General features: G+C 39.5%; 23 protein-coding genes, 2 long non-coding RNA genes and 1 other non-coding gene across 65 annotated transcripts; 11 read left to right on the top strand and 15 right to left on the bottom strand.

The window, feature by feature from the left end:
• Positions 1 to 332: 332 nt before the first annotated feature.
• LOC124409681 (RING finger protein 207-like) lies at positions 333 to 5,315 on the bottom strand. The gene is made up of 6 exons (XM_046887455.1): positions 4,810 to 5,315; positions 4,046 to 4,194; positions 3,132 to 3,916; positions 2,728 to 3,072; positions 2,369 to 2,651; positions 333 to 2,296 (listed from the first exon to the last, which is right to left on the bottom strand). The coding sequence occupies exons 1-6, from the start codon at positions 4,980 to 4,982 to the stop codon at positions 1,320 to 1,322; spliced, it is 2,712 nt and encodes a 903-aa protein (XP_046743411.1). The 5' UTR covers positions 4,983 to 5,315; the 3' UTR covers positions 333 to 1,319.
• A 697-nt stretch (positions 5,316 to 6,012) lies between these two features.
• Positions 6,013 to 7,156, top strand: LOC124409697 (retinal rod rhodopsin-sensitive cGMP 3',5'-cyclic phosphodiesterase subunit delta). The gene is made up of 4 exons (XM_046887480.1): positions 6,013 to 6,173; positions 6,384 to 6,446; positions 6,520 to 6,777; positions 6,879 to 7,156. Exons 1-4 carry the CDS (start codon positions 6,133 to 6,135, stop codon positions 6,958 to 6,960), a joined length of 444 nt encoding a protein of 147 aa, XP_046743436.1. The 5' UTR covers positions 6,013 to 6,132; the 3' UTR covers positions 6,961 to 7,156.
• Positions 7,157 to 8,371: 1,215 nt separating this feature from the next.
• On the top strand, positions 8,372 to 10,497 carry LOC124409693 (homeobox protein ARX-like). Its single transcript, XM_046887476.1, has 3 exons — positions 8,372 to 8,579; positions 8,848 to 9,053; positions 9,132 to 10,497. Exons 1-3 carry the CDS (start codon positions 8,372 to 8,374, stop codon positions 9,450 to 9,452), a joined length of 735 nt encoding a protein of 244 aa, XP_046743432.1. The 3' UTR covers positions 9,453 to 10,497.
• On the bottom strand, positions 10,039 to 15,121 carry LOC124409685 (cullin-2). 3 transcript variants are annotated; one of them, XM_046887460.1, is made up of 8 exons: positions 14,991 to 15,121; positions 13,568 to 13,811; positions 12,988 to 13,486; positions 12,488 to 12,667; positions 12,161 to 12,379; positions 11,864 to 12,034; positions 10,838 to 11,779; positions 10,039 to 10,534 (listed from the first exon to the last, which is right to left on the bottom strand). In XM_046887460.1, the coding sequence occupies exons 2-8, from the start codon at positions 13,684 to 13,686 to the stop codon at positions 10,403 to 10,405; spliced, it is 2,262 nt and encodes a 753-aa protein (XP_046743416.1). In that variant the 5' UTR covers positions 13,687 to 13,811; positions 14,991 to 15,121; the 3' UTR covers positions 10,039 to 10,402. The 3 variants fall into 3 exon arrangements, with proteins under 3 accessions (XP_046743416.1, XP_046743417.1, XP_046743415.1); XM_046887461.1 differs by having other exon boundaries at positions 14,899 to 15,034; XM_046887459.1 differs by lacking the exon at positions 14,991 to 15,121 and adding an exon at positions 14,422 to 14,872.
• Positions 15,122 to 15,143: 22 nt separating this feature from the next.
• On the top strand, positions 15,144 to 16,360 carry LOC124409695 (proteasome subunit beta type-3). The gene is made up of 3 exons (XM_046887478.1): positions 15,144 to 15,289; positions 15,568 to 16,133; positions 16,246 to 16,360. The coding sequence occupies exons 1-3, from the start codon at positions 15,287 to 15,289 to the stop codon at positions 16,292 to 16,294; spliced, it is 618 nt and encodes a 205-aa protein (XP_046743434.1). The 5' UTR covers positions 15,144 to 15,286; the 3' UTR covers positions 16,295 to 16,360.
• Positions 16,361 to 16,570: 210 nt separating this feature from the next.
• LOC124409694 lies at positions 16,571 to 17,477 on the bottom strand. Its single transcript, XM_046887477.1, has 2 exons — positions 17,325 to 17,477; positions 16,571 to 17,235 (listed from the first exon to the last, which is right to left on the bottom strand). Exons 1-2 carry the CDS (start codon positions 17,374 to 17,376, stop codon positions 16,610 to 16,612), a joined length of 678 nt encoding a protein of 225 aa, XP_046743433.1. The 5' UTR covers positions 17,377 to 17,477; the 3' UTR covers positions 16,571 to 16,609.
• A 162-nt stretch (positions 17,478 to 17,639) lies between these two features.
• Positions 17,640 to 23,264, top strand: LOC124409686 (band 4.1-like protein 5). 3 transcript variants are annotated; one of them, XM_046887462.1, is made up of 8 exons: positions 17,640 to 17,688; positions 17,771 to 17,986; positions 18,256 to 18,403; positions 18,495 to 18,671; positions 18,753 to 19,481; positions 20,176 to 20,615; positions 20,961 to 21,401; positions 21,622 to 23,264. In XM_046887462.1, the coding sequence occupies exons 2-8, from the start codon at positions 17,834 to 17,836 to the stop codon at positions 21,751 to 21,753; spliced, it is 2,220 nt and encodes a 739-aa protein (XP_046743418.1). In that variant the 5' UTR covers positions 17,640 to 17,688; positions 17,771 to 17,833; the 3' UTR covers positions 21,754 to 23,264. The 3 variants fall into 3 exon arrangements, with proteins under 3 accessions (XP_046743418.1, XP_046743420.1, XP_046743419.1); XM_046887463.1 differs by having other exon boundaries at positions 17,681 to 17,698; XM_046887464.1 differs by lacking the exon at positions 20,961 to 21,401.
• A 2,918-nt stretch (positions 23,265 to 26,182) lies between these two features.
• Positions 26,183 to 30,350, bottom strand: LOC124409689 (facilitated trehalose transporter Tret1-2 homolog). Its single transcript, XM_046887471.1, has 2 exons — positions 30,253 to 30,350; positions 26,183 to 27,863 (listed from the first exon to the last, which is right to left on the bottom strand). Exon 2 carries the CDS (start codon positions 27,833 to 27,835, stop codon positions 26,249 to 26,251), a length of 1,587 nt encoding a protein of 528 aa, XP_046743427.1. The 5' UTR covers positions 27,836 to 27,863; positions 30,253 to 30,350; the 3' UTR covers positions 26,183 to 26,248.
• A 7,427-nt stretch (positions 30,351 to 37,777) lies between these two features.
• Positions 37,778 to 45,756, bottom strand: LOC124408463. Of its 2 annotated transcripts, none has more exons than XM_046885383.1 (4): positions 45,212 to 45,756; positions 42,709 to 42,840; positions 41,445 to 42,091; positions 37,778 to 40,719 (listed from the first exon to the last, which is right to left on the bottom strand). In XM_046885383.1, exons 2-4 carry the CDS (start codon positions 42,827 to 42,829, stop codon positions 38,380 to 38,382), a joined length of 3,108 nt encoding a protein of 1,035 aa, XP_046741339.1. In that variant the 5' UTR covers positions 42,830 to 42,840; positions 45,212 to 45,756; the 3' UTR covers positions 37,778 to 38,379. The 2 variants fall into 2 exon arrangements, with proteins under 2 accessions (XP_046741339.1, XP_046741340.1); XM_046885384.1 differs by lacking the exon at positions 45,212 to 45,756 and adding an exon at positions 43,035 to 43,293.
• Positions 45,757 to 50,482: 4,726 nt separating this feature from the next.
• LOC124408464 (polycomb group protein Psc-like) lies at positions 50,483 to 57,541 on the top strand. Its single transcript, XM_046885386.1, has 6 exons — positions 50,483 to 50,839; positions 52,310 to 52,514; positions 54,076 to 54,166; positions 54,264 to 54,367; positions 54,534 to 54,904; positions 55,119 to 57,541. The coding sequence occupies exons 2-6, from the start codon at positions 52,400 to 52,402 to the stop codon at positions 57,111 to 57,113; spliced, it is 2,676 nt and encodes an 891-aa protein (XP_046741342.1). The 5' UTR covers positions 50,483 to 50,839; positions 52,310 to 52,399; the 3' UTR covers positions 57,114 to 57,541.
• A 3,315-nt stretch (positions 57,542 to 60,856) lies between these two features.
• LOC124408469 (prohibitin-2) lies at positions 60,857 to 63,434 on the top strand. 3 transcript variants are annotated; one of them, XR_006929443.1, is made up of 7 exons: positions 60,857 to 61,206; positions 61,357 to 61,619; positions 61,749 to 62,066; positions 62,219 to 62,296; positions 62,515 to 62,611; positions 62,912 to 63,165; positions 63,297 to 63,434. XR_006929443.1 is itself a non-coding variant. In XM_046885408.1 (7 exons), the coding sequence occupies exons 1-6, from the start codon at positions 61,077 to 61,079 to the stop codon at positions 63,112 to 63,114; spliced, it is 1,089 nt and encodes a 362-aa protein (XP_046741364.1). In that variant the 5' UTR covers positions 60,857 to 61,076; the 3' UTR covers positions 63,115 to 63,154; positions 63,297 to 63,434. The 3 variants fall into 3 exon arrangements, 2 of the variants coding, with proteins under 2 accessions (XP_046741364.1, XP_046741365.1); XM_046885408.1 differs by having other exon boundaries at positions 62,912 to 63,154; XM_046885409.1 differs by lacking the exon at positions 62,912 to 63,165 and having other exon boundaries at positions 60,861 to 61,206.
• Positions 63,435 to 64,704: 1,270 nt separating this feature from the next.
• Positions 64,705 to 68,282, bottom strand: LOC124408468 (solute carrier family 35 member F6). 2 transcript variants are annotated; one of them, XM_046885406.1, is made up of 8 exons: positions 68,137 to 68,282; positions 67,815 to 67,923; positions 67,581 to 67,728; positions 66,887 to 67,237; positions 66,506 to 66,590; positions 65,520 to 65,678; positions 65,247 to 65,401; positions 64,705 to 65,134 (listed from the first exon to the last, which is right to left on the bottom strand). In XM_046885406.1, exons 2-8 carry the CDS (start codon positions 67,889 to 67,891, stop codon positions 64,967 to 64,969), a joined length of 1,143 nt encoding a protein of 380 aa, XP_046741362.1. In that variant the 5' UTR covers positions 67,892 to 67,923; positions 68,137 to 68,282; the 3' UTR covers positions 64,705 to 64,966. The 2 variants fall into 2 exon arrangements, with proteins under 2 accessions (XP_046741362.1, XP_046741363.1); XM_046885407.1 differs by having other exon boundaries at positions 67,815 to 67,928; positions 68,259 to 68,277.
• Positions 68,283 to 68,487: 205 nt separating this feature from the next.
• LOC124408472 lies at positions 68,488 to 72,925 on the top strand. The gene is made up of 3 exons (XM_046885419.1): positions 68,488 to 68,853; positions 70,065 to 70,277; positions 70,374 to 72,925. Exons 1-3 carry the CDS (start codon positions 68,781 to 68,783, stop codon positions 70,547 to 70,549), a joined length of 462 nt encoding a protein of 153 aa, XP_046741375.1. The 5' UTR covers positions 68,488 to 68,780; the 3' UTR covers positions 70,550 to 72,925.
• Positions 72,926 to 77,283: 4,358 nt separating this feature from the next.
• Positions 77,284 to 158,582, bottom strand: LOC124408465 (transcription factor 12). Of its 16 annotated transcripts, XM_046885395.1 has the most exons (18): positions 158,490 to 158,582; positions 146,577 to 146,626; positions 139,038 to 139,272; positions 137,403 to 137,428; positions 136,611 to 136,655; positions 86,626 to 86,710; positions 85,742 to 85,878; positions 84,819 to 85,097; positions 84,465 to 84,629; positions 83,596 to 83,655; positions 82,888 to 83,040; positions 82,687 to 82,804; positions 81,958 to 82,114; positions 81,310 to 81,399; positions 79,556 to 79,645; positions 78,892 to 79,037; positions 78,635 to 78,789; positions 77,284 to 78,541 (listed from the first exon to the last, which is right to left on the bottom strand). In XM_046885395.1, the coding sequence occupies exons 1-18, from the start codon at positions 158,569 to 158,571 to the stop codon at positions 78,497 to 78,499; spliced, it is 2,118 nt and encodes a 705-aa protein (XP_046741351.1). In that variant the 5' UTR covers positions 158,572 to 158,582; the 3' UTR covers positions 77,284 to 78,496. The 16 variants fall into 16 exon arrangements, with proteins under 16 accessions (XP_046741351.1, XP_046741359.1, XP_046741360.1 ...); XM_046885403.1 differs by lacking the exon at positions 136,611 to 136,655; XM_046885404.1 differs by lacking the exons at positions 136,611 to 136,655; positions 137,403 to 137,428; positions 139,038 to 139,272; positions 146,577 to 146,626; positions 158,490 to 158,582 and adding an exon at positions 122,472 to 122,939.
• On the top strand, positions 142,709 to 143,277 carry LOC124408475. The gene is made up of 2 exons (XR_006929444.1): positions 142,709 to 142,780; positions 143,128 to 143,277. It is a non-coding gene; the product is annotated as an uncharacterized LOC124408475 (long non-coding RNA).
• Positions 158,583 to 159,200: 618 nt separating the features above from the next.
• On the bottom strand, positions 159,201 to 164,762 carry LOC124408470 (glucose-6-phosphatase 2). Its single transcript, XM_046885411.1, has 9 exons — positions 164,641 to 164,762; positions 162,455 to 162,557; positions 161,200 to 161,391; positions 160,838 to 160,932; positions 160,676 to 160,757; positions 160,456 to 160,586; positions 160,221 to 160,361; positions 159,990 to 160,137; positions 159,201 to 159,909 (listed from the first exon to the last, which is right to left on the bottom strand). The coding sequence occupies exons 2-9, from the start codon at positions 162,514 to 162,516 to the stop codon at positions 159,687 to 159,689; spliced, it is 1,074 nt and encodes a 357-aa protein (XP_046741367.1). The 5' UTR covers positions 162,517 to 162,557; positions 164,641 to 164,762; the 3' UTR covers positions 159,201 to 159,686.
• Positions 164,763 to 168,064: 3,302 nt separating this feature from the next.
• Positions 168,065 to 168,137, top strand: Trnak-uuu. The gene has a single exon. It is a non-coding gene; the product is annotated as a tRNA-Lys (tRNA).
• Positions 168,138 to 169,353: 1,216 nt separating this feature from the next.
• LOC124408474 (U-scoloptoxin(01)-Er1a-like) lies at positions 169,354 to 172,297 on the bottom strand. The gene is made up of 3 exons (XM_046885420.1): positions 171,933 to 172,297; positions 170,159 to 170,349; positions 169,354 to 169,725 (listed from the first exon to the last, which is right to left on the bottom strand). Exons 1-3 carry the CDS (start codon positions 171,961 to 171,963, stop codon positions 169,591 to 169,593), a joined length of 357 nt encoding a protein of 118 aa, XP_046741376.1. The 5' UTR covers positions 171,964 to 172,297; the 3' UTR covers positions 169,354 to 169,590.
• A 6,661-nt stretch (positions 172,298 to 178,958) lies between these two features.
• Positions 178,959 to 186,789, bottom strand: LOC124408466 (probable chitinase 2). The gene is made up of 9 exons (XM_046885405.1): positions 186,721 to 186,789; positions 186,463 to 186,620; positions 181,266 to 181,469; positions 180,985 to 181,150; positions 180,738 to 180,834; positions 180,442 to 180,651; positions 180,095 to 180,292; positions 179,852 to 179,980; positions 178,959 to 179,365 (listed from the first exon to the last, which is right to left on the bottom strand). The coding sequence occupies exons 2-9, from the start codon at positions 186,551 to 186,553 to the stop codon at positions 179,075 to 179,077; spliced, it is 1,386 nt and encodes a 461-aa protein (XP_046741361.1). The 5' UTR covers positions 186,554 to 186,620; positions 186,721 to 186,789; the 3' UTR covers positions 178,959 to 179,074.
• A 928-nt stretch (positions 186,790 to 187,717) lies between these two features.
• LOC124408471 (protein seele) lies at positions 187,718 to 195,044 on the bottom strand. Of its 7 annotated transcripts, none has more exons than XM_046885414.1 (5): positions 194,916 to 195,044; positions 189,069 to 189,165; positions 188,805 to 188,920; positions 188,328 to 188,534; positions 187,718 to 188,228 (listed from the first exon to the last, which is right to left on the bottom strand). In XM_046885414.1, exons 1-5 carry the CDS (start codon positions 194,952 to 194,954, stop codon positions 188,055 to 188,057), a joined length of 633 nt encoding a protein of 210 aa, XP_046741370.1. In that variant the 5' UTR covers positions 194,955 to 195,044; the 3' UTR covers positions 187,718 to 188,054. The 7 variants fall into 7 exon arrangements, with proteins under 7 accessions (XP_046741370.1, XP_046741374.1, XP_046741368.1 ...); XM_046885418.1 differs by lacking the exon at positions 194,916 to 195,044 and adding an exon at positions 193,731 to 193,752; XM_046885412.1 differs by lacking the exon at positions 194,916 to 195,044 and adding an exon at positions 192,485 to 192,673.
• On the top strand, positions 190,221 to 213,038 carry LOC124408461 (paired amphipathic helix protein Sin3b). 8 transcript variants are annotated; one of them, XM_046885378.1, is made up of 17 exons: positions 190,221 to 191,020; positions 199,060 to 199,373; positions 199,910 to 200,062; positions 200,161 to 200,489; positions 200,582 to 200,822; positions 200,919 to 201,176; positions 201,349 to 201,759; positions 201,874 to 202,322; positions 202,414 to 202,888; positions 202,971 to 203,217; positions 203,312 to 203,677; positions 203,774 to 203,934; positions 204,095 to 204,289; positions 204,676 to 204,972; positions 209,305 to 209,456; positions 209,534 to 209,744; positions 209,830 to 213,038. In XM_046885378.1, the coding sequence occupies exons 2-17, from the start codon at positions 199,080 to 199,082 to the stop codon at positions 210,079 to 210,081; spliced, it is 4,491 nt and encodes a 1,496-aa protein (XP_046741334.1). In that variant the 5' UTR covers positions 190,221 to 191,020; positions 199,060 to 199,079; the 3' UTR covers positions 210,082 to 213,038. The 8 variants fall into 8 exon arrangements, with proteins under 8 accessions (XP_046741334.1, XP_046741338.1, XP_046741337.1 ...); XM_046885379.1 differs by having other exon boundaries at positions 190,223 to 191,020; positions 201,364 to 201,759; positions 203,774 to 203,943; XM_046885380.1 differs by having other exon boundaries at positions 190,223 to 191,020; positions 203,774 to 203,943; positions 204,676 to 204,903.
• LOC124408476 lies at positions 194,385 to 194,909 on the bottom strand. Its single transcript, XR_006929445.1, has 2 exons — positions 194,700 to 194,909; positions 194,385 to 194,512 (listed from the first exon to the last, which is right to left on the bottom strand). It is a non-coding gene; the product is annotated as an uncharacterized LOC124408476 (long non-coding RNA).
• A 3,356-nt stretch (positions 213,039 to 216,394) lies between the features above and the next one.
• LOC124408433 (ATP-citrate synthase) lies at positions 216,395 to 228,583 on the bottom strand. 2 transcript variants are annotated; one of them, XM_046885319.1, is made up of 12 exons: positions 228,320 to 228,583; positions 221,296 to 221,650; positions 220,605 to 220,798; positions 219,996 to 220,306; positions 219,529 to 219,847; positions 219,004 to 219,436; positions 218,595 to 218,920; positions 217,989 to 218,508; positions 217,598 to 217,903; positions 217,060 to 217,477; positions 216,804 to 216,963; positions 216,395 to 216,753 (listed from the first exon to the last, which is right to left on the bottom strand). In XM_046885319.1, exons 2-11 carry the CDS (start codon positions 221,635 to 221,637, stop codon positions 216,872 to 216,874), a joined length of 3,261 nt encoding a protein of 1,086 aa, XP_046741275.1. In that variant the 5' UTR covers positions 221,638 to 221,650; positions 228,320 to 228,583; the 3' UTR covers positions 216,395 to 216,753; positions 216,804 to 216,871. The 2 variants fall into 2 exon arrangements, with proteins under 2 accessions (XP_046741275.1, XP_046741276.1); XM_046885320.1 differs by lacking the exon at positions 228,320 to 228,583 and adding an exon at positions 223,482 to 223,679.
• A 1,007-nt stretch (positions 228,584 to 229,590) lies between these two features.
• On the bottom strand, positions 229,591 to 231,513 carry LOC124409361 (serine/threonine-protein kinase 16). Of its 2 annotated transcripts, XM_046886937.1 has the most exons (6): positions 231,269 to 231,512; positions 230,951 to 231,185; positions 230,675 to 230,879; positions 230,425 to 230,579; positions 230,174 to 230,308; positions 229,592 to 230,078 (listed from the first exon to the last, which is right to left on the bottom strand). In XM_046886937.1, the coding sequence occupies exons 1-6, from the start codon at positions 231,376 to 231,378 to the stop codon at positions 229,962 to 229,964; spliced, it is 957 nt and encodes a 318-aa protein (XP_046742893.1). In that variant the 5' UTR covers positions 231,379 to 231,512; the 3' UTR covers positions 229,592 to 229,961. The 2 variants fall into 2 exon arrangements, with proteins under 2 accessions (XP_046742895.1, XP_046742893.1); XM_046886939.1 differs by lacking the exon at positions 230,174 to 230,308 and having other exon boundaries at positions 229,591 to 230,078; positions 231,269 to 231,513.
• Positions 231,514 to 234,804: 3,291 nt separating this feature from the next.
• On the top strand, positions 234,805 to 242,538 carry LOC124408585 (phosphatidylinositol 5-phosphate 4-kinase type-2 alpha). 2 transcript variants are annotated; one of them, XM_046885614.1, is made up of 9 exons: positions 234,805 to 235,203; positions 236,359 to 236,456; positions 236,854 to 236,964; positions 237,985 to 238,179; positions 240,402 to 240,540; positions 240,617 to 240,916; positions 241,017 to 241,195; positions 241,408 to 241,550; positions 241,750 to 242,538. In XM_046885614.1, exons 1-9 carry the CDS (start codon positions 235,066 to 235,068, stop codon positions 241,935 to 241,937), a joined length of 1,491 nt encoding a protein of 496 aa, XP_046741570.1. In that variant the 5' UTR covers positions 234,805 to 235,065; the 3' UTR covers positions 241,938 to 242,538. The 2 variants fall into 2 exon arrangements, with proteins under 2 accessions (XP_046741570.1, XP_046741571.1); XM_046885615.1 differs by lacking the exon at positions 237,985 to 238,179.
• A 2,291-nt stretch (positions 242,539 to 244,829) lies between these two features.
• On the bottom strand, positions 244,830 to 245,800 carry LOC124408586 (CDGSH iron-sulfur domain-containing protein 3, mitochondrial). Its single transcript, XM_046885616.1, has 2 exons — positions 245,658 to 245,800; positions 244,830 to 245,375 (listed from the first exon to the last, which is right to left on the bottom strand). The coding sequence occupies exons 1-2, from the start codon at positions 245,730 to 245,732 to the stop codon at positions 245,013 to 245,015; spliced, it is 438 nt and encodes a 145-aa protein (XP_046741572.1). The 5' UTR covers positions 245,733 to 245,800; the 3' UTR covers positions 244,830 to 245,012.
• Positions 245,801 to 250,692: the final 4,892 nt, after the last annotated feature.

Raw genomic sequence — 250,692 nt, 5'->3', positions numbered from 1 at the left:
GTAATATTAATATCTTCGATTAAATTCGTAATATACCTCGGCTGGCAGTGTTCTTTATACTAGCTAGATTTATTTTATAATATCAATTACCTGACCATCCTGACTGTGCAATTATTAGCTAACTGGTATTATTGTTGTACATAATAAAACGGTTGACATGCATAATTTTCGTTACATTATATCATAAGAAGTTGATGTTCGAAAACTATTTGTAGAGGAGCGTGTCGCGCAATCACGTCGCTGTACTATACTATCATTAGATTGTTTTTGAATGATCGAAGAAATTTTAAACAATGGGCTTATCATGGGGCGCTGGATTTTTGCAAGCACGAATTTCAATTTAGCTGAAATCTGTTCCAGGATCAACTGTTGACAAGATGAGTGCAATTCGAATAGTATTGATTTCAAATCTGTCAACTATACTGGCAAAAAGCTTAATTTTTAGATTCGTCGAATGTTCCGTAATTCGATTTTAAACAATGTCAATTGAATTACGTTTTACTTTATTTTTAGTTTTCTATTTTTCTCGTATATCTACCATTTCTCATATGGCGATGAGACGTATACTATACGTCGAGGACATACGTATGCCATACGCATACATACAGAGTACACACGTATATGTTCTCCGGGATACAGATCAGAAGTGATATTTGATTATGTAGAGCTAAGTACCTCATTATAATTAGTTAGTTCTAATTGGAATCACTTTGCGCAGGATTTAACTGCTCGTACTTATTTATTATCAATAAAATTCCTAATTATTATTAGTTCGTCCAAGCTGTGTTTCACTTATAAACATCAGTCGTAATAAAGATCAACTATTTCAAATATACCGATTGCCATAACGGTAAAAAAAACTTTTGAATTTTCAACCCATTTACTCTCTAATTACCGCAAAAATTCAACAGTACAAATCTTGCTTCATAACACCTAATGCCTTTCAATTATTGGTGTAACCTTACAGAGATAGTATATTAATTTCCATTTTATAATCTATCATTAAGTCTATCAGAAATGAATCCAATTCTCGAGTTATTCGAACGCCGAGAATTGCGCTTCCAACGCATAATACGATTATAATAGAAAAACTTTGGTATAAGTAATAATCAACGCAGTTTTGGCTGATAAAGTTCGTAAAAAAAATGCCTGACACCAACGGTCGATAGTCAGGTCAAAATTATTAACAATGCGATCATAATGTTTTCTGCGTTTCTATCTCGAAGCCTCTATGCCGCTGTTTATGTTTCTACAGAGGTCAAGATAATGCTAGAACAAATCTTCGATACTTATATACGTGTCCCTTAGAAGAGGTTTCTCTAATTAGTTTTGCTCTTCCGATGATGGCGGTGATGATGATGTTGATGATGCCGCAGCTGTGATCGGGTCTCTTGAACAGCGGCGACTAGCGTGCGGACAGCTTCCTCGTGTCCTTCAAAGCTATCTGCTTTCTTCAGTTGACCAATCTCAGGCTTACTTTCATTTCCTCCCCGCTTGCTCTTGGGTCTCGGAAACGTTTCCCAGGATCGCTGCTTCTGCACCAGGGTTGAAGGAGCGGGCGAAGGACCGATTAATAAAACCAAAGTTTTCCTATCATCCGGCCCGGTTTGACCTGTGGTACCTTCTCCTATGCTAGATCGTCTACTGTTTGCCGATCCGGTTGTGCTTAAACTGTCGCAACTCGCTCTGCGCCGTCTTCTCGCCTCGCTTCCGCTTTTCTCCCCTGTCGCGTAGAAAACGTCTTCGGAGTCGCTAGCTGGGTATATTTTCACACCCTTGTTACGCGGTATTGCGATTTCTTCCGCAGGGACAGCATGGACCTGCGCCTGTACGCGTTTTTTCACCTCTCCGACGGTCGAGGCCTCCGATATTCTTTGATATTCGCTCTCCTCTGCGGCAGCTGTCTGCAACTGTTGTTGCTGTTGGCTCTCCGCAGAGCTGACAACCTGGTCGACCATTTCCGCAGATGAATCTCCGCCTCCGCCTCCTTTCAGGGAACGATATAACGAGCGAACTTTACTTCCTGAGGAATGTCCCGGTGGTGTTTTTGGCTTTGAATTGTCGGGAGATTTTCGAGATCGACGGGTCTGACTTCGATCTCTTCCACCGTCTTCTCGTCCGGGCGACTTTTTCCGATCTTCCTTAGTCCTTGCTTTCTCTATAAGCTGACTCAGTACTCCGCGTTTTGAGTCCGATGATTTTGCATTCCCATAAACCACAATGTTTCCACTTGAATCCAGCACAGCACCAACACCTCCAGATGGAGTACGGCAGCGTGTCGGTATCTCTTTTCCTTCTGTGAAGACATTCGGATTTTCATAAAAAATTCATTCAAAGGAATGAGAAAGTTAACATTCTATGTACTCACCTTTCATGTAGAGTGCATTGTCAGCACTGGTTGAATTGTTTCGCGGATGGCGACAGTCTTTAGTGTGCGTAGCCTGCTGAGACTGAGGTGGCTCTTGTAATTGGAGACGGGCGAGATGATCAAGCAAAACTTGAAGGTGTTGGTGACCAGCTGCTTCGGAGGCAGCGATACTCGCTTCTCCTGCACTCATACCAGCTGAGAATGACTTAACAAAGGGCTCCAGCTGCTGAGCGAGTGTGGAAAGCTGTTTCACCTCACTTTTTAGTGTCAGAATGTCGTTCATCTGAAGAGAAAATAATTTTTTACCATTGTAAATAGATGGTACTTTGCTGTTTCAAATAGGAATTACGAGGCCTTACCTGCGAATGGAAGATCTCTTTTTCTATATGAATTCTGCAAAGCTGCTCTTCCCATAGAGCATCGAAAACATTTCTTAGCCGCTCAAGCTCAAGCTGATGTGATTCCAGCTGCTGTTCCAGTAAGCGACAGTCTCTAGCTACGTGGTCATAGCGTGTACCTAAGGGTGGAGTGTTCGCTCGTCTAAGCAGAGCCACGTCACGATGTAATTCACTCAGACGTTCCTTAACAGCGACTAACTGCTGGCTAAGCTCTTTCAACTGGGAGTCAAAGCTGCGGCAATGATTGGAAAACGGCCCAGTGTCACCGCTTCCTTTCGTTTGAGGCCTTTGCAGACTTTTGTTGCCCTGAAAAAAATCAATATTCGATTGCGGAACTCTCAAAGGGGGGAAGAACCGGCAGTTACCTGCGCATGTTGAGACTCGGCAGGAGTGACGGAATGGGTTTGTTCGTAGACTGAATCCTTGGTATTCGGAACCGAGCCGACATATGGATGAAGAACACGAGCGAACTCTGCACGATAATTTGTCTTCAAATGTCCAGCAAGTAGAGGAGGACGAGTAGGATGGCCGAGCTGAGCGACTCGGCCAAGTCTTTCAAGCATCGAGTGAGCGAGTTCAAGGAATTGATACTTGGTAGCACTGCTGGTGAATGAGGTGCAGAGCATGAGGTGTGTTTGAAGTACAGGAAGAGCACCACCCAAGGAAAGCAGCTGCGCCCTGACGGATCGCTCTTTTGTCTCAAACTGTCTCTGAATCTCGGAGAGAACAGATGAGTGTGTCTTTGCTACCGCCTCTTGCATACCCTGGCAGTAAGAGTTCAAGGATCTTTTTTCTGTCTCCAAGCTGTGTCTTAGCTCGTCCAACTGAGACTTCAGAGCTCTGAGTCCATCGCGTACACCAGCCTGCAATTCACAAATGGAATTTGCTGCACGTTCCATTTTCTTCGAAGCCTGCTGCCATGCTCCATCTATGTCGACGCAGTGGAGCCTTGCATCGGCCGGTGTGTCCCGAAAACATGTCGCGCATAACATGCACTTGGCGCTCTGACTATACATTATGTATTGTTCTCCATGTGTGGCACATTTCCTCTGAGTATCTTTGGCACATTTACTCATATGGACGACATCGTGACTCGAAAACATCTTTGCGCGATGAGTGTGTTCCCTGCAGTGGTTGCACAAGGCCTGACCTATTTGGTGAATTTATTTCATTAAAATATACACTTATCAGAAAGATTACTTTCTACTAATAACGCATCAATTGCCAAAATAGATCAGTAGGTTGAAATTGTTTGTTACGAGAAATTGGTTATACAAACCGCAGGTTGTACAAAAGAACATTGTAGTTTTATCACGCTTATCGCAGTTGGCGCATGGTGGATTTTCTGAATTTGCCAGCTCAACCAGCTGACGCATCAGATGGTCTGGTGGAGGAAACTGTGCCCCTTCGTTCAGCTGGGTTACTTGTCTGTAATAATTATGCAGAAATACGTATCAGACGCTAACAGAACAACAAATGAATCCATGGTTATAGCCCTCGCCATTCAATTACTTACATGCATAATCATATTAAAAATTCATCCCCATAATGTTGAAAAATGAACTAGGATGAATTTTTCTAATTGTACTGTTATATTCTATATGGTAAAATAATGGGTTATTCATAAAACTTTATGTTAAAAAAAAATAATGATAATAGGAATAATAATAATAATAACAAAATTGCCATCGTGTACCAGTTAATTGCTGCAACGTTGGGGTGAGAATATTGACGTTTTGAAAACAATAAAGAAAGGTGAAAGGTCGTCAACCGCAAGGTTGGTCTGTATGGGTAAAGAGAAATGTGAGGTTCCGTTTTCAGGTAGTAGTCACAGGCATCCCATAAATTCGGAATACAATTATTCTTAAAAATCCTCAAAGAGTTTGATGGATGGAAGTTGGGAGTATAAATAATGGTAAGGACGTAACCATATTGACGTATGTAGAACGTGTACGAGTGGGAGCGGTTCTAAATGATGCAATATAAATCAATGCGTATACATATACATAGGTATAATACGTTAGATCAAATGGAAATGTGTACCCGCAAATAGGGCATGAGACTTTGCTGTCGGGATGCGGCCCCCTCAGACATTGGGTGCAGAAGCTGTGAAAGCATGACAGCAGACAGGGCTCGTTGTAATAATTGTGACAGACACCGCAGACCAACGGCCCGTCGGCGTCTCCATCCGCAGCAAGGCTCCCCGTGTTTGCCATCACGTCTCGAATGCCCGTCCTCTCGTTTCCTTCCCCAATTTCTTACTCACTTTAAGCAGAGATTTTTAATCTTAACATTGTATTAAAACGATCCAGGCGCGTGCTCGACGTCAACATCGTAGAATCTGTAGGTCTCTCGGCAATTACGACCCGCGTTTCAAAATTCCGACGAATACGTAATCACTGCGGTATATCTCGACTGACAAGCGCGAAAAATTACGGGCCAATTCATCAGGGTCGACATAGCGGCGGCCGCGGCGGCATCTCTGCAATTCTCAGCCCTGCTTTTTCGCTAAAAGAGCGCGCGCCTCACCCTAGGCAACCCAAATTACATGCGCGCGCGCAACTTGCATACTCATATAGAGATAATTGCATACTACAGATTCGAACGAGGTGAGCATGGGGACTGTACTCTAGGGCGGGTCTAGTTAAGGGTTGCAACGGTTGCAAATGGTCGCGGATTAGCTGAAAGTCGCAGAGAGTCGCGTGCGATGTTGCCGTTTTTGCACGCTTGCCAGTTGGTGTGGAGCAATCTGCCACTAAATTTGAAATGACTTCATTGGAAGCACTTTTTAAACGCTTTTTAGCAAAGGCTGCAGTTGTTGAAGTTGCAATCACCGTCGCCGTTGTGGTAGCGAAGCAAAGACGAAGCTGATCAGTTCGGAAAAATACATCGGATGTGAAGCCAAGCAAATGAAAGTTATTCATTGCCGTTGTATTGAAATTCATACCTCGTAGGCTGTTTCTGATTGTAAGAAAATAAAAAAACCAAGCAAAAATACTACTTACGAACTTGTTCTGGCCCCAGGTAAAAATATCTTCCTCTTTTGTTTGGACCCAAGATCCCGCGCATTGATCTCTAGTCCTGCGCCAATTCTCAATCTTGAAAAATGGCAACATATCACACGACTCTCTGCGGCTTTCAGCTACTCCGCGACCATTTGCAACCATTGCAACCCTTAACTGGACGCGCCCCCATTTCCATCGTGTCCACGAAGGCGAGTTTCCGATTATGGACGATGACTTCCGAGGTTTCACGAGTCCTGCGAGCTATGGACGGTCGATAGTTCTTCATCGAGCTGTCATTATTTTTTTTCCTAGTGAATTGCAGTATAATTCTGTGAAAAGAAGAGCCTGAGAATCTGGAAAAATGCCGTTACGAGCTGAAGAAATTCTCAAGGGGTTTCAAGTGTATCCTTTCAATGTATTTTTACGATCCGTATGGAACAATCGTGCGTAGTTTGAGGTAGGTTATGTTGCCCGTAATTGATTATTTTTGTTTGCTCGTGTCGATCGGTCACAGCAGAAGCCTGAAACCGTACTAAGTATCTTGATGAATATCACGGAAAATCTGGCGTATTTCATTGATTAGTCCTTGACTACTAATTGCTTTCAAACCAGTAATTGGATGAATTTGCGTGACGCTGACAGTGGAAAAATACTTTGGCAAGGGAACGAGGACCTGTAAGTAAAGATTCCACCTGGTTCTCCTAAGAATTAATAACCCATCTTCAAATACCACATTTCTTTATATCAGGTCTGTACCAGAAGTTGAACACGAAGCCCGAGTGCCTAAAAAGATCTTGCGATGCCGGGCAGTTTCGCGTGAGATCAACTTCAGCTCTGCCGAACCAATGGAGCGCTTTAGATTAGAGCAAAAGGTCTTGTTCAAAGGGCGCTGCCTCGAAGAATGGTTCTTTGAATTTGGTTTCGTCATTCCTAGTAGCACAAATACTTGGCAAACTCTGATCGAAGCGGCCCCAGAGAGCCAAATGATGCCAGCTAACATTCTGAAGTATAACTCCTTTCTCTTATTTCCGATCTAATAATTTAATTTAAAAAAAATGATGAGTGAAGTTTTCAACTACTTATTATTGTTACTTTTTGTCATTTTAGTGGAAATTTAGTTATTGAAACAAAGTTCTTCGACGACGATCTCTTGTTGTCTACGAGTCGTGTTCGCCTGTTCTACATCTAGAAAAATGCATTGCAAATGCAAAAAAGCATTTAATTCTACTTTGAAAATTTGAACCACTCTGGGACCAAGGAATACAGAAAGAAGCTCAAAAACAGGGAACGTAGAGCTACTTGTTGAAAAAACCTAGTAGCAGTTAGCATTGAATGTTCATCACGGTAGCTGCAATCCTTGATAAAACAAGAAGAATTGACGTTGATCTCAGGACTTTCTCTAAAAGGAGCTTTTACCCAAACCAAAAATTTTGTTGATACAAGCAACAAAAACAACGATGAAAATAATGGGAAAATAATAACCATGTCATTGACAACATAAGATTTTTTATTCATCTGAACTTCTTTTACAAAAACGCGAATAGAATGAAATTTCAAAATAGTACAAACAATAGAGCATTATTGTCTGTAATAAAATTTGAATATGCTTCTGTATTTATTAATTTACAACTTATAATATTTAATTATTAATTAATTGTATATAAACGTATGTACTTGTAAGCCTTTACTATCAGCAGCACCAGCTATGAGTTATCCAAGCACAAAGCATTTTTAAAAATAACCAAATTACTGGAAACTCTGTTGGCATATTTTTGTAAATACATTGTGATACACTGCACTGAGTAATAAACGGTATTATAACAATAACGTACAATTGCTGTTCTTAAATGTGTTTTTAATAGCTTACTGCAAGGAAACAAAAATTCACCCCGCAATGAAAGAATTTTTCTGTAAGTACAGTAACATTTAGTGAGTGAGTCTTGTATCAAAGCTTCAGACATTTCCTCAAGAGCATTCAATAGCGTCTTTTAGAATATTGCTGGCCTTTTCTTCGATGTAAATATTTAAATATTCAATCAATTGAGAGCTTGTTTCTACCGCAAGGTTCTTTAAAATGGTAATCACTGGTTGGCGAGTGGTGAAATGAACAATTCTTCATCATCGCCCCTTGGCATGCAGGGAAACTGTTTAATCTGTGCGGTAGTATTAATTTATTATCTTGACATGCTTTAAACTGAAGTAAAAGTCAGATATACATTTCGGTCTGTTTGCCTTGTGTATTATTGATTCGTAGAGCTGAAGCAAAGCGATATGCGGGGCACACGTAGGGCTTCGTTACCCCCCTTGGAGTTCCCGTTGAAAATACAATCTCCTGCTCAGTCTACCTTGCACAGGTGTAAGTAAGTAGTGGGAAAAAAATATACATATACACAGAAAATAAAATAAAAGAGAAAACGAAAGGTAGAGCCCCAGAGTTGTTTGAGCGGGGGGTTGAAACGTTGTTCTCAACTCAGGGTGATTCAATTACCGACAGCCTATTCTACTTGGGGCATCGCCTCAGCAAAGTAAAAGTCAGTTGCAAATCAAATTAACTTTAATAAATTCATCGGTATTATACCGTCGAAAAGACTTGGATAAAAATGGATTTGAAGGAAGAAGAATCTGTCGAAGATAACAACAGGCAGTTATTTTTGGTCGGGACTCCTCGAGATCCTCTCGTTTCAGCAGGTTCTATCATCACTGCTGATGGTACAAATGACGATATACATTCTGGTGATCTGCAATCGGCCACTCTAGCTGGACTGATGGGCACTCAATCCTCCTCCGTTTGCTTCCCTGCAAAATTCAGTAAGTGGACACACGTCCCTCTGGGAATGGTAGTTTTATTTAATTAAGTACCACGCTCTTGGGGAAGCGTTCAATTAAATTATTGCTAAGTGCATTAAGCGGCAGGGTACCCTTTTCTTAAATAGAGTTAGCAGTAATCTGTTTAACACTCATAAACAGATTTCCTAATGAAATAAGCATTCCTTATTCACGAAAATGAGTTACGACTTATTACTCGAACATACCCATGTAATCTCACCTTTGAAATCTGTCGATGTTTCCTTTTCAGCATACGACTTTTCCTCGCCAAGTCCCGGAGGCGATGATAGGCCTGTTGCTGGAATGGGAAAGCGAAAACAGCGAAGATATCGCACTACGTTTACTAATTTTCAGTTGGAAGAACTCGAAAGAGCTTTCCAAAAGACTCATTACCCCGACGTGTTCTTCAGAGAGGAGCTCGCTCTTCGAATCCAGCTGACTGAGGCCAGAGTTCAAGTAAGCGTACTTTGTCGAGTTGTGAAATCCTGGAAACTGTAATTGCAGATATAATTGGAGGTCGTTGAATCTTTGCAGGTCTGGTTTCAGAACAGACGAGCCAAGTGGAGGAAGCAGGAGAAGCAGTGTAAGGCTGCTACTCACATGGCCTCCCACATCACGTCTCCGGATTGTCAAGAACATCAGCAACAGCAGCCACAGGATCATCTGCTGTTAGAACCACCGATGGGTAGTCCACCTCCAATTTATCTCGGCATGGAATGGGCTGGATTCTCTCCATATGGAAATGCTGCGACTCCATCTCCGCTCATAGTGAATCACATGAACAAGCCTTTGGAGAACGATGAGAATCCTTTGCTTGACCCTGAGCTGTTACAATTGAAATCACCAAGATCGTAATGATGCGGGTCTAGTACGTTGTACGGTATGTTCAATCCGACAACGAACGCCTTACTGTTGTACAATGGAGAGCAGCTTTTTCGACTCTGATTATAAGAGCGAGATAATAATTGAATTGATCAAAATTTTTCGCTAACCCAAAAGTGTGGAATAATTAGATGATGACTGTAACGGTCACGATGATATTAATCACGATTGGCTGAGATTAAATTAGTAAAATATGTAAAGATTTGAAAAATCTTACATTATTAAATTTGTATACGCGTTAAAATAGCGATTACTAATTTATTTAGTATTATAAGCGTTGTGTGATTTGACTTCTTAAATGTACAGTGAGAAATTTCATTTCGTACGTGCAGCACAAAGTCGCCTTCAATTAATAATTAGAAAACAAATTAAGGAGGTAAAAAACAGATTAACTGATGAATATGAGTATATGAATAGGCGAACGTATGCTCTTCCTCACCGTATATTATTGAATTTTGAAACCAGGCATGGACATTAATATTTTTTCTCTTGGAAAAGCACTTTGCACAGGATCAACAAAAAAAGAATGAATCCAGTACCGAAATTATTAGACCGATGATAAAATAGTAACGGCATCTTTATTGGTTGCATATATATTACATTTTACCTAATCAATTAATTTACTTTTAATCGGTATAAGGAGTAGTTAAGTCTTTTACGTTACTCCCTGGCCCTGTTTCATTGTTACAAATCAGCTGCATTAACAGGGCTGAATTTTATTTTTCTCGGCAGATAACTGACGTGCGATTACTACGCAAGATGATTCTTGTGTAATAGAGAGAGAGAGAAAGAGAGAGAGTGATCGTCGCACAGTTACTTGCTCCTGCTGACAATGAATCGCTTTACGTTGCGCCGCAGTACGCAAGACATACGGGAGGGTCTTATTACTTGAAATAAATTAGCAAAGGTGGACTGGAGCTAGGTTACGCAACGTAAGAATATTCGTCTGAACTGTTCGCTGTACGCTCGATATATTGTTTGTCAATCAGAGCCTCGATGCATTTTTTGATCATTCCAATCGATGGAGCAAAAGTAATTTTAGACTGACCAAGAACCTGTAACAATAAAATATATGTAAATTATTTGCTACTTTGACAAACTTTAATCTTCTGTTCAGTTGTTGGAATGATTTTCCTCGTTACTGATAAGAGTTATTGTCATAGTTGTTGAAAACAAAACATTTCAAGATTGTAACACGTTGTAGCAGCAACGAGTTAGTACAAGTTAGATTTTTCTTTTAATTAGAATACTGTTCTCATAAAAATAATAATTATCAACCAAAGGAAAAAAACGTCAATGATATATTTGTTCTACGAATTATTTTTTAAAGAGACTCTCTTCAATGCGGCAAATCTTACCTCTTGCACAAGTTGATTATGTCGCAGGAGTTTTCGACTTTTCATTATACGGACGATGGCAGCCTGGAGATAAAGCTTACGATCGTGATCGACGCTACGATGGGTGGTTTCTGCATCTTGGGGTCCCTCCCGTTGAAGAGCGGCTGTGACCCGGAACTTCGTCCGTTTGTTCGAGTAATCCAAATTGAGCATGAGTATCGTCTCCTCGCCAAATTCGCCGTCGGGTGATTTTTTCAAAAGTTTACAGTCTACTAAGCTGACTACGTGTTTCTCCAGCTGTTCATGAGAAACGCCAAGGGACATAGCAGCCTCCTTGCAAGGTAACGTGTCACAGTGTTCGAACAGCAGGAGTAACGCCATTTGATAAGTTTGTACAGTAACCAGGTACGGCCGTTTCAAATAATTTAACTTTAGTTCACCCTGACAAAGAGGGTGCAGCCAGGTGAGCTTACGCCCACTGAATTGAGCGTGGTAAAACGTCTCGAAAGCCTGAATGGACTGCTCCAGCTGCTGTGGAACATGAAAAGGACCGGGAGCAGGAGGAAGACCGAGCGGCCAGGCGCCGGCTTGAAGAACATAGACTCCAAATCCGATTCCGAGTTGTTTTTGGCCCTCCTTTTCCCGTTCCCTCAGGCTGGATGAGAACTTGGTATTTAGATCGGCGGAGACGGACATGTCGGTGAACATCCGGTGTAATTTGTTTGTGAATTCATATCCACACGCTTGTTTTAACCGGTCTATCATAGCTTCCTCCGTGTCCATTGACTGCGACTGCTGATGGATTAACCGCTTGGCCAGCATTCGAGCGTAAAACTTCTGAAACACGTCCTTATCATCTACATACTTGAAGACTGTTATCGACCGGGCCAGTTTTTCCTCGACGTCGCCTTCTGTCGTTCCTCGGGATGATTTTTTCAGCAAGGAGTCACAATACTTAGCCAGCTAAAAAAATGACCTATTAGTTTCACATCTAGATAGACAAGACGAGTGTTTGAATCACGTTTCGATGGCGTTAGAAAAATTTACCAGTTCAGCGGCACGCGCTGGCTGACGAGGAGCAGGTTGATGGTTAACGACGGCTGAACAGGCCTTGTCCAAGGCGCTAATGAAAGCTTGATCGCCTTTAAATACAGCCTTGATGAGCTCATAGTACTTGGTGTGGACGTCCAGCATGCTTTCCACGAATTGCATGTGAACCTAAATGATTTAAAATAGAAGGTCTTAGTATCGTAAATTTTGAATAATATTGACTGATGAAAAATTTCACTGTTGATTTTTTATTCGGAATGGATGTCAACCTTTGATCGCTTTGGAAATGCTCACATTGTCACCTTGGAGAGTTCCGATAGCTCGCAGGCCTTGCTGAGTGATGTGCGCTGTAAGTTTTCGAATAAGAGGCGCCAGACCTGATGGCAATGGCCTCAGTAAAGGATAAAGAAAACTGAGATCCCTTGTACGCTCGTTTTCGATCATCACATCGGCTTCGGCGTGTAACCATGACAAGTGCGCGGCAACCATTTTCTCCTGACAGCACTGTCGCACCTTTAGAAATCGTTCCAAATTGAATATTATTTTTTGAAGTAATCTAATGTTATTAAAGTGACGTATTGTGAACATAAATTTTAACTTATTTATCAATAGGTGCTTTACCTTCGGAGCTGAACTACTATGAAGGAATTTTTGGCAGCGTAGTTCTTCCTGACTAAACCTCCAACTCACTTGTTCCATGTAATAAGATACATCGGACTTTTGGAGCAGTTCGGATGCTTCTCTTGCATAAAAATTTCCACTGTTTTCGAGGAAAGGTTCTTCAAAAATTTGCTGATACAACTGCAAGGATACGATACGTAAAAAAAAGAAGAATATTTACTAAATTTATAACTGGTACAAAAAACGGCTAATATTTACTTTGCAAAAATTTGCACCTCATTGAAATATACTTTTGGCGAACTTGTAGAATGAATGAAAATTGCTTTTGCATGAATAATATTGTCGTTAATAATGAGACAGGTAAGAAACATCTTCGACTTTTCGAAGACTAGAACAACACCGGTTATTCTGTATTCTATGCAATAGTACATTATTGCTAGCAGTCGCGAGGGAAAGCTGAAATAAATTTTAATAAGGGAAGAGATGTTCATCGTACGTACATCTAACTGGCCTTTCTTTTTGTATTCTTCCACACGAACAAAACTTTGAATGACCCCGCAGATAACGTCAGTGGTAGCGTGTCGAGCCTTTCCCAATCGATCGCCATGAATTCCTGCTAGTAAGAGTGAAACCAAAGATTCCTTCAAGGGAGTAATCATCTTACGTTTCCAAATATCCAGCCCAAGTTCCCCGATCTCCATTTGCTCTTGGTAATCTGCTGCAGCGGCGCACGATGCCCCGTATATTATTTCTGCCTCTGTTGTCTTTTGCTTTTTAATGTGTTGCTGATTGAGGTAGAGATAGAGTTGGTGAAGGTAATCGATTCCCTGTGAATACATTGTCCACGCACTGTGATATGCTTGCAGAAGACCTGTGTTCCCTTCATTGGAGACCTCTAACAAAAGCTCCGACACATGATCGTCGAGAAAGTGCTTGGTCTCATCATACAGTCGATCGGCAAGTGGTTCAGGGTAAGCGACGCACAGGGAATACACATCGCTGTTGTGGAAAAGATGTGTCAGGCAATATGCGAAACTGAATTGATACTTAGTTCTAAATTTTAGATATAAATGTACATACGTGAATCTGTCATTCCATGTCGATCTGGGGACATCGGCTAACGTGATGACTCCTTTGACAGTTTCTTGGAGAACATTCCAGGTTTGAGAGAAGTCTACCCGTTTTGGTTTCAACGACATTCTTCTTTATTATTTTCGTTTACCCTCTCGTAGGTTGAAAAATATCAGGATGTTCCTCAGGGAAATTCCTTTATGCTAAGTATAGGGATTACAAATGGCAGATGACAGCTTCAGCTGCGAGATATCTAAAAATGAGAATAATTCAGTGTTAGATCAGATAAAACGAGATATTCAAAGGTGAGAATGCAGTTTTACTATTAGCTATTTTGTCAATATTCGGAAAGAAGTATCTAGAATTAAAATATACAACCGGATATGTTTATGAATTCAGACTTCAAGAAAAGCAGAAATACAGAAGATAAAAAAATTGCATAGTATCTTGATGCCGTTCATCTTTAAAAGACCAATGTTTTCATTTCGTGAGCCAAGTTGCGAGGCCGAAACATACTAGCTATAAACTACACGCAAGTGCAGAGTCATCGCTACTTTCCTCCATGTTTCAAACATCAGTGACATATCTCATTTTCTACTTTAAACCATTACAATCGATTACTTTAAATAATCCTGATCTACATCTTTCTTAGCTTGACATTTACGTTAGCTCAACAACAAGTACTGTCATATTAAAACAGATGTATAAATACACAAGCTTTCTATATGTATAAACGATTTTTTATAACTGAAATATTTGAAAAATAGAGCATCTCATTGTGCGACTTATTGTTGTATAAGGATTTTGCAACATTTCTGTTGTGATAAAACTTCCTCTTAGATGAGAGAATAATTTATACTTACAACTGTTATTGAATCAGAATCAATCGAGATGAAAGCAATTCAAGGTTACATACGTCTCAAATAATTTCATGCGTTAGTTTTCCCCATTGTATATAAATGGAAAATTGAAGAAGAAATGAGAATTTTTATCTGTTCTCGTGTGAAAAACAGATTTTCGGAATTTAAAGGTCCTCGGCCGTTGGAAGTTTGCAATATATCCGTATGAGTAATGGATTATCAAGGTAACCAAAAAACATAGTTCTTTGATATAAATAGAAGGGTTTGATCGAAAGGAAAGCTTGAAGCTTCGGGTACGCGAATAGAACAGAATTTCAAGTAACGCGATATAGCAGCGATTATAATTTTGAAAATATCGTGAAATTTCATATGTGTGAACAAGTCATCCCCTTGTTGCAAAATAAATGACATTTGAAACGCGTGATTCTAGATTCTGGGGCGCCAGTTCGTCGAATCTTATAACTTGCGCGTGTTACATACGTATCAATACAGCGTAACGGTGTCGGGTTAATTCCTTAACTTAACGAATCACTCATTCATTTCCAACCAACATATACAGCCAAATAATCTACCTTAAACTTCTCAATAACATTACACGGCCATTTTTTTTTCTTCCCAATTAATCAAGAACTAGGGGTGCGGGGTGTCTAGAAAGTTTTTCCACAAACTACGCGATGCCTGAAATGTAGCGAGGCATTCGTTCTTGAAATCACCACCAGAGTCAAGTACCACAGCTACAAATTACGATCTAAAATGGATCTAACCAGACACGTTAGTTTGAGGTTGAGATTTGGCAAAGCGGCACCGTTGCTCACCAATACAGCGTCCTGATCATTCCCAGCAACCAGGGCAAAGAAATTCCTTAGAAATGGTAAGAATTCAGATAAAACCAATAAGTCATAAATCATTTGAGTCAACAAATAATTTGCACTGCAAGATTGTACGCTATGTGGTGTGTAGTTTTATTTTTAGGTTAGGTTTATGTCAAACCGTGCATCAGATGACACTGCATATTTGTGTGACAGTAGCTATAACCATTCTATAATGAAGTAACGTACCTTACATTCTCATTAATTTCGAGAAACTCCTGTGCTTACAGGATATCTGGCCATCGGTCAAAATTTTCTAACTTCATATCAATTGTTTCAGAGTATCTTGGCATATAACGGAGGCGCTATCATAGCGATGAAAGGCAAAAACTGCGTTGCCATTGCTGCAGATCGTAGATTTGGGGTACAGGCACAGACGATATCATGCGACTTTGATAAGATATTTGAAATGGGTCCACATTTATACTTGGGACTTCCTGGTCTAGCCACAGATACCATTACTGTGATGGAGAGACTGAGATTTAGGTTGAATTTGTACGAGCTCAAGGAGGACAGGAAGATTCACCCCAAAACGTTTAGCTCCATGATCTCTAATTTACTGTATGAAAAGCGATTCGGTCCATACTTTGTTGAGCCGATTGTAGCTGGCCTAGACCCTGTCACCTTTGAGCCATTTGTCTGCAACATGGACTTGATTGGCTGCCCGAATGAGCCGGAGGACTTTGTGGTTGGTGGGACGTGCACAGAGCAGTTGTATGGAATGTGCGAGGTCCTTTACGAGCCTAATTTGGAGCCTGATGATCTTTTTGAAACTGTTAGCCAGGCTTTGGTCAATGCTTGTGATCGTGATGCCATTTCTGGATGGGGTGCAATTGTCCATATTATGTAAGTAATGTATTGCCCAAAATGTTATACAAAAGTGTTGTGAAGTGACGAAAAAAGGCTGGCATTCTAGCAATGCTAAATCTATTTACAAATGGTACATCTTTTTTTTCAGCGAAAAGGACAAGGTTACCACACGACACCTAAAGACACGTATGGACTGAAGCGATTCGGGCAAAATTCGTAAATTAACTTTCTTTATTAAGCTGTACGGTTAAGCAAAATGAAAAGAAAAAACCATAATAAACGAAATGATTTATTACACATTTTGGAAAAACATGAGGTTCATAGTATTCTGTAATCATTTCACCTTGTATGAATCAAATTAATTGCCTAACGTTTCATTATAAGAATTCACTATTTACTGCAAGTTTTTTGTCAGAGCGGCACTAAACATGTTTGGTCAACTTATTTCTTTTGAACCATACGTTTTTATTTTGCCTGTATAATACATTAATAGGATATTCTTGCTGACACTACTATTTTGTGACTGGTCCTAATTGCTCGGTCCTGGGTTGCTCGTGCGGGAATCTGAGCGGAAATACTTTTCTCTGTTTTTGTAAAACTGGTCTATCTTTCGATTTTTCAAGTTTTTCCATCACGTATTTTTCCGCGTCAAATTGCTCGGCTACGGCAATTTGCGCCAGAAGTTCAGCCTGGAAGGCTTTTTCTTTCCGCATTTCTCGCTTTTGTCTCACTTTAGCCCACTCATATTTCATCTTCTTCCGTAGCTTTTTTAACTTGTGTTTCTTCATTTTTTTTCTTCTAACTACTATCATTCTTTCCGCTCGTTTTTCTGCTTCATTTTCCTTCATGGGTGGAAGCTGGACAGATGATGTTGGAAAATCTTCAACATTGTCTACGCTGACACTTTTAGGCGGTTCTATTATTTCCAGGTTTGTGAGTATAGGGCATTTTATTATTTTAGAAATGTTTACTCCGTTATTTGTAATATTGGAATCAAAATCTAGACTACGTGGAGTAAAATTGATGTTAGAGTTCGGGCGCAGGTCTTTGTTGTTGTGTCTGATGCTCAATGGAACGACTAATCTACTAAAAACATCCGGAGGCGGTTTAGCCGTGTAACTTTGCGACGAAATGGTTCCTAGAAATGATAGGGAAGGTTGAGTTAGGTTAGGTAATGTCAACTCAGGCAATTTTCACAAGTTGTGCGCGACCTGACCTATTACTTACTTTTCGTATTTAACTGCAACTGACGCAGAAATCTATGTAGACCAAGGGCCATTTTCCACCTTTCTATGTAACGATATTAACATTAAAATTTAATCAATTCTCACGTTTTGATACCAACATGGCTACACGAATGGTGCGTAACAGTAGCAGACGATAAATAGTATCACTGGTTATATATCGCTAAAGATAGTCGGCACTATGAGCCGTACTGAAACGAGATGATTAGTACCGATACAGAAGATTTCTACCATCACCGCCTGAATTAATTGTTACCAAGCAAGTCTTCCTCCATATCTTTGTTTATAGTCTGTGGAATGTAGCGCTGCATTGTAAATGGCTGCCGTTGTCAACAGAAGGCGAAGGGGTGTGTTTAAGTTTGATATTTTATTCGATAATGTTCTGTTACCGTGTGCTACCAAAGTTTTAATACCATAAAAAATTTTCAGAAAACATCCAGCGATGATAAAAGCATTTCGTAACTAAGACAAGTGCCTCGGAAATCGGAGAAAATGTTGAGATTCTTATCGCGGCGCAGGGGACGCAGCACGACTGCCCAGGGCGGTTCGTCGCACATCAAGAATCAGAGATTATTGGGGAACAAAAATGTTGTACAATGCAGGGTTATCCTGCTGGACGGAACAGATTTGCCTATTGAACTGTCGGTAAGACAACAAACACTCTCTGGATAACCCCGATTCTTCCATCGACATACTGTGGTTTCTGAGTGCTTGTTATGCATATATAATGGTTTTTAAATTTCCGCCGAACCACAAACATATTTGTCGGCTATGCTAACAGCTAGAAATCCTAGGCTAGAATATCTTCCTACTTGCAGGCTTGGGTTGTTGGATAAAATTACATTATGTCTGTTTTGTTGTCTTTTTTTTTATTTATTTATTTATTTATTTATTTTTTTATCAACCATCTATAGAAAAAAGCATTGGCCAGTGATCTATATGAGCAAGTCTTCTACAGTTTGGATTTGATAGAGAAAGATTACTTTGGGCTGCAGTACACTGACAGCAATAATGTTCAGCACTGGCTTGATCCCACCAAACCTATCAAGAAGCAGGTTAAAAGTTAGTAGCTGCAATGCGTATGTGTTGCATTTTAAGTATACACTTTGAAATTTTTGAACACATTGAATTTATTCCCTTTATTCATCCGCAGTCGGACCACCGTACACTTTAAGATTAAAGGTAAAGTTTTATTCGTCGGAGCCTAATACTCTAAGGGAAGAATTGACACGATATCAGTTCTTCCTTCAACTGAAACATGACCTTCTTGATGGGAGACTGCATTGCCCGTATCCAGTCGCCATACAAATGGCAGCTCTCACTCTGCAGTGTAAGTAATGATTATTAATTGCTGTCAATTGCGTTACTTCGATTTAAATCACAGTGCTTCATCTTATTAATCTCTCATCAGCGGAACTGGGCGACTACGATCCGTCCGTGCATACCGCAGCAACGGTATCTGAATTTCGTTTTGTCAATGATCAGACAGAGCAGATGGAGCTTGAAATATTGGAGGAATATAAAAAGTGCTCGGGCCTGAGTCCAGCGCAGGCAGAATCCGCATATCTTGGAAAAGCCAAATGGCTCGATATGTACGGTGTAGATATGCATACCGTACTCGGTAAAGACGCTTGCGAATACTCGCTCGGCTTGACACCAACTGGAATTTTGGTATTCGAAGGTTCACAGAAGATAGGATTATTTTTCTGGCCGAAAATAGGAAGGCTGGATTTCAAAAAAAAGAAGCTGACTCTGGTTGTCGTAGAAGAGGATGACCAGGGCCAGGGTGAGCAGGAGCACACCTTTGTCTTTAGACTTGCCAACGAAAAAGCATGTAAACATCTGTGGAAGTGTGCCGTCGAGCACCATGCATTCTTCCGCTTGCGGGCACCAGTCAAGGGAGCCGGAGCCCGTCAGAACTTCTTCCGAATGGGATCACGATTCCGCTACAGTGGAAAGACAGAGTTTCAAACAACCCAGCTTAATCGAGCAAGACGCACTGTTCAATTCGAACGACGACCAAGCCAGCGATATGCCAGACGTCAGAGCCATGTTCTTCGCGAACGACAGCACCAAGTCGAACCGCCGCAAGATCAGCCGCAGGCCCAACCTCAGCATCCTCAAGTTCAGCCTCCCGCTGGTAAGAATTTAAAAATTATTCTCATTCTGGTTAATTTTGTTCTAACAATGAAACGAAGTGTCTACGATTGTCGTTCATTTTTTTTTATGTATTTATTTTTTAAATTTATTTAATGCAGAACGGGCACTTACGCAATACCAATACATGAAAATCAAAAAAGACTTCTGGCATACCTATCATGTAACAAATTTATAACTTTATTGATTTTTCAATCTTAGTTTTCCTAAGTTTGCTGTTAATCTCTTTACAACCACGTCTTGACTTGAGTGAAATAAATTTATTATGTCGTTGTTTATGTTTACAAATTTCATTGCTCGTTATAGTGAGAATATCTTTATTAGGTTGACGTTGGTATCAAAATAAGGTATTGATAAATGGGCAGTAGCTCCAGACATGTTATGTGTGATATGGAATTTAACATTTCTCAACAGTTAACTGCCGTTCACATTGCCATTTGTGAGATTGAAAATAAAGATGAGATTATTCTTTGCTCTAGCCACTTCCTACATATGAATGCATGTTATTTTCATACTGTTGTCGTAGTCATGATTGTTGTGTGCCATAGGTGCATCTGTATAATATGATACATATGTTAAATAATTGTGCTCAACACTTGCAAGAACATTTTTACTATGTGATGCTGAGCTCTTCTCACGTCCTTTACATTAGTTTACCCTCTGCAACTTTATTCCAGCTGTAGAAACCGACACCATCAGACGCGAGCCCAGCAGATGTAGCTCAAATTCAACCAGTTCAAGCATCCAGGGCGCTTCGTCACCACTAGTAGATTCGTTGCTTAAATCGTTAGCAAAGGATCAACATCCTCTAGAATCAAGAAATCAAACCACAGCTACTGGTACAGACAAGGAAGCTGAGCCGGTTAAGCCATGCTTAACTGCTGAGAATATGAATAGTCAGCAGCCACTGTTGGTACCCAATAACCAAGTCGGTGGTGGCTCCACGCTGCCTCCTCGCACTCCTATACCTCCCGAATCACTAAAATGTAACATACTGAAGGCAAAATCACTGGAACAGGGAAAAAATTCGAATCTTGTATCTGTCAGCACTGCCGAACCGCCTTCACTACCTCCAGACAAGAATCTGCACACCGAGGCTGCAACTATAGTGTCCGTGGTAAGTTGATCCATACATATCATCTTTCGTCGGCAAAGTAATCTTACAAAAGTTTGCCTTGATAAATCAGTGGTATGGATCCTGCCTGGCAGTGTTACTACATTGATACGAGTGCCTTTGATATTAATTAATGAGAAACGTTGCAGCAATGGAAAGATGTTGGTCAAAAATATGTTTGACGAATTTTTTGTCAACCCCCCTCTCACGAAATCCTACTGTCAATTTTGGTCAATTGTGTTGAGTATCTTTGTTGTTGCTCTTGTTTAAGTGGTGTTCTTATTTTTTGTTTGTGGCTAGCTTTCTATTTTTACACATTTTGTTGCTTTTGCTTGGCTAATCGCATAGGGTGGAGACAAATTGACACTCTCTGTGAGCGGAGCAGCTGCAGCTACACTTCCGGCTGATGATACGGTTACCGTGACACACTTCTCGTTGGACAGTTGGGGTCAGATTGAGCAGAAAACTACACCGCTAACCCCCAAGGTTTCTAATCAGTCCCAGAACCCGTTTAATCCTTTCACAAGCAACGAGAACAATGACCTTGCCCAAGTTTCGGAGGAAAAAGAAATGCCAGCAGCTAGGACCATAGGCGAAGAGGAAGAAAATAAAAACACAAATCCCTTTATCGACTGTAATCCATTCTTTGGCTTACTGAATCCATTTAAAGAGGAACAGTCTGTTGCTTTGGAGCGGAAGGATGACGGGGAGAGAGAAGTTGAGCGAGGTGGGGCGAGGATTGTGAAAACTGAGGAAATTCAAACTACGACAACCACTGTTGCTCATAAGGTATGGTTCTTGCTGTGTTGATCATTGCTTGCTGATTTATTGAACAGCAGTGTTTCCCCTGATTCGTTCTCAGTTTTACCCTGTTCCTACGTTGTTTGGTATCTGTGCTGTATACAACTCCGCGTTCCTAGTGACTATACATTGGATTAACAAACTAAGTAGCAAAGGAAACCTCATCTTTTTTGGAATTTGAAAGATCGTTTTTGATTGCTTCTTCCAGGATGATGGGCAGGAAGTTTCTGATATTAGTCCATGGCTCGTGGCTGACCCAACTCAGGAGACTCCATCGGTTCAAAGCCCGCCACGCCATACTGTAATCACTAGAAAGACAGTCATCACTACACAGCTATGAATTCTGCCAGAACTTTGTTCATCAATCTGTTCAGTGTTTTTAAATATTTTAACCACAACAGTATCGTTCCTTCCAGGTTTATAAATATATACAATCCATTTTATTCATATATTATATAGATACATATATATATATATACCATATATATACAAATATATACACACACGTGCCTTTACCAGATAGTGGAAAGAAAATTGAGAAGGAAAATGTGAAATTCGACACGATTGATGACTTGAACGAATGGTGATTCGTTTTCATCAACGATGACATTGTTTATTTTCTGTTCGCCAAGATTTGCCTGCAGTTTTTTTAGTCCATTTTGTTTGTTTTTTTTTTTCGTTATATTCTTTGTTATTTATTTGTAAATAAGATACAAATTTTTATGTTACTAAATTCACACGATTTACATCACGCATGTATTCATCCAACTGAAGACTGGACGGTTTTTTTCTTGTCTTCATATTCGAAGTCTCACGTTAATTGCAAACTATAGTATGATTATAATCCTGCGGATGATCAATCAAGTACGTGTTTCAAATTTTTTGAACGTTTAATTTGATATTGGATTACCTTAATTATACTCGGTTTTCACGGGTGAAGTAAGGCAGCTATAAAGTTTTTACGCTTAATTTATATTGGTGTATCCTGAGTAGAAATATTATGATGATTGATAGGAAGGAGTGGGTTAAAAAGGAATCTCTTAACTGATGAAGTATTCGACGAACGTATTATCGGGACCATAACGTTTGTACTATTTATAACAATTCTCTTAGAATAATATTAGGATATACAATCATAAAAACGTATATATTTAATTTTAAGACCTGGCACGTTATACCTGCCACATTACTAACAAAGTGTGTAATATCTATACGTAGAAATGTATCTTGACCTAGGTATTATATATGTAGCAGAATCTTGAATATGTAGGTCTTCTCAACAAAAACTCAATTCTTTGTGTTTATTAAAAACATGCCTTAGGTAGGACCCACAGTTGGCTCAAAACGTCAACACTAAAAATTGAGTTTTCGTTGAGAAAGATCTACATGTCCAAGATTCCGCTATATCCAATATTTGTACACTTAAATACATGCATCAGTTACCAGAACTGATGGAGAGAGCGTGCACCTAATTCACCTGCCTCCGGACTTTTTACATCATCTTTTCATCACGAAATGATCATTGCATTATTTTTTCTGACTCTAAAGTAAGCTTTTATGGTTCAAATTGAACTCTTGATATTTTTTTAATTCCGCTCGCTCTCCTTTCTACGTTTGCATACGTATAGATACGTACATAAATGTATCGCGTATATTAACGCAACCATACAGATACTTATACAAAATGTATTAGCGTTGTGCATTCCATAAGGTATAAAATAATATTACGTGGCCTTACTTATGTTGTAATACAATTATTGTCAGAAAATTGTGCCTCGTTAGGACATTTATACACATACATATGAAAAGTGTATCTAGGACTCTTTCTACAAATAGAAATTAAATTAATAGCGATATGTGTGTATACATATACATGCATATATATATATATACATATATATATGATACATAAATATTATACATATATGATAATAATTTGAATGTAGATATACAATATTTAGTCACACACATTTAATATGTGTAGAATTTTATAATGTCATGCGTGAATATCCCTGATCTATTCCGTCCCGAAAATAAACCATATATAGAAAGAAAAAAAGTGTATAACGCGAAAATCTATACATTTTGTTTTCCCCCAATAATTCAGGAAATGTGTGTATTCTTATCGAATGCAATATATGTCTCATTCATTCTTATTTATTATTGAAGAAAAAGTTCTCGTAAGGCAAGGATGTATGTAACGATATTCTTAAAGACACGCCGTTCCCGTCGAAAGATTTGGGCGATGTATAAAATCAGGGAAAAAAGAAGACAGTTTGATTCGGATAAAGTGCGATGGATACAGAAGCGTAGCTTTTTTCTTTGTGTGTTTGTGTGTGGTGTATTTGACGGATGACGAAGTGCAGTTACTGCAATTCGTATAAAGTATGGGTGAATACTGTGTACGTGGATGTTTATTTGCATGTATGAATTTTGTTCTCTAGCCCTGGAGGCGGCTCTCTCTCTTTTTTTTTACATAGGTTTGTATATTCTTTACTTTTCAGTTAGTAATTTATAAATGAATTTTAATTACTGTGTTAATTAAAGTGTGCAAGACAAGATTCAAATAGAAAAATGTTTATGCACTCAAACGAAGATGTACGAAATTTTGAAAAATTGGCTTCAGACACCATCACGCTGAGTATAGAAGGCGTGTGATACACCGATGGCGAAAATTTGTAACTCCAGGGGGATATACGAAAATAAATTGCGAAACGTGATTGTGAAAAAGAATTTTATGTGAGGTGATTAAAATTAGTGATACGGTTTCAAATATACTGATTGCCTACGATATTCAGCAACCGTAAAATTGATTAAAATTTAGTTGTGCACTATGCATAAACATTTGGAAAAGAAAAGGAAAACGGTTACGAGATCGGGCGCGATGTCTCCCGGACGTGCATCATTGAATTTAATCCGCCATTATAAAAGTTCTTAAATTACTTCCGGTTAGTCAGCGATGTATGTACGAAGAGCCGTTTTTTAGAGTTTGCAAGTGATGGAAATTTCGGAAATATGTCGACGATTCCATAAAATGATTATTAGTGTTAATAAGATAAGTTAATTGAATTGAAGAAAGTCTCACCGTTCTTTTCTTCCTCAGCGATTTCCGTCAACTGTTTCTTGTTTCTCACCGAGAATTAGTTGTGCGAAATAATTATTCTCATGATTAGTTTCCGTCTTCGCAATTGCCGATCCCGATTCATGCATGATAGATCCCAGTTCCGAGTCAGCTGCAAAGAAACGGATATCGCAGAGCTCGCCATAATATGTCTGCTGTAGGAGAAAACGACCGTCAATCGAGGAAGCGATGGGTTTTCGAGTAAATCTATTCGAATAGCGCACTATTCGTTCGAGCGCTCTGCCTAACGTCAAGTAATATCATTCGTAATCTTCGTGGTCGAGCGAATATCAGTCTGTCGTTTTGTGATTATATTTTTTTTGCTTCCGTTTCTCTAGAAATTTCTATACAATTGAATTAATTATATATAATGCTCTAAAAGATCACTGACTGGGACGATTCAGGAGCAACGTCGCTACTTCTGCCGTCGGCGGCAAAGAGCTTGCACGAAAGGGGGGAAACGCATTTCTTCGTCCTGGGGGGTCAATTTAGGATAATCAATATGGATAGGTATATACTACATATATATATATACACACAATGCTTCTGACGTTGTCGTCGTTATCCCGAATATGTGATGCGCCGTTTACTTTTACGTCAATTTTCTGACACAAAGGTCTGCACTAGGTGATTTCATTGGCCCGATCTAACGGAATAGACCAATGAAATCATTTGGTGTTATGTTGTGTCAGAAAATTGAAGTAAAAGAAAAGCGCCGTGTATATCTTATACATGGGGATCACAGACGGTCGCATTATACCTAATATACCTATATTACTGCAACTTGTAATGATAGGGTAAATGAAGATATTGTCACGTATTTGCTTCTTCATCCTTATTAAATCAGGCGATCGCTAAATAGATAGATTTTTCCTCTGGCATATGTATAATAATAGATTAGATCCTATAATTGATATGTCGGCAAGAACGTGCACTCGCTACAAAACACATCATCTACATATATTGCATATATTACATATATAAGAACGAGAAATAATTGTTCGTTACTTAGTTAATAATCTAGAACCTAGAATAGGTCTAGTGTATAGGCGACTTCCGGTGGTGGGGGAAACCCCGCCGCAGCCGCTACCGTTTTACCCATGTACCACGCCCCTTCGCGTGCATTATACGCAGTGTGCTTGCGTATTATGTACGTATCGTGTGTACCTTATATATCCCTACCCCCCCACCCCCACATCGCAGCAGCATTCGACTTCTAATCACATATTCTTTATGGGGTTTAACGACGTCCGCCTTCTCTTCATTGACGTTGACGATTATCATACATGTACCAGTTAGAGATATAGAGGCCTCTTTCCTAGGCTTTTACATATTTTGAAAAGCTGATTCTACCATGGGCTTGATTTTTCTCTTCCGTGTTAAATTCAGAACGTTATATTCATCGTGCATCCGTTCAGCTTATTCACACGATGTTTACATATGCAGGACCGCAGTATAATAAGTATACGCATGCATAAGTACTTTATCTAATATGTCATGCAGGCGAATGAATCGTTACATATTATTTCACATTTTATATAAAAACGTAGGTGTAATTGACACTGGCGAAAAAAAGCGTTACAACTATAAGAAATTCAGGTCGTCATATTCGCTGAAAGAATGTTTATACTTTCTACTCCCTGCAGGTTATTATCATATACATATAAATATATAATACAATATACATTAATTACACTATATATAAGTTACTTTACTACGGGTCACTTCTCTTCATACTGTCATCATAAACTGTACGAGTCGTATTCGCGGTTGCGACTACGGCGGCGGTGGCAGCGTTTTTTTTCCGCAAGAAGTGATCCTCGATATCTTCGAGAGTTTTGTCCTTGGTCTCAGGTAAGAAGAAGTAGAAGAAAACCGTACCAGCCGCGGTCAGAGATCCGTAAAGTAGAAAAGTTCCCGGATTACCCAGAGTCGCGATCATCTCAGGTCCAGTCTTGACGACGACGAAAAAGCAAACGAATGCGAAGCCCGAACTGAGGCCGGATCCGAGGCCGCGTGCCGCCACGGGGAATATCTCGCCGCATAAAAGCCAGGGCAGTGGCACCAGGCCGATGCTGACTAGGCAGACGAAGACGATGAGCATCGAACCCGGAAGCCACGGCATTCCCAGGCCGAAGAGCAGGCCTCCGCCGAGTACGAAGAGGCTGCACGCCGTTCCGGCGCCGGAAACGAGGGCGAGGACTCGTCGGCCGCATCGGCGGGTCAACCAGCAGGCAAACAGGCTGGCGATGAGGCGAACGACGTCAAGAACCAGGGTCGCGTAATGCGCGTTGCGGTTATCCGCGGGTCCTGAAACGTTGGCGATCAATTGTACGCAGTAAAAGGCGACCGCATTCACGCCCGAAAACTGTTGTACGAAGAAAAATACGTTGAGGATCGCTAGAGGCGCGAGAAACGTCCGGGACTTCCAGACTCCGCCGCGGGTCGAGCTTGCGAGGGATTCCGACGAACGATGCTCCAACGCTCGAAGTTCCGCAACCGCGTTCTTACCACGGAGGTAAAGCCAGGCGTTCGTTGCATCGGAAATGCGCTTCTTCTTTACGAGCCAGGCTGGGCTCTCCGGGGCGAAGAGGCAGGCGAGGAAAGACAAAACAGGGAACCCGGCGCAAAGGTGGGCGGCGACCCGCCACGAGAACCAGGTCCCGAGGACGTGGGAGATCAATATCCCCACGGCAATGGCCAGGCTTATACCGGCCAGCAGGATCCCGCGCATGCGCGGCTCGCTCGTCTCGGCCACGTAAACCGGGCCCAGAGGACCCTGGAGGCCGACGCAGAGGCCCGACAAGAGACGACCGACAATCAGGGCCGTGAAATTCGGCGCAAACCCGATCGTCAGCCAGGCGATCACGTACGCGGGACTCACCAGGATCTGAGTGAGGCGTCTGCCCAGTCGCTCCATCAGGATACCCGACAGCCAGCAACCCGGGCCCATCAGGAGGGCCGCGGAGGCCGCGATCCAAGATTCCTCCTCGAGGCCGCTCGTTGTTATTCGATGATCCCTGTCGTAATCGTTCAGCTCGTTTTCTGGCCAGAAGACGCTGCTCACGTTTGAAGCTGGGCCGAATCGCTCTGCTGTTGCTGCTGAGTCAGGCTTCAGTTGCGGCAGCAGCACCGCGCTGTAACCGAACGTAGCGCCGACCGATATAGTAGACATTATCGGGCCGATCGCCGTCAGTATTTGTCTCAATAGCTGTGACCTTCCCGAGTCTTCCTTTCCCGACGAAGCATCCGGCTGCGTCGTCGCTTCCGTTGTGCGGTTATTTCTGTTCTCATCCTCCATTGCAACGCTTCGGGTTACAGTTAATCACCTGCGTGCGTATTAAACATGTTATATAGGTAGGTATAGGTAGGCGGTTGGATCTATAATAAGACTTTGAGAGGAGTTTCAGGTATAGGATTAATATGCGATGTTGAATATGTGAAGGAAGATATAAAACGTTGGAAAGGAGGTGTGTCAATATAAGGCCATTTTTTGAACCACGTCAGGTTCACTTCAAACTAGGTATATCGGTATTTTATTCTTTTCGATAAGAGTCACAGTTCGCGATGAGATTCGTTTGTTCTCCGAGCAATTATTGTAGATCTGAAGAACATCCTTGGCTCTCAGGATTGTGGGAAATGACGTGCTTATATGGTCTATTCATCCGTCTATTACAATTATCAAAAGATATTGAAACAATATTAATATATTGCTTGCGAGCAATTAGCTGATGAATAAGTGGTTCAAACTTGATTGAAATAAGGAGTTCCAGATCCTTAGGGAACGTGATAAATGTACCTATTAAACACACTTATCTAATCTAGTAGAACTTCGTCACAGCCTGGATCGCGTTAGCGTGAAATATTTTTTTAACTCACCGCGTCTCGGTCTTAGAGAAATACAATAGTTATTGTAATCATCCCGAAAATGCAACTTTTCATTAGCTGTCCACATTTTGAAGTCTTAAAAATCACCTCCAATTGTATTCCGTGTAGATCAGTGTGTGTCTATGAATGTTTGTACGCATGCGGTGATCAAATTTTTTGTCTGACGATATCTCGAGAACGAGTTACCGGATTTTAATGATCTTAGTGCCAATCGACGCGATTTTTCCAAACTTAAAACTGGTTAAATTTTGGCTTCGAACTTTTCAGTACTTTTCGAATTATTTAAATACAAGAATTCTAAAGAATGAAGTCAAAATGATTGAGAATGGACGAACAGATTCGAGTGAAAATTGGTACCATGAGGTTTTTTTGGTCGCTGATGACGTATTTCATATCGCGGTATTCCAAAGTTCGAATAAATAATGACACTAGGGGAGTAGGGTTGTAAGGGGAGTAGGTTTTTACAAAGCTTATTATTTCTAAACTACATGGGAGATGGTACCACGGGTTGGGGGGGGTTAAAATACCTCAGCCCCCCCTCTTAACCCGTGGCATCATCCTCCAGAAATCCCAGAAATAACAAGCTTTGTAACAACCTACCCGTGTCACTTCTAGCCCTAGTCTCCCCAACTGTAATTACCGTCGTTGTTTTTGTTACGTATTGTTATTATTATTATCATCATAATTATTTTACGTCGAAGTTGAAGCCGGAAAGTTTCTAAAGAGGTTAGACAATCATGGTCACCCCGAACCCGCCCGTTTATCTGTAATATTATTAGACAAATCAATTGTGGATTGCGGGAATCGTTAAAATTAATACCGGAAACAGTAAACGCGAGGTGTAATCGTTTTACAAATGACCAGAAAGTAAAAAATCATGTTTCATAAGGTGCTCTCATAAAAACGGAGAAATAACAGTCATCAGAAAATAAGTCATATGCGACATTTTTCATGCTTCGAGTTCTGGACTTAGAGATGTAAACAAATGACTCGATGCATGACGTCAACAAGCTCTCCTTTTGTTCGATATAATCGTTCAGTTAGCAATTGTCTTTTCTGTTTATTTCAACCATCTAGTTCCATGGCAGTTTAGTGTGGTAGGTGATACACAGTAATTAGAGAAAACTGTCGCTTTGGTCTGCTGTATATAATAAGATTTATTGCTAGAGTAAAGATCGCATGTCGTATACCTAAAAGCGGATAAAAGTTTATTGATATATGGTGGGTTGTGACGATCATCGAAACGAGTAAAAACCGAACTTCGAAGCAAATCTAACGTGGTGTAAAGAACGACTTTATTGACACCCCACCTGCGTGTATTGTTAAAAATGATTGTGAATTTACTACACATTTACTGTATAAAAAAGTTGTCGATTTACGAAATTAGGTTGCAAATTTATAAATTCAGTACAGCAATGTAAATTACCAGGTATTCGTCTTAAGTTTACATTGAAAATTGACTTTACTAAAATTTATAAGAAAAACAGAAAAAAGTATAATTTAAATTTATATAACTAAATTGTGTAGTAAATTTATTGTACATCTAAATTGAATAAACAGTAAATGTATGGTGAACTCACTTTTCCGTATTTGAATAAAGCTTCTAATATACAGCGGAGATAGTTCCATATAAAAACTCTTAAGTGTTCTGTACTAAGCGCAGCCTCGATGCCTACAGCGACGAAGTAGATTGATTTTACGGCAACGAATTTTCTTCGGTTCGTGAGAACCTAAAAGTGGGTATATGATGAGTAGTGTAAACGCTTTGCAAACGTTGCGTTCTTACGTCATGTATGTTTACTGTAGGTACAACGGTAAACAGTGACTTACACTTATGCAATGTAGGTATAAACCTCCACACTTGTCAAACACGTCAAAAACTAGAACAGCGCTATTGGAAACGATCACTGACGATATTACGTTTATAGGTATGCAATAGACAGCTTTTATAATTGTCTATAACATCCGACGATAAATGCGTATACCGCCACGCGTTTCCGGAACGAACGACGACTGACGGAAACGATTGATCGTTGCGCGGTTTTCAACTTGGACTAACAGCAGTCATCATTCCAACGTAGCGCGAGATTCGGCGTAGGTATCGTACTGCAGATATACTTTCTCCATTAGCCACTTTCGTGCAGCTTTCACTACGACGTTATACCGTCATCACCGCACACAAAACTGTTTTCGGTGTATTCGTAATACACACAAACACATGTAGATGCCGTATGGCGGCACCGCAGCACGGTAGCTAGTCATCAGCGAGCCCCGTGCTTAAATACACCTATATTTTTACACCGTACGAAAAACTCGTCGTCGTATAATGACTTAAGTATCATTCACAATCGACTTAGTGCAGTGCGGTGCATACGGAAGTTTGGGAATGCGAATACGAAAAGTGGGAGTAGAAACGGTAGGATTAGTGCAGAACCTAGCAATCTCAAAGTTTCTGCACTGCACCACGAATCAAACCATTGCAACGACCAATCAAATAAACGCTTTGAAAATTCGCGCAGAATCTTTGCGTAAAATTAACATGAAATATACCTGATATAGACGAATTATTCACCGAGAAATTACAAAATTATCCGGTAACATGGAACCGGTCCTTAGGAACCTTTCGTGATGCTAAGACAAAAAAAATGCCTAAAAAGAAATATTTTCAGTAATATTACGGCAGTACACGAGACTTTTTTGATGAGAGGTTCACTTTCATCCTTAAAGGTTCTGTCTCAAAACTCAAAATGTTACATCTTTCTCCACTGCAATACCAACGACTTGTGAACGCTAGTGTTCTGGACTACCACTTGCAATGATACCTTACATCTTTACATTAGGTGCCCACAGAGAGGGGGAATTGACTGCGGTACTCTCGTGACCGACGTACATGATGCTCCGAGAGGAAATCTTTTATACAACGCGAGCACGTTTTACGCGTGTTTTCATAAGTATTTTCCGTACACAAAGTACCCGTTTGTATGACGGTCCGGGAGTCTGCGAATGCGCATGCGCAGAGTACTGAAACGACCACTTTTAACTTCTAGGACTTAAAAGTGGTAATTTCTGTACAGCTTTCATGCGCTGTCGCGACAAACACAGTGAACCGATCTAACATTTCGCCATCCTAACCTCAAATTCGTGCTTCGTGAAACAACGCGTAACATGCTCTTGTTATATAAAATATCGTGTGCAACATGGAGGCAACGGTCTTTTCGCCCCGCGTATTTGCAATATCGCTTTCGGTTCGTATGCGTGCTCACTTGCAACTCATAGCAAACTTACGCTCGTCCCGAAAAGATCATGTTTGCCTTATTGTCGTACATACAATATACTGTTATGGAAATATCCTCCGATCCTATCGGGGTTAAGCGATCTTTCCAACATGTTGTCGTCTCACGAGTATTCGTTTCCGATATATACACATATATACTTCCGGTAAACTTTTGTTTTCCATTAATTGCCGCCAATCGTCGTTCCAAATCTATAAAATCCATTCTGTAAGTCGAGAAAACCATGGAACTAGTGAGTGGCGCCGGATATCGTACGGCTAAAGAGGCGTGGCTGCGCTCAGACAGCTCACCAGTAGCAAATGGCGGCAGGCGTGGCTAGTCGCCATTTTGTACCGCCCACTGCGCTGTCATACGCGGGACACGCCCAGTGGTTCGCTATGCTTCTTATTTTCCTTCGTCTTCTTCTTGGGTTTGATCTCGCTCTGACGCATGATCGGCTGCGTAGATGCAGCTCACGTACCGCTTGGAAGGCGCGTTCTCAACCCCCCGGTTAAGGTTCCAAAAAATTTTCCCTTGCGGCGCATGTTCATCGGCCGAACTCGTGATATGCCACGGCCTGCCGACTCGGTCCCTGGAAGCCTGCAATACCATTTCGAACGCTATCGATGCAAATGCTGCTGCTACTGCTGGCGTATGATGATCGAGACAAAGGAATTGCGGTGAACGATGAACTGCGAGCGGCACACATACGCTGTTCACTTGCAGTACTCACGCACGAGGTGAAACAACTATGGTAGGTGTGGAGCACTTGACACCTCATAAATTAGTAGGTGGGGAATTCCAATTTGTTTCAATAACTTGAATATCAAGTGATTTAAAGACAAAGAAAACTTATTGACTAACATGATGAGAATTGAAATTGTAAGTGCTGATGAGCTTTCAATTTATTTATTTTCACGTGTTAATATTCAAAAGTAGGCAGTACTCGCGCCATATGCTCACACGGTAGGCGACGCGCAGCTAACGTATGCTATAACCCATATTCATCAAGATATGTCTGAAGACTTAGATCTCAACCGTGTCATCAACGATTTTATCAATGTTAACAACCGCAAAAGAGTAACTTTCGCTGCGAAAAAATAAAAAACAAAGCTGTATTGTATAAATAAATAAAAAGTTTATCGGTGTTGGTTTATGTTTTAGACCCCCCCCCCCCCCCCCCCCATTCAGCTCTACACATCGGAAATATACGTTTCGCCGCGTCTGCTCACGCAACACACTGTGATACATCCATAAAGCTGACGATTACTGAAATCTACAAATATGCGTGCCGTCAGCACCGCTCCTACTATCTGCTACCGCCCGCGGAATTTTATTTATTATTCACTGCGTTCGGCGGCTTGGTCATTGGGATTGTCACTTTGCAATGCGTCATCTGGTCGAAAAAAATCAAACTAAAGGTGCCTGTCCACATGAGAGTAAAACTCTCGAGAGCGACTCTCAGACCGACTAATTTTATCAATTCTTATAATCGAACTGCGGTCATTCGGATGAAATTTCGAAATTGACACGCGTTCTTTATTTTTAATTCACGCACGAGATTACTAACGACACCAAGTTGCAGTCTCCGTGATATCCACGGTTTAACTCAGTAATTCCTTTAATTTGTGTTTTTAGTTATTTTTCTTGTTTGAATTTCAAACGCAACTATCATGGCTGTTGCGACTCGTTGCAGTTTATGAGAAGCCACCTGGAAAATACTGACGTTGCGTAGCTCGAGAGTTGCAGACGCTCTCTAATGGACATAGTCCAGAGAGTAATTTGTAACAGTAACTCTCAGGCTACTGTGTGAACTACTCGCGAGAGTGAAACTCGCGGAAGAATACTCTCTCGTGGAAACAGTCATGAGAGCAGTACTCTCGAGAGCAACTCTCAGATTTTACTTTCATATGTGGATAGGCACCTTTTAATTAATGTATATGACATGAGTAATTTGAAACCCCAAGAATCCCGATTTGTCCCCATGAAAGTTAAAAACTTAGGTTATGTGGTGATAAGATGGCGCCGACAACCAAGCTCTGACGTCATGAGGACATTTTCCAATAATTTTGTAGCTTTTTGTAACTACCTACTTCGCACCGTTTAACGCGCTTATATTAGGCTAGACCGGCGTTCTTCGACTCTCTTTTGCAAAACGAATTCCCGAAAGTACTTATGCTCGTTCCAATAATTGTACTACGTGTAGGTATGTACTTACCGTAATATTTTTCTGCATACTCCGCTTGTAAGCATCGAGTTTATACTTTTATATGTGTCAATGAACTTCCAATCAATAATGTAGGTATATAATAGCGGCTCGTAATTGCCTCTTGAAAAGGAGGTTTGGAAAACCTGGAACTTCCGACTGCAGCTACAAGAAGGATGACGCGCTATAGTTACAGAGCATTACTAGCAAATATTCTATAGTAGGTATAATCTAGAGCAGCTCGTATGTACAGTGAATCAGTGATTCGCTTTGTTATTATATATGGAGAGATCGTGTCAATTGTTCAGTGTGGTGATGGTCATGATGAGGATTACAGGGTTTATACACTTATACTTTGGTGAATTTGACACGTTATTGATATAGATTACTCATTACTCGCTTACCGTATTATCCACGTACCTATATACTACCTGCGAGCAGCATCATACATTTATCCGTCTTCTTTTATACTTGACGAAGCACGTGTAGTTAGATATAATATCAATGCCTTTACAGTAATAAAAGAGTTATTACGTTTCATTCTTCTTTATTTTCGTCCTATAAGTCAATCTCTTTCTTCTTCTGTAAACCGATAGATACAGTTTGTAATCATAGGAATTAAGAAGGTGGATTATGAGATCGATTTGGGACAGGTAAATGATCTTCGCAAAACTTGTACAATTTTACATGAGACACGTATTAATCATATTTTTATTATGTATATAATGGTTTGTCAAACGAATACATATTACAATTCATATGTATATAAGAAATACTATACAATAATAACTCTAAAATTCTAATGAAGGTACGTGCGTATAATATTAGGTATATTTTTGTTTAACAAAAAACGATTCTGACGATAAATTAACGCATGACGTGCGGAGTTGCGGAGGACGGGGAGGAGGAGGAGGTAAAAGGACGGGGGTAGTGGTGACTATTAAACAAAAGAAGCAACGGATAAATAGTAATAATAATAATAACAAACTATCAACTAGGTATGTGAAGGTACTTAATAAATACTCTTACCGCGTAAATACCCTTATACAATGTAACATAAATAGACAACAATATCAACCTCTCAATATTAATATGTATATTAGGGTGGTCCTAAAAAAGGTCATTTTTTAATTTCGACCGAATCGATTCCAAATAAGTTTTTCAGACTCTTATCTCATGTTTAACCCGTGCCCGTAAGAAGGTGGATTTCCCTATTTAACCCTTTCAGTGGCACCATTGCACAGTAAATCTACCGAACAGATTTCGACAAAAGGCACAGGGGCGTTTCTTGGGTCACTGATTAGGAATCTGAATAAAAAATTTCAAAATTATAAATGGCGAATCAAGTACGGCAACATCAAGTGACTTGAGATTTTGATCCGCCATATTAAGTCCGCCATTTTGAATTTTCAAATTTTGAGTTTAGATTCGTAATCAGCGACCCAAGAAACCTCCCTGACACCAAATTCTATAGATATCCGTTTGGTAGATGTAATGTGCCCCTGAAAGTTAAATTTACTAACAAAAAGTTAAATAGGAAAATCCGCTCTCTTAGGGGCATGCGGGTTACAGTTGAGTTGAGAATCTGAAAAAATGAGGGAATTGTTTTTCAATTATCTGCAGCCGATCACGTGACAAATCAGAGGGGCAGCAACAGGGGAAGCTCGACCCTATTAATGAATAAGTGCACAGTGCACTTGTTTTGTTACAAATTACATCTTATCGGGTGGAAGGGAATTTCTGCTTGATTCCAAAAATCTTGAGCGTTCTCGATCGTGATATTTGCACTCTTTCGAATGGTTGGCTTCAACGAACTATGGATGCAGCAAAAGACATTCAAACTTACCGGTTCTTGTCGGTGCCCCTCTGATTTTTCACGTGTTCATTAGATACAGAATACAAAATTCGCGTGAGCGACCTTTTAAAATTGAGCTACAGGGCTCTCCTTTCGCAGGAATTTGTTTTAGATCACAAACCAACATTTTGAAAATAAAAAAAAAATGTCATCTTCAAACGCGCATCAACATTTCCGTAGAGCATCTCAAATAAAATGTCTCTGCCAAGTATAAGCTCTTAATATTGATATTTATAGACGCTTATTTTATTTTGTCCATTTTCCATTTAAATAAGGCGTAAAAAAATGCAAAATTTTGGAATTTTTTTTCTTTTGTAAAAGACTTGACTTATAAATTATCCAAATACAGATTTTTATAGGAAATTTCACGCTCTATGAAAAAAGTACCGAGCTAGAATTTTCCTAACCCTAATCGATTAAGAGATATTCGCATATGACTCAATGTTTGTAGGCGAATATCTCTTAATCGATTAGGGTTAGGAAAATTCTATATCAGTACTTTTTTACAGAGTGTAAAATTTCCTATAAAAATCTATATTTAGATAATTTATATCGTCAGGCCGTTTACGTGAAACATAAATTAGAAAAATTTCCATTTTTTTGACGTGTTATTTAAATGGAAAATGGACAAAATGAAATGGGCATCTCTAAATATCAATATTAAAAGCTCATATTTGGCTGAGATATTCAATTTCAGATGCTCTACTGAAATTTTGATGTGCGTCTGAAGAATTTTTTTTTTTTTTTTTTTTTTTTTTTTTTTTTTTTTTTTGCACGCCCTAATATACATACACACAATATGTATATATCAATATTTAAAATTACTCAATTAAAACCGTGGAATAAAGAGGGAAGTAAAGAAGAAAACAATGAATAAAAATTAGTACATAAACAAAACAAAGACATTCGGTAATATTTTGAATATTATTGCAGTATAGCCAAGTTTATAACATACCTGTATAATATAATAATGATAATAATAATAACAATTATTGTTATCATTATATATATATATGTATATATATATATACACACACACAATATGTTTTGTAGGTACGGAGAATCGTTACATTATCATTATATATAATACCATTTTCTCGACGGTCTTATATTATTCTATATTCACCTATTCGGGAGGGTATAATAATTTGTCATTACATGTATATGTACACACGTGCGTACGCCTTTCTAAGATTCCCAAATAGATTTTCTTACTAGATAGTAATAAAAATTTTAAAACGAAGATTGGATCGAGGATTATGCAGATATCACGTGTATATCATAGTATAATACGTTCCCGGAAATTGGAACTTGAAATTTACTCTGTAACAAAATATTCTCGCTGCCCTGCACCTTATTATAATATGTTATTATACTGCAACTCTTGTATAGATATAGCGGTATTATTTGAATCATACTTTGCGCTATTATACCGCTGTAACTACTAGACGTGTCGTTATCGGTATATACATGTTTTTTCAGATGTTACGTAAGATTTGTTTTTCTGTTTTTTCATACATATTTCATTTTCCTTAATGTTTCTTTTTATATATTAGTTTTTTCATTCGATGATTATGTATCCAAATATGCGGTGATATTAAAATCCATATTCGTTTCTTATTTACTAATTTTCTTTATATTATTCATATTTATCTCACGCGTTTTGCCATTCGCAAAATAATTCTCCATGTTTCAACTATACCATACACATATGTATAAATAAACGGATGAGGATCAAAGATGCGGTTGAAGTGTATAACGTATAATAAATATTACGAAAACAGGTTTGAAACAGAGCATAAACCAAATCTGCAACATATGTGTTTGAAAAAAAAACACCACTTGCGTATTGATTAAAATTTTCCAGTGTATTCAAGTTATAATTACTCGATACACTCGGTATTACATACCTAGGCGCTTTCGCACATCATTATACCGATGTAGGATTTATAAATAGGAATATATGTTGGTATTCATTTATCATATTACATAATAATAACATGGGATATTAATTTGTTTTTGAAATTTTTGTTTCTGTTTTTTTTTTTTTTTTTTGTTTCTTTTCTTTTTTTCTTTAATTATCATATTGCTAATTATAGTTAGATTGCACTACGACATTGCACACGTTCTCTTGGCATTCTTTGGCATCTCTATTATACATATAGACGAATAGTTATACACATAAACACGTCTCTATTATAATATAGGTTTGGGTATATAGTATAATATGTGTTACAGGTAGGCATATACTATATGTATATGTATGTTTCTTTTCGTTCCATACGAATCATAAGTATTATAGTCTACGTCGCTTTGCTCTATAACACTGCCATGCTTCGATAAAGTGATAAAACTAAATTGCAGATTCAAGTTTATAGACGCATGGTAATTATACGTAAATAATATAAGGATACTCGTAACAAGTGCTGTCATACGTCAGATGTCAGATTTTCTTGTTCAAAGCATAAGGATCATGCAAATATATCAGAAACCAAAGAAATGATAAAAAAAAAAAAAAACGCACGAGGGAAAGTACAGGGGATATGCCGGACTGTGAGTCTATCGTTTGTACGGATGATCACGATACAAGCGAATCGCGTGTAACGAATAAATTTTGAAGATAATTAAGGAGGCTGTTGTTGAGCGGTAAAAAAGCCCGTCGACGTTCTCTGATTCCTGTTATACTGCGAGGCGACAAAGGCTTGAGGATTTGGAATGTGCCTGACGGCTAGGTTCGGTTTGATTTTCATCCCGTTACCAAACCCGGATATTCTCTGATGAGGCTGCGGTATGCGCAGAGCCACCTTGTTGCCGCTACTCTGCACGGTCGTCGAGTTGTTCCCGGTTATTCTCACCTGCGGATCGACGGCTGGATTGCAGGGAGCGCTGGCTCGAGTCGGGCTGGTCCTCAGGAGGGATACCGCGGCGTCCGAAAGCGTCCGCAAATTCAGATCCTGATTCTTCTTGACGTCCCGCTCCGGCGATTTATCCGCGCCAACTCCTCGACCCGTCGTCGTCGGCGTTGCTTTGCTCACCGTCGGCGCAGCGGGTGACGTCGAGTAGGTCGTACTCGTTATGACCGGGTTGCTGCAGCTCGGAGTCGGCGAAAGGTCCAGAGCGTTGTTCGCTCCGCTGCTCAGGTCGAGAGGCTTTTCGTTCTTCGAACCCGCGCCGCGACTCGACGCCGAGGATGAGATCTGCCCGACGTGGTGCGGGTTCGCCTTTGTTTGTACCGGGTGTGCGCTTTTCGGCGGCATCGAGAAGCCTTGCTTCAGGGTCAGCGGCGCCAAGGGTGGCGGCCCCTTCTTCTGCCCGTTGCTCGAGCCCGCCTGCAGGCCCCCCGGCTTCGATTTCGACATTATGCTCTTCAGTGCGTCGCGCATTTGCTTCTCAGCGAGCAGACTTCGCACGCGATTCGCTTTACTCTCGCGTAGCTGACGCTCCAAGGACTCGCGATGGTAGTCTATCCCTCCGCCACCGCCGCCGCCGCCCTGAGAGTTCCGGATCTTGTCCTGGAGCGTCTTGCTCGCTTCGCTTATCGCCACCAGCCCTAGTCTTCGCAGCACTTCTTCATCCTTCGGTTTCTCCGCAGGCTTCTCGCTCGCTTCAACGACGGTCGTTGACTTGACCCCTTCGCGCTGGTCGTGATCCTCGACCTTCGGGATGCTCTTCTTCTTCTTATCAATCTCCTCCACGTCTTTCTTCTTCGGCTTCGACTCCCGCACCTCTTGAACCTCATCCTCGACTGTAATAACCTGAACCACGGAACACTTCTCCTGGTCGCCGATCGACGCTGCGGCAATTGGCTTCACTGCACCGTTGCTCTTATTCATGTTCTGCGCAACCCTGACAACCTCGTCCGGTATCCCGTCTATTATTTCCTCGATCGTTTCCTCCTGCATATGAACTGGAAGGGGATCCCCGCCCGACGCTACAGTCGCGACCGAGTCCTTCGCAATCCTCGGTTGTTCGGCTGCCGTTTCTTCGTTCTTCTTCGTCGTCGGGCCGAGGAGTATCGGCGATCCGTCGATCGACGCCGACGGCGGTGGAGTCAGAGGCAGGCAGGGCGGCGGCGTCTGGGCGCGTTCGGTCCCGGTCTTGATTTTCTCTCTGCGTACGGCTCTCATCTGCAGCAGCTTCTCCTTGGCGCTTCCGGTGCTGGATGTGATCCTGGGCGGGCAGGGGGTCAGTCGGACTTTCAGCTTAAGCAGGTCTTCCCTCGGCGTCGTCGTTATCTCGGCTATCAATCTTTTGTTGCGTCGTTTCCGCCGCTTGTGATGCTCCAGCCTCGGTAATTTCCTTCCGCTTTTGTTGCTCTCCGTTCCCCCAGAATTTACCGGACCCGCGGCGCCGCAGCTTCCCTGGAGTCCCGGAGCTCGCATCACCGGCGTAACTTTGCAACGCGGCTTCTTTATCTTTATACCGTTCGTCTCTCCACTCGCCACCAGAGTTCCGTTCGCGTCTACCGATTGGGCGATCGTTTCCTGCACGCTACAGCTGCTTATCAATTGCTGTTGTTGCTGCGACGACGCGGATAGCTCGACCGAAATCGGATTTAAGGACTTTGCCATGACTTCGGGAGGCGCTTCTTCTGTAGTTTCCACGCGGGCTTCCAACTCCGTTCGTTCTTCGCTGGCTTTTCTCACTATGCCACTAACTGGTTTTAATATTTCAAGACTTTTTATTATCGGCTTGCACTTTGGCTTTGACGTATTCGATAATTGTGCGGATTGTGACTGCAACGCTGTTCTGATTTCTGGATTGGACGATTGCTTTGGACTTGGCGGTGGGGTTGGTGGTCTTTGGACGTTTTCCATCACGTTTGAATTGTTTCCAACTGTACTGTTATTGTTGTTGGCAGTGTTGTTATAGGAACTTAGTGATATCGGTACCCCTGACTGCTGCTGGAGTATCGTTTCTTCTGACCGCTGTACTACCCGGTAGTACAACTTCATTGGGGTTTCCTAAAATGGAGGGGGTTAGTGCAGGGAGACAATTGTACAGCGTCAAGTGTCTCATGAATTTGTATATATGAATTGTAGCGTTGCAGCCGGATTTTTTCCCCAGTGTTCGCGATTTCTTTGTACCTGCAAGGTGGCCATAAAAGCCTACGGCATCGGCATCGTCGGGGAAATTTTTCCAAGAGACAAATGCGCATGAAAATACTGAACTGACGTAACATTTTGTACTGAGAAAAAAGTGTATTTACTGTTAACAAACGCACATTTTGATATGGCCAAATAGATGTTTTGTTATTATTGTCAAATTTTACTCAAGCCAAGTAATGATCGATAGAATTTTTTTATTACCTAGTTAACAATAGTCCTATTTGGCTCAAGTAAAATTTGATAATAATAACTAAACACTTTTTTCGCCATATCCGAGTATACGTTTTTTAACAGTTTAAATAAACGCTTCTCTCAGTGCGGCTGTTGTCATGGCAAAGTTAAAGTCGTCGAAAAAATCTGGACAATTCTCATGGCCACCCCTGTAACTTTATATTTTCCGCTATATAATTCATCTTCAAAGAGTCGATTTTCATAACGATACACCTGTAGTTGTGTTGAACACGAAACGTCAAATCTATTGAAATCGGTGCAAATGTGGAAATATACGTACGCATATTGTAGATAGGTATAGGTATATGCGAATAAGTGTTCGTCTTGATAAAACATTATACATTGCTCACCTTGTCCCACTTGAAGATGCATGCGAGGTCGAGTAGAGTCCAGGAAGGTTCGAGGGGTCGCATATCCGGCTTACCGGTACTCTTGTCAGGAGGCGAGGAGTGGCTTTTAGGATATTCGTACAACATCTCGATCCTCTTGAGCGGTAATTTAGCTTCGGCGTCACCCCACCCACGTTTAAGGGCCAAAAGTCTAACCAAATGTCTGACGGTAACGCCGGCGGGACATTTGAGATACCGGATTTGTCCCCTGCCATTCGAATTCTCGTCCTCGGCGTATTCCTGGACCAGCTCGCTGATGTCGTTGCCATTTTCCGTCGCCGGCCGCGGGCGTCGCTGTCGCCGCCGCGGTTCCTCCGCAGTCGCGACGACGTCGTCCGTGTTCACGATCTCGCATAGGCTCAGACTCACCGCATCGTCGAGGGTCAACGCTAAGCCGCCGAGGGGCGGGGCGGGCGGCGGACACTGGGGATTCACCAAGCGGAAGTGACGTCTTCTGTCCAATTCCGATCGGTAGAGACCCGGAACGGCCAAGTAAACGAGATGCTGCAGGGCCAGGTCCGGCAGCAGAGGCGGAAGCGTCAGTGCGCCGCACACAGGACAGGCTCGAGCACCGCTACCAAGACGGCGCACGATGCAACCCCTGCAAACTGATCAAACGGAGGCAAACCAGCCCTAGCGTCAGCCATTTTTAACTCCCGACACGCGCCCACACCCACCCCACCGCAACCTTACCCAACCCCTCAGCCATCGAAAATGAATTAGCTACACCGCACGTCTCCCGGACGCTCAAAATCCCCCTCGTGCACGGCAAATGCTGTTGCGATATACTATATGCGTATACAATACGTAACGCGGTCTGTACCACATACATATACTAGTATAGTTGTAACTTTTTTTGATATCCAACATCGATTTCGGCTAGCAAAATTGAAATTTCTTTACGTTTTGTTTTCTACTTTTAGTGGTGATTCCCGCTGAGATGGCTACAGGTATAAAAAGATGGCTCGCGGTAGAGTTTTCAACGTACTTTACTGTGTTTGCACTTTACTATACCGTGGACCATCTCTTATCTACGGCCTTCTCACCCGAAATTACCTTACATATCGTGTTAAGGATGCCTATATAATAGTTCCTGCAAGAGGAAAATTTACAATTATGGGGTTACGGGGTCGACTCTTGTACAGCAATCCTTGTCACACGTATTTGCCAAGCTATGCGTCTATACCATATCGTCTACATGGGATTGATTAATTATCATACTAACAGGAATGCAGACATTCGACCAGCGTAGTCGCATCTATCAGGTACCCGCGACACAGTGGACACACGATGTGGTCGTGCAAATCTTTGACCAATGGTTTCCTCCTCCCGTCGGCCACTGCCATCTCGTTTACTCCTGTAATCAGATATGATAAAATATAAATGAAAAAAGTCACATCGCTGAAGGTCGTTGACGAGTGCAATTCCGAACGGTTTTTCACGACATGTGACATGAGTATTTTCAGATTTACCGGTGCTTTACATGTCCCGCATTCATAAGCTGCAACTCTTTCTTGTGCTAGCAATTTTCAATCCCGATGTATAATGTACCCTGTACCAGCGTTAGCAGTTCGTTCGGGAGTCGACGCGTCTTGGCGGCCTACAATTAGCACCTAGGTATAACAAGCTTCGCTGGCAGAGTCTTCGAGTCGCGAGAACGGACACGTGTGCCTAGTAGGTATCTCTCGCATGTAGGTGTGCCTTGCCTACGTAACACAGTACACGACGATGATCTGGATTCGGATCCCCTCCGAATCACCCCGGCGTGATCTGCGCAAGTGCATGATGCTGCTCGCGGCATTTATATACCTTACATATCTATACGTATTATACAAACAGTCGGAAATTCCGTTCACCAATACTTTGACATAGCGTATATACTTATGTAAGTACGTCTGTGCACATGCCGTTGCAGGTTGCAGGGTTGCAGGGGTTGCATGGATTTTGCGAGGGTGGATATAGAGGATTCTGTCCATGACTGGAACGCATGTTTGTTATATATATATATATGTGTGTGTGTGTGCATATTATAGGTACATATACGAGCTGCGCCGCCTCGTGCAGTTAGCAACTACCATGGGGATAACTGATATAAAGGGCTGGCTGACACATCATCCCCACGTTGCCGTTTCACCCTGTAGGACGCATAGGTCTATACTCGGGTATTGCCCCGCAACTACCCACGTACCTACTTCTCTGCACATGCGTGCACTATCGCAATGTCCATGCGGGGAATGTGCGTATACCCTGTTCGAACGCGACGGCATAACTTGCGACTCGAATCGCATCGATTTAGCTACGTGGTTTTCCTGCGTTGGTCGTTATCAATAATTTTCATGATGCCGTTGGTACGGATTGCTGCCTTTTTAACGTTCACATCATTCGAACCTCTGTATCACGTTTACAGAAGCGTGTAACGGGAAAAAAAATTTGCAAACTGCGGACTACCTAAGCGGTAATCAGATATTCCCGCGTCATTTTTCACCACTTCTTCACACCACGTCCTGCACCCTCTCTCCCCACCTCCTCGGCGTGGATACCTTACTGTTACGTACACCGACTGCATGCAGTGACGGAATGTACGTATGTGTACAGTATTGCTGTCTGCATGGTGCTACAGCCCTGGCTGACACGTGGTCAAATGGCACGTGACTATCCGATCCCTGAAACGACTTGCAGCAATCTGTATACCTTTTTGTGCCTCTAGACAATGCAAGGTGTTTGTATCATTTTTATACTCGAACAAGGCGGAATCCATTGCAACGTGCAATTATGCATCGGCTTATGGTAATTGTGAATTATTGTATTGATCTATAGTTTTATGGAAATTGCGCAGATTTTCGTGACTCGATATCTCGAAGGGTGCTCTGCAGCCTGGCTGTTTGCGTCTTTAGGCTCGATCGCGCTTAAAGGGGATGGTTCTTTTTGCGTATTATAAGTTTGATTGCGATAAGAGAGCATGAAAAGTTTGAAGAAAAATAAAAAAATCACTACATTTTTGCAGAAAACTCCCGTTCGTGTAAGTGCAGCGAAACCGCCTAATAAAATTTGCTTATAGAAGTTATGTGAAATTGACATATGAGCACGTGACTTGTAACGAGTAATTGTAACAATACTTGTTGTAACCCACTTACGGAGCAGTCAGCGAAAATTAGCAGCTATTCGCTGAACGGATGAAACGAACAAGTGAACGCCATGCGCGAAAATAAAAACAGAAAACGGAACGTCGAGACGAAAAATGCAAATTGAATACGGGTAAGATGAAAACAACTGATTTCTGAGAGAATACATTAATTATTGAGACCACCTGCAGGTATATTCGATAAAATTGCGAGCCAAGTGGTGTACAAGGATGAAAAAAAAACAAAAGGAAATGATAGAACGATTCAATGATGAGTTTGTACGAACATTTTCGTGTGCATATACAGATTGAATACATTGATAAGTATGCTATAGCATGTACTATCCGCTTCTTCAATAGGATAACAATTTCGTATTACACGTATATGTAGTAAATAACATATTATATCAACCGTCATACCAATAAACGGCATGGGTAAACAAGCAAGACTGACAATGAGAGAATTCGAAGAAGGAAGGTAAGCTAAAAAAAAATTTTTTAAATTTAAAAAAAACTGAAAAGAAGAAAAAGAAGTTGAAAAAAAAACAAAGACAAAAAAAACCAAAAACAAAAACTGATCGTAGGAAGGCTGTTACTACAAGCTTACCAGCGCAGAAAAATCAGTAAGCCCGAGCCGTGAGCTCCTCGGGGTAAATGTGGCAACGACGTAGAGCGTTCGTGTTCGCTTGGAACTCCACTCGTTGGCTCGCTCGCTCACTGGTCTCGGAATACTTGTTATGCTAGGAACGGTAGGTGCGGCAACGCCGCCGACTGCCTCAAGGCCCGATCCAAAGAACCCTCGACGTACCGCCGCACCATCGTGGCTTCTGCAGCACTGGCTCACGTCTCAGCACACGGGATTTAAAGAGCGAAAAAGCGGCAAAACGGACCGACGCCTCTCGAACGGTAGGACGATCGTTCTGTCCTCGAAATAATTCATCGAGCGCGTACCAACCTCGCCGTCGTCACCGGTGGATGATGATGATTTTCATCGCTCGCGTATTAAAACCCGAATATACACACCGCGCTGCCGCTGGGTCTCCACCACTGATATAAACTTTTTGATATAGTTTGATACCCGCACTTACTGTACCAAACCGTATCGTATCGACCCCGCCTAAACCCCGCCTCGCTACCGCGGAAAGGCACGAACCCTGACGAACATCACCGACGGATATATCTGCCCGCGCTCGCTTAACTTACTGCATACCTACCTTGCCTCGCCTCGTCTCGTCTCGCCTTTGCTTGCGATGATGATACGCGTTCACTGCGGGGCCTCCGGTGCACACATGTGTGCCTCAGCTACTTACTCGCTTTTCTTCGTAAGATTCTGCGTTCGACGTGTACCTAGTTGGCTACTCGATGCTATGCGGTACCAACATTTCAACGGAAACTGCGAGACTCGATGAAACTACTGCAGACGTACGTAATGCGGCGTGTCTTGTCGGTAGAGCAGGTCGGACAGGAAGGAAGAAACATTGCAGCCTCGAACAGAGCGCCGGCTGATCCTGCGCGGAGGAGATTTCGCGACATGTAGCGATCCCGCGATTTTAGCCTGGATCGGATCGACTTTCTATCATCGGAAACCATTTTTCAGGAGACCAGATTCGATCGTACAAGTCCGAGTTCGGTTACTCGACCAGCCGATCAATTTACGCCCTACGGAACAGCGGTTTTAATCCATCGCCATTTTATCACGTGTACAAACCGTGTACGCGGTTTCAGCGTTGTACGTATACTGTAACGCGGAAATCGAATGTCGATTCTTTCAAAATGGACTAGGGCAGTTTTATCAAACGATGATAGTTGGCACGAGCCGATATACTTGTATGGAACAGACTGCTAAGCGCAGATTACATATATTTTTACCCGCCAGGCATCGATGCGGATCAGGGGACTATGAAGAGGGAGACTGTCAATGTCACATTCTCGGTGTTCATGTCGCCACCGCGAGTTTTCGGCTCTCGATGCACTCGAATCTCCTCGAAAATCGAGAATGCGATATCCATTCTGGGATTGAAATGCACATACCTGCAACGAAGGATACCACGAATCCTGGAATCTGTGATACGTTTCGACACACATGGTATTTCACACAACTAATCGAAATCCCTCTGAGGTCTTCCTCGTCAATGACGCCTGTTTGTCGCAACTCATATAATTATACAGAGTGTGGATTATAATATCGCCCTGTGATGGGTTATACAGATGGACGCTTCACCTCGTCCAAATGTAGTCAGTCCGGTCCACCGACGTAATGGTCCTGCAAACGATCGGTCGAACAGTTTTTCTCAAAAGCTAATCTACGAGCATTTGAGGAAATGTCTACCGAACACAAGGGTGCAATAATATTTTGGCAAACTATAAAATTGCCCAAACTAGCGGTGTTTTCTGGACGAGGTTTTTCCTTCTGAACTCGCCGGTCGCGCTTTGATTTCCTCCATAAAACTCAATCGTACCTAATAAAATTTGGAGCGCTGATTCTCGGAGTCATTTATTAATTGTGGCTTTCACAACGTAGATAGGAAAACGCTGTTGTCGGAACTTTTATTTGGAATGATACCTCAAACTACGATAAACTGGAATGGAGCGCCGCGCGTAGACTCTACAGCGTGGCATAGAGATCACCTTACTCCGCTCTGCATTGCAATTATACGAAAACGATGCAGTCGGTGTGCCTTAATCATCGCATGGTCTGATTCCCGCGTATATATGGTACAGTTCTACCCACCATACATCATCGTATCACTGAAACTTATTGTATAACCCTGTCGTACTTTATCTCCAGTAAATGTCTAGGTCGTAACCTATATCTATAATGCTCCGCAAAAGGTTTAACACATATATCTATATTGGGTTGGGATATTCTTCCTGCAATGACATGCCTTATGCCGTAGCGTACTGTCATGCGACGATGCCGCGTGATATACCTGCACGTAAACAATTAGTGAAAAACCCACGTCCTGCAATGCGTAAGAACCCAGTTCCATTATTTACGTATCTTGAGACATCCAAATCCCGATGTCGGTATACCTGTACGCCGAACCTGCAGAATGACGATGGGGCGCGCACCCGCTCCTTGTACCTGCACACCCCTAATCGCAGGCTAGGTAAATCCTTTCTCTCTTCCTTCTCCATCCATATCCTTAGGTCGTACACACACGACACGGAATTTTTCGTGCGGTGCATTACACGTAGAAGGTGTGGGAGAAGAAGAAGGGCTTCCCATGTACCGAGGGCGAAGCGATCCTTCTTTGTGATTGGTCGCGGGCTAACCCAACGCGCGGGGAGGGAGGAAAGAAAGGTGAGGGGGAGGGGAGAAGGTCTCGACGAAGGAGGGAAGGAAAGAGAAGCGGTGATGGTGAAGGGGAAAGAGTGCGTGGCGTCGCTTCAGGAGGGGAACGCGGCGAGTTTGTGGGGAGAGGAGAGAAGAGAAGAGGACGTAACGAAACGGATCAGGCGAGGAGGCCGTGAGCGGCGAGGGTCTGAACTGAAACGGGAAGGCAAAGTTACACGATCAGGAGTCGTTCGAAGGGTGACGCGAAGGTTCTAACCCTCCAACCGACGGGCATGGAACTTTTTCCCCAGCTACATCGTGTGGCAATTACTTGGCTGCACTTGGTGATTTTGGCCCGCAGCCCTCCCCACCTTATCTCACTTCATTCTCTCTCCCTCTCTCTCGTTCTCTGCCGATGCTCGTCGTGTCGTTGCGTCGCGGGTACCGTCGCTACGCTTCGGGTGGACTCGCAGCCGTCGCGTGCGGATGTGTGTGTTGGTATATACACAGTATATAATATACCTGTGAACATACCTATATACTATATCCACCTATATACCAACATTTCTCTCTTTCTCACTTCTCTGTGCCTACTCCTGCTCCTGTTCCTGCTCCTGCGGCTGTGCTGCAACCACACACGATACGATCGTTCTCTGCTGTATGTGCGTATGTACGATGAGTATGATGCATCATATGTGTCGGGTGTACGGTATACTTATGATACACCAGATATACTATACTTCATACATATATACACACGTACATAGGCATGTGTGTGTGCATAATATTTTAGGCATAGTTGGCGGGAGGTGGGGGGCGAGAAGGTCCCTTGGCGAACGAACGTGTGGAGCAGGGCGGAGGCTCGGTCCCTTTACCAATATTATTCCCCTCCGCCCTTCCCCGTTTCATATACGAGTGCCTGGTGTGCGTGTACGACCACATCGGCACCCTGGCTTCCCTGCTCCCCTCCCATTTTTCCCCTCTTTGCTGCTCTCCCAACATTTAACATGGTACATAGAGGAAAGAGATGAAGAGAGGGAAAGAGAGATAAGGTGAGAAAAGAGGCATACGTAGGTATGGATGGCAACAGTACGTGAAATGAGATGAGAGTACGTAGCCAGAGGCTTGAATACGCTGCTCTCGCAAAATATGCACGTACAAAGGTATGAGTATGTGTATGGCTATATACGCATGTGTACATATATATGCCTACTGCATATGACTACCGAGTTTTGACGTATCATTGCAAATTAGAGTGATGAGTTTGCATGTGCGTTGAGTATGCATACATACACACGTCTAGATAGGGATACAGATATATGTTCAATTCAAAGTGACGTATGAAAGAGCGCATCGCGTTTCTGTATCGCGGACGTCGCACCGTCGCCTCGAACGTCGAAGCGATAGGTACGTAAGTACGTACAAAGTTACTTCTGGCGTATCGACGGTCACTGCAGTCATATTATAATAACGTATGAGAAATATTTGTAAGTGTAACAGGATTGAAAAATCACTGTTGATGTGCATTGTTGTAGAGAGTGGATTATACGATTTATTTGTATAAATAGTATAATAAAATGCGTACCGGCTACGTACCTATAATGTATGTACAATCAGTGCAATCTGTAATACTCATACGTTTTGGGGGTATAATCTTCGAGCTTTGGTTCTAAATAGAAGATGAGGGAAGGAGCAATGAGTATACTCTCATTCGAACAAAGCATTCACCCGTATCTCTCAATTCTCATCTTCTCTTCCCTCGATCTTTTTACTCCTCTCCTCGGAAGAGAGAATAGTGTAACAATGGGAGAACAGAGGAGAACCGTAAGACACGGGTGACTTCGAACTCTCCGTTTTCTCCGCACGGCAGCGTGGTACAGCGCTTCATGATATACATAGCATACATATACCTAGTATGGTATACATAGAAGAACGAGAGAACGAGCGGAGTCACTGGTAGATATCCCGAGTCCCCCGGATCTCTCTATCCACTCTCTTCGCTAGTCTCTCTCTCTCTCTCTCTCTCTCTCTCTGTCTCTCGCCGTGTTTTTCTTTCTTTTTTCATTCCCCCTCGATCTCTCCCTTCTCTCGCCGCGCCCTTCGTTGCTTCTTTTAATTCCCGGCTCCCTTCATTCGCCGTACCCCCGGGAAGAAGCGCTGCCGATGGGCAGAGGAAGGGAATAAAGGGGGCCGCGCATCCCACGCGTGTGCGTGTCTCTCCCCCGACCTTTACGTCTACTCGACACGCTCGCGAGTCGCGTTAGCTCGAGAGAGCGTGCGAGAGAGTGAGAGAGAGAGAGAGAGAGAGAGTAAGAGAGTAATGGTTGGTCGGAGAGTGAGAGTAGAGTGATCGGAAACGTGAACGGTGCTGCCAAAGCCCGGGAGGTAGGGCAGAGTCCGTCAGGGGAGGTACGGAAAACACTACTGGGGGGTCGTCGAGAGAGCGAGAAGGGCGGTAAATAATAGTCGTAAGGGGAGCGAAGGGCACGGCGCGCGGTGCTGCGCCGAGGCGTCGAGGGGCCGAGGGGAAACCACCACCACCACCACCACCAGGAGAGAGAGAGACTCCCTCGTTTGGTTTAGTTTGGCGCGAGACGTCCTGGTGATCGGTTGTGCGTTAACCTCTCCGCGTCACGCTTACATCGTGAGTCGCCCTCCTCTCCCACCCTCACCCTCCAGCCCTCGCTCGTTCTCTCTCCCCTCCTCCCCCCACCCTCGCCTCATCGACGCTATTCCGACGACTGAAGTTCGGGTTTTTAACGCTTCGTGCAACATGGCGCTGACTGTACCGCTGTTCATGATTCTCCGTGGATCACCGCAACTGCCTATGGATATACGTGGACACAACTACCAGCACTACTATCGCCGTTGCTCCTGCTAGTCAACTGCTCTGTCGCTCAGCGGTGTTTGGATTATTCTCTGTGGATCTTTATATGCGTTGGTTTTTCATTCCGTGTTGTACGTAACCGTGATACCAATTTTCTTTAGTATTCTCAACGATTTCAATGACCTCGTAGTCTCGACTCTTTGTATTGTGCCAATTTAAAAGTTACCATTCGACACATGTTCAACTCTGTGTGATGGCGTTGCTTCTTATGAACCTGCGGCTCTTATGTACATACACATACACTTGGTATACAGAGATATGCCGCATTTAGGTATACACATATTCTCCCTTTATAAATCATTGCTTGCTCTCTTCCCTTTCGAGTTTAGCCAATTTTTATACACTTTTCAAGACTCCTGCGTCTTGTACGAATCTATTTGTTTCGTTGACACTATAGCTACATGTGTGCATGAGGGCATGTGTGCGCGTGCGCGCTCGTGTGTGTGGGGGGAGACACATCCACATCTTTGTAAGTTCAGACCTCCTAGTTGGAGTAAGAGAGTGAGTGTTGAAGAGAGAGACAGAGAGAAAGAGCGAGAGAGAGAGAGTGTAGGCTGCTGCATATCGCGAGTACACAAAGAGAGGAGGGGAACGCAACTCTCCTAATAACGTGGAGAGTTTTTAAACCATTTAACGCACATTCATTTGCCTCTATTGTATGTATGTACATACAGTATGTATAGTTATGTTACGTTGCACCCGGGTTCTACCGATATTTAATCGGCAGAACGCGGAATAGACGTTGAAACGACTATTGATGCTTCTCATTCTAGGTTCTTTCTCTCCTCGACTGATTGCATGAGGGATATGGAAAAATAGATGGTTGTACTGAGAATGATTTCGTTTTTCGGCCGGAAAAGGAGTTCGTTTGTAGATTGTTGTTTGGTTTAAGAACAATTGTGTACACCGACGTACACGGGCATGCAAGCACAGGAAAAACGCTATACTAACGTGCAACGTGAAATTGAAAATCGGAAAACTCGACTATACCTACGTACTCGACGATGGAAGGGAAGGAAGAGAAAGGGAATGGAGGGAAGGACGGGACGGGACGGGACGGCAGTGTAGGACAGGGAGGGGACTTCTCGCTACCTGAGAGTCCTTTATGAAAGTGGGGTAACCTAAACCTAAACCTAAACACATGCTACGTTATGTACCGCCTGAGCTCCGGTGCATAGCAGCAATGCATCGTACATAAATACGATTGGAAAATATCATAAAAAAATATTCCAATTGTCTATACCTATGTATACATATACGCGCGGTTTATGACGAGACTTCGGTCCTTACCGACGGCCGGTGACCGCTAAACTTAATTGACGCATGAAACGAAACTAAGGGAATGAAAACGAAAGTCCCAAATTTCTGACAACCCTTGGTAGGCACATAAGAATCGAGTGTGTGTGTGTGTGTATATACGAACGACATGAGGTATCATTTTCCATTGACTTGCGGTTGTTCGAAACAAAATAATAAAACTCCTATCCCCCGAAGAGGCGAAAACTTTTAAACCATGGAGCGTGTTTCTGTTTATGTTTCAGTAGCCTGGATTTTGTTTGAGCAGTAAAACAAAAGAAAGCAGCAGGGAGAAGGGAGAGACAGAAAAAAAGAAGTAAAACTTAGTAGTAAATATGGCGGGTATGGGAAGGAGAACGTATCTCCGAGATGTGAACCCCTATCTGATATGTCCTCTCTGCAGAGGATACCTCGTAGATGCCACTACCGTCGTCGAATGCCTCCATTCATGTGAGTATACATCCGTAATAAGACTTATTATTCACATTTGTTTAGACACTTTAACGACATAACATGTGCACGACGACACGTGTTGCATTTTCGAATTTAGGTTCTTCTCCCTCTTGTTTTATTGTTGTGTCACGCATTTTATGTCGATAACAGCTTAATCAATAAGCCCGTGTACACGATACATGTAATATACATATATTGCATCAAAGGATGATTGGTAGTGCAAATTATTTTCGAAAGAATCAAGATTTAGGAAGGACAGGATAAAGACCGTTAAAATCGGTGTGGATGATTAACCTTGTTACTTATTACAAAATTGTGTACAGACCTTATCTTCGAAAACTCAAAATCGCACGTCGCCGGTGTTTCGGTTTTTCTTCCTTGGTGAAAACTATTTTTACGATGTTATACGAATTTTTAGAAAAATTGAAACATTTCGTATTATTTCGTACAAAATTGTAAATATACATATCTTTTCATAAGGAATTGTTAATTTTTTTCAAAAATTATTTGGTCTTTTAGATTTCTTGGTGAAAAAGTAGAAACTTTTATGAAAAACTATGCATATTTATAATTATGTGCGAAAACAATTTTTTTGTACGAAATGTATCAAGTCATTTAAAAATTCGTAGAATCCATTTTCACAAGGGTTGTAATTACGGCAGTACAATATTATATACGTATGTATATGTATGTATATATACATTTACATTATACGGTAAGTCGTACACACGACGACACCTTTTCACCGACAGTACATACCTACATACCTAACTGCCGACTACCTCGGAGGTCCTAAACGGCAAAACTAATAAACTATCCTCTCTTGGAAGTCCATTCCCGGAATGCGTTAGTCTCTAAACAAACCTGGTCTGCGGGTGGATCCTGCGGGCGTTTTATTTTTCCTCTCTACATTTTTTGTCTTATCGAATCCCCGATCGACGGTATGTTCCATCGCTCTCTTTTAATTTATCTCTTTTCTCGCATTATTGATAATTCATTTTTATGTTTTATTCAAACAAGTGACGTAAACCCATCGTCGAGGATGATTAGATTTTACATCTGTGAAACCTATATCGCTGCTATGCGATTCGTTAAGGGGGTGCCATGGTCGATTTCCCCGTTGACGTATGTACTTCAAATATCGTAGTCTACGTATTTCAAACACGAAAAAGGTCTCAACAGCCCCATTCTATAAACAATGCTGAACGAAAGGACTTCAATTAATTTTCAATCTGACGCAGAAACGAAGAAACGGCACGGATTCTGCGAAATCGCTGTAATAAATTCGTAGAATTTATACCATTTCTTTTTTTTTTCTACGAGAAATCAAAATGCATTTGAGTGTTTTCCTTCAGAATTGTGTATAGAATGGAGCTGTTCAACCCTTTTTTGCGTTTGAGGTACGTGGACTTTGATATTCGGAAATATATACGACACATCAAAATCGATTAGGGAATCCCCTTAAGAGTGAACAGTGCGCATGTTTGAAAAAAAACCTCACATAAATGTTTTTTTCATATAGTTTCCCAATTTTTTAAATAAAACTTTCGATTTTCAGTCTGTAGAAGCTGCATACTAAAGCATTTGAGCGCAGAAGCTCATTGTCCAACGTGCAATCATGTCCTGAATAATGCCAAACCCGATATCAAGTAAGCATAAAAAAGACTGAAAATTATGTTGATATGAAAAATAAAAAATACTACTCCTTGTAGTGGCCACTACTAAATTGGTATCTTTTATTTACAGGGCTGACAAGGCATTACAGGACATCGTCTATAAATTGGTACCCGGACTTTATCACAAAGAAATGAGGAGAAGACGGGAATTCTATAAGAAACACCCCGAGCACGGTAATCTTTATTATTCTGCAATTATCTTTAGTCAAAGTTGTGATAAATTATTTTTATCGTGTAAAACAATGTTTTTTTTTCTTCTTATTTCCCTTCGTTTTCTCCATTTGGCCGTCTCGATATGTTTTATTAAAGTTTTCTTTATTTTGCCGCGAATTTTGAACAGCCGATTCGGCCACGCCAGAACAAAGAGGCGAGGACGTTAGTGGGAGATTGATTTTTGCCCCCGAAGATGCAGTAAGCTTGAGTCTGGAGTACTTGCCTCCCGGTGCCGACCCCTTGACCTTGGGGCCGACGACCAACGATATGGATTCCATTCACCGCAATATGAACAATAACAACAACAACAACGATAACGCCAATAGAAGATACCTCCAGTGTCCAGCTTTGGTAACAATCGCGCATTTGAAGAAATTCTTGGCTCTCAAGTACAGTGTTGACCTAACTCGATACACCATCGAAATTTGCCATCGAACTGCTCCTCTACCTGAACACTGGACCCTCATGGATGTTGCCTATATGTATGCGTGGAAAAGGGTGAGTCATCCAACGGAAATTACATTTTCAATAATCATTTGGTGTATTCAGTTTATTGCTGAGTTGCATTTTCATCAGTGCAATAAAACTTTGTCATGATTTTGGTATTGGTATTGAATAATCGAATTATAATTTACAGTAAGGCTTACACTAATCAGTATGAAGAATTAATTGAAACTACCATTAATTACATATAACTGAATCTCATTTCCAGAATGCACCGATGAGATTTTTCTATCGTATCGCGCAAGAAGAACCCCGGCTAGAGGCCCCGCCTCATGATCGACCTTCGACTCCAGGCCTTGGCGCAAGCTTACCTCCCAGTGATTCTGCTCTAGATGATACCAATGATATCAAACATGAGAAAGAGTCCGAACAAATAGTTGTCGATACGAAAGAAGCGCCACAGGTAAAAAGCCCCATAAAGATATTGAAAAATTCTGAAGGTCGGTATGAGGTTCTGAAGAGTCCTACAACTCAGAATCCTCTCATGCCCACGAATGGCAATAGTTTGGAACAAAAAAATCTCAGTCCAGAGTTCAGTGTCGTTAGCATCGGGGATGGGCAGAATTCGAATGGAGTTAAAATAACACTCAAGCAGTGCTTGCCGAATACTCTGACCTTGAAGAAACCAAAAGTGATCAGTAACGTTGTGCTGCGTCGCTGTCCAATCAAAAACGATGTTCAAAAACCTTTGAATATCGAGCAGGTCCAGCTGCAGAGGTCGACGAATCAGGCCAAAACGCCAATCACTGGGGATAAAACTGTGATGGGAAAAGAAAAAAAAAGTGTAAAAGATACGGCGATAGAATTGCAACAGGATAAGCAAAAGCGTAAAGTAACTTTTGGTGAAACGCCTGCTGTGTCTGCGTCACCTAAAGTCAAACTGAATGGCGACTGTGCAACTGTAACTAACAAGAAACCAGCGGAGCTCACGGAAAAAAAACAATTCCTTCAAAGCTTTCAACTCACAGCCAGAGATTCTAAGAATGAAGCACCGGTGCCAAAGGATTCGGTAAAAAATGTCGGTCCTAAAGTTGATGTTTATACTTTCCCAAACGAACCTTCTCCACTGCCGGCCGGTGCTGTTAAAAGAAAATGTCCCCCTGGTCTGCCGATATTCGAAGCTAAACGACGAAAACTTCCGTTCCAAAATCAACCGAAAAAACTTACCGTGAAACCGCTGAACAGGCTCAAAACTAGCCAGCAACCGCAAACACCGAATTCTACCAGTTTGGGTGCAAATTGCGGTGGGAATCCTGCGGGGATTACGACACCGGCTACGTCGATAGCCGTGAGTACTGCTTGCGTTAAGTCTACTAGTCCCAATGTTTACAGTAACACTCGAAATTTATTGGATGGATGCGGACTGAATATTCCGGCTAGCCTTAGCATCACTCTGACAGCACCAAAGTCGCCAAGTAGTAGTAACAGCGCAGGGACTGACCCCGGAAACTTGAAGGACAACCAGATGAGCCTGTTGAATAAAGTTAATCCGAGCATTACGTTAAACGATCGATCAGTAGACCCGAGAGTTCTGAAAGCCCTGAAAACGGGCCAGATCCGAATGCCAGCGCCGAGTAAAACGAAGCCGAGAAATCAATCGGATAGGGAAATAAAGATCAGCCCTAAACGAAAGAAGGATCAGGACCAGCTAGGAGAAGATGCCCTGGACCTTAGCGGTGGCAAAAAAATTGACATTCATCCGCTCAGGATTCCCCAGCCAGTTTCGAAACCCAAAGGTAAATCCGCCGCGGCCGCTACCAGGGAGAATAACATCGCTCTAGGACAGGTCGTCACCCTCGTTGGCGGGCAACGGTATTACAGAGCTCCGCCTGGGTCGCTCACTCCGGCCGCGCATCGAGTAACTGATATTCCTTCACCCGCGAGTACCAGAACTCCTGTTTACGCTCCGTCTTGTCTGCCTAGCCCCACCGGTAGCAGCAGATCAAGCCTGTCCTCCGTTTTTCCCAGTCTACAGAGCCTGTTTGCCCTTAGCCAAGCGCAAAATAGACAACAGTTACAAATAGAGGCTAGACTAAGGCTGCCCCAAACAGATGCAAACTCTCCTAACAGTCCAAGCAAAAGCCATCTCGCTGCTCAGTGTGCACCTATAAAACCTGCGAGATCTTCTGTCACGTCATTGGCAGTTCCCATTATTAAACAACCGAACAACGCGACTCTGCCTTGCGAGGGCACGCTACGTTGACGGTGCTTTCGGTTTTTGTTTTTATTTCTCTCAATATCACGAACAATGTTAGCAAAGTGTGAAATTAGTGTAAACTTAATTCTATATGTCTCTCGCGATATATTGGCAACCAAAGACTTGGACATTTTTGTACTGGCTTACTGAACTCCTTTATACCAGACTGAAGTATGCGACAAAGTGAGTGAATATAACGACGCTGATCTTTATTTGATAAAAGTATTTGATCTTACGTTTGTGTTGAAGACATTAAGAAAGAGGTCGAGGATAGGGACGGACTAATACGAATATGCTTAGTAAATATTGTTTGGTTTATTATTAATTTATTGAACTGAAGACGTGAAAAAAGTATTTGTAGGATTATGTGAACAGGCTGTTTCAACGAAAAATATTATTACTGCTGTCTCAATTGTTATCAACGACACTCTTTTCAACTATCAAATTTATATCCCTTTACGAAGTTTTTACGAGGTTAGCTAACTAAACAAATTTCAAACTGACATATACGGATGATCTTTTCTAGGTATGAAAAATATATATCAGTATTGTGTCTTGAATAGAGATAACATAATTTGTGGCTATTGTTGTTAATATTTTAGTTCTCATTCTATTTCGTTGATTGTTTATTGCATTGAATGATAATATTAATAGTAATAATAATTAGGATAATATTGTTATGTCACGTATATTTATGTGTTTGTATTATATTTTATATAATATTACGCTCATGTCTATTAATAATTTTTTTATCAGTTATGTATATATTATACATACTAGACATATTATACATACATACCATGTATCAAAAAGGATCATTAACTGATGCAATTTGCAAATTAGTTTATAAGGCATGACATTATACATACTATTTTAATACAACCATTGATGACTATGAAACAGTTATTCATTGAAATTCAATAGTGTCCATAAAACTGGCACTGCATAATAATGGGATCAATGTTACGTATACTGCTGTGCTCGATATGTGTATGATATATTGTGTACAAGAGCTTGAATATTCGTGCATAGCGTGAAAGTTTACGCAAAATGCACAATCGTCAGATGTTAAATATACTTGAAACTATATCGTACCTTAGCGACAAAGGTGGCATAACCGAAAAAACATTTATTTTCAATACGAGCAAAATAAGAAAAATAAAACTTTCAAAAGTTCGACGGGGCAATCCATAGATCTTTAAAGAAAAATATTATTATCGAAAAGTTTATTCGCACTCAGTAGGATAACACGAATCGAAGTTGGGATTTATTTGGTTGCACCTTTAGCGGCAGAAACTGAGGGTGCTTTGAATTATGTCACTATTGTTAATTTGTAAATTGTGTTTGCTTTATGATTTATGACATTTTGTGTTTGAGTTCTGTCGTTTTTCTTGCCCAGAAAATTCATATCTTTTGAATTTGAGCAATTTTATTTCGTGACGTGTCCCTATAATCTTTGCAATTTCAGTATAAACAATTGGTGTTGAGCCTATTTATTGGCGAATTCTATCATTGTTCTTGAAATTTCTCCAATATTTTGTGCTTTTGACCACGGAATTATAGTAATTCATTTTCGAATTTTTTTTTTTTTTTGTTCACTTACGTTTTCACCTTTTATCTATTGATGTTGGCGTAAGAACAATTGTGTATTGATGAGGAATGAGTTACAGGACATCGGGATAATTATAATAAAATGAAAAATCTTTAATTTTGGTTAAAGTAAAGATGTGCATGAAAATTAAAACCTAGGTTTAGTTGAAAATAAGATTACAAAGAGATTCGTTTCCATCGTGTTGTTGCAGTTGTTTCCAAATTGTTGTACAAGATGAAATCAGTGTAATACATTTCGATAACCTTATAAGGAGCTCCTGTAACTTTAGCTGAACGAGTTATTGTTGTATATTCAGATGGGCATAGTAAATGGGTCCTGATTTCAGAAATCTTTTAATTCCCTATTCTATCATAAAGTTAATTTCAAATGATTTCTTATAAGTTTGCTGAATTCGAATTAATCCACGTACTGTAATTCAATTTCAACTATTCATGTTAATTCCTATTAATTTGAATTAATTTACATCCCATTGACACGCCAATTGGACAAGTTCTGTCCTCCTCGGTCTCAGGTTCATGATGTTAGTAACCAGATTCAAAATGACATCATAATATGTGGTAATTTTGGACGTATTAAAATGAACAGTAATGACTTATCTGCAAATTAAAACGCAGGGAATCTTAATTGCCGAAATTAATGTCGATGAAAGTGGCATAATTACAAAAATGAAGTATTTTCTTCATTATTAATTATTGATTTATATTTCATCAAAACAATAACGACATTTATTGATTTACGGCACAGGCCAAATAAATATTACACTTACTTTATTCGTATGAAGTGTCATAATTTGAGATGTGTAACTATTCAAGTAAAGTTGGCCAAAACAACTCTAAAACCAGGTTGTTCATGACAGATCCGGTTCAAAACCGGCGCGCTACGATGACGATACTTCTGCCCTTTGACGGCGAGTTTCGCAACATCGAAATTGTATAGTATTAACTGAAAAACGCTAATTTTTGAGTTGTGTCACCTTTATCGCCAAGGTGTGATATGTATATTATACATAATACATATACATTAGTCATTGATAAATAAAATTCCATGCTCTGCAACTCCTCAATACAATTAGTCAAATGTCGATTTTACACAAAATCTATGTTTGAAGACTGTAACTTTTCCGTTTCATTTTTTGGTGAAGTATTAATAATTAATGTCGACTGGGCTGAAGCATTGTCGGAAGAATTTGAAAACGCCGTATCAGCATAGACTTAGACGCGGACCGTGCACCGAGCTGAAGCCCTATCAAAAAGAGAAAGCAACAGCAGAAGACGGATCTCTCTGTTGCACGGTCAAAAGAGTAGTGAGAAGCCATCAGTCAAGAAAAGCAATAAAGCAAGCGGGGACGTGTAAAGACCATGTAGCACTCTTACTTTTACTGGCCGAACATACTCACTCTTTTTCTTCCTATATTAAATAAACAAATGAACGGAAAGGGTTTAAATTGCGACGGTCCATCGCGCTTTCATAGCGCAATTCTGGAAAATTATTCGAAATCTGAAAATTGTCTAATAATATGTGGTTTCTGGACACGTGAGACAATTTCTACATTCCTCCATTTCAGGGTCCAAAATGTATGTATGTATCACGGGGTAGTACTCCGTGGTATGTATACATCGTTGAGATACTTTCCGCAATTCCGGAAAGGATGAGAAGTAAAATGAGCCATCGTGGGACTGTTTTCATGCAATATTTAGTTTGCTCGGTCGGTAAGAATAGGAGTGCGACATGTTTGATTACGTCTTGACGTATATATTTTCAAATATCGAAGTCCACGTATCTCAAAGTGTGAACAAAATAGCTGCATTCTATATACAATTGTGAACAAAAACACTCCATACATTTATCTTAGACGCGGAAATAAAGAAGTGGCATAGATTCTACGAAATAGCAATGGTAAATTCGTCTTCTATCGGGTATTAACTAGATTGTCCAGTATACAGCGTATGCTTTTGGATGTATTCCAAAATTAGTGCCCCCCGTGCTATTCACCATCTTTTATCTCTTTTGCACTCAGGAGTTAGTTATTAGCTCTGTCTGTCCTTAGAAAGCTCTGAGCACCGGTCAATGTGTGATTTCGGAACACACTCTTTGTTGCAGCGCGATCAGCGTCTCCACGCCTAACTCGTCATCAACTCGTCCACACAACCGAAGTCGGCAGTCTAGGTTTCATTAAGAGCACGTGGTTAAAACCAAGTAGAGCCAGCGGTAGGTCTCGTTATCGGCCTTTTAACCCTTGCATCAGCTAGTTTGTTCGTTACGTGAAATCATTCCCGAATTTACCGAGCATTTATTTGAGGATCATTATTTTAGTTTAGTTATTGAAACTATTAATTGCCGTGAAATCTATATAGACAATGGCGCAAAGTAAGCTCAACGAACTGGCTGGCAAGTTTGGAAAAGGTCCGAATGGTTTAGCGCCGGGATTGAAATTTCTTGCTGTTGCCGGCGCTGCCATGTATGGAGTCTCACAGTCTATGTATACTGGTAAATCACTCTACCTAATTCATGTTTTAGTTATAAGATCATATTTACAATTGCGTTGGGATGGGGAAAATTTTCTGTTCCAACACTGCTTGTATACACGGTTGTAATCTATAAACTCCTCGTATTAACACCAATTCATTTTACCAATAGTCGAAGGTGGGCATCGGGCGATCATATTTTCACGCCTCGGAGGTATCCAGAAAGACATCATGACTGAGGGACTCCACTTCCGAATGCCGTGGTTCCAGTATCCCATTATATACGACATCAGAAGCAAACCCAGGAAAATTTCTTCGCCGACTGGATCAAAGGATCTTCAAATGGTCAACATTTCCCTTAGAGTCTTATCTCGCCCCGATGCATTTAATTTACCTGTCATGTATAGGCAACTAGGTCTTGACTATGATGAAAAGGTGATTGGGATTATTTCTTGTTTTACTTTTCAGTTAAAAGTAACGACGAGTTGAAACTGAGAACATTTCATGAATTATTTTATTGTAATTAGGACTTGTTTGAAAATGCTTTCGTTTTTTCACTTATAGGTTCTGCCTAGCATTTGTAATGAAGTACTAAAATCCGTGGTGGCCAAATTCAATGCATCTCAGTTGATAACGCAGCGACAACAAGTATCTATGATGATTCGCAGAGAGCTAACTGAGCGTGCAAAAGATTTCAACATTGTTTTGGATGATGTGTCAATAACAGAGTTGAGTTTCGGTAAGGAATATACAGCTGCTGTTGAGGCAAAACAGGTAGCTCAACAGGAAGCACAACGAGCAGCGTTTGTCGTTGAACGAGCCAAACAGGAGAAACAGCAAAAAATTGTCCAAGCGGAGGGAGAAGCAGAAGCTGCAAAAATGATATCCTTTTACTACTTCAATTCTAAAACTTATTTTACATGAAAAAAGAAGAAATTTGCGGCATTTCTTTAACTTTGCTATTAGTCGTATGGGTGTATTAATGATACCTGAATCTTTCGATCTTATTTACATCATCCTTGACTGAAATATACCTTGGTTTAGCTGTTGGGCAGAACCCTGGATACTTGAAGCTGAGAAAAATTCGGGCAGCACAGAGCATATCTCGAACGGTAATTCAATTCAGAGACCTAATAGACATTATGTATTTGCTATTTATAACTTCATTATAAGTTTGAAACCATGAATATTATCATATTGCCATCGACAGGTATCGGACTCATATTATTACCTTTCTTCATTGGCATCAAACCTTTTTTTCTGTACCATTGTCTGAAAGCTCAATTTCATCAAATGTTTTTAAATTAATGATACGATTTTTTTGTTTTAGATGGCAAATTCACAAAATCGTGTGTACTTGAGTGGTCACAGCCTCATGCTCAATATTCAGGATCCAACGTTCGATGATCTGTCTGAGAAATTGAAAAGTAAGCACTAATGACAAATTGGAAGGAACTTCAATCTGCGCTTCTCTATTTTGTCATATGTGCTCCTATCTAATATTTTCCAGCTTTGACTAATTTACAGTGCAAATACAAAGGACACAAAGTTGATTGTTAATCATGTAGCTATGAGATATTATAAAATACGCAAATTTGTAGATACGAGCTATATAGCGCTTTACTTCTTGCCCTGGCCTCCTGCCCATGAATTTGCAGTTTCCCATATTTGCCATTAACCTAAAAGGACCAGGCACGCTCGCAAAATCCGAGATCATCTGATTTCAGGTAATGGTACGTGGCCTGCTAGGTGGGAAAACTGGAATGAATCTACGCAGCATGCGGTCAAATCTTTGAACATGAATTCACCTCAGCCAGCTTTGAAAAATGTCGAAAAGCCATCGATTGCCTCAACTACTCCCTTCGTCGACGATCCTATTTCCCTTATTCTGGAATCTGCAGATGCGGGGGCTAAGCTTATTGTTCCCTAAGCGGCGTTTTAGTTAGAAGAATTTCGGATCTCTGTCTAAAGTTCGTTCAAAGAAATCTCACCAAGCGAGCCTGCCTTGTCATATCTAATTATCCCGAATTCCATTGTGATGCTTCATAACCAGGCACCCATCCTCTACTTCACACCTGCATAATATAAGGTATTAATTAGATTTTATTTCAGGCTAAGGACTACCATCCAATGAACGATACATAGATTCATACCAAAGCTGGCAAAGATTGTCCTGGGTAAAACTTGCGTACATCAATACTGTCACGCCTGTATAATGAAGTAATTGTAATAAATGAACAGTTTTAGTTTAAGAAATAAGATTCGAGTTTTTCAGTAACTAAAATTCTGCATTTGTGGTACTGCGGTTTCTTGGTAACTTTTTTGCATTTAGAACTTTTGTATGCATCAAGCAGGTTGGAATCGTTTGCAATCTCCTTCCTAATATATGTTATGCCGAAATAGGGTTCCAAGATTCACTCATATACTTTCAAAATTAATGACGTGTTTTTTTAACACATTGAGAGGCGTTATCTGTTCTTGATTCTGACTTTTGGAAAGAATTTTTGCAGAGACCACATTTGCCAAAGTTATGCAACAGATGACCGTTTGTCTGAAAATGTTTGTACTCAAAAGTTTTGTCTCAGAATCAACTAGTCCGAGAGTTCTCTGACAAATTGACCTCTTAGGAATATGAAAAAGAAGTAACAGATTCAACAATTGAATAAATACGTAAAATATAAGAAGAAATTTTTGGTTTTTCGAATGTAACTTTTGATCCGGTGTTCACAGCGACTTTAGACTACGTGCAATCGTTTACTCGCCAAATTACGTCAATATAGAGTCTGAATAAATTTATTCCAGCAGTTTTCAAAGTTCACAAGGAATGGACTGAAAAATATAAAGGGATTAACATTTCTTTTTGTCGAGATCTACATTAATCGTAAATATTAATTAATTCCAAAGTTACATCGATACAGTGTCTGATTAAATGGAATTGATGATGATGGTAATGATGAGTAATTAAGTCTATCATTTTTTAAATCTAGGGAACTGATAAAAAAGGGGTTTGCTTTGTTTACGATTTGAGGACTTGAAAATTGATTTGACTTCCAACAGTTTCGTAGAAGCATTACGTCAACGATTGGACCCCCAGAATTTCGAAATAGATGTAGAATATTGGGAGATGGACAGATGTTGAAATCAGAGGTCTTTTCGTTTTCTGGTAGTCATTTGTGAATTTATGACAGTAATGACTTGATACGAGTCGCAGCCAAATAATTACCCTGCAGATTCCGGTTGTAGACCAAATTCTTACACACGCACTCGTTGTAAGAAGTTGAAGTAAGTGAGTCTTTGTATAGCTATGGGTAGTTTGCGCACATGTTTTAATCATTTAACACTATTACACCTTAATTTCTTACAAATATCAAAATAGTCTATGCTGTTAACTTAACGATCTGCCTGTTTCAATATCACTTCTTCAAGCAAGAGATTCATTATCTAACCTTGCAGTCATTGAAAAGGAGTTTGAAGAAGTACCGTTTTCTACTACGTAGCTTTATCCATCTGTAACGTAGCTCACTATTCTCAGTAGGCATCTGTGTATTTACAGCCAGCTTGTGAAACAAATCAACAATGAATGCAACAGTTTACCGATCCAATCGCATATGTAGAGACGATGACAACATTCCATGAGAGTAAAAATTCCCATGATCCGTTATGGTGGTACCAGTGGAATATTTTTCTTCAACTTTTATCTCTTTCAGTAGCAATTGTGCATATTGACATCGACAATTCGATTTCAATACGTAGTATAAGAGTCAATGGTATCAGGAATACATTTATTCATCTCTATTGGTAACGTCGTCGGCTGCCGTATTGATAACGCTTTCTTCATCCTGGGGGGGCTGATGACGTCCCAAGCGGCATCGAATCTTCCGGAACAATTGTGGTACAACAATATTGTTGTAGCAGGACATACCAATTAGTAAAACTGCAAAACCTATGAGCTAAAAGACAGAGAGAAGGACCATATAATTGCGAAATAACTGGATACTGAAATGGTAAAAAATCATTCTGAAATCGAAAGTACGAGTTTACTAATAAGATTTGCATAATTACCTGAAGATAATGAAAAGTCTGCCATTCAAATGCCAAAGAGAATGCCCATATTACCAATGTCCTCACACTGTCTAACACCATTCTTGTAGTGGCGCTTATTTCTTTTGTAACACTTACGCCAGCAAAGTTGAAGAATGCTATGCTCACAGTCATACCTTTCAAGTTTAACAAGCAAGTAGATTAGCAATGGATTAGTATCTTGAATAAATTCGGGAATTCAGCTGGAGTCAAAAAGAAAGATACAAGAATTGCGATCATCCAACATGCACGTACCAATAATTGCCATAAGCAAATGTATGCTGTTGCCAATTTGAACAAGGGCATCTACAGTAGCTTCTAATGTGCCTCGAGAGTTGTCAGCAAAAGGTGGCGACGCATATATGTAATTGAGCGGAATCATAGCAAGGCATATTCCAAGGAATCCAAAAATACCTGTAACCACAGAAACAGAATTTCAAGTTTGTCGATACGAGCCTGATTGTAAAGATGAAATTCCATGATACAGTTGTCAGAATAAATGACATACTGCAGTGTTCCGAATCAAGTTTAAAAAAAAATTACTTTTTTTATGATCACTTATTTTTAAAACGCTTATATCTTTACTTTCACAGCATGAATTGACAAAAACCAGGTGGTGAAATTGTTCGGAAGGAAACCAACTGTTTATATAACATATTTCAGAGGTATGGCTTTGTCTTCACACTTAATTTTCGAATTGAAATAATTTTCTTACAATTTATGAGGCACTGATACATTTTTGCATTGAATTGATTATGCAATGGTTTCAATTTCACTTACACTGTATACAATACTCTGTAAACTGTAAATACTATTTAGGGATCTTTCATACCAAGTAGCTAAACTTTGTTGCGCGTCACTCAGAATTGTATCAAGCTTTTAGGCTGTTATAAGACATTCCACCGAAAGTACGGATAACAATTTTCAGATTTTTGTATGCCACATTTCTATATTTATATGACTGTCGAAAAATCAACAAAATGAGAGAAATCAAAATTTCAACTGAATATGTTTAATCGTTCAAATAAAAATATGAACAATTTTATAAAACCCGGCAAGGATACCAAAAATTCTCGGCACAATCCAAAAGTTCTCTGAGATTCAAGAAGTCCCCATGGTCCAAAAAATTCTACAATAATTCAAGGGATTCAAAGGTTTTCAGATTATTAAACTTCATAAGAATACTCTAGTTAACAGCTTATTGAACATAATCAAATTAGAGAGCCGATTTCCTACTCTACCTTCCCAACCAACTGCCTGGAGCGCAGGTATGTCCAATCCAGAGACGTATTTTTCTTCCACTACCATTTGAACTGCAGTAATCACCTTCAATATTGAAGCAGATAAAATAATTATACTTCCAATAACGATTTCTAAATTTTATGCATATTTTTTTTGAATCTAGTGGAACTTTTGGTATTGAATTTGTTCTGTTGTTCGATGAACACTGAGTTTTACACCTGTATCCAGTGTATTTTACCGGTACAGTTTTAGTATTGTTTCAATCGTCTCTATCTGCTTGAGAGATTATTAATTTAGTTTGCAAAGAGTGAATATGAATAAGTGATAAACTATGAATAAGCATTGTTTATGTGAGCCGATAACAGAAATCACTATTTTACCTGTGCACAAATGATGAGTAAATCGCCAGTGATAATAGAATTTGTACTGACATTGCTGTTATTTTGCATGATAAAATCGCTCAGCCCAACCAAGGACAAGCCGTTTATAATAAGGCAAATTCCAAACCACTCTCTCGATCCCAACTTCCGATCCAAGAATCCTACTGAGAGCATTCCAGTAAAGACTATAACTGCGCCTCGCAGCATTTGAAAGCTACTAGCATACGTCATGTTCAGCCCAACGTACATTAAAGACGTTGCAAACATATCACACATTGCTGGTACGAGTAATACAAGTGGACTAAAATTTCGGGAACCCTTTGTCAAAGAATTGGAGTCGACACTGCCATCCTGTAATAACAAATAAAGTAAGTAATTATTTTGAGTGGTGCGTAAATCAGTTTTTTGTTTCTCCAATTACATGCTAGACTTTCAGAAATGCATAGATAAGGTTCGTATAACAGTTTGTTTTATCTTGTGTCATGATTCACGATGATTCATCCTATGGTAATAAAGTGCAAGTTGGGAGTGAAGTCTGGGTACAGTTGACCTTTGTCACATTATCTACAAAGTATAATAGACACATGCTGACATAGATAAGAACTAATTGTTGTATATCGAATGTTTGCTGATGGAGGCATAGCCAGTAGCTACAATAATTCAAATAGTAGTAAAAATTCTGACTTTTTCATACCATCTGCCGGGTGTAGTAGCAAAAAGCAATTTTAAATAGCAGCATGCAAGACATTTCGCCCAGAAACATAAATGACGATTGCATGAAGGGATGATTGAAATGTCGAGGTTCTTCATCTTGACCTGCCACTATTTGCTGGTCCGCGTATCTGAAAAATAATACAACAACTCGAGCAATGTCCCAAAACAGGATGACGAGTAGGAAATACAAGAGAACTAAAATCTTTCAACTCACTTCACGGATAGCGTGTTGAGGGATCCAGTAATGACCATAAGAATGGCCAGTACTTTTTGATAGTAAGTCCAGGCCATGGCCGTTCGTTGTTTAGAATCTGTTGATTACCTGGAACTAATATATATTTTGCGTACGTTACACTTGATACTTATCGAGCAGCCAGTCTGCAAGTAGCAGGTACGAAGGCGTAAAATAAGTAACAATGGGCGTAAAAATGTACGGCTTTGGATACTGCAAGCGACAAGTATGTGCCACAAAGGATAGGCGAAATATAATCTGTGATTATTGTTATAAAAATGAGTGAGCGAAATGACCAAACGGTATGGATTTTAGCAACCGCAAAGTTTCGTAGGAGGCATTCCTGAAACGCTGAGAATTGAATCGTTGATTGAAACAGATAGAATAATTCGGTTTTGAGCAGAGACGACAAGTATGTATACATACGAAACGAGCGATAGATAGCCTCTTGTCACAAATGACAGTACAGAGAATCCGCGATATTGAACATGTAGAGTTAGGAGTACCAGGAGTACCACAGCGCTACGAGATTGCGATATAAGACATCGGACATCGGACTTACGGTCTGTGGAATGTCGATATTCGAGGCGATGCGAGGAGAGCCTCGAAATTATCAAGGCTCGACCACTCGAACCGCGGTAGAGGTTCGATAATTCGCAGATGGTTGTTCGATGCAGTTCGATGTTCATTTAGTTCGTTACCATTCATCGCTACGACATTAGTATAGAGTCGGAGGTGTTTGTGATACGATGCGCTAAATAAACTGTCAAAAGCTGTGAGATACTGTGGCAATGATTCGTCTGAAAAATCGAGCTTCCAATACGTATTAGGACATTTGAATTGAAGGTGTTGCCGCTGATACAGAGTGGTACATCCGAATCGGAGTAAAATACCCGGAACCATTTATTATTATGTGATCAAATATATCAGATATTGTTATACGCGAAGATGTGGAACTTGAGCTGTGAGGTTTTCGCTTCTCTGTGCATTGTAGCTGTGATCTTGTCGCAGTTTGTTACAGGTAAAAAATTATATTCCAATGTTGTCAACAATCGTATGCAGCAGATACTGTCGCTCTTGCTTGTAGGCATAGAGCTTGACATCGTCGCAACTGTAACGCACAAATTGACATTAACTAAAGATAGCTGCGACTGACCCCACCGACGCGATAATTTACATCCGTTGACGCGATCATATATATCTTTCGTTTGACAAAGCTGACAGTAACGCGTGTAGTAACATCTAACACGATTGAGAAGAGAATCGCGAATTCAAGCTTTTCAAATTCTACTCTGAAAAGTTGAGTTCCTCTTGCAGTAATGTCTTTTCGAACTTCCGACATTACTTGTTATGTCTATAAATATCGAGGCATTTCTTGTGTTTTCTTCATCTCTCCCTAGTTCACTCTCTATACTTTGTACATCAAGAAAGTACGATAGTTAGCGTTAATATAATAATGCACATGAAATTTATCTACAAATCTTCCTCAAAGATTAGATAATTTTCTCTTTTGTTTCTTTTCATTTCTTTCTTGCCAACATCGCAAAAACCGATTGGGAAATAATCAAATACGCTTGGTCACCATTCCATTGCTCATTAGGTCTATCATCGCTTTACCAACAGAAATATAAGCCTGTTGCCCTGCCAACAATATATGCAGTATATGTAGATATACATATATATGTTCAAGTACTATATATTATCTTAAATAAATAATCCAATGACAAGGGTCAGGCCAGGGGCATGAAGTAAGGAAAGCAACAAAAATCAACTACTTGATTCCATTGAATTCATGCCACACTAGTTGCTACTAATTTGAATCACTATTTCATTCCTGGATTATATCCAGACGCATTATCTTGGTCCATTTGGTTGATGAAACTAATTTATCTCAATTAAGTTATTTAGCCAATCAAAAGCCGTGCCGTACGCAAGGATAGGTCACACCGGTGATGTCAATCTATGCACATCAACATCTGGTTGATGTAACTGAACGTAGCACAACGCGTTCCAAGTAACCTCATGAATCTTGACCCCTCGACAAACAGAAAATGAATACTAGTTGCCTACTTTACTTTAAATCTTCTACGCTTTTTGTTGAAGTAGGTTTTTAGTTTCGACAGTTTGAAACACAAAATTGGAACAAAAATGATCGACCGTATGTTTGCGTTCGTTTGAAACACTGTAAAATAAACAAGGAAATATTATTACGTTTGAATCTTGAATTTTCAGAGGCCAAAAAAACGTGTTCAATAATTTCGTTATTGCCAGACGATGGATGCAGCAAAAATGAGACTTGCAAGCAAATGAATAATCAAATGGGCGAATGTATATGTCTCCCAAATTACCAAAGACTAAATGACAAATGTGTCTTAATTCCAACAACAACAGAGTCTGTGATTGACTCTAGTACCATGAAAGAGGAAACTGGAGACAGTTCAGGGGGTGAGTTTTTATTAATTCTCAGGCTCGTTGTGAAGTACAATCGTCAATATAGTTGTTTTGATAGCATTCTCTAATCCGACGTTGTAATATTTTCAGGAGGAGTAACAGCAGGTCTTCTGATACCGCTATTCCTGATCTTGTTAGGAGCACTTGTCTTTTTAAGTGCAAGAAGATACAAATGGGTTCAGCGGTTGAGACAGTACCGGCAAAACCGTTACGGCAATGTTTTAGTTACTAGGGATGAAGATGATGATGATCCTCCCATTGTTTAGAATAATAAATTTTAAGCTCATTAGACTAAAGCGAGAGAATGATTCACTTCAAACTTTACACCACCGAGAAATTTTCACCTTTGCTATACAAACATGAATAATAATAATGATGATGATGACTAAGACGTCAATGATCATGACAATGGTGGTAGTGGTGATAACACTAACGATAATACCAACAACAGAACAGTAACTATCGTATCGTTAATTTAATTTATATATTTCATTTTGGTTAATCTGAGATCTAGATTTTCTTCTAAATCAGATTTTGACATAATATATCATTGCCCAGAATGAAAAAGAGTCAATGGACATATTATGTAAATATTTCACTGTAAATTTCAAAACTGGTAATTTACAAAACATTTCTTCAAACAAGTGATAGAAAAAAATGACGTTAACTTCATTACCAATTACCAACGTAAATTCATTTATTATTATTATTATTATATTTATCTGTTGCTTTGAGTTTCGAGGTATTGCAATACAGATAAGTTGAGATGAGGTGAGGTGAGGTTTCATTCTCCTGGTTTCTTTTTACATTTTATGTCTTTTTTTGCTTTCATTGATATTAGGTAAGTTGGTCAGTAACCATATTACAATATTATAAAGTTATTATAGTAACAACCATACTTTAAAGTGAATCCCAATGAATGGTAAAAATATCCTTGAGTGGCTTCTAAATTTCAAACTAATAGACACTGAATAGTATAGGTAACAGCAACGAAATTGTATATTTTTTATTTCATGTAAGAGTCGACTATTCGTGTCATTTGTACGTCAAAATGATGTACACGCAATATAGCACTATAAACATTCTTTGTTCTTCCATGCAATTTAAGTGATAGCAAAATAGAATCCGACTACAAGCATAATATTGGAAAGAATGATTGGATTGTTGTAAACTTCAAATTAGTTAAGCTTCGAGTAGAATAAAGCAAAGTCAGAGTAACTGAATAATTAGAACTGGGGCCAAAGCCTGTTAAGCGTCTTGTCTGAGATATAAAAGCATAACGTATAATTTCGTAAGAGATCATAACAGATGAAACGTCCTTTGTCCAATTTCATGCTCCTTCAAATTAACTAGTATTCTTGACTTTGTTACAAAGAATTCCAAAATTCCTGGTACACAATCGCGATATATACGTAGGTCAAGTAATCTTGAAAGCAAAACAGCGTGACTAAGATGTTTTTCTCATACTATCTTTTGGACAATCTGTAGACTTATCAATGATCAATGAATTAGTAAGATAAGATTTTTATGAAAAGTTGTAGCAGGATTTTTGGACGATCTCAGAATAATACAAATGAAATAAGTGTAGAAAAGTTTTTTTTTAACATAAAAAGACTTGTATGATAATACCTATAATGAAGAACTGTAAATATTTCTTGCTAATCAAACGCACTCTTGCCAATTAGCTCAAGCATAATATATCGGTAATTACCGACCGATAATAAGCATTTAATATATTCACGGGTTATGGTTTCAAAATATGTAATAAAGTATACAACTTTCACTTGGTCAAAGTCTCAAGGAATCCCCCGGATGTCATAAAAAAAAAGATGGTTCAAGGACTTTGCTATACGATCATAAGACCGATGATGTAATGTTATCGATTTATGTAAGACATATTTAATTTTAGATACCTAATTCTTAATACTTTTGCATGATCATATGCGTATGTAGAAGCGCTTGTTGTGGTCAACTTGATAATTCTGTAAAAGTACGCACAAATTAAGAATTAATTGACACTTGAATACGTATTATTTTTAAACGGGAATTAAATGAGTATTTTCCCCTCTTGTTTATCAATCTTCAATCGACCATACAGTCTGAAATACACCGTTACATGTAAGAGAAACTTTTGCCTTTTACGAAATTACCTTTACTTATTCAAACTGGTTTTAGCGCAAGCCCAGAGCCACCCGAAAGTCGTGGCCATAGTTTCGAAACATCTCCACATAAAGTATTCAAATATAGCGCTGTGTTAAAAGTTTTCATATACAGTAGCTGAATTTATGGTTTGATCAATTGCTTCACTTACATTTAACTGCTCGATTACTTTGGAAGATGAGAGAAAAAGAAGTTAGAATAACAGGAAGTGTAAGCTTTTCAAATCATAAATATTAGAATGTTGATCACGCAAAAATATTGTAAATGCATCAGGATACCTAATTTTTTGAATATAAGGTGTGATTGAGTTGTAAATATTTTGAAAGAAATATATTTTCAAACGAAATAAATAAACGTATGCAAAATATGATGAGGCACAATTATACAACTTCTCTGATTAATTTCACTTAAAATCTTCAGAGACCTGTCTGAAATTCCGGAAAAGGATAAATTAAGTCTTATAAAAGATAAAACCTGTCTTACAAAGGTATTGAAAGCCTGAAGTTAAATCCAGGAATAGCAGAGGGCGACGACGGTAGTATGTATGCGTGTGTGTATGTAAACGGAATGATGGGTATAAAACGTGGTTTTATGGAAAAATGGCACATTTATTATATTATTAGTGATAATAATATTACTAGTAATTAAACATTTTTCTCAAATATTTTTTTTTTATACGCGTAGATCATACAACATTCGCTTCTTCCATGAACAGCATACTTTTGCCTGTTCACGCATACATTTCACTACCTAGAACTATTGACAAAATCTAGCTTAAACTGACTTAAAAACTATTATAGTTATATATTACATGATTTTTTTCTTTGAATATTTCTTTTTTTTTTCAATGTTTTTGTTTTTAAAAAAGTTCTTCACCTGCAGCAGCTCACGCACGCATTTTTTAGCAGCTTAAATTTTATGTCACAATGTACAATTTAACTTATTATATTCAGTAATTGTAGAGCAGAATTCATGCCTTCCCACTCTTTCTCCACAGTTCGAAATTCCTGTCCGTTCAAACAATTGTCATTTTTTTTTTCATTGGAAATTTATTTTAAGAAAATTTCTCCGCGACAATTTGCGAACAGAGAGAAATTTTGCGTGGAGAAAGGAACTTGCATATACCAGCGTGGGATTTGTTATTTCTATTTATTTTTTTTATTTTATTTTTTTAACTTCCTTAATACGATACTGTATAGACATAACGTTATTTTGTAATGATTAAATTCAGATTTCAGTGCGTCGTTTTTTTTTTCCTTTTTTTTCTTTTTAAAACTCACTTTGATAACATAATAATGCAGCTTGAAATATGATCTTTCAAGTACAATAATATATAATAATATTGCAAAAAAAAATATATCATCGACATGAAATAATGAAATAAAGAAAAGACAAAAAAAATATACATACATACTAGGGCTGCGCGGGTATCAGAATTCGTCGGGACGTCGGGTCGGGTTCCCGAGTTTTTCGGGATCTCCGAAAATCATGAGATGCCCGAAAACATCGGGAGTCATGAAAATGTCGGGATACTCGAAAATATCAGTTTTTTCAAAATTTTCGGGATTCACGGATCTCCCAATGAAAGATGATATACTCTTAACTGAAAATATTGACGGCATTTAGATGTACTATTTACTATTATTATTTAGTATTTAGTATTTGTTCAATACTATTAATATTAGGTGAATTGGATTATTACCCACGTTTCTCAAGGATTTCGGGTTTCGCGAAGGTTTCGGGTTTCCCGACTATTCCGGGATCATCGAAAAACCTGTCCCCAACCCGAACTTATTAATCCGAGATTTCGGGAACCCGCACAGCCCTAATACATACCTATATGTGTGTATATATACATACATACATATATGTATATATATTTATGTATCTTACCTATCGGTAATTCGTAGTAAAAGAAGAAACTTAAATAATAACAAACATGGAATATATTTCTAATGCTAAAAATTTGCTATATACGTATAGTATGTGTATGAAATATTGTAATTTATATTATAATACTCAAAAGTGCCAAATGTTTGGGACGTGTGCGTATAATGTTGTTGTAAAGCAAAGTCAACAAATAAAACACTTCTGTCCTATATTTCGTCTCACACAGATAGAATGAACCCATCAGTAAATAAATTAACTCTGGATGGAAAATTAGCAGTTCAATGCAATCATTACGAAAAGTTGTCATTTCTTTTCGAGATTATCAACCGCTTGAAGCATTTATTCACTGGCCTGTTCTCTCTACGAACCGATTGAATAATAATAAAAAAAAGCGTATACATAAACTCCAACCTAGCAAATTTTTTCCTATCTCGTTATAAATTAGCCACGAACGTAGGAAAAAGTACTGCATAAAATTTGAATCCTGTATACACATACTGACGAAGAATAATAATAATAATAATAATAATAATAATAATAATAATAATAATAGTAATAATAATGTTTGAACAATTCTTTCACTGGAACAGAATATACCATATCGTCTGTTTGCTAGCGCGCCGGTGCAAGTTGACAAAGCAAATTTAAGTAGGCGGGCAGAACTCTTTCCTATGTACAAACGCTCCTTAACTAGGAGCAATGAAATATGAGTGTGTACGCAAAGGTATAATATTTATTGTCCTTAATCTTAAGGGAATGCGTTCGCTAGTAAGCACTTAAAGCACATGTTTGGCGTCAGAATTTTTTTGTTTTTTTTTCCATGTAATTTAAAAACTCCTCCTTGTTCATTCCGGTTTTGCAAAAATACCAGAAAATTCGCAGACAAAACAATGATTCCGTTAGAGTTTGATAATTTTAAACATGCTCTACTAATATATGATAAAATTTATCAACGGGCAGTTGTTTTAGTTCTGACTGGTTTTTATCACACTCCTCTTGCTATCTCTCTATAGCTGGGGGCCACATTCTGATCATTGATAAATGTGAAAATAAGATGAAAGTAATGTAAGTGAAATAATTAGGAAACGTCACTGGGATTACTTATTTTTTCAAATAAAAGTTTGTTGCCGTATACATATGCACGTAGTACACGTGCAATAACACGGCGGATAGACAGGTAAAAAAAATTTCATATTGATAAATTAATACCGTTCGTCAATCTTTGAAATCACATCAGGCATTCCGTCTTAAATGCTTAGACGATGAAAGAAATAAAAACACACGAGCAAACGCATTGTCTCTGGTGCGCTTATATTGAAAGAATTTTTTCGACAGAAAATTGTCTTAAAAAGCTTGCTTAGTTGACCTGAACGAAAGTTGATAAAATGAGTCATTGGTCACTCGGTAGTAAAGTATATGAATAAGATTATTGAAGAAACCTTTGTGGAATTGTGCTCTTCACTGCGTGGACAGCTCGACTTCACAAAATAAATGGTAAATTCAAAAATAAAATACAATTTCAATTGACGTGGCGTACTGGAAAGTACGGGCAGAGATAAGTTAATTAGTCAGATATTAAATTCAAGGCAAAGAGAATATCACGCCTAATTTGATGTCGTTCTACATCCCGTGGTATCACAATGACGATGCGCTTGTATCAAGTTTTTCCATCACTATCGTTACATTGTTTTACAGTCGGATGCCTGATGTATCTAGTATGACAGTATTCATGACACTATTCACATGACATTACCTTGCAAGGTAAAGGAAAAGTTTAGTATACAACACAAATGTTCTCAACGTACCGTTGTCTATGTCGATTGTATCAATATAACAACACAATGACTGCATAGTGCGTTGCGAAACATTGAGAAAATGTAACCAATTTATCACGTTTAATCGCCGTTCTATTTATTATCGGAAATTTCAACTAATTCGTCTCTTCACAAAATACTTATGCGTTTTACCTTAAGATCCTATAACGCGTATAGAAATAAAAGTACACGTCAAAAAAATGATTAAAAGAATAAGCATTAAAACCAGTAAATAAGGATAAAAATCCGACAAGATTATTGATATAGTTACTATTTGAATTTTGATTAAACTATTTCAGAGCCGGCGCGACGAAGAGAGGTGAGAAACAGTGAAACATGCTTCAGGTGCGTACTAGGACATGATCCGCTTAAACAGCTCACACACATCAGGTGTGGATATTCTACACACGCTATAGATAAAGTCAGGTTTCCTTCTAAATACCTAATCTTGTGTATAGTCTTTGAGCAACGCATTTTTCATTTCACATACACACACACTTATATACCCGCGAGCCTATTTGTGCTTACACGGGTAGTCACGTCACACGCGTTGCGTCGCTTATGCTCTGCCGATGCAGATCATTATTTATTATATTTTGCATTATTCATAGCAAACAGAAATGAATTTCAGAAATCTGCATATTGCTAAAACATTCTATAATTAAGACGTGATAATTTATTTATTATTATAAATAAAAAACTTTGAAACTTGTCAGTTTTTTTTTTTTTTTTTCTATATAATTTCGAACTTTTTATTTCTCCTTATTCACATACCAAAAGAAAATTGAAAAAAAGGGCACTGGCAATTGATTGTAAATGAAAATAGAAATTATGAATCACAGTCATCTTTTTTGTTTTATATTTCTTTTCTTCATAAAACGCTATCGAAATATCTCTACGAAATGCGTAAGTATATGGAAATGAACGTGTGTATGTGGAGAATTTAAATTAAAAAAAACATACACTACTGCTGTTAATGCTTGCGAACATGACTTTGGTTACTTTGCCCGCTGTACGACGATTAGAAATATGAGAAATAAGTACTACCAAGAAGTGTGCATTGGTTTCGAAATTCGCTACGTAAAGAGCTGAACGATTGGCATATGATCAAAAACAATTTGACGTGCGTCTTATTATGATGCAATTCAATAATCATTTATTCAACGCGACGTTTGTTTAGTGACCGACAATTCCCTTTACGATTCCACGACATATGCATGATATTAATAATTCTTCAAAAAGTTAAATGTGAATAGTAAAAACATGGTTTTCTCTGTCTGTCTTAAAATCTGATAACATACAATAAGGATGGCGTCATTGTAAGTTACCGAAATATCAAATCCGTATTTCGGGCAGTGCATTCAAATTTAAATTCCAATGATTTTTCGTTGTTGTTTTCATGAATAAATATTACTTATTTATATAATAAAAATATAATTTTTTAAAAATATCATCCAAGTCAATATGTCTTGATTTTCTTTCCAAGTCAAAACTTTAATAACGTCATATCGAATAAAAAATCTGTTGTCACTTCTACCGTCAGCTATTATGTATTTAGTATTCAGATTAGAAACTTGCCAACTACTTTTTTGAGAAAATGCAGGACTATTTGGATAGTTACAGATACAAAGAAAGCTTAAACTTATCTATCAAAATATGCCTGGTTAGATGAAAGCAACACAATGATATTCACTCTTTGCTCTACGATACGGCAAGAATAAAAAGGAATAGAAGTATTTGTAATTTGTATTCGTAGGGTTGAACATTCTGGGGTATTGTACAAATTTATACAATCGAATTTCCCTATTATCTAGTTCAAGAATGAAAACTGTAACGAGCAATATTTTATTATGGTACACGACGATTCGTTGCTAGGCGACAAAATTGAAAATAGAAAACTGTCGGATTACTCCCTGTGAGCGAAATTTCAAAGGATGCATCTAAGGGATCTCAATTACTTTTCGGGACACTGTATTTTTCGCAAAGTAAGTGTAATCCCGTACTCCATTGCCGTACATGCGGCTATTTTTTTTTGCTGCCAAAGTAAGTACCTGAAAGCGACGGCACTCGATAAATTACGAGTATGCGTGACAGCCCGGCCATGAATTTTAGTAAATAAAAATGTAAGTTGTGTTCGTGTGATCGTAAATTCGTGTATACCAGTGTGTGTAACTTTTATATACATGTAATTGATCGGTGTACGGGATAGCTGAGAAGTAAAATAATTACGGCTATACGGTAGGATAATTAGAATCCATTCACGAGACTGCAACAAGACGGCCCAGTGATGGAAAAACTTATAGCAAACGCATCGCCTTAACACAGGGCGACGCCATGGTCCAGCCGCTGCTACTGCGGTTGAGACTGGTTGTGTTGAAGGGAAGGTGGTGGCCCCTGGAACATAGACATCGTTTGCCGATTAATATCGATAAAAAGAAAGACAGAGATATTTCAAGTCAAATATTATATGGAACAAAGAAAACTTACAGGCATCGCGGGGAACGGCGGCTGCGAGTGCGAGTGCGGATGGGGATGAGGATGTGCTATGTGGGTAGCTAAATGTCCAGGTAATTTAGAACCGTCTTCAGCTTTTTCTTCTTCTCTTCTTTTCAAACACGCTGCTTTTGGATTTAGATTTCGTTCTGGAAAGAAGAATTGAGCATCATTTTTCAATTACTGCCACAGTCATTTCACATTTTTATCAACCATGCATAACAATAGGTTGACAGACGTAAGATAAATACCTCTGACTTGTTGTTCCAAGGTCATAATAACTTCGACAGCCATATTAAGAATGCCAAGTTTAGTTTGTGGTTTGTCGGTCTTCAGGTGCGTCATACACATTCTGCCGAGCTCCTTCAAAGCTTCATTAATATCCCTAATACGTATCCTGGATAGAAAAAAAAAACAACGAATGTCGCATAGTACAATATGATTGCTTATACCGTTGTTTAAGCGAAGAACAGGGAATATCCATTATTATCCATCCATACCCAGTTGATTACTACACAAGCGTGTAGTTAAATTAAAAATTGAGTACACAATTGAGCATGTCGAAAGCATGAGAGTGATCCGTGTTATTACCAATGACAGAATACATTGTTAAGACTGTATGAACGTGTATCTTGTTCAATGAGTTTGAGCTCCCTTTCACCACTTGCTAAAAGACGCCAGATCCAGTTGAAAACGATTAGTAATTTATACAAAAATAAAAAAGAATCCAAAAAAAACATACTATACAAAGACTACGGGCCAGTTGATTAAAATGTTACGGTTCGTTGCATACATTACATCCATATAGACACAACATGTAACATTGAATTGCATATTTTCGCTTATGTAAAATTTTTAGAAACCATTAGTACGCAGCATCTTGCTTTTTTTTTATTCTTCAACTTAGGGTCTTACCTTTCCCTAGCATTATTGGCCTGCCTCCGCTCCTTTTCCCTCTGAGCCTTCATGTCAGGATCATCATCCTCGTCTTCGGCGCTCGAACAACAGTTGCGCAATAACAATACTCGATTAATCACCAGATTTGACAATCTTAACAATTACAAGTAAAAAGAATTGAGCTGGACTATTGAACGTTAATAAGACGTATTTAGTGAGAGATACGAACACCGTCTAAAAAAAAACTGAATAATTCAAAAATCGGATGAATTTTCAGGTAACCAGTTCTATTTGTACATAAAGATTCTTTCGTAACTGTGAGATGTATTTTTACCGTCGTTCAGTGATGTTGTTCGAGCGATAGAGTCTGTTAGTTTTTTCATTTGATATTTATAAATTAATGATTTGTTGATTCATGACATTTATGTGATTCTTGTTTTCATTGACGAAAAATGTTTCAAAACTTGCATTAATGAACACACGCACTTAGGTCCATATTGGATTTTCTTAGGAGCTGAGGTGATTTCTTTTTATTTCATTTTTATTGAGGTTTTTTTTAAAACTGGCTCAGGGATAGGCCAATCCTAAACGGAAAAACTAATTTTTCTTCAACTTTATCTGAAAGGCCCATACTCTTTGTACGTTTGATGATTTTGTTGTTTCTTTCTCTTCGTCTCTCTCTCTCTCTCTCTCTCTCTCTCTCTCTCTCTCTCTCTCTCTCTTCCTTTTTCTCTCTCATTTTCTCTCCCAACTTTTTCTTTGGTCGTTTGGCAATCAAGACTTTCCGAATAAGTTCGTTTTAAACAAGGGTACGATTGTCTGGTTATATTTCAGAGAAAGATGATTCTTGTCTATCACATAAAATAGACAGGAATAAATAAAAACGTGTATAAAAACCGAGGTAAGAAAACGAGAGACTAATTAGTAAGGATTAAATAGAATACTCGTACGTGGTAAAGAGATGAGTTTACAAATCACATCTTAATCTGAAATAAAACAAGATTTTAGTGTAAAGGGGGAATGAGAAATTTTATCCTAGAATATAATAAATCTGTCGCACTTGAAACAACAAAAGAAAATATGAAAAAAAAACCAATGTGTACAAATATTACAAAAAAAAAAACAGGTTTCTATAACATAACATGCCTGGTAGCTAAATTGCGTAGCGAAACTGATTCCAACCAGCTTATGAGAAATTCTAAAACATGTCTCATTTTTGTTTGCAGCTGGAAACATTTTTATTTCCGTTTACATAAAGACGGGCCTTACAGTAGTGAGAAGGATTGACAGACAGGTAATAGGAATACTATAATATACTTGCTGCCTGAAATTGAGTAGCAGTAGTATAGAATAGTTAATGAATTCTAAAATTTAATATATATTCCAATTACGGTTGCCTTTATTTGGAAAAGGCTAATCAGTGAGAAAATCAGGTAAACTGAGGGTTTATAGATGCTCGATAGGACATGTTCACCTCTAATTGGCCGTAAACTTAAATAAAGGAACTGACTACAAAAACGTACAGATTAGATTTTGCTGAAGTGAAAATACGAGACAAGTAGTACTATATTGAGTCCAATAACATTGTAGTATATATTTGCGATTCGATTACTGTTATCGCATGAAATGTAGAGGTTATCGAAACTGAAGATTGATAAAATCTTGACGTGATCATTGTCATACGACAAAAGGCAGGCAAAAAGATTTTAGAGGAAATGTTACAAGGATTTGGACCAAAATGCTAATAGTGCGTACTGCGTGTGCTCACTAACCTTTCACGAACGTTGTTAGCCTGTCGTCTTTCTTTTTCACGCACCGCTTTAGTGCCCGGGTCGTCGCAGTCTTCCTCAGCGCTCGAACAACGGTTGTTTAAAGACACAGCAAGTTAGTTTATATCGTCACACTTTTTTTTACAATTTTAAGGTCAAACAATGATAAAAATCAATGACAATAGCTTTCTCTCTTCCACATCAAGAGTATACTTGGCATTATTTGTCAATCTATCCGACAATCTATTCGTGAATGTCTAAAACATGCTACCGAATGGTAGTACCTTATATTGATTGATCGAAAATGAGGTATGAATTGGGCTAACATATCATCTTAAACGTGACGGGCAGTGGTAAGTCTTAGTAATCATTGAACGAGGAGTTGATGTATCAGCCGCACCACCTGCTATTAAGCAATCCAAAGTTTCTATCGAATTTCTAACTGTTAAGCATATAATCATTTTCCGACCATTCAAAAACATACCCGTTAAGTTCGACTGAAGGAGCAAATAATTTCGATACATGAAATATAACTAAAAAAAAAAAAAAATAATAAAAATAAAGATAAAACATGATGAGAGACATGAGTCTGGTAGTTTTTGTTCTTTTGCTTTCTCTTTTACTGTTGCGTGTAATTAGGAAAACACTTACTATCTGCGCGATCTCTTGGTGCCTTTCCCTTGTGACGTCGAATTGACGGTAGACGCTCCTATGACTCCAGCTCCAGTGACCAAGTCGCTGCTCGAAGGTTTCGTTTCGCCACCACTACTGTCTGGCGGATCTTTCCTCTTTTCTAAAGATATATATTCTACTAATTATTGATACTGCCTTAAATGAGTGGAGTATAGAGTGTTTCAAGAATATTTCGAGGGAATAAATTAAATGAGATAATATTAAAAGAAGTAAGTAGGAACACACGCGGAAAAATACGTGATAACCACTATTAGTAGAATGCAGTTCGTTTTAATGAACAAGACCGCACTTAGCAATTAAAAGCAGGAAGTGACCGAGTATAATCCTAATTTAGACATTCGCCATATGCGTCACAGGCCTAGAGGCAGATAATGGATGATAGCTCACAGAACGTATACGAGTATCTAGTCATTTGTAATAGTTGTCGTGTATATATCTGATGCAACGCACAATGGTCAGACTCTCTCTAAGGTACCCATATAAGAATCCCGCCGCTATTTACAATAAGGTGATTCAAGTTTAGATATACGGAAAATTCAAACAGACAAGTTGCAAGCCAGTCTGCCTCTCTAACCGCAAGACATGTGTTATTGTTTAAGAAGATTCTTGCTATACCGGACAGGATTTTTGTATCTTTCATCGCAAATAATTGAAAATATTTTCGTGTAATAATGGATATTAACTTACTGGCATTTGAAACAGGTAACCTCTCGATTTTTATAGAACCATCTGTGTCGGGTGTTGGCGTCAGACCAGGATACGAACCCTGGGGTTGTGCCACTGTTACCGCAGGGTGAGGACTCGTCTGCGAAGCGAGATACAGAATTTTCAGAACAAAGTCCTAACTCTATTAATGACAGTCAATACCCGCATCGACGATATACTTACCAAATGGTCCAACTGTGGGGGTGAGGTATGGGAGTATAACGAGGCGTGAGGTCCTACAGGTGCGAGGTGTAAGCCGAGTTGACTTTCTGCGTGATTCCTTAGTACATTGATTGCATCGTCCAGTCTCTCCTCCATCCGTGTCCCCTGTACCAACAGAATACCACAGACCCGACTCGATTACATTTTGGTCGTCCATTAATAAGATGTTTATTATCATTTTATACAGTGCAAACTTAATTGTCTGTCTAAGGTCGATCGTCCATAGTGCGTTTTTTCCTTTCTTTCTTTGTTATGCATTTCATATTCATATTTTTATCATGTAACTGGAATTTTGGTAGAAGTGCGATAGATTTTTAGGCATCTTTAAGACTTTATTATCTATATCGTTTGTTAGTGTTCTACATGCCGCACTACTTTGAAAATAAAGTATAACAACAATCAGCTTAAATCACTCAAATTATCCAAATTAAGAAACTGTTATCGATAAAATCCTGTCTCAATCTATTGAAATGTGTAACAAGAAAGATAAAGGAGAATACGAGTGTGGACAATCCGATAAAAAAGTGTTAGTCAATCAAGACAAACCGAATACCTGATGTGAGAAAATGAGAACCATTTTGCAAAATGAAAAACCAAATGCGTGGTCACGTGATTCTTGTGTTAATTCAATACATAATGGGCAAGTAAATAAAAAACGGTGATCCTCACCTCGGCGTGGTCGCGCAGGAAGCCGATGGCATCATCTAGCCTCTGCTGCTCTGGTGCCGGCTTCACACACAACACCAACGCAACAACAAAACCAAAACAACCAAGTCAACACAACGTTCACAACAAACAAGGGTAAAAAGTTAAAAAGAAAAACAACACAAAAATGAATTAATTATTGGTGCACTCTCTCTTTCTCTTTCTCTTTCTCTTTCTCTTTCTCTTTCTCGTTTTCGTTTTCTTCCTCAACGTGTGTTTCTCATGCTTTGTGCATCCCCAAAGCTATTTCCATTGAAATAATGAAATTAAAACAGTCTTCAGTTTGTTAGAATAACTTCGAGTCTACGTTATATGCGTTTTAATGAAAACAATTAATCTCTCAACAATGTTTAGATCGAAATCCCTCAAGGGAAATCATTTATGAAGTTATGCTTTTAGTATTCAGCAACTATTCCACGGGGTTCTTTGTTTCTTTTCAAATTTGTACATAAACCGCAAATCCTTAGTTCGTCTTTAGTTGCATAAAAATACTGACGTTGCCTATTGGTTTTTATTACACGTATACGTGACGTATTATCAGAAGTTAGTTGCATCTCAGTTTCAATTAACCTAAACAAAAACTGTTTGAGGCTAGTCGTTGGAAAGATTTGAATAGTTGCTGAGGACAAATAATGAATCAAAGCAACTTTTGCTAGGTAAATATGCAGTAAAACAGGCTATTATCCAGTTTATGTTGATGTAAAATACATGATGAGTGAAGGGAGGGGGAAGAGGGATAAAGCAAGAAAAGAAAGGAGAGGTACATCAGAGAAGGACGGGTGGGTAAAAGACAATAGTGTCTTCGGACAGAATCACAAGTAAATAAAACTTACCATGTGAATAGTTCCGCCACGATTTGGGTCTGCCGCAAAATGTGGGGAGACAGGGGCTGCTCCTGAGGCCCAGCCTGGTGCGGAGCCTGTTAACGGTGGGGGTGAACTAACTGGCGTCGAAGGGTTACTGCTATAGCTAGATACCGATTGGTCCGTGGGGTAAATCTGAGGAAATAAAGAGAAGATCAAGAATTCGTGTAAAAGCTAGATCCCCTTTGAGAAATCGATCAATGCGTTTTACACATATGCATAAATTGTTTTGCTTGGGATAAATTTCTGTGGAAGGTCAACCATTTTACTGGGTTTAGTCCATAGCGGTTTTAAGAAGAAATGAGATGCGTGAGGGACACGTACTCTTGCACTCACAACAGAGGCAAGTGCCTTGCCAAGGGTATCTCCTGGCGTTGGCTGGTTGTTGGTTGTCACACTTGGTGCGCTCGGGGCTGGTGGCGGAGCTCCAGGGCTGTGACTGTACTGCAAGGAAGCGGGAGACGGAGCTCCCGTGCCACTTCCAGCTGCTGCAGCCGCGCTACCTCGAAACGTCGACATTGGTGGTAACGACGCAGCACTTGTAACAGCCGAACCAAGTATCGGGGCTGCCGTATCACCGTTTGGCGACATCACAGGATATGCCTTTAATTGAAAATATTTTATTCATCATTACAATGGCCATTTTCATTATTGCAAATCGCCAAGGAGTCGAAAAACAATTCTGAGTTCCTCAATGAGGATTCAAAGTTGTCTTATTAATCGCATAAGCTCTGTATTTCGATTTTTCAAATCATTCTCTGGTATTTTTACTTTGACTGTATAACAGACATCAATAACTTCTGAAGAAGGTTTCTGTGTTGGTATGAGATCTAGTAGGTATAAAAATGAGATAGTAGTAGGACGACAGCAGTGGTGGTACCACTAAGTAGTGTAATTGCGTAAATCAAACAGAGGCTGCTTGCTGCACTTGACTAGAAACATGATGTAGCAGGAGAGCCGATCTATATATAGATGCTCTGACTCATTCGGCTTATACTGCACTGCCACAGTGTCTCTCAGTCTCTCAACCCTACAGAAAGAGGGTTCAATAGAATCAATAATAATTCTTGGAGATTAATTCGCGAGCATTCCCATTCCAGACTTCTATAACGTTGCTCACATTAAATCAGAGCCTAGTATTCTGATCTGTACCTGCACTTTGCCGCAGTTACCCAGCAAACTGCGGTCGCTCATCACCACCAAACTCCTCAGTGTTATTAATTGCAATAAAATTTATCCATTCTCACCATAGGGTCATGGGGTATGTGCATGGGATAAGCTGGCTGTGCCAAATGGGATGGTGCGTAGCCACTGTACGGCGGTTGCACTCCGCCTGTGCTTCCTGTCCACGGATCGCCAGGACCCGCTCCTGCTCCGTTGCCATCTGAACGAGAATAACCATGTATTAATTGAGTTTCGTAACATTTGTGTATAAATTGGATGGATAGAGTAGCAGGTAAGTTTGAAAACTCAGTGTCCGATGGAGTAAAAAAATTGATTGTCGAGTATTCGAACCCAATGATATTTTCCAAACGAATTCGTTTTCTTCACTTGGTAAACCGCATTCAATTCATAATTTTATGGTGATAGAATTAAAAATTTTCTAAATTGGAAAGTTCTCTTTGTTCCTTCAACTGTTATCGAACCACAGAATCACTTCTATAGTATTATCTTTCTGCCTACGCAGCGATACGAAGTAAAAGAAGTTTAATAAAAATTACGAGACACATACAATTCTCTCCAGCAGGTTATTGTACTTCTTTAGAAAGAAAAGTAATATTCCCCGCACGCGGAACATTTAATATATATCGATCTCCGAAGCAGTCTTTGCCGCGAAACGGATAGACGTAAATGGTAGGTAGGTACAGTAAAAGAACAACTTCGGCCGAAGTATCGACTGTTTTTTTATTTCATATCACTTCCTCGTTTATCCTTATCTTCTACTCAGGTTACTTCACAACCAGTTTTACGAATAATTAAAAAAAAGAAAGGAATGAAACAAAGTTGGTTGTAGGATGAGATGCTCAGAACTTGAGACACAAGATTGACTAATTGTATATTATACGAATGAAAAAGGATGAAGCTATAAATAAGATGAAAAAGAATGTAAAGAGAATAATTATACACGTACCAATATAATAGTGGTCGGCGTAGAGTGCCGCAGCTTTTGGGGAGGTGTACCTTGGTGAGTCCTGACCAAATTCGTCGGAGCCATACTGAAAGCAGATGAAAAATATCCAAAATTTTAACAATCATATCGATTGATCTATGGTTACATAAAAATAAATGAATTCCTGTTATGAATTCAACTCAAGGAAGGTTCTGATCGTTGGATTTAATTATACTTCAAGAATCGATCTTCCGAAACTGATCATCAATCCTGATATCTTCGATTACAAAAAGAAAAAATAAAAGGCGCAGATATTGTAATTATGAAAATTATAGCCAAGTCGAGAAAAAATACAAGTCGTTAAGAAGTTAAAAGAGATAAAACTTTCACAATTTCAAACTATATTCGTGATGAGATCTGTGCTATGCATTACATATATTTATCCAAATTTTGGTACCATATTACGGTCTCCATAGTCCATCTGACACAGGAACATTTTTAACCTGCAGTCACATACACAGTGTACCAATCTCGAATGAATCAATTTTTATCCGCAAAACTTAAGATAAGAACGGAACGAAACAACAAAAATATAGATAAATTAACACCGATCAATAACGAACAGTATTTACACTGTAAATCGCGGTGTTAACTTCTGTTCCATGTCCGTAGACGAAGGCGTTAAATTTTCAAATAGTCACAAAGGTGTCGCCCGCATCCGACGAAGGGTAACGCCATACTGTCGCTTTAAGTGTCCGACTCTAGTTCAAGTCGCCTCTCTTAAAACTTCCAGCATTAACATTTCTCTTCCGTTCCGTTCGCAGGGTGGTTGCAGGTTAACGTCCCACGGGTCATCGAGAAGAAGGAGAGGAAGGCGCAGGTATGTTTCAATTAAATTTTTTGTGTCTTTTTCGATTTTGTTTTGAGCCAGAACAAAGTCAGTATAGCTTTCCATTTCATAGCATCACCGTCGTCGACGACTCACTAGTCAACGAATCGATGATCCCGCAATCTCAACACGACACCCAAGAGAAACCTTCATAATTCATATATATTAAGACATCCCGGAAAAAGATATTGTACTTCAACACCTACGTAAGCAAACGGCGATACCTATATTACAATAAGAACGTCCTTTCGAACGGAAATCCTAATATTATGTCGGGGATTCCGTATCCCCTCTTTCCCTCGGGATCAGCAACGTCAGCGATTTCTTTGGCAATATAACTGTCCGGTAGAAGCATTGATTTAGACGTCGGGACATCGGGCAACGTGTCGTCCCTTCTTTCCTATACCTACGTAGGTTGCATAACCCTCGAAGTTGGCCATACGGCCAACGCGACAAAAATCTGACTACAGATTGGCGTGATGTGTGAAGATCAGATCGAGCAAGAGAAACATAATCGCAACTCGCTGCGAATATCCACAAATTGCGGTAATCGCAGTTTATTACATCTGTCAATTTATAAAAAGAGAGACAAATAAAGAAGTGAGTAAATAACGACCGAGTAGTATGATCATCGAAGAGCAATTAAAGAGTATAAATAATAATAAAAAGAGTTGAGTCTAGTGAGAGAAAAAATGTCGGAACGGATCTTGCGCTGATGGCATGTCAATACTATGGCTGTATCTATAGACACATCGCCCGCATGTGAGTTGTTTCACATATCTGTACCTACACATAGGTTAGAATATAGCTGTATAGAGGTGCACCTGCCGCCTCAAGATCCATAGATCATTCTGCGTCTAGCGGTGATAATATTGCAAGTTGTTGTTTTTTTTTCTTTTTTAGTTTTCTCTATCCCTCCTTCCTTCTTATGCGAACCGTAAATAGGTACATAAGGTATAACTATTTATTCGCGAGTATAATGTGGTCATACATACATATGAAAACAGAATGATAGATCTGGCGGTATTGACTGTGTGAATTTGTTCTTCAACACATTTTACATACCTCGCATGCATGAGTGTGTGTGTGTATTGTGTTTAAGATGATCGGACAAGCCGAGCACTTTGCTCGTTAATAAAAACTCTATCTCTGAGCATATGTGTGTGTGTGGAAAAGAGCAAGAGAGATACGGAATGTCAGTCACAATTTATCTCTCTCTCTCTCTCTGTTTCTTTCTTTTTCAATCTTGTCGTACTTGATACACCTTTCAAACTTTATTTAAATTCTGTTACGATTAACGACCCGAACGAACGAACGATCGCTCGTTGACGAGTCGAAAGTTTGTTATTCCCTTTTCCCTGCATCTATTTCTTGTTTTACTTCCTCTTACCCTATTCCCCTTCTTCTTCCTATCTTTCTCCTTCATTTCCTACACATAATACAGACACGTGCACGGAAACAGCTTCTTAATTGTTTGCCGACCTCGTAGAAACAATCTGCCTCTCTTTTCCCCTCCCCCCCCCCTCTCTCTCTCTTTCAGCCAATGAAGATGACCAAATAGTACGAGACAAGTAAATTAACCATCCATTAATTACCCAAGAACCTCGTAGCTCTCTTAGCCGGGTTCCCGCCGAGACCGAATGTACCGACCGGCGCAGGTGTCTTATCGTTAAATTTCATCTTAGCATAGCGGCTTATAACCTATTACCTATACACACACTTGTTTGCCCGTATGTTTTATTATACCTTGGGTATACAGGTATATGTTGTAAGTATCCATATAGTGTCACACCCGGTGAACCGTGGGAACACAGCCAATAACGCGTGAATAACCGTTTTCCCTGTAATACACTTATGCCTTAGACAAATAATGGATCATCTCGTCGCAGGACAAATTCAATATGTCGTTATTGACGTACAGTATAAGGTATAACATTTTCATGATTCACATCTGGCAAGTATGTGTAATTTTTTGCGCTTATATATATTCATATGTAAACGACGATTGTTTATTGGCAAGTATATCCATCGGCGAGGACGAGTCTTAATTCCGTGAAAGTTAGGGTACAATGGACCTGGACCACACTTATCCATCTTTTACATATGTGCATGTACTATACAACCTGATCTAGGTATAGTCGATTGAATTTCTGATCGCGTGGCCTTGAGTGACGCGTGCATGACCGACACCACCACTAATGTTTCTCACTTCTCATTGACACACCTAATACAAGCGTCGATGTTTTCTTTTTCTTTCTATTTTCCTTTTTGCAACATCAGTGACTGCAGAGAGGTTCTTCGACTCTCGAGTAACGCAAACCATATCTATAATAATAATAATGACAATAATGATAATATATATCTACATACACACAAACTGTATACAGCAGCATTATAGGAATCGAATTGCTCCGCGTTGCAGCGGTGCAGCAGTTCATAATATCACCGTAACGCGTTGATTTATAGTGCAAAAACAAAGTGCAATGTATACCTACGATACTTTTCTATACCCGATGTTCGAATTTGTACCTGATATATGCATGGAAGGAAAAAAAAAAATAAAAAGAAAAAAAAAGAAGATATGACACAGAAACAGAGAAAGAGAAAAAAGGCACGGTGAAAAAAAAAAGAACCATTCGAACGAATGCTCGTTAGGCAATTACAAGGTATAGTTATTATACCACTCACGTTTCACTCCGTCCGTCCCTCCCTCTTACAGCGTTTATGCAAATTACCTCTATCTCATTATCCTCCTTATTTTTCCCTTTTTAATTATTCTTCGTCTTCTTCTTACGAGTCTTTCCTTTCGTTCTTTTTCCTCCTTTTGCCCCAACCGGCTCTCATCAGAAGTTACTCACGTTATACGGGCGGGTCGTCGTTGCCTTTTCCCATGCACGGGTGTCCAGCTAAGCAGCCTGCACCGCCAGACATTAGATACACGGAAATGTACGTGGATGGATATTGCGTGTTCCCACTCCCCGATGTATATGCATGTAAGGTACACACGTATATTTCCGGTCAGTGGTGCCTCCGGTGCGTTTGGACGGTCACCCTCGCGCCACCACCTCGAACGTATCCACAATAAACGCGAATGGGTGTATGGGAGTTATGGGTAACGGACAAATTGAGACGTTCTTAACCCCTTTACACCCACCCACTTATGCATACACATTTATATACTTATAGACGTATTACAAACGCGGCGAGGAAGGTAACCTGTTGATTCCGCGTGGGCACGCGAGCTTCCCACGCCGCAAAACATACAACACGAACCCCCTTTACGTTGCAGTAGGTATACTTAGACGTCGTATGCAACACCGATTACTAGAGCCCCCCCCCCTGTCTGCAAAAAATGTCATCCCTTATCGAACGCCAGAAAAAAACCGGACAAGTGCGAATAGGATTCGCGCCCTGAGGGTTCAGTTCACACTTGATTATTTTCTTCATGTGATGTAATCACAAATCATCTATTTTCGGACTTTTTCCTTTACGCGTGTTGCGATACCTTGCTCTCTCCAAATTTCATGATCCTAGGTCAACGGAAGTACCTTATAGGTTTTGATTTGTGTGTTTGCGAGTATCAAAATGTGTCACATAAATCGTTGTATCTTTTGACTGCGTTGGCTTAGAGGCTTGAATTTTTCACACCTCTAAGTGACTGTAGACATCAATATTTGACATTAATATCAACTCGATACCTCTACCCGTTCCTGAGGAAAAGGGTCTTGACAGACGGACAGGGAACTGATCCTATAGATAGAGTATCGTTTCTACAAGTACCGATGCCTACAAGTTCGTTTCTACAATTGGCATTCCTAAAAGTTCGTTTCTTATACATTTAACTGTCAGTTTTGTACACTTTGATTCAATTTAATTTAAATTATTTGACCTTTAGTTGTAGAAACGGTCCTCTCCCAACCTGTCAGAGTTCCGTTTTTACATTTTGTAGTACGAAACCCTGAAAACGTAATAAATAAATAAGATTATCGCCAAGAATTAAAGACTGCTTACAAATTCGATATGCAATTTGCATAATCGCTAATATACGTCCAGAACAAACGATATGATTGTCAATTTCGAAAACATTTGATCATGTTGCATGTGATAAACGGAGATGATATTAACGATAGAAACTAGCTAGGTAATATATATAACCGCGGTACAACATCCGGCTCCAACTGTATCCACGATTATTATGTTGAAGTTAGTAACGTTATAGTAACGATTCATGCCGAGGAAAAACCGTTATTTCGCAATTTTTGAACTTTGAAACAATTTTGAAACCATAATAAAACAGAAAAAAATACTCTTAAATTGAGATCCGAGATCCTTAAAAATCATTGTTAAGATAAGAAAATATCAATTTTTTCTCAACGTTTCGTTACGATAACGTTACTAACTTCAACCTCGTCCATGATTGCCCTTATAGGGTAAACGGTGACTTGTGTTGCAGTGACGCGATAAATTCAGCGCGGGAAAACTGGGAAAGAAGTTATACGATTAGCATCGTCGTTGTCAATTATGGTGTGTCTCTTGCCTGCCGCGACCCTCGACCTTCGCATTCGCGGCCGTAGCAGCGAATCTATATGGCCAGATATGCGGTCGTACAAGCGCAGGTAATCTTTGGAAATGAGACAAGAATAAGATAAGTAACCCTGAATGATCCCTGAAGTAACGCTGATGCCGAGTGCAGCAGGTGCAGCGACTGAGATCGCGCGACGCGTCATTCATATATTATACCTACACATATATTATATGTATATATACGTAATATACATAACTTCGAAGGTATAAAATACAAACGATTCTAATTGTAAGCGTACCGAGTAGTGATTCTGATCATAAGATACCGCAATTACCGATATACGATTGTACGAATATATTTGCAATCGCGATGTTGTAAAAGAAAAGAAAAAAGAATAATAATAATTCAACATCGAGGTTTAGCTACATCGCCTTATTCCCACAAGTATTATTATAGTCGACAAAGTGCAGCAGAGTAACGCGACTATAAGTCCTGACTCTACGTATAGTAAGTCGTTGCACATGCAGGTATATAGCTAAGGGAGAAGAGGGGAGAAGCCAAGGAGGTGAAAATAAGGGGGAAACACGTACGGCCGTATGCGTTGTATGTACAACGGGCGAAGGAGTAAGTAAGTATGTAACTAAGTAAGAATAAAGTACACCTGGCCGAGTCTCACCTTGCTATGCAGTCAGACCACGTATCAACGACTAGCGACTAAATATTGTACGCGTAGCGATTGACAATTTTTTTTTTTACACCGCAAGAATCGCAGAGAAAGAAGATTGATAAAAGGAAAAGAAAATAATGAACAATTATCAGACAACAACGTCGTACAGGAATTAACCAGGCTACAAGGAAAGTTGGACAAAATATTGACCACAAAGTTTTCACCCATTTTATGCATATACATATATACAGACAAACTACACGACAGTTGTACGCGAGCGTTAATTGTAATCAGCGATAATCCATCGGTTTTAGAGATACAACAAGAGAGAGATAAAAGATGAAAAAAAAAATAAATAAAATAAAACTTAGCGAAGCTCGTAATAATCTGTCATCCTACATGCTTCGTTATTTACACCTCTGAAATTCCCTCGCATCTTTACTACCAAAACGCCGTTCGATTCTTAATGTACCAAGCCCACGTGCCACTGCAGTGAACTCCGTGAGTGTGGTTCGGTATAAATCTCTTCACCGAATAATAATATTCCGTATTAGCAGGCGCATCGAGCATCAAGCAATCGTATTAAAAGAGTCGACACGCCCTGGCATACCGAATCCCGACGAGTGCGTGGTTTGCCTACGCCTCACATCAACGTTCCCCAAGGGTTCTAAGAATCGCGTTGGGGGCTTTGGAGGTTGTATATACGTACTACGTAAATTCATGCACCTCTCGGAAGGAGGGTGAACGAGTAGACGTGAAAAATCGTCAAGAGTAAAATACCAAAAGACAACAGGGAAGGTGTATGGCTGAAAGGACACTTGGGCTCTTTGCGCGGCTGTTTTTCAGTGTCTTTGAAACTTCGATATATGAACGCTAAGCGAATGGTTACAATAATTTAGATTTTACCCCACTTTCCTGTCCAGTGCAGCAGTACTGTTTCCAATAATTCGCCGACGAGTTAGTCGATACACTGCAACCTGCACCGCCGTTGATGATTGGCGATACCGAATTGCACAGTTGGGTCATCGGAGACGTGACGACGACACCGTCGTGATTCGTTCGACGTACGAGGGTCGCGTGATCGTTGCAGTTACTGTAAGGGACGTTCGCTGCAGAATTTCGATGATTATGATTCTTGATACTTTGGTAATGTATTTTGTTCTCGCAGCGCGAAGCGGCAGTTCGATCCATGCGGACAGTCGTCGGAACATCGTTATCTCCATTGTTGACATGAAATTGGCAAAAATCACGGGTAAGTTTACCCTCGTCATCTCCAGGGTTATGGAAATCACTGACTGCAAGTTTAAAGTTCCGCTGGTTAATCATTTCGACACTTGGATGTACCCTTGCACCAGTTGCACACCCCTCCTCAAGACCGCGATAGCTGCGATCCATAATTGATTCTCATCTCACCCGACTCTCTGTTCGATCACTTCATATGCATATCGCATACTCGGAACGATTTTTTCGCCAAAACTCATATGTGTGCATGCAACGTTCCTATTCCAACTTGGCAGTGGCAGACACTTGACTCCTCCGAGATGACGGCGTAGGCAGAGCGGGTTATTTTTAATATTATCTTGAACACCTAGTCGTCGACTCGTTACTCGTTACACGCGTGGAAATTTCTCGGGGAAAATGGTATCGCGCACTTTAAAACGGCCAACTGCTGGCACTGCTGAGATTGAGACTGAAACCGCGGAGACCCAACGAATATCGACAACTGAGGTTGATACCCGATAGAAATGTCTACAGGGTGGCGTACCTGCAGCGGAAACGCGGTAAAATAAAACAGTTGGTTAGCCAGCTATCTAGCTTGTGGTGCTAAGCTGACTGGTTGCTTGGTGACTCTGGATCGGAGAGACGGCACGAAGCCGGACCGAAGTCCCCACCAGCCAACTTGCGTCGCGGAAGAGAGAGAGAGAGAGAGAGAGAGAGAGAGAGAGAGAGAGAGAGAGAGAGAAAGAGAGAAAGAGATGTAGAGGGAGACCGAACCCGGGACTCGAGTAGGACGTATGCATCGTGTACGTACCGCATGCCCGCCAAGCAACTCGCGGGAGACGTTCACGTCGTAGGTGTAACTCATCCTGGAGAGTTGTCGTCGACGTTGACGCGAGACGGTAAGCAGCAGTCACCCACCGAGGATGGGAATAAAATGTCCGTCAAAGTAGCAAAGAATCGCCTCCGTCGAGCCACCGTCATTCGACGATAGTCACGTTCCGCCGGAGATTACGTCACTCGTGGCGTTGAATGTCTCCCGAGGAAGCTTCGTCAGCCGGTCACGCGTCGAAGCGAAATCGACGAAAATGGATGTCAGGTAATCAGTGCGAAGGTCCGCAGTCCTCTCACGATAATTAGTAGGTGATCCGAGTATTTCATCGACGCCGTGACGACAAGTTGCAAATATGAGCGATTGTACGAATGAGGATGGCGCATGCTGCCGGCCGATTACGGAATTGTGCCAATTCTGGATCCTCACAGCCGCGACTTCAGGGACAAATCCGCACAGCTGACGGTGTCCCTGAGTTCCTGTGCTCATCGAGCAGCTACTACCTGTTGCTCCTTCCCGCGGGCAGTTTTTCCTCGGATTCGCTGCCGCTGCCGGGCTTCGGAACCCCAGCACAGCCTACCAGCAGTGGCTAAGCGACTACTTATACTTTACTCAGCTACCTATTAATCTACTCAGCTCAGGCTGTTTACCCGGCACGTTAGAGTTGGTCGGTTAGTAACTGCGCCTGCAGTGTTTATATAGAAGTCTGCTTGCACAGGTACGAGTTATTAGTTAAACAACGATTCGACGTCAGCGACTATTAAAGTAGTCTCACGTCTTCCGTCCAGGATATTTACCGTACTGCTCAACAATTTTAATTCTTTATTTGTCTATTTACACGTTTATCTTTTCACTGACATACGATACTTATTTGGCATTGTCCGAAAATGAGCAAACAATTCTGGATAGTTTGAGAACTTTTTAAGAATATTATATCAGATCTACATATATATATATATATATACAATATATATATACAATATATATATATATATATATATTGTAATATTGATTGTAAGAGAAAAAACAAAATACCGAAGATATTCCATATTATCATGTGTGTGTGTGTGTGTGTATATATCAAATATACAGTATCATCGTAATTAATTTATCGAACATCCCGTGCGATTAATCAAAATGACTAGTAAATTTATCGATAAATCGTGTGCAGTAATAACAGCAGCTCAAGTCCGAACCGCAACCTAAGTTCAGAAGACTACCTTGATAATGGGTAAGCAGAACACGTATCGACGTAATGATACATACGGGGACTGCCTGGTTAGCAATCAGTTCTACGCACGTTGAGTATTAAAACGTCATCCTCGTCCAGCGAGCTGATGTGCTCGTTTCTCTGTTAAATCCTTAAGGGATGTTTTTCTTTACTCATAATTCTAGATAACACAGACACCAATTGCATGTGAATTTTCAAGATAAAAAACAAAAAAAACAAAAAAAAACCAACCAACCTTAACAAATTACGGTCTATTCCTTATCTATTTCTAGTTTCTTCTCACTCCAAATTGAACTCGAATGAATTAATGAATGGATGAATGATAAAATGGAAGAGACACGGGATATGCCTAGGGAATAGTCATCATGTACACGATCGTAATCACTGATCTTTCTCAGCTCAATGCACGCACGATAGGCAAAAAGAGATAGAGAAGGAGGGAGGGAGGGTGGAGGGGCACGCGCGAGAGAGAGTGAGAGAGAGAGAGAGAAAGAGAGAGGGACAGAGAGAACTGCAGACTGCATTCGCGAGTCAAGGTAGTATATGCTACGCGGTTTGTCAGGTATCGAGGAGGGAATTGAGAGTGAATGCGCGGTGGTATCTTACTATACCTACCTACACCCAGCTAGACTGCTTGACGCCGAGGGAACAACGACTCCGACGTACCGCGCCGCGTCGAGTAGAGATGAACGTCTTTCAGGAGACACGCCTGCTTGCTTGCTTGCTTGCTTGCCTGCCTGCCTGCCTGCCTGCCTACACGACACCGCGCGTCACAATCTCCGTAGCATAATGCAGTATGTGCACGCACATTTTTATCTCCAAATTCTAAACATACAGAGCTGTTTTACAAGTACGCGTAAGCCATACAATCGTCGAGAATCAAAAATGACTTTACGAGATCCTCTTAAAACGCCGTTGAAAATTTATATTTACATCGTATTGCGGAAATAAGTGTGCTACGCGTGGTTTCGGTAATTAGAAATATATTTCTGGCTTTCGACGTTCAACCTGCGCGATCCGGCGGTTCAACTGTATTACATAGATTCTGAAAAGAAGATTACAAACGAAAAGAAAAAACGTCGGTAGATGTAAATACAGCAAAAAGTTCGACGACCGAATGAAATTTATAAGCAATATCGAAGTACACGCAATGGTATTTAAGGAGATATTTTTATTACGCGACGATTACCGTTGCTGCACATATAACCTACGTATACGATAAGGGGGAAAAAATCAAGAGTATAATCTCATAGTTTATTGTACAAGAATAGATTGTGTTAGGTTAGGTATACGTGCCAATCTATACCAAGGTAAGAGGTATAGGTATTAAGTCTGAGGCTGGTGGTCTGCGGTGGCAGGCCAAGAGTAAAGGATCGACAAGACAGGAGAGAGGAGAGGAAAGGAGAGGAGAGGAGAGAGAAACGGATTTTTCTCACCAGTTTATAAAATGAAAGGGAGTTGACCTCTGTAGCGATTCGCGCTACTCGCTGCTGCAATGGTCGGTTACAATATACGTATACAGTATACACTCTGCATTACACACGTACCCAATACTTACACACGCGTCGTGTTATTATACGTACTTAAATATAGGGAATACACACAATCACGTCCCGCACGCGCGCAGATCTTGCGGCAAGGATATAATAACCGGACGACCGCGCAGCGGTCGACTTATGATACAGATTTTATATAGTACACGTATGTATTATACACACGTAGTACTAGAGACTCTACTATGGTTATCTCTTAAAGCCAACTATATTGCAAAACGGTAGATTAATGGTCTCACCGCGATAAGTTTCGACGCAAATTTTTTATCCTGCATCGTTTGCCAGCAACAGTCTAGATTTGATATTCCATACCATTCTACAGTACGAAATGGTTTGTGATTAAATATAATAAGTCTTAAAAGAAAGACTTGCATATTCGAATGAATTTGTATTCTGGATCAACGCGATAAAAGAGTTGATATGAAAATCCTTCCGTGTTACACGGAAGGTTAAATCAATTAGTACCCTCATCGGGAATGAGAAGAAAAATTGAGGTACGTAGAGCCTACATCCTGAAAGCAAGTTCGGGGTGGGGTAGGGTTGGGTAGACATGGTAGGTAGTTATGTATGATAGGTATAGGTATAGGGTGCCGGGAGGGAGAGAGTTTTGGTATATAAAGAGGAGATTGGGGTTGGAGTCGTTACGCGGGAGTAGGACGAAGGAGGGTTGTAGCCAACTTGGACACATTAAAAATTTAATAACTCGCTTCGCTTGGTCGCTCGGTCGGGTAAAGTAAAGCTAAAGCGCGATAGAGTCGAGTCAAGTATACCTACAAAAGAGAGAGAGAGAGAGAGAGAGAGAGAGAGAGCTGTGAGAGGCTTTCGGTCGAGGGGATGCTGCAGGATCCTCCAAATCTGCGACAGAGATTCTCATTTCAAAATGCCAAACAGAACAAATTACATCGTTTTCAAATATACCTATTATTAGAAAGGAAGAGCAACCTCAGCATCGTACTTTCGTCTATCCAATCGGATTTTTAGAGATAAGACCGTGAGGGTCTAGATCAGTTAAAACGTGAAGCGAAAACTTGGCGTATCTGGCTATACTCGAGAGTTTATCAGCAACGTCGTATCTTTCGTTCCCGCGAATGCCTCGACGTATAAACTGGATTTCGTAGTAGCGAGGATAATAAAAGACGACGGGTCGATGAAGTTGAGATGCCGGATGATTGGACGATATGCACAACCTGCGTTTATACGAATAGGTGAAATTTTATTTACTCGCGGAGAGCCACTGAATCGTGTGTCATTATTCATTAAGTTACGAGGCGGCTATACTCCGCCGCCTTCGCTTCCACCCCCCGCTAAGAAATTATAATTTATAACAGGGGTGGCGAGGGAACAACGAGGGAACAGCGAGGTTATACCGTAAGGTATGATATATATGTAACAAATACACGCGTATAGATTCATAGACAAAGGCAGGGTTTAGAATCAAGACGTCACGTAATATTTATAACATTTTACCCCCCGAAGACCCGAACCACCATCGTCACATGCATATCGCACTGTGTCTAGACACGATACGTACATACATACAATATAATTATAGAAATAAGAAGACCGTCATCTCTGGTTGTTCACACGCGAAGAGTCGAGAGGAGGCGGACAAAATATATTTGTGTATCTGCTTTGTCGATTAACTCCCGTCCCCAACGACACTTTCACGTTCATTATAAGTATTCCATACCTACACACGCAGGGCAGATAAATATACGATTATTTTGACTAAGCACGCAGCTTGCGGGAGGCCGAATGACACACATATCGTATATGTGTATGTACTATACATACAACCCGCGTATCCCGGTTCTTTGTTTGCTTTTATAACCAACTAATCAAGGTTCGTATAATAACAAATTGAGGATGAGGACATTTATCTTTTTAGCGAATAACGCGTATTAATTTTCGATTACTCGTGATGTTGGTCCAGAAGATAAAAAACTAAATAAAAATCGTCGCAAAAAAGCTTTTTCATATTGTCGATTACGAGATATACGTAAAAAATCAGTTTGTAAATTTATATGACACAAAGGCAGAGAAAGAGATGAAGTCAAGCAGTATACAGAAAGGTTCTCTTGAAAGGACCTGCTCACCATCTAGTTTATATATGCGTGGCCAACTTCGTAAAAATGTTACCACGCATGGTAGCCATAGTACTAATAGACCGATGCGTAGTAATAGCCGAAAGGCTATGTCTAACTGTCACTTGTCAACCGGTCGATTCTAGGGAATTTTCTTCTCGTCATCGAAGGTTTGCTTCAGGTTGCAAGAATGGATGTCAGCCAATCAAAATCAAGCAAGTGGATTCGCGCGCGCTACGAGCAAGTCCGTTTAAAGAACTTCTCAGAAGATACACAATATACGATAAGATATTTGACATAACCGATACTTGCAGTAAGTATCGTAACTGACGAATATTATATACTCGCACGATTGTATATTATAATAATACGCGCGTCATTTGATTGTTGTTTTTCCCTTTCATATTTCAGACGAAAGATACGACGGATAGCTAATCGTTACATGCGACCACAGACGATATGGTACATTGTGTTATATTGTATATATATGAACGAACCGTTGATACCGACTTTGTGTAATAATAATAGATGGATTATATGTATAGTATAAGATAAAGATAAGGAAAAAAAAATTCAACAAGGAAATGAGACTTTTAAAAAGATTGTTATCCCTTATTCGTACATGTATATACGATAATCGGTGACAGACAATATCTTCACGATCATTCAGTCGACGCTCTTTAATTGTTACTTTGTTGCTAAAAGCCAGAAACAAATATTATATACATGTACGTCAATATCAATGAATTAATTATCTATTTCGTTTGATCTAGGCAAGACATCTCTCGCGTTGTTATCAGAACCCGAGCTCTACACGTGATCACAGGCATAAAATAAACTCATCAATGTGTGCTACGATACAAGTATTAGGTATAAGCTAATGGTAAGCTAGAGCTGGGTCACGCTTTTTTGTATGTATCTACCTGCATCCGAATAAACTCTACTTTAACATCGCGAAAAAATAAAATGAATTAATTGAAACGGTATCGACTACAGATAAAAAGAAACAAAAAACATACACAAAAGAATTATCGCAGAAATAATTAATAGATTTTATGATTACAAATATATATAAATGGGTCGTTCCGCCAATTATGGGTACAAATTGTACCGGGTGGTCAAAATTTTGAAAAATTGAATTGACCTTTCGAAAGACATTACTAGAAAAAGATATTCGTAATTTTTTTTTTATTTCGACTTTGAGCAATAGCGGCGACAAATTTTCACGTTTTCAAAATATCTATAAGTGTATATTGTACATACAAGTTGTATTTATATACAATATACAGTAACACAAAGCGAGCGTGTTCCGAAAGAATTTCAATTATCTGATCGACGGTGGATAAAATTATTCGCTTATAGGCAGACACTGTATCTATATATATATAGATATATAGATATATAGATACAGTTATATATATATATATATCAAGTATTTGCCGGAAGCAGGATTATAAGATAGAGATCTACCCTCCTCTTCCAACGAGAATTCACACCGCGCAAAGCGTATACCTACGGCCGGCTCCTGAACCACCGACGTGTATACACGTATGTACTTATGTACAATAATTTCACATACAAGACGACATTGCACGTGATGCTTTAAATGTAATATTACAATGTCAATTAGCAGGCGCAGCGAAAACCCCGTCAGTAACAACAATTACGCGAATACACATGAAATTTCAGAGCGACGCGTAAGAAGGTTGGAGTTGAAAGGGTGGAAAAGTGACTTGCACCATTAATTTTCGTATAATTCAGATTATTCGTCTTGATAGTCTTCTTCTTGTTTTACAGAAAATTACATCTCATATGTATCAAGAGTTTTTCATAGAAGGGACCTGCTCGTAGCGCGCGCGATTCAACTTGTTCAATTCTGATTGGCTGACACCCGTGCTCGCAGTCTAAAGCAAATTGCCAACCTTCGCTAACAAGAAAAAATTCCCTAGAATCGGGTGTTCGACGAGTGGCAATCAACCATAACCTCTCGCCTATCAAGAACGGCCGATTCATCACGACACAACAGCGGTCCACAATATTATAACGATCACTCTGCCTATCGTGCTAGTAACAATTTTACGAAGTTGGTTACGTTTACAGACGAGACGAATTGCAGGTCCTCTCAAGAAAAACACTCTATACATAACCTCCAAAAACAACAATGACCGTGCGTACGTGTGTGAAGATATAATTTCGAAGAAAATTATATCAGCTAAGATTTGACGGTTCAAACCCGTGCAGAGCGAGAGAGAATCAGACCAGGAAGAAAGAAGTTTCCCCTGAGGTTGATGCACAGCATCCACGCGCGATAGTAGGAGAGAGGATGAGGGAGGGTCAAGGAGAGTACGTATATCAAGCAGGGTGAGAGTAGGAATAGGGGCGGCAGGGGTAGAGGTTAGGAGTAGCTGGTAACACGTCCGTTGTTCTATGATTTGTAGTCTAGCCTACGGTGTGTTGTACCGCACCCCTTTACACCCCTACAGCAATTCTAGCTTTCCCGCCGCCGTGCCGCTTATCCTGTAAGTAATTTCATATACCTACAACAGCCGCACGCATTTTGGATATAACCCGGACCTAAGCTAGTTGGCTGTTGGTTATATCAGAGCTACCGTATAACGCCGCAACAACGGCAGCCTCTCTGCACGAACTTGGTTTATTAATCATATAATTGTGCGTGTACGTTATACGGCATTCCACGGATACAATTATCAGACTTTTACCACCGTTTACTCTGTAAGCGTATATACGCATGTATACGGGGCATTCCATGACATCTCGATCAGGAATCTAAGTCGATGTCTCATATTGGCTTTATAATGTCTTGTATGAAAGTATGTGACGAAAAAGGCAATCGCAATTTTTTACAGAATTTTTCAGATCCAGCGTACCTAGAGTGCGACTTAGAATCTTGAAAAAAAAAACCATCTTTCTAAAATCTGAAAAAATTCAGAAACATCTTTTTGACACCTATTAGAAGATGGAAACTGAATAACTTCAAAAGATGTGAGAAATATATATATATATATAAAAAGAATTTTTTTTTTTTTTATTCGATAGCATTTTCGTAATAAGATTGAACATAAAAATGTTCATTCTTAATAATAACAATAATAATATTGTGATAACAGTTTTTTTACTTTTATTTTTCACTTTTCTTATATATCTTTTGAAGTTACGAAATCTCCATCTTCTAATAGGTGTCAAAAAACTTTTGCTATATTCTTTCATTTTTCTGAATTTATTCAGATTTTAGAAAGTTGAGTTTTTTTTTCCAAGTTTCTAAATCATACTTCAGATACGCTGGGTCGTAAAATTGTGAAAAAAAATTGCGATTGCGTTTTTCGTCATGTAACTACTTTCATACAAGACATTATAAAGCCAATCTGAGACATCGACTTTTAATCTCGATCAAAATGTCATGGAATGCGCCATTCGTATATTATACTTGCAACGTGTTACATACATCACGTGTAATAAGAAAAGAAATCGATATTAACGATATATATATATGCATACATACACAATGTATAAAATGATAGATATACTTGTAGCTGACATTCGAGTATAGAGACGTGCGTTACGCGCACGTACGTATTGTGTGTATTTAGGAACGCGTAAGAATTCAGTGACGTGAATATATGAGTCACTATAACTATATGTATAACTGCTGGAGATGCGTGTACGAGGAAGATAAATATCTCACACATGGCTACGCCGCCATTTTGGCAACGGTTTGCCCCCTTCCTCTCTCACTCCCTATTCTGCTTACCCCCGTTTCTCTTTCCCCTCCAATCGTTATTCGTCGACGAAGCCTTAATCCGTTTACAGATTTCACGGTATAAGTATATCGTTATACCTTATCTTATTAATGTACCCAGAGGATCTCTCTTGAAAGGACTCGCTCTCGTAGCGCGCGCGCGATTCAACTTGCTTATTTTTGATTGGCTGACATCCATTCTCGCAGTATGAAGCAAATCTTTGCTAGGAAGAATCGATTCCCTAGAATCTACCGGTTGACGAGTAACAGTCAACCATAACCTCTCGCGTATTAAGAACAGCCGGATCAGGGCATCGGTCACTCTGCAAAATATCTAATCATACTAGTAATTGCATTTTTACAAAGTTGGCTACGCACATGAATTAGACGAGTTGCAATTGTCGAGCAGGTCTTTTATTGAAAACCGCTCGGTGTAGTCTCTATGACGATTATTTCTTTTTTTTCGATTACCTATTTTGTTTCAAAATATTTCAATAACAAAATCGGCTTTCCATACCGATAGCGAAATACTGAAACCGTAAGTCTTCATTACCGCGACCGTAATATCGAAATAGAAATTTGGAAAAACCGAATACTTCATGCTTTCATGATACTTCCTCTGCGTTGCCCATTACGAATAATCTTTTTTTATAATCTTTTATTTCATTTTCATGGTAACTGGTATATTTGTCTACAGTTGACCGCGGACGAGTTTGCGTTCTACACATTCATCTACTTGCTGCAATTAGATGCAAGAGTTTCTAAAATCATATGCTCTTCGATTCTCAGTTTTTCGATATTTCATCTTTACTTCAATTATTTATCGGTATTTCGGCATTTTGTCGGAAATCAATTTTCATATTTATCAGCAGAACAATATTTTGGTAATCACCGACATGAGTGGTATTTCATAAACCGAAAATACTGAATAAAAAATCCACACACAAAATCGGTATCAAATTTTTAATGCCGCACAGCCCTAATCACAACGCGGCTCGAGTGTCTTGTTGTCTCAATTGTTCTGCATCGCACGTAATATGAATGGAAAAAAAAAATATGTCAAACGACCGATAATTCATTTCAGTACAAATTACACGAGCTGTACTATTGTTAAATTTCTCTCTAGGCCAAACTGAAGGTGTAACAACAAAATCTTACCGAGTTAGGTGCAGAACGCGAAAAAAGTCCGTTCGAGGGAGAGAAATCGATTTTGCCCGAACTTACCTGTAACATATAAAGGATAGGCGGATCTGTCAATATATAGACTGTACGAGACAAATTGGGATATCTGAATGGATCGATCGATCGATCATCGTTATATATGACAGATTTGTAGTCGAATCAATAAAAATTCAATCGAATTACACGTGATTTAATTTCCGAAAATACGAAGATTACTGTATATACCTAGTCGTATATATAATTCCAATAAATAAATAGACAAAGACAAAAATACCAAAGAAGAATCGAGGGGGGGGGGGGGGGGGGTCCTATGCATTTAGTAGGCATCTCGGCAGACTAAATGTTATATACATCGCATGATATAGTATTAAATAGTAGAAACGAAGAAGAAATTGATCGCCTATGTGACGTTGATATAATAAATTATCGTTTATTACAGGTCGTTTGAAAAGTAACAATATAAGCGAGGGATAAACTGAGAGAATAGGGATTCGGCAAAGAATAAGAGGTAACGAGAAGGACCTGAACTCGTCAATTTTTTCACATAGAAAGTCAGGTATTGTAGGATATATGGATACCTATATATATACCACGCGGCCCAGTTTCAGATACGGCGATCAGCTGTCAGCCCTCTAATTTAAATACCGCCGCCGTTAACCCGCAAGCCCGATTAAGCTAGCTCGTTTCTGTATACGATATTATACTACGGTTGTATCACAGGATACGCGCAGTTCTTCATGTATATGCATGGGGTATACATTAATGCACACATTTAGAGGCAATCGGTTAATAATCTAGCTGGACAGTGGCCGTGCAAGGTAGGTACTATATATTCTTACTTATCTTAACTATATCTTGAATTTTTTTTTCTTTTGTGAAATAATATGTATACGGCTCGAACGATTTATCACCGTATTGTTACGCTATATGTGTATCGCGTATAACTTTGCGTGGTTTATTGGCGTATGTATCTCGTACGATATATGGCTCATTCTGTATAAGACTAGCTTATACACACAATGAAACGCTTCAAAAAACTGAACACTGTGATGCAAGCTAAATAATCGTTTTTATGAAAAAAAAAAGTGAAAAATCGAAACAATCATCACTCAAACTTATATCATCATCTCTATATTGTAGAAAAATATTTGTTGAAACTTAAATATGGTAATTTCAGACTCCTTGCTAAGAAACAGTAACAAACGATCCAAAAAAAAAAATTCACCATTTTTTTTATTGAAAAAAAAACCCGTGTAAAATAAAAAATTAATATTTTCTCACCAGCATGCCAAGCTAGAGATATTCACAATGATTTTTAATTCCAAATTATCTATCAATGTGAGAGTTTTTATAAGATCTCATCTAATATTGAAGCGAATTTTTTTTTCTGACAAATAGGATACTCCTTTCGGTGCTGTTTCAACTTCACTTTCAACAGGCATTGTCTCTGATCTTCGTCATTTGTGAGTATAAAGAGAAGCAGTTCCTCAATTAACGCCACTCTTCTTTCAGTTATATCGCTGACAACTTTCAAATATATGAATATTTCTATGCATTCAATGAAAGGCTCATCTTCTTTCGAAAATTCTGAAACTTAAGTCAAGGAAATTGTATTTTAAATCATATTGTTTGAATAGAAAGAGTGAATTTTTAGTGATAAAATCACTCAAATACTTCTGAAGTAGTGAATCAACGATTAGATGACTTGCAAGTATGAAAAATATTAATTTTTGTTTCAATGCCGGTAAAGAAAAAAGAAAAAAAATGGGAATTTTTCTTTTTTTTTAGGTTAGTTTGTAACTATTTCTTACCAAGAAGTCTGAAATTAACATCTTGTAGCCTCAATAAATATTTTCCTGCAATAAACAGGTGATAATATACGCTTAAGTGATAATTACATCGATTTTTCATTTTCTTTCCATAAAAACGATTTTATTCCCGACTCAACCATAAAGTTGACTTTTTCGACCTGAAAAGTGGGACGAAAGTGGCATATTTTTCCCCGCTAATCTCATTTTTCCCGCATTGAGCGGGAAAAAACTGGATTTTTTTCCCCTCTAAATGCGGGAAAAATGGTAGAAAAATTCTACGATAGAATATGATAACGATGACAACTACGATAATGATAATTATAATGAAAAAAGAATATTCTTTATTGCCCCCCCCCCCCCCCCCCCCCCAACCCCACGGTGAGGACTTCGCCCTTCACCCCCACCAGAGCCTGCGGCCCTGGAACCGCTCCGGGAATAGACTCGAATATTAGTCTTAAAAAAGAACGATGGAGGATGTGGAACGAAATCTGGGAGAAATTCTTGAATACAACCAAGTGAAAAAAAATTTGCAATTCATACATGGGGTCTCTGTGACCCCAAAATTTTTTCATCATCTATATTTTAGTTGCACAAGCATGATTCAAGCTCGCTGACTTCAAGTACGTTAAAGTCGGTATTGGGGTTAACTGGACCCCAATACTAGTTTCATCAAATTGCAGAAATAACCGTGATTTAGGCGCGCCGACTTGAAAATTGTACGCTTCGCTCGGGCAGTAAACTCACCCGCGGGAATAATCTCCGACTTTATTCTCTTGTTAGATAATGTACTATTTGGGACCCCTAAATCTTGCGTCATAGTGGTCAGTTTTTTTTAGGCTTTTGTTTGAAGCAATTCCCAAAATTTCAGCAATGTGCCCTAAGGAAATTCGAAGTTTTTTAATTTGGCTCACCCTAATTATGTGCGTGTATTTATACTCAGTTCTGCATAATCACTGTCGTACAAATTTGTACGCACGTTACATAGTTAGGATGACTAATTGAACTGCTAGACTCGAATCGACGATTATTGATAGAAATAACAAAAATTCCGATCAAGTAACAAAGAAGCAAGGTCCTGGCGTATAACATAGAGAAATAATACCAAAAAATGATATATTCGTTGTATACTGCAGAGTAAGAAGAAGAATTTGGTAATACCTCCATTAGACTGTATCAATAAAATTGACTATTTTTTTTTTAAATATACTGAAAATATTGTTCAGGATAACGAAAAAAGGCGCCTGTTGAAATGGGAGCTCTTAATTTTAATACTAAGAGGTGCCTCATCGCGATTTTCTACTTTCCATAAGAATAACATGGCAAAAATGGTTCTTGCTCCTTGGGATTTTTATAACAAGATAACGACGCGTCGTACAGAAAATTCATAAACATGTTTTTGTAGGAAATTGAACGTTCTACAAAAAAGGTCTCTTTGTCATTTTACGATAAATCTACTCCTTCAAAAGTTATTTAAGGTCCTTTGTTGATGTTTGACCTGAAATAACTTTTGAAAGAATAGACTTATCGTAAAATGACAAGAGGCCTTTTTTGTAGAACGTTCAATTTCCTACAAAAAAATGTTTGTGAATTTTCTGTACGACGCATCGTTATCTACTTATAAAAATCCCAAGGAGCAAGAACCATTTTTGCCATGTTATTCTTATGGAAAGTAGAAAATCGCGATGAGGCACCTCTAAATATCAATATTAAAATCTGAAATTTTTATGGTATTTTTTTTTCGACATCTTGAACAATATTTTCAGTATATTTAAAAAAAAAAAAAAAATATTCAATTTTTTTGATACAGTCTAACCTCCATACAAATCCCGGGAATTGGTATCCGCGTTGGTTAAATATTTAAGTACTTATAAGTATAACAGGGTATTCCACTCTTCAGTTTTCACCCCTCGTGTATTCTCATCCCTCTTTCCCCCTCGTCGGCAATCGCGTATTCGGAGGTTCCTCGATCGCGAGAAACGGCCTTCACTTTATCTCCCCAATGCTTTTACCGCTTCTACGTCTGCCAAATGCAATTTCAGGAGCCCCGTGTTAAGTAAATTTCTCTGTCTCGTCATTGGAAATATTCCTCTTCTCCTGAACGGCCATAAAATGTATATTCAAATTGTTAAAGGAAAGCACCACCAGAGAGGGTCAGGATCTTCGGGCATTGGAAAGAGCGATAGAAAGAGAAAAGTAGAGAAAAGATATATTCACTCAACTCGATACTTCTGATTGCATATTATCCGATCGTATTATGCACCAACGGCCGTAATTTTTCGCCGTCACAATTTATGATACGAATATATCGATTCAATTTACATGTACGTACAACGTGCACGTGTCGTTTCTGGAAAACGTGATACGCTAAATGTATATAATATAATTCTGTCTGCTTTTGACTGCGGCAGTACGTAACTCGGCGCCGCACTACAAACGTAACGTGGCGTCGTCTCGGTTGGAACGAAGATGTATTCGTAAATGAAATACGAGTAAATCGATCATTTTGATTACGTCCAGCGGAGCCGAATTGCAGAGAAAACGAAACTGGTTATAGACGAATGAAAAAGAAAAATCGCGATAGCCTGCACTAATAACTCATTCCCGTTTATACATATATATGTGTATACATACAATGTCAATGGCGAATCGCATGTTTTACGTGTATACCGCCTAGACGTATAATGCAGCAGCATTAAAAATGGAAGGAAAATGAAAGAGGAGGAATCGCATCTCACACACAATATATATACGTACAAGGGTCAAAGATGTAAGATGTGTGTTAAAGAAGCGGTTTTAGACTAGCTTTCAGCCAGCCGTCTAACTTCCCGTTCTCACACTGCAGGTTCCAAGTTGATAGAGAAATGCACCGATCAAAGCCAAAATCTAATCAGTTCCAAGTTTGGAAAGGCTGCGTCGTATGAGACCAAAATCATTGAAATCCTGTCACTCGTTCTCGGGATATCATCGGACAAAAAAATTGATCACATACATACACACACACACGCAGACGTCCATAGAAAAGTGGTCGGAGGTGATTCTCTAGATCTTGAAACGTCGAGATCTAGCGAAGACACAACTTTTCATTTTCGGGGTGATTACAATAACTTCCTTTTTTCTCTGATAACGGAGACGGAATTTGTGTAATTTTGCGTGTTGTATTAGTCCGATTCACGCAATTTTTTCGTTCTTTTGTAAAAAGTTGCTCTGCTGTGTTAGCCAATATTGGATATTTAGTCTATTGTCAGTTGTCAAAAAGGTTACATGTATTTAGTTAGAATCGACGATTTTGAAAATGGACCAGAGAATTAGTATCAAATTTTGCTATAAGAATGCAATAAAGTGCAGCAAAGTTCTTGCCACAAGGTCAAACGATCAATAAGGGTTACTACTGACAATTTCAACGCCGATTGCGTGAAGTAAGCCGAGAAAAACGCCCGGATTAGTGGTGAAACAATTCATGGCTTTCGCACGACGATAATGCACCTGCTCACACTTCATTGCTTGTTCGTGATTTTTTGTCCAAAAACAACACTGTAATGATACCCCAGCGTCCATATTCGCCAGACATGGTTCCGTGTGACTTTTTGCTGTTCCCAAAAATAAGAGAGAGTCTTAAAGAACCGTAGTTTGCAAGCATAGATGAGATTAAAAACGAATCGCTCAAGAAGCTAAATGCTATTCCAAAGAATGAGTTCAGGGATTGAAAAAAGCGCTGGACAAATGTATAATATCTGATGGGGACTATTTTCAAGGGGATGCCATTGTTGTATACCAATGAATGAATGAAATTCTTTACAAAAAACGAAAAATCCCGTTATTTTTTTAACACATCCCGTGTAAAATGTGGAGTTAACAGGATTCCAATGGTATATTTAAAGTAGAATCCAGGACACTTTTCATCCGCAGGAATACACGGTTCTCCGATTAGTAATTGCAACTGTCAATCAGTCGACCAGTCAGTCGTACATACAAGTCGACTCTCGCAATCTTCCCTCAGGGAAAATTTTCGGTGGCGGTATTTCGCTAGCGCGAATACTTGTCTTTTCCATTATGGTCCTGCCACGTAGCGGCGTCGCGAAGATAAAGAAAATCCTCATAGTAAACGTTGACGTTTAAACAACGAACGAACCGCGGTCCTTACATGCGAATGATATATAAACGTACCTCCGCGGCGATTCAACGTTGTCTCGACGTGTAGCAGCTATTTCCGGGATGACCGGATACACGTAGTGCGAAAGAAATTCAGACTAGCCACAAATTTTAAGAAAAAAAATTCTATAAATTTTTCCAATTTTCCAAACCCTAAGACACAGTTTTCCCCGATATTTTCCCGGTTCTAGTAAATTACTAAAATCTAAATTCTTCAGCTTATTAACTCTATATTTGGTTCAATCAGAAATGAGTTGGAAGGTGAGCTGTTTAAAATTAGTGATAACTTAGCGAGTGCACGTGAGGTTGTACAGACCACACCGCTCGAGTTTCTAAAAGGTGTGTCGCCGCGTTGTGGGGGGGCATGCAGCGGGAAGTTAGAGAGATACGTGCTACATGGCACAATATACAACAATAATTGGCAAAGAATTTGTAGCGCGTGGGTGGATACAAAGGAAGCCGCCGCAGTCGCCGCCGACATTTCCCTAAAGAGGAAACAAGACCGTGCGGTGCGCCAAGTATATCTTTGAAAAGGAGAGAAAAAAACAAAAGTATGAAAAACCGGAAACGAAAGGCAAGAGAAAAATAAGAGAGAGTAAGAAAAATAGGAATGCTGCACACTGCAGCAGCATTGTCGTGTCGCTGCCGCTGCATCGAAACAGAAGATAAGTAAGTCCAAGTCCCGGAGGTTTTAACTCTGGTGCAGCGCACGCACCAACGCGTTATATGTATATAGCATAGTAAGACACGTCTGACATTCTGCGTGTATAATTCGCATGCATTATATACCTATGTACGTACATACATACATACATCCATAGATATACACGCAATCCGGGCAGCGCAACTGCGGGAGAATGCAGCCACCTACGTGGACGGGAATGTGCAGTGGATACTTTTATATATTCAGGGGAATGGATGCATGCATGCTGCATGCATGGACGAGCAATGGATTTCCGAGACTCCGCAGCGCCTGCCTTCCCGGATTGCGCAACAACGAGCGGCAATGCGCGGGTGGCTTTTGCTTGTATTATAGGTTATAATGCAGCGCTATCGCTACGCAGGCTGCAGTCTTTTGCTGCAGCCGTGCCTCTTGCGCAGTTTTACCTTTAACGGATACGAACCTGGTTCGTATCCCCCCGCCAAACTACATGTATAATGTATAAGTGATAAACATTTAAATGCAGCCGAAGCTTTCCCTTGTATAATTTTACCGCGCTTATTATTTATGGTCTATACCATACGCGAGACGATTAAGTGAAAACTAAATTTCGTACGATCGACAAGTTATTTTATCTACATTGAATTTTAGTAATTTTCAAAGAGAAAGGAAAAAAAGCGTTCTATATATTATAATTATCTTTCGGTCTGATAATGCAGTGATTAGAAATAAAAATTTTGTGTTCCCATTTTCAGGTCAGTTTTGTTCTTGCAGACGCTGCAGCGGTACGCTGACACTTGTTACACAACGCGAAATATCGACGTGCAGTCTGCATTTTTCCCCGTATATGTACATCTTGACACGTCAAGCGTGTTTACAAAGTGCACGCAGGATACATGTAACTTACATAAACGAAATTTATGTAACAGTGTATCAGCCAGACAGGCGTGTATAGGCGCCGCAGGTTAAGCACCCCTGACGAAGGTATGGGGAGGGGTCGAAGGAGAAGGGAAACAGAGGGGGTGAGAAGATCGTCGATTGGTCGGAGGGCTACGCACCTGGCGGACAGCTGCTCCTGCCGAAACGCATACACGCGTACGAGGCTGCATATATGCATAACTACGTCGAAAATTGAGCGAACGTGTATAGTTACAATGCAGTGTAACCTACACAGACGCACATACGAACCGATCGACGAAAGACCGAACTGTGAGCCCAACGATCACGGGCACGCGAGTAGGAGCAGCGATGCAGCAAAGGCGACGACATAAAAGTCACCCAAGAAAGTATGAGGTATAACGTATGAATATTGACCGAAGTGCAACACGAAAAGATTAGCATGTATATATAGAGTAAATCTGTCTGCATTTATGCAATTCACTCAAGTATGGTATCGTTTAAGAGGTTACTCGAAATAAAGTTCCACAGGAGTTTATATTATAACGAATAATGTTTATTAACGTTATTATCGAGCGTCTGATTAGGAAGAGACGCCGGTTGACACCTCGGCCATAGAAGGTATGTTATCAAGAGAGGACGTCTCGTACACTGGTGTGTCTAACTTGTCCACCAGACCTTATCCTATATCGATTTTGCATTCAGGTTACAATACAAGGTGCATTATTTTGGTAAGCGTGGAATAGCTATTTATGTGGCATGGCCGTAAGCGCCCGTGTTTTTTTGGCAAGGATAAAGATTTCAGGACGCGCTGAAGGCCAGCCGGAAGTGAGTACTGAAATCATCCGAGCCAAAAAACGGTTTACGGGCATGCCACATACAATATTTTTTGTGGTATGGGCATTGAAAAGCAAAACGAAGAGTGAGGTTATGTCGCGATCTATTCGACGAATCTACTTTATTTGGCAGTTTGGGATGCGCACTTCGAACTGCGCATCAAAACTGCGGAATAAAGACTTTATTCCGCAACTTTGTTCGCTGCAGTATGAAGCGTCACTTTACGGAACGAAAACTGCCACAAGAAGTGGACTTTTCAATGGTCATGCCGTAAAAAAACATTTTACCGATCGGGATATGTGTCATGGTGTCTTCGGTGAGAAATCGGTGAATCGTAAATCAAGAGATAAACGTCGATCGGTATAACGTATAAATTTTGCCAAAACAAAACGAAACCTGTTGAAAATCAATTGCATCAATCCGAGCGAATAAACTCGAAACATTTAATGATGCCGTGGACGCGGCGCCGCTCTTCCCATTAGGAAATTTGAAAAAAAAAAAAAACTACGTAGGTATGTGTGGTACGTAAGCACGAAAGCTTAAGGATGATTATCCAGATCGTAGCTACGACCTGCTGCCGTACCGTCGGTGCAGCTGCAGCAGAGAGCGCCACGTTCGTGCAAGATACCTATAACGTAGCTTTCTTTCGGACGAAAGACGAGACCGAAGTTGTTTGTAGACAAAGTCGAGGTGCCGCCTAGCAGAGTGCAGCCGGGTGGTGTGCGCGACTCGAGGGAGTCGGCGATGCAAAGTCTTCTCGACTCTCCGTGCACTCTCCCACATCCATCCCACGGCAAACAAAGGCTTCACCGGGGTAAAGATGTCAGTCAGGCTCCAATCTCAAGGCGCATCAATGCGTTGATTAGGTTCAAGTAAGTATTTACTAACGTACAAACAATCCCAAACAAGCATATATTCTACATACTATATACATGTTGATAAAATGGAACAAAATTTGAATAAAAAAAAAAACTGAAAAGTTGATTACTTTTAGAATCCCACAGCACTGCACTGCAGCGTCGGTCGTCGGCCTGTAACCCGTGTCTTCGAAACCCTGCTGAAGTACACAAAGGGTGCCCGTAGCCCCCCTAAGCCGCAGGTTCGCCACCAGGGGGTCGGGTCAACGAGAAGGATGCGTGATGCAGGGGTAATTGTCGCGGCAACGTACTGCACCAGTCGCAGGTCTGTCTCTCGACTCAGGGCTAATCGGGCTAATCGTTTCTTCGAGGAAACTACCTGCAGCCCCGAGAAAGCAGTACCAGTACTAGTACCACCGTAAAGAAGAAAAATACCCTCCTCCCCTATACATATGTATTTGGCTCTCACCCTAAGGCTGCTCGTCGTCGTCCTCGGGGACCGAATTCATTGTTTCAAAATGTTTCCCTGAGTGCGCTACCTGTCCATGCGACTCTACGTGAAAGCCAAACGTACACACAGCCATTATTTACTTGGTGGTGGTGTTGGTGGTGGTGGTGGTTGTTACCGCAGGTATAATACGTGGTGCATGTGCACGCATATATCGCCTGGTGTACTACGGAAGCCACTGGGAGCCAACCGTTCACTTTTGGAAATCCCAAGTTCGGGGGACCTGTCGACGGGAGCTAGACAACTGGTGCCGATAAGTCTCACCTGCCGCGACTAATTACAGTTATGATATACGTACTCTAAATAAACAACTTGTATATTCCAGGTACGATTCATAAATATACCTGGAGACATCGAGTCATGCCTCGAGACAATCGAAGACCTCTTAACGTCCTTCCGAGCGTATTTAATGGAGAAAGGTTAATAGTATTAGCTACCAGTACTTGGTATCCATGATTTTGAACCCCTTTTTCTGGGGTGCAGGAGGGAAGAAAAATCTACATCGAATCTAGACTACAAGTCATAGAATCAAACAAAATCCCTGAGAAAATTGAGAGGGTCAGGGAGGGATTAAACTGGCTCGATCGTATATATAGTGATAAAAGCTAACGTACAAAAAAGTGCACGTCGCGAGGATATAGAATCACGTGTACAACAAGATCGAACGAACTAACTAACGAACGAACCAACCAGCCAGTTTGCCAGTCTGCCAGTCTGCAAGCCAGACAGCCAGCCAACCAACCTCTGCAGGCGTAAACTTATGTAGGTATCGACCGCCAGGACTATAAATACTCTTATACGTGTCTATTGCACGTTCAGAGTTTATCAGAGAAGGGGATGGTTGTCGGTGGAAGTAGCGGTGGCATAAGCGACAACGTTGCACGCAGATCATTCGTACAAACCACGTATCTAAATTATTTTAATTTCAGTCCACCTTCCGCATCCTTTGTAAAATCCTTTCCACCTCCCTATGCATACGGAATAATGTAAAATAGAAAAATTAATTTCCCCGAAAGAACGATCTCTTTGAAAAAGAGAAGAAAACAACTCAACTCAAAAAAACAGGATACCCACGCAATTAAAGTTTTCCGGCCGAAAAACCTCCGACAACGCTGCACCTTTTTTTCTGCATCATGTTACAGTTACACCGCCTTATACAGCTCAGGGTTCCACGCATGGCTCTCACGACCACCACCACCACCACCACCACCACCATCAGCAACCCTAGTGCTGCAGAGGAGGCGTCGATGGCGTCGGGGGGCCTGCTGCTTCTCTCCCCGATGCCACGCAGGGCGTTCCTCTCCTCTCCTCTCCTCTCCTCTCCTCTCCTCTCCTCTCCGCTCCTTTCCATCGTGTCTGCATGCAGCGTGTCCGCGTGTTGAGGGTGGTGGTGGCTGATCACGAGTCACGACGACCCGGGTTCCCATTCTCTGGATAAGCGTACACGCTGTACCCCGGTGTAACGGTGCGCGTCGGGTAGCGATGGTGATGGTGGTGGTGGGTAGACGTCGTTCAGTGGGGCCCAGAGACCATATGGCGTTGCCGTAGAGAAGGCCGGAGGCCTGACGCCCCACCGCCTCGAATCGCCACGTACACACAAACACATACACACACACACACACACTTACCCGTCTTACCCGCGCGAATCAGTAGAGGAGGAAACCGTACGGTCCTACATTATGCCGTATAAGACATAACAGGAATTTTCTTACTCGGCGTCGCGTCGCATGCGTTCGGTCGGGAGATAACAAGAGAAAAATGTAAAGATTTAAAAGCGTCGGGTAGGAGGGGGGATACAATGCAGCATGCACGCTGTAGTCGATGCCTCTCCAAGCTTATCGTCACGTGGCGAACGCGAGAGTCCACGTGCGCACGTGTTCGTGTATCGTTTCGTGACTGCTGCAGAGAATCTCCTCTGCAGGTTCATAAGCGGTTAATCAATTATGCATGTCCAATAGGACAGTCAACGTTTCTCAAGAACCGTGGAGCGTAAGGTAATTTTTTTATTTCCCTAGTCTGGTATAGAAACAAACGGTAAGTAAACAAATAATACCGTGCGGTCGCGCGCGTGTTTCTTTCAAATTTAAAATTTAATTACCACGAGAAAACGAAGAAAAGATAAAAAAAAAAAGAAAGAAAAGAAAAAAAAAGACGACAATATCGCGTTGAAAAAATAAAAATGATACAATGATAGTGATGAAAAATATTAAATTTTTTCCTCCATCCGAAGAGATCGTGTCATGTGACAATTTCACTGCACCGTTGAAAACCGAAGCAAATGTGAAAGGAAATTAAAAACCGAGTTTTGCACGAAGGCTAAATAAAGCAAAGAGCGTGTTACGGAAACAGGAAAGTTGCTCTCAATTACATCTTCCGTAAATAATATAATTTTATGATAAAATTACTTTCCTTCTCATTTTAAAAATATAACGCGAACTATGCACTCAATTGTCAAAGAATAAATAATTGACCAACCATCGCTATGTGTATCATTCCATTATTTTAATAATACGTGTAACACGTAATCAAATTTTTCATTTCCATCATTCCTTTCCTTTTTACAGAACAGTTGTATCATAATCTTTGAAACTATAATCGTCAAAAAATGTACCGAAATGTTAAATCTGATATTTTATTATAGATATAAAATCGGAAGGTACGTGCGTGTTCCCTATACTCGTATAGCTATAGTTGTAGATGCATTACACCGTGGACAGTAAAGAGGCCGCAGGAATGGACCGAGGCAGATACATATAATACATAAATTCCGGTTCTCTTCTCTCGAAAAAGCAACCGCTTTCTTATGCTTTTATACACTTTATTATTATACATGGCTATGCCCCGAAGGGATATGCATATACATATATATATGCATATATATATGCGTACGTGTATATACATCATCCGACTTTCCCGTGAGTAGAATTCGGCCGCCGCGCTGTAAACGCGATCAAGACCTGCAGGTTCGCGGCAGAAAACGGCAGGTGCGAGAGAACATCGAGCTGTAAAACTCGGATTGCTTATCGTCGTTTCGACGAGCTCTATGAACGTCAAGCATTTTTTCATGCCAAACTTTGTGCCGTCATGCATTGACAAAAAAAAAAAAAAAAAAAAAAAAAAAAAAAAAAAAAAAAAAAAAAATAGACAGGGAGAGAGAAACTATATCATTCAACTATTGCATTCATCGGGTATAATTTTCAATCCTTATGCACTACCTATACGTATACATATATTACTGCAGATAAATCACACGCACGCGTGATAATTTGCAGCGATCAGCTTCAAGTTTATATAAATATTATTTATACAGGATTGACGTCGTAAATGCTTGTGTGTGCATTCGGTGTTTCTTCCACGGGATGACGATCGAGCAAAGCAAAACATATGCCAGGATTCGCTCATCAACACCAAGCCGCTGCATCGTTCCGGGAACACATATGTACAGAGTGGACCGGAAAAAACCGAACGCATTAAAAATTACTATAATTCCAGAATCAAACTTCGGATAACAATTTAAGATGAAAACAAAGTAAAAAAAATTCTTCAGTATTAATTTTTTTCATCCTACCAGTGATTTATTCAAAACTCATTTTTCAAAAGCGTGTATCTCAGAAACGAGTCAAGATTTTCCAAATTTTCAAACGCGAAATAAAAGATTCATTATTTTAGTTTCGAGTGAAAAAAAAAAGTTTTCAAAAATAAGTCACCGCGTTCGGATTTTCTTCATGTATCAAATCGTTCCTGTTTTTTCCCTTTTTCTTTCTTTTATGTCATGTATAAAATTTTGCAGCTATTAGCATAGCCCGAGGTAAGGCGGACAGAGTGCTGCGCAATTCGCGCATCATGTATTATATGTATAGCAGTGAGTATAAGAGAGTGCGACATGGATGGATGGCGTTATACGTACTAGACTTCTGATCAATCGGAATCAGGGCTGAATAATTAAACGTATAATTTACATGCGAAACGTATAATTTACATGCGTGTCATCACTTCTTTCAGGCCGAACCACCGGCAAATTTACAGGATGATCAATTCTCAGTATGTATCATAGGTAAGATATGACTTATGTATAATAATCATGTATGTATATATATATATATATATAGCCTATTGTACCCTGGTTATAGATCATGCAAACGGGGAGCGAATAAAGCAGTAACAACGTAAACGTATATACGCATATAACGTAGCTGCACAGGCTAGATCTTATACGTAAGACAGGTTATATAATCGATCCAGATGCGTACATAATACAAGCGCGATACACGCGATGCAAGAGAGTCGATCGCTGAATTAAGCCTATTGTGTATACCTATAATTTCACACGTACATAATACATGTATGTACAGATCACTCTATGTAAAGCGTACCGCGGTTAATTAATACTGATATTTAAACATTTATATATGCGGGAAACGAGTCTCTCGTTTTATATTTCCTCCGGAGATGGGAATGCCATATACAAGTAATTATATATTGAGGAAAAAAAAATAATTATACATCTCCTATTCATTTTTTATAAACTAGCAATGATACCAGATTCACAAACTATGCTAACTATCTATTTATTCCATATCGTGGCTATAGTTATACGTGGGATGGTTGCTTGGAGGGAGGAGCATATGCCAATGTTATTGAAACTCTATAAAGATTACAGAAGATGCTCCTGAAAATAGTACTTAATAACTCGAAGTTGAAAAGACCTTTGTATTTTGAAAACTTCGTTAATATACAATTATTATTATATTAGTATGACAAGTTTAAATCAAACTACGATAGCTCAAGCAGCGATACAAGAAATAAATAAAAACCTAATTCTTCTCAAGTTTGAAAAAGAAATTTACCACAAAAGTAGTTTTATAACATCGATGGTTTACTTGAATAAACTTAGTAATAACTTCAAAGTATTGAACTTGAGGAAAAATATTGTAAAAAAGAAACTGAGAAATTGGCTTATTAGTATAAGGAAATAATATGACTTCTCTATGCATTATGCTCTCTCCATAGGATATAATGATCGAAAATTTCTCATATTCAACATTGCATTTTCTAGCTGTAAATAAATAAATAAATAAATAAGTAAATAAATACCCCTGAAATTCGTAGATAAATCAGAAGAATATAAGTTAAAAATTCCTGCTCTTTCCATCGCCTGCAGGATATGGGAATACCACAATCGCGAAGGACCTCGCTGGTACAAGAACGACGGAATTGCAGTCGGCATGGCATATATTATTATAGAACCGTGTACTGTATAGTATATGTATAATAGGCTAGGAAAGAGAGAGGGGGGGGGGGGGGGAGGGAAATCTCCTCGCGACCGCGGTCCCTTCCATTGCTCGTTCGCTTGGGTGTATCGGTTGAAGGCGACGCGATACCAGCTCTTCTAGGAGCCAAAAAACCTTTTATGGAAACGACAACGGTGCCGTTGCAGTCGAGTTATAAGACATCGTCGACGACTATGCCGAGTATTAACAGCTATACGTACACTGCAGGCAAGTCCACGCGTCGTGTGCATGAAAAAGAGAAGAAAAGACGAGGAGAACAAATTTTCACCCATCAACCGGATACTGCGCGTACATAACCGTTTAGAGGCCGCGATTAAGGAAGAACGGAACATACGTTTACCTTGGATAAATTCGAGGCTAAAGTCAGTAACAACGTTTACCGTACCGAAAAGTTGAAAAAAAAAAAAAAAAAAAATTACTATTTTCCACTTTAACAGAATAACTCAATAAGCTAAACTTTCACAAAATCTGAGTTTGTTTATGCTTTATCAACAGTTTTCTAAATTTCAGATACCTAAATTTAAATAACCTTTTTCTCAATATGCATCATTACAATAACGTTACAATAAACTTCGGCCTGATTAAACTTTGACTTTGGTGTCTCAGCTATGCCCTATAGCCACTCATTTTTTCTCGTGATAATTGAAATGTCAAGATTTGCAAACTACGATCATGCACAGCAATTACATCCCATTTTTTTCCCTCTCTCATTCATTTCTCGAAAGTGCAAGGCGACTGCAGTTCTTTGAAACCATAACGTGCATCGTGCAGTCCACCTACAGACCCGGTCCGTACCGCGTGTAACGCCAGTATCTAGGGTGCGACACCATCGACGGCGGGATTTGTCTTCATGTCTTACGACAAGGGTTCGCAGAGGAAAACGAGATATACACCCCAGAATAAACATTTTTTGTTTCTCATTTCTCCTTTCGTCATTTTTTCTCCCCCCCCCCCCCCCCCCCCCCCCCCCCCCCTCATGCATTTCGGTTTTCCTTTCGCTTCGCCTAACGAAATCCCCGGGCCCCGAGAGGGCGGTGATGTGAGTTTTTCGGTGCCTGTATGGAACCTGTTTTGAGCCGAGGCTCGAGGGGAAGGCTGGGTCATTTCCGGTCCGTACCTCCTCATCATATCCACTGCAGTTGTAATATCCAGCCCTCGTCTCTCCCCCTTTCTTTCTCTTTCTCGCCCAATCTCGCGGTATCGAAAACACATTGCATCATCATACGCATTAGTTAGCACAACCATTGCACAGTGCCTGCGACAACCTATCAGAAAACAGATAAACACGAGTTTCGAATCTTTCTTCCGAGTGCTTGGTACCATTACTTTTCTTGGTCAAGAGGTGCAACGAACGATTTACACAACATCCAATCACCGCAAACGACTTGATCCGATACTGCCAACGAGGCAGTACCTAATAAAACGTGGCTATTCGTTGCGTTTACATTTGAAGAAAGAACAAAAGTAGGTGGAGTAGGTGATAAACCTATACGAGGCTTGCGAAGAAAGGAACAGGCAAAGAAAGTGCGGAGATTGAAATGAAATTACGCGCTTGGAACTGAGCGCAATGCATACTATAATAAATTCAGTTATAACGTATACGTAGAGGATTCTTATGCGTATAAGTATACGTACAATGCACCATATAGTGTACAACCTAAGTACTTTATGGTGTATAAAACATTATAGAGTACGAAGAGAGAAAGAGAGGGAGAGAGTGCGGATATATCATACAGCTATAGGTATAGGCGGGGGGGGGGGGGGGGGGGGGGGGGGCAATATCGTGTGTATGGGCGCGTGTCTGCGCGTGTGTAGGTATATACATACATATATATATATCACACACACACACGCACATGTATGAATTGTAGAGAAGATTAACAAACGGAATAAGCTGCTAATCGTATTACTTCTAGCTAAGCCGTATTTAAATTGGATATGAATTCCATTTAATCAAACAATGCATGCATTATTCACGTATATGGTAGGTATAGTAGCAGTAGTATAAAGTACGTATAACGTTATAACCTCCTCTTCTATATACCGCACGTTTAATCATCATCGCTTCGGTTCGAAAATATACGAATATACACGTGTAACATATAAGATATATACATATATGTGTAACATATTCGTATCTGCATACGTTTAACATTAAGTATATACACATGCGGGATCATTGTCAAAGATATATACTGTTTCTCGTTCGAACGTGCTAATATCGCACGGCGCGGCGGTATTATGCACTCTCAGACAGCAGCAACAATAATAATGATAATAATAATAACAACAATATCAACATAAAAAAATAAACAATGATAATAATAATAATAACAATAGCAATAGCGATGCAGTCATGAGATTATTCGCATATAATGTGAAAATCGTCAGGATTGACGTTGCAGAATTTCGAAAAAGCGAGACGGGTGCTGCTGCAGCAGCAGCAGCAGCATCGGCGTCGGCAACGGCAACGGCGGCGTGTCCACCCACGTGACCAACGCCATCTTGATGACGTAACATCTACGTGCCTACGAGCCGTTTATTATAGTGCGTCGATAAGCGCGGTCGGTGTGATGAGTTTCATTTTATTCATCTTTTGTATTCAATACATTGATATTTGTTGTAATGACAATAACGATAATAATCCGAGATTTCGATCAGCATTCAATTCATAATACATATTCATAGATAAGTTTTATAACCGTATACGATTTGTAAAACTTGAAGAATTATGACGGTATAATAAAAAACTTGTAAGAAAACAACTATCGATTAAAAGTTTGATCAGACTAAGGTGGAGAAAAAAAACTTTTCAAAACAAGTAAATTGCGGGTCGTCTTTATACCAAGAAGTGTCGTATCTTAACTTCCCAATAAACTTGGGTTCGAGTACCCATTGTGCATAAATTTTTGTTTTACCTGAGGACCACCACCGACGATGGATTGATAGGCGGAATGAAAAACGCTACCGAGCTGAGTCAAGCCCTCGTCCTCCATTTGGAACATCATTTCCGTAGCCGTAGATCCGTTATTGTTGTTGTTATTGTTGTTGTTATTTCCCATCAACTTCTCCGTGTTACCCATGTCCCTGTATATCGTGTTAGATTGCATTTTTATACCCCGAAACACCACTTTAGTAGAGCTTGCAAATTCCTCTTCTTATCTCTCGATATCGTTAAAACACTTTTTCTCCCTCATGGAGCTTGCGGGAATTGTTTCTATTATCGTATCGTTTTAAATAAATAAATATCTACTATAATCTCTGCTATCTCCTTTCCGCGTACTTCCGTATAAAATGACGGAAGACGAAGAATGAAACTTCAGTCTCATTCTGCATCAGCTTATCCGTTCAAACTCCCGCACTTGTAGTAATAGGTACCACCGCCAACTTTTTCCACCGGAAATACTCGGTTATTGGTGAGCGTTGAGTTTTCCTTTTTACAATTGAAAACAATAAGTAAAACTATTTACACATTATCGAATTCACCTCACTTTCTTATTAGAAACATTGGACAAGTAGTACGTAACGCGTTGAAAAATATCATGTCAACAATTATTATATCCACATTTTCCTGTGTCTCGCGCTGCTCTTCTCCTCTCTCTCTCTCTCTCTCTATCTATCTCTCTCAGTTTCGTTGCTTCGCGCGATCCTAATTTATCACAGACTTTTTTTTGTAGGTATATATATATTCATATTATATCTTTACAAAACTTGATTCTCAACTCCGAATCGTACGTATCGATAAGTTTCCCAATTCATTATAATATACCGCACATATTTCCTCTGTGAAACAGGTAGAATTCGAAGGCGTCTCATACACACGCACACATGTTCACGTTGTACGAGTTAAATATATCCACTTATATATCGGCGATCGCGGAAAAGTTCTCTTTTTTTCTTCTTCTTCTTTTCTTTTTTTTTTGTCCCTCTCTTCCTCTTCACAGACTACAGCCGATCCTTCTCACAGCTCGGATACATGTTACATATTACACAAGTCATCGGTACTCGATATTTTTACACCTATAGTTTTCAGTGAATTTTTCAGTGACACGTCTTCTTTACACAATTCCCATCTTAAACACGTTCGAGTCTGCGAATTTTAATAGAATCACTAAATACCGATCATCCTCGAACATCGTCTTTGATCGTATAAAAAATAATAAGAATAGCAGCAGCAGCAACAACAACAACACAAAACAACCACCACCACCACCACGATCACGATCACGATCACGATCACCACCACTACCGACAACGATTAACAACAGTAATATCCAAGAGCTTATATTACAATGCGCGTGCGATGCGGTGGGATATTGAAAAATATCAACGGCGAAACGAAAGGAACGAAAATAAAAAATAAAAATAGAATAAACAAATCGCCAACAAAGGTTATGCTATTTACAATCGTTAGGATTATTTACACATTCGTACATCAACGAGCCATTCCCGCATTATAATTGATTTCACGATTTTTGTTCATCATTATTCCTCATATATTTCGTTTACATCCATTCTTCGTTTGATATAATCATTATTATTATTACTTTCTTTTTGTTCATAAAAAAATTCACTTTCTTCTATATTCGTTTTTGTGTTTAACCTCACGTATTAAATTAAACGGGCTTGTTTTATAAAGTGAACGGTGATAATGCACTCGCTTTACCCCGCGACATACGTACGACGGAATATCAAAATTACACGCTGCTGTTACCGAACGAAGCACACGTCGCGTAGCTGTAACACCACGTTATAGCCTATATACATAGGATCTAACGATACACGGTTACGCTTCGTCTTAGTAGTAGTAGTTAACTATCACCCGTAGTAACTAACGATGCATCGGTAAACGTATATTGTACGCATACACAATAGAATGTAAATAAGATAAAGAGAAAGAAGAAAGGAGAAAGGAGGATGACAGGACAAACAACGAGGTTCGAAGATCACTGCAACGCGCGTCAAAGACGTGGCCTCGCTAACGGACGCGACGCGACTGATATTTCGAAGGGGGCGCCTCGCCCGTCTCCACCCCCCCTCCCCTCCCCTCCCACCGACCCTTCCCCCTCTCCGGCGCCCATGCCCGCCTCCACCGGTCGAGCTCCGTACGATCATTATCCCTCTCTCCATCCCCCGCAGGGCTCCTCAGCTCCCCTCGTAGTTCGCGGCTGCGAGAAGCTCCCTCCTTGTTTCTCTCTGCGAGCGAGCGAGCGAGCGAGCGTCGCGACGCTTCCCCTCAAGCGGTAAGCGAATCGCTCGTTCGTAGTTTCGTCGGGAGTCTGGTTATAACGTTGTAAGCGCAGGGCTATACGCTTATGTACACGCGCGCAGGCAACCCCTAACGAAAGAAAGAAAGAAAGAAAGAAAGAAAGCGGGAGGGAAAAGGAGGAGGAGGGCTACTAGTTTTTGCTGTACCCGCAAGAATTACTAACCGAGCTAAAAATATCGTCCCACTTGTTGAGTCAAAAACCTTTATTGTAAACCCTCGCGCGTCCGATTTACGACCATTTCTATATTTTTCCCCTATCATGCACTCTCATTCTATATAACTCTTCTCATTCCTGTCTTTGTCTGCCCCCCCCCCCCCCCTCTCTCTCTGTATATATATATATATGTGTGTGTGTATATAAGCGTATACGCCATACTGAATTATCAGAGGCACACATATCGTATGTATAGGTTTACGTGGGTGTAACGACACCCTCGAAAAAGCTGCTGTATGACGTGCAGTAACATCTATAACACAAAATGTGTGTACGCGATACGTTTACACGCATTATTGAGATGGTACGTATATGCATATGCAAACAGGAACTGCAGAATATTTTCCGACTGTATGGGTGCAACGGGTAACGCGCAATATTTAGCAGAAACGGAAGTGTCATCGGTTGGTGCGAGTTTAAAAGTTTTACGACTGCGATCATGTTTACACAAAACTAAACTAACTGAATTTCAACGGTTTATGCTGGCGGACGTGGTAGCTGTACGTATAGGAATAGCGTTCGTTATCAAGGGGAACGTGCAAAAGTCGCTTGCACGCGACTATTAAAAGTGTTTTTAGCATCGGCAATACGCGTACCGCGATCTCTCTTTACAGATGCGTTATTAAAAAAAAAATAACAAAAAAAAAAAAAAACTGCACACGTACAAATGTGCATGAATTCAAGATCCCTGAATGAACATACTTAATGTAAGGAACAAAGCCTATGCGCCAACCATTTTCATACTATTACGTATCACGTTGCGTAACTATCAATGAAATAACAGCGACGCAAGGTTATATCATAACGATAGCTAAACTGCACGCTCTAAACACACCCCAAGTATAATATCTATAGAGAAAATTATATCACTAAAGTTCACCCGCTCTCTCTATTGCCATTTTTTAACGCAAATCTCTTTGCAAAACGCGCGTTATGTTGCATGTTGCATGTTGCCTATCACACCGGCAAACAGGGGCTGATGGTTCTGAAATCTTTTTTCTCCCGATTGCGCTGCGCGTGGCTGCAGTTCGTCTAAATCCAACCTTATAAAAGCTTCATAACTGCGTGTGTGTTACGCGATACTATAATATATTGTATAATATTGAAATCCTATAGCAAAGTTCGGTAAATGAACGACGTACGAGTATGACGCGACGACTCGATTCCGAGTCACCCACCCATCCATACTCGAGTATGTCATGTGCATATTGTACATACGAAGTTGGATCTAAGCGATGGATCATCTATTTTTAGATTCAACGGCTTTTGTCGAGATATACATAAAGTGTATGAACCATGCGTGTATACGTACAGCAGTTAATTGAAAGTGCGACGCACGCGTAATACACGAAAGCGTGTGCATAATAAGGTATGTACGTTAAACTATGTATAATAGCAGACTATCTTATGGTTTGTCGTTCACATGTTTTCCCTAACCGACTTGTATCCATATGTTGCATATGCAACCTTCACACGGAGAAACTCATGAGACTCGATGACGAAGGCCAGGACGTACTTTGCGCTGCTCCCGGAGCTCTTCGGTTAATTGTAAACCACCCATCTCCTGCAGCTACACCTATATCACGTAGCCTAATATATATACGTATCACGTATATACTTTCTAGCTCGGTAGGATATGTTGGATAAGAAGTTTGCTGTAATAAGATGTTTCGATCCTTAAGCTTGTTGCAAAGTCAGCAACACGATCAAGTTCATCAATATTAATATATATATATATATTTTTTTTTTTTTTCATAAATATATACGCTAACGCCGGTAAATACGAAATAGCTGAGGGTATATCAAGAGTATCTACGTATATATGCGGTATATCGTATAGGAATATTAATACAGCATCGCGGCGTTGCCTCCTAAGATCGAAGGTTGTGACGTCACTTCGCGCCTCGCTTACAGTTTATACAGTTGGCACGACGAGGTTACCTAATTATTTGTGAATTCTTTAATGACAAAATTACATACGTGTATGCGTTAGTGCGTGAGTATATATTTTTATACTTGTTACGAGTGATCTACAATATATTGATAAACGTGTAACAAGCTACATGAATTTTTTTGCCATCTACCTTCGAGTGATTATGTTTAAAAAAAATAATAAAAAAAAAAAAAAACAAAAAAAAACACTGAATCGCGCGAATTCGTTCCGGTATATGTATAAGAAAATGAGCGTTCACGCTGCTGATTTTTATGAATTTATATTATAAAAATTCCAAACTGCGGAGATCGTATTATTATCATAACTAAAATTCGATTTTCCAAAACAAAACGTAACCATTAGCTGTAGAAATTCTAAATTCAGTCGTTCGTCACGTAGGTAAAACAAATTTGATGAGTTGACTGTGTTGCATAAATTGTCACCTCCAGAAGCTGTGAGTGTAGCTTATTGTATAAATGTAAAATATATAGTAGGCATATGCAGTTATTAAAACAGACTTTTCGATCATTTCATTCCGCATCTACATAATACACACAATTCTTTTTCTCGATTCGCTCTTCACCTTCCCGCCCTTAACTTTGTGTGCGTGTGTATATTTTCTAATTCTTCTTTCAAACAAAGGGATGCTTCTTTGTATGTGCGAAGGACTTACAGGGGGTAGAAGGGATATGTGTGTGTGTGTGTGTGTGTGTGTGTGTGTGTGTACACGCATACTGAATGGCGGCCGGCTAGTAAGGCAAGATCGTAGGCTGCAGAGTGGGTGGGTGGCTGGGACGAAGGTTACCAGCGTCAGTACAGAAGGAAGCTGGCTGGCGAACGGGAAGGGACGAGAGAAAGAGAGAGAGGGAGAGAGAGAGAGGGAAACTGGGCGAGCAGGGGGGGGGGCGATCTACTACCCTGGAACACATTAACTGCACGGCGGGAGGATGCCGCGAGCATTGTCGTAGGCGCTAGATTTTGAAATATTTCTCAAATTGTAAAAATGCCATCATCAACGACTTGAAAACCGACGAATTACCTGCAATTTCTGGATAGGAGAGTCAACCGTCCGATTTCTACAGTCGATAGCTAATTCGAAGAAAATGGAATAACCTATGGTTTGGTAAAACGGCGTATACGCTACCGCTTTAAGTGAGCATATACAAGCGACGATGATAACCGTACACACGTGGAAACGGGATTTTACGATTCTACAGTCACATGCAGACTGCTGGATTGGATATAAAGGTACTAAAGTATCACAGCGTACGACCAGCCCTCGATTATAAAGTCTGACGCCAATGGACGGAAGGAGGGAGCGAGCGAGCGAGCGAGGTTAGGGGCAGACGATGCGGAGGGACGTGGCGGAACATCGAGGCGGGTAGGCGGAGGTTAGTATTACGCCTGTACGTAGGCACACGCATACACAGCTACACCTTATAGGTGGTGGGTACAACTCCCGTGGTAGCTTGCTTACGCACACCATCGGGTTCCCGAGAGCCCAACAGCAGAAGCAGAAGCACCACCACCACCACCAACAACAGCAGCAGCAGCAGCAGCAGCACAAACGTTCTACGTAGGTATAACCTACAACCGGGACGCGTATTGGCACACGGACCAGGACGTAGATGGGAGACGAGAGAGTGGGACGGGATGCTGCAGGATGGGTCGTCGTGGGTCGCTCGAGATGCTTAGGGTGAGATTTAGTAGGTCTCTCTTTTCCTCCCTCCCGCCCTACATCGTGTATCCTGTAAATACACATACATACACCTTGTACCTATACGTGCGCAGGTAGAGCTGGTCATAGATATCAACCATACGTACGTATATGGTGGATATAACGTAGTCGTCTTGTGTTATAGTCGCGTTTAAGGGCGTACAGGCATTCCGTACACGCTCGGATCACCCGTAGATCCACGCGGAAATATGTTAAACAAAACGATGAAATAGAAAAACGAAAGAAGAGATATTCATAATGGTATAAAAAATGTGGAGAAGAGTTGCGTCTAGCACGTCAAGATTCGGAAGAGAGAAAAGGAATAAGTAAAATCTAAATTCGAACAACCGCTTTGACCGTGACGTTTGCAGTTTCTTCGTTGAAACTGAATTTTGTTTTTTCATGACATATCACTATGTACAATACCCTATGCAGATAAATGTAGATCGAACGCTATTTGGGGGATGTATCTTATGGTGCGTGTGTGGTAGTAGGGTGGATGGAGAGGCTAGTGCTTATCTTCGGTGTACTTTGGGTTGCCGGCTCTTCCTTACAAATACTCCAGAGTTTCGCCCTGACTGTTCCTCCTCCTCCTCCAGTTCCACTTCCACCTTCACCTCCGCCTCCCCCTCCGCCGCTACTTCCACCTTATCCTCATCGCGCTCGATCCTCTTTTCCCCTGCATCGGGGGAATGGTGGCTCCCTTAGCGTCGCACGCGTACTTCCAAGCCTAATGCCAGTACACCATCGTCGTTTTACCTGCAAGTCTCACGAGATTAGCCCCTGAGGTTCGCGCAAAGCATGGAACAACTCCTTTTCATCCGACCTAAAGTGTAATGCACTAACGATTCAGAAGAAATGATTTCCTTAAATTTTTAGATAAATAATCTTTGAAAGATGGACGATTCTGTTTCATTTTTCGAATCGATTTGGCGTTGATTGTTTTTCCAAAAACTTTGTAGATCGAGATCGTTTCTTATTTTTAACATTAAAAATACCTCGTATCTATATACAATTAATCAACACAAAAGATTGATTCGATCGTTGCCGTGGTTCAAATTCACGTCTGCAGTTCAGGCCGTACATGGTTGAGCCGAGGAGGTAACAGAGGGTTAAGGTTAGGTAAGTACAAAACGTTTTCTTATTGACGAAACTATTTAGCGAGGGTGGTTCTAGCTCCCCGATCCACTCCCTCGCCTGCCCCGTACCAAATGGACGAGGGGGGGACGCGAGGAAGAGAGACAAAGCAGGAAAATCGAGGTGGGCGCCGGAGGTTAGAGAAGAAGTAAAACGCGAGAGAGGAGCAAAAGAAAAACTTGTGTTAACTCAAGGATATGCGTCGGCGGCGGCGGAGTAAACCACACAGAGATAGTCGGCTGGGTTAGGCTGGGGCGGTACCTTTTATCCCAGCAACTTGAAAGAAAGTTAAAATCCTGAAAACTGTTCGTCCCTCCATCGTAAACGAGACCATATGTTCTCCCTTCTCGACTATATAGAACGATGATAAAATTCTAATCAGAGTAACGGCATGAGAAACGACGACGTTCTACGAGACGTTGGAATGAGAAACAAGAAAAAAATAACAACAATTAGAAGAATAGAAGAATATTATTGTATCAATTGGATACATTAAGTAAGTAACTAATAACTCTACGAGATATGAGCGTATGTAATAAAGTTGACAAATTATCAAAGTCTTTTTAATTATTATCACTGAGTACGATAATATAATTGGCTTTAATAAATTAGACACTCGTACGTTCCACAGACGACGACAAACGTCCTCGACTGGTCCTTGTAGAAATTATAAAAGTGTCGTGGACCGCGTTAAAGAGATAATCGGTACTGCGCGTCCATAACACATGTTGTACGACGAAAACTCGGTCTACCTAAACACTAAACTCTCTAAACTCCATGGTATTGAAGGTACATACACCCTATCTTCTCCCCCTCCCTATAGAATTAGTTGAACACAGGGTGGCTGGAGGAAGAGCTGCCTCAAAGCAAACAGCTTGAACGTAGGCACGTGTAGTTAAGGGCAGCTCCCAGCCGACAAGGCTCGTGTTATCTACATCGGTGTGTATTTAAGGGATGCTACGCTCTCTCCCTTCACCCCACCTCCATCGTTCTATCTCGCTTGCTCTCTGAACCCGGGAACCAAAGTACTTGCTTCACAGCTTCCCGCGATGGCTTGGGATTAAATTTCGGAATACATAAAGAAAAGAAGAAAAAGACGTTGAAGATATCGGATCTACGATACACAAAATAAACCTGCATGTGTATCAAACCTTCCTCTATCCTCAGTTAGTCCTCATTCCTTCGGTACATGTTCATTTTTCGGGTGATCGTACCCAGTTTCTCCCCCCTTTCTTGCGACGCTTCACGGGGTAAATATAATTTTATGGGTACCCGAGATGTGAAGTATGTACCCCATATAGGTATAAAATATACAGCGAAGGGGGGGATGATCCTAGTTACCGCGTTAATTTCACAGGCTGCTAGACCACAAACGAAGCGCATGCATGTAAGCGCGGGAGTAGAAAAGGACAGAAGGTTGGTAAATACGTGCATACAATATACATGCATATATGTACGCCTGAATTGATATGCAACGTTGAAATCAGCGTCAGATCCGCATGTGCTGTATACGGTCGAACGAAGGGTAGGTAGATACGTCGGCCTAATACCTGCGAGCTTTTGCTGAACTTCGGAGTACTTTCTACAAATTGCGAATTTTTTGGTGGCGAAACTTAAAGTAAAGAAATCAAACTTTGACGAAACACGAAATTTTCGAATGATCCGGAACCTGAGGTTCAAAGTTCCGAAAGTGCAACGTTTGGGAAGGAAAAAATGTCGAATGTGAGTAACTCCGACAAATCAAACTTCCGAAAGTACAAAAATGAGAAAATTGAAAAAACTGAAGCATCAAAATTCCGAAAGATCGAAGATTTTCAGTTCTGGGAATTTCTGGGTTGGTGAAATTTCACCACTTTGATCTTTCTTTGTTTTCGATTATCGATATTTTTATGTTCGGAGTCCTGATCATTCTGATTTTTGATTTTTCTAATTTTTTACACCCACTTGTTGAGTAAACTACGCTGTGAGAGTATATTTTAATGTTTGGAATATTACTCTACCGAATCTTTGTTTCCCGGAATCTTGCTCTACGGGAACTTTACTTTTCGAAAAATTCCTCTATCATAACTTGAATTTTCGGAACTTTGCACGTCGGCACTTTGAACCGCCCGCTTTCTGACCAGATTCATTCAAGTTTCGCCACCGAATAATTCGGAATTAGGCGCTTTCGGAACTTTTCAAAATCGGAACTTCAACCTTTCCCTATATTTCAGAGATGATTTACAGTGGATACAAATCAGGGATGAAAATAATGGACTTGTTCAGCGTGAAATTTTCACAATACATGAGAAAGATTCGTCCAATTAGTTGTGACGAGGTAGAAATTTGATCAAGTTTGTAAAATACAAAGTACAATAACGATGATTCAAAATTTCCGACATGTAAATACACGTCGAGTACTGAAACTATCCACCGTATAATATGAATAGAAAATAAAATCTGTATTATCTAGACGAAGATATCCTTAGTTGAAAAGCGTACACGTGCGACTATTCATCATAAGAGATAATTATACGTATATCCCTATATTCGTGTGTAGTATCACCGTTATAATAGCACCGAAAGTGCCGATCAGCGGTCGAGTCGAGCCTCTCGACGATCTGTCGCTTTAGCTGCGGCATGAGAAGAGAATACCGCATCATGCACCGTTTGATATATTCATATGATAATACGTCGGCCCTCGATCCGGTCCCTCGATCCTCGGGCACGCGACGGGCACTTGGTGCCAGCAATAACGATCGGCACTCGAAATTTCACGCGAGCCGTAAAGATAATAAATTAATGTTTTGTTATACGACGGGGTTCACCAGCGTTAATCGCAACGTGCATGGCGACGTGATGCTGTATGTGGTGTCACCCTCGCTGTCTCTTTGTTGTGTCTCTCGTCGGGTATTAAGAGGTGCGCATGGCGTAGGGACACACACACCGTGTGTATCATCCACACGACGTATGTATGTATGTATGGACTGCCTACCGACCACGACGACGTAAAGGCATAGAAGAGCGATCCGATGATCCGTAAAATCCGACGTCTGTTTGTTTTTTGACAAGAGACCAGAAGAGGCGGGAAAGGGGGGAGAACGGCTTGTCTGCTCAAACTCCGAGCTCTCTCGACGTCACCAACAAATTTATCGCGAGCGGTGTTCTTACGTTAGAAGTGAAGAGAGTACAAGTGTTGGAAATCATTATCGTACGTAATTATACGGTGTTATTTCACGAAGATGCACAGGATATGAATCCGCCTGCATTGTTGCAGTTCATTGTCAGGATAGATAAGCTTGGCGAAATCAGTTTATTTTCGAAAATCGAAAGTAGATAAATTTTGATTAGCCATCGCCATATCCGACTCTTTGTTGACGACAGCCCGACTGCCCGACATTGCGGCGGGAGACAAAAATTTCGATTGCTAAAAGGTTTGTCAAAATATACTCTGACAATGAATAGCATGAATTATACAAGTGGATGTCGTTCACGTTACTTTTTACGGCATGGGCATTGAAAAGTCCACTTTTTGTGGCAGTTTTCGTTCCGTAAAGTGACGCTTTATACGACAGCGAACAAAGTTGCGGAATAAAGTCTTTATTCCGCAGTTTTGATGCGCAGTTCGAAGTGCGCATCTCAAACTGCCGAATAAAGTAGCTTCGTCGAACAGATCGCGACATAACCCCACTCTTCGTTTTGCTTTTCAATGCCCATAGCGTAAAAAATATTGTATGTGGCATGCCCGTAAACCGTTTTTTGGTTCGGATAATTTCAGTACTCGCTTCCGGCTCGCCTTCAGCTCGTCTTGAAATCTTTATCCTTGCCAAAAAAAACAGGCGGTTTACGGGTATGCCACATAAATAGCTATTATATGCCGCACTTAATTCCATGATAAAATATAACATTTCGCCAATTCAAAATCAAAGTAGTAAAAGAAAAAGATCATAAAAATCCAGGAGACGACGTTTCAGACGCGTGAGATAAGAAAGAGAAAAGAAAAATTACAACGCCTCTGAAATATCGACACCCTAATATACACACGCGGGCAGGCAGACAGAAGCCGTCGACCGCGCGTCCACTCGCTCGGTGTACTTAGTCGACAAACTCTGTGTGCCGAGCACACAGACCTCCTCCGTCGCCTCGGTAGCCTCCGGCTCCCGTTGGAGTGAGTAGTAACAACGAGAATGAAAATGAGAATGAGAAGGAGGAAGAGGATGGAACGAGGCGAGGCGAGGCGAGGCGTGGCGTGGCGTGGCGCACGCTTACCTCCGGGAGTCGCGCCTCGAAGGGTGTACGGAGGGGCGAGGTACACGCGAGTTATAACAGCAACAGGTGTCCGTCGGTCGTTCCGTTCCGCGCTCTCTCAACGTCATCGTACCGCGGTTTTCTCTTTTGCACGCGATTTGCAGGTATAACGTGTGCTTACCCTGGGGTGTTGTTTTTTTTGTTTCGTTTATTTTTTTTGACAGTGTCAGTTTCAAAATTTATTATCTACGTGATATCTGTATTGCGCACCTTCGACACGTATCTTACCTACATGTATACGTGTGATAAACGAAATATCGAAGCTGTAACAAGCTTACATATAATGTATACGTTTGAAATGTATCCGTTGGTAGATATTATCCGTAGAGGTTCCAAAATGTCTACATAAAGTGGTATTTAACCTTTAGCTGGGATTTTTATCTGATATTTGATTGCTGGCACCTTTGGGTCGTTGAATATCACAGCCGAAATTTGCTTGCTGTAACGAAGCAGTTTAATATTTTGAATCGAGTTGTTTTTTAGTGTCTTTTACAAGATATAAAAAGTCGCAACGATTAGTCTTCATTTTGATCGAGCTGGAGCCCAAGGTTCCAGCAATGTTATGGCAGATAAAGATACCAGCCTAAGGATTAAAAATTTGTATTTTTTTTCCTAAATATTCCAAGAGATCTGCCGACCGATAGAACTAATCTGAATACGCTTCTTAGATCATTGAATTTTATGCATCAGCGTATACGTAAGAGGTTTGCCTTTAAATGTTCATAAGAAACGTCGCACGTTCGCATAACGTTACATAACTAAAATTGTACCACGTATTCATGCACTAACGACCGGAGCCCCTGGCATGCAACCCCTCGTACCGAGTAGTACGTTGGGTTGCCTGTTTCCAGGCTTCCGCTGAAGTCGAAGCGGAGGGTTGCCGATGACGTGGTGTGACTACTTCAGCAGCTTCAGCAGCAGCAGCACCTTGCTGTCATAAACAACCCGGAAGAATATCATAATTTATTCAGAAAGTACTAGGCACCGAGGGCGCGATTACATTTCTATTAGGAAATGGCCTACGGAGCGGCGTCTGGGGTGTCGTAGAGAAACTGAACGTGCGACTCGCTCCCTCAGCGACGACCTTTCCCACCCTGTACTCGCCCTCGAAGGGTGAAACGGGGGAAAATTCGTCTCTACGTTTTGCGGCAGGCCAAAAAATTCTTCTGTTTATTTTTCATTATTTTTCCTTTTCTTACATATTAGATTTTTACCGTATCCACTTTCCTTCCGGTCCTTTCTAAAAACCGATTCTTCAAAAAAGACGCGGATTTATACTGCAGTTATTATTACTAAATCGACGATGCGTAAGGAGGTTAAAAAACATATTTACAGTATTTTCACCATCCTATCCTCATCGTCGTTGTCGTCGTCATACCGCACGATCATATCGCGGTTGACTCTTCCGCTAAATTGCCAAGACACGATTATATCAATTCAGCAGCTGCACCGGTAGTAAGATATCTCGTATAAACCTCAAAGTAATTTGAAAAAAAGGTCTAACAACAATATATCGATCAATAACACATCGAAAAGAAAACAGTGCGCAAGAATATCTTGAAAATATATTTCTGTTCAATTGCAAATCTTCAAGATTCGTTATAATTTGTTTTGAAACTGCAATCGAGCGAGTCATTAAATCCCGTAAATATAATGTTATGTGTAGAAGGCGAAGTAAACGATGGTTGACCTGACATGCCGCAGTCACACTCGACCGGGACGAATTTTCCCACAGCAAAGCCACTCTCACGGTATACAACCCCTGCAACCGTGGCTTCCACCCCCTCAGGAACCGCAGGGCAACGCATCGTGATATGCGTTATATACCTACTCAAGTTTTAATAAACGAACAAGCATCATCCTCTGGGGGATTATTTTTTGCCTCACTTTTTACTTTCTGCATTTTGATCCTTCATCCATCCTTCCTTCCTTCCTTCCTTCCTTTCCGCCATCTCAACAGTCTTTCGTACATAGATACGTCTATAACTTTGTTAGATCGGTACTCGCGATTTAATGATCTCAACCGGCATAATTGCTGATTAGTCACGCAGACGGATCCACGCTATTGCGAAACAACTTGACGTGAAGTACGTCGAACGGCAACGTCGCAGGTTAAACTACACGCGTGTCTCGGTTTTAGCCCCTATACCTAGAGCACGACGACGACGAGGTCTTTATAAACGGAAACGTCTATTTTCAGTCGACGTCTTGTTAGGCGGTTTTTAGCGTCGATTCACGAGCGCAGCCGAGCGAAATAAACGCGCGCGAAAATTCACCAACTGCAATTACATGCATGTTATAGCAAGTTACGCATATATCACCCACCCAAACATGGATAAGGTCTTCGTACTGACATCCAATTGTTCACACGTTCCACATCACAAATTACAAATATCGATAATTTCACGGGATTAAACCGCGACCGTAAATAACAGTAGAATTTTTACAAACAGAATCTGACACGTATGTTTAAAATATTCATAAGAAATATCAGACTTACCCAATGCTGTGTAGTGACGACCTCTCCGTCAGGACCGTCCATGTTCTGTTTGATGTTGAAAAAAAAATATAAAAAAAATAAAAAAATAAAAAAAAAATAGAGCAAGAGAAGAACAGAGTTCGGGTGAAATGTATTATGTACAATCGATGGTATGACATGCGTTTTACACACATATATATATATATAACGTATTCGTGCGGGGGACAAGAATGCGCTCTCTCTCTCTCTCTCTCTCTCTCTCTCTCTCTCTCTCTCTCTCTCTCTCTCTCTCTCTCTCTCTCTCTCTCTCTCTCACTCTCACTCTCTCAAAAAAAAAGAGGCGAGCAAAAACGAATGAAAAAAGGAATGAAGCTTACGGGGTATACAAGCGCAGCGGTTACGATCGAGAATTGAAAGCACGAAAGAAAAGCAGAGCGGAAGCAAAAATGAGGGGGAAAATGGTGTATTATAGATATTGACAAAAAAAAAGCAAGAGATTGATGATAAAGTAATTAAAAATAAAGACGGACGGCTGTCGGCTTGTTGCGAATCAACTATCACCCAAGTATCATATGTGATCACATTTCAAAATCCACGAATACGTTGAAAATATTTTCACATCAAGTGTAAAAATAATTGATGACAATAAAATTTCCAGAGGATACATCCGAACTTCCTTGTTTGGACTCTTGCGCGTCCATAAATAAATAACAACAACAACAACAACAACAACAACAACAACAACAACAACAATAATAATAGTAAAGCATGAAATATGGTGTGTACAATAGATGCGTTATTGTTTCTACTTACGTCTTTCTTTCTCTTGACAGCTGCTCCTGTAACGGAAAAGAAAATTCGTATGAACGAAAATTCCTCAACAACGAATACGTCGTAACGATCAGTGCATGTATATTAGAGTGTCTAAAAAAAAAACCGACTAATTTTTTTTTTTTCAAAGAACATTTCGTGTCAGAGTATCTCTAGAAAACGACCCTGTAAAAATATGCGCTCTTAATATTAATATTTAGAGGTGGCGTTTTGTAATTTTCCATTTCCCATTTAACCCTTAGCGGCACAGAGGCATTCCTGAATGCCACCTGTTTTAAAACACGTTTTTACGATTTTAGAGTAGTTTTATTCGATTTAACTGTTTTTTTTTTGTAATTTTATGATTTTGATATGTTAGAGGATCAAAGTTTATGTTCAAATTGTTTTTATGTTTCGTTAATTTGTTTATATAAATCGACAAACTCTGAAAAATAGCACTTTTTTTAGAAAAAATGTATTATTGAAGATAGTTTTAAGAGTATTCTTACGATTTTTGGTAGGCGGGGGTTTTTAGGGTCGCTGATTACGAATCCGTTTTCGGATTTGCAAAATTCAAAATGGCGGACACAATATGGCGGCTGTGCACTTTAAATGAGGGATTTTATGACCGCAAAACGATTGCAATTGATTTGAAAGTATGGAAAAGATCTTGGGTTTTATGATTTGCGAAGGTCAAACGACTTTTTGCGTTTTGGTCCGCCATATTGGATCCGCCATCTTGAATTTCTAACTTTTGAGTGCGGATTCGTAATCAGCGACCCTGAAAACCCCCGAGTACCAACTTTCGCTTTCGGCAAACGAGTTTTTGCACGTTTGGTCCGCCATATTGAATCCGCCATCTTGAATTTTCAAATTTTGAGTGCAGATTCGTAATCAGGGACCCCAAAAACCCTCGAGTACAAAACTTCAAGTCGATAGTACGTAAAGAAAAATGTGTGCCGCTAAGGGTTAAATAACATGGGAAATTTTTTTTACAAACTTTGGAATTTTATGATGTAATAACGAGCTACTTCAAAAGTATGAAAAAATCACCCTTTATAGGAAATTTAATGCTCTACAAAAAAGGTCTGATTGACATTTTGCGTAAGTCCAGCCGTTTCAAAAATATCGAGCCTCAAACTTCAGACTGTTTAAATTTATACTTTTTTTTCGTGAATACAAAAAAATCAATTTATATGATGATAATTTTGGGTTTTCAATACAGAATAAATATTATTTATTCTCAAGTTGATAATTTTCGGTTTTTAATACATATAAATTGATTTTTTTGTATTTACGAAAAAAAAAGAGCATAAATTTAAACAGTCTGAAGTTTGAGGCTCGATATTTTTGAAACGGCCGGACTTACGCAAAATGTCAATCAGACCTTTTTTGTAGAGCATTAAATTTCCCATAAAGGGTGATTTTTTCATACTTTTGAAGTAGCTCGTTATCACATCACAAAATTCCAAAGTTTGAAAAAAAAATATTGTATATAATTTAGATATAGTGTGTATCGTGTTCGCCATGCGTGAATTTGATCAAACGGATTCACAGCGCGCGCGCGCGCGTGCGCACTCACGCACACACGCGGTAAGACACGTTGTATAAAATTTATGGTATACGAAATAGACTTACCGGCTGTGGGGTTCGATAATCTCGCGTTGTTGATGACTGGTGTCGTGGGGTTGGAGGCGGATGTCGTGGTTAGGGTGGCTCCGGAGGGTACCGCGATACCACGGGTCCCGAAAGGGAAATACGGCGAGTCCGGGGGGTAGGTCGCCCCCTCGACCCCCCCGCCGCCTCCACCCCCGCCGCCGGGGCCGCCGCCAGGCCCCCCGCCTGCCGCGCCGAACGGACCGCCTCCGTACGTCTGAAACGAGAATGCGACTCAAAATTGTAATCAAGAACAAGAAAAAAGAGGGAAGGAACGAGAGGGAGAGAGAGAGAGAGAGAGAGAGAAGGAAAGAGACGACGGATTTAAGAAAGTGTTGGAAAAAAAAAATCGAATAAATAAATAAATAAAGTACGAAAATGGACTTGTAGGAAAAGCCTATAGTTTTGATTCAACAAACATGACGAGTGTATACCTTTATACATATATGTACATTGGGGTGGTCCTTATTTAGGGTGTTGATGAATTTTTGTCGTCCCATCCCCCAAATCAACTTCAATTAATTCAAAAACAATTGCCTAATTTTTTTCAGATTTCTACCTCAACTCTGGGATAGTCCGCTTTGTGATCAAAGTTTTTTATTGAAATAACATGTGAAAAACTTTCTTCCTCGGTATATATTTTGTTGCAAGAGTAATAATATTTTTAAAAAATCTGTAACTTCGAGGTTTTAGTGGGCATTAGTGTTACTATATGTAAAAAAAATTTACATCACGATACCAGCAAATGTAGACGAATTGCACTTCCTCTGAATACAAAAAAAGTCAGATTTCGAAGGTGTGCAATTCGTCGAGATTGCGTGGTATGATTATGTGAATTTTTTTCCAGACAGTAGCACTAATGCCGAATAAAACCTCACAGTTACAAATTTTTTTTTTTAACATTATTACTTTAACATTAAAATATACCTTTTTCCCATGTTATTTCCATAAGAAACATCGACCACAAGGCGGACTATCTTAGAGTTGAGGTAAAAATCTGAAAAAATTATGTAATTGTTTTCGAATGATTTGAAGTTGATTTGAGGGGTGGGACGGTAAAAATTCGTCAACACTCTAAATAACGGACACGCTAATCTATATCCATAATATATAAAGAAACCGGTAGACAATTGTAAAAGAATATAATTACAAATTAATATAGTATAAAACATCGGGGTATAGTGGAATAATAATCACCGATTGAAAATAATACGTATCAGGGGTTTTGGAAATATAGAATATAATATAAGCCTGGTCATCATGAAGCGGATGAAGAATCTCTTATCGTTTTATCGTTTAACAACCGGCGATTAGATTATTAACGTGCGTATTACCGTTCCTCCAAAAATCTATACCCACCCACCTTACACCTACTACACATACACACACACATATGTGCATATAGATACCAACCCTATATAGGTTATCACGCAGCTAACCTACCAACCTCGTCATAATTGCGCTCATCTATGCGCGCGTGGATACAAATTTGCGCAAAATTGCCGCAATATAAATCTAATTAATGTACAAAATCGCATTCAGCATATGCGGGAAAATTAAATTACTCATCGCACTCTATAAATAGCAATGATATTATGTATGAGGCATTCCATGCCATTTCGCTTGAACTTTAATATAATATTTCGGGGGTCGAAAAATTAACCCTTGAATTATTTCAGATTTTTTTTTACCACTGATTAAAAAGTTGTTTTATTTTCGCACTAATTTATATCCCAACTTTCACTTCAGAATGTAAGTACTGACTCAAAATGCCTGTATTTGAGTAACGAGACGATTTTTTGACAATCTTGAAATTTTTTTGACATTTTTCAGAAATTGAATGTTTTTTCTTCAATATTTGCTTTGTTCTAGCAATGTGAAGATAATTCTAAAGAATCAATAGCGGTAATCGATTTGTGAGAAAATTTTACCCTTATTTAATACACTTGAAAATTATTTAATATGCAGTACGTAGATCTCAAGAAAATCGTAAAAAACGAAACCAAGATTGAACACTATAGTATACAAAAAAAGCAAATGGATTAATACAAAAATTCTTTGAAGGAAATATTTTTTGCCGATTTTTTTGGCAACTTGATGAATTTTTTTCTACATAAACAGTCTAAAATCTCGATTTCCATGAAATTTTCACCATAAATTCTTTATGAGAATGAGAAATTTTTAAGGGGGGAGCCTGCTTTAGAGGCTTCAAAAAATCGATTTTTTTTTTTGCATAAATGTCTTCCTAAACTATCCAAGAATGTGCCCATAAAATTTCAAAAGCAAATTCAAATTATTTTCGGAGTTACAGAAGAAATAGTGAGCAAGCGTCAAACAGGTATACGAGCGGCCGGATCGCTCGAAGTGCCCGCGCTCCGCCCCTCGATCTATTGTATGTAGGCATTAACATTTTTTGTGGCCTTATGGATATGTCTCAGGGCTTAGCAAAATCGACGTATGACCAAATCGTGAAACACCTGTATACAGCGTCGAAAACAATGTTTGAGAGCGTCTGCAAAAAAGCCGTCGATGAGGAAAAAGAACTCAACATACAAAATGAAAGACCAGCTGACCGTTTGAAAGTTTCGGGCGATGGATCGTGGAAAAAACGTGGATATACTTCATTGTACGGTGTAACTACACTTATTGGGTATTACAGTGGCAAAGTGATCGATCTTGACGTTAAAAGCGGATATTGTCATACCTGTGCCATCAAGAAAAATACATTGGACGACGACGAGTTTGAAAATTGGTATGAAAGCCATAAAGAAAATTGTTCTTCAAATCACACAGGTTCGGCCGGGAAAATGGAAGTTGATTCGATTGTGGGAATGTTCTCAAGGTCCATCGAGAAATTTGGAGTAATGTATAGTAATTACATTGGCGACGGCGACGCCAAAACATTTCTTGGCATCCTGAACAGTGATCCATACGGCGACGAGTGCCCAGTGACCAAAAACGAGTGCGTGGGACATGTACAAAAGCGCATGGGTACTCGTCTCCGCACCAAGAGAAAAGATGAGAAGCTCGGTGGAAAGAAACGGCTCACCGAGGCTTTGATAAAAAAATTAACAATTTATTACGGTCTGGCGATTCGAAGAAACTTGAATTCTGTAGAAGATATGAGAAATGCAATAATGGCGACACTTGATCATTATTGCTCTACAGATAAATTACCTCGCCACGATAAATGCCCGGAAGGCGTCGAAAGCTGGTGTGAGTGGTGCAAAGCTGAAGCGACAAACACCCTGGCTGCTTTTAAACATCCACCACGTGTAATTGACGAACATGTCGAGAAGCACATTCGTCCTGTGTACGAGGATTTATCTAAGGACGATCTGCTAACGAGGTGTTTAGGTGGACACACACAAAATGCGAACGAATCGTTCAATTCCACTGTGTGGCGCATCGTACCTAAACACCTTAACTCAGGCATTAAAATCGTCGAGATTGCTGCTTACATCGCTGGAGGAATGTTCAATGAAGGCTACAGTGCAGTATTGAAAACCATGCAGTTACTAGATTTAAAAATTGGACAGCAATGCAACAATTTCGCCAAGGGAGCTGACAAGGAGCGTATCAACCGACAAAACAGGCGCGATTCATTGGAAAGTAAAGAGGCCAGAACGGCCCGCAGACTCGAATATCTGGGCGAAAACCAGTTTTTTGAAGAGTCTCAAGGGCCATTCTATGGACCAGGAATCGCTGATTAGCATATTATTGCGGTAAGTTCAAAAAAATTAAGATTTTTTATATACGAAAACTTTGACGGGCGATTTCTCGGTTTTTCATTTTTACGATTTTCCCGAGTTGGCGGGAAAGATAGAAAAAAAACTAAAAGTCCTATCGAAACGAGACAAAATTGGTTGTGTTCGGGATAAAATTCTCTTCTAGTTGAACCTAAAAAAACTTGAAAAAGTAATGATTAACCATTTTTTTTAACCATCTAAAGTGAATTTTTTTTTTAATTTGCGAAAAATAATTGAATTTTTCACTTTTTTTTTAATTTTCTTGGTTTAAATAGAAGCTATACTATTGAAAATTAAAAATTTTTTTGGTTTTTTAGTTTCAGATGAAAATTGCGACCTGCATCTTTCCCGCCGCACGACACCTGCATACTCGAGGCGCCTCGGCGAAATGCTTGTACCACGCATAATATGACATATATTTTGATGAAAAAATTAGAGAAGACTCTTGAAATATATAACAATAAAACCTGAAAGTTTCGTTTTAATCAAATATTTCTTTCCTTGCCAAAAAAATCCTCGAAAAAATCGATTTTTTGAAGCCTCTAAAGCAGGCTCCCCCCTTAAGACCGTGCCAAAGATAGAAAGATCTTTGGTTTAGAAGTTACCTCTGTAAAGTTGGTACCCCATTTTGGGAAGATGATTTTTTTTAGAGGTCGGGAATCTTAAAGAGTTCTAGAGTTCCTGATGATTTCCAAAAACGGTTCCAATCAATAAGGGTTCAAGAAATAAATTCAGAAAAAAATGGTTCGAACTTTACTGGTCGCATCATTTTCGAAAAAATGAGTTTTTTTAGGAGTTTCGGATAGTATTTCAAATAATTCGACAGTTCTATGCCCATATGAGTAATAATTCTGGTTGTTTACGACTAAGAAAGTAAAAAAATAAGCCAACACCCCATTATTTAAAATCCAAAATTTTTGTCGCGTCTAAGAAAATTTCAAAGATTTCTAGACTTCCTAATTTTTTTTAGTGTATTTTTTATTTCCTTAGTAGTAAACAAACAAAACTATTTCTCATATGGGCAACTGTAGAACTATCCGAGTACTATCCAGAACTCCCCAAAAAACTAATTTTTCCGAAAATGAAATGCCCCGTGAAGCTGGCACTCCATTTTTTGAAAATAATTTCTTGATCCTTTATTGACTGGAACTATTTTTGAAAACGGTCAGAAACTCTAAAACTCTTTGAGAAGATTCCAGAACTCTTTCAAAAAAAAAAAGAACTTCACAGAGGTTCATAAGTTACAATCAAACGGGATATAAATTAGTGCGAAAATAAGACGATTTTCTAACCCTCGTCAAACAATTATTAAATAATTCGGAGATTACTTTTTCGAGAAAAATCGGAGATGGTGTGGGTTGGCAGCAGGTCAAATTGGCATGGAATGCCCCGTATGTATTAGTTTAGTTCGAGGGGGAAATAACTCGCTGAATTGATGTATCAATAAGTTTGTAAATTAATTATAATTCACCAGAATTAATGAGAATGAAGAGAATTATTAAAAATGCCCCGAAGCAATGAGAATTAACTGAAAAATAAGTAAATTACGAAAAACTAAATCTAATTGATTTGAATTAGTTTTTATTCGTGCCAGAATTATCTCCTTACAAGGAAAAAGGAAATTAATTAACAGGAAATATATGGAAAAATGAAGTAATTTTTTTTTTTTTTTCAAACTATAACTTAAATCAGAGTTAATTGTCGAGAAAAAATTGAGGTTCATGAATTGAAATGAAAATTCGATTTAAAGAAATTAACGAAAAAATATTTTCTTTCTTTTTTTAACCGAATCACATAAATTAATTTCAATAAATTCGATTCAAAAAATTATTGTGTCACTCAAATCTCGAGTTATTTCCCCTCCGGTTTAGTTGGCAGCGTATCAAAACTGACCAAATGTTTCTTCTCCACCCCCCTCGCCATATTCGTGTTACACACGTATAATAAGAATCACAACCCCGGGGACTCCCAACTACTCTATAAATACATATCCTACTCGCAGTTGTACGGGTTAAGACGCGAGATAAATTTATTTCGCCATATGCAACGGCGAGTGTACCTATGGGTATAAAATTTTTGTCTGATAATAAGTATAAAAGAGTAACGAGACGATATTCATTTATATATAAAAAAAATTTAATCTCGCTTCCCTTGCTCTCTGCACCCACTTTGCATTATCCTGATTTTCTACTCCCCCAATTTCGCGATCCCCAACTTTTACTTCGACAATATAATCCGCGAGAAAATTTCATCGAAAAAAAATCAAACATACATATTTATATGTACGTAACATTAAAAGGTGGTAATAACGTACGTCAATACTAAAACGATAATTAATTCGATAAAATATATCGATACGCAAAACTTGCATGTCTTATATGAAAATTTCAAATTTAATCAAATCCGTTCAAACAACTTTATGCAGAGGTTTTCGGGTTCCTTGATTAGATTCGCCATAATGAATTTTCAAAATTTGATTTCAAATTCGTAATCAGCGACCGCTAGACCCCCTAGTTAGTATTTTTTCTCTGGATTCGATCGAATTTGAAATTTTTTTGAATTATTTAAAACCAATTTCTGATTCGTGATTTTTGTCAATCAATTTGTTTCTAACAATTATAATTTATATTATATGAGAAAAATTACACTCGAGTATCGCAAACCTATTAGTATCAAAATTCTGTAAATAAACAAAAAATGTGTATTAAATAGGTGGTCAGAATACTCACCACCACGATTTAAATAGTTAACCTCTCGGTTTCTTCACAACTCTGGTTATCTTCCCCTTATACCCTGCGTATACATATATACCTACGTGTCGTAATAATATATCCTACCTTGAATTGCGTTAAAATATAATCTGATTGCGTGTAATACAAAAGATGCGTTTTCAATTCTCCCGGCGCGTCAGCGGCGATTGCATAATTGAATTAAAAAAAAAAAAAGTTATGAATACAGATGGAAATAAAAAATACGTTAGTGTCTACGTGGTTGGGACTGTATATCGTACGATGTACAAAGTATAACGGCGGTGATAGCGATTATCGTAGATTAACGATATACAATATGTAGGTAAACGGGTACGGGAGGGGGGAACGCGACGGAAATTTTATCGGTGGCGTCCGACGTCTAATCGTTAGAAAATAACTCTATATAATATAATAAAAACGCGATACCTTCGCGGTCTGAGAATATTTATCGGTTATTACGTGTACGTATTAAAATAAACCAAGATGTCACGTTGATATATCAGACTGTATAAAGAAATTTTAGAATATTTTTTTTGCTTCAAAATTCAACTTGAAAATATTCTTCGAAATGTCGAGAAAAAAAGATACTATCCAAGTATCACCTCTTAATATCAATATTTAGTGTTGCCTCGTCGTGGATTTTCTACAGTTATTAAAAAAATTTGTCATAAAATGTTTGTCAAAAAAAATTTTTTCCTATGTTACTTAAACGGGAAAATAGAAAATCGCTACGAGACACCTTTAAATATTAATATTAAGAGCTGAAACTTTTGACAGCACATTTTTGTCGTCACTTAGAAAAATATTTCCGACTGAAATTTTGAAAAAAAAAGAAAGGAAAAAAATAATCGATTTTTTTTATACAGTCTATATAGTATACAGATGAAACGCAATACCACCTCTAAACGTAAAAATTATCCCCCTAGTTGTTGTTGTTGTTGTTGTTTTCGTCACAGAGGACTTAGGATACCGGACTTTTGGAGTTTGTAAAGAAAAAAATGATACTACTGTAATATACTCACCATACCGTTGTCCATAGCTGGGCCATATGGCGACTGGAAGCCTGGTTTGTCTGTAAGAATAAAATGTGAATATGAAGAATGAGAAAAATGAATAAATACACCGAGCAACAAATGTATACAAAGTAGGTTTCGTGTGAATAATGATAGGTATATAAAAAATGGAAAAGTCGGTTCGTCGATCTGCGGTCGTGTGTGTAGGAATGAGGGAGGGATTAGCCTCACCCCCTGCCGCCTGCGGCATACACGGCACGTGATACATCCACGAATTTTCAATGCGCGAATAACGTTATAATATACAGACAGGTTATAAACCTACACAGGTTTTGTAAAACATACATGCATACTCACACACCATATTACAAACATCCCTTATATTTATAACGCGTCTTCGAACACCTCCACCCCACCCCACCCCATCTCACCTCACCTATCTGGCATACGAACTGTTCCAGAAGCGGGGAGGATTCGACCCTCCTCCGATCACACATCTGCCATAAATTTCCCATCTCATGCCTTACCCTTCCTCTTGTATACTTAGCGATAACCGCAAAAATAGAAGAAGAAGAAGAAGAAGAAACTCCCGAGCTTATAACCAACATATATACAAAGTACGAAGGAGCCACAAATACACCGCGAAAATCGTATACAGCGATATACGCGTTGCGAATTGAATGGAGAAAAATTTGTAACATTGGGGGTCTTTAATAAATAATAAGGAACATATGTGGTGGGACGGGTGGGATGGGGGGCAGCGTTCCGATATCAGGCTAAATATGCAGCAGTTATATATCAGTGCTTTACAGGTTAACATATACGTATATGTATTGTATCGGTGGACACGTGTTTGCGTTACGTTCGCGATCGTGAAAAAACTTGAGTATGCTAGAAGCGCGCAACCCCCCGCGAAAAACAAAAAAAAAAAAAAAAAAAAAAAAAACCTGCTAACGCAACCGCCATGGAACAGTTTTGATTTATAAAGACGTATGGGAAATTTATTCAACTTTTCTTTAGATTTTTCATCGATGTATTCATCGGCAAACGGTGGAAAGAAAAAAAGGATGAGGAGGGGGAGAGGGAGTGGAGCAAAAGCAGAGAATTTAAAGGTTATATTCATCGATGAAAAAGTTTGAACATTCAAACGAATCATCACCCGATGGGTGCAGAATTTACTGACAAATTTGTGGGAACGTAACGATTTCGATGAGTTTTTTATGCAGCATTATCGATTCGAATCGATTGGTAATAATAAGATAAACTCGTGCATCAGTTTGAAAAGAATTTAATGATAATTTGTCATATGATTAATGACGAGCGGGTATTCGTCGTTTCTCTACGCTGTAGCTGAAACTAGAACCAAAACAGCTTGTTAGATATATATGATCCAAGCGGTATGTTACCTACACATGTATATATGTATACTTATGTATGTACATATATAATTGACAAGCCGCGGATAGATGGACGACAGACATATCGACAGACAGGTATATTATTAATACGCACACGTTGACGAGAATTAACCGAGTAGTAATAATGCAAATCGGCTCTGTATTGGGCAACATTCAAATTAATCACGCAGCTAGTATGTAGCATATTTGAAAAGTAACGTTATTTTGTACATCATACATATCGATGCCTCTTAAGAAAAGTAGCACGTTTCAGATTTCTTTATTATGAAAACTAGCACGTTGTGGTTTTCACTACAAAGTTTAGCATGTTTCAATTTTCACTGCGAAAACTAGCATGTTTTCATACAAATTAGCAAGAGTGTAGTATTGCTGGGTATAAAAATTCAAAAAGACTCAGTTAGTCAACTACAATATGATACAATAGTTTTTACACTCTTGTAGAAAGATTACGCATAGTTTAGGTAAGGACTAAATCATATAAATATAGTAAGAAGAATTGATATTTATATTGATAAAAATTCGGACAAATTTAAAACAACTGTAAAGAATCTGTAAAAAAAAAAAAGGATTAATTTTTCTAAGATCTGCATCGACAACACAATTTCGATGATATTTATAAGTTTATTTTGACGCGAAAAAACGCACTTCCGCATTCGCTAATTGACTTTAATTTCGACTACCCTAAACCGCATAAATCTTCAAAAAATCCTTACCGCATTAATGGAAACGTGATAATTTTCGCTAGGATAACCAAAACGTGCTAGTTTTCGTAAAAACTTGAAAGGTACTATCTTCGTAAGAAATCTGAAACATCCTTAGTTATCGTAGGAGGCATCGTCGGATATGTAGATGTGTGTGTGCGTGCGCGTCGCCAACTGGGCTACATCGGAAATCGATCCACTTATTAAATATTCTTTGATTTAAAGACGCGAGTAATACCTAACAAGACGAAGATGAGACGTACGAAGAGAAGGGGGAACGACACGTGGATATTTTATGTATAATTCCGAAACGATCGGTTAGTATAGTTATACATAAGTACATACGTATATCACATTAGGTATACATACACATAGACATCCGGCCCGAAGCTGGTAATAAAAATTCTCTCTTTCTCTCGGTCTTTCGCTTCATTATACACGTATATTAGAATAATCGTCATCGTGCCTGTGTACCATTGGCCGTTGCCCGTGGGTACACACCGTCACACATTTACACACCTATATACACACCATTATAGGCTATACAAGTATGCATAACGCGTATACTCAAACTCTATAAGAGTTAAAAACTAAGAACACGCCCGTGCGATTACCATACTTGTTATACGAGGCTGATCGGACGATGAGAGAGCCAGTTTCTACACCCAACCAACTCAAATGCCACGCGTTTATGCCGCCGCGAGTTGTTGCCTATACACATGTGACAAGAATCAATGAATTTCTTTCCACCGGAGCCTGCGAGTGAAAAAAAAAAAAATATATATATATTTAAAAAAAAATCACCAACTTAACGGGTATATTTATATAAGGCGGACGGAAAAAGGTACACTTTCGAACGACATTAGACTTAAATTGACCCGTCTAGGTTATCGTCAAAGAAGTACTTTGGTTCGCTAGAGGGGGTTCATATAGAGGTACGACATGGAAGAGGGTGAGTTGACCAGAGTTGGACAGTTCGCGGGACAATTGTACGATGGGGGGTGTGGTGCAATCGGGAATTTTGAAATCTCTGACAATGACAACGCGGTCAGTCAGCCACCAGCAGGAGTACTGTAACACAGTGTCCTTTGATGCATGATATCCCCGACGACGAGGACGACGACGACGGTGGTGATTACAGGGCCACCCACCCCCACTTCGTCATCCCTGCAGCAGGTCGGCAGGATTATGCGATATTATTGTACCTTCACGCTCCGCAAGACACGTCAAGAACAGGAGTTCAACTAGTATACGTTATAGGTTAAATACGCATGGATGGCAGTTTAGCTCTCAACTATGATCTATACGTCTTTCACCCCGTGTGTAGGCTTATACTTTCCGACACACCTAAGTTTGAAAAGAGTTATAAATTGGATCGAAGCATTCCGACTTTAGATCTGGAATGAAAATTTCTGCGCGATCTCAAAAATCGCGTTAGTGCCTGAAAGCGTGAAATGCACGCGAGTATTTGAGACAGGATGCGATGAAGGACTCCTCGGGTAACGCGCTAAACGTACGTGTAGGTACTAATTTCCTCCACCTCCACCTCCACCTCCACACCTTACAACACGGTGTCCTATATACTACCTCCTCGTCTACACCGTGCGATCGAGTTCACGTTCCCGGCGGAGTATTTAGTTTTTCAGATCATTGTCTGGTGCAGGGTCGTCAACCCGACTCACCGCCAAGGGCTACGCCGCTGCAGGTATAACACTTAGGTTTCACGGACCCGGTTACCCGAGTGCAGGTCGCCGTAGGTGCAATACACCGAATGCTGATCCTGTATTTCTAATCATTACGCTACGTCGGGTGCGTGTCACAGGTATACAGGCCAACACATATGTCAACATCCATATAGATGGATTTTCACAGGTGACAAGAGGAATCTCTGCAGTGTAGATATCGCAAGGCAAAACGCATCGTCTGCATAGTCCTGCTCCACCTACAATGCCTTTCTCGAATTAATTATGTCCGGCCCGATAGGTCACCCCTGCATATTATATTTCCCAAGGGATGCAATGGAAAATGCATTAAGATCAGCGGACAGGGGAGCGAACTCAGGGTCCGTTTTGCAACCCATCGGCATCTTCTTAGTCCTTATACACCCGACCGGATGGGACCGACCGACAGATTACTGATGCGAGCGGAAGAGAGAAAGAGAGAAAAAGAGATAGAGAGGGACGAAGTTCTTATAACCACGTTCCGTTCGCGTGCCCGAGAAAAGTTTCTACCTGCAGACGCAGCGTGTTATGGTACTATATCGACGCCTCTTATGAAAACGAGCAAGTTGCAGCGTTCGCCACGAAAACTAGCAAGTTTCACGTATTGCGGTAAAAACTAACACGTTTTAGTTAATGCGATAAGGATTTTTTGAAGATTTATGCGGTGTACGATAGTCGAAATGAAAGTCAATTAGCGAATGCAGAAGTGCATTTTATCGCGTCAAAATAAACTTATAAATATCATCGAAATTGTGTTGTCGATGCAGATCTTAGAAAAATTAATCCTTTTTTTTTTTTTTTTTTTACAGATTCTTTACAGTTGTTTCAAATTTGTCCGAATTTTTATCAATATAAATATCAATTCGTCTTATTATATTTAGATAATGTAGTCCTTACCTAAACTATACGTAATCTTTCTACAAGAGTGTAAAAACTATTGTATCATATTGTAGTTGACTAAATGAGTCTTTTTGGATTTTTATACCCAGCAATACTATACTCTTACTAATTTGTACGAAAACGTATTAGTTTTCGCAAAAAATCTGACACGTGCTATTTTTCCTTAGAGGCATCGATATGCTCATCGATTACACGAGCTGTGTATAATGTACGCTATAAATACAATGCTATATTACCCCAAAAATATCAGATAATTTCAGGACAATGATTCTCTAGTTTGGAGAGTATCGTTCTCATCTGATGACAGTTTCACTTTGAATGGAAGAAATCCTTGATCCAAAGTCCACTACACAAAGAAATACCGCGCGGTGTACAGCCGCAGAGATTCTGTATTATACCAAAAATATTCACATATATACATATATGAGAGGCGTTTGAGAACCGTTGGCTACCTGAATTATCCCCGCCCTTTCTTCTTCGAGGGGCCCTACATTCGACGCCGGAGGGACTATTTTTTCTATCCCTCTCGCTCTCTTCGCTCCGGAACATTAGAAATTCTCTCTCTACCACAGATGCGGTTCGTTGTAATATATGCTCGTTTTTTTCTCTCCTCCGTGCACATTCTCTATCCCCTTTTTCATTCTATTTCAACCACCTATTTTATTCTACGATAAACGCACATACACACACACACACACAAACACGGACGCGCGCGCCTTTTTCTCTATATACCTGCGTGAAAGCTGGATCTTTGAATGTAAAGAAGGCAAGGGTAGGCAGGCGGGTATATATATATATATATAAATATATATATATATATATACCTCATCGGCTCGCGTGCTGCTGCTGCTGCAGTTTCAGCAAACTTTTGCAACGGTTTGTTTGCAATACTATAATAGTTTAATAAGTTATGTATAGACGCAAGAATTTAGAAAACAAGGAGGAAGGGCGGATGAGGGGGGGGGGGGGGGGGGGGGGGGGGGCAGTAACAAAAACAAGTGTACGAAAACGACGAGAGAATAAAAATTGGAGAGGTAAAGAACTGCCGTACAATAAGTGCGCGGATATAATTATACTCATCTAGCCATCTAGAGAAAATCTAATCTTATATCGCGTACCGCAACAACCTGCGATGATAATACCGTCTATATAACGTTCATCACGAAGTTGCGGTTATACAATATCTACGTATATAGTGTAATATAGGTCGTACACCGGAATACTTACAATAATCGTCAATATCTATAATAACTGTGTAAATTGTATCGCGAGTTAATAGCGCAAACGACAGATTCGCTCATGTCAACCTCATACTACGTACGACGTGAGATTAACAAAATCAAAACGAACGTGTAAATAGAAGAAACGTATGCACGTCATATTTTATAGACTACGGATAGAATATAAGAGAAGATTTTACTCAAAACTACAGTAAATGAGAGGGATGCGCAAGTTTTTTTTTCTCCCCCCCCCTTTTTTTTTTTTTTTTTTGCTAAAACATACCGAGTAAAATGCAGAATTTTACTCTAGACACAGCGAAGACCACTGTGTGCAGAGTTAAAATCTGCTACATTTGTGGGAGATAAAAAAAAATAGTTGTTGATATGGGTATTTTTTTTTTTTTTTTTTTTTTTTTTTTTTTAAATCTCAAGACCGTGTTGTATCCCTCTTTCGTTGCAGTTTTGATTAAAATCTGTTCTTTTTTGTCTCTCCGTGATTAAGTGCGAGGCGAAGCTTCGAGGTAGTAAAGGAAAAAAAAATAAAAAAAAAACTTTGACACGAAAAAGAAGGGAAAAAAAAAATCACGCACGATCTGTTCAAAACGCGTCAGATTCTCCCGCCGTCTCGTGTTTTACCTGCAACAGCATTTGCGTTGTTGTCGGGTTTCGAAAGGGTGAGGCGGGAGGGAGAGAAATAGAAGAAAAAAAGGAATTGACGAGAGACCCACGCCGCCAACATGGTGCACCATGCAGCAAGGCTGCAGGCGAGCTGCGCTCTGGGTAGAATTTCACGAAAACTCGAAAGATAACGATCAGCTAGTATGATATTTATTTCCTTCTCTGGAGAAAAGTGTAGAGTCGGTGATCATTTTGTCCAGATTCTCACGTCAGTGTTTAATTATAAAAGTACGTTCCACTGTATAAATATCTGGTTATCAGTAATTTAATCGGTTGGGTATAGGCCCAACGTAGCAGCTGTTGTCATTCCCACGAGGATAATAATTGAGCGAGGAAGTGTCCGCGATTTTGCTGTCACAGTTATCATATCGCTCGTAGCTTCTTCTCTCAGTTACTATAAAGCCAGAAAATATTTTTCAATCATTATTATTTTTCACACATTAAGTTATCAGGCTGAAGTTTCTAACGTTAATGTAATTACGTATCTTTGAAAAAAAAAAGTTGTTAATTTGCAACTTTAGGATTACTTGAAACTGTTTAGTAAACCTGTTAATACAGAATAAACAAACTCAGATTTTGTAAAATTCAGTTTCTTCGGTTATTCTAAATTCTTTTAAAGTTTCGATAAATTAACTTTGCTTACTTCAGCCTCGTGGTAAGTTACATTCTGTATTGTCAGTATAAGCGCGCCGATCGTTAAGACTGTAATACGTTCGGAATATTTAAGCGCAGCTGCCACCTTATACCGTATGCACCAGACTATACAACCAGCTCCGAAGAGAGATCATCTCGCATTCAGAGAGTCCTTGCGAGTCTCTCTTTTGGCAGTAAATAAAACGGAAGAAGAATAAAATTAAAAAAAAAATCAAATAAAAAAAAAAAACAACGCATCGACGAAAAGATAAAAAAAATATTTTTCAACTTTACCAAAATCAAAATTTACCCATATACAGATATACCGAAAACGAGTAAAGAACAAAGTGTCTAAAATATGAGTTGCATCTTATCGTCCGAAAACGCCGTTGTTGCGTAAGGTAAATAGTTATATATATGTATATATATATATACGCATACAACAGCGATATCATGATAAAACGAAGTAGAATCAAGGAGCAACCGAAGGAAGAAGCGATCCAGCAAAGCGAGAAAAGCGCGGAGGAAGAAAGAAGAGGAAGAAGAAAAGGAATAGAAAGAAAAGACGGGGATAAGCCCGAGGGGGAGCCGGCAGAATGTGGCGTGCCACGCGACCGACCGCTCGCCGTTCGGGCAAGACCCCGACATGGTGAGGGTAAGGTCACTGCAGCACGGAGCAGCTGTCGTTCCGAGTCCCTCCCTTCGTTCCTCTCGTCCGACCAACGTCGAACGGACTTACGGACCCCGATCTACGGTCCCAGTGTGTCGGAACGGCCCTCCGAAGATGAGGAGGAGGAGGACCACCTCCGTAACACGAAGTAGAGGTTCTCGACCGACTGCAGTATCCTCGAGAGTTATCCCCAACGTCTGTACATTGGCCGGTTATACATACGTATTTGCATTTGCAATTGATAATTTCATGTTGAATCCTCTTAAATTTTCAAGATTACAGGTTTATCTATCTCGTTTGATACGATAGCAGTCTAAATCATCGAGTCCTTTATACCGTGGGCAGGATTTAAAGGAAACTAGATTTCTCACGTACCCCGTTCGTTACAGCGTGTTTGTATCTTATTACGAAAAATGAGGAATCGCCGTCGAGACGGATAGGATGCGCCACGTGCCGCGCGCGTGCCCGATACACCTCGTCGTCGGCCGTCGGGGGACTTTGTCACCTTTGTTCGCCGCGTCGCGTTCCTGTTCCTCCTCGAGATGCGAGGCGAGCAAGCGAACGAGGAGAAGGTATAGTGTGTAGTGGATCGCTGCCGCCAGTCTGCTCGCCTGCCTGCACGCCTTGGGAATATAAGGTATAGTGTATAAGCGGTGGGTATAAAAGCGCGTGTGTATAAGGTACCGGTAGGTAGGCAGCAGACGCTTGGAATGTTCAACAGGTGATCGACCAGCCGAAAGTCCGGGGAACTGATACGCGACACCATTTTTCCTCGATTTTCCGTATACCCAAGCAGAAATATCTTTATATACATAAGTTATATGTTTATTTATATGTATATATTTTATACATTCGCACGCAACCAAGCCGGACTCTGTAAGCCCGAAACTACGTTTATTTTGGAAAACATATTGTACCGAGATACGCAAGCTATGCGTGCAGTATACAGTATAATTTTCGCAGCATCCGAAACAAGGTTGCGAATGTCGTGAATCCGGGTCAACGCCTGTGATCATCCGCAATTGAGGATATCGACAATATTTCCGAGAGAAAAACGATCATCTCTTCGAATCGCGCGTTGTACGATACACGAGGTCTATCAACGACTATCCACTTTTAGGATTCGATTCCTCTCTAGTTTTTGATCTAGACGAGTAATGAGAATTTGAAATTAAGGGTATCCTTCCGACGTCCTGTAATACCGACTGCGCAGGTAACGTATTGAAATCGAATTTCTCTCGCCCTGCACTCGAGGCGAGTGTAAACGTGCAAGCGTGATCATTCACGCGTGCACGCTGCACTTACATTACGAGGTGGACGCCTGCCTCTCTGCGTGTCCCGCGAGTGAGGTGAACTCGCACCGCGTAAGTAGAAACTCGTGCGTGCATGCGTACAAAGCTAACAAAACCTACCTCGGCGTACAACGTGCCGAGGAGGCAGCCGGTACAACGGCATGAACCCGCAACGGCAGGTGCACTGCGTCGCGTCGATGTCGCACCCCCACCTCGTTCACGTCCTCCCTCCCGCCAAACTTGAGTCGCTACCACCGACGCGATCCTAAAAGAAGCTTTGCCATGCCTATCCGCCAGAATTTCTCCTGAACTTACTCCGATGATTGAAGAAAAAAAATGGACGCGTATAATGAAGGAAGAATGAATGTACGTGGTACCACTAAAAAACGTTGGATTAGGTGAACAGAGAGATTCTTGTAAAAAGATGAGCTTTTTAGGTTATGTGGAAGATCGCGCTTAGATGATTTTTCACTTTTGTATTATCGTGAATGGAATTTTTTTTTTTTTTTTTTTCTATCCCTTAATTCGATCATAATATCTCAATTTACGTTACAAAGAAGAACCGCACTTTTAATATTAAGTATTCAGTTGATATTTAAAAAGCGTATCTGTTGACTTTTTCATTATTAATACAATCTCATGAAATAGTTGTAATTTAACATGAACTCTTAATTTAGGAGAATAAGATCCCTGGTTGATGTGTTGTTGTGTTACGGATAGTGATCCTTGGGTTGAATATAAATGTCAGGAAAGAAACAAGAATTCAAGTGCTACAACGTGTTTCTTCACGAATTCAAGAGCAATTGAAAAAACGTGAGATATCGCTAGAGCGCGATCTTCCTGGCAACGCAGAACGCTCATCCTTCGACAGAATCTTCTTTCAACCTGAGAAAACTTCTCATAGGGTATCACGATGAAAAATGGTGAATTACTTTTTCTGAAACACCCCAATATACATACTCCATCGAATTATATCAGACCCTACTCACTGCGTAGCTGTTGCATCAACGGTAGGAACGTTACAGTTGACAAAGTTGAATGAAAAAAAGAAAGAAAGGAAAAAATAAATAAATAAATAAGGGAGACGCCTGTGCATGGGCTGGTGCTCGTGTGTAGGGAGTGAAAGAGAAAGAGAGAGCCAGAGAGGAGGGTCGGAAGGCTTGTAGCACGCGGGAGAGGGTTGATATTTCGCTATTTTCGCTACTGCGCACCTGTCGGGGGTTCGTACGTAGCGGGCTACAACACGTGCTTCTATCTCAAATACAAAGGTCAACGCCGTCGCGAAAAACGAGTAGACATGTCCGCCTGCCACGGATATATTTTCTTCTAACGTTAATTCTTCAGTGAAACTGTGCATCGGATACAACGGCGAGGATTCGGACAAAGGGCGGTGAAGTGATTGTTGCAAGTGGCGACAAGAATCACTCCACCTGGCCGAAGTCCGAAGAGATCAGATGATGTCTCCTTTCAGTTTCGTGATTATCTCAGCGGCGCAATAAATGAGCTTTTCTATGTTTCTATCGCTTTAAATCCATCATTCGTGCACATTAATCACTATCGAATGGACAATACGATTTCCAAGACGTGTAACGCGTCGATATTTCGAATGGAATCGTACTTGACACTGAGATCGTAAATTTATCGCGAGCCTTTGCGGGTTAACGTTATCTCAAGTGTATTAAGTTCACTGGCACCGTCACGTCGACGAACTATTCGTAAACACCATTGCCTATTTTGTTCAAACTTTGTGCGTTTCTAATAACCCTCGCAGAAGAATAACCCGCGGTAAGCTGTCTACCTACGATAATAAATTGGTCCGCCTAACTCGCACGAAGATGAGAAGACTTGCTGCAGAGACTTTGACAACTTCGACGAACTGTATCCACGATTGTAGACTTGTGTAAAAACGTATTCGGGTCTTGACTTTAATCGCGCGATTGCGAAATGGAAAAAGGCACACCTGTAAACAGATCGTCATTGTCACCGAGGTGTTGCGGGCAAAGTATAGAAATGGATATCAGAGATTCTCACCCGCCGGGCATTGTCTCGAAAGAATGATATACATATGAATACGTGTATAAACGGCGAGGGAGAGATTGTTTTCGGGGTGTTGGGACAACGGGGTAGAGAGGAGGCGAGGAAGAGGGATGGAGTGAAATTTAGCAACTAGCAAGTATCGCGTGTAAGTTGTTCGGGGAATCACCGATTTGGGTGAAGGGGCGGGGGATGGGGGGTTTAATTGGGAGAATATACATCGTCCGAGGGCTGGATAACCTCGGGTGTTGCGAGTGAAACTTAAAAAGTGGAAAAAAGTAAGCAAGTCAGGGGAGAGAAATGCCGTAGCGGCAGCACCATCTACATTGTCAAGTGAACCAAAACACAACCATCCTGGGCAACTGGGTTGAAAACGGTTGTTGTTAATCATCGTTAACTCGCGTCTCGTACGCCAACTAATCAGCAATCGAACGACAATCGTTCGGCCAGATATTTTCACCCACATGTCACTCGGACGCGATGTTTTTAGTCGAAAAACGCGGCGCTGTATACGTCTACGATACGATATCCGAACGAAACACGACACGCACGCTCTTAAACATTCACAATTATCCGTCAACTCCGGGCTAGTTATTCACTGTTTATGCACTGGCTCTTATACCTAGTATGTTAAACTTCGTTTATTCACACTCACCAGGCTGCTTGTTAGCGATCTTATTGAAGCAGTTTTGAAATACTTCGTAGAGATGCATCGGCTCGTCGTCGCTGGCCGCCATGTTTCCGAACATCCAATTCATTTGTTTCGGTTAACGGCCGCCCGCGGCGCCACAAACCGTCATCCTCTCGAACCTCTCGAACGCTGATTGTCGACTAACTTCGGCCCACCTCGACTCCCGCCAATATTTGAAATTGTTTCAGGATGAATTTTACGATGCCATAATACAATATGCGCTATAATTATAGCAGCGAAGAATGTGATCGAGAAGTTGGCAGTGAATTTCAGACGCAACTAAAAATGGAAAACAATAAGAGCCCGCATATGTTTCAGCTAATGTACAGTTTAAAAAAAAAAACCTGACATACTTTCAGGCGATATTCACATGGACTGTTCTTTTGGTATACCTTCGTAACTACGTATACTAAATTCTGGCTGAAAATCGCTTTCTTCTTGAAACTTTTTTGTTTTTCTCTATTTTTCACGCATACAAGGTATTCATCGAGACATTGATCGATGTCGAGTACAACCGTGCAACCTGCAAGAATTGGGATGATGTTACAGGTGCGAAGGAAATATAACATCAGTGTAGGAATGGAAAGATTATGCAACCTCTTTTATTGTTATTAGTACTTGATCGATATAATTGCCCTAAATATATTATGTATATATGTAATTTGGATGCATTATACACCTGAGGAAATTCCAGAAAATATTGGCTATACGATACGATACGATGGCAGACAAACTAGGAGACTGATTTACTTTTGACTTTCGGCTGCATGTCAAGTTGATTAGGCGCTGGAAGTTTTCCTGAATCTTAGATGATTCTGCCAACCCGTAGATTTGAATCTATGCCGTGCGAAAAGCGAAATAACAGGCCTGGATGTATTACGAACTTTCGCAATTAAATTTTCTACGATCATCAAGTTTGCTCTATGATTATTAACTAATTAAGCAAACTCTCACGAAGTTCAATTGCATATGTCTATATGTACAAATATGAATAGTAAATCTGCAGTGTCGATGACAAAGCGGTAACTATTCACGAAGATTGTTTGACTAGAACACCGCGAGGTACTTTACTAGACTCTTGTGCTGCACTCTGCGCTCAATAAATAAAGTTCTAATAAGATATAAGTGACGTCATTGAAATATTAACTAATTGGTTGCCTATTAATCAACTTTGGGTCCTCCTGCTGGACGATCGCTAGCCATAAAGGGCACTGCGACTAAGTACATATACGGTTGAACAGCATACAGCATGAAGACGCAGAGGTAAAACGGTAGTACTCGATCAGTTGGGATAGCAGATTGAGCGAGTTGCAAGGCAATAGTCAAGCTGCAAATCAGAGCTCCTTTAACTATGTAGCTTGAACATTGTGCAGAGTGAGATAGCCTGAAAAAATATCAATATTTATGCAATTAATCGCTCTGGCTTTGAACAGAATATTCAGCAGATATTAGTCATGTTCTCACCTGACTCGAACAGGTGCAATTAATGCTAATCCAAACGCGGCACCAGATACTCTCACTAGCGAGAATAGCGGTGTTGTGTTAACGTGAATCCACTCTGGATTGGTACACCATTTAAACGCCAATTTGACACTCCACTGTGGATCCATGCCTGCAAAATGTGTAACATATATCTGTCATCCTAGATGCGATCACAATGCGCTTGAATAAATTGTCTCGTATTAATTATTTTACCAAGGCCTTTCTGCAGCCAATACGATCCGAAAGATATCATGGTCATGCCTAAAGCAGCCAAGAGTAGTTTTGGCCTGCGAGTATGCCGCCACCATGTTGAAATTCTATAGTTGCATAAAAACGTCCGTGCTATCAGCACACCTGCAAAAAGATAATTTTTAATAAACGTTGATAAACTGTGACACAGAATAAGGAATATTATTCAGTACCGAAGATTACAGGCAGACTTACTTACCTCCGAATGCTCCGAGGATACATTGATGAGGAAAATGCGCGGCAACGTAAAGGCGAGACGCAGAAACCAAGAACAGCAAAATACCGAACAAGAGCCAGAGAGTAAATTTTATTCTTGTTTTAGTCGTTTCGCTGTAAGAAACGAGGAATTAATAAACAAAGACGCACCCCAGTTGGAATATCGTTTGGTAATGGAGAATAGAAAAAAAGACTCGATTTACCTAATTCTTTGATGCCTTGATAACGACTCGTTCATAAAATGAACAATTGCAAAAAGTACAGCTGCAGAGCCCATCACATGCCCTGAAAAATTTCAAAGTGTGATACATGAGTGATTTCGCAGAGATTTAGAGATGTGTATTGCGATATTCTTTTTTACGCACCCGATGGGGAACCTGGACCAGTTTCACATGTTAACTGAGTTTGTCTTAGCAGAGGTACAGGATGCTTTATCAGCAGCTCTCTTTCTTTAACCCACCTAGAACATATTATGGAATATTTGCCATATTAACCCAATATTACATGACTTTTATCTAACTCAAGTTTACAGTGATAATAAATTTCACGACCGCTACTCATTGAAAGATATAAACATCCGTGTAGCTAGTGCTCAGCTTATCTACTAAATGTACGGTTTATCTAAAGTGAATGACGAGGCAGATATTCAAATAATTCACAAAATTACAATCCGGATTACGCCTTGCAATATTCAACGTGATAACGATAACTTCCATTTTCAACTCACCAGTAGGGTCTATGTTCCATGAGTAGCCATTTCAACAACACATTAGACCACTCAGACACGAAACTAACTATCAGTATATCAGAAGACAGCTTAGGACTTAAAATGGCAAATAGTGGGACCAGAATCGAGAAAGCATAATCTGGATCAGCGACTTTCGTTACGGCCAAAAAGAACCTGTCGCTATCTGGAAAACTGCAAAAGAAAAAGAGAATTTTCACAGGCACTATTTGGAGCCATTTATTAATTATGCAAGGTCCCAAGAAGGAGGGAGAGTATAAAAAATCTATACGTGATCTTATCTCGGGTGAAGGGGAGGGAATCATTTTTACGTAATATTTTACAAGTCGGAATGTGCGTAATAGACATTTTTTATTGGATAAATGTCCATACAGCAATGTCTCGGGAAACAAAAATCGCACAGAAAATTAGAGGGCAATTTCAAAAACTACGAAAAATTTCTATTTAGACGTTCCACAAACTATGAGATCTATTTTTTTATTTTTAATATACTATTTTATTTATGTATTGTTATTGTAAAAATGGGTGCCAACCCATTCAGTCCGAATGATGGTTAATAATGAGAACTAAACGTGCTTTTATTGTTCAACTTGATTATTTTAAACCTAGTTGTTTATTATTTTACGCAAACTATTAATTGTTAGTAGTTCTTGACCGACTTATTTCATCACTTTAGCATTGTTTGAAATATTATATTTAATTATCTTGATACTTTAATTGTTTATATTTATAATACGGATATTCTAAAGGATAAATAATTATCTTTTATGAAATAAAAATCTTTACTTTATATCAAATTATGAGTATTGGTACAACTGGGGCTCTTCGAACGACATTTGACTATAAAGGAAAACTGCAGGTATAATCTTACGTATGAAATGAAAGAGGGAGTCCACGAAATATTATGTGTTCTTACATGGGGGCAGAGGGGTTAAAAATGGGGCTAAAATTGTCCTTACCTAATTAATGAATGGCCCCTTATAGCTTTTCTTCTCTAAATCTATGACACTAAAACAAGCAGATAATAGTGAGCAGGTAACGGATGATCAAACGCTGAAACTTGGCAGAATTATTAAGGGAATTATTTTTGATAAATTTCTTGATATGTTATCATTTTCTCACTCCCTGAAATCCGTCGAGAATTACGACCTGCTTACGACAATATTACCTACTAGTTTCAGCATCATTGTAGAACTTTGTGCTTTCATACTTATTTATTAGGAAACGTTATACTCACGTGTTCTGCAAGCCAGCAATAGCCGTAGCACCGATTTCGTACAATGCTTCAACGGGATGCATTTTGAACTTTGAAGATTGCCCAGAAATCAAATCAAATGCTTCTGAAAGTGTGCGTTCATAATATCAGGCATGTAAACACATCGGTACATAGGTAATATGTATGTAATGCAGTGCCGGCCCAAGGGAGATGCGAACGGTCCGAGCATATCAGGCCCGGCCTTTCTGAGGCCCTGTGCCGATGACTGACTTGCAGATAGATAGTGCTGACAGTTGGCGACCAACTACGTAGTAAGAAAAGCTGAACCAATGTTTCATTGTGTTTGCGTTTGTAAGGGCTGATTGTACAACATATGTTTTTATTGCGAATTGTGAAAATAAATAAAATATACATATTTGAAAGCAAGACGAGTGTTTGATGTAATATATAACTGAACTTTACAATCATACTGCTAAAAAATTAAATCGTTGCTTCCACTGCAGGGATTTACAAAGACAAGGTGGTGAGATTGTTCGGAAGAGAACAAACTCTTTAGGTAAGATATTGCGAAGATGCTACGGCTTCGTCTTCACACTTCATTCTCAATTTGAAATCTAAAAATCGAATTTTCGAGATGCATGCCCCTTTTGAAGATTAATAAGAATTCATTTAAACTGTATCCAAATTTTATTACTGTTCTGAAAACTGTATTGACCGTACAAATTGCCGTCGCATATGCAGAAAGATCTTAATTTCTCAAGATTGAAGATAATAAAAATTACAGTCCGTGGATTTATAGAGGGGTTTGACTGTAGTTACAATCTAGCATTAGTCAAAAACGATTCACTTCCCTAGCCACTTTATCGATTGAATCCAACTTAGCCAAATAACTAAATTGTGATGATATGATCAATGAATTTGCTATAACACATATTGATTACATATCAATCTCTTATTGTAGTGAGACGTATACCAAATTATATTCCATGAGTTTATGAAGCAGTTATTTTTGGTACTCAATTTATCAACGATTTTTTATGTGATTGAAATGTTCATTTCATAAAGAAAAATTTAATTATTCATCTGTTTTATGTATTCCTTGAGTCTTTACAATACCAATCGGTGCAATGTAATGTTGAAGCCACTAAATAAATATTATAAATAACAGGAATCGTCTGTATGATAAGTGGAAGCAAGTTGAACGAAAACTGTTAGGTGCCGTCAATAATGGAAATATTTTATATAGGTATATTCCTATAGACATATATATATATAATATATATATATATATTAAGAAAATAATGATATTCAATTTATAAAACAAGCTAAGGTTGTTTAAAATAAACAATCAATTTAACCACACTAACCATAATACTATTAAGAAATATAACAATGATCCCGTTTTACAATGGAATATTCCTTTGCTAGTTTTATCAGACGTCTTCACCAAATCACGTTTACGAGTGTACTAATCTCGTTTTTAACACTTGCCTATCATTTACTTTCCTCGTTACTCAATCACACAGGGGTCATACGATTCAGACACAAGCTTTAATGGGGTACCCTGTTCAATTTCGACCTTAACATATATATATCTCCAAATATAGATAAGTCCACGTATCTGAAACGTAAATAAGTCTTAGCAGCTAGATTCTATATGCAATTCTGAACAAAAAAAATCCAACACGTTTTCATTTGACATAAAAATAAAACATTGGCGTAAATTCTGCGAATTTAGTATTGCAATTTCGTAGAATCCACGGATGTTTGGCAGCAGTGCATTGGAATTTTTCTGTCAAGAGTTTCTTGCGCATACACTTTCTTCCCAGAGGGGTGAAATTTTTTTTCAGAACATATTCTACCATAATCTATATCCTGTTGGCAGGAATTTTTGATCGCATGTTTTTTAGTCATTTCAAAGACGAAAAGCTCGGTGTTATCGAAATTTCACCTGAGTCCCCTTTAACATACATTTCATACACAGTTCAGAATCACGAGGTATAAAGTAACCTTCAACAGTAATAAATAGCAAAATGCAATACGTCGTTACTTCGTTGTACGAAATTTTTTTCACGGCCCCGCAAGTCAACTTTGCATCGGGCCCCGCTTCTGTTCGGGTCGGCACTGATGTAAAGTATACAATACGAACACGCTATGTCAATAAACGTTATCCGTGATCCATGCAATTCCGATTGAAAATTTTGTACCTTGAATTATACTGAGGATTATATCACGCTCATATTCTTCGGTTGAATCGTTTGCGGCAGAGCAAAGATTAAGTAACTGGAGAAACAAGATATTGACGAAAAACTGACAGGTACTGACAGGCTCCGTCCGCACCGCCAACCGCCATCTTGCTTAAGCCGGCCGCAGTGCTACCACGCTACCACGGCAGGGTGCAGTGTTGGCAACCTTCGGGAACGAGAATATGTTATGAGGGCGGTAAAATTAAGGTATGTTTGAAAAGATTATAGTAGATTTAAATAAAACAACGATTGAGACATAAATAATTAAATTTATTCACACGTCAGTACATACCATGTCAATTTGTTTTTATTTCCTTATATAAATAAATATTAATTAGTATTTACACCTGTAAAGAAATCTTTTTTTTCGGTGGTGTGTTCTCGTTTTTAAATGTAATAAAGATAGAAATCAACAAACCGTAAATCAAGATGGCAATTTTCCAAAACCTATGAAAAATTTTTTGCTTCTTTAAAATTAAAACCAAAAATGTATCAAATTTTTTAAGAATATATTCTTCAGTCAATGTACTATAATCCAATCATAGGCTACCAATACTGGCAGGGTGGGCAGTGCCGACTCGAAAAAAAGCGGGGCCTGACTTTGACTTGCTAGCCTTGAAACAAATTTCGTACGAAATAAAGATTTATTGCACTTTGCTATTGATCACTGTAGAAGATCACTTTACGTGTTTGATTCCAAACTGTGTATAGCCATGTGTATGCAATGAATATCAAAGCTTGTGTTTGATTTGTATGACCCCTGAATGATCGAGTAGCGAAGAGAGTGAGAGATAGATAAGTGCGAAGAATATATATAAAAAAAAAAAAAAATTTCTTAGTTATCCTGAAAATATCGTTTAAGATTTATTTTGAAAAATATGCAAAATATCAAAATTTTCCAAAACATGTTTTATTTTTTATTTTTTTTCCATTTCTGTAAGGACTATTAGAATTCGACTTTTTTTATTTTTTTTTATTTTGTTTTGGAAACTAAAAAAAATGTAAATGGAATATGAGGCACCCGCAGCCCATTTTCTAATTATGATGGATTTTACTTATTTGTTACCCAAAATCGTGAAGCGAATTGTTTTTGACTAATGCCAAATCTTGAGTCATTTTTATTGTTTTCATTCTTGAGGAATTAGGATTTTCCTGCATATACGACGCCAATTGGTACGGTCAATACAGTTTTCAAAATAGTAATAAAATTTGGACACAGTTCAAATAAATTATTTTTCATTTTCAAAAAGGGCATACATTTCAAAAATTCGATTTTTAGATTTCAAATTGAGAATGAAGTGTGAAGACGAAGCCCTATCACCTTCGCAATATGTTATCAAGAGAGTTTATTCCCTTCCGAACAATTTCACCACCTTGCCTTTGTAAATCCCTGCAGTGGACGCAATGATAGATGTGTTCGAAAAATGAATGATTAGCGAAAATCGTGTTGAGTAAAAATTTGAAACAAAGTAAGAAATCTTCTGTCTCAGACTGAAAAAGATATACAACCAAGTTTCAGCCAAATTAAAAATATAAACTTTCAAAATCTTGCTAATTTGGAATGAAAAAACTCCATACAAACTTACAATTCACCTTCTTAGTACTATGATTGTAACAAACAACAGACATATATTAATCAGTAAAGTTCAATAACATATTACATTAAACTAGCTCTCGTCGTCCTTTCAAATACGTATATTTTATTTATCTTCACTCCTCGCGGTAAAAACGTATGATGTACGATCAGCAGTTACAACACAAGCCTGCTCACGCAAAGGACCGCGATTATATATTTCTGATTTATATCACTGATTTATAATTCATTCAATTATAAAAAGTAATTCAATCCAAAAATTCAAGTTGCGAGCTAAAAAAAACTCCCTAGGGTCTCAGAATACAAGTAAAAATTCACGCGATTGCTGTCAGTATTGGCAGCTGACTTCAGTATGGTAGGATATTAATGTGTGCATCATTTTTATTCGATAGTATCGATGCAAGCATTTTGGCGGGATCTGTGACGTAGCACTGGAAGTTCGTTAAACAATTGACTAACGCTCGAGACGCCATATTATCACAATTCGTCGGCGCCGCGGCGTATATAAAATTTTTTTGCTTAATAAATAATCGTGTAATAAGTGTTGTTTCATTACCTCTAAACGGAACTAATACTCGAAACAGACCGAGATATAACTGGTGCTCACATTTGCAGTGCATAGCGTAACCGCATTCAGAATTTTTTGTAAAAACGACATTGTAGAGGCGAAACAACATAATTGATTAAAGTCTTGATACACAAGTATAATATCGTGTAGAATATCGGTGCAAATTCTTCGGAATCAGCTTCGATATTTTTTCAGATGATGTTGCTCGATTTTTATTAAAATATATAACAATACCAAACATAGCCACAGAGTTTAAACCTGAAGTTGTCGAGTATGCAGGCAGAAAGACGTGTTTACATGCGAATTATGCATTATAAGCAGTACCAATAATTCGAACACGTTTCGGCTTTCACTCTGGCTGGGTATAATCGCGGGAAATTTCCGTTCGACGGGGCGTTTCGAGAGGGTTCTCTATCCTCTTTGAACCCGAACGACGTTCTCGGCTTCCTGCACCACCCATCAGAGTCGCACTCGCGTGCTTATCATCACCATCTACTTGGTCCAGTCGGAATGTATAAAAAAAATCCCCACACTTGCAGTATTTCTATACCACTATTTTCTTTTTCTAATCGTTGGGGCGGGGCAGGGCTGATCTAAGTTTAGTATTTTTACCAAATTCTGTAATAGCTTCGGCCATCATCTTGAAACACATCAGAAAATATCAGTCGTAGACAAAAAGTTGTTATGACGAAAGTTGTAGAGAATAGAATTTCCTACAAGTTTAGGTATAATGACCATTTTTATTAATTTCTTCAAAACCGGCCAGTTATATGACAAAAACAAGTTCTCCCTTGAAATCAAGATGGCGGTTGAAGCTACGTAGAATTTAAATTGTGGTATCTGAAAACTCCAATTTCAAATGTACGTACATAAATTCCGGCTGCACTACAACTTTACCAGCACGTCCCAAGCGCGTCGTTCCGGGTTGCCGCTCCAGGAATTCCATGAGTTCCAGGAGTCCTTCGTTTCGGTAACTCGAACGTCGTGTAGCGCAGTGTTGTTGCCCTTGGTAATTCGGACACCTGTGAGGGTCGAGACCCGCGAGATACTAGCTGCAACCAAAGTTGCGACGTAGGCGATCAGCATGTCGGCTAGGTGTGAAAACAAATACGTACACGATTAGCGTTCATCACGACGATCGTAGGAAGTAGAAGCTAGTTGCGTGATTGTCTGTTCTTCCCGACTCTACCTTATTAGGTTTCTAAATAGTCACCTACATAACAGCCCGGATAGCTCAGTCGGTAGAGCATCAGACTTTTAATCTGAGGGTCCAGGGTTCAAGTCCCTGTTCGGGCGGTAATTTTTTTGAAATCCATTGAACACCCTCTTTTTTTCACACTCCGTTTTTTTTTTAATTCATGCATAACTCACTTTTTTTCAGCCCATGATTTCATCCCGAAGATAGTTTCAGCAGCAGGATTGCGGTAATTCCGCACGGTACACAACGTATGTACCAATTCATCGATAGACACGCCCTGTGGCGTGTGCAGGACAATTTTTTTCGTCAAATCCATTGTATCTCCCCTGTTGGCCTGAAGCAAGGACCTTGCAGCGTATTCTTTGGTCCTCGTTGCACGGCGCCCTTTGCCTATGTCGACATGTTAAACGTCGAGCCGTGCCCCATTGATTCTTGCTTCGCAAAGACAATCGCTTAAATTAGTATCAAACGTGTTCTAATTAACCACGTGACTGCGACCGATATACGCTTTTCATATCCACGCTACAAGCGGTAGGATTGTTCAGGTATGTAGAACCAGACTCTACCCTAATTCATCCATTATACATATAAGAGTACAGAGAAAATACCTATCTGATGTATAATTCTGATTTGAGAATTGTTTTGACAACGTTCCACCATCCCGCGGCGTTTTTTTTCAGTTACAAGCGTGCTATGGGTCGTAATAATATACCCCCAATTTCTTCAGATTTTTATTTCGAGCTCTGAGTCTCCATGCTGGCCTTTATTTGTATTTAATCTTGAGCACTAGAGTGGAATCCCTCAGACATTTTCTTTCTATACAATCGAAAATAACGACGGTTCGAAATTCAACGAAGATTAAAAAAAAGTATAAAATACGATGTTATGTAGCTTGAAAAATGATTAGAAAATAACATACTAAATTCAAATACCCACGACTCGAGTGGAATATTCGATTTACAGGGAGGCCAAGGACTAAGAATAGAAATCTGAAAAAATTAGAGAGAAATTTTTTCTACATATGTAGCCGATGTATGACCATCTAACATGATTTTCCATTTAACAACCACCCTAATATATGTAGTTGATTAAAAATGTAAGTTACGAGGAACAACTGGAATATATTTTATTCTTAAATAAATATTAAATATATAATTCATTAAAATCACAATAAGTATAGTAAAATATTTATAATATTGTTAGGCTGACTATTTTATCTCCGTATGGTATGCGATACACAGAAGAAAATAATCGTAGAATTAGATTAACGGAAAAAGTTTGCAGTATATATACGATATACTTATGTATAGGTACAGACAATTCGTAATTGACGGAGGATAATGGGTGCAGCATATTATAGGCATAATTAACGTCGCGAGCGATAGGACATAATATGTTTAAGTGTGTGGCGGGTGATCTTCTAATATTGTTTTGTAGTAAACTTCGCGCAGGTGATGAGGGAGGGTGCAATCGTCGTCGTCGTCAAGGTAGGCGACTCCAGCCAGCGTTACAAGCCTCTCTCGATTCAGCTCCGCACACATTCCAACTTTCCTACAGGTCTTCATAGGGGCTACCGCACCGAACGTTGTAAAACTGGTCGCAGACCTGAAATTGCTGATTGAAGAGAGTCCCGTTGCCGCAGAGATGGCTCGATACGAGTTGCTCGCCCTGGCATAGATGATAAGCCTGAAATACGACAAATTTCAACACTCCGAATCGTTAGAATTTCGCCTTACATGTCATACGTGATACAGAATATGTGTAAGAATTATTTTGCGATTGAACCTTGTCGCAGACGTGTATATATATAGACATATCTGATCTACGTTGTAATTCACGCGTGCCGAGACAAGCCTTCCTTCATCATCAGGCGGCGTTAGTCGAATTCCATTACAAGTTTGCCTCTGACAGTTTAATAACTTGACGAACTTGACCGTTAAGCCACGTGCGGGATATAACGTGGCGTACGCATGTATGTATGTACAATATACGTGTAGCCGGGCGCACGCGTCAAAAACGGGCCCGCATGTCGCGCAGCGACGACATTCAATCAGCAAGTATGCTTCGCGATTCGCCGCCCTCTTGTTTCCGGAAAATCCGCCAGTAAGGACTTACTGACCTGACACTGAGCCGCGGTGTCCGCCCACAATTGATCCTCCAGGCCGGAACACGTGAACCCGGTGTTGGGGACCTCGTGATAAGTCGGGTAGAGCGGCGGATCGTGAATCAGATGCAGTTTGTGATAAGCGTCGTACGGCGTCCCGTCGGCGTTGTAGAAATGACCGCAGGTCACCACGGTGACGAGGGAAGCTGCAAGAAACCGTCGAGACGTTCATTAGAATTATTCGTGCGGGTGTATATTATTCTCCTATTTTAACTTTTCCAAACTCGGCGCCTAATTATACCGGGTTATTTCCGTGATGCACCCCCTAGGGGCCCCTAATTATAGGCAAATCAGGATACATATCCACTCTGTGCAGCTCCGATGCTGTTTTGTTAGCACGCGACTGATGTCATCCCGGCGATTTGCCTATGATTAGGAGTCCGCTGTGAGGATACATCACGGAAATAATCCGGTATTAGTAGAATGGTGTGAGGATTTGAAATTGTCGTGTTCGTGCGAAAACTATATACCAGAAATGTGTAGATCCATGCTATGTAACATGCTATGGGCGCGTTATAAAGTATTACCGCGTCATCTATGTACACTCGTTTAATAACGAATAGATCGCAAAGCCTTCAATTTTTCTCTTCTATACAAGCCGGAATCATGGAGTAGCTTTGCGAAAGTGTCTAAGCCCGATGAAGCCTTGGTCAATTAACCTTGGCTGTTGGAAAGACCGCTTTTATTGTAAAACAGATGTTTATATCCACATGCTAGACCAAAGTGGGAAGAGCTGAAGCTGGATAATTAATATTCCTGACTTAGCAAAGCAACTCTGCCATAGTCCGTATAGCCAGCAATTAATTAATACATATACTTTGCATTTGAATTCTATTCCCATAAATCTATCCTCTTTGAAGGACTTTCGCCTCGTTCATGGACAAGCTGTGTACAGTTTGCGGCAAACGATCTGCACACACTCCCCGCCCAATTTTTTAGATTCCCTTTTGCTCATTCACCGTCGAATATTTTAACCACTTTCGAGAGTTCAACAACTGGCATTGAAATGCACATTTATTGACGCCAGGCTGATCCTCGTTGATGGCGTGTACAAGATTAGAAAGAAATATGACGCAGTATCGTTTCAAGTATTCGAACAATCTTTCCATATGTTTTGAAACAAAATCATTCGGTCAGATGTTTTCATTATACCTGATAATCGCGGCGATTTCCGAATCCATCGTGAGCGTTAGAAATTTAAATATTCAAGAAAATCGGACGCACACTTGAAATGAAAGGTTGAAAAATTTAACGTGAAGAACATTAAATAGCGATCGTTTGTGCGTACAATTGCGCGTGCAGGGGATTCCTTTACGCGTGCAAATCGTGCACCAGGGCTATTCAGAGAAACGTGCGGCACGCGAGTGCAACAATTGGTTTGGTTTCATGTCGAGGGGATATTTCGCATACGCATATTAATCAAGTTAGTGCCCGGAGGCTGAATAATCGAGCTTCAGTCAGTCGGTGCCCGATTATACAACGTGGTGACCAGATACACGCCGAATAAACGATCAAATTATTTATAATACCAAACAGTAATTCATCGCTCAACCACGCAAATTTCCAGTCAGACATCATTTCACATATTGTATGGGCGTTTGATAGGAACATATGCGATTAACGTACTGGGAGATAAATGATGTAAACATTCTATGTGCTTGTATATATACACTTAGGATGTATCGAGGATGCAGACAAAGGTGATGAGAAAAATTGCAATTGCACTTACCAGCGAAGAGAATGAAAATTGTCTGCTTCATTTTGGCAAAGTTTTGATAAGAATAAAAAAAAATGGAAAATAAATTTAGGGTAGCAAAATGAGGCGTCTTGTATACAATCTAAGCGAACACTTCACTAGGGTGAAATAATGGCGTAGCGTTATTTATAAAAATGTGGAGTAAACTCTCGCTTCTGTGGTCTATCTTCGGTGGATGCGGTTGTCGATCGCCAACATTCGACGTCTGATCGGATATCGAATATTGCAAGAGTGAACGAGCGAAACTTGCAGGGGCCGAAATATTTGGACAGAGCAAAAAAAAATGGTGGTCCTTTCGATTCAATCGGCGGAGGCGAACTGGCTCCGAAATGATGGGCTCCGGATACTCATAAGGACAACCTTAACTGCCCACTACAAACGAGTGAATGTTTTTTTAAAATCTCTCGTTGCGAGTTGGCTCGTTGGGTGTTACACAGGAACACCGACAGCAGGACCACCGAATTCGTCCGCCAGGCTGGCAGGGGCCAAACTTTTTGTCCATTTTGACGAAATCGGCGACAATTCTCCGCAGATGCGAGGACATCTATAGACTGCACATATGTGCTGCTTCTACATACCTGCAGTACATGCAGCATTTAAAATCGAATTAACTTGAGTTCTATCTTTTCTCTTACAGAACAAATCGATTTAACTCTCTTCAGATTGTAAAGTTTTTTTCGTTTTGCCACGGTTCTTCGCTCAGTTATTCTAAATTCTCAAATGATCTCATCGTAGCAACGCTTATGCATGCCTGTGTAAAGAATGAAAGCACGCCTAGATCGTATATAAAAAGAAAAAAATATCCGAGTTTACGTCATGTTGTTGTTATATATGAAACTGAAAGGTGAATTTTTTGCCTCAAGATTGTTGGGTTAAAGTACTGTTGTTGAAGTAATAACCTTCGTATTATTCAAGTTCGTGATGTGGGATATTTAGCAGTTATTTGTAGTAAAAAAAAGTTTACCATGTTTGGCCAAATACACAAACTAATTTTACAAACCGTCGAAGATGCCATTTGGAAACTTATGCTATTCTTAACTATACATAGAACCTAATTGCAGCTAAATGAAAAACAAAATACAACATTTCAAAAAATATGTATACATTCAGCTACATTGATTTTTTCTTATACAAATCGTATAAGTCCACAATAATAACAAAAAAATTCGCAAATTTCAATTCGACGTCGCCCACGCATGATTATAATTGTTCTGCATATAAGTCACGCGGCCAATAATCGTAAAAATAAAATAAATCAAACGGCAGGCGCCACGCCGAAGCGAAAGAATGCGGTTGCCAAACTATCGAAAGAGACCGAAGAAAGTGAAGAGAAAAAAAACGACGAAGAAAAATACGGTCACAAACTGGATCGTGGCAGCAGCAGCAGTCTGCGATTTTAAAACGTGCGTATAGGTGTATCGATTATTGAGATCACCGAAAGTTGCCAGATTCCCCTTTTCGCGGGGTATACACACGGCTACTTCGCTTACGCGAGAGAAGCACTTCTCTTTTTATTTTTCCTCATTGTTTTCCCGTACGTGTTCAACTTTTATGTGTGCAGAATGAATTATCGCAGCTGCATTTCTCGGATGTGTGTATGTAAGGGATAAATCTATCGAGCTATGCCAAACGCTGAAAGTGAAAAACTAGTAACTATACATATGTTATGCCACGCGTGACCAGAGTCGAGTGAATTTGCAAGCTCGAAAAAAATTCATCCATCTGCCACACTCATCCATCCCGTTGGCTTCGTTGATGGTCATAAATGTAATTCACGATGGTCTTCAAAACGCATCGAACAAATCTGTTGTATAAACAGTAGATGCCTCCGCTGACCGTCACTAATTATAAAAATTTCGTCGGAGGGTCGCTAGGAGGCTTTTCGGTCGTATAATAAGAAACATTACTTATCGGATACGCGACGACGATTAATGGCAATAAAAAGACAGCCAACACCAGTAGCACAAGTAAACCGCAACGCATTCCCCGGTTCCTCGTGATCAGGTATCTCGATGTTGCGACCTGCTGCGAACATTGAAATGAATGTTGCGACTACATATTGTTGGCCAAAAATCAAATCATTGATACTTATAGGCGCGGAGGAGTATAAGCTGACCGTTTCTTCGTTTAGTTGATTCCTTGGAGTTACAATGATTCCTGGTGATTGTCGCGACATATGTAGTTTGCGAAATATACGAATATGAGTGACTTTCCTGTTGCAATGCGATTTCATCGCGATCTTTGATACAGATTTTGCAACTCATTCGTGAGCAAATCGTATGATTTGTATGACGTGTGATCTCGTCTTTGCTTGAGATGGTTGATCTCCTCTCCTCTGACGTGGTGCCACCCTATTTCCCGTAAAAGCCTTGCGCAATTTCGACACAAGCGCACCACGCATGCCTATGTAGTAAATACATCGCTTAGGTACTCCGATTGTATGCTGCCGTTAATCTCGTGATCCCGGCAAGTCCTTGCCCCGCGGACTGTACGAGGGTCACCTACTTACAGGTCCTCCTCTTTCATTTTAAAAATAGCTTCGCTGGCATTCACACAATTAGCTACCTTGTTAATTGGATTTCTCGTACCCATAAAGAAAACTGGATTGAGTAATCGCGTTTTGAGATCTTTGCAAAGGTGTATACTGTACACTATATTGCAGATTATTGTTGTTAAATTTTTCGAAAATTATTTGTGGATCCGTGATACATCGAGCAATTAAGAAACGTACGATAGGACGAATGACTAAACGATCAATCTTTCCGTCTGCGCTTTATGCATGTTATGCCTATCTATCAACCTGCTTAAAATATATAAGCCGCGGGTTGTCCATGCGATTTGAAATCGTGACGACGTGTATTAAAAGCGTGACAAGTTGTCGCCGGAATCTAAGCCATGTATTAGAGTGCCGCGAGAGATCGCCGCTAGTTGAGGATTTTAAAAGGTTAATCTCTCATCCGCACTCAAAATCTTCGTGACAGACATTGTCGTCGCGTTTCGTGTTCCTTTGAGGCTTGTCGTGACTTCCGGTTTTGGAACAAGCATTCTGGAAATAGGTCGTCGTGGAGCAAGCGCCTCTCACTACCTGCAATATCGCAGCGATTTTTTGGTAGGTATATCAGAGGCCGCACCCAAAATGATTATAAATGTACACCAATGTGGAATTGACCCGCAACTGTTTGTCTCGACGCCACTAATGGCGGCACCATTCGCGATGATCTTATTGTGTAGTGCAAAATATTTATTGTGAAAGTGAAATTTATGCGTTTCTGGACGAGGGATTTGGAGTTGAAAGTATCAGCCCGCGATCTCAATAAACGAAATTATCCTATCTGCGAAATGTGTGTAGATTCTATATCTATACATACCAATAGAAATGTATATGATTAATGGCCGCTTTGTTTCATTCTTCGGTGGGTAAAATCAGGTTCGGGTCCACCGATTATCGGCTGGACATGCCGCACATCGGGGTGATAAGTCATGGTAATTGATCCATACCCGAAGAAAAGCTTAATTCACCGGATCTGTTTTGTTCCACTAACTTTGAAACAACTTCCCAGACAATTGTTATTCATTACACAAACGATGTAGAAGCGCGTAATTACGATGGATCTCTTTCAAAAACAAAAAAAAAATACATATTCATATCTGCTTCCTGATTTCTAACTCAGGTAAAGGGAAGGTGAAGAAAAATGCCATGAGCAATCAGGGAATAATACGATGAGTTGGATCCAATACCGATTCGATGCGGTGAGAAACCGGCACGATCGATTCTCAACCTTCTGCAAACTCACGGCGCACTTCGTTGCTGTGGGATAGGTCAGGAGCTTCAGCGTGCGAAAAGGAGTTGAACCGATTCGGTATATCATTACGGTGGCTCTGTTACCGGGATACATGCAATGACAAGTAATTGCAAGTTCGGAAATAGAAAGTCGGTCGCGAAAGAACGATAATAATAGTAAAATCAACCATTGATATCAATAGAAACCGGCAGTCTAATTATTAACAAACTATAAGAGCATGAAGCGGAAGGCCGATCATAGGAAATAATTGAATCCGATAAAGAACCGATCGGGAAGCAATCGCAAGTGTAATTAATGTATTACATGTATAGATATAAGAACGACTTTGAACGCCAGTGTGTGCAGTTATCGGATTAAAGGGGATAAAACGTCCTGGCGTCGTTTCAATGATTTCCGATCAATTCCTTTCTCCTCTTTTAATTATAAGGACGACATTATAGGCATGTAAGTATAACAGCGATAGGGCAGAGCTTGTGGTGATAAAGCTGCACCGCGGCGTTATGTGTGCGTATCGCACGAATGCCTTTGAGAAATTGGATAGATCTTAGATTCGCTGACCTACATTCTCACACAACAAACATTCACTTCGAAACTGGAGCACAATCGTTACACGCTCGTGCCTCTGTGTGAGGCGAAATCATATCCCCACGACGCGTATTTTACCTGTTCAATAACAGGCAGGATTCATAAATGGAGCATATTATGTACAAATACATACGATCGTGGGGCTGGCGGGCGCCAAGCGAGCCAAGTGCGAACAAGCAGTCCGCCCTGGACATACCTAATCGTTGCTGTATTAGCTGGATAAAAATTGAAGGATCCGCGGTCGGCCGCCACGCAGTGATCCCGGTATGCAGCAGCATTAAGGAGCGAAGGCCGACGTAAAAGTATAAATTTGATATTTTTATTTTTGTGGCGCCCACTCCTGCCACCGGCGCTGCTCGATTTTATGTAACTCGCCCGAAAGGAATTCCGAGGCCGGAGATTACAGATTAGTATTTTCTGTGCGCCAATCGGCCGGTTTTGATGGTGTTGACGCGTTTTTCGTGTTCGCGCGCCGTGCTCAACGCCGCCGGCTAGGTCGTACGAAAAAATTCTGGTATTTATACCTCCTCACGTATTCGAATTACCTACCTACCTTTACCTTTACCTATGTACAATGATTATTATGATTACACAAGGTATGTTTATGCCTTGTTAATCGATTAGCGGTCTTCGATATCCGCGTTCGGCGAACGAGTCAGCATTTTTGCAAAAATTTACCATTCGTTTGTGATGATCGACAAAGTTATCTGTAGAGAATATTTCACCATCTTTCGATAGCTTGCCTCGGAGAAGCCTCATTGTAAGAAGCGCTCGATTGCGGAACGAATGTTTGAACTTTTCAAATCGTTTTATTGTTTATTTATGACTCCCGGCAGTGGGAATTGCTGCTGGTTCGATCATACCAGGATTAGCTAATATTTTGATTGGGGAAAGAAGTATCAACATAATTAGCGTATCTGCGATTATGTACAAAGCGGTGCAACGTTGGGCAGCGTAGCTGCGGGTCAAGATTGATTGTAAAACGCTAATGAATAATGAGCTTGTATATTACAGTTATCACGGGCGTGTATGGGTGTGTATGAGGCATACCAGTTGGTAGTTATAAAACACAATCGCTGCGAGACTTTACGGCCAGTCGCTTCTGCATTCGCGTTAGACGTTGGATAGGCACAAGCCAGCTTATGGGTGTAGTTTTCCAGGCATCTGCATTCGACCGAAATATTTCAACTCTGTACCGATCGGCAATTACTGATTTATTATAAAAATTAATCAACTCGTCGAGTGTCGACTACAAAAAGTGAAATGAATAATATAATATGTATAACGTATACGAATATACATACATACGCATTCTACGCTTAATACAGCATATCCATACACTCGGTTCTTGTATCTGCGGTTATATTATACACGTATAGATGGAATATGGATGTCTACCTATGCCGCGCAGCTCAGATAAAGGCTGTACCTATAGCCTAGTTATAAATTACATAAGTTTCACCTGGCGAAATCGTAAGGATTAATCTAGAGATAAATCATTTAGAAACAGTTGTATAGTGTATTTTATATGTATATCTGATTATATTCACCGCAGCACCGATATACTTTTCCCAACACGATTGGTATATTTCACCGTTAAGACTTTCAAACGAACAACCTGCAGGTATTATATTATTATCTCTATATTATACATCTCAATATAGACGCCTGTTATCGTCACGTGCTTTGTGCAATTATAAGTAGCATTATTTCTAAAATGACGCAACTTTTATCGAGTCCATGCATCAAAGAGTTAGGAAAGCGTACCCATCGTCCTATGAGTCCCTAATTATCCAAAAATTTATCATTTACAAATGTTCGAATAGTCGAAACGTAATGCACAGTCTTACACAACCAATCTCCAATTAAATATGATGACCCAACATCATGAGTGTCGTTTCTTACGTACGATTTCCTACCTCAGCAGTAAAGAAATTGCAAACTTTGGTGTCGATGCTTAAGTTCGGGAATTCATTTTTGTGCAGGTAAGTTTTTGTTTGCACGAGTGCAAACAGTCCTTTGAAATTGTGTGCTATGGTTCGTTTATGTGTTTAAATTTAGTGATTGAATTAAAAAGGAAAAAATAACATTTTAACTGCGGAATTTCCGGATATCGCTTCCGCCACATTTCAACGTGTGGTCTGCGGTGAGAGCAGAAGAACCATTTAAGGAAATACAGCACATTCGGCATGTGATGTTACATCATTCCATTTCTTAATATTATAAAAAGTTTTATTAACGAATATAATAATAGTATGCTATACAATAATAAATGGCATCATTTAGGCGTATAATCACAAAATCAATATATTTATTTCACAATTACAGTACGACGTTCAATTCAGTAACGTCAATGAAAAGAAATTTAAAAAAAACTATTACTGTGTTCCAACTTTCGGATTACATAGAAAGGATCAAATTTCTTTTTCAGAAATGTTCTGTCACATTAACGTTACGAATTTCACTTTGATATTATAACTACCTTGCAAGGAAAATACAATATAATCGTGACTAATGTAATATATAACCGTGTCTTTCATTTAGGGATATTGCGAGGTAAGTGTACACACTGTACACCTTATATATAATGTATATTCTTCTGTTTTCGAGAAGCTGATAGAGAAGGAAAAAAAGTTCTTTCCCTGGAAAATTTCACCAGATCAGGCTATAAAAATAGTAATCAGCTTTGCAGTAAGGAGTCTGCAGCTTGAAATAAAATAGGTATCATTAGCACAGACTCGACACTAGGGAGGTGATTAAAATGACGCTGCTCAAGGCGGCCTGCTGGGCAGCCGCTGACTGCGGTTTGACGTCGTCCGGAACGAGATTGTCATTACTGTCGTGGCTACTCGGGGCTCGAGATAGAGCAAAATTTATCGAACGCATCAGAGGATAATCCGATCCGAAAAGAGGGTCCAATTGTTCGGCGTTAATCTTCGCGCAGGTTCCCAAAAAGTCGTCAGTGTCAATACTCCACACCATTACGCCGGCCAACTTCATTTCCGCGGCATAATCAGCCTACAAGAACAATCACGTTGATTCTTCGATATATCATTCCGTTTTATGCTATATCAGGGTGTCCAGTTATTTGTGAAAACATAATTCCCAGAGAATTTCAGGTTTTCCAAACAAGAATCGTTATTTATCCAGTTTGTTCTCATGTAAATAATAAATGAAAAATACAATAGTCATACGAACAAGAATATTTTATATTTGACTAGAGCACAGCTAATTGTGAGTCGAATTTGTAAGAATTCGCTAACACGTACAATTTTTAAGAAATCAGGGCTTGATTCATGACCACTGCCTAAAAATTGCAAGAAAATTTCTTTTTTCTCACCATATGACTAATTTTTTATGAGCCTAGGATGAAAGTCAGTATATTCCAGATACGACAAAAAATTCCCTGAGAATTCCCTGATTCCATAATTTCCATGAATACTGGACACCCTGTCTATACGCTCTTTATTCCACTCGAGGAAACGAAGTCTCGAATATACGTACCTTCATCATCATGCTCTTCGGGTTGTCGAAGGTAATAGCTTTGTCCTCCTTGACTGCCCATGCCGTCGCACTGGCCTCGTCCCAACCCGTTCGCCACCCATTCTTTTCGTTCGCCAGTTCGCTACAGATCTGGAAATAGTTGGATTACTCTCATGAAGATCATGAATCTTTAAAAAAACATATCAAATATCTGTGAAATTTCGTTGCTCGAAAATGAAACATGAACTTGTGTAATGCGCATACCTCGTTGTAGCCCATAAAACCATTCTCTCGAGTATAAGGACCTTGAAACCCTGTGGACATGGCTTCGGCACCGATCGGACTATCGTTCGGGCTACTTAGGAGACTGGTAAGAACGAAGGTGCGTCCATAGGTCGGTAGCCCAAGAACCAATTTTCTCCGGGGAGCACCAAGCTTGAGTAAATGCTGAATCGAGTCTTCCTAAAACATACAATTTTCGTTATATACTTGAGATTTTACTTTCAATTATTGACTAAATGCTTGTTTCCGGGTTTTTTTTGCTTCTTTTCTTGCAGTCGTTGTCTGAATTTCTAATATCAACTAGCTGCACGATGCTGCAATGAACTCACGACACTCAGTTGGTCAGCGGCGCGTCTCAAGGGCGCGTTGGAGAGAACCTTCATATTCCATGCCCCGTGGTAGTCGTAGGCCATCACGTGGATGTAGTCAAGGTATTCGGAGAGTCGGGCAACATCGTAAGCAGCATTGATAGTCGCGATTCCAGCCCCAAATGCCGCCGTCAACAAAAGCCCCCTGCTCTTGAAGGCGGTGCTCAGGTCCTAAATCGGACACAATTGCACTACACTTTGATCCGCGGAATCACATAGAAGTGCACGGTATGGAAAGCGAATTATAAATCTCTTACCTTAGCAAGGAGGACAAAGTTTTCTTTGTCATAAGGAGCCCCGCCTCGTTGTGCAGGAAATTCCCAATCGAGGTCGAGTCCGTCGAAATTGTACTTCCTGCAGAGGAAAAGAATCGGTGCCGTTTAGTGAGGTATTAATGTGTTATTGAGACATTAAATTCAACATTCATAAGAGATTATAAATTATCATTCTTCAAGGACATTGTGATTAAGAAATATATCATTCTCGCAGCACCGAGTATCCCACCTAACGAACTCAACAGCGCTGTTGACGAAAGTTTGCCTCCTTTGCGGAGAAGCCGCTAGTTCAGAGTAGTTCGCACTGCCTTCGTTCCAGCCCCCGATAGCTATGCTCACTTTGAGTCCAGGATGCTTTTTTCGGAGTTCGGTCATATTCTTGTATCCTCCTCTAGCTGAAAAAATGTTTTTTCACCATATTAATATCTGCATCGCCCAAATCGATTACCAACATCGATCATCGATGTCAACACCAAAGTGTAAATATAGCACGCATAGAATTATTCTCACCACCGCCTTCCTCGAGGTCTGCCCATGGATCGATGCTACGAATGGAGGATGTAGAAACATTCAGCCCGGCGAAGGCATATACCAGGTGGGTACAGTGCTCGGCCTGAAGCTGCTCGATCCCGAACTGTCCTTTGTTGGGTCTGTAGATCGCCCATGAGGAAACATAACACACGACTACCTTGTCGTGTTGAGGTCTCGTCGATGCTGTTAAAGACATTGGATTCGTCAATGGATTTGTGGTACGTTTTTTTTCAGCTTTCACAGTTTAATTCAACAAATTGGGATGTACAATCGATGCGTGGCCTAGAACTTGCCACCTGGCGGTTGCAGCGGAAATCATCGACAGAAGGTCGCCTACAGCCCGGTGTGCACGCTGTGCGCTGAATTCGGGGGTACAATTAATGAAAAACGCATAATATCTACGATTAGCGTGGCAATATGAAAAATGTTCAACTTGTAATATGGAAAAACTTAATACGTAAGTAGGAATATGATAGAAATCGTATAGCTAGGAATCGAGCAACTATAACTCACTTGCTCAGTAATTTTTATATAAGTACTTGTATTGGTAGGATTTTTTTTTTTGAAAATATATTTACCAAAAAAAAATCGTCCTTTGTAAAATGTTAGGAGCACACTTTCATGGAGGAAGTAACTTTTTTCCCCATTTTCAATACTTTAATCCACACTGTTCTTCGGTCCACATCTTTTACCATTCCATAGTTTATTTGTAATCCTAACAAAGCTTTGTTTTGACTCTGGGAATTGATAAAATCTCACGGTATCGTTCTTCGCAGCCTTACTCATGCAGCCGTAAACACTGCAGAATACTTTACTTTTGGATTTTCGCGGTGGAAATTCCTTATTTGGCCGAAAATTAACACATAAACGAATAATAACGACAAGTTGTCCCGAGCTGACATTATAAGCTGTCACTGTCATATCATGTCATATGCTAAGCCCGCGGAGCGACCTTCTGTCGGCAGTACTGCGTTTTCACACCAGGTAGCGTCTTGAATGTTTGTACATCCCATATACGTTTATATGTGCATTGTGTGGCTCGCGCGCAATGAGAATAAGATTATTATGTGCTTACAGTTCAAATCTTTTCCGGCCGAGCGTAAGTTTGCAATATAAGTCGCAGGTATAGAAAGCCGAAGACGAATATGGTAAATACGCGAGGTGAAAAGACCGTTGCCTCCATGTTATACACGATACTTTATATAAGAAGAGTATGTTACGCGGTTTTTCGCGCAGCACCAAATTGAGGTTAGGGTCGCGAAATGTGAGATCAGTTCGCTGTGTTTGTCGCGTCAGCGCCTGAGAGCCGTACAGAAATGACCAACTTTAACTCCTAGGAGTCAAAAGCGGTCGTTTCGGTACTCCGCGCATGCGCAATTCGCAGACTCACTAGACCGGCGTAGAAACGGGTACTTTGTGTACTGAAAACACCTAAGAAAAACCGCGTGAAACATACTCGCGTTATACCTATAAAGTGTATTAACCAATGCGTCAATTCGTTGAAAATTGTAGGTATTCTCGCCACAGCACCGTCACGGCGTGGTTAGTACTGCTATAAACCTAGTTCAATCCTTAGAAAAAGTTTCGGAGTATTTCCCATATGTCTTACACACCAGCTTAAAGGGCCTAGCCGGGGTTGCATATGAAATATGCCCCTGAACCGATGTGGATTTGCTATACGCCACATTTTAGAGCTACCTCAAAAACCTGGTTCGCCCAAGTTTGAAACCTCTATCTATATTATTACGCTGGAAACTTCGAATAACGCGGATTTCCGTTTTTTCGCGATTCCTGAGCCATTTTTACTTTGAAAAATATGAAAAAAAACAAATATATTGCGGATGTTGATGTACATACATGATCGAGAATTTTTTCGGACCAAATTCGAGCTGTGAAAAATCTTTTGGGGTTTAAATTGTCGATCTCTTATCGAGTTTGAAGAGTGACTAGCTTCTTTTTTTCACAGTATGTTCATTGCGTCATTCTTGATTTTCTGTAATTTTTTCAGATTTTTCGGAAAGGTGCGCCATTGTTAAAAAAATCAAAAACTAATTTTTCAATGGATTATTGGGGCAAAGTAACTCAATGTCAACCCAATCATCGGGGGGACACATTTCCGTGATCTAATGATTCATTGACGTAGTTAAAAATACTGCATTATTTACTGAATGAATGAACAAATTCATTTTTGGTACTATAATATTTTAGCTTTAATAAGGACTTTTTCTAAGGACTTTTCCAATTCTATTCACTGGATCGTACCAATTTTCAGTCCTTTTTCAAACTTGGGCGAACCAGGTTTTTGAGGTGGCTCTAAAATGTGGCGTATGGCAAATCCACATCGGTTCAGGGGCATATTTCATATGCAACCCCGGCTAGGCCCTTTTAAGTCTAAAAATTATACGAGTGATATACGTGTAGCATAAATTGCTCGCGCCTCGTGATGATTTTTCCTCATGTCACACATGCATTGTGTACCCAGTGTATGCATTTTATTGTATGGCGTATTGCCCGATAGACATAAATATTTCTCATATTGAAATTGACAATGAGCTAGGAAGAGAAAAAAAATAATCACATACGCCGTGGACAATTGGCATTACAATATTATACTAGTGCCGTGTTTGTACATCAAGCGCGATGATCTATTGTATTCTCGCATATAATATGTATATTATATATACATAAACAATGTAACTTTGACTGCTTCGCAAACGAAAAATCTGGGACTACTGCAGGATGATTAAATTTTCGTAAATTTTGTATGCAAGCAGCTGTAGGATTAACGCGATGTTAATTCTCGTGCGGCCTTCGATTGGAGTGTCTTGCTACTCAACTTTCCCTGACATTATCTAAACACCGATATACCTTTACATAGTCGTGATTTTAAGTTTTTACCGCAGACTTTGATCGAATCTCGGAATCGACTTATACATGTTGGACCAAAACACGGACTTACGAACAGGTTATGTGATTTCAACTTCGACAGATCAGTAAATAATTTCCTTCCACGACTACAAAGTTAATGCTCTAGGAATAAAAAAAGTCAGCCGTAACGCCGTGTCGGAAAAAACTTGAAAATAGCCGTATTATCTGCCTGGTGTTTGATCGTTTCTGATTACCTGTGTATTAAAGTATTCCGACCGTTTATATACTTGACGAATATCAATTTTGGTAAAGTTCTCGTCTCCATTTACAGCCGACTTTTTTGATAGTGGACTTTCCTACATTAGAATTAAATTCCTCGACTTTTCCCTGACTTTCCCTGAGCAGTTGTTCAATTTTCCTTGAATAAAGTTCTTGTTGTCTCGATTAGTGCTACAAATTCCCAATTAAAATCCCCCAACTTTTCATTTCATTTCAATGTAAATTAATTTATTAGGAAATTCAACTATGTTGAGAAAAATTACATAAATACACGTCTAAATAATTATGTATATCAGCGTGGCCCTTATTTAAGGCGCGGACAATTTTTTTATCATTCGCTCCCAAATGATTCAAAAACAATTTTCTGATTTTTTCAGATTCTTGTCTCAACGCTACCCCTCGCACTAGAAGAGTTGACTTCCACGTTTAAAATATGCGTGTTTCAGTCACATTCTCAGCATATATTTTGTTGTAAGAGTAATAATTTTTTTTAATCTATGTAACAGCAAGATTTTGGGGGCATTGGTGCTATTATCTGATGAAAAATTCACATTATTATACCAGGTAATTTAGAAGAATTACACAGCCTCTAAACCTGACTTCGTTTATTATTTAGTCCATGATGTGCAATTCGTTTCAACATTTTTACTCTTACAATAAAATACATACCGAGAATTTGGCCAAAACAGGTATATCTTAAATGAGGAAATCCACCCTGTTGGTGCAAGGGTTTAGAGTTAAGATAAAAATCTGAAAAAATTGGGGAATCCCTTTTAAATTATTCGGAGTCATTTCGGGGGTGGCCCGCAGAAAATCGTCCTTACCCACAATAAGTATCACCCTAGTTTACAGTACTGTTTATAATAGCGAAAAGTTTGACTTTTGACACATGCGGTTGCGACAGATTCATTTTTTCCGATAATAGAATGAGAATTTTCTAATTTTCTTTCCAGCCATTTATTAGATGTTCGGCGATTTCTTTTTTTCCCAAATGAAATTTGAAATTCCTTGATATTTTCATAATTACCTTACCTACCTACCCCCCCCCCCCCCCCCCCCGGACAGTTCCCGTTATTCCTGGCTTTCCCTAACCATGGCCACCATGTCTCAATAATGTCCTGAAAACAGAATTTTGACTTCAAAGCGCGCGTTTTGACTCTAATATCACAAGAAACGTTTGATGTCATGTGAATAGAATCTATAATATTCGCTAAAATACCAGAATCAAACTTGGAATCGTAATAAGGAAAGGTAGTGAAGTTGAACATTCTCTGATATTAATCCCCCCCCCTCCCCGCCCCAGCGACTTTTTTAAAACCTGTCTTTCAAGAGCATGTATCTCAGCAAAGAATACATATTTTTCAGATTTAAAAGCGCGAAACAAAAGGTTTATGCTTCTAATTTTGAGCAAAATCGTTTTTGAGAATCAAACGACGTGTACAGATTTTATTCACGTTTTAAATTGATTCGTCTTTTTTGGCCCACACTGTAGGATACCTGTGTTAATAAAAGCATATGGAGGGCAGGTTTTTTTCAGTTTCTCGTTACTATTTCGATCGGTAACCGCAACCGTGACACATGGGTGCAAAGTAACACGCCTGCAACCTCATACTTTAGCCGAAAAACAAAGGAACGACAAGTAGTATTTTTTCGATCAGACTTCTTCAAATGTGCCACTTGTCAAATTCGCAAAACCAAATCCGGGTCCGCAATACCACGCGGTTCGAGACCTTGCTGCATGTCTATACGTTGAATAAAAAAATGCCAAATAATAAGCAATTAAATATGTGTATAAGAAAATTCGACATAGGTATCAAGAAAAAAGGCAAAAACGAGATATATACATTAATTTCCCACGTTGGTCCCTGGGCATTGAAATCACTACCGACAAGTGATATGTACTTGTGTATAGGAGTCTGGTTGCAGGGGGGATGGAAGTGGGAAGAAGGAAAGGAGCGCAAGAGAAGAAATTTTAAAAGTTTGATAATTCCAAATAAAAGTCAAGGCGATTGAACAGCCTGTGACTTACCTTGTAAACCATTAACAGGCTGCACGACAAGGGTAGCAGCGAAAATAATTAGAAAAGCCCCAGATGTAACAAAGCTGAGCCGATTTTCCATTGTTGTCACTCTTGTTAGTATTCACACCGTACCTAGTCCCCGCACTGTCTGTCGACTTTCACTCGAGCTTGTGGAGAAAAATTTGTTTAGTAGGTTGTACGAAGCCGCAAACAAGGTATAGGATATGTAGATAGAAACGGATCCAAGCAACCTGGAGGGGCAGGTACGTGGTGGTGATGGAATCGGTGCACCGACTAACAGCGAACGTAACTGTAGTTCAGCGACGAGAGGACGAAGTGGTCCGAAATTCCACCCGAATACTGTGCCAGCTTCATCTCCTTCACTTTTATTTATTTTTTAAAACTTTCAACGGCCGATTTTCTTCTCACGAATCAAATGCAGATTTGATCCTCTCTCCCGATACAGGCCAATTTTTGCGATACTTAGAACGGCACTGGGTAACCCAATGACCTGAAACAATCCGATTTCTCTACTCCAAAAAAATGCAAATACACAATCTGAAAAACTATCCAGCCGCCGCCGTGCTCAGTTCAACAGGTTACGCATATCGTATAGCCTTCAATAAGGCGTAACAGCAGTGCAATGTGTGCTGCCTACGGTAAGGCGTATTGGGTAGTGTAGATACGTGACTGATTGCGAGCAACAGGTGTGATTTAGAAAGTTTACTTGGATCCTACTAGTGTCATAAAAATTACAAAAAAAATCCCTTACAAAAGTATCGATATATATTAGTTTGTATAGTTTTAAACACATGTTCTTGATCATTTGTTTTATTGCTAATAATATTCAAGTTCTTGAAGCGACACGATACTGAATCGCCTATATGCTTCGCAATTATTAGAAAAAAAAAAAATTGTTCATCGAGTTATAATGACCGTATAATTAATCAACATTTTCATCCAATTTTCCACAAGAAAAATACATGAATCGCATACAATCTGCGTATAAGATTCTAATTAGATTCAACAATTTCACAACAAATTTTTCACTGTACATTAGCTGGGCTAACGGTGACACGCAACACAATTGCGCAAAGCACAGGAAAAACAGAAAATAAAGAATTTATTTTACGAAAAATAAAAACAACAGTACAAAAATTTCATTCGTGTGAACTAAATTCGTTTTATCGTACAAAACTTCAATGCCTACTGAAATATCGTACTGAGGTATCAACGAGATGCTGTATACAATTGTATATAATAGTTTGGCGCGAAATTACACCAGGGCAACAATCGTTGCCATGAGGAGCTGATTTATTTACAGCTGTAACAGCAGGCAAATGCATGTACGAATATCAGTTCAAGCAGACAGTCTATAGAAATTCGTGGCTAACCTCGAAAACAAGTTAGTAAATACATGGTGAGTAATTTTGAGAGAAGAGACTCGTTTCTAGTTCTCACAACTTCACATTTTTCAAAAAACCGAGTTAAACATAATTACGCAGTTGGAAACGAAGCTGCAGAACGAATTTGTCTAACATTTATAAAATTTATAAAACTGCTATAAACTTTCTTCACCAACGTCCGTTTCTCGTTTTTCATCACAATTCATCCCTCTCTGAGAAATCGTAATCCTCCGTGAATTCATCATCATCAGATACCGTGTCCGAGCAGAAGTTTGCCACATCTGTACAGACCTTGACATCGATGTCCTTAGTTCCCTTGCTGAACAGTTGGACTATATCATCTTCAAACTCATCAACGATGCCTTCACACTGAAGAAGAAATAACGAAACAGGTTTAAATCAAGGTAAAACACACAACTTGGGCCGATGATAGTTTGTTACAGTAAAGTATAAGTCTTCTCTGCTTACATAAAACTTAAGGCTCTTGTTCAAATCTCCGTCTTGAACAATGTCCACTTTGCTGATGTCAGGATTCATTCCTCCGCTAGGGTCCATTATTCTGAGAAGCGTGAGTTGACCTGTTGATTTGTATGTAGCTCTGACATAATCATCAAGTTTGGTGCATATACTATCAAGCATGTCAGAAATGTGCACCTCGGATCTGGCGAGAGGAATCTGTTGAAAAATAATACATTGGATAAAAAAATTTATCAATCAAAGCGTATCAGCAATATAATCAGGCAAAGAAAATTCAGATCACAGGTAATAATCAGGATATCTTATCAATTTGGTATCAGTTATCATAGGTGACAGTTGACAGCTGAGCTAATTAGCTATATTTCTATCGATACCAGGCTACCATAATCCTTCTACTCATCTCGGATCAATCAAATTTATGAAATCGAGACACATGGAAAAACGGTAAGAGCCCACATATTTACGTACAGACTTCTGTTTTACATTTCCATTTGCGTCCAGTCGGTAGTTACCAACATCAATGGAAACCGATGGGTCGATTTTAGCTATTTCCGCTTCCAGCTCATCTATGGTAGTTCTGCAAACTATAGGCAAATAATTATTAATAGATCAAGATCTCATCTAGGACCGTTGATATTGTTTTAGCTACTCTTCTGATGATCAATGTTTTCACAACAGTTATTGAAAACTAATTTCTATCCTTTCGAACAAAAATTTTAGTTTTTTCCTTACCTAAACATTTTAACTGTTTGCTGTCAATTTGCTGACCCTGGGTAAAAGTTCCGATACCTAGGCACAGTACTGCTATTATCGTCAGGAACATCATCGTCTGCAACAGTAGAGTAAATAATGATATTAAGAACAATATCAACAAGTACACAAAGCGACAAGACGAGATGGTCAGGCCCCTTCACTGTTAACCTTGAATAAATCCTAGTATCAGCTAGTATATCTTGATATTTATATTCAAACTAGTTTCCTGTAAATTCTATCGAAGCAGGGCAACCCGAATTACCTGGCAAATTCACGCGAAGAGCCTACCCGTTAAACTGCGGCTAATCCGCAGAGGAAGCCTGCTTTAAACTACCTTGATCATCTCGCGTACGCACGACACGTGTAATCTCATCGCCCGTTGCCGCTTCGCTACACGCTCTCAATTCCGATTGGTCGACTAGTAATGCCCGACTCGCAACTACCGTCCAATGAATAGCGATAGTTTCCTGTGTCGAGAGGTCGAGTGGCGACAGAAAAAGAAAGGAAATGAAACATCTAATCAAAGTTTCATTGTTGTTACAGTTGTCAAACTTAGACCGACAAATTTTACATACTCCGTTGATGAACGATCACAGCTTTCAACTTTCACATTCGGCTTTGGTGTGCATCTATCGGGTGTTGGGTTGTAGTAATTTACGCGGATATTACAGGGATTGAGATGTTTGTTCGATATTTTACCACTTGTCAGTTAGCTGCAGGTCGTAGTGGTGTTCGACTTTTGAAAGAAAATTCTCCCCAACACCGCGCGCACGCGTGTTTTTGTAGCGACTGGTCGGTCACGTTTCACTTTGTATCATCGTGCCAGCTAGACGAGGCAACTTATAGAAATCGTCGGCATCGAGATATAATAAATTTAAATCGCAGTAATTACTTAATGCGTGCTAGAAATGGAATTGATCGGTAGGTGTCGAATAAGTAGCGATATTGATAAAAATCGGTAGGTCAAAATAATGTTCTAACCGGTAATAAAATTTTTTAGTGATTTGAAATCGCTGATAAAGAAAACAAAAACGCGAGTGACGACTTTTAATGGTACATCCATACCCATATACACGGTTGAGAGGAAGAAAAAAAAATAGGCTCGCGCGCACTTCGTTTTCAGTAGATCAGATCCGATCGTCTTGCGTAACGGAACGACACGCGTGGCCGCACGTACGCACGTTTTATTTACGGGTGAACGGGGTTCGCAGCGATTTCATCATGAATTTGAAAAAAAAATAATGCAATATCGCTATACCATCAACAGTTGGTCCTCGGTATTAATCGTCAGTTGAGAGACGAAAGCTGGCTAGAAAGGAAGAAGAGGTTAGCCACGCCATGTATGTCGGAGATATCGGATTTTGTAATTGGCGCGCAAACGTCGCTCGAACTCGTCGACCAATCGGAAGCGAGCTCGGAGCGAGCCGCGGGCGTCGAGCAGCATGAAAATGCAGCTTCGAGCCGAGGGAAAACAGTTGCCAAGTACGGACGAGTCCATTAGCTCGCGCAATGGGGGTGATCGTCAGTGACGCCGCAGAGTCGATTCGTAGTTTAGGTACGACGCGGCTGACGCGAGTCAAACTCCAGCGGTTATTAGGTGAAATAACAGTGAAAATGTGATCCTGGCTCGGTCCGAGACCAGCCCCGGCTTATCCGTTTGATAAATCGTCAAAGTGTTGTCGGATGGACAAGCCCATCACCCCTCCGGGCTCGTTTGAGTTCGGCCGTATTCGCGGCTGACCCGACAGTCTTCAATCGGTCACCTGCATGAGCGGACCAGTTTACCCGTAAGATGTGTCAAGATTCATCACACAAGAACAATAATAATAATCGCTATTTTATTGGTGAATATTTCCAAGTGTCGACGTCAACGGGAAGTGCAGTTTTATACGCTCTGATTGAAATTAAAGTGAAATTCAAGCGGCTGTCAGGTATGTAAGATTGTGGTCATCGTCACTGATTTGAAAAAAGAGAACCTCCCCTCCCCCCACGTATGCAATTCACCCTTGAAAATTTACTGACGCCGCAACAAAACTAGGCAATCGTGAGCATCGAATGTACAAAATATTCTGGCAAATCTGAGGGAAGATGAAAAAAAACTGCGTGTCGCGTACCACCGCCGTGACAGAAATATTGTTTGGGGGGCCGGGCGGAGTGACATAATGTCCCGTGTTGCGTTACTACGTCATATGGCAAAACTAACGTATTCTTCAATTACCAGTTAAAAAACTTCCTCGGGGATCGTACGCCGTCTGCATTTCGATATTCCCGTTCCTCGCCGCACCGACTTGCATATTTTCGTTGATGTATGAAAATCACGGCCTACCGTTTGTCCACTTTCTTACGATTAAGCCAGAGGCAAGCAGAAGGCATATTCGTATAGTATGACCAGCTAGCCGAGAACCTACAGACTCGTAAGCTTCGCGTGCAGTAGCGGGAACGCTTGGCATCGTCGCAGCCGCAGCCGCGTTATGGAGAGAAGAAAACATTCGGATCCGCGGGAGTCTCGTTCGAAATATAACCGTTCGATTAATAAATCCGCCGGATTTTTCACCCATTTTACTAATCGAAATTTACCTCTTGCCGTATTCTGTCGTTAAATAGTTTCACTCGAGGGAGTAACTAACGCGTACGAACGCCACAGTTTGACAGGTGATTACAGATATTTCAGAAAAATCAGAACGGAACATCGCCTATCGGAGTTTTAACAATCGCAACGTAGTGGAACACGACTCTTGTACGGGATGTAGGGTTCGTCGTTTAAATTTAACGAAAAAGTATCTAAAGTATGATCTGTACGATGTGATTTTGCGTGAAAATAGTTGAATGACGATGACAAACGTGTGTCCTACGGACTGTCATGTTGATATCGGTTGTTTTTTCATATAGATACTATCTTTATCATGTTGTATCCTTGCGGCCGGCTGTCTGCCTGCGTGCGATGATTAATCTCCTGTAATCAACATCGGTAACTGCAACGCATTACATCCGCATTGCGTACGTACGGAATGAGCTGTGTAAGTGTGTAGAGAACCGAATTAATTCCCGAACGTATTTGTTCTTCGTACGATTTTCGTTTTTGTTCAGAGCTAGTGCCCATCGTTTGGCTCGCCCGCGCGTTTCGCGTAGGACCGCGGGATGCGCGAATGTGAGAGAAGCGACCAACCAGCCACGCAGAAACCGAACGCACGCTTCAAATATCGATTCCGGTGCACACACCGCCGTATAATAGCGGTGGCTCTCGTGTCTCGTGCTGCGTACATCGTCGTCGTCGTTGTGTTTGCGCGGAAAATGCGAAGAATCATGAGGAAACAATGGGAAAATATACGTGCGCACATTTCCGTCTATCCAGCAGTTATTATACTCCAATGTATAATTCGCGATTCATTTATTACCGCGTTGAAATTCCAACGATGCGAATTCCCGAAAGAGAAATTTTCCGACATCAAATTCAACGAATATTTATTGAGAACTTGCACAACACTAACTACGAAGAAAGCTACTGCTGCTGCTGCTGTTGCTATTGCACACAGGTACGCGTGATTTGACAGGCCAAGTAGGTAGTTCATCGGCAGCCTGAATCAGCTTCAGACACATAAACGCGCGTGCGCACTCGGTCACAGTAATTCGCGGTAGAAAATCCAAAGCTTTGAGTCGAAGGATACTAGAAGATTGATCGTGGGTATGTATGTACGTACACTCGATGCAGGACCTCATACGGAACGAGAGTATGATGCGTGGGGGAGGAACTATTTTGTCATATTCTCATGCGTGTGCCTTAGAACGGCTTTCTGTCCACTAAAAAGACTGACTCCTCAGGGCCGTGGATACTAAAAATTTTCTCTCCGTTCCCATGTCCCTTACCAACTGCCGCATCGTGTGGCCGTACAAAGCGCGGGAACACGGACTCTTCGACGTTGCGAGTATTTTCTTCGAGGAAATTTTTACTTCTGCCCATTTCTAGGCATTTACTGCTTATTGTTGACAGGATTTGGAATCTGTAAATGTGTAATTGAACAAACGAAGAAACGTTGTCATGTATCCATAAGTATGATATAGGTATTTACTTTTACGTGAATCAGATCCTCTGGTAGAACGAACATCAATTACAGTGTAATTGTGACGAATTACCATACACAAACGGTGGTAGCTGGGAATATCGATACGCCGATGCCATCAATTTATTCACGAAATAATTGCAAATTAACTGTGTTCCGTTATGGCGCTTGATTAGTCACATATTTACGTTCGTCAGTTCAAAGATTTCCTCCGACTTTGAAGCCTGCGATAAAAGAAGGCTCTTGACAAAGCGGGAAACCCGAAAGAAAAGTTGTGGATTTACGGAGATCCATTACGGATAAGCGCACTATACTTTGCTGTGTCATTTGCTAGCTTCAATGCAAAAACTTTTAAAAAGTAATTCCGAAAAAAATAATGGAATGCCATACAAAACTACGATACAGGAAATTTATGGAACGTAACCTCGCACAGCTTATACTCGTTTTGTGTATCTTTTAAACTTTTGCTAATAACTTTGAAAATCCAATGAATTCAATTAGAAAATTTTACTTCGTCCAATTTGTGGGTATGCCGAGACTAATTTTTAAACTTACTCGCAATACGAGTATGAATATGTAATACCAAGATAAACGTTACCCAGTGCTAAAGCTGGTGACATATCTGCTCGGGTCCCTTATCCCGCGTGTGTGGACTTGATCATTCGGCCGCCAATCCGCGGACTCCTCTCTCAAATCCGGGCCAATACGGTACGGCTTTACGTACATCTTTCGACCAGTGGCGTATATTTTCTTCTATCCACGAAAAACTAGGGAGCATCCTTTCAGCCCTTCCCTGCAGCTTCTGGAACGTAAAACGAGTAAAAATTTCTGGCATTTTTATTTTGACCTGTACACAAATTGACCCGCAATAAAATTAAATGAAATGAAAAAGTCGACGCCACGCGTATATTTCGTCGCCGGGTACGGCCCTGGCAACGGCGAGGGGCTAAAGGATCAGCGGTGGGGGATATTTCGCTCTCGAGCAGCAATAGAAACATACGTATATATATGCGACGAACGCGGGCTCGCGGCAACGCTGTATTTCTGATTATCGGGAGAGCCGCGCGCGCACGGTCGAAGGCTCACCTCTGCCTCTCTGCCTCTGCTTCTGCCTCTGACTGGACTCGCGCGACGCACAACGACGCGACGCGGCTGCGTTGTCACATTTTTTCGTTAGCGGCCAAAATAAGACCGACTTCGGGGCTTCTTCTTCTTCGTCGTCTTCTTCTTTTTTCTCATTTCTCCTTGTTCTTTCCACCTTCTTCGGCTTGTTGATACGTTACACAGATAGAAAGCAGCAAAATAGTAGTTGTCGAAACCAACCTCTCCCACCCGGTATTCCATCCCCACCTCAATATCTAATAACTGACGATGATACAGCTTTTACACACCTCGGGTTACATGCATATTTGCGGTAGATAACTACCACGCGCGGACCGAGCCCCCCCCCCCCCCCTCCCTCCCTCCCCACCCTCTCTCTTTCTCTCTTTCCCCACTCTCTCGTCATCCGTACTCGGAACGATACAATAACGAAGAAATAAGAGAGAATAACCAAAATATCCGGTACAACGACGGAATCCTTGGTGACGATAGTGTGACTGCTGCACGAAATGTACGTAAAAATCGAAAGGGCGTGCTCGAGGTGTGGCGACGGGCGTCAGCGTCGACTAGGTGACACAACAAGCCTGGTTGGAAGCGGTGGTTGGCGGCGCGGCGTCGGGCCTGCCTTGCTCGGACGAGGGACAGGCAGCCAGTTAGAGAGAACTACCGTGATGCACCCCCAACCTGACGATGATGCTTCGTCCATTTTTGTCCCTCTCGCCCAGTTCGGTCGTAGGCGCTTGTCCGAACGTTGTCCGTATGGGGCTGTCCATATGGAGGCGAGAGAGCGCAAGGTTGCAGTTGTATCGTAAGATATCGCACGAACCCTAGTTCCGATGCCTCTCTCTACACACAAATATACCTATGTGTATACGTTTTCTTCGTGTACTTTTCGCAAAAATTTTTGTTACACTTGGGAAGTAGCTGACGTATCGTTGAGTTTAGTTGAGTGCTCCTTCTCGTTCACTTATGTCGAATAGACGACCTCCTACTGTGTTTTGCGCTGGTATTCTTTGATCGCGTACTACGCTAGTTTCAGGATGGATACGATACCGTTCGATCGGGAGGGAAAAACGTAAAAACATTTACACTATGGATCAATGAATGTCCATACGACGTGAAGAAGATCCGGCTTATCGCGATTAAATTTTGACCTTGATCCTTTACTGCTGCTAGCTGCTAGCTGCGGTTCTACTTTATTGCAAGATATTTTTCAAACTGTGAAACATACCGTGATGTTTACGTTATACGCTCTCAATAATTTATTCTCGTTATTTTCATTCGTGTTATTTAATACCCAATCGATCGACAGAACGTTGTTTTTGCTGCTGGTGCTGTTGCTGGTGTTGTATTTCGATTTGACAAATTATTTTTCAGAGAATTGCATATGTTTTCGCTCGTCAAGAAAGACCAAGGCAGATTATAGTATTTATTCTCACGTTCATTTATTTTTTCAATTCAATGTATGGACATACAAATGTGCATGTACATACGTTCTGGTGAATATTTTGTGACCAGAATACCCGCCCGGGGTTTTTAATTTTTTCCGAGCCTTCGCCTATGCTGTAGATAAAATTTTTGTTACGCTTCCTTCTGCTATTCTTGTTTACCACACGACAATCGGATATGAATTATATATTGCTTAGAGATTGAACGCATCACGTAAGAAATACAAAAATCTTTGCACGTGTAAATTTATGACATGTGTACATAGAGATTATATCATTGTTTACGATTTGATGCCGGTGGTTTTTGGCATATCTTTAACGGAGGTCCGAAAAGAGCTCAAATGTGCCTGGATTGATTAATTCACTCACACCCTCGCTGCCAAACGTGAGCAACGACGAGCATATGTGTTCGATTATGTCCTCTGATAGGTTGGTCAGGGGGTGACGCGAATTACCTTCCATATTACGTATACTCGATAATACACGCGTCGTCGTCGTCGTCGTCGTCGTCGTCGTTGTCGGCCCCGCTTTGCTCGCCCGCGTCTCGAACATGAGGATAGAATCACGGCGACGGCGTTGTTACGTTGCCGCCAGACCACCAGACAGCAGCAGCCCGAGAGTTTTCTCCTGCCGTCCATTCCCGGGTCGAGAAACACATAACCAATGAGCGTCGAGTCCTTTTCAAGCGAGCCAATGAAACGCGCCGGCATATGCTCCGCGAGTTGGAACAAATCGCTGCGAATTTCGAATTCTTACGGGATTCAGGGACTTGTATTTGGCAACCTCGAAGATTTTATTTAACATTTTTCACAATCTCGATGACAGTAGACCCTCTATTTTACCCGAATAAGTCATCCTACCGATAGATCCGGAGAGCGTTGCGCAGTTTCCCGTGACCCAGATAACCGGGGGGAGTTTGCTCGCTGCCGGGAACAGCTGTTGGCCGCATAAAGATGGCCGTCGCTCCGGTATTTCGTTAACCTGCGCGCGCCGTTTGGCGGCCTCCGTCGTTGCTGCTAGTTTCAGGGGCGTGTCCGTAGGTGAAAAACGGGAGGCAACAAATCCCTTTCAGGTCCCGTGTTCCGATTAGGCCGACACAAATTTACCATCCGAACGATCGTGCCGTGATGTTTTTTTTCAACTCGTTGATAAACTCTTCCGCGTTATCCCTAGAAATTGTCTAAATTTTCATCGAACTTCTTCACTCCGCTCATTCGTCACGCGCTTACACAGTTGGATCACTTTTAGAAGACATTGACGCTTTGTTGCTCCGATGTACCCACCGTTAAAAATACGCAGAACTCGGAACGCGAAACGATATTCCTCTCGTTGGTTGGAACGAATGAATCTCTTCCACAGCAGCCGGTGGCGACCGGTCGGCAGGGGAACGAGGGAAGCGAAGTGCCTTCGAATTACGCCCCTGCAGAGTTCGCCCCCCCTCTTCCCCCTTCCCCCGGTCCCCCCCCACTCCGCTTGCCGTGCACTACCCGTCGGTTCCTTGTTTGCCATACAAAATCCAATAGTTCTTCGAGTACCCCCGTAGCGGTGACAATGTCCCTTGTTGAGAATACCTTTTCCTCCATAAATTTCCAGGATATTTATAAGATATATTAACTAATCGGCTTTATTAGCAAATGTGTATCGTTGGAGTGAAATGATATCCGGAGGTGAAAGTTTTTGTTTGAATTGGAATACGCATGTACGAAGTTCCGCGTATGAATACGTAAAGCACACAAGACGTGGGGATCGTATGTTTAGTGCATCGTTGTTTCTTTGTTAATTCGATTTTTCGTTTTATATTACACGTTCTGTGTTCCAATAAACTGTTTTTCTTTCATTCATGAAGTTTTTATTGGGTTTTCGTGACCGGTTTCACAACGTGTGACTGAAGGAAACGATGATAACGTTGATCGGAATTCGGTACGATACTTAATATCGGGTGTTTAAGTAGGAGTATCGTTTTTACCTCAATTTTTTTTACATCTTTTCTAAAGAAAAATCGAGTGGAGGTGGTTGAAAATTACGAGGCCGGCCTCCTCTCCGGGAGGAGAGGCAGCCTGCAGTTTGTACGCGAGAAACAACGTGAAATGTGTAACGTATTTCTCTTTATTATTGCGTAACAATAGTGCTAAAAGAATAACTTGGAGTTTCGTTGTTTACAACTAGATTATTGGCAGGCAACTCGGAGTTTTTATTTTATTCAGCCTTTTGTCTATCTTCGAATCGCCAACAACACTGTTATCTAAGTCACAACCGTGTAGCGAACGAGAGTACATTTTTTCAATATACAAAGTTACTTTTCACGCCGATTTTTCGAGACCAGTTTTATTTCCGTACGTCAAGTTCTTCTGCTTTTCTTTCTCTCTCCCTCTCTCTTACATTTCTTCAGCTGTACAACACCCCGAACGTTGATCGAAAATGATGCCTTGCAAAGGAGTTGAAAAAACAAAATGACGCCTACCTCCTACTGCTCGCTCACGATTTGAGTCGGGCATGAAACAATATTTAGCAGCTTCTCTAAAAACATGTCGATCTCAGTCGTGAAATGTGAAACGGTGTCGAAACGTTACCGATTTGCAGGTTAAAGAACGGTTAAAGAGGGAAAAGTACGTAGAGTTTCGAATTATGATCAAATTACGCCGGAGAGAGAGATTTTTACTAGTCACTCGGGATAAACGTACGTTAAAAAGAGTCGGTAAATCGCAGTTAATGATAGAGGCGCAGTGATTCCGGTAGAAGTGATGCTAGGAGAAGGGTGCGTAATTTTGTAAACCGTCATATCGGGTCTGGCCCCTGGAGACGCTGGAGAGATAGCCGGGCACGCCATGGCAACCAACATATGACTTAGCTTGGACTACACACGCCCGCGTTTTCACCACCGAGTCCCGAGTCTATTTTTAACCTTTTAAGTTTTCAAGACTCCCCGAAGGGCACCGATGCTCGTACCCGCGCTCCCGCGAATATTTTCCATATTTGCCTGCCACCCCCGTTTATCGTTTTGCTTTTAAACCACTTTCATTACTGATACTATACGAGCATCCTTCTTTTCGGTATCTTCCTTTCAACGTCTTTTTGTTTTTTCCCTTACGTTTCTCCGTAAGTTGCACATAACCTCAAATTTCGGGCCCATCATCGCCTGCCAGACGAGAGTAGCGTCATTCCAGTGCTGTAATAATTAATCCGTTTGTATGCGGTGAATATTCCTGAATTAAAAGTAAAAGGAAATCTTTTATCATTCTCTAGCCATTGTTTATATACGTGGACACATTTTTTTTTTCCTCCCAACTTCCATAAGCATCTCTTTCACATTAAGAGAATATATGCATTACTTACAATAATGTTTACCCACCCTTCTGGTTCCAGCATTTCCAATGTGATTTGAGATGAAACGTACTCGTGGGGTGGACGAGGTAGCATCGGCAGCAGCAGCAGCGTTGAAACATTCATCGGGAGGTACAGGAGGAGGTGGCATAGGTGGTGGGGGCGGGTTAGAAGTCGGAGAGAGCATAGACTACCGTCCTAGCAGTGGTTTGGCCGTCGGAGTTGGGCCTGGTCAGCCAATTAGACCGATAACTTCCAAGGAGATGCCAGGCAGCATCCAGTTTGGCGCCGTTCAGGCACAACAGCAATACCCAGTAGCCGTAGTAATGCCTACTCCTGCCCCATCCAGTGTAAAGGTAAAGATAGTTTCAATAATTGGGAGTCTGCGGAGGAAATAGATATAGGGAAATAATTGCCATTGTAACGGAACCGAGAATGTCCTTTTTAAATTCATGTACATTGATGCAATTGTACTTCCAGAATGATCCAACTTGCACCAATTGACATAAACATCTGTATCTTTCCTCCTAGTAATTCTAATCGGTATTCCCTTTTTTTCTTTTCAAGTCCAACAGTTATCATTATACCTGAAACGTAATTGATAGCGGTAGCAATGCATTGGTAATTGAGTACTGTAGTGAGGCACTTGAACTATGTGCGTAACACGCTATTAATAACTAATGTGTTGAATTTTTTTTCACATAGCACGTCACATCTACAAGTATTTATTGTTTACTTTATAACACAAATATTTTCCAACTTACAAGGGATCTAAAGATCGAGGTTTAAAAATATTTCTCAAAGCGATAAGTGGCAAAACTCGTTAGAAACGGTATATTCAAGTCTATCCGGTCTTTGGATTTTTGTAGAATATTTTGTAACTGTGTTATAGGTGCATTCTGGTAGCACGACACCGCCTACACCCACAGCTCCAGGGAGCAGCTTGAGCGGAGGGGCGGGATCACAACAGTTCCAAAGATTGAAGGTCGAAGACGCTTTGCATTACCTTGATCAAGTCAAATATAAGTTCAACAACCAACCACAGGTAAGAAAGATCGTCAGATGTACACAGTTTTGAGATGATTCTCCTTGTGACGTTGTCATTGAATGGGACTTTTATAAATGTAATTCTTTCTTGGCTAGGTGTACAATGATTTCTTGGATATCATGAAAGAGTTCAAGTCCCAGAGCATAGACACACCAGGTGTTATTAAGAGGGTCAGCAATCTTTTCAAGGGACATCCCCAGCTCATAGTTGGCTTCAATACGTTTTTACCACCTGGTTATAAAATAGAGGTGCAAGCCGACGAACAGGGATACGCTTTCCAAGTATCGGTTAGTATGCCTAGTCCGACTGCTACGCATACCCCAACATTATCTCATCATTGCACGGGCAATGTTGGTTCGCCACCCATTGCCAGTCCACCTACTCAGCCGGCCAAGGCTCCATCCGTCCTACAAATCATGCAAGGGTGAGCAAAGCATTTTATTTGAATAGATATGATTTTTTATTTTCGTCTCATCAGACATTCGACATTCGCGTATCGTTCTATATATCCTACAGATCTGGCAGCATACACCACGCCATTGGAAATAACATTCCAAATAATAGCTTGACTGTTCATGCTCCGTCGTCACCACCGGTCCAATCGTACAACAATTCGCACATAAGTACGGCACAAGCGCAAGCTGCTGTCAGTCAGGCTTTGAGCCAGGCACAAGATGGTACACCGAACAGTGGTCAGACGCAACAAAGTCAACCTGTGGAATTTAATCACGCTATCAATTACGTGAATAAGATTAAGGTAGAAATATCATCATTATTCGTTGATTTATTTGAAAAAACGTTGAGAAAATGTGTCGTTGGTTTCTTGAATTTATACATGCGTACCTCTTTATAGAATCGATTCCAAGGTCAGCCTGAAAAGTATAAGCGATTTTTGGAGATTTTGCATACCTATCAAAAGGAACAGCGTAACTTGAAAGAATCCGGTCATATAGTAGTCGGAGGAGGAGCAGCTGTCGGAGGAGGAGGTGGGAAACATCTGACGGAGGCAGAAGTCTACAGTCAAGTTGCTAAACTTTTTGAAAATCAAGAAGATCTCCTTGCTGAGTTTGGACAATTTTTGCCTGATGCTACGAACCAACAAAGTGCCCTGGTGAGTGTTTATTTGTCAGTTGAGGGTAGATTTTTGTGTCTAAATTTATTTGGAAAATTTGATACAGTTTATTCGTTATGGTCTCCCCTGTGCATTTGATTGACATGAAGCCACGACAAGATGTGCATTTAGTTTGCAGAGAAAAAAATCATTTAATTCTAATTGGTGCCAGTCTGCTATGTTCCAGAGTAACAAAGGTGGGGCGGTTAACGATCATTCGGCGATCGTTAAGAAACCCCTAGGATTGAAAGCGTTGTACAACAGTTCAGGGAACATACCTAGAGAACACAGAGAAAGTGGAAGCTTGAGCGGAGTAGAACGAGACACCAGAGATCATAGAGAGAGGGACAGGGAGAGAGGGGTGGGTACCAGGGATTTGAATAGCGGTCAGAAGTTTGGCCATAGTACCGGTCAGCTAAAAAGAAGTCCGTCCTTTTCAACATCGGGATCCACTGGGAATTCGCATCACACTCAACACGGTCAGCCACCATCAAAAAAGCACAAAATGGCCACGCTCAGAGATGTCACATTCGCCGATGCTGGAAAATATGGCAGCCTCAATGATTATGCCTTTTTCGATAAAGTAAGTTAGATTATTTAGTGAAACAAAAGACTAATTTCGGTTACCGCTGGACTCTACCAATTGAGATGAATCGAGATACACTGAAAACTAAACAAAATGTCATTTGTTCCACAGGTGCGCAAGGCCCTGAGATCGCAAGAAGTATATGAGAATTTCTTACGCTGTTTGGTTCTGTTCAATCAAGAAATCGTATCCAAGACAGAACTCATACAATTGGTAACACCATTCTTGGGCAGGTTCCCAGAACTTTTGCGATGGTTCAAAGATTTCTTGGGTCACTCTCCAGACTCCTCAAGTTCTATGTCCGCTACAACCGGTGGTTTGAACGTCGAAACGCTTCCTAACAATGTCGTCAGAAGTCACCAAGACCGTCCCCAAGGAGATTTGGCTATGGAAATAGATTACTCCACCTGCAAACGGCTCGGTGCATCCTATTGTGCGTTACCTAAATCGTACGTTCAGCCTAAATGTACCGGTAGGACGCAACTATGTAAAGAGGTGCTAAACGATACGTGGGTATCTTTCCCAACATGGTCTGAGGACAGTACCTTTGTTACTTCAAGGTGAGAAAGAAGTTACTACACCGAAACACAATTTTATTTTAATTATCCGTTTCAAATATGAGCATACTTTATGAAATTGTCAATTCTGTAGGAAAACGCAATACGAAGAGTTCATATACCGCTGTGAAGACGAACGGTTCGAGCTGGACGGTGTTATAGAAACAAACGCAGCGACGATTCGAGTCCTGGAAGGTGTGCACAAGAAAATGAATAGAATGAGCTCAGAGGAGATACAAAAATTCAGATTAGATGATTGTCTGGGAGGCTGTTCACCGACAATACACCAGAGAGCTCTAAGGAGGATATACGGTGACAAGGCTGCGGACATTATAGACGGGTTGAAGAAAAATCCTGTCGTTGCGGTGCCGGTCGTCCTTAGGAGGCTTAAAAGCAAGGAGGAGGAATGGAGAGAAGCGCAAAAAGGGTTCAATAAAATATGGAGAGAACAAAACGAAAAGTACTATTTGAAATCCTTGGATCACCAGTGTATAAATTTCAAACAAAATGACGTCAAGGCGCTCAGGTCGAAAAGTCTCTTCAATGAAATTGAAACACTTTACGACGAGGTAAGGTCAATTGTTCCAGAATTCTACATGTCTTGACACCAACGCTATACTGCTTCACCTGATAAATTTTGAAATTTAACAGAGGCATGAGCAAGCAGACGACAGTAATGCAGAGGGACAAGGGGGAGGTGGTCCGCATATGGTGCTGGCGTATAAAGACAAATCCGTACTCGACGACGCAGCCAATCTCCTAATTCATCACGTGAAGAGACAGACAGCTATTCACAAGGAAGACAAGCAACAGATAAAGTTGCTTCTGAAGCACTTTATCCCTGACCTATTTTTTCATCCACGACAAGAACTGAGCGACGACGAACGCGACGAAGATGGTAAGTTCAGTCTTTGATCTAAGCTCGACGAAATTAAAAGCATCTCTCCCTCGCCATTGTTTCGTCTGCATAAATTTTATGTTTAAATTTACAGATGACAAAGAGGACATAGACTCACCTGCGTGTAGCAGCTCTCATATATCGTCATTGACGATAACATCTGGTGGTCTTCACGGAAGTAGAAACAAAGCAGCGGCTTCACCCAACTTTTCTTCCACACACGTGAAAACTGATCCAGATCTAAAACCTCCCTCCCATGCCTTATCCGCCGATCCCGAAGAGGCGTACACCCTGTTCATGGGCAGTAACAACTGGTACCTTTTTCTGAGGTTACATCAAATTCTGTGCGAGAGGTTAACAAAGATGTACGAAAGAGCGGTAGCCTTGGCTGAAGAAGAATCTAGATACAAACAACAACGGAAGGAGAGCACAGCCGTTGCGTTGAGATTAAAACCAAAAAGTGTGTAATCTCGTCGATTTTCCGCACATTTGTATCTGTATCAATAGCAGAACATTTTGTACATATGTAACCTTTTTTTTTTCTCTTTTGCTGCAGATGAAATAGAAATAGAGGATTATTATCCAGCGTTCTTGGACATGGTGAAGAATGTTTTAGATGGCAACATGGAAAGCACGGCGTACGAAGATACGCTACGTGAAATGTTCGGGATCCACGCGTATATTGCTTTTACCCTGGATAAGGTGGTCACATATGCTGTAAGACAAGTACGTTAACATAAATTCTAATTACTGAATTAAATACTGAACAATATCACATCACAAGTATTCAATACACGTAAAATGAATGACGAAATTTTCGCATCTTTCATGTCGACAATATTTTTACGATGTTTAAAACCATTTCTCATTGGTTTAGTTGCAGCATTTGGTTTCCGATCCAACGTGTCAGCAGTGCATGGAATTGTTCCAACGAGAGCAAAGGCAGCCAAAGGAAAGTAACGGAGCGGGTGGTTTGTGTGCTACAGCCTACATGAGGCTAGGAGCAGAAACTGCCTACCAGCGTAAAGCAGAGAGAGCTATGACTGATGAGAATTGTTTCAAAATACATATTGTAAGTAGTTTTTTGATTTGCTTATTTGCTTTATTTTATTCTGTTATTTGATTTCAAGTTTCATTCACCGGTCCTTTTTTCGAGAACTCTCTTACAATCATTACGGTCTAGTTGAGGCTACTCTATCGATATGACAAAATTTCTCTATACGTTTCAACATGAAATCTGCAATATGATTAAAATCGTGGCAAGTGTGAAATACATGTAATTCACGGTCGTAAAGCATGTCAGGGTGTACCGTAATTTCAAATCTGACAATGTATTAGAACCTCCAAGAGTTGTGCATGGAGCGCAGCGTACACCCAAATATTAAATGAAGCTCATATAAAATTATAACCGAATGTGGTTTTAATTGTCGTCACCGTGTTTCTGTTAACTTATTGCAGTACAAAAAAGACTGCAAAATAACAATGGAGCTGCTAGACACTGAAAGTGAAGATACGGCGGAGGGCGGATGCAGGGACAGAGAGAGCGAAAGGGAACGGCAGAGAGAGGGTATAAGTTCGGTGGAAAAATGGTCGACCTACGTGGAGAGGTACTCTGCTCCTCTTGGCCAGACAAGTCCAAAGGACATTCCTGCCTCTGTAGACAACGACGCGGCAGCCAATCATCCTGTGAGTAGCGACCAGGCAGGAAGGGGGGGCAGGGGCAGAAAGCGCAAGAACGCTGATATTAACAAGAAGGTATAGGACCACACCCATAATCATAAAAAATTGCTGACATTGTAGTTTGCATTCATTCGGGCACCCTGAATAATTTCTGTGTCAAACTGCTGGGAAGGATGATCGATATTCATCCAAGTCAAATCAAAGTATCGTCTGGAACTTCGGCTTCGTCGTTTGTCGTTTCGACATGCAGGATTGCCATTCAAACAGCGGCACATTATATCTGTACAACGATAATTCAGTCACATGGTACTTTTGCACGATCGAAACTCAAATTGGCACATATTTTCATTCGGTGTAAGCTTAACAACGCACTAACAAGCTTATCGTCACGATGTGTCTTCATATTTTTACAGTCAAATACAGAAAACATATATCAATTTCATTATTTCTATACGAAAGTTGATTCTCACTACACTTGAACAAGATTTGCACAATCTAAAGAATGAAAGAACTGTCAATGTCCCTTGCGATAGCTCAGACGGAGTTCGTAGTTACAATTCAATTAATTCACTTGAATATAGCTGCCTAGCAAGATGGATCTTCAATTTTACTCGCAATTTAATCTGCGTTTGCTATTGTTCCGAATGTCGTTGGCTAAATCTGGCGATGACATACCGTTCAGTAATTATCATAGATTTAATGTAGCATTTGTCGTTATATACCACTGGTTTAAGCTAATGAAATGCAGCAGAGTCGACAACAACTGCATACAAACAAAGGCGTTTATATCCATGGTTTCTTTTGTGCAAAAAGTATACCACGATTGGATTATTGATGGTATAGCAAAACTTCCTACATGAATGACACTAATATATTAAAAATGTACCTGTGTACGTAACTAATGACTTTTCTTTCTTTTCAAATGTGTCCACAGACTGCGATTAGTGATGATTTAGTATAAAATTTTCCAAAATACTTGTACAACGTCAAATTACCGAAACCGATCGTGAACGAATACCATAAGTTTCTCATTTTCATTTGAGTTTCATGTAAAAATAACATCATTACTTCGTAACGTTGTTCATATTCGAGTAACTGGTTTTCTAATTTGTCGTATGAGACAGGATCATTCTTTGGTACACTGTTTTCAAAACTTTGTGGCAATGTGAGTTTCCCGGTATGATTTTTATGTATATGCGATATGACATGATGCTAACCGTTGCTTTCAAAGGGTTAATTTTAATCGTAAATGGTGAAGGAAATGATAGTCTGAAATGAAATCTCGTAGGCTCCGTGTACGTGTCTCGTCTCACTTATGGGTGCTAAAATCGATAAGTAATCACACAACCCCATGTATGGTGATTTGATATTCGTTTCAACGACATTTGAGTGAATAATGGGCTGACAGCTAACTTTCACTTTTGCAATAAATTATTATTCGTTGTATAAAAATGTTTGTATACAATATTTGTGATAGACAATTTTTTTAATATTATCCTGAGAAAAGCATATAATAATTATAATGATAATAACAATCCAGTGACGTCCTAATGGCAAGATGCCTGGTGACCAAAAAGTACTATCGTCGTTTGTCCAAAATCTTTGAAGGAAAGAAAAAAGGAAAACGAAGAAATTAAGAAAAATTGTAAATATTGCACCATAAAAAAATTGTACATAGATTTTGATACGTTATTTAAGATAGCAGTAGTGTTAATTTGTGAAGTAATTCTTGTCACTCTCATGAGATAGATCGGTGAAGCCTTTTGGAATTAATAGAGATGCCTTTGAATTTAAAGAACTGTACTAATTTATTCACTACGAGAACTAATAAACAAATAATAAGTCAAAAATTTAATTCTCTTACATTGCGCGTGAGAGAAGAAAGTGAGCAGAAAATTTTTGTAAATGTTGTGAAACATCGAAATTTGGACTCCAATAATTAAGTGGCTAAAACCCTAGCGTAGCTTGGATTTTTCGAAATTTCTTTACTATTCCAATCCGGACTACAGAAAGCAAACAAAATTTTCGATTTTCTAATGCTTAAGTGGAGCTTTTCATAGAAATTGTGGAGAAAAAAGAAAGCGAAACACATGCTTTGTGTGATGTGTAGCGATAATTTTAAGGTAGAGAGATTTCGCTGGTTCATCTCGTATATTTTTAATTTAAAATTCACTACTTGTCCCCTGACAGTTATCCTGCAACATGGCTACCGTCTTTCAGAATTAGATCTTGCCGAAGAAGTGAATTCGCTAGCTTGCAGGTTTCGCATCACGCGTCATCCCATGAATAGTATTACTAACTCGGAGAGCTTCCTAAAGGTTTCATTGTAACGACTAGACCACCTTATATGTGCTGACTCGTTAACGGCTATTGATTCAAAACTTTGGTTCAAAACCATCTTCCTCAAATGTGTGTGCAGAAAATTTTTGACATCTTTAAAAAAATCTCACTCTTCTCTCGCGGTCTGATGTCATACCTGTGATCACATATCGACTGAATATCAATCAGAGAATTGTCATCGTATTATATGAAAATACAGATGACTATTTTCTCCATATTTATTATCTAACATGCCACTAGCATTATTTTAATCTAGCGATCTTTTAATATAAGTTTGAAGAATTAAAAATCAACTTGTCTTCATCACTTATGCACGCGACCCTTCGTCGAATCGCACATCCGCATTTGTAGGATACGTACTACTCGGTTGTAACCAAAGATTTGATCGCCGCAACATCATAATTTAATTTCAACTCGAGTCCAGTAAGATCAGTGCGAATGTAGTTCCCTTGTCATTCCCTCTCCCATCCCCCGTTTTCTGTTTCCCAACTTTTATCTCCCAAACCCTTTATATGATGAATTTTAATCTTGAAACATATGATAAGATATATATTTTGTAACTATAAATTATATATGGAGTGTGTGTGTATATACATGTATATAAATCAAATTTATATATATGTATATTCATATATATATATATATATATATATATATTGTATAGAAGAGAGAGATATTGAAATACATGAACAATGCTTTTAAACATGATCGTCTATCATTTTTGTACCACTAAATTATCAGTTTGTCTCCAAAAAAATTACGTTTTTTTACTTTCTTTCTTACTACTTTTAAGTTTACCAATTTCTTATCTTGATCAGCAGACATACTTTTGGCACCAGTTCTAAAAAAAACTGTATTGCTATAAATGTAATGGTATCTTGAGTTCTTACCTTTCGCTTTCTATCACAATCTCAGGTCTTTCTTCGTAGCGGAGTCATTCTTCAACAATTTGATTTTGGCTTAATACATTTTATCCCCGCTTTATTCATTCAAAACCAGTTCATATCGATTGACGTACGTATCTTTTTTGGAAAACCAACGTACAGAGAGAATAATATATCTCTTTTCTAACACACCTTTGTGCCACATTCAATGAATGTTGATTATTTTATTGAAAAATCATTGGATCTGGCAGGAGAGTTGATAAATTTTTTTAATTAGTATGCCTAAGTTACATTAGCAGCGTTGTAATGGTTTATTATAATTTTTACATTGTTACGTTTAAGAAAATTATGTTTATCCTGTGTTCACCACTTTACCATCGAATTTTCAATTGGATAAGATTCTCCACTTTTTGTACCGCAATCTGAGTAGGGATCTTAATATTCCGTTTTTTGGTTTTGCATTTTTTTTTCCAATGACTACATTGAGTCTTGATTTAAGAAATGCATACAACTCTTTCTCCCATATCTTCTAGTATCGCCAAATTTAATTAAGATTCGAATTCAATTCGATTTCAAATAAGATTGCAAAAGTTGAAAAGAAGTTGACGCATCACATCTAATTACCAGACATCTAAGTGAAAATTCTTTCTAACTTTAATTCAGAAGAATTCATACGTCAAGTTCGAATAATGAATTATGTCCAGTTTTATAAAAAAAAATCTCTTGAGCAGTCGTTTGTAAAAAGATTTGTAGAAAGAAGAACATTGACTTCGTTAGTGCTTAGATAACATATTAATATATTTAAAAAAAATGATATAATAGCTAAGCTTTAATGCATCAAAAATGAAGAAGTATTTGATGATACTTGTTTCAAAGATCGAACAAAATCCATCTATGACGAGAACCACTATTGGTGCGTGAATGCGTGTGCATGTGCGTATTTTTCGTGTAGCTGCAAGTTAGAGAAAAAATTTTGTTAATTTGCCTAGACAGGTTGAATAACGAACGAAAAGTTGTGAAAATCTACTATTTTTGCCAGAACAATTTACCTCTAATTGAAAGTTTTTACGAATGAAATGTCACTACATTAGCCTGAAAAAATTCAACTTCCTAGATACTCCATTAGATTCAACATCATTCCAATGATTCACAGTAAGTTAATATTAAACTGTGATTGTTGTAGATGGATGGAAGCGGTTGGAGCTCATTTGACAGGCGTTTGGCAGGTCGCAAGCCCGTATTCCTCTACCGTAATGTCAGAGAGTGGCGAAAACGTGCATCGAGGATGGCTCGGTCGCCATCATTGAATACTGTTCATTCTGACAAAACACCAGAGTAAGTTTCCGTACGCGTATATCCCACAATATGGCAAGGAAATATATTGAATTAAAAATACTAAACACTTTACCTAGAATAACATCTACTGACAAATCACTTGAAACATCTTCTGGACTTTTGGAACGGCCAGCACCGTTAAGAATAACTGAGGCAAGCGACACTGGTGACATAATCAATAACGACAGTACGCAGTGCAGATTTAACCCGAACAGTTACCGGATGCTCTATGTTGCAAGCAAAGAGGCTTTCCTCTATAAGCCAAATTCCTTCACGAGAGCTAGACAGGTAAGGTTTTCATATTGGGTAATTTAATTGGACTAATAGTTTTGCAGAATGCCTTAATTAGTATAAAATTGCATTGTAATTTCAGTGTCATCCGGCGGTGACGAAACACCTGAACTCTAAGTTTCATCAGTGGCTTGCAAAGTGGGCGACGCAAAATGTCGCAGATACGCAGCACCGTTTGTGCCAGGACTGGCTAATGGGTCGTTACGAAAATCTAATACCCCACAGGACGCGAGTAGTTACCGATAACGATCAATCTCGTTCTCCCTATCGCCAGTACAATCGATATCGAATCGAACGATTGAAGTCTGATTCCTCAACGGAACAGTGTGCGTAGCCCCTACTTCCCCTGTTACCTCTTGTGAATATGTCAAATTTGAGTGTAAGAAGTTAACGAAAGAAAGTGAACTCAGTGAATCATTGTGAATATAAAACTTAAGGTTGTGTTTTTAGTTTGAAAGATAGGTTTTACTTTTACACACATACACACACACACACACATTACAAAGTGAATCACGATTTTAACTACAGACCGGAGGTTCGATATGGTTGTGATGTTGGCGACATCAGTCGGCGAGAAGGTACCTACAAAAAGCCAACTGATTATCAAAATCTTTTTTGATCCGTCAGTTGATCCTGTTCCGATACGGCAATAACACAAATTCATGTGAAATGGACAAACTTGTCTCGTGGTGGTTGATAATATTTTTAAGTATATAACAGAGTAAGCATCAAGGATAATGGAGGGACTTGTACAAACGGTAGAACGTACAATATTGTATATACCGGAGGTCAGTTGGGAGTTTTTACAGGTTGTGATGAATTTCGCATAGTATTGAAGCTACCGATTCTCAAAACAATTAAGCTCTGATTTCAACGACGCGTGTAATTTTTTCAAGGGCAATATGAATTAGTGATAGTTAATATGGCCTGTAAATAATTGACCTGTGATGATCAAGTGAAACATTGAAAACCATCAACTTTTAATATATAAATATTGAATGAATAATAGCATCACTCTGATTATCAAGATATTTTTTAATTAAATTTTAGGTACGCAGTTTTCGCATCCGTTATTTAAAACAAGGCTCTAGTTGTGACTTGCATCAAACCTAACTCATATCACTGATTCAATGTTTAAAAATTAATCTTTTATTTCATTTTTTAATAGTATATCTTCTTGATTCTTTCTCCGCATCATTTCCGATCGTATCTGTATACCGAATCTTTCATAAATCAGTGGGAAATAGTAAGTTATATGACACAATATATTATGCGTACACCGCATATGATAATATCTGAACAGGTTATTATCAAAATTCGTATTAAATGAAAAACGAATGGTCTGATATTTCCCTTCGATCTCCAAGCACACGTACACAGAGGGAACTCCGGAGACATTTTAAAGATCAAATCTGGGTTGTAACCAATTGAAAGGTATCCGTATGATTGAAAGCACGGAAGCTGGATCCTTTAAAAGGATGGTTGACTCTTCTATGATTACTATGTGTATAATAAAATGAGTGTGATGGTGAATTTAATTTTATGATCTGTACAAATCTTTCATATTTAGTATTTTATAACTATATAAACATCCTAAATCTTCTGAGGACGATGATAAAAAGATGCTTAGGGTGACTAGTGTGCTTTGATATATTGAGAATAAAATGAGCTGTAGGATGGTAACTCGAATTCTACGGACCAAAATTTCTGATGCTGTCAATTTTAATAGTACACTGTACATTGAAGGTGGGATATAAAATTCTCTGAGCTTTTAGTTCTCTATACACGCTGCTGTAACAAGTAAGAAACAGTTGTCTCAAAGAATTGTAATCGAGGTGCTATTAAATTAAATTTGCATTTATCTGAGTAGCAATTCTGAAATCCAACGTGAATTACATTCAAGAGTTTTGAATGAAAAGTTCTAATAGTTTTGCGAAAGTAAAATACAAATCTACCCTGTTTATCAATGAAGTCAAACATTATTACTTGAAAGTAATTTTTGATCAACTTTGAAGGACGTGCGTTTAAGTTTTTATCTCGAGTACCTGAAATATAGGCATTTGAATCTAAAGCAATAACATTTTTTATTCACAAGATGACAATATGGTTTCTGATCTCTTTTCAATATATGTACGTACATATATACCTTTATGCGTGTACACGTATATGAGGTCTTCCATGCCAACTCGACAATCGATTTTTGCTCACCATTTCTGATTTCGATTATAATTGTTTATACGATTGACCTGACCCTAAATAGCACTCGTGGATTATTTTAGATTCTTCTCTCCAACCATTACTTTTTTATAGATTTTAACGATTAAAACACATTTTTGAAATTTTTGCAAAAAATTCTCAAAAATTTTTCGATCAAAGACGATTGTTTGAGGCCAAAACCGGAAGTGGAAACCATATTTTTTATACTTATTTGACTGATTTCATACAAATAAAAATTCCTGAATTTTCTTTCATTTAGTATTTTTATTGATACTAATTTACTTTTATACCCCAAGCGGACATGTAGACGATCAGTTCAGGTCAAATCGGGAAGTCGAAACTTTTTTTATATTTGACTGATTGAAAAAAGAAATTCTTAAATTTGCTTAATTTGGTATTTTTATTGGTAATTGTTCATTTTTATGCACTAAACAGATGATTGTACATGTAAAATAATGAATAATTACCCATGAAAATAAGAAGTTAATTCAGGATCTTTTATTTTTTTGAAATTAGTTACATAAATATTTAAAAAATAGTTTCCACTTTCGGATATGGCCCCAAATAATCGTGTTTGATCGAAGAATTTGTGAGAATTTTTTCAAAACTTTCAAAAATAGCATTCTGTTTTGATCTTTAAAAATTTATAATAACTGTTGGAGAAAAAATTCTGAAATAATTTAGGATTGCTATCTACAGTTAGGACAATCGCATAAAAAATTATGCACGATATTAAAAATAACGGGGGAAAGTCATTTATCGAGTTGGCGTGGGATGCCTCGTATATATGTGTACACGTATACATGAACATTTTCCTCTTTTTTTTTTTGTTTGAAAATGGAGCAAATGTAAAATAATTATATCTTACCTCTGATGAACAGAACGTAACGTTATTGTATTAACTATCGCCCTCTCTAAATCGTCGTTACTAATATATTTTAACAGTGAATTATTACTCTTAAGTGAATGCCGACGTTTTGAAAAATTTATGGATAATTTTATTATTCGAGATAATTTAATGCTAGTATAGTATTTCGCACAAAATGATTATTATAAATAAACTTTGAAGAATAATACTGTCTTATCTGTTGAACAAATATTATGTTCGTTAAAGAACGATATCAAGTACATAGTTGGTAATTATAAAGGGAATATTTGATGAAAACGAACAATCGAGGAGACCGTATTGTTGTAAAGTGGTCACCAGGATCATCTAGGTAATAATTTCAGGATGCCGTGGATAAATATTTTCTCATCCAAATACAGAGAGGGCTGTTGATATCTATATTTCTTTACTTATAACAACCACTGGATTAACTTCAGGTAAGTAACGTACTAGTGATTTATAATATACAGGGTGAGTCAGTTAAAACGTTCAGAATGGGAGGAGCTCAGTTGACGGATCAGGCCGTACCTCTTAGCCAATCTGGAGCGAGTCAATTGAAACACCGAGAATGGGAAGAGCTTTGTTGACGGATTAGGCCGTAGCCCGCGATATCAACACAACAAAGCTCTTCCCATTCTCGGTGTTTCAATTGACTCGCTCCAGATTGGCTAAGAGGTACGGCCTGATCCGTCAACTGAGCTCCTCCCATTCTGAACGTTTTAACTGACTCACCCTGTATATATCATATGTACTTTAATACATAATGGTATTGACTGACGATTTTTAGCCAATTTTATGTTGATCGACATAGTTTTCAAACCTACTGGTACACCTTTAGAGATCTACCATTATTAGGAACGGCTCCCTTGCATTATATCATAATGAGCTTTGCTTGTATTATGTACGCAATGTACAATTCGTTGGTTCAAGTTTATGAAATCAAAAATCATAATCGTTGCATAAATTTATCGAATTGAATTATGAACTTAGCTCGAACATTACGCATACAAAGTTCACCAAGTCTATTTGCCCAGGAACCACTAATTTTCAGGCTACATAGTGGGGCCATTATTTCCTTAAAAGTATCCGCTTTTTCTTAGAGCTGGCGGTGCACATCGATTTTTTTCCAAAATCGACGTTTCGATTAGAATTTTTGAGTATCTGTCTGAAAGTCGAAATCGGTTTTTACTGGGAATTCGAATAGTTCGGTTATCGAATATCCGATTTTTCGAAATTCCGGTGTTTGTTACTTGTTACTTTTTGTTTATCGACTCGGACTTTTATTTACAAGTATCCGTCTGTCTAGTCTCTTCGTTTTTACATTTCAAAGCTTCCTCGTTGCTTTATGCCCTTTATTCTTTAAGTTATGCTTACGATTTTCGCACGTAGTTCGGAGAACGAAAACACTTGTATAGCTCCGGGTTCACTGTCAGTCGGTCGTATAGTCTACGCATCGATTAGCGAATATGCCGAGTATAGTGTAGGAATCTTTAAAAAAAAAAACTAATGATGGGGCGGAGGTGGTGGGTTTATTATGTAATAAGAATATGAAATATAGAAGTTCCACATCTTCAAAACTTTCATGGTCTTACGTCGAAGAGAGAAGAACTTTTCTCTGTGCGAGGAACTACAAAAATAAGTATTTTCAAAAATCAATTCGTGCTCCAAATATATTTGCAAATATAGGTCGATAGTTGAAATTGTCGATTAGAAAAATTCTAATTAAACAGACACGCGTAAAATAATATACACAACACATGAAGTAATCAGTATTAAAATTCGAAAATTCGAAAATCGAACTATTCGGTTTTCGATAAAAACCGATGTCGATTTAGCAGTTTTTGGCTCTTAAACCGATAGTCGAAAATCGATTTAATATTCGACCTTTTGAAAATTAATTTTTGCCATCACTACTTTTTATCTTCACTCAAAAGAACCCGAAATATACCCTAAAGCAATTAATTTCCTTCTAAGGCCCGCTATTTTTACCACTCACTTACTTTTTTCGATAAATTAAAATGGACTGAAAAAATCAATTTGTACTCGAGAACAATGTTTTAAATACTGTAAACTCAACATGAGAACAAAAAACACAAAATCCATTGACTTTGAACACTCTCTAATATTTCACTAAACCGCAGTTTTTAAGGTTTAGTTAAACATCGTTACCTATAAAATATGTACGTTCATCCCAAATAATTTTGTTCCTACATTTATTCAAAAAATATAAACATTATTCTGAAGCATCAAATTAATTTTTTCAGTCCATTCTGGTTCATAAAAAAAAAAAAATAATTAAGAAGCATCCAAAATTTTAATGTATGTTACATTCAAAATTTCAATCGCCCCCTGGCACGTTTTAATATTATCGAAAAATTTTTGTATTTACAGAGAATTTTTTTCCTAAAATTGAACATATTTTTAGAGTGCAATTGAAAAAAGTCCAAAACGACCAAAATAATGGTCATCCTAGTGTGTATCTAATTTTGATTTGTTTGATCGGTTTTATAAAATAATATTGTCACTATTTTCACAAAGCTTTCCGCTATTTCCTCTAAAATTACTTGGCTTGAGAACTGTGAAGCCTGAGTTTTACTTGTGATAAGTACAGCGGTCATTTTGAACTAAAGAGATTTCTAAAATTATTTTGTGTAATACTCCTATACCGAAATCACGAGTAATTAGCAGGAATTCTGTGATTGCAAAATTAAACTCTGGCATCGTTTTTTTTTATTTATTATCTTTTTTAAAATCATTTTTCAAATTTTTTTAGTTTCTAAAAGCATCTACAGTCAACATTTATACAGAAGGTAATATCTTCAACCATTTTAATCTCACCTATAATTTTAATTAGATAATTACAGTTATTGAGACATTCATAAAATAAAAAAAAATTATAACATGCTAAGTAAAAACCTAAGTAACAATACGCATATAAATATTTTACACATGTTCTAGTCCTCGTGTAATCCCTCAGATGTCTACTCTTGCGCTAGAATTAGGATTTTCTAAACTGATAACTTACGAAAATTATTCAACAGTTAAAGTAAAATTCTTTATTAAAACACAACCTGATGACGGAATCCAGTTCACATTTGAATTGAGTGATATATGATGATAATCATGCTTTTGATAATATTCTGATGCGTCAAACAAACTCTGCTCCCCAGGTTCAATCAACTCAATTCAAAGCGAGAAATGATCAAATGCAATGTGTGAATTATCGTTAATTTTAATTGGCAAAGTTTTTTTGCTGCGTGTCTAACTTTCATTGATAATTACTATTGTTTTTTGCAGCACAATAATATTGAAAAGAAAAAGTTTACCGATATTAAACCATTAATCGTTTCATAATACCTGCTATACGAATTTCCATACTTCAATCTGTATTCTGAGTGATCTGTAAAATACGTAATGATGACAGCAAACTAAGAAATCGATGAAAATTGAATTTCAAACTTGAAATAGTGTTTCATCATAATTCATAAATACGTCACAATAAAATGATCATAAAATAATGAGTGGCATACATTTTTATCTTCTCGAACTGCATTCGGGAATAGGGAATGCTAAATAAAATGCAATGCACGAGACAGTGATAATTCAACCGTTTAATATCGTGCTATTTTTGAACCGATGGTAAATTATCACTGCCTATAAAGTATTAATAACTTATTGCAAAGTTGCCAGTCGTACGTACAACAAAGTGTGTGTGCGCGTGTGTGTGTGTATGCTGACACTGTACTGACCTATGTGCGACATTTACGTGGAATGTATCTAATACGATATCATAGTATTTTCACAGAGCCAGGCTCATTCGCAATTTTATTCAAATTCACGGAAACAGTTTTTAATGGAAAATAATATATGGCTCAGGCTGTTTGTTCGATTTAGGCAGGAATATTCACTATATTCTTGTGCCGCTGAATAATGATAAGTTACATATTGGAATAAGTTAAAGTACGAGTTGGAAATTATTAAGCGCTTATGACAAATATTGTGAATTATGATGTGACGATCTTTAATTGTACTGTTCAGGGAGTACATAAGAAATATCGTCCCAGGGATGACGATAGAGTCCTTGTTTTAATCTCTTTTGATCCATAAAGTGACCTGCAAAACAATAAAATTATAAGTTTTCGTTTCAAACTGATCTGTCAGAACACAGATTTTTTGCGTTGAAAGAAGCCGCTAATATAGAATACATACCAATGAAACCGATACTTCTTCCCAGTACGAAGAGGCTGTTGATAGCTCCAATTTCAATATATTCCTGAGCCTCTTCCCTCGTGAAGCTCCCGCTATTTCTCAGCATGTCGACAAATGCGCATGCAATCATGCCGTCGACATTAAGAATAAGATTAGGCTTCTTACTCGTCGTAATTTTTTCAACTTCCAGAGCATATTCCACTAGTGGTTTGGCAGGGAAATTTTCCAACACAAATTCTTTAATGAGCTTCACTCGCATATCTGGATTATTGATGGACTTAACCCGATGCCCAATTCCCATGATGAGCTTCCCTTTTTTACGTGTGTCATTTACGAATTCCTGAGGATGAAGGCCTGCGTCGTAGGCTTCTGAAAACATGTGGGCTGCACCATCTAAAGCTCCACCAAATCGATCACCCTGTAAGCGAGGAAAAAAAAATTCGTCAAACTTTGGGATGAGGTCAGTTGGAATTCGATATTATGTTTCACAGATGGTTCAACGTAATCACGGTTAATCTGAAACCATTTGATAACTTACAATGGTAAGTAACCCAGATACGAGAGAGCTGACTAAATCTTTTCCAGCTCGGGCACAGACGATAGTATTGTGGGCACCTGATACGGCTGGGCCATGATCAGCGGTGAGCATTAGCGACATTTCCAGAAATTTGCAGTAAGTTGGGGGTAAACATCGCTGGAACCACAGTAAAGATACAACTCCGCCAATTCCAACATTTTGTTTCAGCACCTCCGTCACTGGCATGCCCGCATAGAGTAGTTCTTGACCACGCTCATCGCAGATCGATGTCATGAAGGATGCAGGTTTTCGAATCAAACCAAGTTCCTGAAATGGAAGGAGTACAAATCTCTTAATGTAATAAGCGGCCCTGAATAAGATTATGTAAGGAGTTTGCAAAATGTGTACCAACCCTTGCCCAACTATAGTCCATAGGCACGGTGGGTGGTGGAACTTCAGGTTCAGGTCGAATGACTCCAGCTGTAACTAATTCCTGATAAACATTCTGGATCAGATCGCCGAGATTGTCGAAGCTATCAGGAACGTAAGCTCCAGCAGCTTTCAATGCAGCATTCTTTGCCACAGCTGTCTCAAGATTACTGTGTGCAATAGAACCAGCATGTCCGAATTGAACTTCAGATTTGAACATACTAGCACAGGTACCGATACACCAAGCTACCAAAGGTTTCGTTATCTTCTTGGACTTGAGAGCTTCGCAGACTTCATACTCTTCAACTCCACCCACTTCGCCCAATAGGATTATCAGCTTGACATTAGGATTGGCTTGATAACGCATTATATGGTCCATGAAATTAGTGCCAGGATAACGATCTCCACCGATAGCTACTCCTTCTAATACACCATTGGATGCTTTGGAAATTATATTATTCAATTCGTTTGACATGCCACCTGATCTTGATACATAGGCAACGCTGTAATAGGGAAAAATTTGGATAACTTAAGTGTATTAGAAGACAATAAACGGCAGATAACGGCTTAACCAGCTGAAAAAACTCACCTTCCTGGTCTGTACAGTTTGCTATGTAGAATATTGTCCATCATACCTCCGGTGTTACCAATTTTGAAACATCCAGGCTTTACACCACCAACAGTGGCAGGTCCGATGATGGTTACGCCTTTTTGCTGAGCGAGTAGAATTAACTTCCTTGTCATATTTTCAGGGATACCTTCAGCGATGATGGCAATAGTTCTGATTTGTGGGAATTGAAGAGTTTCAACTGTGCTGTCATAAGCTGAGCGCAAGGAGGCAAAAGTCACCATGACATCAGCATCTTGATGCTTGTTCATCGCATCTTTCATGTGTTTGTAAACAGGAATCAGTACCTATGAAAATGAATCGAGCTGTGACCATTTTTCTTAAACTTATCGCTAGTCTCATAAAAATTTTAATATGAAGTCCAGCTGACCTCTTTGTGGCCCCAGTAAAATTTCTGCTTGTGGTCACCGACAAATGGATATACAATAGCAGCTACAGAGGGTTCTGTTCTCCTGCATACAAAGTCAAAGTCCAGCATACTTTGAACAGCCCTGTTTTGCATGCCCCAAATAATAGCCCTTGTTTTATTGCTGAATAGCTCCTGCCCACCGGACATATCGACAACGTCGGTTTCTTTTATATTTTGTTGCTCCATAGGCAAGCCAGAGCTGGTCTTTTGTGGCGCTGGAGGACCAACATCCTGGCCAGAAGGGAGGAGAAAGTTAGCTGTCGAGAATTCCTGTGCCTCTGGATCAGGAATTGGCTTCTTTCCGAGAGCCATACCACAGATAGCCGTCATGTGTGTTTCAGGACCGAATACATAGCCACATATACCCAGGCGCTTTCCAACTTCGCGTATGATTCTGTTCGTAAGCATAGGTACGAATAATGCATGGTAAGTGTTAACAATTCAAAACACAGTAACGTAACGTGTTGTTCATTGGCGTTGATTTACCTTAGACCCTCTTGATAGTTAGGCCCTGCCCTCCTCACAAAGATTTTAATATCATATTCGATCAGCTTTGGCTGAAATTCTTGCAGAGCCTTGACGATTCCCTTGAAAGTTGCCGCAACGTTTGTGAAGTTAGCAATACCACCGCCAATAATCAGCACTTTTCCATCGGGATGCTTTTCTTTGGTCATTAGACTCAGAATGGTTTTTGCATACTCATAAGTTTGTTGCTCGCTGGGGGCTCCAGAGTATTCGCCATAGTTTGCCAACTCTGATGCACCGCCAAGATCGCAAATTGTATCGGAATAAATAACGGACGCACCTGAAAAACATCTTCTTTAATAGAAAAAAAAGAAAAAAAAAACACTTTTAGCGAACAAAACTGCAAATTACACGATTGCAGGTAACTACGACACGTGATTTACATTTCCCGAGTTTTAGAGATTTCTTATACTTATAACAACTCTCACCTCCGCCAGCAACCATTGTCCAGATGCGCCCCTTTCTATTCAGAATTGTCAATTTCAGACTGGCACCAGACTTAGCATCTAGATCAGCTATATAAGCTTCTTCCGGAAAAGCATCCCGACCAAAAGGAGGTGGATAATCAATTTCACCCCATACAGGTCGGCAGATAAAATCTGCTGTAGTGTCCAACTTTGCTGCAAGGTCCAGTACATAGATTGCGTCAGTTGTCACAACCAACGGATTTATCTCCAAATAAGTGAAGTACAAGTCAACGTACAATTTGTACAAAGCTTCAATGAATTTGGCAATCACACTGAAACAACCAAAAAACATTCGTCTGTAAGGAATTGATCTAACATGTTGTCAATAGTCAGAAATGAACCTGCAAATTTAAATGCATTGAAATATTGATAACAAAGCCCCAAAGGACACAGGACTTTTAGTGAAACCAGGAGAAAAGTATGGTGAATACCTTATCTGCGCATACTGGTAATTAATATCTCTACAGTTAAATGTGTATATATTATGATAGAAACAAAGGAGGATCTGTAAATTAGGCTTAAGATGAAAATTGTTGCTTATAACTTGATAGTGTCACGAAAATGACTCACGGTTTTTTAGCTGGCGATATATTGATTAATAATTTTTCAGTCAGCTTAGCCTGGTCAGGAGGAGATGAATCTACTGGTATTTCCAACTTCAGAGCTTTGGCATCTACGTCTCCAACGTCTACTCCACCTTGGTGATGGAACAGAATTGTGTCGGCCTTGCGATGGGAGTATATGCACACGTAAGCTTCTTCCTCCTATTGATGAGAAGTACAATTTGGCAAATGACAATTAATATTCGCTATTGGGTAATGTTTTAATAACAGGGTGTCTACTAAAGCCAACACTCCAAATTCCCTGAGGATTCCAGACTTTTCCCGATAACTTTTCAATTTTTACAGATGTGTCGGAGAGATAATTTTCCATTCGTGGCAAACTTAAACAATATTTGTCAGTATGAAGAGGAAATTTTTTTTTTTAATACATGCTTTACATAAAATTGTTCGTACTTCGATCTTTACAAAAGACAGCATGCATTCCTAAACTTTCTATCTATAAGTCGTTTAATTATTTAAAAACAAAATTGTATTTGTCGAAAAATTCCCCGAGTTACACCAAAATTCTCTGGGAATTCCAGAATATTCCAGAAGAAAAAAAGTCTCTAAGAATTTAAGGAGTTCCAAGTTGTTCCAGGTAGTAGACACCTTGCAAAAAGCTTGACAGTGAGTTTTTCAAAATTGAAAAAATTTCTTACAGGTTTGTGAGGTATAAAAGGTTCAATTATAAACGTCTTCAGCTTTCCAGTTGCTTTTTCGACTTGCTGATCTTTGTTCATCCTTTCTTCTACCCATTTCTGAACGGCAGGTAGATCGGCGTTTACTTTGATTAATCCCAATTTACCACGTCGTTTGATCAGCTGATCAGGCTTGACAACTAGTTTTTCAGTTTTGAGCCATGGATTTTCAACAGCAATATCAACCCAGTTTGTATTTTCGTCGATAGCCACAAACTGGCATTTAGCAGCAGCAGTTCCTTTCACTAGATTACGATTAATCAGATATTTGCCCGTCGCCTCGCGTATCGCCTTGGCTGACATTTTTTATAATAATCTGAAACACACAGGTTGAGATGTTTATTTATAAAGCTGTCCCGCTTTTCTTTGTTATATCTGAAATTTGAAAAAGCATTTTACAGTATTTTTTTGCATGTTATTTAGTCATAGTTAAACGATTCTGCTGAATAAATATAAAGAATAAAGAAGGTTTTCTGTACAGTGACCAGATATTCAACTCAATGATGATCATCAGAGAACCGTAAACCAGTTTTTCATATTGATCTTTGGACTCATCACACATAAGTGACTAGGATTGCCAAAGCTGTAGCTGTAGCAGGAAAAGTATATAGGCATGCAAATAAATTTGTACTAACATAAATAATTTTTTCATTCAACTAACTGGCACGAGGGAAAATTAAAGGAACACATAAGCGAATTGTTATGTACTACAAGAAATCCATTAGCGCTCTAGAATTCAATCGAACATTGAGCTAGACGGAAGGTTTCTACTTTCACTTATTATATGATAGTAACGTACATTTCTATGCATGCATATAACATCTACAACTATCACGATAAATTAATGACGGCACATTCAAAGCGTAGCAGATTGAAAAATTTATTCCTAACTGAGAATGAAAATGATATTCTTCAACACTCGACGTTCGACTGACGCATGTATCTACCTATGTACATTCTGCATATATGCCATGCACGTGTAAAGTTCGACGATAATTCTGAACGCGTGGCTTTTATCCAATTATGCTTACGACGCACAGGAAGACCATCGAGGCATCGTACGATACGCGCGTCTGACAGCAAAGAGAAAAAAAAAAATTACAAATTTTCAAACCTCGCGAATGGCGCGATTCAAAGGATATTCTGTATGCAAATCGAAATCAGCAATTTTTTCGTTAATGCGGATTCCTCATTATAACGTTATTGGTGACAAAGTATACATGTCAGTATACGACAATGAAATAAAAATAAAGTCAACGAATGAAAGGAATTTACACGTATATTTGGGTAATAGTCTACTAATAATCAATCGAACACACCAAAACACCGTATGGATGCCGAAAAGGTCCGGAATGCGGTCTTAACACAGAAACGTGTCAGTCTAACGTTATGGGACTTTCTCCGTTCAAAACTTTCTTCAAATAAAAATGGATCCGAGTTAAGTGCCTTTATATGTATACACATATGAATTTTTTAAGAAGTATTTTACATTTGCAAAGCAACTTATACAAATGTCCTGCTTCTTGTACGCATCTAGAATTAAATATTCGTCTAAAAATATCGCGATCTGAAATTGGGAGAACACTATCGGTCATTCAATGTCCCAATAAATCTAAACAGGCTTTTTCTCCTGATGTTATAAGATTGGCTCAGAAACAGCAAGAAGAAAAATTGCTAAAAACACCAAATCAAAGGTGAAGAGACGGTCGTAGCCGCGTCACGTTGAGAATATATTACCGATGATTTACGGGAACTTTAAGTCAATGAGGCTAACCTTGACTAAAAGTCGACGTTTAAATGAATTCTAATGCACGTATGCGCGTACATGAAAATTTAAATAAAGAAAGAAATAAGAAAACGAAACCTACAAGAAGAAGTAATGATGTAAGTAAGCACCGGACGAAACATTAATTGGGAAACTACATTTCAATTTGAGACATTAAATTTAAGAGGGCATAGCTTTCTATAGTTCAGCGCTCGATTCATAAATTTTCGCCGGCTTTACTTTCGACGAAGAAATAATATATTCAAAGAAACTTATAACCAATTGGTAAAAGATATAATATACGTACTGCGGTGAAATACAGTTGGAAAACGAACGCGGAAAAAATATGAATGAAACGTGTGTCCACTGAAAACAGTTTTACCTATTCTGAGATCAAGATATTGTAAGACGCAGAACACTTGGACGTCTTTCACCTGGTGCGTAAAGGTGCGTGATACTTGTGATGAGCCGAAATTGATTTCTTATTGTAACGGGTATCACGGTGTTAACTTGAAATTGATTTTAAAAGATATGAATTAAAAAGACGAGAAGAAAATGACGATAAAGCAGACCGTGTGCTCGGCCGACTGCTCGCGGCAGACTGAAGTTTCCGACGTGCTGCGATCTCATATGTATGCATGTGCATTATACGTGTATTATAATGTATGCCTGTATGAGTAGGAATCGCTGCCGCGCGTCCTTGCGATAATCAAATGGCAAAAGCCACGGATCGTACGATTTCAACATTTTTTTCCATATCCTAATCGTCACACTCATCCGATCTCTCTTCTGCTTCTCTCTTTTTCTTTTCGGAATATGACAATTTTTTTTATATCGCACGACGAATGCATGACTGATCTTCGCAATGCCCCCACGTTTTATTAAACTTACTCTTCATGATCAAGGAGAACAACATAATAGAAAAAAAGTACGACACGCTTATAATAGATATAAATTATATGTGTCATAGACGAAAGAACGACAAACAGGTTGAAAAGTGAAAGGACAAACTAATAGGAATCCGAACGCTGTTTGAGCCGTACTTGTATAAGAAATATAATATCTGTAAGTTGTATGAAATGAACGTTTAAATAAAACGTGAAACGAAGCCACGTGGCCAGGCACCCAGATCACCGGCCCATGACAAAGAAATTGTATATCTGGTTTTGACTTGTAAGTATTTTTAGTAGGATTTACCTTGTAATAATACGTCATAGCAAGCTTAACAAATAGGAGTACGGTGGCAAAAACAGGCGGAACAAATGATTGTACAGAGATTGGTTCGTTGAGTCACATATACGTCTATACCTATACCGACGTTGAATCAATTGTATAACGGGAAATTGGAGTTGATACCTATATTGTACATTAGAGATAAGAGCCAAACGGTTAACGATAACCATATGTCATGTAACGATGTGTATGGCAGGTATACTTTGTCGCGAATTGTATAACAATTAAATACTGCCACGTACAGTATATATAACAGTACGGATTGAATTTTAAACAATTTTGCGGACACTTAAAAATTATATATACATTTATTAAATAATTAAGTTGATATATGGTATATTCCTGTGTCCTGTACAGGAGGAGGATCTTTAGAAACGGGTGTCACATCTATAATAGAATGGCCCCCCTTCCTAAACGTGTGAATATAACGCACAAGCTGCATCGCTTAAAAAAATATTCTCTATCCACACACGCATGCGATAGAAATATACGGATACGTATCGATATCTTGAATCGGCAACGATTATTTGACGAGGGAACATCAGGCGAAGTAGCGCGATAAAATATGCAGGTTTATACCACGTGGTGATAAAGTCACACCACGGTTACGCGTGTACAAGCAGGCAGGGCTGTTATCACCGGCGCAAAAGTTGATCTGTATAGCGTATACACACACCTATTACTTCAATTTTGTTATATTCCAACCATTACGTAGGAAGCGGTCGCAAACACTGCAAATCGACTTGTTCGTTGCGTAACGCATCGTTGCTCTATAGTGTGTATTAGACGTACATTTTTTGGGAGTTAGTGGGGGGAGGGGGGGGGTTAAAATGCGTTATGTGTGTACACACACCTACGTGTAGACATTGGTCATACGGGCCCGTGCAATGGAAAGAATTTGAACTTTTATATAAAGGACTTAGATGTAATCTATTTTGACAATTATTGCAGAAATTACAATATGCACCTATTTAAGTTTACTTTGGGAAATTTCATTCGTTGTATTAATCTGCAGCACATGTTAATTTATTGCAACTCGGGGAGTGTGTAACAGTTATTCTTATCGTAATCTCTCAAACTGTAATTGTTACTTTCCAGTCGAATGGACAGCCCGAGTCAAGTAGAGGCGCAGGTGAAGCCTGTTATGTATAGAATCGGTTATATGCGCGCACACACACGCACATGCACAGAAATGTATTATCTAGTCACGACCTATCTCAACAATAGCGCAATATATTTCAAAATATTCTTCGCGACCGCGGGCGGTAATATCGCGATAAGAATAATGAAAATTTCTCACAAAGTTATGCCACCGCGAGGAAATATAGCTATAGGATTATTTTTTTTTTTATATTCTTAGTCGCGACGAACGCAATATTTCCAACATTTCAAACATTTGGACGGAACCCCCTTAAAACGAAAACCAATTCCCGATCGGCGACTGTGAATGTCTCCTTTCGCTCATGGAGGGGTCATGACGTCTACTTGACATTAACACACGAGTGACCGAACCGTGATGAATACGTGATAGTCACGGTTGATGACGAGCCTTGCACGTCGCTGTTTCGTACGTTCGTTCTTCATGGTCGAAAGAAAATGTTTGTTTTTCTTCAAATCACGCATATTTGATTTTTTATGTAACTTACACCATCGCGAGAACAATAGTCGAAGGAAATTCTATGACTACGATGATTCTGCGCCTGATTATGTCTTCCGAGAGAAGCGTCGTTTGACGTTATTACCACATTTACACTAACACTCGGCACTCGAGTCTTTCTGCCGTACGGCGTAAGCGCCCCGAGTGTATTTTTTACGATCTCAAATGATGAGAAAAGTTAAAATATCGGGCTAACGGGCCCATAAATTTCAGACGAATCGGAGGGAAATATGTTTTCCTAATTCGATTCGATGCTATGCAGTTGTCATTTTTACCTTAAAACGTGTATACTTATAGCGAAAACGAACAACAGGCATCGAATAATAAACTATTTTTTTCGCCTCCCACCACCCACCACAAATGAACGAAGCGCGGACCGAAACGTGTCTAAGACACGACTGAAGAATGAGAGTTTATTTTCGTGTAAAGCAGGTCGGAACGTGTATAAATCATTATTCATTCATTACGAATGATAATTCACGCGTAGAAGAGAATAGTGGATAATAGGCTTCCTGCATTCCCTTAGCTAATTGATCCAAGTTTTTTTTTAGTAAGTATACGGCGAAAAGGAAATTTAAACTATAAGCAGATCTATAATATCTACTTTGATCTACGTTCGGAGAAGTCCTGGACAAAGGTGCGCAGTTTTTGCATTATATCCGTAGAACAAAATCTCCCATTAAGCCCAAAATCGCTGCAGGGACGAACTCTCCTGTTTTGGCAAATAGGAATAGCAATACATGCAAGCGGCAAGCCTGTGGCTACCGGTTTTTGGTCGCCGCGCGGTTTACAATCAGATGGGAGTCTCGCGACTTTAGTCGGGGGTCAAAGTGCGAGTATTGCGTAAATCAATTTGCATTTGCGACGTCATGTGAGAATAACAGATAATCCGCACGCAGGAGGTCAAATAGATTCCTCGTAGATCCAAAGTGAGTCGTGCAAGCCACGCGGCGGCTCTTCAGTTTGAACAGAGCACGAAACGGCGCACAAATATACGCTAATAGAAATGGTGTATGTGAAACCCATTATACACAAATAGGGTACAAAAATATCGAAAACGCGTCATCGGATTTATTCGAGACTTTTCCTAACCATAACACAGGAATTCAAAACTCGAAGCGTCGCTTCGTACTTTTTACATAACTCCCGCGTTCATCCGGGTATATTTTAATTTTGTTTTTCCGTATAGGTTATACAGTAAGATAATTGGGCGAACAGTAATTAAGCGTGGCTTAATATGTAAATGGTATAATGAAGACTCTCGTGCAGCCTGCGGATAGGAAACGTATTATTCCTATTAGGGGCTGATTCAAATGCAATTAACGTGTTTAACACGTGATTGTCGTAATAGGCAAACACATTCGTCAGTCGACTGTTTTTGAATTTCCACCCATATTAAACGCATAGAAATTTTGCATAAATATGAGGAACGGCATTGGCTAATAATTTTTTAAAAGCTGCCTGACGTGTATGTACATAATTGGCGTACATCAGCGAGGTCTAAAAATCGTGGAACACTTGGTCTTGTGGCTCAATGAGGAGGCCACCAAGAGGCTGATATTAACTCGAAATAACGCAGGTTGCAGTCCAGCTGATGGGAGAAAAAGTTGAACAAATAAGAGACTAGAGGACGTGAAAAATCTTGCGTAACCCGTTGAACGCGATTACGTGGTTATTGAATTGGTGGTTAGGTTTCTGCCAAGGTCATTCCAGGTTCAAAATGAAAGGTATATCAAACATAACTGCTTCATCTTCCTATTTGGAGTAATGGTCTACACTATATTACAATCAGTCAAGCATGACAGATAGTCGTATTTGATTATTCCGATTGTTCAAATACCTCGTGCTTAATCAGGTTCTAATTACACCGAAAGATTACACATTATCGATATCAAGAGTAATATGAATCACCGCGGTCACATCAATAGTAATTCGCAAAGGGCACGCAACAATGAGGTGACTGATTGAAACAGAACTGAAATGACGAGTGAATATCAGATCTTTGCTATCTTCCTTTTACAATTGGGACGCAGCGGTAAGGTGATTGTTAGGTGTTTTAGGTTAGTTGTGTCGCAAGTTTTACGAGAAGTTTGATATTTTGAATAGAAAGAAGAGAACTTCGTCGTTTATACATTTGACAAGTACAATTGTCAAGTAAATACGATCCCGTCGTGCGTCGTTACTTTTGTTTCGATAGACATCTCTTGTCATTGTTGCAATACGGGTGTTATAAAGACGAGTAACAATACACCTATATTATCCAGACATTGGAAGGTAAATCGTGATTATAATTGGTCAGATTGAACGAAATATTCGATAATATTACTCACAAGTTGACAGGCGCCTTAGATAATAACGTGTAATTCAAAATTCGGCTGGAAATCCGACGACGAAAATATCCATCGACACAACCGACAGGGAGAGAAAGGACGGTTTAACGATGCGTCCCGCAATCTCGAAACACCGAAGACGAATAGTTGCCACGCTGTCACTGACTAGACACGACGAATCGGAACCTTAACGAAGAGATTAATCGATTTTGGGAGCTCTTTACATCATTTACAATGAATTGACACCAGTAAAAACAACTGACTCAATCTGAGGGAAATGAGGGAAAATCTATTATCAGTTAACGTCAGTTGCTTCTAATATGGCCGCGCGTCGGCGACACTGTCATTGACTAACTATCAAACAAGATGGTAGACCTCTTAAGATCGGAACACTGAACTCTATCTTCTTCTTTTTCCTTTATGGCTATGCCTCCGTGGAGGATATGCCAATGAACTCCTGAACTCTATACCGTTGACTGTCTATACTAAATGAAACTTCATAGTTTTGTATACGGCTGGCTTGCCGGCGAGAGAAAGCGCTCAAGGTATATACACGTGTGTTACTCTCGTACGGCGTACAGTCTTTCAAAAAAACTTATGAACCCGTTTCGCACGAATACGTAACGAGTAAATTAGTCGGATTAACTTTTTGCGTTGACGGTCCGACGCATGAGCAGTATCTAGTAGAAAGAGAGGACACGTGTATGTATATCTCTGGATCGAAAATGTTTTAGAGATCTTCTAGAGATTTGTCTAACTATTACGACATACTACTAGATGTAGTATGAGCTATGCCATGCTGCCGTCAATGTCCCGAAAACTGCAGCCGAAGTGATCAGAGAGCGGCATATAGGTATAGTCGGGATACTCCATTTCTTTTACTCTGCATTTGATTGGCTGAGCGGAAACGTATCGACCAATCAAGTGTAGAGCGAGAGAGACAGGTTAAGACGGGCATCTATCTTTCTCCCTCACTCCACCGCGGAATTTTCTGCACATGCTTAGCATAGAGCCTGATGCTCTAAGATGCAAAGCTACCTCCGGTAATACATGCTCCAAGCTTTCGTCGTAACTGAATCTACATGAACAGTCTTTAAAATTTTTGATCTTTCAGCTTAGTTATAAATTAAACTGGCTAATCGTAAATTACTTCCAAGATTAATAGTTTTTTTTTCTCGGGATCGTATATTAAAATACTTTTATCAACTATATTATATTACATAATATTTATCACTCAATAAATATTACAACATGGAATGTATGTACTGCATTAAAGAATCTTACTGTTTCGATTTTGTGAAAAAATATTTTCCGTTCAATAATTCATTCATCTCTCCGACAGTTTCAACGTACTGTCATCGTGAACAGGAATAACATTTTTAATGATATTTATAAAAGATTCATTCATCTCAGGCATGAATTGGACTATACTGAATAAATATCCGTAACTAAATCGTCAATTTGATGAATTTTTGGTTACCAGCCAACATTGTTGTAGTAGAATATCCTGGATTTTCGTTTCGACTGTACAGAATTTGAAAACTTTAATTTTCGTATTTCTTTGTATGAAAATATCTAAGTAATTCATCGCCGTTGCAATCATTTACAGGAAAATTAGTTTGCATATTGTCGTCAACAAGGGTTAGACCCTGCCCTCTAGTTTTGCCAAAACATCGTGTGTGTGTTCAATAACACTATAGATGTAAGGTCTTTCCATCGGGTTAGCTTTCAGCATTGAAAGAATTAATTGCTGAACATCCTGTAACAAGGACCATAAACAAGGCGTTATAAAAACAAACTACGGAGTCAACAGTGCTTTTGTTAAGGTAATATTTCAGTCGATTAATCAATTACCTCATTGTACGGTGCATTTTCCGGGAATGAAACATTGGCGCTCATCACTGCCAACGCTACGCTGTCCCCTCGCTCATACACGGTATCAAATGGTGATTTGAAGTAACAAAGTGCATACAAAATACAGCCAAGTGACTGAAATAAAAATGAACATCTCAACTTGAATTATTTACCCTAATGTTCGTAATACGCCAAGTGTACTGGGATAACACATTTTTTCTTAAATAGAACATTACATAATAGTAACGTACCCAAATATCTGTCCTCTCATCAATCATACAATAACTGTCTACATTAAATAACTCTGGTGCTCTATAAGGCATCGAGCACCTTTCAGCGGCAACGTCCTGTAATGTTTGTGCCGTTTGTGCTCCACATACTTTGATCCGGGCTTGTGCTACTGATCCTAAAAAATTATTATTGAATAATATGGTTACAACCATAATGATCTGGTGAAATTATTTGTGTGAATCATCTGTTATGGTACAAGAGAAAATTTACCCAAATCCATAATCACTGGGGTGAGCCCTTCGCCAAGAACAATGTTTGCAGTTTTCAAATCCCTGTGTGCTAAAGGCTCGGGTTTAGCTTCATGGAACGCTTTGACTCCGTCACAAATTTGCAAAAATATTTCGAGAATTTCCTTAGGATTCATGTAGTCGGACGCTTTTCCTCGCCGCTCCAGTTCGTTGGCCAAAGTGCCTTTCTGAGTTACATTCGACGTTAGCTTTGATCTCGAAGCACCTCTTCGAAAGAAGGTGAATTAGTCCAACTTACGTGATAGTAGGGTAAAATGAGCAGCACTTCACTAGTAGCATTAACTACCGGATCAGCAGTGCCTTTGTGTGTTGAATCGATGCACTCTATGACATTTGGGTGTTTTATAATTGTATGATATTCTATTTCCTTCAAGGCCAATCTTTGGTCCTCCGGTCCATGGCAGACAATCTTTTTGACAGCATATTTTTTATGTGTAAGAGAATCCTCGACCAAAGAGACAGTACTGAATCCTCTAGAGAATAACGAAGATTATATTAACCAGGAATAATCGCAATCCATCAGGTTGTATTAGTAATAATATGTATGCAAGTATACCCTTCTCCAAGATGTTCACGCACAGTGTATTTCCTTCCATTAACTGTGATTGTTTCCTTGGCGCAAATGCACCCCATTTTCAAAATCAAACTCAAACCCAAACTGTTCATTTTTAACGATACATAACTATCACAGAATCAAATTTCATATAAATAATAATATTTAATCATTGGGTAACCACTTTCAAAGCGCCAGAGCCTTACGGAGATTTGGCTGTCACAAACAGAGAGCAGGCCATGAGTACTTTGAGTAGCAGTAGGGAGTAAGACGGAGTAGCAGCCAGGTAGTACCCTAGCGCCACCTACGGTAATAACAGGTCAGTACGCGAGCCGTAGAGCCGGTACAGCTGATTGACGTATGTCTGTACCGTCGGCCGATAAATGTTTGGCTTGATACATGACACAACTTTGCTTTGGTTTCCGCATCTGTATATGAGTTAGTTAATGATATTTGGTTATTTCCAAAAGAAAAAAAATGGCTTCACGCACGTCGCTAATTTATGAAAAACAGCGTTGACTGAGGATATATGTATAACAATAGATAGGTTTTAGTACGGCAAAGGCTTTGGAGTCTCACCCACAATAGCATAGTGTGTAAAAAGTAGGTAAACTCGGTCTCCTCGGTCTTTTCGGGCCGAGTGTAAGTTTGCAATATTCGTCTTTGGTTGGCACAAGCATACTCGCCAAGCACGAAATTGAGGTTAAAGTCGCGCAATGTTATTTTGAATTCATATCTGACTCTGGAGTACTTCAGAAGCCATCCATTTCTAACCCAGCCATGACTTTATTCCGTAGAGGAACCATTCATACCAGCAAGGGTTACGATGAAAACGACAAAATATAACTATTATTGATATGTATAAGGAATTCATTATGGTTGTATTGTACATACCATTCAAATAAAATACACGATTACCGTTTGGTACAACGTTACAGGTGGTACTAATAAAGAAATTCTGAATTATGATACTCCTGCTATCGTTTCACTTCGTCATCGAACTAGAAATGCATGAGTTCTAAAGTACTCCAGAAATAGATATGGATATGAATTTTCGTAGAGATGGCGGATATCGTAATGATTTTCTACCGCTATTTGAAATTCGTCGCATCGAATTTCGAATTTTCATCCATGATCAGTGACTTCGAAAACAGCTTCCACCGATTTTCGGTAAAAATCAATCGATTTATCGTTTCACTTCGTCATCGAACTAGAAATGCATGAGTTCTAAAGTACTCCAGAAACAGATATGGATTTCAATTTTCGTAGAGATGGCAGATATCCTATTTATTTTCTACCGCTATTTGAAATTCGTCGCATCGAATTACGAATTTTCATCCATGATCAGTGACCTCGAAAACAGCTTCCACCGATTTTCGGTAAAAATCGATCGATTTTTCGTTATTGACGTCGGCTATGTGTGATAGGCCATTTTGAACTTTAAAAATTTGAAAGGAGCAACGTCCAAAAAGCCCAGAAATTAAGTTTCCCTGCAATTTATTGACGTCGACCATGTTGGAGCCGCCGTTTTGAACTTTCAAATTTGGACTCCAGATTTAAAAGGAGCAACGGCAGAAACCCCTAGAAATTAAGTTTTCCTGCAATTTATTGACGTCGACCATGTTGGAGCCGCCATTTTGAACTTTCAAATTTGGCCTATTTTTAATCGAGTTCCCTCCATCACATTCTATCCGTAACATCCTCAATTGTAGTCTATTACGCGGTTTTGTGACGCTTGTTCAGTATACTTCAATTTTTAATCGGTATTGGCGACTAACTACTATAGTGGCACAGTGAGAAAGAGGGACGTAGCAACACTACGTGTCCTCTGTTTCTACGGCAAGAGCGTACCTATGGTAATTGAGTGCCCTGAGCATTGCATTGATATAATCCGTATAATATGAATAAACATTATACACTAGTGCATAGTGCGGATCAGGTTATGGATACAAACAATCATTCAACAGGGCCGAATTTAAAACTGTGAAGGCCCTAGGGTGATAAAGAAGTGGGAAGCCCCTAAGTATTTTTCAAAGAAAATAAACAATATTCATTTCTACAGTGTTTCAATATTTGTTGGGCGACAAATACAATCCAAATACCAAATTCAAAAATTCCAAATACAAAATTTTTAAATATCCGAACCGTTTCACCGATTTCATTCGAATTTTATACCAACTTTACTTTTATAATACTCTACAATACTATATATTTATAATACTCTATAATACTAAATTCGGAGGTTAGAGAAAATCGACGATTTTTACAAAATTTCATAAAATCTGAACCGTTCGACCGATCATTCCGATCGTCCTTCTATGATACTTTGTTTATAAAAAACAAATTTTTTTACGAAATCTGAAAATTCGTGGAAAATAACTTGGTCACAAAGAGTAATTTCGACAAGATTGGCCATGTCTATGCGAAACGGGAGCCGCACTGTATTTCAAACCGTTCTGAAGTTATAATGGTTTTAATTTTACAGTGCCAGAACATACACAAACATGTACACACTATTGATGCAATTTGACGCTTCATTTGTTAAAATTTTTTTCTTTTTTTGGCCCACCCTAATATACACACATATATTATCCAGACATTTTTCTGAATATGATTTTTCGATATCTTGGAACATTCTGAACACATTGACATCGAAAACAGGGAAAAACAAATGTTGACCATCACCATGCATATACTCCATGGGAAAGCAAAGAAAAAAAATACCTCAAAAGTGGGAGAACTTATTTTTTATCAGAAAAATGCGTTTTTTTACATTTTGTATACTATTTGTTAGCAAATTTGACCTAAAAATTTGTATTATGGAGGCCCCTCTTTTTGGGGGCCCCGGACCTTCAGCCCCTGTTGTACTTCACTAAATTCGGCCCTGATAATCAATAATATCAGTGTTTATCATACTTTCGAACGAAATAATATAATATATAAATATGGAACGGGCATTTTCGTTGAAAAATCTGATACACACAAAATATTGTAACATAAGGTAAGTTTTTAAGTATTAAGCTAAAAAATTTTAATGATTGGCTTGCACGAAGAAACGCAACATATTAACGGCATCATTGAGTAACTAAACGAAACTTAATCGGTACTACACAACAACAGCAATGCTTTAACGTCTGTATGCTCTACATTACAACAAAGTCTGTAGAGCAGTTAAAATTGTTTGATAGTCAACCGATCTTTAAGAAAAAAAATTCTACACGTATCTAGTTTCTATTCTATAAAAAATTTCACTATCAAACAATTCTAACTGCACTACAATCATCTACAGACGAAATGAAAATGATTCCATTAATTAAATTAGTTTAGTTTGATGGTTTGTCGGATAAACTCATATTAATGTAAGACAGAGAAAGGATGTAGTGTTACTACTTCCCTCTCTATACTGAGCAGGCTTTCTCCATATCTGTATGCTCTAAGGATTATAGTTCAGTGGTAAATTCCCTGCGCTGCACGTCGTTTTTAAGTTTCTCAAACCGTCCGATAGGGGGAACATGGGCAAGGCCGATTTCCGCCATTTTTAAAGAGCTCAGTTGCTCTCGAACTCTTCCGCAGCGAAGGTGTTCGGCTTTAATTGCGTTCTGTCAATTCGCGGTACATATTTGGATTCAAGTTATTATTTGCATCACCCCGACACGAAGCCTCGATTTAACATGTTAACGTACAATGACTAATCAACCTGTATCGAACGTTGGAAACGTTTATTGACTGAAGACTCAAAGACAAGGCTTGCAGCACATTGGGAGGCTAAACAAAATTGAAGGAGAAGAAAAAAAAGAAATATGTCTAGTGTACCGCAAGTTTCTAGCGGGCTAAGCAAGCTCAAAAAGAAACACTTTCGTGTTAAGCATCAAAAGGTGAAATTATTTCGGGCGAATGAACCGCTGCTTAGCGTGTTCATGTGGGGTGTTAATCACACGGTAATGTATCACAATTACTTCTTCATTATCCACAACACATAGCTCATATTATCGGTCCTATTTTTTTTTAACTTTCCCATGGGTCTTTATATGCTCGATATCTCGTAAAGCTGTAGAAAAAAAAGTTGCCATGCATAGCCAAACCCGACGCGTGTCGACCAATCGTTTTATCATTCAATCATACACAAAATTGGCCCATGGCAATGAATTTCTTTTCTATACTCTACGTGCTCATACCTTTCCTGTTTTTTTCCCGTCTCTGCAACTTTTTATTAATTCAACGTACTGTATTTGAATTGCACAAATGAATGATGCCGCAAACTCATACCCCAGGCTAGACTTAGCCTCCGGTTAATTATTTAAATGATATGCATCATATGACTACTACTTCATAAATGACAGTACTTCTATTCACATATAAGTAGACACATACCGCTTATCATCAAGTCTCTGATGTACGTAAAACAGAGACGCATGCATTATGCAACTGCGGCAATATGAAATATAAAGATTTGTTGCGCGACAGCTGTACATGTGATATAACGTCTGTCTGCAATTTTCAGTGGCTTTGTATAATTGTAAGAAAGAGTCGATAAAAAAAAATCAGTAGTCATATATTTTAATGAAACTAATCGAATAAAAAATGTCAAACTTAGCTATGTAATGTCATGCGATACGCATTATTATTTAACAAAACTCTGCATTGTCTAAAGTAGTATGTAAAAAATGTCAGTCTCGATATTCAACAGGTTTGTTGGTTGATAGGTATTGCATTTTTTCTTATCTGGTAGATAAAGGGATGTCATCATCACAATCTACCTATGAGATAGCAAACACTCGCTTCTTTATTGAATTTTAACTTGGCCTTGCTTATCTTATACGTATGATCAGCTTTAAATGGCTTAAGAGAAAGGAAGAAATAAAATTTTTCAGCAGAACTGATGCGTATTGAAATATTCTTGTTGTCCCAATATTCATAAACCTGAGATTTGGTGACCTGAGCAATCCTCTTCTTGGAATATGAGAAGGAAATTCTCTACTTCACAGCACAGCCTGTTCACTAACCACATTTTAATCTACCACTTACGTCGATTTTTTTTACTAGATAATTAAAAAGGTGGCACATGAATATTTATTTATTCTCTTTTTGAGCAGATAAACGAGTTGAGCCATGTCAACATACCAGTTATGCTGCTTCCTGATGATTTTAGGGCCTACAGCAAATTAAAAGTTGACAATCATCTTTTCAATAAGTAAGTTCTAGTGTCCTATCTTTAAATCATAAGATAAGAGAACTGGGTACATAATTTGTATCTCATTATTCGTGGGCATAATTTTAAACTTCCATCTCACATTTCGAGAACAATTATTCCAATCCAATGCTCGTCGTGCCAATTTATCTGAAGGCCGCATGCTTAAAGTCTGTACTTGAGTTATTTTCAATTTAAATCTCAGCCGCCGCGATTTAAGGAGGGTAGGTACTTGAGCATTGTTAATTGTGGAGGTCGCGCCAGCAGTTGGCCTACCAAGATTGGAAATAATCAAATACCTTGACAAATCAAGTGGTACTTAATGACCACATTGAAGGCAAATGCCGAAAAATCTTACTTTGATATACTCGGATAATAATTGCCTTGAATGTTGTTCCAGAGAAAACATGCCGTCTCACTTTAAAATCAAAGAATACTGCCCACTGGTCTTTAGGAATCTGCGAGAAAGATTTGGCATAGATGACTTGGACTACAAGGAATCTATGACAAGGTGAGACGTTCTTATGATAGACAGAAAAACTTATACTGGGAAAGAAAATGAAAATATATATATATATATATATGTATATACATTAGGGTGTGCGAAAAAAAAACATTTATTCTTGAAACGTGCAACATAGTTTTCCTAGAGCATCTCAAATAGAATATCATAACAAAACACGAGCTCTTAATATTGATATTTAGAGATGCCTATCTTGTTTTTTCCATTTTCCATTTAAATAACACCTAAAAAAAATTGGAAAATTGTTTACTTTTGCTTTCTCGTAAGAGGCTTGACTTGTAAAGTATCTAAATACAGATTCTTATAGGAAATTTCATGCTCCGTAAAAAGGTTCTGAGATAGAATTTTCCTAACTCTAACCGATTAAGAGATATTCCAGATAATCCAATGTTTATAGGCAAATATCTCTTAAACGGTTGGAGTTAGGAAAATTTTATTTCAGTACTTTTTTATTCAGCTTGAAATTTCCTATAAGAATCTGTATGTAGATAGTTTGTAAGTCGAGCCGTTTACGAGAAAAAAAAAATTCAAAAATTTCCTGATTTTTTTTTTAAGTGTTATTTAAATGGAGAATCGAAAAAATGAAGTAAGCACCTCTAAACATCAATATTAAGAGCTCATATTTAGATCAGATATTCTATTTGAAATGCTCTACCTAAATTTTGATGCACGTTTGAAAAAAAAGAATTTTTTTTGTAATATACCACCGTAATATACATACACATACATTTATTTCCTATACGATGTTGTATCCAGGGGCTTGGATGCATGAGCAAGTGACAGCAGTTGTACAGATCCATAGATTTATGCTTTGTAACGAAAGATGAGCTACCTGTTACAGCTTGGAGCATGAGATCGTATATATCTTTGTTATATTTCAATGTCTACCAATATCCCTAGCCACACCGTTATTCGGTTTAACATGTTAGAGTCTATTATGCGGGTCCCGTAAATATTATGGCAAAGAAAAAGCTATGTTTGTTGAGTTTAAATGACTTTTGCTAATAGATGTCGGACGTTTAATCCTTCGCGAGCTAAACGACGGCCAGACTCGGCAACTGCCGTTGGAAGGACACGGCAATTGGTGCAGCGATCGGCAACTGTTCCCTCGATTATTTTATCCCCTCCTCCTTCTGCAGTTTCACATATTCCAGTTCTTTCTAAGCCGCAGCGTGCCTACAGTCTTAAACCAAAACGTTTGAGGTCAGCTAGGTTTTTACATGAGTTTTTTTGTGCGTGTCATTTGTGGCTAACGTGAAGAGACAAGTTTTTAGTTTGAATATCTTTTTATTATTGCATTCTTTATTTCAATTTCCTTTTTTACCTTTTGCCACGCACTCCCAAGTGGAGCCCCAACTAACACCTCATCATTTTTTGTAAGAAAAATAACTAATTGTTGCAAGGCCTGGTATAACTGGAAGTCTAATCAGTAGAGATGAAAATTTAAAAGGCGCGTGTACACATATGCATACTTGACAGGTGTGATTCACATTTTTAAATTGGCTGTAATTATGACATTATGAAATAACTTACATATGACCTCCAATCATCGATTTATTATGGTCGTGTTTGTAAAGGAAAAATGGCTACGTTTCAAATTGATTTACTAACAATTGTAGAGTCAGCCCACAAATATTTACAAATGTTACTTTCAATGACAATACATTAGGGTGGTCCTTATTTAGGGTGTTGACGAATTTTTGTCGCCCCAGCCCCCAAATCAACTTCAATCAGTTTGAACAAAATTGTCTAATTTTTTCAGATTTCTACCTCAACTGTCGGATAGTCCGCTTTGTGATCGGAATTTCTTATGAAAATAACATGGGAAAAACTTTTTTTCTCGGTATATATTTTGTTGCAAGAGTAATAATAATAAAAAAAAAAAAAGTAACTGCGAGGTTTTAGTGGGCATTAGTGCTACTATATGTAAAAAAATTTACATCACGATACCAGCAAATTTAGACGAATTGCACTTCCTCTAAATAAAAAAAGTCAGATTTCGAAGGTGTGCAATTCGACGAGATTGCGTTGTATGATTATGTGAATTTTTTCCCAGACAGTAGCACTAATGCTGACTAAAACCTCACAGTTACAAATTTTTTTTCAACATTATTACTTTAACATTAAAATATACCTTTTTCCCATGTTATTTCCATAAGAAACTTCGACCACAAGGCGGACTATCTTAGAGTTGAGTTAAAAATCTGACAAAATTATGTAATTGTTTTTTAATTATTTGAAGTTGATTTGGGGGATGGGGTGGCAAAAATTCGTCGACACCCTAAATAAAGACTATCCTACAATACATCTTAAGATACTGGTACCATTCATAATTTTCCTTTGATTTATATATTCATTCAATACTATTATAAACCAATTTTTGACAGTTTTGATCAGTGTTATTCCATTATAATATTTGACACAGCACTTACATTTTACAACTGTGATCGTTGGCATGCAAGAATTACTGTGTTTACTCATCCTTCTAATACCTTTTAGATTCATGTAAAGGAAATTAGTCTTAAGGGGTTACATTCGGTCATAGGGTTAAAAAACAGGTACATTTTTGAGATTTTTTCACAAGCAAAGTAGGGAGTAGATTTATTTAATCCTCGTACGGTGATTACATACCATTATTATGCATTTGTAGTTAATTTTTTGGTTTAGAAACTAATGAGTTTAGGAGTTACAACCATCGTGCTGAACCTCTGCAGTTCTCGCAGGAATAAATGGTGGGGATTGTAGTAGCGAAGCATCGTATTTGAAATCAAAAATTCAAGATATATTTTAATGTGGGTGTCAATGGTTATTCATTCACGATCGCTTTTTCGATCGAAAATTGTCTCGTATTTTAGGTGTCATTAAAAAACGACAAAATTATCAAAAAATCCGATCATGATTGCATGCGGAATCATAAAAAGAATGTGCATGCAAAGTTTGATGTAAATCGATCGAAAAATTTTTGAGTTAGGAGCTCCACCACAGCGGAAAATGTAGTTTCGAGATAAACACGTTTGAAGTTTTGACATTGGTTTTGATGTTGATTTTGTTGTTGATTGATGTTTATTGAATTTTTTGAGAATTTGGGAGGTTATGCATCTTTCGCATATTTCTTATAACGTTGTTATGTAATCCTCGCTAGTTTTGGCAACGGTAATGTTTATCTATTTTCTTATGAATAAAATCTTTTATTAGTTTGCCACGGAATGATGGCATTATAGTAGTGAAAATAAATAAATGCTAAATTATGTCTGTTGTGCATGTATTGAAGTTGAATTTTATTTAGTCAAGCAAGTACCACTGGTTCTTAGACCATTGTCATGATTATAGCTTATTAATTTGGCTTGATGCACTTTGAACCTATTGATATTGAAGATGATGTTGGAAGCATGAAACGACTGCGTAAATTTTAGCTTTTCTTTTAGATCACAACCAGTTCTCGACGACTCATCAGGCAAGAGTGGCGCTAAGTTTTATCAATCGTATGACAAGTTATTCATCATCAAAACTTTGACGAGTGAAGAGGTAGAAAGAATGCATTCATTTTTGAAGCACTACCATCCAGTAAGTCAATTTCAAACTCTTTCATTGCTTGACGAAAGAATTGAAAATGCCCGCTAACATAATTAAAATTTTCCAGTATATCGTTGAAAGGCATGGCAAAACATTGCTGCCGCAGTATCTGGGCATGTATCGCTTAACTGTTGACGGAGTTGAGCATTACGTTGTTGCCATTAGAAATGCTTTCTCAAATCATCTTCCCACGCACAGGAAATTTGATTTGAAGGGATCGACAGTGGACAGAGAAGCTTCTGACAAAGAAAAAGAGAAAGATTTACCGACATACAAAGACAACGATTTTGTCAAAGAAGGAATGAAAATTTACATAGGAGAAGAGGCAAAAGGAAAGCTCATAGAAACGTTAACAGCTGATGTCGATGTTAGTAGTTTGATGTTGATTACTCGTCAAATCCGCTCAAAGTATCTTTGAATAATAAAAGTTCAAATCATTCCATAAACATTATTCCATTTGCATACAGTTTTTGACACGGCTACATCTGATGGACTACTCGCTGTTGCTTGGTGTTCACGACTGTGCACGAGCAGAACAAGAAAATAGAGAACGTGCCGAGAGAGAAGATGATGAAGACAATCACGAAGATGAAGACGACAGTGAATCCGGTAGCGGATTAGATACTCGCGGCCCCATGGGAGAGTGGTAATAGCTAAAATTATCTTTGGACTTAATTCTTTCATAAATAATCATCGAAAGAGCTATATAATGTCTGTGAATTTGATGTAATTTATTTTCAAATTTGCACCTATTCTCAAACACAAGTTCACCATAGAATCCAGTCCTTGATTTCATACAAATACAGCTACGAATCATGCTTCACGACAGTATTGTAATACCTTATTTTGTTTTTATAGCCGGCACTGGGGGGGCTTTGCGGTAACGGGGATGTCAACTCCCCCAGAATCTCCGCATACTGCTTTAATGCGAGATTCCAGTCTGCAGTATGAAGGCACTATCATACCTGAGTTAGATATATACGCGATCCCAAGTTCAGATGGTGAGATTTCTAATAATAACTGATCCGACCAATATTTCAGTAGATGTTATTAATAGTCTGTTGGGACATAAATTGGGGAATGGGTTGTATTAAAAGAATTATACAGAATCTGGTATACACAATATATAAAGTGGAATTAAAAAGAGAAGAGAAGGAAGATGTTTGGTGAGAAGCGTTCACGTTGTTACATTCTTTTCAGGTGCCCCGTTGAAGGAAATTTATTTTCTGGCCATAATAGATGTCCTCACGCATTATGGCGTGCGTAAACAAGCTGCAAAGGCAGCTAAAACCGTAAAGTACGGTGCAAATGTCGACGGTATATCAACTTGCGATCCGGAACAGTACGGGAAACGATTCATCGAGTTCATGAGTAAAGCGATAGAATAAGCTAAGATACTTGATCAAATTCAGGATACATATAATTTGAGAAACAACAACATTTGGAAATGATAATTTTTTATTTCTTTTGCTCGAGGGATTTTGAGATTGATTGATTAAATCGAAAATTTGACATAATTGTACACATGTGAAAAAGTTGAATTAAACTTCACAATTAATTTAATTTGGAGAAAACGTATTGTCAATCACTTTGTTTTGCAAATTGAATTGTCTGTGATGGGGTTGTTAATATGTGATACAGTGATTTAAAAATGTTCAGAGCCTCACAGTGAAGTAAAGACTTGCAGCAGCAAATATTAAATCTTTTGAATATCTAACATTTTTTTTCACTCTACACAACCAGTACTTTCTCGAATACAAAAAGAGCCTTGTGAATACGTCAAGTCGTATTTGTCTGTAGCACCAACATTCTATTTCAATTTGTGTTCAAGTCAAATCGTTACAGTTCTCTCATTGTTATTTATACAACTGCTGAATGTAAATTCAGCAATTAAAAATCTTAATCGAGCCATCAAATGATATGTAAACACGATTTTGAATAGGTCATGTACAACATTGTAGATAAATTGTTTTATACGTTATTATAATACCTGAAACTTTCTTTCATCGAATCCTTTCATTGTCATCATTCATTGTCCAAACATTGCATCATGTGAACTCGTAAAAGCTTCGATTTTACTGCATGATCAAAGTTTCTTTTCCATATCTAACCACAAACCATGGTCTATCATTCTTTAATCATACTGTCTATGAGGTGGTGTAAAGTGTCAACATACTGCATAAAATATCGTAATAATTACCAAGAAAGCGCAAACGTTGATAGACCCAAATATATAATAATGTTATTTGAGCACATTTTTTGCTTGACAAAAATTGACTTTGATTTTGTTGAGCTTGTGCAGATGTACGATGTACGATTACTATTAAATATAAAAATATTCTATTTCAACTAATTTCACATTGTCCATACTACAAATCTTAATATGAGTTTTCATAAACTTCTTGAAAAACAAATGATTAAACTATATGTGTGTGTGTACAAATATACGCGTGTGAATGTTATAATACTTGACAGCTTTGATGTAATATAGAGTTTGTGTTTTAAAAGTTTTCATCAGTTAATTCTTTAGTCCGCCGAAACTTTTAAAACACACTTTATTACAGAACCTACAAATTAATTAATGTGTGATAATCTAAGACTTTGTCGAGCTTTTTCAATATTCTGTAGAAGAATTTATCTATGTAATGGTGGAGCCGAAATGAAGAACAAAAAAACATTTATGACTGTTTAACTAATGTTTTTAAGCTTCTTCCGATGCAGAGCGGTCAGATTGTAATATGGGGTGAATCGAATCATTCTAATGCAATATTTCCATTGCAATTTCAAAGAAGCAAGTAATTTCCAAACACGGTCACTTGTATGCTTCAACTAGCTTCATCTCGCCTCAGCAACTGATCTATTAATGTTAGGCAATGTTGATGCAACCTTTTTTTATGAGAAAGTGTTGTTACTAATTGTAGAATACAGTTGGATAAATACTGCCAGGTTACTTTTGATATACTGATTCTGCTTATACAAAGTATACCTGAACATTTTTCTAAACTTCGCTACCGTTAATTAAGCCACTCAGAAATTTCACATTTTTTGGTGATGTGTAAAACTAACACAAATATTGTAACATGCTGCGTATCTCATTATACATAAAGTTTATTAATCTGTGAAGTTTCTTTTAACTCGTGTCATTGTAGATACACACACATACGCACACACGCATGCACACACACACTTGTTTAAGTAGAGATAGAGAGAAAAGCGAGAAAGTGAGTGTGTGATAGTTTATCACTTTTCAGAAACGTTATGCAAAAGTAATAAATTACTTGGCATGTATGTATTTGGGTAGTTTGAATGTACAATGTGTAATAAGTATTGTAATGCAATAATTAACAACCATTTAAAAATGCAATTGCAGCGGAGATATGATTACTTGGGACTAAATTTCATTACCCAGATACTGTTGCACAGATAAACATTTTTTCAATGCATCATAAATATACAGTCTTGCAATTTGTTACAATGTAGCATTATTTTATAGCTCACATACATCTAGTCTCAATTCAATTGCTCATACAATTAACCAGGAGTTGGAAAATACTTTTGCCATGTGCGCAAATAATACGGTAATCTAATACCTTCTTTATTAATTCCAACATAAGTCAAGTGTCTCTTTAACTTGTATTTGTGAAACAAAAAAATGTTGAACAAGATTGTGTTTTATTTCATGATCAATATCAGTCTGGCTGATAATTATATAAGCAACAATTTCATGGTATTCGGTATGTGAATATTTTGTGCAAACTGTGCAAAAATGTGAAACCGTATAACTACAGAAAATACTTTCTTAAGATTCGAGATTCATTACAATGCTCATTTAATGTTTCTATCTAGTTGTCCATGTTCTTTAATTTCTCGATCGAGTCAGCCTACAATTATAACATACTCTGAATATGTGATATATCTCGATAATTATTCCTGATAAGCATGAAGAATCAGGAAACTTCGATTCATATGTCTGCATACACTAATCTTACATACGACAATTATAAGCAAATGTAATGTTCAGCATTTTTAATGAAGACTATATTCAGAATTGCAAATTAATAATACTAAAAATGTCCATATAGTCTGTATATCTCAACTTCAAGAATAATGCGACATTTAAGAATATCTAAGTTCATCAATAAAATAAATGATAAAAAAAAATATCTAATTGAATTACTAATTTCTTGCAAATTCGCAACTTTTGAAACAACCATCATCATTGTGAATAGCAGAAAACTGTGATTATAAATTGGAAATAGTGAACAGAAAGTCAAATAACATTTTGAATATTTGTGGGATGATTTATTGCTAGCCTGGATACAGGATCAGAATGTATTTCATCGTAAGGCATCTTACTTATTCGCATTTACCCTTAACTGCAAAATATCCAACTATAGTCTAACCGTTATTTGTAATTCATGTACGACCAAAGAAGTGAGCAAGAAACTGTTTGCAAGTATCTACTAAGACCTGACTGCATCTTGAATTTCTTGTCTCTTATGCGATCCATCGCAAAAAGGTCTATTTGATGTTTGTTTGCAATTACACAACCAATACTCTTTTGTTTCGTCGACCATGAATCTAATTGGTCTCTGCTTAACCTTTACAAAAACATCCCTGTGCGTGCCATCGCACAATGGCTGCGATTTACTCTTGCCGCATAAACACCAGTGATAATGTTTTCCAGCTTCGAGTCGCATTTTGAAAGGTTTTTTATCATATATTTTACCATTATCCTGTTGCTCGTTGGCAGAGAATAAATTTTTTAATGTGTTCCTTGGTATTTTAGGCTGTTCTGCTTCTTTCGCAGAGGACGAGAAGGTCACCTAAAACAAGAGAGTATCGTCAACGCTTGTTATTACACATAATAAAACGATACAAAAGATAGGAGGATGAGGTAGAGATAATGCATTTGAGCCTTAAACACACATGAGTATTCCCCATTTGCAATGGTAATTGATAAACGATTTCACGTTCATCGCATATTCGTATATTGATAGCAGACGACAAGCTTTACTTGGAGGTTATGTCAGTTAAGGTTTCGGTATCTTGCGGTTTTTCAAATTGTACGTATATACGTCTCTGCCCCGTGATTTGCAATGACTTACGCGTTGCAATTGTAGATATTGATTACATCGAAAACTTTGCTTGGAAGCTCTGCCAACGCGAACTATGGAATTCATAACGACAAATCGTGAAAATACTGTTTATCAATCACGACCCCACCAAGCACCGTGCGAAGATCACTCCCTTCCTTTTCTTCATTTTCCTCCGTGGTTTTATCCCGTTAGCACGAGTGCCGATGCACTCTGTGTTTAGTTCATTTTCAGTATTTCATATTTTATTTAAAGATTTAATTTTATTTGGTTTCTATAATTTCTATGAGATATAGTTTTATTTATAATCTATACGCTTTGAACTGATTCGTTTCCGAAAGCACCATTCTACTCATGTAGCGTTCCAAGAAATCCTTGTTTGCACGTCAATCGGAACATATATGGTGCAAATTAGCTTGGTTCCCGGAGAAATGTTTTTTTGGAGCCACGGAGCAGTAGGAACAAGATACACTCGAGCAGCGCTGGGCTCAAAAGTCCAGTTTGTGGGGCAACGTTAAGTATCATTCATAATCGACTTATTGGATTGCGCTCTCCCTCCTTCCCCCTATGATCTTCTGATCCGCTTTTTACAACCTTATCGGTTCACGCCGGTGACACTTTCCAGTTTGAGTGGGTCTCTTAGTGTCGCCGTCCGCTACGCAGCGCTGGGGGTATTGTGCCCGGCCCGCCCGGCTGTTGAGCGTAGTTACGTCGGAAAAATTTAGAAAGTGGCGATGCGACATAACCTCGGCGCCGAACCGTTTGAGCCGTTTGGCCGTACGAGGTTATGTCGCCACCTTTCATTTTATGTCGGAACGGTCGTAGCCGTGCCAGCGGCTGGGCCGGCCGGGCACAATACCCCCAGCGCTGCGTAGCGGTAGGCGACAGTAAGGGGGTCACTTGTTTAACATAAGCGGTATGGGAAAGTGTCACCCCCGTGGTTCAAGTTGAAAAAGCAATTACTCGGTTTTCACCACGGTCTTACATACAGGTCTGGGGACTCATCGAAATTTGCGTGGTGGGGGAAGTACGCTTACGCTGCAGTTTTTGTTTTTCAGCGCTACCGCTAGTTGGCACTAATGGTAAAGTAATGTTCGCAAACATAACCTCAAACTTCTCAAACAATAAGTGGTGTGCGATGACGAAGTGATAATGGCACACGTTATTCTTAAAAATAAATAACCATGTACGATTTATGCGATTTTCACTATTTTTACGTAACATTTCGACCACGTCATTTGCAAAGTTTGAGAAATTTGAGGTTATGTTTGCGAACATTACTTTACCATTAGTGCCAACTACCGGTAGCGCTGAAAAACAAAAACTGCAGCGTAAGCATACTTCCCCCACCACTAGAGTCCCCAGACCTGTATGTAAGACCGTGGTTTTTACTTAGGTAGTATGTACATACATACATTGATATGCGTATTTTACGAATTTGCGTGATATGTTGACAGCACAGAGGCTTATAGGTTACGATCGACGCCCTTCTTTTTTTACATTTTAAAGCGAAATTTCACTTTTTCTACATGAGGCGCTCAAATCGTATTCAGACACTTCTTCTGACGTTACCTCAAAACTGGGGACAAGTTTTATCACAGAGTGTTGTCTCCTTCCTACTACTCCATGATTCTAAGCTAATTGAGCCCATTTGTGTTGGCTGGGGTGGTTGGCCCGAAACCGGAAAAGTGAAGGCTACTGACGACAACGGCCCAATCCCTATAAGTTGTCTGTAGCCTAATCGGTTATGCTTTACGCTGGCGAGATATGGTCGGATGCAATGACGTTATGGAAGTACAGCACGAGGGTGGTATCCATCCAACGACAAGGAGCGCTGAGGATCATTGCGTGTTTGTACAGACCGGTATCAGAATCCACAGTGCTGGTGGTTGCACGGGTTGTCCCGATAGACCGTCTGGCTTAGAAACGCAAGTATACTTTCGGGAGAAGCCGAAAAACAGACAGAGCAGACGCGGCAGCCGGAGCGTGGTCCCGATCCAATGGAGCTCTAGCAGCAGCGCTGGAGTAAGAACACGAATGGACAATGGAACGCACAGCTCCTCAAAGACCTGAACGTCTCCTCTTTTAATAGAGTCAAGTTAAACAAATAGTGTACAACCGAGATTGACCAAACTGATATATTGAATTGACCGCACGGGTTACCCACCTGTACTCGTCGAAGTGATCTGCTTTCTAGCCACAGGTCTATTGACGGCCAAATTATTGTTATGGATACACAAGACTGGGACGGCCACCTTACCCTTGTGCAATAAACGGAGGAACAGAGCAGCGAGCTGATTCAAACCTATATATATCTGAACTCCGAATGTGATTGCAGGATAGATTTGCAGGCAGTAAGGTTCCCACACAGGGATCGGAGACCCGGCAGGACTCCACAGGTGGATCTTCGAGTTTTGTAACCCAACCAACAAACCTTTTTCTCACTTCCTCAATAGCACTAACTATCGCAAACTCCCACAGTGGCTATAGAATAAGTTGATATAGAATATATAGTTAGATACTCAGTCAACGGATACTCTCACCCAATGGGTAAAGTCTCAGAGCCTCCAAAACACAACACACAAATCTGAATACGCATGGGTCAGTTTATTGCAGAAGCAAATAATAACTACTATTGAAATTAAGAGATACACAGGTGACGCCTTGGTTCCAAACTTATGTGGGTTTCCCCAATCAGTTGTGTCCACGACCGGCCGGGGGGGGGGGGGGGGGGGGCTGAGTTTGAGAACTTTTAAATTAAAAAATTTTTTTTTTGTCATCATAATCATTATCATTATCGTCATCGTCATCGTTATCATCATCAAATGCCACATACCGAGAGCTAAGACGTTACACATCAATTTGTAACATATTCTATCATATTTACATTTTGCGGGAAAAACGAGATTAGCGAGAAAAATATGCCACTTTCATCCCGCTTTTCAAGTCAAAAAAGTTACCTTGATGTTGAGTCGGGAGTAAATATAGTTTTTTGCACCTTTGCTGACTACCTTAAGATCTCCTGCTCCAGCTCGAGTATAACGATCCTCACCAGAACACTCGAAGACCATCTCTAGTCGCTAGAGAGAAAGTTGGACGACGAGGACGTTGCCTAATCGTATCTTACCTCAAGACGACCAAATTCATGGTCCCAATCCCAATTAGATCCCACTCGGCACACTTCCATATAGGAATCAATAGGGTTAGTAATCTATACCAAGCGAAATATTTTGGAGTAATGTGTGATGCTAAGCTGAATTGGAAGGTCCATACACAATGCACAAAGATCAAAGCTTCCAAGGTCCTCAACGTTCTGAAGTCAGTTACACGCTTTGAATGGGGTGCACATGTTTAAAGGGCAAGTGAAGCCAACTAAAAAATGGACAAGCCTATTGATAAGCGACTCTTGCAAATTGCAAAAACTGAATGTAATACAAAGCGCAGCAATGAGAACCTGCTTGGGCTGCTTAAATGCGATCTCAATAAACATCTTGCTACATTTGAGCTGGTTACCAACACTCGATGACAGATTTGACGAAACGAACAGGATCTACCTCGCCAGAAGAGCTGAAGAAGAAACTTAGCAGAATTCAGGTTTTGAAAAGTCAACAAAAAATCCAAAAAATAGAATCCATGGATGCAAGGATTTACCAGTTATGGCAACAGAACAGAGCTCTTTTGACTGGGTTGGAAACAACGACATCCCTACAAACTTACTAAGTAGATTACCAAGCACTATTTATGAGCCAGCTAGTTGACATCAACTCAGAGCACAAATTTAAACTGCCCACAGGGAACCCTCGTTCATTTCAACAGACTATAGGCATAACATGTTCAAACTCCAAAACTGTATTCTTGGATGGTTCGTTTGACCCCACTACACAAAGAGGAGGTTTCGGAGTATTCTCCGAGGACCTTTCCCAGATAGCCATCTCCATATCCGTGGATTCGAAGCGCAACATCGCTAGCATTGAACTGATTGCAATCCCCCATGCACTACACGCAGCCAAATTGGCGGAGCCGCCAGGAAATATTCTGATCAGCTTGGACTCCTTTAGCGTTGGGTCCAGTATATCAAAGGAAGACATAGATGCCAGAATGGACATACACGCCACATTTATTCGACAATCCGTGCATGAATCTAGCCACACGAACCGCAACATCAACATACTCTGGGTTCCCTCACTCTGCGGTATGGAAGAAAACCGAAAGGCAAGCGCACTTGTCAGGGAAGCTACTGTCAAAATGACAGTGGACTTCCAGGGATATTCCTACGCAGAGTTGTATAAAATTTTTAGAGACTAAAAAGAATGGGTATCTCGGCTGATGATCGTTGTACATGCGGCGGTGAAGCCAAAGCAGTTCAACATCTGATATGGCGATGCCCTCGCAATAATAAATCCAGAAACCAATTGATAAATTACTTAGTTATAAAAAAACATAGCTCGGAGCACGTCCCTACAGAAGGTAGCACTAACTACTGATAGGAATACCATCTTAAGGATTATTTCTTACATCCTATAGAATAACATGCTTTAAGTCAAATTTTTAGAATAGTTACACCTAGCAATTAACTTAGTTAGTAGTCAATACATTTAGATCAACTCGCGTTTAAAGCAATCGATTTGTGTAACAAGGAATCGATTCTTAAGATTAGATATTCCTTGAGTACATTGAACCTCTACGTAATAGCTTAGAATTAAGCTTGAAATTCAACAACAATATTAACCAATTAGTAACAGAATGGGAATAATCGTACACACCTAAACTACTATCTATGAGAAACCAATAACAACGCCATCCCGAATCGACGGCACTCACCGCCAGGTACTGCCATTCCCTATAACGCAGATCGGAGAGAAGGCTAGCTCATAGGCTGGTTATAGCCACGGATTCAAGGACATACTTCACAGGAACCCAGCATCCCGTCGGCACCTTTATCTACTGCGTAAGATCAGCGTTTCCTCAGGATACGGTAGGTCTGCAAAGGCTCTAGATTTAAAGCAATAGGCCAAGGGTCGCTAAGAGTGCTTGATAGCCACCAGAG

This window comes from Diprion similis, chromosome 8, assembly GCF_021155765.1.
Source record: "Diprion similis isolate iyDipSimi1 chromosome 8, iyDipSimi1.1, whole genome shotgun sequence".
NCBI lineage: Eukaryota > Metazoa > Arthropoda > Insecta > Hymenoptera > Diprionidae > Diprion > Diprion similis.
The sequence above is the reverse complement of the archived record's forward strand: the minus strand, read 5'-3'. Positions and strand labels throughout refer to the sequence as shown.

What these genes read in the sequence shown, in the direction of transcription:
- LOC124409686 (XM_046887462.1), top strand. Translation starts at nt 17,834, where the DNA reads ATGTTGAGATTCTTATCGCGGCGCAGGGGACGCAGCACGACTGCCCAG. An exon ending in TCAAGTTCAGCCTCCCGCTG is followed by an intron (nt 19,482 to 20,175) that starts GTAAGAATTTAA and finishes ACTTTATTCCAG; the next exon opens with CTGTAGAAACCGACACCATC. An exon ending in CAACCACTGTTGCTCATAAG is followed by an intron (nt 21,402 to 21,621) that starts GTATGGTTCTTG and finishes TGCTTCTTCCAG; the next exon opens with GATGATGGGCAGGAAGTTTC.
- LOC124409694 (XM_046887477.1), bottom strand. Translation starts at nt 17,376, where the DNA reads ATGGCCCTTGGTCTACATAGATTTCTGCGTCAGTTGCAGTTAAATACG. An exon ending in GTTGCAGTTAAATACGAAAA is followed by an intron (nt 17,236 to 17,324) that starts GTAAGTAATAGG and finishes TATCATTTCTAG; the next exon opens with GAACCATTTCGTCGCAAAGT.
- LOC124408585 (XM_046885614.1), top strand. Translation starts at nt 235,066, where the DNA reads ATGTCTAGTGTACCGCAAGTTTCTAGCGGGCTAAGCAAGCTCAAAAAG. An exon ending in TACAAGGAATCTATGACAAG is followed by an intron (nt 236,965 to 237,984) that starts GTGAGACGTTCT and finishes TTTTGCTAATAG; the next exon opens with ATGTCGGACGTTTAATCCTT. An exon ending in CGTTAACAGCTGATGTCGAT is followed by an intron (nt 240,917 to 241,016) that starts GTTAGTAGTTTG and finishes ATTTGCATACAG; the next exon opens with TTTTTGACACGGCTACATCT.
- LOC124408461 (XM_046885375.1), top strand. Translation starts at nt 199,080, where the DNA reads ATGAAACGTACTCGTGGGGTGGACGAGGTAGCATCGGCAGCAGCAGCA. An exon ending in AGTTCAACAACCAACCACAG is followed by an intron (nt 200,063 to 200,160) that starts GTAAGAAAGATC and finishes TTTCTTGGCTAG; the next exon opens with GTGTACAATGATTTCTTGGA. An exon ending in CATTCTGACAAAACACCAGA is followed by an intron (nt 209,457 to 209,533) that starts GTAAGTTTCCGT and finishes CACTTTACCTAG; the next exon opens with AATAACATCTACTGACAAAT.
- LOC124408586 (XM_046885616.1), bottom strand. Translation starts at nt 245,732, where the DNA reads ATGAATTCCATAGTTCGCGTTGGCAGAGCTTCCAAGCAAAGTTTTCGA. An exon ending in AATATCTACAATTGCAACGC is followed by an intron (nt 245,376 to 245,657) that starts GTAAGTCATTGC and finishes CTCTTGTTTTAG; the next exon opens with GTGACCTTCTCGTCCTCTGC.
- LOC124409689 (XM_046887471.1), bottom strand. Translation starts at nt 27,835, where the DNA reads ATGGAGGATGAGAACAGAAATAACCGCACAACGGAAGCGACGACGCAG.
- LOC124408472 (XM_046885419.1), top strand. Translation starts at nt 68,781, where the DNA reads ATGTGGAACTTGAGCTGTGAGGTTTTCGCTTCTCTGTGCATTGTAGCT. An exon ending in CTTGTCGCAGTTTGTTACAG is followed by an intron (nt 68,854 to 70,064) that starts GTAAAAAATTAT and finishes TTGAATTTTCAG; the next exon opens with AGGCCAAAAAAACGTGTTCA. An exon ending in AACTGGAGACAGTTCAGGGG is followed by an intron (nt 70,278 to 70,373) that starts GTGAGTTTTTAT and finishes TAATATTTTCAG; the next exon opens with GAGGAGTAACAGCAGGTCTT.
- LOC124408465 (XM_046885387.1), bottom strand. Translation starts at nt 94,080, where the DNA reads ATGGATCGCAGCTATCGCGGTCTTGAGGAGGGGTGTGCAACTGGTGCA. An exon ending in ACCAAGAGATCGCGCAGATA is followed by an intron (nt 81,400 to 81,957) that starts GTAAGTGTTTTC and finishes TTTAAACAACCG; the next exon opens with TTGTTCGAGCGCTGAGGAAG. An exon ending in CGCCGTTCCCCGCGATGCCT is followed by an intron (nt 78,542 to 78,634) that starts GTAAGTTTTCTT and finishes TCTATGTTCCAG; the next exon opens with GGGCCACCACCTTCCCTTCA.
- LOC124408433 (XM_046885319.1), bottom strand. Translation starts at nt 221,637, where the DNA reads ATGTCAGCCAAGGCGATACGCGAGGCGACGGGCAAATATCTGATTAAT. An exon ending in GACAATGGTTGCTGGCGGAG is followed by an intron (nt 219,848 to 219,995) that starts GTGAGAGTTGTT and finishes GATGTTTTTCAG; the next exon opens with GTGCGTCCGTTATTTATTCC. An exon ending in AAACTGTACAGACCAGGAAG is followed by an intron (nt 218,509 to 218,594) that starts GTGAGTTTTTTC and finishes TCCCTATTACAG; the next exon opens with CGTTGCCTATGTATCAAGAT.
- LOC124409693 (XM_046887476.1), top strand. Translation starts at nt 8,372, where the DNA reads ATGGATTTGAAGGAAGAAGAATCTGTCGAAGATAACAACAGGCAGTTA. An exon ending in TTGCTTCCCTGCAAAATTCA is followed by an intron (nt 8,580 to 8,847) that starts GTAAGTGGACAC and finishes TTTCCTTTTCAG; the next exon opens with CATACGACTTTTCCTCGCCA. An exon ending in TGACTGAGGCCAGAGTTCAA is followed by an intron (nt 9,054 to 9,131) that starts GTAAGCGTACTT and finishes GAATCTTTGCAG; the next exon opens with GTCTGGTTTCAGAACAGACG.
- LOC124408469 (XM_046885408.1), top strand. Translation starts at nt 61,077, where the DNA reads ATGGCGCAAAGTAAGCTCAACGAACTGGCTGGCAAGTTTGGAAAAGGT. An exon ending in GTCTTGACTATGATGAAAAG is followed by an intron (nt 61,620 to 61,748) that starts GTGATTGGGATT and finishes TTTCACTTATAG; the next exon opens with GTTCTGCCTAGCATTTGTAA. An exon ending in TCTGTCTGAGAAATTGAAAA is followed by an intron (nt 62,612 to 62,911) that starts GTAAGCACTAAT and finishes ATCTGATTTCAG; the next exon opens with GTAATGGTACGTGGCCTGCT.
- LOC124408464 (XM_046885386.1), top strand. Translation starts at nt 52,400, where the DNA reads ATGGCGGGTATGGGAAGGAGAACGTATCTCCGAGATGTGAACCCCTAT. An exon ending in AATGCCAAACCCGATATCAA is followed by an intron (nt 54,167 to 54,263) that starts GTAAGCATAAAA and finishes TTTTATTTACAG; the next exon opens with GGCTGACAAGGCATTACAGG. An exon ending in ATATGTATGCGTGGAAAAGG is followed by an intron (nt 54,905 to 55,118) that starts GTGAGTCATCCA and finishes TCTCATTTCCAG; the next exon opens with AATGCACCGATGAGATTTTT.
- LOC124409685 (XM_046887460.1), bottom strand. Translation starts at nt 13,686, where the DNA reads ATGTCGTTGAAACCAAAACGGGTAGACTTCTCTCAAACCTGGAATGTT. An exon ending in AAAAGAAAGGCCAGTTAGAT is followed by an intron (nt 12,668 to 12,987) that starts GTACGTACGATG and finishes GTATCCTTGCAG; the next exon opens with TTGTATCAGCAAATTTTTGA. An exon ending in ATAGTAGTTCAGCTCCGAAG is followed by an intron (nt 12,380 to 12,487) that starts GTAAAGCACCTA and finishes CGATTTCTAAAG; the next exon opens with GTGCGACAGTGCTGTCAGGA.
- LOC124408474 (XM_046885420.1), bottom strand. Translation starts at nt 171,963, where the DNA reads ATGAAGCAGACAATTTTCATTCTCTTCGCTG. An exon ending in AATTTTCATTCTCTTCGCTG is followed by an intron (nt 170,350 to 171,932) that starts GTAAGTGCAATT and finishes GGTTTCTTGCAG; the next exon opens with CTTCCCTCGTCACCGTGGTG. An exon ending in ACACCGCGGCTCAGTGTCAG is followed by an intron (nt 169,726 to 170,158) that starts GTCAGTAAGTCC and finishes GTCGTATTTCAG; the next exon opens with GCTTATCATCTATGCCAGGG.
- LOC124409681 (XM_046887455.1), bottom strand. Translation starts at nt 4,982, where the DNA reads ATGGCAAACACGGGGAGCCTTGCTGCGGATGGAGACGCCGACGGGCCG. An exon ending in GTTCTTTTGTACAACCTGCG is followed by an intron (nt 3,917 to 4,045) that starts GTTTGTATAACC and finishes TTCACCAAATAG; the next exon opens with GTCAGGCCTTGTGCAACCAC. An exon ending in CCGAGTCTCAACATGCGCAG is followed by an intron (nt 3,073 to 3,131) that starts GTAACTGCCGGT and finishes GATTTTTTTCAG; the next exon opens with GGCAACAAAAGTCTGCAAAG.
- LOC124408471 (XM_046885412.1), bottom strand. Translation starts at nt 192,658, where the DNA reads ATGAACTACCTACTTGGCCTGTCAAATCACGCGTACCTGTGTGCAATA. An exon ending in CAAACAGTTAAAATGTTTAG is followed by an intron (nt 188,921 to 189,068) that starts GTAAGGAAAAAA and finishes ATTTGCCTATAG; the next exon opens with TTTGCAGAACTACCATAGAT. An exon ending in GAAATGTAAAACAGAAGTCT is followed by an intron (nt 188,535 to 188,804) that starts GTACGTAAATAT and finishes ATTTTTCAACAG; the next exon opens with ATTCCTCTCGCCAGATCCGA.
- LOC124408470 (XM_046885411.1), bottom strand. Translation starts at nt 162,516, where the DNA reads ATGCATCCCGTTGAAGCATTGTACGAAATCGGTGCTACGGCTATTGCT. An exon ending in TCAAGGCATCAAAGAATTAG is followed by an intron (nt 160,587 to 160,675) that starts GTAAATCGAGTC and finishes CGTTTCTTACAG; the next exon opens with CGAAACGACTAAAACAAGAA. An exon ending in ATTGCACCTGTTCGAGTCAG is followed by an intron (nt 159,910 to 159,989) that starts GTGAGAACATGA and finishes ATATTTTTTCAG; the next exon opens with GCTATCTCACTCTGCACAAT.
- LOC124409695 (XM_046887478.1), top strand. An exon ending in GGTGCAATTGTCCATATTAT is followed by an intron (nt 16,134 to 16,245) that starts GTAAGTAATGTA and finishes CTTTTTTTTCAG; the next exon opens with CGAAAAGGACAAGGTTACCA.
- LOC124409697 (XM_046887480.1), top strand. Translation starts at nt 6,133, where the DNA reads ATGCCGTTACGAGCTGAAGAAATTCTCAAGGGGTTTCAAGT. An exon ending in TGGCAAGGGAACGAGGACCT is followed by an intron (nt 6,447 to 6,519) that starts GTAAGTAAAGAT and finishes TCTTTATATCAG; the next exon opens with GTCTGTACCAGAAGTTGAAC. An exon ending in ATGCCAGCTAACATTCTGAA is followed by an intron (nt 6,778 to 6,878) that starts GTATAACTCCTT and finishes TTGTCATTTTAG; the next exon opens with TGGAAATTTAGTTATTGAAA.
- LOC124409361 (XM_046886937.1), bottom strand. Translation starts at nt 231,378, where the DNA reads ATGAACAGTTTGGGTTTGAGTTTGATTTTGAAAATGGGGTGCATTTGC. An exon ending in CGTGAACATCTTGGAGAAGG is followed by an intron (nt 231,186 to 231,268) that starts GTATACTTGCAT and finishes GTTATTCTCTAG; the next exon opens with AGGATTCAGTACTGTCTCTT. An exon ending in AAAATGCACCGTACAATGAG is followed by an intron (nt 230,079 to 230,173) that starts GTAATTGATTAA and finishes TCCTTGTTACAG; the next exon opens with GATGTTCAGCAATTAATTCT.
- LOC124408466 (XM_046885405.1), bottom strand. Translation starts at nt 186,553, where the DNA reads ATGGAAAATCGGCTCAGCTTTGTTACATCTGGGGCTTTTCTAATTATT. An exon ending in AGACCTCGAGGAAGGCGGTG is followed by an intron (nt 181,151 to 181,265) that starts GTGAGAATAATT and finishes ACATTTTTTCAG; the next exon opens with CTAGAGGAGGATACAAGAAT. An exon ending in CGAAGAGCATGATGATGAAG is followed by an intron (nt 179,366 to 179,851) that starts GTACGTATATTC and finishes TTGTTCTTGTAG; the next exon opens with GCTGATTATGCCGCGGAAAT.
- LOC124408463 (XM_046885383.1), bottom strand. Translation starts at nt 42,829, where the DNA reads ATGGCAGTGGCCGACGGGAGGAGGAAACCATTGGTCAAAGATTTGCAC. An exon ending in GGTCGAATGTCTGCATTCCT is followed by an intron (nt 42,092 to 42,708) that starts GTTAGTATGATA and finishes CCGTTTGATCAG; the next exon opens with TTTGCAGGGGTTGCATCGTG. An exon ending in GCATCTTCAAGTGGGACAAG is followed by an intron (nt 40,720 to 41,444) that starts GTGAGCAATGTA and finishes CCTCCATTTTAG; the next exon opens with GAAACCCCAATGAAGTTGTA.
- LOC124408468 (XM_046885406.1), bottom strand. Translation starts at nt 67,891, where the DNA reads ATGGCCTGGACTTACTATCAAAAAGTACTGGCCATTCTTATGGTCATT. An exon ending in CTCAACACGCTATCCGTGAA is followed by an intron (nt 67,729 to 67,814) that starts GTGAGTTGAAAG and finishes ATTATTTTTCAG; the next exon opens with ATACGCGGACCAGCAAATAG. An exon ending in TTTGCTTATGGCAATTATTG is followed by an intron (nt 65,402 to 65,519) that starts GTACGTGCATGT and finishes TAAACTTGAAAG; the next exon opens with GTATGACTGTGAGCATAGCA.